This window comes from Chelonus insularis, unplaced genomic scaffold (genome assembly GCF_013357705.1).
Source record: "Chelonus insularis isolate UGA/USDA-ARS -01 unplaced genomic scaffold, ASM1335770v1 contig_399_pilon, whole genome shotgun sequence".
Classification (NCBI taxonomy): domain Eukaryota; kingdom Metazoa; phylum Arthropoda; class Insecta; order Hymenoptera; family Braconidae; genus Chelonus; species Chelonus insularis.
This window is the reverse complement of record NW_023276554.1, coordinates 1-277837: the sequence shown is the minus strand read 5'-3', so window position 1 is coordinate 277837 and position 277837 is coordinate 1. Positions and strand designations below refer to the sequence as shown.

At 31.5% G+C, this 277837-nt stretch overlaps 40 protein-coding genes and 1 pseudogene across 77 annotated transcripts; 23 read left to right on the top strand and 18 right to left on the bottom strand.

The window, feature by feature from the left end:
* Positions 1–45896: 45896 nt before the first annotated feature.
* pug (pug C-1-tetrahydrofolate synthase, cytoplasmic) lies at positions 45897–50620 on the top strand. Of its 4 annotated transcripts, none has more exons than XM_035085429.1 (10): positions 45897–46014; positions 46539–46604; positions 46942–47274; positions 47535–47627; positions 47692–47833; positions 47916–48027; positions 48112–48981; positions 49052–49269; positions 49397–50299; positions 50371–50620. In XM_035085429.1, the coding sequence occupies exons 1-10, from the start codon at positions 45986–45988 to the stop codon at positions 50458–50460; spliced, it is 2856 nt and encodes a 951-aa protein (XP_034941320.1). In that variant the 5' UTR covers positions 45897–45985; the 3' UTR covers positions 50461–50620. The 4 variants fall into 4 exon arrangements, with proteins under 4 accessions (XP_034941320.1, XP_034941319.1, XP_034941321.1 ...); XM_035085428.1 differs by having other exon boundaries at positions 45971–46014; positions 46527–46604; XM_035085430.1 differs by lacking the exon at positions 45897–46014 and adding an exon at positions 46323–46459.
* Positions 50607–51776, bottom strand: LOC118068206 (probable methyltransferase-like protein 15 homolog). The gene has a single exon (XM_035085432.1). The coding sequence runs from the start codon at positions 51739–51741 to the stop codon at positions 50656–50658; it is 1086 nt and encodes a 361-aa protein (XP_034941323.1). The 5' UTR covers positions 51742–51776; the 3' UTR covers positions 50607–50655.
* Positions 51678–52408, bottom strand: LOC118068207 (ubiquinol-cytochrome-c reductase complex assembly factor 2). The gene is made up of 2 exons (XM_035085434.1): positions 52113–52408; positions 51678–52022 (listed from the first exon to the last, which is right to left on the bottom strand). The coding sequence occupies exons 1-2, from the start codon at positions 52181–52183 to the stop codon at positions 51716–51718; spliced, it is 378 nt and encodes a 125-aa protein (XP_034941325.1). The 5' UTR covers positions 52184–52408; the 3' UTR covers positions 51678–51715.
* A 476-nt stretch (positions 52409–52884) lies between these two features.
* On the top strand, positions 52885–55462 carry LOC118068254 (ERC protein 2). The gene is made up of 6 exons (XM_035085522.1): positions 52885–53284; positions 53411–53558; positions 53639–54493; positions 54566–54712; positions 54779–55012; positions 55082–55462. Exons 2-6 carry the CDS (start codon positions 53496–53498, stop codon positions 55106–55108), a joined length of 1326 nt encoding a protein of 441 aa, XP_034941413.1. The 5' UTR covers positions 52885–53284; positions 53411–53495; the 3' UTR covers positions 55109–55462.
* Positions 55463–55527: 65 nt separating this feature from the next.
* Positions 55528–56643, bottom strand: LOC118068255 (iron-sulfur cluster assembly 2 homolog, mitochondrial). Its single transcript, XM_035085523.1, has 3 exons — positions 56447–56643; positions 56100–56321; positions 55528–55793 (listed from the first exon to the last, which is right to left on the bottom strand). Exons 1-3 carry the CDS (start codon positions 56521–56523, stop codon positions 55616–55618), a joined length of 477 nt encoding a protein of 158 aa, XP_034941414.1. The 5' UTR covers positions 56524–56643; the 3' UTR covers positions 55528–55615.
* Positions 56644–56683: 40 nt separating this feature from the next.
* Pkc98E (Protein kinase C) lies at positions 56684–67445 on the top strand. 2 transcript variants are annotated; one of them, XM_035085521.1, is made up of 10 exons: positions 56684–57404; positions 57517–57863; positions 58420–58480; positions 58554–58773; positions 59634–59665; positions 60053–60123; positions 60318–60459; positions 60551–61114; positions 61204–61796; positions 61940–67445. In XM_035085521.1, the coding sequence occupies exons 2-10, from the start codon at positions 57531–57533 to the stop codon at positions 62102–62104; spliced, it is 2181 nt and encodes a 726-aa protein (XP_034941412.1). In that variant the 5' UTR covers positions 56684–57404; positions 57517–57530; the 3' UTR covers positions 62105–67445. The 2 variants fall into 2 exon arrangements, with proteins under 2 accessions (XP_034941412.1, XP_034941410.1); XM_035085519.1 differs by having other exon boundaries at positions 60297–60459.
* A 1044-nt stretch (positions 67446–68489) lies between these two features.
* Positions 68490–73536, bottom strand: LOC118068199 (prohormone-4). Its single transcript, XM_035085416.1, has 4 exons — positions 72835–73536; positions 71960–72091; positions 71716–71868; positions 68490–71444 (listed from the first exon to the last, which is right to left on the bottom strand). Exons 1-4 carry the CDS (start codon positions 72956–72958, stop codon positions 71251–71253), a joined length of 603 nt encoding a protein of 200 aa, XP_034941307.1. The 5' UTR covers positions 72959–73536; the 3' UTR covers positions 68490–71250.
* Positions 73537–75716: 2180 nt separating this feature from the next.
* On the bottom strand, positions 75717–129273 carry RhoGEF3 (Rho guanine nucleotide exchange factor 3). Of its 3 annotated transcripts, XM_035085182.1 has the most exons (21): positions 128799–129273; positions 128655–128710; positions 111407–111686; positions 108303–108477; positions 105792–106068; positions 104242–104582; positions 101747–103464; positions 100598–101672; positions 84917–85040; positions 83037–83167; positions 81673–82107; positions 81468–81570; positions 81111–81299; positions 80163–80374; positions 79162–79262; positions 78383–78729; positions 77927–78298; positions 77474–77836; positions 77179–77392; positions 76854–77099; positions 75717–76777 (listed from the first exon to the last, which is right to left on the bottom strand). In XM_035085182.1, exons 4-21 carry the CDS (start codon positions 108437–108439, stop codon positions 76644–76646), a joined length of 6519 nt encoding a protein of 2172 aa, XP_034941073.1. In that variant the 5' UTR covers positions 108440–108477; positions 111407–111686; positions 128655–128710; positions 128799–129273; the 3' UTR covers positions 75717–76643. The 3 variants fall into 3 exon arrangements, with proteins under 3 accessions (XP_034941073.1, XP_034941075.1, XP_034941074.1); XM_035085184.1 differs by lacking the exon at positions 111407–111686; XM_035085183.1 differs by lacking the exons at positions 128655–128710; positions 128799–129273 and adding an exon at positions 112914–113322.
* Positions 129274–129775: 502 nt separating this feature from the next.
* On the top strand, positions 129776–132976 carry LOC118068162 (RNA-binding protein 34-like). Its single transcript, XM_035085377.1, has 4 exons — positions 129776–129934; positions 130204–131584; positions 131657–131958; positions 132030–132976. Exons 2-4 carry the CDS (start codon positions 130225–130227, stop codon positions 132231–132233), a joined length of 1866 nt encoding a protein of 621 aa, XP_034941268.1. The 5' UTR covers positions 129776–129934; positions 130204–130224; the 3' UTR covers positions 132234–132976.
* LOC118068163 (putative transferase CAF17 homolog, mitochondrial) lies at positions 132916–134391 on the bottom strand. The gene is made up of 2 exons (XM_035085378.1): positions 134245–134391; positions 132916–134168 (listed from the first exon to the last, which is right to left on the bottom strand). Exon 2 carries the CDS (start codon positions 134088–134090, stop codon positions 132987–132989), a length of 1104 nt encoding a protein of 367 aa, XP_034941269.1. The 5' UTR covers positions 134091–134168; positions 134245–134391; the 3' UTR covers positions 132916–132986.
* A 175-nt stretch (positions 134392–134566) lies between these two features.
* Positions 134567–144311, top strand: LOC118068161 (kinesin-related protein 4-like). The gene is made up of 7 exons (XM_035085376.1): positions 134567–134905; positions 135034–136227; positions 136322–136541; positions 136696–136822; positions 136931–143275; positions 143348–143541; positions 144082–144311. Exons 1-7 carry the CDS (start codon positions 134752–134754, stop codon positions 144155–144157), a joined length of 8310 nt encoding a protein of 2769 aa, XP_034941267.1. The 5' UTR covers positions 134567–134751; the 3' UTR covers positions 144158–144311.
* Positions 144312–144354: 43 nt separating this feature from the next.
* Positions 144355–146189, bottom strand: ppan (Brix domain-containing protein peter pan). The gene is made up of 6 exons (XM_035085229.1): positions 146056–146189; positions 145659–145939; positions 145380–145590; positions 144979–145305; positions 144549–144882; positions 144355–144476 (listed from the first exon to the last, which is right to left on the bottom strand). The coding sequence occupies exons 1-6, from the start codon at positions 146071–146073 to the stop codon at positions 144376–144378; spliced, it is 1272 nt and encodes a 423-aa protein (XP_034941120.1). The 5' UTR covers positions 146074–146189; the 3' UTR covers positions 144355–144375.
* A 77-nt stretch (positions 146190–146266) lies between these two features.
* On the top strand, positions 146267–150016 carry Sf3a1 (splicing factor 3a subunit 1). Of its 2 annotated transcripts, XM_035085311.1 has the most exons (7): positions 146382–146493; positions 146610–146934; positions 147015–147456; positions 147545–148597; positions 148672–148956; positions 149037–149139; positions 149629–150016. In XM_035085311.1, exons 1-6 carry the CDS (start codon positions 146382–146384, stop codon positions 149136–149138), a joined length of 2319 nt encoding a protein of 772 aa, XP_034941202.1. In that variant the 3' UTR covers position 149139; positions 149629–150016. The 2 variants fall into 2 exon arrangements, with proteins under 2 accessions (XP_034941201.1, XP_034941202.1); XM_035085310.1 differs by having other exon boundaries at positions 146267–146493; positions 149037–150016.
* On the bottom strand, positions 149378–153210 carry LOC118068116 (xylulose kinase). Its single transcript, XM_035085314.1, has 13 exons — positions 152939–153210; positions 152750–152836; positions 152247–152329; positions 152021–152174; positions 151757–151936; positions 151205–151306; positions 150984–151115; positions 150724–150877; positions 150390–150534; positions 150007–150296; positions 149833–149930; positions 149601–149741; positions 149378–149519 (listed from the first exon to the last, which is right to left on the bottom strand). The coding sequence occupies exons 2-13, from the start codon at positions 152801–152803 to the stop codon at positions 149448–149450; spliced, it is 1605 nt and encodes a 534-aa protein (XP_034941205.1). The 5' UTR covers positions 152804–152836; positions 152939–153210; the 3' UTR covers positions 149378–149447.
* Positions 153211–154627: 1417 nt separating this feature from the next.
* Positions 154628–164757, top strand: LOC118068115 (Daughters against dpp). Of its 2 annotated transcripts, XM_035085312.1 has the most exons (6): positions 154628–155148; positions 155674–157350; positions 158250–158309; positions 158599–158700; positions 161548–161754; positions 161840–164757. In XM_035085312.1, exons 2-6 carry the CDS (start codon positions 156399–156401, stop codon positions 162169–162171), a joined length of 1653 nt encoding a protein of 550 aa, XP_034941203.1. In that variant the 5' UTR covers positions 154628–155148; positions 155674–156398; the 3' UTR covers positions 162172–164757. The 2 variants fall into 2 exon arrangements, with proteins under 2 accessions (XP_034941203.1, XP_034941204.1); XM_035085313.1 differs by lacking the exon at positions 154628–155148 and having other exon boundaries at positions 155157–157350.
* A 346-nt stretch (positions 164758–165103) lies between these two features.
* Positions 165104–167782, bottom strand: LOC118068117 (pyruvate dehydrogenase E1 component subunit alpha type II, mitochondrial-like). Of its 3 annotated transcripts, none has more exons than XM_035085315.1 (7): positions 167552–167782; positions 167330–167359; positions 166836–167072; positions 166500–166718; positions 166173–166421; positions 165802–166050; positions 165104–165726 (listed from the first exon to the last, which is right to left on the bottom strand). In XM_035085315.1, the coding sequence occupies exons 1-7, from the start codon at positions 167600–167602 to the stop codon at positions 165541–165543; spliced, it is 1221 nt and encodes a 406-aa protein (XP_034941206.1). In that variant the 5' UTR covers positions 167603–167782; the 3' UTR covers positions 165104–165540. The 3 variants fall into 3 exon arrangements, with proteins under 3 accessions (XP_034941206.1, XP_034941207.1, XP_034941208.1); XM_035085316.1 differs by having other exon boundaries at positions 167330–167347; XM_035085317.1 differs by lacking the exon at positions 167330–167359 and having other exon boundaries at positions 167552–167781.
* A 177-nt stretch (positions 167783–167959) lies between these two features.
* Positions 167960–177705, bottom strand: Orct (Organic cation transporter). Of its 4 annotated transcripts, none has more exons than XM_035085477.1 (10): positions 177441–177705; positions 172030–172311; positions 171394–171667; positions 170902–171160; positions 170338–170506; positions 169977–170207; positions 169678–169892; positions 169428–169609; positions 168805–168941; positions 167960–168729 (listed from the first exon to the last, which is right to left on the bottom strand). In XM_035085477.1, the coding sequence occupies exons 2-10, from the start codon at positions 172170–172172 to the stop codon at positions 168588–168590; spliced, it is 1752 nt and encodes a 583-aa protein (XP_034941368.1). In that variant the 5' UTR covers positions 172173–172311; positions 177441–177705; the 3' UTR covers positions 167960–168587. The 4 variants fall into 4 exon arrangements, with proteins under 4 accessions (XP_034941368.1, XP_034941371.1, XP_034941369.1 ...); XM_035085480.1 differs by lacking the exon at positions 177441–177705 and adding an exon at positions 174680–174813; XM_035085478.1 differs by lacking the exon at positions 177441–177705 and adding an exon at positions 172699–174086.
* Positions 177700–190789, top strand: Dap160 (dynamin associated protein 160). 10 transcript variants are annotated; one of them, XM_035085475.1, is made up of 24 exons: positions 177700–178239; positions 178595–178650; positions 178780–178933; positions 179291–179439; positions 179539–179814; positions 179998–180096; positions 180412–180486; positions 180711–183148; positions 183221–183286; positions 183511–183606; positions 183976–183984; positions 184287–184427; positions 184510–184636; positions 184788–184952; positions 187262–187392; positions 187477–187583; positions 187651–187723; positions 187796–188248; positions 188324–188461; positions 188527–188758; positions 188907–188981; positions 189283–189357; positions 189587–189760; positions 189876–190789. In XM_035085475.1, exons 2-24 carry the CDS (start codon positions 178629–178631, stop codon positions 190022–190024), a joined length of 5424 nt encoding a protein of 1807 aa, XP_034941366.1. In that variant the 5' UTR covers positions 177700–178239; positions 178595–178628; the 3' UTR covers positions 190025–190789. The 10 variants fall into 10 exon arrangements, with proteins under 10 accessions (XP_034941366.1, XP_034941358.1, XP_034941362.1 ...); XM_035085467.1 differs by lacking the exon at positions 188907–188981; XM_035085466.1 differs by lacking the exon at positions 189283–189357 and having other exon boundaries at positions 177703–177979.
* On the bottom strand, positions 190759–195154 carry LOC118068233 (uncharacterized). The gene is made up of 2 exons (XM_035085476.1): positions 195145–195154; positions 190759–194681 (listed from the first exon to the last, which is right to left on the bottom strand). Exon 2 carries the CDS (start codon positions 194675–194677, stop codon positions 191039–191041), a length of 3639 nt encoding a protein of 1212 aa, XP_034941367.1. The 5' UTR covers positions 194678–194681; positions 195145–195154; the 3' UTR covers positions 190759–191038.
* Positions 195155–196187: 1033 nt separating this feature from the next.
* CREG (Cellular Repressor of E1A-stimulated Genes) lies at positions 196188–197837 on the top strand. The gene is made up of 5 exons (XM_035085403.1): positions 196188–196661; positions 196735–196889; positions 197008–197127; positions 197204–197285; positions 197396–197837. The coding sequence occupies exons 1-5, from the start codon at positions 196319–196321 to the stop codon at positions 197581–197583; spliced, it is 888 nt and encodes a 295-aa protein (XP_034941294.1). The 5' UTR covers positions 196188–196318; the 3' UTR covers positions 197584–197837.
* Positions 197838–198041: 204 nt separating this feature from the next.
* Positions 198042–199647, top strand: Polr3F (RNA polymerase III subunit F). Its single transcript, XM_035085243.1, has 4 exons — positions 198042–198468; positions 198592–199210; positions 199285–199446; positions 199523–199647. The coding sequence occupies exons 1-4, from the start codon at positions 198422–198424 to the stop codon at positions 199601–199603; spliced, it is 909 nt and encodes a 302-aa protein (XP_034941134.1). The 5' UTR covers positions 198042–198421; the 3' UTR covers positions 199604–199647.
* Positions 199648–200045: 398 nt separating this feature from the next.
* On the top strand, positions 200046–207197 carry Acf (ATP-dependent chromatin assembly factor large subunit). 4 transcript variants are annotated; one of them, XM_035085382.1, is made up of 8 exons: positions 200046–200141; positions 200291–200649; positions 201029–201167; positions 201253–204563; positions 204667–204842; positions 204990–205103; positions 205463–205784; positions 206113–207197. In XM_035085382.1, exons 2-8 carry the CDS (start codon positions 200537–200539, stop codon positions 206339–206341), a joined length of 4404 nt encoding a protein of 1467 aa, XP_034941273.1. In that variant the 5' UTR covers positions 200046–200141; positions 200291–200536; the 3' UTR covers positions 206342–207197. The 4 variants fall into 4 exon arrangements, with proteins under 4 accessions (XP_034941273.1, XP_034941274.1, XP_034941275.1 ...); XM_035085383.1 differs by having other exon boundaries at positions 200106–200649; positions 206125–207197; XM_035085384.1 differs by lacking the exon at positions 204990–205103 and having other exon boundaries at positions 200106–200649.
* Positions 207198–208218: 1021 nt separating this feature from the next.
* LOC118068171 (putative mediator of RNA polymerase II transcription subunit 26) lies at positions 208219–212048 on the top strand (annotated as a pseudogene).
* Positions 212049–212429: 381 nt separating this feature from the next.
* Positions 212430–215287, top strand: LOC118068167 (myotubularin-related protein 9). Its single transcript, XM_035085386.1, has 6 exons — positions 212430–212928; positions 213006–213298; positions 213374–213477; positions 213585–213889; positions 213963–214286; positions 214359–215287. The coding sequence occupies exons 1-6, from the start codon at positions 212607–212609 to the stop codon at positions 214766–214768; spliced, it is 1758 nt and encodes a 585-aa protein (XP_034941277.1). The 5' UTR covers positions 212430–212606; the 3' UTR covers positions 214769–215287.
* Membrin (golgi SNAP receptor complex member 2) lies at positions 215086–216148 on the bottom strand. The gene is made up of 2 exons (XM_035085389.1): positions 215889–216148; positions 215086–215698 (listed from the first exon to the last, which is right to left on the bottom strand). The coding sequence occupies exons 1-2, from the start codon at positions 216026–216028 to the stop codon at positions 215200–215202; spliced, it is 639 nt and encodes a 212-aa protein (XP_034941280.1). The 5' UTR covers positions 216029–216148; the 3' UTR covers positions 215086–215199.
* On the top strand, positions 215904–218691 carry LOC118068168 (beta-catenin-like protein 1). 2 transcript variants are annotated; one of them, XM_035085388.1, is made up of 6 exons: positions 215904–216170; positions 216298–216470; positions 216561–216943; positions 217022–217353; positions 217527–218248; positions 218321–218691. In XM_035085388.1, the coding sequence occupies exons 2-6, from the start codon at positions 216441–216443 to the stop codon at positions 218591–218593; spliced, it is 1740 nt and encodes a 579-aa protein (XP_034941279.1). In that variant the 5' UTR covers positions 215904–216170; positions 216298–216440; the 3' UTR covers positions 218594–218691. The 2 variants fall into 2 exon arrangements, with proteins under 2 accessions (XP_034941279.1, XP_034941278.1); XM_035085387.1 differs by having other exon boundaries at positions 215904–216470.
* Positions 218692–219496: 805 nt separating this feature from the next.
* On the top strand, positions 219497–223119 carry Zmynd8 (Zinc finger MYND-type containing 8). The gene is made up of 6 exons (XM_035085531.1): positions 219497–219566; positions 219634–220176; positions 220247–220574; positions 220672–220852; positions 220923–222560; positions 222635–223119. Exons 2-6 carry the CDS (start codon positions 219779–219781, stop codon positions 223003–223005), a joined length of 2916 nt encoding a protein of 971 aa, XP_034941422.1. The 5' UTR covers positions 219497–219566; positions 219634–219778; the 3' UTR covers positions 223006–223119.
* A 23-nt stretch (positions 223120–223142) lies between these two features.
* Positions 223143–224501, bottom strand: LOC118068261 (40S ribosomal protein S8). The gene is made up of 4 exons (XM_035085533.1): positions 224363–224501; positions 223934–224064; positions 223527–223778; positions 223143–223425 (listed from the first exon to the last, which is right to left on the bottom strand). The coding sequence occupies exons 1-4, from the start codon at positions 224364–224366 to the stop codon at positions 223186–223188; spliced, it is 627 nt and encodes a 208-aa protein (XP_034941424.1). The 5' UTR covers positions 224367–224501; the 3' UTR covers positions 223143–223185.
* A 41-nt stretch (positions 224502–224542) lies between these two features.
* Sap130 (Sin3A-associated protein 130) lies at positions 224543–228080 on the top strand. The gene is made up of 6 exons (XM_035085532.1): positions 224543–224775; positions 225027–225592; positions 225680–226821; positions 226904–227338; positions 227438–227631; positions 227728–228080. Exons 2-6 carry the CDS (start codon positions 225039–225041, stop codon positions 227971–227973), a joined length of 2571 nt encoding a protein of 856 aa, XP_034941423.1. The 5' UTR covers positions 224543–224775; positions 225027–225038; the 3' UTR covers positions 227974–228080.
* Positions 228081–228276: 196 nt separating this feature from the next.
* Dnaaf3 (Dynein axonemal assembly factor 3) lies at positions 228277–230006 on the top strand. The gene is made up of 6 exons (XM_035085105.1): positions 228277–228523; positions 228605–228794; positions 228857–229027; positions 229110–229289; positions 229359–229596; positions 229673–230006. Exons 1-6 carry the CDS (start codon positions 228277–228279, stop codon positions 229985–229987), a joined length of 1341 nt encoding a protein of 446 aa, XP_034940996.1. The 3' UTR covers positions 229988–230006.
* Positions 229633–232736, bottom strand: Atg4a (Autophagy-related 4a). Of its 2 annotated transcripts, none has more exons than XM_035085110.1 (11): positions 232633–232736; positions 232236–232426; positions 231883–232055; positions 231626–231796; positions 231365–231542; positions 231206–231285; positions 230978–231132; positions 230809–230887; positions 230586–230740; positions 230339–230516; positions 229633–230266 (listed from the first exon to the last, which is right to left on the bottom strand). In XM_035085110.1, the coding sequence occupies exons 3-11, from the start codon at positions 231983–231985 to the stop codon at positions 230199–230201; spliced, it is 1167 nt and encodes a 388-aa protein (XP_034941001.1). In that variant the 5' UTR covers positions 231986–232055; positions 232236–232426; positions 232633–232736; the 3' UTR covers positions 229633–230198. The 2 variants fall into 2 exon arrangements, with proteins under 2 accessions (XP_034941001.1, XP_034941002.1); XM_035085111.1 differs by having other exon boundaries at positions 230345–230516; positions 232633–232731.
* Positions 232737–232839: 103 nt separating this feature from the next.
* Positions 232840–236444, top strand: LOC118068008 (vesicular glutamate transporter 3-like). The gene is made up of 9 exons (XM_035085109.1): positions 232840–233427; positions 234082–234177; positions 234252–234426; positions 234538–234774; positions 235035–235337; positions 235420–235543; positions 235621–235897; positions 235962–236082; positions 236163–236444. Exons 2-9 carry the CDS (start codon positions 234122–234124, stop codon positions 236334–236336), a joined length of 1467 nt encoding a protein of 488 aa, XP_034941000.1. The 5' UTR covers positions 232840–233427; positions 234082–234121; the 3' UTR covers positions 236337–236444.
* Positions 236445–236742: 298 nt separating this feature from the next.
* Positions 236743–239955, top strand: LOC118068007 (vesicular glutamate transporter 2.2-like). Its single transcript, XM_035085108.1, has 9 exons — positions 236743–237066; positions 237678–237736; positions 237816–237990; positions 238087–238323; positions 238397–238699; positions 238783–238906; positions 239078–239354; positions 239443–239563; positions 239639–239955. Exons 2-9 carry the CDS (start codon positions 237687–237689, stop codon positions 239834–239836), a joined length of 1485 nt encoding a protein of 494 aa, XP_034940999.1. The 5' UTR covers positions 236743–237066; positions 237678–237686; the 3' UTR covers positions 239837–239955.
* Positions 239830–244618, bottom strand: Msh6 (DNA mismatch repair protein Msh6). Its single transcript, XM_035085106.1, has 5 exons — positions 244367–244618; positions 243583–244050; positions 243389–243501; positions 243247–243306; positions 239830–243170 (listed from the first exon to the last, which is right to left on the bottom strand). Exons 1-5 carry the CDS (start codon positions 244509–244511, stop codon positions 240252–240254), a joined length of 3705 nt encoding a protein of 1234 aa, XP_034940997.1. The 5' UTR covers positions 244512–244618; the 3' UTR covers positions 239830–240251.
* Positions 244619–244971: 353 nt separating this feature from the next.
* Positions 244972–249019, top strand: TBCD (tubulin folding cofactor D). Its single transcript, XM_035085098.1, has 3 exons — positions 244972–245505; positions 245600–248437; positions 248519–249019. Exons 1-3 carry the CDS (start codon positions 245164–245166, stop codon positions 248798–248800), a joined length of 3462 nt encoding a protein of 1153 aa, XP_034940989.1. The 5' UTR covers positions 244972–245163; the 3' UTR covers positions 248801–249019.
* On the bottom strand, positions 248994–251199 carry FucTB (alpha-(1,3)-fucosyltransferase 10). Of its 4 annotated transcripts, none has more exons than XM_035085100.1 (7): positions 251109–251199; positions 250680–250874; positions 250521–250572; positions 250323–250447; positions 250027–250246; positions 249565–249932; positions 248994–249486 (listed from the first exon to the last, which is right to left on the bottom strand). In XM_035085100.1, the coding sequence occupies exons 2-7, from the start codon at positions 250749–250751 to the stop codon at positions 249007–249009; spliced, it is 1317 nt and encodes a 438-aa protein (XP_034940991.1). In that variant the 5' UTR covers positions 250752–250874; positions 251109–251199; the 3' UTR covers positions 248994–249006. The 4 variants fall into 4 exon arrangements, with proteins under 4 accessions (XP_034940991.1, XP_034940992.1, XP_034940990.1 ...); XM_035085101.1 differs by having other exon boundaries at positions 250680–250850; positions 251109–251172; XM_035085099.1 differs by lacking the exon at positions 251109–251199 and having other exon boundaries at positions 250680–250971.
* Positions 251200–251217: 18 nt separating this feature from the next.
* On the top strand, positions 251218–252939 carry LOC118068002 (uncharacterized). The gene is made up of 3 exons (XM_035085103.1): positions 251218–251425; positions 251614–251837; positions 252065–252939. Exons 1-3 carry the CDS (start codon positions 251390–251392, stop codon positions 252819–252821), a joined length of 1017 nt encoding a protein of 338 aa, XP_034940994.1. The 5' UTR covers positions 251218–251389; the 3' UTR covers positions 252822–252939.
* Positions 252940–253389: 450 nt separating this feature from the next.
* On the top strand, positions 253390–261283 carry LOC118067998 (uncharacterized). The gene is made up of 4 exons (XM_035085090.1): positions 253390–253848; positions 253932–257918; positions 258127–258270; positions 259932–261283. The coding sequence occupies exons 2-4, from the start codon at positions 253974–253976 to the stop codon at positions 260082–260084; spliced, it is 4242 nt and encodes a 1413-aa protein (XP_034940981.1). The 5' UTR covers positions 253390–253848; positions 253932–253973; the 3' UTR covers positions 260085–261283.
* LOC118068004 (U-scoloptoxin(11)-Sm7a-like) lies at positions 258264–259421 on the bottom strand. Its single transcript, XM_035085104.1, has 4 exons — positions 259265–259421; positions 258984–259166; positions 258705–258908; positions 258264–258570 (listed from the first exon to the last, which is right to left on the bottom strand). Exons 1-4 carry the CDS (start codon positions 259376–259378, stop codon positions 258370–258372), a joined length of 702 nt encoding a protein of 233 aa, XP_034940995.1. The 5' UTR covers positions 259379–259421; the 3' UTR covers positions 258264–258369.
* On the bottom strand, positions 261212–272194 carry LOC118067996 (supervillin-like). 3 transcript variants are annotated; one of them, XM_035085087.1, is made up of 16 exons: positions 271753–272194; positions 271196–271354; positions 271021–271122; positions 270835–270923; positions 270359–270476; positions 269894–270140; positions 267768–269066; positions 266788–267608; positions 265563–266215; positions 265221–265497; positions 264934–265023; positions 264687–264855; positions 264423–264580; positions 262124–264345; positions 261875–262030; positions 261212–261600 (listed from the first exon to the last, which is right to left on the bottom strand). In XM_035085087.1, exons 2-16 carry the CDS (start codon positions 271350–271352, stop codon positions 261514–261516), a joined length of 6645 nt encoding a protein of 2214 aa, XP_034940978.1. In that variant the 5' UTR covers positions 271353–271354; positions 271753–272194; the 3' UTR covers positions 261212–261513. The 3 variants fall into 3 exon arrangements, with proteins under 3 accessions (XP_034940978.1, XP_034940979.1, XP_034940980.1); XM_035085088.1 differs by having other exon boundaries at positions 267888–269066; XM_035085089.1 differs by lacking the exon at positions 267768–269066 and having other exon boundaries at positions 271753–272192.
* On the top strand, positions 271034–277204 carry LOC118067999 (uncharacterized). 6 transcript variants are annotated; one of them, XM_035085093.1, is made up of 4 exons: positions 271034–271127; positions 271211–271278; positions 272732–276125; positions 276224–277204. In XM_035085093.1, the coding sequence occupies exons 3-4, from the start codon at positions 272751–272753 to the stop codon at positions 276443–276445; spliced, it is 3597 nt and encodes a 1198-aa protein (XP_034940984.1). In that variant the 5' UTR covers positions 271034–271127; positions 271211–271278; positions 272732–272750; the 3' UTR covers positions 276446–277204. The 6 variants fall into 6 exon arrangements, with proteins under 6 accessions (XP_034940984.1, XP_034940988.1, XP_034940987.1 ...); XM_035085097.1 differs by lacking the exons at positions 271034–271127; positions 271211–271278 and adding an exon at positions 272370–272620 and having other exon boundaries at positions 272732–272880; positions 272989–276125; XM_035085096.1 differs by lacking the exons at positions 271034–271127; positions 271211–271278 and adding an exon at positions 272370–272620 and having other exon boundaries at positions 272732–272880; positions 272974–276125.
* The last annotated feature ends 633 nt before the right edge of the window (positions 277205–277837 follow it).

Here is a 277837-nt window from a genome sequence, read left to right as displayed (position 1 = left end):
AAATGAAGTTCTTTTTATTCTTCTCATTAATCATACTTTCTCAAGTTGTTTCCTTGTCTTCTCTCAAGTGATAAAAATAATTTTTTTACGCAAATAAACTCACGACTACTTCATTTGACACCAACTAAATTACTTTTTTTTTTAATTTAGAAGAATTTTCAAGTAGACCAATTTCATTTTGTTTTGAAAAAAAAAATAAATCTCAGCGAAATTGATTTTAAAGGTGGTGACTTGCGAAACATAAATACCTATTTACAACCCCTAAATTTCATTCTTGCATAATATTGAATTTTTTGAAAAGTTTTCCCTTGACCAATTCTCTAGACACCTAGTAACGAGGGGTTCTCGGAATCCATTTTCTGTTTTCACTCAAGTAAAGAATTAGGAGATTGTGTAATCGAATTTCGGCGAAAAGACCCAACATCACGAGACGTAAGCCAATTAAAATTGGGTGGACCAGAGGATGACGAAATCAATTGTTACCTCGCGTGATGGAGCACGATGATGAGTATTCTCCCTCGCGGGAGGTTATATATATATTTTTCGCCTTCCTCCGGTCTCGTAAATATTCCCTTCAACCCGACATATTAGCAAGCAGAACGTTCTTGGCAAAAAGCCGCTGCTACTGACAGGACATTCATATTATCAACTATACTGTACCACCACCTACTTTTACCCTTTCTCTCAATTTTCCACGACACTCTCACTCATTCGCTCTCGTCTTTTTATTGAGAATGCTTTAAATTTCTCTATTATTACTGTTCATTTCTATTACCATTGTGAAGTCCAATGATAATATCGGCGATCCCAAAATTAACTATTCAATGTTCATTCTAAATATTTCTTCAGATGTAATGAGCATAATTATGTACACATTCAACTTGAAAAGTTGCAGTTTTTTTTTCTAATTTAACCAGTAGAATATCAAGCGAAATTTTTTTGTAGGAAAAAAAATTAGTTCCCTAACTATTAGAAATGTAGAACGTATGCACGTAATCGATAATTAAATCGCCAAATTTTTGCGCTATATCGGGGAGAAAACTCATTTAAAAAAATGTCGACGACTCGGCAAAAATTTCGCAGTCAAATATTTGTTTTGAGGGTCATTTTTTTAATAAATTAAGGGAGAAGAAGAATGAAAGAGACAAATCGAGTTTAAAAAAAAAAAAAACTTAACTGATGTAAACCTATGAATTTGCCTTTTTGTGTCGATACGAAAGTTGCTTATTGATTTGAAACTGTTTTTGAAAAAAAAAATTCTAAATAAATTTTGATTCAAAATTTTTTTCATGAAGTGATTGTTAGTGAAGCTCGTATATAATCGGATATATTTTCTCTTATATTATATGATTTAATGACACATATGCGGACAATTGCTATTGCATTTGATAGAATATTTTTCTCATAATTTTTGAAAAATATCTCCAGTTAGGATTAACAGAGGTGACCATAAATTCTGACTAAGATCTAGCATTGCAGTGTCGGGATGAGTGAGCGCCAGGAGAGAGAAAGGATCGGGGACATTAAGGGTAACAAATGAGACTACGAGTTTCCTCCCGCAGGGCTCGCTTCCGACTCTGAGGTACCACGAATGAAAATAAGTGTAACTGTTGGCGTGGCCTCTCTTTTTCGAATCAATATATCTCTTTTTCTTCGGTCTACAATTTTTAGTTTGTTTTTTTTTCTCCGTACTCTTTGAGTTCTTTATACTCACACCGTTAACTCCGTGGAGAATTCTCAATGTGGCAGGATGAATTTACGTTCCACATCCTTTTGCAGAGAAGTTACTTTTACGTGTGTATGTGCATCTACCTGGATAACGTTTCTGCCTTTGCCCTTGCACTCACCCCATCGACATCGTTGTCGTTTGTGAGCAATTTCCAGTCCAAAAAGTTAAAATTGTTGGTCGGCAAGTACTTACACACACTCGACGAATGTTTTGAAAACCATGAACAAGCTGTAGAGGAAAACGAAAAATATGATAAGTTGAAACAAAAATACTCTAATGAAAAATTGGCTTTATAAATGCTTCAAAAAAAAAAATAATCACGGAATAAATTATTTAAGTAACTTAATCAAATTGACTTACTTATAACAATGGACCAAAAAATTATTTTTCGTTATCAAATCAAACATTAACTATAATCATTTGATTATCATTATTCATTTCGATAAGTCTCCATTTTTTATGTCAAATATTCTCTACTCTAATTATTTTATTGCCTCCAATTTCATCAACTTTTTTATTATGATCATTAGATAGATTAAATAATAAAATCCATATAACAATAATTATGTGATAAATGTTCAATTAGGAAAAAACGAAAATATTTGAATTTTTATTGTGCATTTGATCCATAAATGTTTTCTCTATCAACATAAATAGCCTTAGGAATATAAATTATGTAAAGTGATACAATTATTGAATAAATATATGATTATTCGATTACTCGTGTGGAAAATAATACAAATATCAATATCAATAGAAAAAAATGAAATAAATTAATGGTGATAATAAATGGAAAAATATATTTAATTGAGTAAGATATTTGACTGATTGATGCAGTTATTCGAGAAGCTAATATCAATTAATGAATATGTATAATAGAACGAAAAAATTTAGGACAGTCAATAATAGATATTGAAATAAATAATTTTATTAATGAAAATTGTGGTTGTTATGAAAACGTGTGTATGTATAATATACTTAGCAAAAGACCGCAAATTGTGGAGAAGTAATAGAGAATAAAAAGAAACGTAATCGATAGCATATTGCAAATTAATTGTTCTATCCATCCTCTAAAAATAAACAATCGGATAATTTTTTTTTTTTTCATTCGAGCTTTCTTTTTCACGCAGTGGCTTCCACTTCAGTTCTTCAATTTTTATCCATTTTTTTTACTCACACTTGCTCACTCTAACCCTCCAGCTTTTGCCCTCGAACAAATTTGCGGCCATTTTTCTACCCGCGAGTATTTGGCGTTGCTTGTTTCTGTGCAGTCGTGCCCAGGGTGCGGATGAAAAAGAGGACAGTAGTAGTTCTGTAGATTCGTCGTACCCATACCAGAAGCCCCCATGCTCATGTGTAGGCGTGACACGATACAGAGAGGGCCCGTTCACGTTTTTCGTATGAGACCAGTTCGCTTGGTCATTTTTATTTCTTGAATTTAGCAAGTGAAATGACCTACGATATATTTCTAAGGGGTTTTTACCGCGAGAACGAGTTTTCAGTCCACCGTAGCAACTATGGAGATGGCATTATCCAACTGCGACTATGCAACATCCGAGCCACAAGCTCCATTTGCATTTCTCAGCCATTAATTTAACCCTTCCAGCAAAAGCGTTTTTATCTTCATAAGGACTTTAGGAGAAGCGAATTCCATGGTCATCACACTAAGAACATTATGAATTGCTAGATTTAAATCCACATTACATGAAATTAATGAATCAAATAAGATAGCTGAATAAATCATTCAGAATAAAAAGTTTATGTTCAGTCTTTCACAAGAGTAAGCTTTTTATGAATTTCTATTTTTTTTCTACAGCTTTAATTAAATTAGTTTCAGAATTATATTTATTTTATGTTTTTTCATTTTTCTTTTTCGAGTGATTTAAATGGATAATTGGTATCTCAGTATTTCTAAATTATCATTTCATTTTAAAACAACCATTTAAAATTACATTTTCAGTCTTCATCTAAACTGAGAACTGACTTTGGAAATTAACTTTCGAGATGAAAACTTTTTTTTTCGCCGTTATCAAAATTTTCAGCTCTTTGTAATCTCACTCTTTTGTAATTATTTTTTCAAGAACAGATTCTTATCCGATTTGTTCTGTTCTGCAACCTCGTTATGAACTTGTCAACTCTTTGAAAGTGAATGTAATGTGTCAACCTCTTTCATCTACCCGCATGTCGTATAATAGTCTATAGGTATATTTTGCATCGTCTGCAGTGTTACACATAGACGGACACAGAAATGAAACAATTCAAAATGGAGTAAAAAATGTCGTCGTTAGATAAAATAAAATATATTTAAAAAATTTATATTTCATGTGACTATGTAGAAAATACAGACGATGAATTATACATATATAAAAAAAATATCTATATAATAAAACCTCTTCATGTTTGAATATTATAGCAGGAAAAATATTAATGTTCTTGTATCTTCTTTCAAACTTTTTACATTAGCAAGTCACGTACAAAATATACACGAACACGTTATCTCGAGATAACATTTTTGCACCAAGTATCGTTAACAAAAGGGATTGAAGAACGTCAAAGAAAGAGGAACCTGGACTGAATACAGGATAAACAAAATCTCTTGTGTATTCAATATCATGGGGTTTCATACTTTTTTCACATATACATATATTTTAAATCTCGATCAAATGTATGGTGGAAGGTATTATACATTTGGAAATTTTTATAATTTGTTTATAAGGTAGCATTCCAGCCCTCTCATATTGATCTATACTACTTGATTCACTTTATAATTAGTCTGATGAATTATTCTGCATTCTTGTGTTCATTACTTCTGGTTTTATATTTTTTTTCTAACATAAAAAAATAGTGCTTGAAACAGTCAAAAATTGCTTTATTGAAAAAGATTGGATAATTTTTTTAATTGGGTCAAAAATAAAACTTATTTCAAAATTTAATTATTAAAATTTGTAAATTGATTTAAGAAGGGTCTATCAATTTTTCAAGTCTCTGGAAAGTAATATTAAAAATGAATATCTATTCGAAATTAAAAGTTATTAGAAAAAAAAAACGATAATTATATTTATTATTATTATGTTTAAATTAATTTTTATTGTATAAATTGTAATGAAAATGAATGTCCTATTTGAATTTTCTAGTGATAAATTTGTTTGTTCATCTAAATTAATTGCTCTTATTTCTCTGTGAAAATAACATTGATGCTTGAACAGACACAGTAAAATACACTTTCATGTGAAATAAACTGTCGATAGCTCAAGGGAAAAATACCGCATATGAGGGCAACCTTAACTCAGGTTTAGTTATTGCTTTATTGAATGATTGTAATATAGCTGTTATGCTCTTTGATGTAACTTTATGATGAAATAAATCGTTCAAGCATGGGAGATTATAAGAGCATATAAAAGACCATCAAAAGAAAAAAAGCCAAAGAATGCAGATATAATAAAACCTATAAATGCGGAATATATTTGAAACAACTTTATTTAAAAAATTTTCGAAAGCAAATTGTAAGATAAAAAAAAAGAAGAAAACATCAGGCATTTCGTTGCAAGCATAATTCAAATTTACTTTCCGACCTCAGTATAAATACGTAAATAACTAAAGTCTAGCTCGCAAGCTCATTAGTTCTTTCTGTCACATTTCTCTATTTTCATATTCTTTGAGAATCCCAATTATCTCTCTGTAGAACGTATCAACAAATTACATTTCTTTGCGTCGTTGGTTATACGAGCGAGTTAAGCATGGTACATCATATAAGGTTCACCAAAATGGCAAGCCAGCCAATCCCCTTGAACCTTTACGGCACCCTCGCCACCCGTTGCCTATCTCACCCCTGGGTTGGATCAGCACCCCTCTCTTCACAACCTTTCCCTTGCCTAGAGACTAATTTATTCATTCCAGTCCTTTTTACATGAGAGCAATACATACCACCCCCTCCTTGCTATACTTTTCGGGAACACCCTTTCTAAAAAGCACTGGCGAATGCTTGGAAGCCCATAGCTATGTGCCGTATTTACTCAGTACGTTTTTCCGCCTCATGTCCAGCCCCTATATCTCACCCTCATCACCCCAGAGCTTCGCTTCTTTCATTCGTACACACATTCTCTTGAAAATGGTCAGCCTTCCCATTTCCTAATACCACCCTCGCACAAATTATCATTTTTTTTAGGCCTTCATTTTTGATTACTAATAAAATGCGAGTTGTATTGGATAGAGACCACTTCATTCAGCAATGACTGTCATCATCAATAAAGTCATTGAATTAATTACAGGGCTATGATTATTGTGTCGATTGCCTTGACTTGACCTTGAATGGATACATAGCACGTTTAGGAATGGGGTCAGGACGGCGCAGACCTTGAATCGGATATTGACATCGACACCTGTTGCGATAAAGTGTCCGGGCATCGAGATATCGATGGCTGGAGGTATTGGGATAGTCGAGAATTGCATACATGTAGAGCTAACTCCCTCCCCCACACTTTGTGTTCTCGATTGTGGGGTATAACAGTGATGGCAGTAATTTCGGTATGGTGCTTCAACAATTTTATATCACTTTATCAATTAGAAATTACTTACACAAAATTATTAAAAATAATCAATATGAAAAAGAAACTAATTAAAAATACGACGGTATTCTAAATTTTTACTCGTTTTCTAAAATTAAATACGAAAATGTCTGGACCACTTTTTCTTAAATTTATTCTGAACGTTAATTGATTAAAAATAAAATGGCGAAAAAAGGCTGATTAGCCTACGTGAGATTGGTGTTTTTCTTAACCAAAAATTTTCGTCAGTCAAAAGTGTAAGAGTGACATGGATACAAGAAAAACGCATACACTCACAGCGAAACTTGTTACCGGTTTTACCAACTCCCACTCATATATTCGTTTCTTCGTTCACATACGACAAAAATGTACGTATACATCAAAACTCTCTCTCCCTTTTCTTTGAACCCTTCCCGGAAAACTGACGGAAGGGTTGCTCTCCCTTGTGGGGATCTCTCACGGGAGTGGAGGCAATGATGAAAAAAAATTTTCCTGCGGGAATGATGGCGGATCCTCATGTACATACACACTCTCTACTCTTTCTCGCTACCACCTCGGGGGCTGATTTACTCGCAGTATATGAAAGTAGAAGTACACATGAACAAACACACACATGGAGACAACAACCCTTTCTGGATAACGCACACGCCTCCAGTGATACGTGAGGTTGGTATAGACACGTGTGTTTGTAACACTCTGTCGTAGAAACCCTCAGGGAGCGAAGAACACGCAGGGAGAGAGAGAAAGAGAGAACGTCAGCAACGAGGGCGGGATTTTGCACAAAGTTTTCAACGAATAAGGCATCCCAACGCCGACGCGTTGCCACGCCTACACCACCTTTCTATGTTACGCGCAATACAATTCTGAACTTTCTCTCTTTCTCGCGAAATCAATGAGAAATGCGTCGCGACGCCGCAGCTCTCTCAGCCCAGTCGCGCGTCGGCGTCGAGAAACAATTCTCTCATTTATCTCCGTCTATCTCTTTCGAACTCTCGTGCTTCCACTTCTCCATCGTTTACCTAGAAACCAAACACCTCGTTGCTATTCTGCGTATCCGTATCTCCCCCTTGCGCGTGAGAAATTTTCAACGTGTTGCGGCTGAACAAAAACGCACCGTGACCTCGCCGTCGTTCTCACTTCCTCCGTGGTGGGTCACCAATCTTTAAGGCTCCTCTCGGATCTATATATTAATTATTTAATTGACACTTTGCGAATCACCTATTGTTTCATAAACATCTCATTCATTTTTTATTCCGCCAACAATTAAACTCCTCATGAAGTAGAAAAAAATAATTGGTCAGACCGTTGATTTGTACTACTTAAATTCCTTATACTACTGAAAAAGTTGTGGATAAATTTGACATTATTGACTTTGTAAATCTAAATTTGAATTTATTTGATTATTTCAAACTCAATTATTGAATCATTACATTTCGACTCATTACTTGGATTTAATATCAACGTGGTTTTATTGAGTTTAATAAAATAAAATCATTATTATTATTATTGTTGTTAAATATTGTCTGGGTGTAATGAAATTTACTCTCTTTAGAAGAAATTAATATTGAGTCTCCAGCTTATACATATAAAATATAGTTTCGTTTGAAGGCAAAAAAAATTTTTAATTTCAGTTTAATTCAACATTACATGCATGGTCCTTAATTTGATAGAAAACAAACACATTGAATGTAGGTAAAAAAAATCATCTTTCAATTATAGAGCTATGAAGAAAAAAGTATGAATACAGTGCATAAAAAATTCAGATTAATGCATCTAATGAAAAAACCTTTTTATCTTTCCAAAGTATTACAGTCTACAAAAATATGATTTCCTTCATTTTTATGCAAATATTCGTTAAAAATATGGTCATCATCTTTTATTTATATCCCTATTTTATATAGACTATTATAACTAGAATAATAAAACTCATAAGGAAATTATCGGTTTAATGAAAACACAATTGTAAAAATTAAATTGTTTATTTTCAATTACTTTCTTGATAATTAGATTACTTCTGGCTCAAGTCGATAAGACTAAAAAAATTTCATTGCTAAAAATTATAATTGAGTTGATCTAGATTTTATTAACCTCATTATATCATAGAGCTTTTAATAGAAAAAGTGACGAAATTAAAATTTTTTTTACTTATTATTCTGGTTATACAGTAGATACAAAGAATGATAGAAGCATTGGAACGAACACCTCATTTCCCTTCAGTCAATGCACTTCCTTCCTCTATTACAAAGTTTTAGTCTTCATATTTTTTCTCTTCGCTTATCTTCCTACCAGAATTCTTCAATATTTTACCCATCTATGTATTTTCAATCCATCATGTCTCGAGCATTGTCTCATATTTTTTAAACCCCTAAAAATTGCATCTAATGATTAGCAAGTGTTTTATTGCACAAAAAAATTGTTTTAGTTCACAAAAATTGAGGAAACGAAAAATTAAAATTAGAAAGAGCAAAGAAATTAATTTTTTAATTAGAAGAATATTTAAATAAAATTTGAGTAACAAAAATTAATTTAATTTGTTTTAATTGCTATTGAAATTATATTTTAATTAAAAATATTTTGCTGACTAAAATAAGTTTATTGGAAGATAGATGAATCTATCAATTTCGGTATCCCAATATTTTTGGAAATTAATAATCGTGAGCAAGAAATAAACTGTTGCATACAAGTGGTAAACCATAAAACGTTTAAAATGTCGTAAATTGGAGTATGTAATAAATTGTTCACCAATCGAACAAATAGAATATAAATGAAGCAATATTTGAATATTTTTACTTGGTCTTTTTGTCTCTCACACCAAAGCATTCTTCCCTCCACTCATTTTCTTTACCGACATCGTCTAAAAGGGGTTGATACGCGACTTGTTAGGAAAGAACTTTACCGACGAGGGTTAGATGATGTCGCACGAATTCATAAAGTAGACGCACGAGTCGCCACTGGAAGACTAAAGAATTTGAATAAGAGTGGTACATACAAAGCATTATTAAAATAAAAATGATCAAAAAAAAAAATGAAAAAAAAAAAAATTCTCATGTAAAAAATTTCCATTGTTCAAAAATGTAATCCTTTAATCTAAAAATTTGTAGTTGTACTCGTTACATAAATTATAAAATAAATTATGAAAAACCAAAAAATACTAGACTCGGAGCGTTAAAATCTAGTTGAATGAACAGACTTTGAAAGTTTTCGGTCTGAAACGCTATCTACTTAATGAGAAGATATAATACCAGTCAGCATGGAAACTTTTCTGGTATATAACACTCATGTACATACGTAAAAAAAAAGTCGTTTGTGTTAATGTAAAGATAGTAAAAGACAAAACTGTTAGCGGACACCAGTTAGATATGGATTCATATAAAGTAAAGAGAAATATTAAATGCAAAGGCTCGTAGAGAATCGTATATAAAAACAGAGATGCATTGCAATTAGAACGAGAAAAAACATGAAAGAATAAAGAGAGATAAAATGCGCAGGACGAGAGGAAAATTCTATAGGAGAGGGAATGAGAGGACATGGGCATAGTAGTGACAGAGTGCGAGAATGAGTGCAAAGAAGAGATAGAATGCAGTGGAATAACCGTAAGCAGAAGAGAGATAAACTCATATGTATCCTGAAACAAACGTTCGATCAGGGTGCCGATTGTTGCCAATCATACGTTGCCGCGGCATTCCCCTCTGTCCGCGGTCGGCCGCGGATTCAGTTCTGCATTTTTACGCGACCCGACAACGACGTCGTGTATTTTCTCTCTTAAAATCACGAAACAATCAAATTCTGAGTAAATTCAAAGCTAAGCAACTAATTGTAACACGTTCGAGGTGCGTTGAAGAAGTGAACAAAAAGTACTCTGGTCATCGAGTGACGATGACGGCCAGTGGGGGTAAAGTGGTGGGAGGTATTTGACGGTGTGAAGGGGTTCATGTGTTTTTGCGGAAAATGTCGGAGCTGCCAGTGGCATTTGATGATTGATGACGATGGCAAACTCAACAGTAGGCCTGTGCGTGAATCTCAAATGCGTGTGCGTGCTAACCCCTACTCTCTCCTCTATAATTCTCGTTCTCATTCGTACTCACTCTCATTCTCGGTCTCTTTCCGTCCACGCATTTTGATTCGACTCTTCTCTCTCTCTCTCTATCTTTCTCACACAAATATACACACTCACGTGCGCGCACGGGTTTACCCTACTGATGCATGTGCGAGAAAAGCGAGGGAATGGAAGAGACAAGCCAATGATTTTGGAAAACACGATCAATTCGTGGTGATGCTACAACTGAAGAGTGAATTGGAAAGGGAGGAAAAGGGAGCGAGAAAACCGATGACGAAATGAAATGCCGCAGGCTAGAGAGTCAGTATGGTTGATCTAAAAGAGGAGGAGAAGGATATGTGTAGGAGGATGGGAACAGTAATGAATGTTTGTGTTAAGTCAAACGAGAGCATTCATTTTCGGTCCTTGAACCCATTGCTATTATTTCGAACTGTAGATTATTGATTTTATCGAACTCCTCTGTGGGCAGTCATTAAAAGCCTTTTGACCTCACCAGACTCTTGAGAAAATCGTCGTGACAAGCATCTAGAGGATACTAAATCCTGTGATATCCGACGCGATCGTCACTTAATTATTTAATCGAACTGGGGATACGATTGATGGGCATTGAGGATCCACTGGAGGATTTCACCGGACACGTGTACTCTTGTGACGTACATGTATTGCGCTATTCATACCCAAGGGCTTAGGGAATTTTGTTACATCAAGAGATTGTCCTGTCAAACGAATCGATTAAAAAAGAAACACAAATTTTCCTATTTTTTTCTAATTAAAAAAAAAAGATTGTTGATGATGAAAAAGATAGCTCGGTGATAGTTAGGATATTCAGATATGGACATTGACCAATCTTGGGGTTTACAAGGGGGGAAAGTTTTACTGCGCTATGTAGCAAAAGCTCGTAGACGATAGTGCGGAGGGCATTACCGGGCGCGCGTGCGCTTTTTCGAAAAATCAATAAAAGGTAAAGCTTGCCTAATGCTATGTTACCGCGCGGGTAAACTCCGCCTTCATCTACTAACTTGAATGTCGAAAGGGTGGTGGTGGTTGATCGTCACACAGATACACTCCTATTCTCTCCGCCGTCGCTAAACCTAAGATAGATTATCTAGATAACGTAGATGAAAACGGGGAAGTAGAAAATGAAAAGGAAAGACCAAGAGAACGGAAAGAGACAAGCAATCTGTTATTAAATTCATTTAATATAACTATCATTTAAATAAAGATTTTCAACATATTTCCCATTGTTTGTATACTGACGTGTTAATTTATTGTTTCATTACCTAGAAATAATAATCTGTTGGATTGTACGATGCTGGAGGGATATAGAATTTTGCGGCAATAGCTCTTGGATTATCGAAATGGAAATGGCAAGGAGATGAGAGAAGGAAATAATCGGTTGTAGGTCGTACAAACCCACGATGACGTATAGAATGCATGTCTGGCATGGATGAAGGAAAATGGGGATGCGAATGCGGCGTGCCATGATTAGATTGTGGCTTGTGCTTCAGGCGTCTGACTAGGTTCAGCACGTTAGTGAATTCAGTCTGTTGAACGTTGACAAATCCACATCCTTCGTAACTCCAATTCTACTCTGTTCTTCTCATAGGCTTAAAAGAAATTCAACTTGGCCATGTACTCTAAGATCATCTCAGCATTTAATTATTCATGAAAATAATGTTTATAATTATTCCTCTAAATTAATCCTTTTGAATAAAAATTGGAAAAAAAAATTTTTCGTGTGGAAAGATAAAAAAAAATTTCAGATGAATTTTTTATTGGTGAATGTCAATTGTAGTTCAGATTGTTCAATGCTGATCTAAATCAAACTATTAATGAGGCAAACTGCAGAAGGTAAAAAGAATGACGATGAATTTATAACTTTTATTGAAGCACATGCTATACATTTGATTAAAACGTCCGTTCGATTTCGCGTCGTTTACAGTTGGTTCCTCAAATCTACTACATTCTAATTGTGGCATTTTTTCAATTTCATGAAATGAATTAGTTAATAAAAATTTTGACTCTATTTTTATTTCTGCTAAACTCATGATAATAATAAAAAGAAAAAAAAATCTATTTTAAATGACTGAAACATGTGGAATTGATAATTAATTGGATAAAAAGAATTGAAAAGCCAAAATCTTCAAATCCGGACATTAATTGTCTTAGACACTTAACCAGTGGTAAACATCAGAGGTCGAGAAAAGGGAAAGCTCGGTAAAAACCCGTTAAAAAGTATTCTTTCAGAAAAAGTGAATTTTTCGAGGATAACGGAATCGTAATGTCTGGACAATTTTCACAATTTTGCTAGGACTGTACTTCGAGGTAACCCTTCAAGTATAACCACCCCCACGGTAGTCATGGCGACGCGGACGTAGTATGCCTCCCCAACTACGACAATCCCCTCGCATCGGACGCTTTCCCTCTTCTCCTAAAAACAAGAGTGTAGTTGCTGGATCACGTGGTGCCGAATACACTGAGGTAATAGAGATGAGTAGAAAGGGGTGAAGTGCGGCTGCATGAGAGATCGAAGAGAAGTGAGGATAGAATTGGAGTAGGATAGAAGGGGTAGTTCCTAATTGCACCGGGTGGGTGGAGACAGTGAAGGGGCTTTAGAATTGATGCTGGAATTTTGAGGTGAGGTTAGCTTCATCCCCCCGACCCCCGCTATCTTTCGATTCTCGAGGATCCCTTTACTACTCTCCCTTTAACCTGTTATTCAGCTGCTTTTAAACACTATTCCTCTCTCATGTTGTATCCGGAGAACTGGATCTCCGTCGGTTCCGTAGACTAAAAAAATTTTGCGGCGAACCAAACGGCCTCGAGTCGTTTTCCAAAATCCCAGAAGATAAATATTTTATTCTGTTTGTCTGCTCCCAGGTCCAAAATTTATATAAACAAACATTTGGACAGTTAAAAAAGACTCGAAATCTTCAAAAAAAATGAATTTTTATTTTCTTTCATTTTTTTTTGTCTTTTGGAGTAAAATAAAAAAAAAATTGTTCATAAATACTTTTAACTTTTTTATTTTTTTTTAACTTGAAATTTTTTAAAAGTTTTTGTTTACTTTTTTTTATTTTGAATAACTTTGGAGCTCCGCCCTGAAAGTTGAGGGCGTTTGAATTTCTCTTCTGCAGACAATAAGGACAAACTTTGGTGTGAGTGCGAGAAAGGGTGTATGCTGGACACTCGACGTTCTCGATCAATGGAGGTGAAGCGCGCGCATCTACCTCATTTTTTGAAATTCTACCCGCCAACGAGCTTTAATGGTTCCCTGTTTCCTCCCTTTCTCTTTCTCTTCTACTTTACCTTCGTAGTCTAGGATCTACCCAAGGGAATAAATTCTATACCCATAAATTAATGTAATGGCGCAAAATACATCACTTTCATTATAAATAAATAATAGAAAGTTTTGAATTACAAAATTAATATAACCTCTCGTTAAAAAAATTATCTCATTACTTGAGTAAATACAGAAAAAAACCTTTCAAAAAACATTAAAAAAAATGTGAAAAAATTAAAATATTAAGAGAAAAAAAATTCAAAAATGAAAAAAAAAGTATAAAAATGACAAAAAAATTAAATTTCGAATAAAAAAATTATTTTTCTTATTTCGAAATTGGAGTATTTTTAAAATAAAGGGTGTAAACAGCACGGCCAGCGCCATCCTTCGGAATTTACATATCACCTGAAAAAATTCTTTGAGTACGACGTTGAACCACCCTTCGTGAGATGGCGCCATGTAGATATTTCTATAAAAAGCAACGATAAAAAAAGTGACTTTTAAATATTATTCTTCCAGTTCGTAAACATCCTGCTTTCTGGCAAAACAACTTTTTCAAGGTAATATTTACTTAAGTACTTATCCTATCTATCTAAATATTCATTCAGCATGCAAAATAACTAAACTCATTCTCTCAGTAGTGAACAAATAATCCAAAAGCCTGCGAGACATTTCTAACGCACATGATTTTCACGCGAAATTGCTAAAGTTTTAATGAGAAAGTCATTTAACTGGAACTTTCATTCGCGACTCATTGCCATGTGCACAACCAAGTAGTTACAACTCTTTCTAAAAAACTGACCGATAAAACATCCTTGGCGCATCCGTTCGAAATGAGACTCTAGACTGATTTCCTCAAGCGTGATATTACAATGCCTTTTAGTCTAATTAACTTAACTCCCACCTCTCGTAAGTAATCTAATTCGTTGACAATTCATGTTCGCATACATTCTTGTAGCTTGTGATATCAAGAGAACGCAAGTGAGTACGCGAAAGCCACCGTTGCTACACGGGATAATAAATTATTCTAGATAGATGATGTAGCCACGCCACAACGACCTGGACTTGCTCACTGCACGGCTCTGTTCTCTGCAACCGGGTATTTATGCAGAGTCTGGTCGCTATGCTTCATACCACTAGGATAGGAGTTAGATCTCTACTCTGAGTTATGTTGACCACGTTGCTCTTGATAGATTTTACAATTTACGATCAGCTTGTACACATCAAGCATCACATTCTACTCCTACTCTCGAGTCAAACTACTCCACTATTTTCCTAAAGAGTTATACACTAAACTTACCTCAATATGCACATGAAACATTGCTGTTTCGAATATTCTCCAACTTCTGAATGCTTCCTATTCTTGAACAATCATTTTCGTTATTAATAAAACAATTAAATCGTTTATTTTGAAATTCAAAAATTAATGAAGTATCCAAAAACATTCTTCTTCCTCTTCTAAAGTCAGTTTTTATTATTTCTAAAAAAAAATTAAATTTTTATTTCATCAATAAATTATACAAATTCACAAAGTCGATAGCAAAAACAGTTTATTTAATTTAATTTCGTATAAATATTTTAATTTCTTAAATTCTATGAGAGATGATAGAATTTATTAATAACAATGAATAAATATAATTAATATCATTTTGTGAATATTTTATTAAAATTATTTTATCATTGATGATGATTGAATTCTTTGTGACAATATTTATGTAGCCATTTCATAACGTCGCATCATTTAAATTCTTCTCGTGGTTCAGCTTCAATTTATCTTCAACAAAAAGACACATAAAATATTTAGAAGTAAGTTTCAAGAGAGGGAGAAAGAGGGAGAGAGAAAGATCTAACAATAAAAACCGGATGACTAAAAATAAGATGAAATCATTGCTTTTGCTTCTGTAGCAATCAAATGACCTTTCTCATGCTACCGTGGAGCATCACATGAAGGGAAGATGAGACTCAGTGGATTACATAACCGGTTAACCGATATGCATATTTCATCTTTGACGTCAATAAAATATTATTTTTTTATCAAGCAATGATTGTGATAAAGATACTGGAAAATATAAATTCTAAAATTTAATTCATTCCAAAGAAATCGTTGTATTAAAATAGATAATGGGTTTTAAAAAATAACTAGAAACAATTAGCAGAGAATGATAATTAAATGGACGATTTCACTTCAGACACCTACCCTCGAGGTTTTCATACACGTATCGTCAATGTCGAGAGTGAAGTACAACTATTAACCCGAGGGATACAAGTCTCCCATTTTATATCGTCATGTTCAGTGAAACAAAAATGGAAATAATAACTTTTTGATTTTTGAGTCTCGTAATTGATTTATATGAGATTAACTCTAACTGGAAAATTAACTCAAATATTCAATACGACGTGATATCAAATGCTTACTTGAGCTACTCTATATCACATTTCTTTGCCAAGTATGTATATACTGAACTAAATGTGTAGAGGATATATATATATATATGTATGACACAAAAAGACTGGAACGAAGTGAAGACCAGGATGAAATACTAACGCAATTAAATGCTGCCGACAAGTTCCACGCCTTGTTATTGGCATTTCTCGACCGTTCAATTCTATTACCGTCCGGTACCTCGGACTCAACGTCATTCCTCTCACACTCTTTCCCAGTTTCTCATTCTCACACCCCTTGAACACGAGAGAAGCCGCGAAACAAAGCAGCTACCCAGTTGAAATCCTCCAATACAGAACAGAAGGACTCGAGGAATTCACGATATCACTTTCCAATAGTCGTGTCGGAATGACTCCAAATAGAGGAACATGATCTTGCCTGACTGCCCAATCTCCTTCGACCCGATCTAAATGTACATTCACTGAATTCCATTCTCTCGAATTTTAAGCAAATGAGAAACATCTTTGTCATATTTACACTTCACCTTCATTTGCTATTATTCTGATTAAATTGCTCAATTACTTTGATATTTGGAAAAAAAAATTTTTTTCTTGGGTGTATTTAGAAAAATAATTGCCTCTAGACCTGGGTGAGTTAAAGTCTCCAATAGCTTAATGTATAGATACGAAGCACATCAATGTATAGTTATACCAGCGTTATTACCCAGCATAGATGAAAGGTAGATTAAGTTAGACCTGTATTATAGTTGTGGCATCTACGAAGATATACCAGAGGGCGAGTTTCTCTGATACCGCGATGTTAACACATCAGACTAGGGTGCAAGCACGATGGGATTGGACCACGTGGAGGGTTGTTGGAGTCGACATACACAAGAGTGTGAAGCAGAGATGAGGGAACACGAAACATAGGGTGGGAAAACTCTGAGATGAGTCGAATTTGTCAAACTAACAAGGTGTTATCTCTTCGCGGCCCACCTCGACATCTGTAATGCTTAAAGTTAATTTTCAAATCTCATGCCATCTAGGTTTGTGACTTCACACCTCTATAAGCAGTTCCATTAGAAAAAATAAAAGCTCGAGTTTTACTACTAAAGTCTTTTGGTTCAAATGATGATAAATTTAACACAAAAATAAAATTTACTTCTAGAATAAATGGACTCTTTGCTGATTAAATGAAACATCAAAAATATTGATCGAATTTTAAACATTGTATTTCTGGTACATTTTTGATAATTATTTGATTTAAAAATGAAATAATTGTGAGTCTGATTATTTTTATTAAAATCAGGAACTGACTTATGTAATCACATATGATCGTAGAGTTAATAGAACTTTACTGATACCGAGCAAAATATCACAGACTTATCAAGGTTACTTAATAGTCTCATCAGGATGCAGCCTGCAGATCTCATCATCCTCAGCATTCTCGATATCACGTATTTTCCTCGGTACCACTGAACAATATTCTTCCCTAATGTAGATAGCGTTATAGGAAGCCATAACAAAGTGTAATAATTGTACGTGACGGTAGCAATATTCGCCTTGAGAAAATAATATTTTCAAACCTTATGACATCTATGTATTAATCGAAAGTTTAATGAATAACTATTATATACTATTCTAATCTAGTACTAAATATTCATCACTAATAATAATAATAATAGTTATCATTATTATTATTATTATATCTAAACTACTTCAAATGAATACTTGTTCAAATATTGTAAACTAATCCTTCAAACCATGTTAAAGCCTGGAGTGCTTTGTATATGCAAGAAATGTTGTAAAGTATCCTCATAAACTATCTCATCTTGCTTAACCACAACTAATAACTTTAGCTTTTTCTTTCAAGTTCTGGAAACTCTAATCTGATATAAACTATACACCAAGCTTATACTGACCTAGAGCTTCAATACTCATCATTATTTATCAAAACCTGCTGAAAGTATTTCAATTCGAAATAAATCATTTTAAGAATTGTTTCTTCTCTTCAATGAAATTATGATCAGATTTTAAATTTATATTTAGAATAATAATTAAAATTTTTTTTGTTGAAAATCTTTGGATGAGACTTGATCGTTTTTAGCAGGAAGCAAGTTAGGTTTAAGCAACTATGTGGAGTTTGTGGTGAGAGTTGGCCCATCCACTAAGGCCACCAGAGAGAAGAACGGAGATGGGGGTACAGCAACTATTATAAACCATAGCACCTCGAACTACCGTTCCTAAGGCCACCCTCTTCTTCCGTCATCCTCACTCTTGCTTACCCTTTGGACACACTTGCTCTACGTCGTTTACTCCACCTAGAACCTGACGAACTAGTCCATACTTACCATGGCCACTCTCCTAGATTCTCAACTCTAAACTCTTGCTCTTTCTCTTCCAACCTCACTGTGTCGGTTTCTCCTCATCCTCTTGAACACTTCCCTCTAATCAATCAACTCCTGGGCATCTCGAATGTAACGCTGTCAGAAACCTAACTAACTCAGACGTTCCTTATACACAAGAGAGTATAACTATCATCAATGAAAGCCATTGTTCAATGCCTTCATGCTCTGGTATTGTATATCTTGACTCCTCAGTAGTTTATTGATAGCAGACATCATAGTTACCATTTGTCCGAAATGTTTAATTGAATTAGAACAATCGTTTTATCATCAAAGAAACGATAAATTATTTCTAAAAGTCAATGTTTAGAAAAATATGTTTTAAAATAAAACTAAAAGCCAATTAAATCATATCATTTTTTAACGGTCGACATTTTTTCTACTTTGAAGGATGTAATTATACAACCATCTATTCCTTCTTCATATTGAAATGAAATGATTACAAACATAACTGCTATTCATTTACTATCAATAACATTTTATCAAGTAAAATATGAGTCATTTGATTAAATACTATGAAACGTGATCCTCATCAAACCTTGGCTTCAAACATAATGAGTGCTAATATCGAGAATGTTATCCATCCATTATTATCCAAAGTCAGCAGATATATAGCATAAATCTATCAGATAATTCGAGAAAGAGAAAGAATGTGTGTGAGTAGACTGCAAAATGTGAAGCATGCAAATAGAGGAAATGGAGTAATCATAAGGAAATGAAGGGCGTTACTTGTTGGTGGGAAACGTGGCGGTCTCGACAATTAAAATTTTATTGTGTAGTGAAAGATATCCTGTTGGTCAATACTTTTATTGCTTGAGTTGAGGTGGGAAAAAATAAATTGATTACCTTTTTATGACGATAAAAAAAAAACGATTAAAAAAAAGTGTCTCTAGTCTAGTGTAATAAAATGAAACAAAAAAATAAATATATATTTGATAGCATCTATCGTGCATGATTCGAAGGGCCGAACGTCTCTTGCAGATGTTAACTGGTTACGAGTTTAATTGTGCGCTCGGGTTCCTTCTGACAGTTACACCGTAGAATATCTCGGTAGCTACACGCGCCTTGTGCCTGAATTAACTGCGCGACGAACTAACAGACCGTCTGCGTAACGACTCCCGGGGTGTGCCATGCAATTAATATAATTACTTCCGATTAACTGGAGAGAATCGTGTAGAAGTTTGCCTAACATTCTCCAAATAAAATATCTCCAGTGAAAAAAGTGATTCCCAATAATAACTCGATATATGAGTTTTCATATAAATTTATTTGTTTTTCATTTTCATCACGAAATAAAAAATAAAACAGATAGTAAAATTTATAGCTGTCGATATTCATCTTTCAAGTAGATACTAGGTGTCTGAGTCAGACGGGTAATAAAGTGAGCTGTTAGTTTTTTTCTTTAGTAATAAAGTTTCTGGTCCAAAACTGAGAATGCGGTCGATGTGCATACAATTTTCACTAGATTACTGTTGCATTATTCAACTAATTAACTGCTCAGAATACTCCTATGGTATTTCCAATGTTCTCTAACCACGAGGGAAAACTACGGTAGTTTGTCTTGAAACTCCTAGTGTGTTCTACAGTTCCTACTCTTACCCTTCTATTCATCTATGTATTGGTCATTAAAATTTTATCTAATGCCCTGATGTAAAGTCAATAGAAGTTGACGTATTTTTGTGCTTCTAGAGGATTGAGTTGACGTCAGGCTTCTAGCAGACATATTTATTGATAAATACAGGTGTTGTTGGGGAATATATTTCTCATAAAATTCAATGTATCTTCTGTGTATGGTATTATCATTGTAATCTACTGAGAAATCGACCGAAACTGGACGCCATCTTCTTTGCGAACAATATATAATCACAGTGGCATTCGAAGCAATTCTCCAACAGTCCCTCTACCTCTTACCCGCTCACTTCTCTCGAGAGTTCTCCCGAGTGAACGTCGAGCTCTCGAAACTTTGAGGCCCTGATGCTAGAGCTACGATTGGAGAGAAGAGAACGAGAAGGTGCGACTCTACAGCATCGTACAAGAGATGAAAGAGGAAAGGGGACAAGAGAGAGGATTCTCCAGGGAAAATAGAGAGTCGAACAGAATGGCTGAATATTCCTCGCGGGTGAGACTCCAGCACCAGAATCTAGGCGTAGCCGGAAACCTCGCAGTAGGAACCAAGATATAGTGCTAATATAAAGCCATCTTGATATCGCACACATACATGCTCAGTAAACCATTGGGAAACCTCTCAATGCAAGTCCCCAATGTTCTATAATATACTAACAACAAGCTGCAGATGCATAAACTGTTTTTTTTCTCGCTGTTTAATGAATTAAAATATATACAGGTTGATTTGAGACCATCAACGATGACGAAGATGAAGAAAAATTGACGATTGTCTTGGAAGGTAATTTTTAAAATTGATTGATTTGATGCATGAGCACTATTGAAATTAAAACAAAAAAATTGAGTAGTTGTTATCTAAATTTCTTTAATTAAATTTTTTTTTTACCTGGTTACATGAAAAATTTATTTTCGACTATGATTTTAGTTATTGAAAAAGTAAAAGTATTTGTTGTTGGGATTTTTTTTATTGGTATTCAATTTACTCTTTCACGAAGCATTTCAGAATGTTATTGGAATTTTTAAACATGACGTGTTATTACTAACCAGACTTTCAATTTACATATAATACAGTTAGTTTTAATTATATTACTGTGAAATATGACCTTGAATAATTAGTCAAATTTTTGAATGGTTAATTATGATACATGTTCGACTATCAATCCAAATTTTAATTTATATTCATTAATTCTCAATTCTTCATTCGATCACCTATCAAAATTATATTAGATTGGATACATACATGGTAGAATGGCTATTTTTATCTCAAAATTACTTTTTAAAAAATTATCTTTCAAATAAAAAAAAAAAATTCAACCTCATTCTAAAAATAATTTTTTTTCATTCAGACCTTTTTTAAATTGCATTTCTTTCTGTATGACTTTTATTAATAGTTTTGATAAAAATTTTAAAAAATGAATTTACTATTTTTTGCTTTTTTTTTTGAAATCTTCGGGAATTTGATACAAAAAAGTGGGTAAATGAAATAGCATTATTGGTGAATGCATCTAACAAGATTTATGGTATCCATAGACAAATGTTTCTATTTCTAGTTTATTTTCTATAGGGTTGAATTCCTTATTGCAAGGTCCACTGAGCGTGTATTAAACTATAGAGTTACCAAGGCATCGACCCAACCCAACCACCCACCATCTGGATATGCGGCCCGCGCATATACGCTATGTACATTTCTAATCAAGCGATATTGTAACTGCGGTCTAACCTCCAAACACCACTGGCCCTCGCGGCTTTCTCCTTCCTCTCCTATAACATCCAACACTCGGACCGTACTACATTCACAACTATGTGTATCCCTTCGTAGGTTCTCTGCACGTTTCATCCTGGTTATTTCTCTGTACCTGCATGAAATTGTAAATAAAACTTTTCTTAAAAAATATCTTCAATAAATCACATCATTTGCTGCTTGAAATATTCCAACTCCACTTAGTCAGGCAACAAAAAACGAACGCAGTTGAAGGAGATTTATTTCATATCAACTGAACAAGTCAAGCAGGAAAAATGTGATGATTAAATGATCAGTAGTATTAATAATGACTAAAGTATTAAATAATTATTTGGTTCGTTAAAAATTAATTATTTGTACTTGATCATCGTTGAAATGATATTTACAATATTGGTTTATTTACTCGAGTCCACTTATTGTCAAAATAAATTGGTTATAATTGTTAACCATTATTATTTGTCATATGTTCTCAGTAATTATCAGGATGAATAACAAATTTAATTAATATCAAAATGCACAAAGTACTACATCAATTTATTTTCCCAATATTTAATAATGATTTTTATTACACCACATTGTACATTATTTTAATTTAATCAGTCAATTTTAAAACCGCTAATTATCAAAAAACTTCAGTGGTAATTTTAAAATCATATATTATGGGAATAAATGATTTAACTATTTTCAAATATTTGTTGTAATAATTGGAGTGGAATAAAATACTCAAAAAAAATTTGAAATCATAAAAAAAAATTTTCGAATTTTTTCATTAATTTTTCTTTTTATTATTTATTTTTTTTTCGGCTGAAAAAATTCAAGAAAAAAAGGAGAAAGAAAAGAAAGCAGGAAAAACTTTCTAAGTATTCTATACCGCTCCAATTCCTTTGAAGAGAGAATTGCAAAAAAAAATGTGCTAATTTTAGAGCAATTGAACTTAAGAAAATAAATAGTTGATAAGAAAAAATAGTAAAATATTTATAAACACTCGAAGCATCCGCGTCGGCGTCGTTGGTATCGACGTCTTCAAGTTTCCAAGCGAGTGAGACAACGAAACCTCTAGACTCTCTATGCTAGAGTCATTCCTCCCCTCTTTCATCCTTGTCCCCGTGTACTTTCAGCCGCAGTTTCTCAGCTCTAAACTCTCCTATCCTCGCTTGCCTAGAATCCCACCCTAGAAAACCGACAAAGCTCGAAGCTGCTCTATCGTCAACCCACACAAACATGGCGTCGTCGACTACGAGAGAAGCACCTTACAACCAACCATCGAATAACCACCATCCCTTGCTGAACAATTCAACCCTTACGGCCCAGCACCCTCGCGACAATGTGTGATTTCGCGAACGACGGATCCATATTATTTCACCAAGGGATTTAACTAACAGTCAAGAAGAGAATAACCATTTTCCCCTAGATGAAACCATGGTTTAATGAACTCGAAGAGCTGCATTTTAGATTATCCAAAAGTTATGCAAAATTTCTACATCAAGAGTTTTAATAATTTACATTATATTTTACGGTTTGAAAATTAAACTTAAAGTCCCTGCTTCCAATAAAACATCAGGACCATCAGAAGAAAAGAATGAACCTATGATCTAAAAGACTCATTTGATGCTAAACTCGTTCAACTTGGGGAGATGCTAGAACTGGACCACCTGATTTTCTTCTCACGTTTAAAAGTCCAACCGGTCATCTCCCAAGATGACTTTGGCTCCAAGGAATCACTCTCTTTATCCCCTAGGAGGGAGATGAGAACCTGTTCGACTGGATCAATTCTTCATGTCTTCCAGTAAGTATCAATGCATTTTTCATGCTAATATATTTCATTCTTCAGTACTAAAATGAGATTCGTCTAACCCTTGGGATTGATGACAGGCTAAATATAGTCTTGTGTCTTGAATATTTTTTACACTTTTCTGAATAACTAGGGAACGGCTTAACGGCCGATTTCACGTAAAATTTAATCAGATCCAAGTTACCCTGAGAGGCATTGATGAACCGGTTATTTATCGGAAAACTCGTTCATATGCTTACATACGTCAGACATAGGTCCATATATAGGAAACACTAAGGCTAAATAAAGTTGTAAAAATACTGTTACATTTAATAACAATTATGTCATATTTTTAATTAATTTGACAATATTTTTTTGCCATTCAAACACTTTCAAATCTAAGCATTTTTAAATCTTAAAAAATTAATAAACATGAAAAATGATGATAAATAATTTAGAAAAGAAGTTGATGATAAAAATTACACTTGCTCTAGTTTTTACATCAGTTCTATCTGACCTGGAAGGATTAAAAAAAAGTCTTTAGTTTCTTTTTTCAATGTCAAAGCAAAAAAATTGACAACTTCGTTTGAAAAGAGATTGAAGTGAAGATAAGAATTGAAAGTTTATCTCGCTTCGAGGTTCATAGATTTGTGGGTGAATCAATTGAATTGTAGTTCAAACAATGTCTCGGTTATTGGGTCAATTTAATTGTTGGAATAAAATTACGTGAGATGTATCGTTAAAATTCAGTATCAAATCAACCTTACATGAGTTACATAAATAAAATAATTATTTTAACAAGATGATAAAATAAAGTTAAAAGAAAAAATGAATAATAGCAATATATTTGTAAAAATAAATAATTTTCCAAAAGCAATTAAATATATTGATGTTTAGATATGAAGAATGGGTGTAGCCATGAGTCACTGATCAGACAAAAGTGGTAAGACTACTCATCTTTCTCACGATCCCTCCGCTGGTCATCTCCCTCGTTTGTGGATACAGAGCCAAAAGAAGGAAGAGAATCATAAAAAGAAGAATTTCTACATGCAAAATTTTGTCGTGAGACTTGGAACTGGTTTTGATGTTTCATGGAGCAGAGATGTGACATTTTGAAGCAGTCTTAAGGATGCTGCTCCTACAGCAGCATCCTTTTTAACTCTCAATAAACTTTAAGTGACATCATCACCATCAGCTTCAAAGGTGTGTATTAAATTTTTCATTTATTACTTATTTATCATAGTAAAATTTCCGATCAAAATTGAGTTTTTATTGAATATCCACGAAATTTAATTTTACTGGCCATAATCTGGGCGTTTAAAATGGATAAAGTAGACGAGAATATCGCCCGATGTATCGTTAAGCGGATATATTATTATTAGGCAAGAGAGCTATTACAGCGTCAACGTCAACTTTAACACTCACCCCTATAGTAGATTACCATTTTGTGTTACTTTGATGCTAGAAATAGAAGCTTATTGATCTAATATTCGTCACAGTTAATGTCTAGAATATTGCAAAAAAATCTTAGAGTACTTCTGGCTACAATTTAACCAGTTCAAGGCTTCACAGCATCACAGTACTTGATGATATCCTGTAATTAATCGTATTTCGGTTGAAATATCTATCATAGAGTGTTCTATCACTCTTCTGAACTTAACATGTACATAACATAGCTCTATAAACGAAGTTGAAAACCATTTTATGACATGTTGAACGAATATTTCTCCCTGGTTGAAAAAAAAATATTTTTTCTGGATGAATCAGTTGGTGAGAATGGTAGGTAATAAATTATTTAAAATTCAACTGATTCCAGTTGGGTGAATCTGATGCTGTTGAGATAAAAAATAATGCATCCTTGATGGCTCATCACAGTTGAAATAAATCCGTCTAATAAATGATCCAAGTATTGAATAACATAAATGCAAGCGCATAAATTTATCTCGAGAATAGTTTTGATAATTTGGAAAACTATATATGTTATTGGTCAGGCTAAATTCCGAAACAGCAAATAACCTTCCGGGAAAGTAAACGATGTGTACACCCACTTGATTGGTATACCCGAGAGCCGTGTTTCGAGTGACCGGAATTGAGTGGAAACTACGAGAAGCCAGTGATTATGTCGATCGTCGAAAGAACAAACTCAGAATTGGATTAAACACCTCTGCCCCTTAGCACCGTGTGCCCCGGTTCTCGCTTTTGCTCTGAGCTTCCATTTACTGACTTTCTCACCACACGATTTACTGTATAAAGTTGCTAACTTGTCGTCGTGCACCAAACGTTTGCCACTGCTCTAAAGTGACTTCGTCAATAATGTCTGAAACCTTGAAAGTTTTCTTTGGTATAAACCACAGAAATTACGCGAGATGAAGTTGAAAATTGTGTTTCCAGACTCTAGAGTCTGTAGTGGCAGTACACATCTATGTGCATGACCCTTTGTGTTCGATCCCTCGAGAATTAAAGGGAAGGAAAGAGAGTTTCACCCTCACTTGGTTGACTCTCCTTAATTCCCGAGAACTAAGATGGCCGCCAACCCATTCGAACACTTTAGTTCTATCAGTTTGAATGGTAGCCAGAACCCCCATAGAGCGAAAGACAGAGAGAGAAAGCGGCAAAAGAGAATGGCGTGATGACCCCCTAGTCTAGAATATAGTCTCTATAACGCGGGCGAGGATAATTTTCTCAATTTCGCTGTTTCTCCCGAGGGGTTGGTCGTTAAGGGCTCCGAAGTGAGATTCCCTGGGTCGTCGTCGTGGGTGGTTGGGTGGGATTTCTAGCTCGGCGCTCAAGGAAAGAGAAGGGGTTGTGAAAGGACTGGTAAGGGTTGAAGCATAAGATAGTTTGATAGGCTTGGTTGCCAGGAGACCTCTCTACAGAAAGCCTTAGTCCAAGCTCTCGCCTAATGCTCTGGAAAGCTCATACTCATACTCCACATTCTGCTCTTTATCTCTCTGTCTCTCTTTAACTCCATCTTTATCTATGAAATTCATGTATGTACATAGATGTAAGTTATGTAAATATCTATTGGACCACGAATATACGCGAGTACAAAGTAAACGAAATTGGCTCCGATACGATATTGCACTATCAAAATATATATAAACCAACACCAGATGCTTACGTGTCGATATGGCGATAATATTCTTAAGTTTATGCTCATTTGATATAAATTTTACAATCATCTATTAAGGTTTTATTGCTCTATACATATGTAACATCTATCGCGATAGACACCTTATCGTAAATTAGTTTCATTCATCGACAAAGAATAAAATATCACATAAAATAAAACATCGAGATTAAGTAAAAAGTGGGGAAAGTAATTAAATTGGATTGCTTTTTACCAAATGTCTTTTCTTAATAGATTGCTTTACTGATGGTAATCGAGAAAGTTTAGTCCACTCAATGCAAATACAACCTGCACAAAGGTACGGAATACTCATCCATGACGCAGTTGCACTCTAGTACATTGCTGAACTCTCAAGAGATACACGTTCAAACGATTTTACTCAGACATACAAACGTAAACGACAGATGTATATATTCTGCACCAAGAGAAGTACGTATAAGGTAGAGATACTCGGGTGGCCAATGGCTGGACTGCTGCTATTCCGTATAGAACAGTTTTACCGATAAGACCCACCGTGTTTAACAGCCCCGAGCTAAAGCACCCCGTGTACTTTCGGTCTCTCTCCTTCATTCTGTTACTATTACCGGGCTCAATCCTAGAAGCACCTAAAGTTGTATGCTATGAAATCCTAAACTCAACAGTATTTAGAAAGAATACAATCCATGTATCTTGCTAAACATTATTTACCGTTCATCTAAATATTAGATTTTACAGCATCAAAATTGTTCATCAATTTTCAAAGTAAATATAACCTTGTCGTAAATCAATTTTTATTTAATTTTAGAAAAAAATTTTAAATCAAGTCTTGAACTGATATTTATAAAATTGCCAAAACAATTCTATTTTGAAAGACTAACTTTTTATTTAAAGTTAGAGAAAAAATGTTGATGAGAAGAGTTGATCATCTTGAAAGGATTAAATTGTAGAAGAAAGAAATAATTAATGAGTTAAAAGCTGTTTTTAGAGAACAGTAAGAAACAAGCTTTTAGTCTTGGATCGATACAAGAGACTAGATGTGGTAAAGTAAAGATAGCTGCAATGAAAAGAGAGGCAGATAGAGAGAGGGTAGAAGTAGAGTACAGAAGGGGTTGAAAAATCTTAGATACTACCCTTGGACGTGAGTGGAGGGAGAATATACTCGGCAGACAGAGTGGGGTAACCTTAGACAAGAGGCGTGGTCTGGGCATCGTCTATATTATATATCTCACCATTTCCGTCTGTACCCCCATCCCCTATACTCCAGGAGATGTAGATGCAGTCCACGAGGCCAAGCAGCTTCCATACCCACCACAAAGACGAAGATGCTTAAAAGCTCACTGGTAAAATCCTTAAGTTATATCTTCCCCTCTCTTTTCCCTCTCCTTCTCCCTTATCTCTTTCTCCTCCTCGACTTTCTCACATGTTCACTCGTCTCTGATGAAACTGATGCAGGAAAATTCCACGCTAACACACGAAATTACTGACAATACGAAGGTTCGTTCACTAGACTATGTTGTTCACTGGAGCTTTTTTATCGACAGTGACGTCGCCGAGACTTGAAGAGAAAATAGTATGAGCAACATGCTTTTTTTCGTCGCGCATGCGGCTTACAAGGGTTGTCAGCCAACACAAATATATATTTTACTACTCGTGGTGGGAACAGCGTGCTTTATTTCCAGCGAAAGTGAATACAAAAAATTGTCAATCGATGATCCAATAAATACAAAAGTGAAAGTTCGCTTTCACATATACGTTCATCTACATAATAACAACTTACATATTTTTTTTTTTATTTTTTGCTTGTTCATATTCGTTGTTGAAATCTATCATATCAATTAAATTATTTGAATTTTTTTTTATCGAGTTTCTAGTTAATCTCAACTTTACATCGATTGTTAGTTGAAATCAATTTAACAAATATTCATTGTTTTAACAAGACAAATTTTGTTTTTGCAATGTAAATAAAAAAAGTCCCTCGTGATACAAAATAACTAAACTGTTTAGTTTTTTGAAACAAAATTTTCCTGAGTTATACAAATGTTTCTATCCAACGAGAATGATTAGAAAATAATTAGTAGTGACGGATTTATTAAAAACTTCATTTTCCAATGGTCTAAAATAGTCCAGTGTCTGTCATAATTTTTTGTGTAATATTTTTCTAAATAACACAACAAGGTATATCAACTCAGAATAAAATACTCTACAGAAAGATTTAAAGAGATATTACGATAGAAAGAGTTTTTTAAATGAACTATCAGCTTTTACTTGGCAAAAAAATGAACTTGTATGAAAGTATTGTTATTTATATTACTCTCACTAATTAATAACTTTGGAAATGACGTCCTTATATTTCATTAACTCTCTCATCTATATTGCGACGAAAATTGAAAGCAATGATTCATCATTTGCATGTAAAATTTGAGGATGGAAAATGGAGTGAGAGAAAGGAGAGAAGAGAGGGAGTTGTATTCTGTATTTCGCGGATACACTGGGAAATAAATCGTATACCACGAATACTCTCACACTTGAACATTCTCTAGGATAACACTATTATACATCAACAGAGAGAAGAGTCCTATGTGTATGACCAATGAACGTAGACCAGTACCAAACGTTCATACATTTCAGTTACATTACCGTAGACATCATCGGATGTGCTGACGGGAAATACGAGCATAACTCAACCGTGACTACTGGAAACTGGTATTTCGTGAAAATCTCCTGCTCTCATCTTCTCTCACTCTCTCTTTCTCTCTCACCATTACTCTCTTCTTCCTTCATGCACTCACTACTCACGTGCTCGTCCTAGTCATTGCCATCTGGCAATATCTATCCTCTCTTCCATTACTGCATTGTTCTGAGTGATGACACTATTTCCTTTTGAGGTATTATGCATTACTCATATCTCTTAAATTGTGAAGACTTGGATTACTTAATTAAAAGAAACCCCTTACCCCCTTTCTAAGTATAAAGAAAGTGTTTTGGTTGGATAAGTTAACAACGTAATGAGATTTACCTCCCAAACGTTTAAGTCATGAATAGGATGTTAGCACAGCAAACTACTAACTCTTCTTCCTCTAAAGATAAATTAACTTTCTTTGAAGTATACATTGTATGGTAAACAACATGAATGCATGTGAACACAAATATTGCATAGAAATTAATTTTATTGTCAACTAAAATTTTATTTAATATTTTTTTTTTTTTCATTCCTGAGTAATTAAATCATACTGGAAACTATTGCTCGATAAAATCAGTAGTGTTCTTCGTGATAATCTGCAGAATAAGCAAGAAGTGTAGAAACAGAGCTCAGTAAATTAGAAATTCGTGACACTTGTAGAGCAATCGCAAAAAATCATTGTTGACTCTGACCCCTGTTTTGCTCAATGTAATTGATAATTATATCTTAGAGTAGACTTTTTTTAAAATCTAATGTTGAAGATAAATTATTTGTTTATAATCATTTTGATGATAGGGAAGAATTCAGTGAGAGAAAATATTTGGGCGAATAACCGGTAATACAAGGATCCATCTAAACAAAAGGCAGTGGCTAGACTCTCATCCCTATGTACCAATATGTAAAACTGGACATGAAGATGAGGGTTAAAGTGCGTGAGAGACGTTTTATTGCGTGTGAAAGACAGAAGCATAAAGATTTCAAGTTAGGGAGAAAATTTACATTTTACATAACTAAATGAATCAATCACGCGAAATTGAATTTGATACAAATGAATAATCTCATTTCTACTAGATAAAAATCTGTCAAAATAATCAGCGAAAATTATTTGAAAATGTAGGAAAAAGAGCATTTTAAAACTAAAAGGGGAAAAAAGATAAAAACTTTCTTTATGAAAAGTGAAAGTTTAAAGTTCAAAGTACAACCTGAATATATATTTGAGTTATAACAAAAAAAGTAAGGTAAAAGACCACATGTATATATACCAACATCCATATACTAGAGAATATCAACTTTGAAAGTTGCTCCGAGATAGAAACAAGGGATGAGAAATAGAAGACCCGTGGAAACACGGTTGCTGTCACAAGAGGGTGGGATCTAGAAAGGAGGAGAGGTAGGCGGTCACTTGGCGATTAAGAACACGTACTAACCCTGGCTGCCTGGTTTTCCACCCTCTGTGCAACCTAGGATCAATACAACTTAGTTCCATGAGAACCACCCTTACTCTTCTCAACCTCTCCTCAGTCGCTATCTCTCCTACCACCCTCTCTGAGTGTTCTTATGTCCCGGGGCTGTCTGCCGAAACTGCGCTTCTTATGACCTCAGCCTTCCTCCGTCTCCTCAACTTCTCAAACCCACCAAACTCCAACCAACTCCAGCTAATCTCCTGAGGATAACTCCGTTACTAAGAATTTAATCTTTCATTCTTTTTACACTACTTATCTATAATTAAATGTTCAAGTTTATTTATTGGTCAAGATTATAATAGAACAATGAGAGATAATATTTAACAAAAAATTTAACACTAAAAATTAATATACAATATTATTTTGTAAATAGAATAAAATACAAATTATTACAATATATTTTAATTGGTTATTTTCAATAGAATTCATTTGAAATGGTTGAATATTGAGTAAAGAAGTTAATATTGAAATAAATTTTATTATTTTCCTGCTAATTGATAATTTCACTCTAGATATTTCAAAGCTGTTGATATACATATGATATGAGACAGGTGGAATGAACTTTCAAATGAATCTCACAATGAATAAATAACTTCATTCATAAATGTTGAAAAGAAATTTATTTAAATGCAAAATGATTTTGCATTAAAAATGCAAAATAATATCTAGGTCAGTGATGTATTCTAATTGAAAAGAATAAAGAATGAATGCTTCAAATAATTTTTGATATGATCATTAAAGAGGAAATAAATAATTCAAGACTTATTATATGAATAAATAAATGTACTCAACCACATTCAGTAGGTGTTAAAATTTGAGCAGATAATAAGAAACGTGTAAGAAGTAAAGAATTACAGAAAAAAATATTGGAACCATCTTAACGATTTCCGAATCAATTTCGTACCCTTTTACATCCACTTCCGTCACGAAAATTTCTCCAATTACCTAGCAAGATGGATTCATAACTCGATTGTTGGCATCACTATCCTCTCAATCCTCACCCCTCGTTTCTATCTCCCTTTCTGTCTATCACTTCCTGGCTTTTAACATACCTCCTATATCTACAATAGCATTGAAAATCGGTCGAACTCCAGTGCGGCAAGAAGAGAGAGAGAAGGAGTGAGGATTTTGATGAAGTTCCTCAATGTCGCCCGTGTAGCAGAAATACTCACGCTTCTATAGAACTAGGATATACCTGGTTGCCACCCCTTGGATGAGCTTCAACCAGCAGCGTAGCAAGCCAACCCGGCAAAAGCGATTAATTACTTTGAGCAATTTGCTCACCAACTCCACTCAGCTCGTAGACCGACACTATTCTCATTTCTCTGGCCGAGGGACTATGCCAAGCACTCACACTCTCTCTTTCTCTTTGCCACTCTAAACACATTCAAACCTTTCTTCATGTGTTTCTCACTATCCACCAACTAGGAACACAAGACCGGAAGGGTTTTCGTCGCTTGTGTAGAACTTCAACAACCGAATCCTGTACATACACGCTTAGTAACAATGTCGACGTTTCGTTAAGGTACAGGGTAACTTCCCGTAATGTTACATAATATCTAGTCTATACCTAAAAAACACTAAAAAAAAATTATTCGTGAAATAAAAAGTAACTACACTCGCCACAGTTTTGGTTAGCAATTCATTATTAGTGATACCAACTTGTGGCAAGAAAATTCATTAGCATGGTTTACGTGTTAATATTTTTTAGCTTCATTTAAAGTTATTGTATTCGAGAATAATTAACGAAAGATAAAACATTTTTATTATTTTAATTTGTTGCAAAACTTTTTAAAGTATCATTCAAATAAAGAAGGAAAGAAAATAAAAAAGAGCAAATGAGAAAGGGAAAAGAAAAAAAGGAATAAGTATACCACAAGGATATTAATATAATGAGATTAATTAATAAAATGAACTTCAAGAGTTAATTTAGAAACGTACAGTATGTTTAACCGCATGACTATTCTCATCTCGGACGAAGGGTAAAGCCAATGAAGATAAACCAGTGCGTCTCATTCAGAGTGCTATCAAATGAAATTGGTAAATCCTCATAAGTCATAACTGATACCAGCATATAAGTCTATAATAGCGGAAATTATCAAGATTCAACTGCTTATAGGCTTCCTTTTCTTGCTTATAAATCAATTAATATTCCCTGTTGAGGGAAATAATAGAAAGAAAAGTTATTAGGATTTCTAGAGCATGCAAATTATGCCAAGAATTCGATACTCCAAACATCTTACATCCCTTATATCCTCTCTGCATGCATTCGCAGCCATCTTGGACACCCCGCTTTTCCTTTCAACCCTCGCGATGTTTCCCCTGCAAACGTTAGACCACCACCCCTTATCTTACCCTTCGGTTCGTACAGAGCCCCTTCCACTTTCACAAGTCATCCCGCCGCTCCACCTCCTTTTATGCTACTCCATCAACTTACCCCCTCCTGACTTACATCTGAAAGAACGTCCCAAGTAGTTTCTTCAAGATTTATATCTCAGAAAAAACCTCGCAACCTTTTTATTTCATCAATTTTCAGGATAAAAAAAAATGTTAAAATATTCTGGCAGAAATAGTTATTCAAGCAAATAATTTTTAACTCATGAATAACTACCCATACGCGTGTTTTCATGCCGCTAGATTATTCTCTCCGTGGCTATTCGCAATGACGAGAGATATTTGAGGAAGGTCGTTGAGCTTAAATTGCACACGAGAACGTTGGAAAACCTTCTCTTCACTTCACTCATCCTCTCCCTTCTCTCCCTCAACCTTCTAGAGTATTCACGTCGTATCAGCCGCTTGAGTAGATGCTCCAAGAAGAGAGAATACTTTACTAATGTACGCCAAAGTATTTCGGTTTCTGGCTCGACTTCAAGCTGAAAACTCAATGTTACTTTGTATAAAGATCAAAAGTAAGAGATTGAAGTCTGATATTTCCTGAAAACTATCCTTTCAACACTTCCTTCTATCTATTCTCTTTGTCAATAAAAAAGCACTTTGCTCAATTTCATTGCTCTTCTTCAAAACTTCTTTGAATTATTTTTTAAACCATCCATTTTACACACAAAGTTCTTTGAACACTTCTATCTCAGATTCCCAACTATTTTGAAAAGAAAATTAACTAGAAATAATTTTATTTCCATCGGTCATCAATGATAAAATTATTGTCAGAACAAAACAAGACTACTCTACTTGAAATGATTAAAGCAAATCAAAGAATTAATTGAATAGGGAATGAACTAAAATGGTTTAGTTTTGTTAAAACAAAGAAATATCTTGAAAAAAAGTGTGCCAGCCACAGAATCCCCAGCGGAATAATTAGGTAAACTTAAGACATCGTTGAAAACGCACGCGCTGAATATTAAGCATAAGGAGGATATGCTTAAACAGGTAAAAGAGAAGTTGGTGGAGAGAAATGTTGGTGTACTCTAGAAACTCAACGATCAATACTAAACAACCCGAACACATATATATAAGTCTATATAACTATATGAGAGTATTTGGTAGCGCCGTAGGTACACGGAAAGGGGGGTCTGTAGAGAAATAGGGGTGGAAACATCCCCAAGGAGCCGATAGTTGCCTGTGGCGTTGAGAGAGACCAACCCCCTGTCTCCAATACCCTTTTACTACCCCCATCTGACCGTACTAGATACCAACTCTATGATCTCTAGGATCTCTAGCCAGCACTATCTAACCTTCTAATAACTATCTAATCATTAATATGTACATTTTTCATTATGAATAATATTTCACATAAATATCATTTCAAGTAAAGTAAATGAAAATAATTGGTCAGATTATTTTTATTTAATTAGCTTCGTGGCTTGAGCTGTTGAAGGTCACGTGTGTGAATAAAAAGAAATAGCTGAGTAAAAAAGTCTGATGTATGTGAGAAAGTGAGAGGAAGGTCGGGGTAGAGACTGAGTTGAGGGGTGAGAAAGCAGAGCAGCATTGCGACGGGGCTTCATTCATGAAAGTGTTTTATTGTTTCAGGCATAACGCGCGACCGGAGGACAAGAGGGACCGGATAATAACAACGAGAGGAACCGGAAGGCATAAACCCGACGCAAAAGTTCCTGGCACTTTAGACATTTTCATAACGTGCCCTTGCTAAATTACCGGAATGACCTCCGTCCAGACGCAAAAGAAACTCATAACACTTTGTGATTATTTTCAAAATTTCTTTTCAAACTATTTGTCACCAACGAAAATGCAGCTCTTTTTAATCCTGAGGTTGAAAATGCAAATCATATTCATTTCCTTGGGTAGGACATCTTCTTGGAGAAAGCGAGGATTATGATGGAGAAAAAAATTATGAATACAAAACGTGAATGATGATTGGTGGATTCTGTGTAAGGAGATTGAAAAAATCACCACGCCTATTAATGATGTGGTTAACATCTATCTAGACCTGTGCCCACCTCTTTTTCTACTCCTATACCCTTTACATCACTACGATTCAACCCCTTCCATTGCGTGATAGACATACCTAGGGTTGACCAAAAATTCGAAACCTGCTGGTCAAAATTTTTACTTTCATTCTAAACGTTAGACTTGGGAATTAATCAAAATCACTTAGTGTACACTGAGAAAAAGATTTAAACATCAAAGATAAATTTAAACAAAATTTTATTCATTCATCTTTTAACTTTATTCTTAACAAATTTAGAGTCAGGAAAAAAATTTATTTTTGATTATTGAAAAAAAGTAATTTGTAATAAAATACAATTTTTTTCTCGGTTTAAAAATTAATAATATCAAAAATTAAGAAAATAACAGTGAGTATTTTAAAATGAAATAATCTCATGATGAAAATGTGTTTGTGTTGAATGAAATAAAGTCGTTAAAAAAAGTGTGTAATTTACTGAAATGATAAATAACTCAAAATAAATATAAACGTGTAAAAAGCAGTGTAAGAGAAATTAGCATTATACTTTTAGTTAGAAAGTGGAGAAGGCCAAGAGTAGCCTGAAGGAAAAGGTGGAGATACAGACACACAGTAACCACACGATAAAACGGTAGACAAGACCATGACCACTTAGAGCTACTACCACTACCGCTTGACTCTCTCTCTCTCTCTCTCATTCATTTTCTTTTTTAACTTATTTGTTTCCCTTCGTCTCGTGTAAGCTGCTGGAGGATACAAGTAGTAAATTCAAACACGTTGATATAAAAAGTATAATCACCGTACAAAAACACCAACAAAATAGAAAAATTTTATCCATGATGATAAGTATTATAAGCATGAGCAACAATTGAATTATTAATTACTTCTTCACGTACTTCTTGTAGTTGTCATAAATAATTCGTTGCCTGGAATAATGCTCGTGTTGAGGAAAATTTAGAAAAATGGAGATAATTTCCAGTCGAAAGTAATTTGGAGAAAAAAGTTGGGAGCAACTTTATTTTTCTAGACATTTAAGTTGAGAGTTAATACAAAGCAGACTATAAAGGATGTACACACGACCGTCGCTAACCGTATATGCGTACTAATTGTTTAATTATTTATTCTCCAAGTTCATTTCTCTGGATTATACCCACAACAAAAGTACATTTTTTATTATGTTCTATTAACACGTACACAGCCGCAAGTTTGTCCCCAGACAACCAAGCATGTGGCCAACGAATTGTTTACGAAACAGCTGCACGCTAGTAACTCTCACTGTTTGATACACCTCTAAATTAATTAAGCGATGCATTTTTAATCGACGTTGATTATAATTAATTATTTCATCATATTATAATCGAAATAATGTAATAAAAAAAATCATTGATATTAAAATTGTACAAATATCTGATGGACATTAAGTAATTTATTTCAAAATGTTGTAAAAAAAATATTGTACATGACTAGGAAAAATTGTAGATAAATATTGATGAAGTAAACAGATCAATGCATGATAGACCAGACTGAATGAGAAATATTTTTTTATTCTACTAAATAAACATTGAACCGAACAACTCTAAATTGTGTTGATGAATAAATTCTTGTTAGCTCTCTTTAATAGTTGGTCTGTTTTTTCTTGAAAAATTGATAAAAATATTTTTTTATCTATTGAAATTGCCATTCACAGACTAGTCAATATAAAAGATTTTTATATTGTGTAAAATATTATAATCTTCAAGACTACCTTTTTAAAAAATTGATGACCAAACCATCTACACTGAAAAAAAAATATTTGAAATAATCCAGATTTAGTTGAATCAATCCAATCATTTATTTAAATTGTTGGAATAAATTATACTTCTAAAAATAGCAAATCAGATGTATTAAAAATTAATTCATTATCATTGAGCATATTTTTTTCTCAGTGTAAGGATTAAGGATTCTCTGTACATTAAGGAACATAATACAATGATTAGCAATAAATGAAAAACTAATCGAAAACCGAAGTACAAAAAATAGAAAAAAATGTTAAAAAATATAATTCTGTGTATATTAAATAATTTTGTAAATGAATGAAAGAAATGTAATTTAATACTAATGCTTTTATAAACATGTCTGAACAATAAATCACATTTATACAAATCTGAAAGTAAAAGTTCATTCAAAAAATCCTGATGAAATTTTATCTATAAGTTGTCACTTCTCAAAGCCACTAGTCAACCAGAAATTCAATAGATGTAAAATACATCTGCAAAGTGTAAAAAAATCTTCCAACTTTCTTTGATTTTCTCCATCACACTTGAAATCACGTAACATCATCTTCTCTTGCAAAAGCAGCAGCAGCAGCAGCAGCTGAACCAACGGTCCAGCGCTATCAACATCTGCTGGACCGGTTTGGTCATCTTCCTTAATGTCCAGTTTTGTAAGCAACTCTAATACTGGTCATCATTGTCTGCTGTTACTGGTCCATTATAATATTCAAAGTCGTTTCATCAGGATGCTGGAAAACAACTCTAAAAATGCTATGACTTAACTGACCAGTTAGTTTAGATCTCACTAGCTATACCAGCGACATATATTACAACCCTTGATTCTTCAATAGGGGAGGGACAGGTTTGAAAAAACTCCTATTCTTTCATTCCTTACTATAAAAGCTGTTGTTAGTCTCTAGTGTGATTTTGTTCTGAATCGTCCAGCTTCCAAAATGTGATAAGAAGCAGAATATAAGTTAATTTTTCGCATTAAAAAATGGTGAGTAAAAAAATTTGATTTCTTAAAAAAATAATTGCTTAAATTTTGTATGACAAATAAGAGGTAGATTTCCATCTAACCGATTTAACAGAAAACACCGGTGGTAGTAAGACGGAAATTTTGTTGAAAGCTTAGAACCTCAAAGGGTAGGTGGCTCTGGTCAATGAAGTTCTGAAAAGGATGGATCAATAATCCTGTTTTCATTTCTTCCAAGAATCACCCGTAAAATGGACGCCTACGCCATCTCTTAGCTTTCAACTCCATTCAGTATAAAATTATTAAAAAATCAAAAAAATATTATAAATTTAAAAACCAACCAATACGAATAATCATCCTCTAACATCAACAAGCATCAAAATGATATTCAATCAACTAAATCAGCAAAAAAGAATTCTTAAAAATTTATTATCATTTAGAAATCTTTTCATTCTATCTTAGTAGAAAGATTGTAGATCAAATGGCACCTTCATTGTGTTATCATTCTAAAAACAAAGTATCAGTTAGTGATAAATGAATCAATAAAATATCTGATTAAAGTATTTTAAGAGTGAATGAAAAAAAGTCAAACCATGAAATCAAAGTTGAGATAAATATTGTGATGGATAGCATAAAGTTGTTGTAAATTCATAAAGTGTCTGGTGACGACATTAGAAATGAATTCAAAGGAGAAGTCGGTCAATCTTAAGGCGACAGCTGGTGTTGAAGGAATTCATTAATAGGCTTGGTTAACTTCGTACTTTCGTGAAAGCAACAATTGAGGGCAAAAGCAGTCTAAAGGACCACTGTCCCTTAAACAGATCCTTGCTCCTGCAAGCTTTTGTCTGTGATAATAAGCCACCATTGTTAGCATAGGTGAATCTCTACAGCCTTATTGTCCATCGGTCTCTCCTCAGCCTGTATATAACTTGGAATCTCTCAGATAAGAGCCTTGGGATTCTAATCAAGCAGCCCCCGACCTCCTTGCTTCACCTCTCTCGTTCATGATGTGCCACGAGGGTACGCATCTTATCGCAACGAATAAACCAACTCAACCCTCAATCTTCACTGCTCGAGTTGTCGCGAAACCGAATATTCCTTGTCACGTTTAACTGCTTTGATATCTTATGATATTTCCCCCGTGCAAAACATACAACTTATCTACTTATCATATTGCTACGTAAGCAACTTTCCTCTTAATAGTTTGGATTATCAATCTTGTTGTTTTATGTAACAGCTCAACTGATGCTTAGATGATTTGTTCTCTTCACGAGAATACTGTCAACTTTATGTACGACAAACACAGCTTATCTTGATTGTTAAGTTTATTATTTTAATATATTCAGTGATTTCTGATATATGACATCAGAACATTTGAAAAAATTATCTATTTTGATTATGTAATGTAATCTCATTAATGCGATTAAATATTCAGCATTGAAAAGTATGAAATTCGATGGTAATAGTTGTGGAATTATGCACAGACAGTTGCAAAAGTAATTTTTAGTGTATTCTGGTATTATACACTTTTGCTTATAATCCGTATTAATAAAACTTAACTGCTCATTATTACAAAACTAGTTACAAAGTACATTCGATGCTTTTCAAGAGGATCAAACATCATTTATGAAATTCAATATAATATTTAGTTAAAAGAAAAATAAATAATATTTTTTTTTTTTTTAATTATTTAACTGACAAAATAATTGATAAGAGTAGACTAAATAATGATTTAATTCCTTTCAAAAGCTCTTCAAAATTTATATTATCAGCAGTTTTTCATTCAAAAATTTTACTGCAATAAAAAAAATTAATTAACGAAATGAATTTAGAGTTGTTTTATATGATTGATAAATTAAGAAAAATATTTTATTGATTTATCTCAGGATAATAAGATTGAATATGACACTTTATTGGAAAATAAAAGAGATAGAAAGGAAGACAGTTTGTTACAATAACTCTATCGAATTTCAATCTGTAGTTACTATCTCTCTTTTTATTAAACACAAGCAAGCTCAAACTTTTATACCTCCATATTTTATCTAACAATAATCTATCAGCAATGATGTAATATTGGTTTACTCTAAAAGTATTGAAAACTGATTCGCTGTAAAATCAAACCAATCAAATCATAAATTCGATATATCCAGTTGATAGCTTTTAATCTTATTCATGTTATTAACATACTAATAACTCATTCAATCACTGGGCGTTATAATGTTCTTCATTAAATACTAACAACATAGTCGGAATGAATTAAACTAAATTTATGCAAAAAAGCATGGAGTATTTTTCTCATCAATTCCTCTTCATTGTAATTATCATGATCAGTCATTGATTAATGATCTTCATTCAATTCATTCTACACCTTGGAGAATGCAAAAAAAAATGTCGAAGAATGTTAATGGTTAAAATATCTTCCCATGAGGTGGAGATAAATCGGAAATTGATGATAAAGCGGTGTAGCTTACAAGGAAAGTAGCACTAACCCCTCAGGAACAAAGTTATATCAGTTGCGGAGGAAGAAGAGAGTTAGAAAGAGGAAGAGAAAGTTAATAGTAAGAGTATAGAAGCTCAAGGGGGTGAAGAGGTATGTTCCTGAGGGAGCGACGAAGTTCGGTGATTACCTAGGACTCTCCTAGGAGCTGAGAGTTTCATACTTTGGCCATACCGGCTTCGGTAACCTAACGGTCCAGCAAAGTAACTAAGGTTATTCGCTACCCCCACAAAAGGGTAAGCAAGGAGGAGAAGTAGGAGGGAATTCAGTGCAGTCTCTATTCTGGACTGCCAAGTTTACTACCGTCGAACGATCGAACTCGTGGAAGGGGCTCGTCGTGATTGAGAGGACTTCCGCCGACCTTTAAACCTTCTCCTAGACACCAATAGACTTCTGAGTCTATCGTATGATATTATCCAAGAATTATGAACTTGAGATAATAGAAATAAAAATAATGAAGAATTTTTAAAAAAAAGTTGATTAATATTTAAAGTGCACAGACTTGAAGAAGAAGAAGAAGAATAGATGTCATTAATGAGGATGATATTATTTTTTATTCTCCTTAAAGGTAGAGTATTAATTAAGGCCGTTAGAGGGTATCTACCCTCTTCAGACAAGTTTCTAGAAAGGTTTTGGAACGTCAAAGCCACCGCAAAGTCCGAGAGGATTCCCGAATACTCCAAGGACGAGACGTTCGTTATGGGCATAACTCAATAGAGACGGTGAGACTTCGGACCAATTGAGCTCCCAAATGGCTCCTAAAACCTTAACTTTCATTTTCACTTCCCTCACTCGATGTCATTATTATCAATTTTTATCATAAAAAATTATTAATTTACTTACATACATTGACTTTTTTCTTTTGATTACAAAAGACTATCATCTCATTTTTATCTAAGTATACGTTATTATTATTATTCTCAATTATTTTATTGCAGACATATCAATCATATTTTTCCGTCATTCAATACCGCTGATTGCAAGTAATATCATGTCAGGAAAAAATAATATCAGTCAAACAAGTAACGCTAACAAATCTATTCAATGATTTTCTTTAGTTGAGAAGATGGATTTCATATTTGACCAAAAATATCTGATTGTGGAAAATAGGTGTCATTAATTAAATGAGATCTAGAAGAGAAGTAATAATACAAGAGAGAATAATTGAGTTAAAAATACTCAGACCGTAATAATAAACTTGTAAATTAATTTTTTTATAATTATACTGATGTCTGTAATTCACCAGCTTAATGAACTACAGTCTTCTTTTTTAATATTCAAAGTAATTATCTACTAGATATCATTTTAATTTATTCTTTGTTGTACAACAAAAAATGGTACTTGTTTTTAAAAAATAAGTTAGTAAAAAAATAAATGATAATAATGAATAATATCTTTAGGAATATTCTCATTTAGCATAAGTTGTATTCAATAAGTCGGTTTTCATCTCAGAAACAACTTGAAGAGGAAAGATTGAGAGTAGTGGGTAGAGTCTGAACGAAAAGGGGACGAGAAAATCGCGTATCCGTCGCGAAGGGTAGATAGGGTGGTCACCCAATCAACCCCTAGCGTCGTCTTACTCTCCCGGGCGAAGTTATCTTTCTTGTTGATGCCCTAGAGGCAGTTAGGGTGACTACCAACTACGCATCCCCTATTCTAGCTTCTCGGAAGGACTTTTGGACCAATCAGGTTGAAATCTCCTTTAGTTTTTTATAATTAATACGAAAAAATCAATCAATATTTGAGTAAACATTGAATTAAAGTCTTATTTAGTTCAAATAAAAATTAGCAACTCTCTTCGTTATTAGAAAATATCTTTTTCTGTGATCGTGATAAATAAAACTAAACTTTGAACTTTTTTTAAATGTTTGCTGAAACTTTCGAGGTAATTCGGACAGAGTTCGAAGTTTTTACCAGCTGTAACTCACACGAGCAACACAACTTTTAGCTTCAAAAATGTTAGATAGAAAAAGGAAATCAGTTTAAAAAGTCTATCATCAGTGATAGGTTAGTTGTATGATAATATCTAACGAACACCCCGACCCTATCCAATTTCCTTGATATTCACATCGAAGGGTCTTTCCGGTTGGTCGGCCTAAGGATTCCAGAAATACCTCGAGTAAGCAAAGAGGTCGAGGTTCTAACATATGCGAACGAGAAATACCTCCCCTTGAGCCTGATAGTCCCGTATTAATTTCATATCCCTTCCGACGTTGCAACGGGCGTCTTCAATCATCTATTTATTGCTAACATTCAATCTCAACATTTAATATATTCTCACCCTCACTTGCTCGAAAATTTCGACAGCAATAGAAGGAAATCCTGACGTTCGTCTAAATGAAATTAACACTCTTACAATCAGCTGATGGAGAAGATGTTTGAGAAAATTAATTATCAACTGAAGAAAAAAATATTATGATCAGTAGAATAACAAAAAAAAATGCTATTGAATATCATTATGACATTTTTTGATTGATGGAAAAATAATCAACGAACAAGTCGAATGAATTTTATACACTGAAAAAAAATTTACTGTGAACAAGTAATATTTTTGTTTTAATAATGAAATCAAAATTTTTAATAGTCGCAATAAAAAATTTTTTAGAATTGACATGGTAACATTTTGATTAATTCAGTTCTGATGTTTATTCAAAAAAAATTCATTGAAAAAATATTATTCGTTGAACAAATACATTTTTATTGTGCTCGATTATTATGAATATAATTATCTGAGTATTGGTTTATTTTGATTTTTCATTAAATTGACCTTTTTTTTTAAAATCTATGGAGTCTTAGAAAGTAGGAATCAATGTCACTTATATTTAAACTTATCATCTTAAACCAAATATCAAAATACTTTTTCACGCAAAACTTCGTTAAATTCAATAAAATATTTCATTGCAAATATTTCAAATTCTTTTAATTAATTAAATAAACATTTTTTTGTATAGCGAAAATATTTTTCTCAGCATGTGATTGAATTAAATAAAAAATGGTGTTATCATGAATTTTAGTTTTTTTGAATTGATAGAATTTAATTAAATGTGATCTTAAGAGTAATAGGAAAAGTGAAATTGCTTCTGAAGTAATATATTTCTTAGGTTGACCATTAAGCAATAGGAAGCTCTCAGTTTAAAACTTAGATCCAAGACGAAATTCCTCAGACATTCGAAGTAGTTAGCACACGGAAATTTGGGTTGGACGTTCTCCTCCCATGGTTCACGTTGAATGTCCGTTTTCTCCGCCCCCGATCATCCGCGACCCCGGTTATCCCTAAAGATCGTTGTGCCGCGAAACCCTCTGAGCTTTAACTATCTCTACAACTTGAGGTCGTGTAAGGGTGTAGACTGTCTTTCGTCGAAGCTATTCAGTAATCCTTACGAACAAACATCTGCTCTGATAAAATTTCATTCAAGAGTTTAAATTTATTTCATTTTATTCATCAAAATTGTCATTTTATAACGCTTAAATTAATAATTTATTCATTTTTTTTCCTTTAAATAAATGTTGACAAACATTCATTGATGCGACTATCTCAGCAGTAACGTCCACGTTATTTGAATACTATCCTCGATGCGGAAGCACAGGTTTTGAATTCCGGTTTTCGAAGGACAAAAAATAATGACGTGCAATTTGAATATTACAATTCGTAACTTCTCGGAGAGAAAGGAATGGTAAATTTTACTCCAATAAATAGTAGTTCGTTGTTTCGGGTATAAGAATGGCAATTAGCAATTGTTTAATTAGTATAGATTACAATTTTTTAATTAAACAATTGCTTATTGCCATTTTTATACCCAAAGCGTCAGGCCACTATTTATTGGAGTAAAATTTACCATTCCTTTCTCTTCGTGTTTCTATTAAAATCCTTAAGCTATCAACACCAGATTAAAAAATGATTTGTGATTCGTTGATGCAAAAAATTGTAAAAAAAAAATCTTATCATAATTTGTAAAAGCCTTGCATCAATTTAACTATATGTATTAAAATGGGAATATAAATCAATGATATTCTTTGAAAGTCCTTAATTACTACTTACAGAAAAATATATCATTAGGTGTTGAATGTAGACATGTTTATTCCTCCAATATGTAAGATCTTAATAATAATTAAGAGAAGTACTTCATCATTTGTTATTGTAAATTTTTAGTACATTGTAAACCATAATGAGTATCTTACTCATTAACTCAAATAGTTCTTTTTGAATGAATTATTTGAACACGATTTTTCAATACTAATGATGAATATAATATTCATAACATTTATTTAAAACTTATTCTACAAAGCAATTATTCAGATCAAATATTTTATTAAAAAGCTAAAGAATAAAGAAATGCGTCTTGAGTCTTATTAGCTAGATTGTTCTTACTCTCTCAGCAATTCCATAAGAGCCGCCAATTATAAAGGGAAACTTCTAACATCTCTCACTTCATCCCTTGAGAGTATTCTCCACCTCAATCTGTAAATTCATTTGAGCGTTGTCGACTCGAATCACTAAAATTAATCGACTATTCAAGCAACAAGAAATTCACATGATTTGTATACCAACCATTCTCCAACTTAAGTAATACGTTTTCAATTTAAAGGGTTCAGAAAACATTAGCTTACTAATGCAAAATGACTCTATTTCATTTATATAGGTAATCTAATTTTTAAAGGATTCATTACACTGAATAAAAATTATGATAAAATATTGAGACATTTGAATAACCGATTCTAATTACTTGGTATGGCAACACGCTAGGGTATCATCCCATGAGAATTTTGCGGTACACGAGGGCTGAATAACACACAAGGTGAAAGTTATAAAGACACGCGGTTAGCCAGAGACTATCCTAGCTTATCTTCATCTCCTTCAATGATCACTTGGTAGAAGGTCCAAGACATACTAATAGATATCAAGTCGAGAGGATATGGAGACGTGTTGAGTGTCAAGCTGATGATGATTACAATAAAAAATATATTTAATAGCATAATTTACTGATTTTCTAGATTTGAAAATAATAATTCTTTGAATGACTATTCATCAAAACCTTTAAAAAATATGTAAACAAAATGTTTGTGAATAAATACATCAATAGAATATACTTAAGTTTTTGTTCTGCTCCGTTAAACCACATTGAAGTTTCAAGGGAGAACTGTTAAGTAGTTCTGAACAATGGTAAACAACTCAGAGCCACCGCAAATTCAGTTAATTGAAAATTGTCGAGAACTTACCTCATCTCATAAGCATCTTCTCATATCAGAATTTCTAGATGTACTATGATTTCCTTCAATATCTCTGTCTCTAAAATAAATATTTATCAAAAAGACATGATGGCAATTCAATATTACTATTTTAAAATGCACATTCAGACCTACAAATAAGATTATTTTCAACATACCAATGGACAAAAGTTCACAATAGTGCAGAGTTTATCAATGCTGTCTTATTACTCAATCTCCAACTGAAGCAACAATGATAAAAAATTAAATCATAATGTAATATTGTTTCTTTTTATCCTTTCTATGATGATTATGTATTGATAATCAAAATTTTATGTGAAATTAGCTTTTAGTCGTCATTCATTCTTCATCAGAATACTTCTATATGTTTACTAGAGCTCTTAAAATATCTCGGTAAGTTAAAGTATCTCAATAATTTGAATAATATAAGTTCATTTAAATATATTACTTTAATGTTATGATGGCCAATAAGATGAACATAAATTAGCTTTGTAATCTACTTATCAACAAAAAATATTTTTTATTGCTCCAAAGAGAAAAAATAAATAAATAAATTCCATAAATTGCATAAAAAATACGATTAGAATTTTAATATGGTATATAAGTATCTGACCAATACCATCACATTGACAGAATCATTTGTATACGCGATGTCATGACTTACATACACAAGAAAAATATTATGGAAAGAGATACCACTACGTAAACCGGTCTCGAAACCAAATGGAATCATTCATTCGATACAGCTCATATGATAATAACATATCAAACCACTGTTGAATTTCGTTAAATTTGTTTATTTCTACTTTAGTGCTCTTGATTAATTATTATTTGAAGAGTAAATATTGAATTTTGTCATTCATTCATTGTTATCGATTATTTAAGTAATGTTAATAATTGTGAAGTTTTATTTGCAGATTCTTCAACATGGGAATAGCAACCGATGCACGTGGCGTTGTGCTTTCCGGCACCAATTTGGCAAAGTAAGTACAAATAAACAACTATCAATTTTGATTATTCCAATCAAATCATGAAAAATTAATATTTTTTTAACAAACAAGCTATTTCAATTTTGTAAAATATTGTTGATTGCATAACAGTGATTAACAGTGTCAGGACAGTCATAACATGATAACATCAATCTAGATCGATATCATATTCTTTAAACGACAATTTATATTTTTTGAAAGTACTCACTTCAACCTAACCTATATATAATAACTAAATTAATATGTTTGAATGAAAACTTATTTAAATAACAGATCTAACTTATAAAAAAATTTACTTGAACTAATAATGTTAATAAATGAAATATTTCAGAAATATTCGTGAATCATTGAAGAGAGAAGTAGAAAATCTAAAAACAATACCGAATTTCGAGCCTGGATTAGCAATTGTCCAAGTTGGTGGACGCGAAGATTCAAATGTCTACATTCGTATGAAAATGATGGCAGCATCAGAAATTGGAATTAAAGCAACTCACATTAAACTTCCCAACACAACAACGGAAATGGAATTGATTAATAAACTTGACAAACTAAACAATGATCCAAACACTCACGGAATTATTGTGCAGATGCCACTTGACAGTATACACAATATTAACTCTCACTTAATCACTGATACTGTATTGCCAGAAAAAGATGTTGATGGGTAAAGTAATTTATTTTAAACGATTAAATAGTACTTGTCATCAATAGGAAAAAAAACCATGCTTGATGATTATTAGAATTAAAAAATTTTATTATTTGATTATCCACTAGCTGTGATTTAAAAAGATCAGTTGTCAAAAACCATATCGTGTGACCTTTGAAATAGAAGACACAAATGTATTGTATCAATGACTGGTTTACCGTTGCAATGAATACATAAATTTGTAAAATTTCAGTTTAAAAAAATAAATTCTTTTTCAGGCTCAATACCATCAATGAAGGAAAGGTTGCCATTGGAGATATGTCAGGGTTCCTCCCTTGTACTCCAAATGGATGTATTGAACTCATTAGAAAGTATGTGTTAATATGTTTATAATAAATATAATATTGAAAAATAAAATAAATGTTAATCTTGTAGAAGTGGTATTCCGATAGCTGGAAGGAACGCTGTAGTTATAGGCAGAAGTAAAATTGTAGGAACACCCGTTGCTGAATTATTAAAATGGCATAATGCAACTGTAACTATTTGTCATTCTAGAACAAAGGACTTACAAAAAATTGTAAGTATATAAAATATATAAATGTACTAGATTTGAAAAGTTTTTCATCAACAATTAGTGATTCAACATGATGGATATTTAGGTGTCTCAAGCAGACATACTTGTTGTGGGAATTGGTCAGCCAGAAATGGTTAAAGGATCATGGCTAAAACCTGGAGTGGTTGTAATCGATTGTGGTATCAATCCTATTCCTGGTAAATTCTATTAAAAGCATTATCAGATTATTGAAATAGACGTACATGCACTCAATTTTAATTCACAATTACTTTATTTTGCAGATCCTACAAAGAAAACTGGACAACGTCTTGTTGGTGATGTAGCCTACGACGAAGCGATTAAAGTTGCTTCTTATATAACTCCAGTTCCTGGTGGTGTTGGTCCAATGACAGTAGCCATGTTGATGAAAAATACCGTTAGTTCAGCTCAACAAGCAGCTGACAAAATTCTAGATCCTAGTTGGTCTCTTCGTCCTCTACCTTTGAAGATTCAAAAACCAGTTCCAAGTGATATTGAGATTTCCAGAAGTCAAGAGGCAAAACCAATAACTCTTTTAGCAAACGAAATTAATATTGCACCTAATGAAATTATCCCTTATGGTTCAAAGAAAGCTAAAATTAGTCTTAATGTCTTGAAGCGATTGCAGTATCAGAAAGATGGGAAATTAGTTGTGGTTGTTGGCATTACTCCAACGCCATTTGGTGAAGGAAAAAGTACGACAACTCTCGGGCTAGTTCAGGCATTGACAGCTCATTGTAATAAAAATTCTATCGCCACTCTCAGACAACCTAGTATGGGTCCAACATTTGGTGTAAAAGGTGGTGCTGCTGGAGGAGGGTACTCGCAAGTAATTCCAATGGAAGAATTCAATCTCCATTTAACAGGAGACATTCATGCAGTGTCAGCAGCTCATAATTTACTTGCAGCTCAAATCGATGCTAGATATTTCCATGAGTCTACACAAACTGATAAAGCACTGTATGACAGGCTTGTACCTACAATCAAAGGCGAACGAAAATTCTCTAAAATTCAATTAAAACGATTACAAAAACTTGGCATCAATAAAACAGATCCAAACTCTTTAACTGATGAAGAACAATCTAAGTTTGCCCGACTTGATATTGATCCTGAACGAATTACTTGGCCAAGAGGTATTCATTAAACATTCACTTATAAATCTAATATTTATAAGAAATAGCTAATTATATTTATCAATTTTAGTGGTGGATTTAAATGATCGATTTTTAAGAAAAATAACAATTGGTCAAAGCCCATCAGAAAAAGGTAAAACTCGAGAAACTTCATTCCGTATATCTGTTGGTTCTGAAATAATGGCTGTTCTCGCATTGGCTACTGACGTCGAAGACATGAAACAGAGACTCGCTAACATGGTTGTTGCATTTTCTAAAAGTGGAGAGCCATTAACTGCAGAAGACTTTGTAAGGATTTCCAATAGCTTTATAAAACACACTAAACTAATTTCATTTTAGAAATTAATTTTTTTGATAAAATAAATTATAGTTATTAACTTATTAATCAATATTTTATTGATAAAATTATTTTTAGGGTATGACAGGAGCTATGGCTATTCTTCTAAAAGATGCTATTCAACCTAATTTGATGCAAAGTATAGAAGGCACTCCAGTCCTTGTACACGCTGGTCCATTCGCCAATATCGCTCATGGATGTTCTTCAATTATTGCTGATAAAGTTGCAATGAAACTAGTGGGACCTGATGGGATCGTTGTAACTGAAGCAGGCTTTGGTTCTGATATTGGAATGGAAAAGTTCTTTAATATTAAATGTCGTACTTCAAAACATGTACCTAGCGCTATTGTTTTGGTAACTACTGTACGAGCTTTGAAGATGCATGGTGGAGGACCAACAGTGACGCCTGGCGCGCCTTTAAAAAAAGAATATCTCGAAGAACACTTGGATCTTGTTCAAAAAGGCTTACCGAATCTACTTAAACACATTGAGAATGGCAATCATTATGGAATCCCTGTTATCGTCGCGATAAATGTTCACGCTAGCGATACTCAGGCAGAATTGAACCTCGTTAGAGAAGCAGCACTTAGTAATGGTGCTTCACATGCTGTTATTTGCACTCACTGGGCAGAAGGTGGTAAAGGAGCATTAGAACTTGCAAATGCTGTAATTGAAGCTATTGAAAAACCAAATAACTTCAGATTTCTCTACGATCTTAACATGAGTATTGAAGATAAAATAAAAACAATCGCCACTAAAATGTACGGTGCTGGAGAAATTCATTTGTCGGACATAGTTAAAGAGAAAATAGCAAGATACCATAAATTAGGGTATGACAAGTTCGCTCTATGCATGGCCAAGACTTCCAACTCATTAACAGGTGACCCAGCTATCAAAAATGCACCTCGAGACTTTCCATTAGAAATCAATGATATTTTTGTATCTACGGGTGCAGAATTTATCGTTCCTATGGTTGGAGAGGTAAATAACTATTATTCAACTCTGGTCTTATCAATAAAATGATACTAATAAAATTTATTACCATTTTTTAGATAATGATGATGCCAGGCTTGTCAACAAGACCAGCTATTTACGATATGGATTGGAACAGTGAAACAGATGAAATTGAAGGATTATTTTAAGTTGCGATATTTTGAATACTTACGAATTTTTAGAATGTATCTTACTTCTGTTGCTTGAAAAGTAACTCTCAACTGTTATAATTGTTACAAAAATTCTATCATAAATGATATATATTTTTTCATATTGTTTATAATGAAAAATAAAATTTTATATCAATCATACCTTTATTTTATCTACAATTTAAATATGTTACATTATTTCACCTTTGCCATAGCACGAAACTTTACAGATCGAGATCGAGGATTTTCTTCGACTTCTTGATCGTTAGGCAAAATAACATGTTGATGAAGCATCTTCCATGGTGAATCAGTGATCATTTCCATTTCTCCATCAGTAAATGTTCTTCCACAATCAGTAAATCTTAGAGGTGAACGATTAGCTACATAATCAGTTACATTCCCAGCTAAATGTCGTTTTACAACTGTATCCTCAAGTGAATGAAAAGATAGGGCTACAAGCCGTCCATGTAGTTTTAAATATTTGTGAGCTATTATCATTCCATAATTGATTTCATTAAGCTCATTATTAACAAAAATTCTTAAAGCTTGAAAAACTTTGGTAGCTTTACTTGTGGGCCTACCAAGCTTATCAGTTCTCACTTCGTCTTCAAGAACAGAATTGACAAGACTTGCAAGTTCCCAAGTTGTTCTTAAATTTCTGTAAGTATATCTAGTTTCTATGATAGCTTGAGCTATTTTTCTGGCCATTTTTTCTTCTCCATAATATTTTATAACTCTGTACAAGTGTTCTTCAGAAATTCGGTCTAAAACATCTGCGGCTGTAGGTTCATCTGGATAACGATCTCCATCCATCCTCATATCGAGAGGACCATTTTTTGAAATTGCAAAACCTCTATCAGCTACATCAAATTGCATAGAAGAGCACCCGAAATCAAAAAGAAATCCATCAATAGTATTTGGTAATACTTTCTTTTTTTTCAACAAAGCAGGAAGCTCGGAAAATCGTCCTAGCAATGGAATTATTTGGCCTGGATATTTTTCAGCTAATTCCTTTGCATAATTATGAGCCACAGGATCTCTGTCTAAAGCAAATACTTTAATATTCGGTGCTGATTGTAATATTCGTTTTGTATGGCCACCAGCACCAAATGTCATGTCAACAAATGTTTCACCCTCTGATGGTTTTAAATATTGAATAACTTCCTTAGCCATCACAGGAATATGAGGTGGAGATGATAGTGATGGCTCTAGAGCTAGTTGAGTTAAACATCGTCTAACTAAATAAAAGTATTGTTTACTTCTGATTAGATTCCTCATCATGTTTTCCTTTTATTCGCTCTTTTACACGTTCAAACTTCGACTTAGATTCCTTTTCAAAATAAGCTTGTGCCTCTGGTGAGAGAACAAAGTTACATTGATCAGAAGTAAAACCAGTTGCTGTACTATTTAACTTCCTAGGATATTGGCGGTAATAATAATTTGTTACAATACGTTGAAGACTTTCATAATGACGATTACACTTGTCTTTTTCAATAGAACTATCCAATCTTCCTGTTGCAAATGCCAATTTTATTTTATTTCGAATATACTGTCCTAAATCCCTAAAAAAATATAGCATTAAAATCTTGATAGCTTGATGTCAAGTATAATTATATAATTATTATTATAAAATATTAGGAATAAAAAATTACCTTGCAGGCTTATTTTTATCCAAAGGCCACTGTTCTAATAATTTTAAATAATTTTTATAAGTACCGGCCATAATTTGGGAGGCCGAAGATGAATGAAGAGGTTATAATATAAAACATGTGATAAATATAATTGATCATAAATAAATATAATATTCAATGTATTCTATGAGATGAGTTGTAAGTATATACAGTATAATTGATTTATAGAAACATCAATTTAACATTAATTACTTTTATATTTAATTATTACTCATTTATACGCAACTACTAAAAAATTGGAGTACACTCGGCGTCATTAATGCCTGGTCCATCAAAAAGTTTGATACCATCCGAGCAACTATCGATGGAGTAGTTTTTTTTTCAAACAGAGATTCTACATCTATGGTCACGATTATTTCATAATGACTGAAGAAGTAAGTTTAAATTATAATTATTATTTAAATTTATTATTTAAATTAAGGTTCAAAAATGTTTTAGTGGGGATAGTCTATTGTTATAGGGACTATCTGGAAGGGTATTCAATCGATAATTGCTCGGATGGTATCAAAGTTTTTGATGGACCAGGCATTAATGACGCCGAGTGTACAATCTGTACAAAAATATATCTTGCAGTCGATAACGTTACTTTCAACTACTGGCGTTATTAACATTTGATCAAGTCAATTTATGTTTTATCAATTTAAAATAAAGTTTATCACTACTTTTCCGACAAAGTTTTTCTACCTTATTGATGAAAAAATGATGACGTTTTTCAGTCAGTTTCGGAACGCCACCGAATTTATAGCTAACACTCAACAGTGGCATTAATAAATATGATTTATAAGTATTCTTTAATAATTACAGTGCTACCTTGACATTCTATTAGTTTAGCTACAAAAACTTTCTCTAATTTCAATGTTGAAAGTGAGCAAAAATCAATTAAATGATTATTTTTATGATAAACCTTTCAAAAGCTAATGAATTGATGACAAATGAAGTGTTTTTTATGATGAATTAAAGCTTTGGTAAATTTATTGTTGATAGTTGATATCAAAAGAATAATTTAAAAGGATTCATTCTATTGGAATATTTGTAATCAGTCACTTAGTATCTTCAACATTAATATCAATAAAATGAGTACTGTCGTGGGGGCGTTTTTAATTTACATGTATTGAAGTCCACTTTCATCATGAGTATGTAATCGTCGCTTTCCTATTTTAATTCCACGTTCAGATAGTCACACCTCAACTAATTTAATAAATTAATATCAACAATAATTGTTTGTGCAAAATTTTTATTATCATGTGCTCTTTACACAGTAAAAAGTACTATGCTGACCATGATTGGGATTGTGTGCAATAGTTCTACATTTTTTATAAATGTATATATTTTTTAATTGTAATAATGGAAGGAATTAATGGACAGCTGCAAACTAAGTATCAAAAAGTAGCTACGGAATACTCAAAGGTAAGTTATTCATTTATTTTTGTTTTGAAAAACAATGACTGTTTTTAACATTAGCTTTAATGATTAATTTATCATTTTAGATACGTGCTCAGGCAAGTGTTCTCAAAAAGGCTGTGATTGATGAGCAAACACGGAATTCAGAACTCAAAGAACAGTTGAAGGAGAAAGATGTATTACTTCGTCGTGCTGAACAAGAATTAGATAGTTTAACATTTCGTAATCAACAGTTGACAAAAAGAGTAACAGTTTTACAAGAAGAACTTGAGAAGTCACAAAGTAAATCTAAAAAAGGAAGAAATAAATCAGCTGAAAATAAAGAGCAACCTCCACCACCTCCTAACCATGTTTATGTTGAAGAATTCCAAAAGAAAATTGTAGAAAATGCTCAACTATTGTCTCAAATATCAGACAAAGATAACGAAATTGAAGAACTCAATGACAGAATAAAACATCTTGAATGTAAGCTAGATTTATCTGAAAAGTCTAAAATAGAATTAGATAGTAAATACCAAGAGAAAATTGATAGATTAGACAGAGAAAAAAATGAATTACAGAGGAAACTTACTGAACGTCAAAAGCATGATGAAACTGCTTCTTGGTCAAGTATTGAAGGAAAATGTAGCTATGATTATGATTTGAAAGGAAATATAACGAATCATCGTCAAATAGATCATTCTCCGTTTTCTTCACCATCTGTATCTCGCCGATCTTCGAAATCAATGGGAGATGTAAGACTTCAAAAAACACCTGATTTTCAAGACGAAACAAATAACGAATTCGAATTTACAAAAATCTGTGATTTGGAAAAAGAATTGAGTCAGTATAAAAGTGACTATCATATTTTAAAAATAAAGTATGATGAATTACAACAAAAAGAGAATGTGATGCAACAAATAGGAGTAGAATCGTTGGAACCAATTGAAATAAATAATATGGTAATTCAATATATTTACCAATGATTCATTAGTTTAAATCAATATGAAATATAAATGATTTTTTTATTGTAGATTGGGACTTTTAAAGCACCATTCGCAATACCTGAAGAAATTGAAGCTCGAGAAGGAAAAATAAAGGAATATTTTTTAAAGGAAATTGATAAATTAATAAACGAAAAACATATTTATCACGCTAAAAATCTTGCCATAGCTGCCAATGTAATCATTTATTTTTACTAGATAACTATTGATATTTATGCACGATGATAAGATATTTTTTTTTAGAATCAAGTAATGAGTGTTCATTTAGATACAAGTGAAGAGAAGAGGGAAAAATGTGAAGCAGCATTAAGAGAGGCTTTGTCAAACTGGAATAGCTCCCAAGAAGATAAAGAAGTTCAAGAAGGAAATTATAAAGCACAACTAAGTACAATGACGGAACATCTTGCAAATATGAATGAGAAGTTGATCCGACAAACTGAAGAAATACAACAATTGAAATATGAACTTGGAAACAAAGTAAGAAAATTGATGTATTATTGATAAAATATTATTATTCCTTTTTAATTGTTTAAAAATAATTTACAGAATGGAAAGAAGGGTAAACAAAAATAACTTTCACTGTCAGCATCATCAAGAGATGACATTCCATTAATGAAAATTTCAATATATTACAATTTATGTACATAATTCGGTATATATATTATACGAAATATCAAATTACTATAACATCGTATCCACAATACAGATACGAGTTCTTTGACTCAGCATTAAATAATTTATGAAAATAAATTAATTTTCATTTTATCACTTGTGTTTTAATGCAATTATCTGAGCATATTACTTGTTATTAATAAAAATAAATTAGCTTTGCGATGTTTTATTTCTAATAATTCGTTCAATTTTAAGTAGCAAGCATATAGTTTCTTGGTCACTGAAATATTGTGCCTAATTCATATTGTTGTCAAGTCTTTCCATAATTGTTATCTCAAAATCTTCTCAATTTCATCTCAATTAGTAATAATTTCAAAAAATTATTTTAGAATATTTATAATTTTTGAAGACGAAAAAGTTGGTTACAATTAATTTAATAAGTATCTAATATTTCTATTTTCTATTCAATTAATCTACTTTAATTGAAAAACTAGCTCCACAGCTGCAACCTTGTTCTGCTAGTGGATTATTTATTATTCTAAAAGCTGATTTTATTAACTCTGAATAAAAATCTAATGTTGCTCCTTTAACGTACTCTAATGACGTCGAATCAATAACAACTTTCGCACCATCTTTCTGAAAAACTCTAAAAAATATAAAGAAATTATTGATCCATTTCGAATCAATAATTATATGAATTATTAGAGCGAAACATTAGTTTCAATGTAGGCCAACTTTATATCATTTTATCTTACTCCAGTTATTAATTTAGTTTTTTTAAAAATAATATCACCGTATTAAACCAATATCGAATAAGATGTTACTATAAATAATTAATATATTTACATTTCCTATTGTATAAATTTCAAATTAATTAGTCTATTTTCCAGAGACTATTGTTCGCTCTAAAATCACCTGTAAAGTAGATATGTTATTGATATTTTATACATACTTGTCATCTTCATTAATATTTGAATCCAAGTCGAATTTATATTGAAAACCTGAGCATCCCCCACTTTCGACAGTAACCCTTAAACATGCTTCACCATCAGATATTTCCTTTAGACGTTTCACGCAACTGTCACTAATAATTAGACCATCTTCCTGAGGATTGGATAATGTTTTTGTGGAAAAATTTTTTAAAGTGTATTCAGAAATTTGGCACCATGGTGGTCTGTAATTCGAAATTATAAAATAAATAAGTGAAAGATGCTAAATAAGTGCAGAAGGATGTAAATAAAAGGTATTGAAGATATTAATCAATGATGAAGTGTTATTGATTATTGTATATAGACTTACGATAATAATCGTGAAAAGTACCGGTTTGATGAGAAGTTGGATGAAAGCTCCCACACAACGTATCGTAACTTCGACATTTTACAAAATATTCGTTTTAACTATTAATGTACACCTGCAATCATCAGCTGATCATGACAGGTGAAATGATGTTATCGATAGAGTTGGTGAGATGTTTCAGAGGTCGCTAGTTTAAAAATATGATGGATCTCTGAAGTGAGAAGTGTCAAACAAAAAAAGAGAGAACAACTTCGAGGAATCGAAACGTGAATCGAGAGGCTACGAATGGAGTATAGGCAACGACGACATTTGAGACGAAAAGAGACGAAATTTTCCGAACGCAAGTCCGAACTCAATAGTCAGTCGGCCGTATGTAGCAGTACGTGAGGGTTTGTGTATGTTGTATTAACATCGAGCATAAGAAAAATTAAAGGGGCACTTACGGGCTAATATCCCGCGAGTCGCCAATAAAACCGCGATCGGTGGTGAAACATAATTACGGACAATTTTAATGGCTATCAGCCGTTGGGCCATCGCGACGAGTCTTCACAGAAAACTCATCGCGAGAGAAAATACCCGTGAGCTTCTGCGTGGTAATATCGTCCACCCTAACGTCGTGTTGGGCTGCGCGGCAAGTATTCGCCTCGGCCAAGGCCCCATTCGCTCTTCCGTTTCCTTTTCTGTAATGTGCCAACGCAAGGCCGCCAATGTGTTTATAACAGCACGGCGGTGGCGTTGACGGGGTGGCAAACGATTCCTTGCGGATCAGCAGCGTCAAGGGTGCCTGGTGTGTCGTTATAAAAGAGATCCTACATTTCATCACGACTCCAGTGCCAAGCAAAAAATAGGAAAAGACTACGTCGCTGACTCACTCCTTACTTTGTTTTCCAAGATCTCAGTATCCTTGACGCAGCCCTCCCTACGACGGTAGTGAACAGAAACACCAGCTATACGAGCTGACGTAAGAGGAAATTCCAGCACGTTGTTTCATTGACACGGATGTGACACTCACATCACACGTTGTTAACAGTTTTCTTCATCTCATCTTCTGTTTTTCTTCGCTCCATTTTTAGATAAACTTTCAAAAATGTTCACCGGTACAGTTAAAGTTCAAATATGTGAGGCTAGTGGCCTGCGTGCCACTGACAAACATCGAAAATTTTGGCAGGATGTACCGCCCATAATAGATCCTTACGTGCTCCTTGATGTTGACCAAAATCGTCTCAATCGTACATCAATCAAACCTAAAACCTTCGACCCAGTTTGGAACGAGTCATTTATTCATGAAGTGAAATCTGCAGCGATGCTGGGACTAACTGTCTTCCATGATGCTGCGTTACCTCCAGATGATTTTGTTGCTAATTGTAGAATTCCTTTTGAAGAATTAGCACGTCGTGAAGATGAAACTACTGATTTTTGGGTTTGTATTATTTTCAATTAACCTATTACTTACTTTCAATTCATTCTCGTTACAAATACTTGAAATATTTGTTCGTCTCATACTAAGAAATTCACAATATTTTGCTGTCAAGTTTATTTGTCGTATCTATTGTATGACATAACTGATTACTCTAGAAATAATGCATGCTGATAAGAGCCCAACACATGGTTGTAGAGATAAAGATAAATCGATAGTGATAATATTTAAAAATATTTATAATAGCGCAGATAGTCTAATTAAGCATACAAACTATCACTATATTATCATTTTATAATTATCAACATCTCTATTCATTGTTATTCATTCACACTAATAATTTCATCAATCAATTATATTATTTTTAAATGTGCTACTAAAGACGTTAGTACTAAGTGCTATTTATTTTCATCATCACAAATTATTAAGAAATCCTTTCTCATCTTCGGTATTCTCATACATAGCATTCATGCATCCTCATTTTTTTCTGAAACACGTAAGTTTATTAATTGTATTAATTAACTTTATCAAGGTTGAAATAATATTTATATGATTTCAGGTTGATCTTGAACCACATGGAAAGTTACGAGTAAAAGTTGATTTAAAGTGGAGCAATCAAGGTATACAAAAACTGTTTATATTCAAGTTTGAATGAACAAAAGCATCAATAAATACTATTACCAATTATTATAGATCAACAGCCAGGATGCAGTGGTGGCGAAGGAGAAGGAAAAGAAAATATTGTAAGCGGTATTATGAGTAGCCTCGAACCACGTGGATTTATCGAACGTCAAGGATTCAAACAACGAAGAGGGGCTATGCGTCGTAGAGTACATCAAGTTAATGGACATAAATTTATGGCTACCTTCTTGAGACAACCATCATTCTGTTCTCATTGCCGCGACTTTATTTGGTACGTAACAACTCAATATTCGCCATCCAGAATGATGTGCGCAATTGGAAAAAATCACTTTTCAAAATTATCAATGCTGGTTAGATCACCACAAATCAAATCGCACAGCTTGAAAGGGATTTCACAATGCATTCTAATTGAAGTCAACTACACGCATGCTACTTAGAAGTTTATTCAATGAGACATTTTTTATATATAGAATAGTATTAATAAGAAGTAAGCCAGCAAATTTAAGTTCCGGGATTAAAACTTTAATCGTCTATCAATAATCAACTTTTCTCTTATGAATTATCGAAGTTAGTCTGTAAACTTAATCAAAAATATACATCAAAAGGGTTATTTATAAAACTATTACTTATAATTATTCAACTAAAATTCTAAACTTATTTTTATTATTCTTCATTTTCATGACAACTATTTGGAAAAATTAATTTAAATAATTTATTAAAAACATATTTATTACTTACTATTTTTGAAAAATAACATCTCTGTTCTATTCAAAGTATTTTTCGAGTGAAATGAACACTTGAAACGTTGCATGTGGGATAAATGAAATCAATGCTAAATATTTCTTATTGAGGTTGCATGATTGCTTCAATATTAAAATTGGGAAAGTAAAAATAAATCTCAAGAGTTAATATTAATTTGTCACAATATTATTAAATTTATAAAGAAGTACCGAAATATTATTTTCAGTAAAATTATAACTGAATACAATAAAACCAATTAATCATATGGTTTATCACGTATACTTCAATAATACTATTTGGTTGAAAAAGATGCTACATATATCCGATATCGTATGTTCTTGATGGGTTATCACTAAGATAATGTGAAGTGCTTTGTCTGTTGTATTTCAGGGGCGTCGGAAAGCAAGGCTATCAGTGTCAAGGTGAGAAAGACACAAGTCATGTTAATAACCGATTTTTAAGTGTTTTTTTCAAACAATTAATTTTTTTAATCAATTATTGGGTTTTATTTTTGTGCTTTATAAAGTGCTTTATTTTTAACCAATGATTTTTTTTAATTTTCATTTATTATACTTTTTCAATCTGCTTTTCACACATATTTTACACAACCAAATATATGATACTTGGCAATTATTTTTTGAGTCAATTCATGATCATTGCATGACTATTTCATTAATGATATTAATTTTTTACAAAATAATTATTAATAACACTTTTGGTATTATTACTAGTATTTAATTATTTTTATTATTATTTATTGATGTAAGATTTTCTAATAAGGAGAAATAATAATTGAAACTTTTTTTCAGTATGTACCTGTGTTGTCCACAAAAGATGTCACAATTTGGTAGTTACGAAATGTTCTGGAATGAGAGACGAGGTATGATTTAAAAACTTTTTTGATGTTTCTTTTATTTATTGCTATTTGTGTTTAAATTTATTATTTTGCCGCTCAAATATTTTGTTAAGCACTTTTTTGTTGAGCTTTTTTTATGTTATACGCTTTTTTTGTTTTGTTGATTTTTTTTGTATCCGGAAAATCCGGACGATCAGGAAATGGAAACTGTGTTGCAGTCAAATGAAAACACGCAAGGACAGCGATTCAGCGTAAATGTTCCTCACCTCTTCGAAGTACATAATTATAAACGATTTACATTCTGCGATCACTGTGGATCACTTCTCTATGGCTTGATACGACAGGGTCTTCAATGTAAAGGTGAATATAAAAAATATAAAAAAGTTACATGGTTATAATCATAGTTCATACTATAATTGGCGTGATAATTTTTTTATCATCTTCTCAACAGTTTGTAACATGAATGTTCACAAGCGATGTCAAAAGAACGTTGCCAATAATTGTGGTATCGATACAAAGGCGATGGCCGAGATACTGAGCATGCTAAACATTTCACCGGACCAGCAATCAAAGACGCCACGTATTAACTACAAGACCCAAAGCTCGGCTGGAGAATCATCTCATAGTCCATCAACACAAAATAAACAACCACAATCTACGGAGAATACTGAGACAAGCTTCCAATCTCATGATCAGTCGATACCTGATATTCCACCGCGCGATGAGGGAAACGAAATGCAACGAGTCACACTTGAAGATTTTAATTTTATTAAAGTACTTGGCAAAGGTAGTTTTGGAAAAGTAATGCTTGCTGAACGTAAAGACAATCCAGAGGAAGTTTATGCAGTGAAAGTTCTTAAAAAAGATGTCATCATTCAAGATGAAGATGTAGATTGTACAATGACAGAAAAACGAATACTCGCACTTGCAGCTAAGCATCCTTTCTTAACTGCACTTCACAGCTGCTTTCAAACTCCAGAACGTCTCTTTTTCGTCATGGAATACGTTAATGGAGGTAATGTAAAATTTTATTTCATAAAATAAAGTTAAACTAATTTTTATAAGGAATGGCATATTCATTGGAAAAAAAAATTTTCTTCCCAGGTGATCTAATGTTTCAAATTCAAAAAGCTCGAAAGTTTGATGAAACTCGAGCTCGTTTTTACGCAGCTGAAGTGACGTTGGCGCTGCAATTTCTTCATCAACATGGAGTAATCTATCGTGATCTTAAACTTGATAATATTTTATTAGATCGTGAAGGTCATTGTAAACTTGCAGACTTTGGTATGTGTAAAGAAGGTATAGTGGATGGTCGAACAACAACAACGTTCTGTGGTACACCAGATTACATTGCACCAGAAATACTTCAAGAGTTAGAATACGGCGCAAGTGTTGATTGGTGGGCACTGGGTGTGTTGATGTATGAGATGATGGCTGGACAGCCGCCTTTCGAAGCAGATAATGAGGATGACCTTTTTGAATCGATTTTACATGATGATGTTCTTTATCCAGTTTGGCTCAGTAAAACTGCTGTATCTATTCTTAAAGGATTTATGACCAAGAATCCCGCGAAACGTCTTGGATGTGTTGTTGATAATGGTGGAGAACTTGCTATTAAAGCACATCCATTTTTCCAATGCATGGACTGGCGAGCACTTGAAGCTCGTAAGCTTAAACCTCCCTTCACACCAAAAATCGTAAGTTTTTACTTTTATTTACTTCCTTTAATACACTTTATTCCTATCATTTTTTGTTATATATATATATATATATCAGGTTCAATTGATCCTTCACCGTTGTTTCACCTATTGTTATCAATATTTTCCATTCTTTTGTACAGAATAACGAGAAGGATGCTATGAATTTTGATGCGGAGTTTACTAAAGAAGACCCTGTACTTACGCCAGTTCATGATTCTGTACTTCCGTCGATAAACCAGGATGAGTTCAGAGGATTTTCATTTGTGAATAGAGACTTCAGTGCAAACAGATCGAGCTCATCTTAATGAAAATATTAGAAGAATGTTAATTCAACGTCAAGTTAATCATGGACGTTTGAATGACCGGCATATTAAGCTCAATACGCTGCCGAAGTTTGCTTTGGAATTGTTCAAGAACTGAACATTACTTCAGACACCTATGGTAATTGTAAAATTGTTTATCAACAAAATTTTAAAAATCGTGCCAGTAATTGAACGAATGTAGTTTGAGAATATCGTTCAAGGAAATTTTATTTTGATATTTTTTGAGACTTCACTTGTAGTTTATGAAGAAAGCTTTAATTAATTACATTCGCTCTGTCTTATCTTCGATCCCGCGTCCAATAAAATATCGGAAAATTGAAAAATGAGCCTTGCTAATATAGAAACATTTATACAAGTATATATCAAGGGGATTGCGAGATGCATAAGGCTTTAAGTGTTCCTTTTGAGACAAGTCAATTTTACTACTGCTACAGTTTGTGATCAAACATTACTTGACTGAAGCGTATATCTCAATTATGGGAAAACTTTACACATGTCATTCGACACAAGTCAAATGTGTCAAATATCACACCTTTGAATTTTCCAGTATAATGCTATGACTACAATGGAACTTTGAATAACAGTCAGATGCTGAGAGTTATCATACAGAAATTTCCCGATAAAGTGATGTGGCAATGAAATTATAAAAATAATTAACACAAATTATTTGCAAGTCATGTTATTCTTGCTCTTAGTCATTTTTTTTTAATGTTAGGCATTGTTAAATCATTATATTCGTGTTTTGTCGGTACATAAATGGCACTTAATCATAAATTCAGGTATTAGAGACATTCAAGACCACTGGTGGTCTGGTTCAAAGTATGTATACATACATATTCATATAAAAGTTATTTTAGTATATGTCTAACGTAGTAGTTGAGAGTATAGAGGGGAGGTTCGATTGATTTTAGCAATTGACACGCACGACGTCACACAGAATATTGAAAGCGCAAAACGACTACCTGATATTTTATATTTATCCGCACATATTTTTTTGCAATCTTTTACATTACTTATTTTCTTTACAAACTCAATCTAAATATATTCTACCATTGATTTCTTTCATAATTCATATGTTACTATATATTAAAATTACGTGAGCAAAATATTCTTTGAATATTTCCGTAATAATCAATTTATCCATTTTTTAATTTATTTTTTATGTCATAAAAGGCAGACGTGTAGCGTTTATTCATTATTCAAAGTATCATTACTATATTTAATCGTAACAAGTATGAGTATAAAATAAAGGTAATTATTTAGATTAGAATTTATCGAAATAATTACCAAAATAAATAAATAATCTGTTACGATGATTAAGAAAATTATGGAATTTCCTCTTAAAAAAAGTGTTTCAAAACTTTAATTCGTGTTGATCACGACGTACAATCGTTAACAATGAGAAAAAAAAAATAAGAAGAAAACTTATTTAAGATACGTCTAGATATATAACCCAGGTTTATGATCGGTTTCATAGCTAATAAGTATAGATATGACAAAGTACTCATTATTATCATTACATGATTTTTATTACTATTATTAATTGATTGAATAATTGAGTAGATATAATTGTCGTGAATGTTGATGGGATAATGTTAAATTAAAGAGAAAAAAAAAAATAATTAATAATTTTGAGCGCAAGTCTTCTTTGTTTCGGGTTAACCTGGCACAAAAAATAGTTATTATTATAAAAAAAAAAAGTAGTTATAAATGTCCAACAAGTGAAATGGGGACCCGTAAAAATTGTTGTCGTGATATCGTTGTCGTATTACATTGCTATAACGTTGAGATGTTAAACTTCGTAATTGATATTTATTTTATTGAAAATAAATTTAATTATTTATAAATATTAAGAATTTGCATTCGGTGCCATAAGTTTATACGTGACTCGCAGTCCAAGAAAATTTCTGATGATTTTGCTTGAAATCGTACTATTAAAGGATAATAAATGTTTATTAATGATTTGTTTATAAAACTAATAAGATAATTTGCTTCAGAATTTGATTAGTTATATTATTAATGTCCGAATTTTTGTTCTTTGAATTATTAACTAATATTCTTAAGTTTTTGATCTCTATAGAAATATGTAGTAAGTAATAATGATATTAATTAATTTATAAATTTATTGAAATGTGCAATAAAACTTGCATCAATATATAAACGTTTCACGAGGAAAGAAGTTAATGGCGCGACGATAATTAATTGAAAATAATATGGAATTAAAATAATATACAAAAAATATAAAAACTGTAAATCCATGTCGGCGTGAATTGTTTAATTAAGGAGATTGATAAGAAACGATTAGTCCGGCCTACGATTAGCAAAAAAAAATTAATCCGTAATTTTGAAAATCTCGAGTACACTTTATTGATTATAACGGTGAATTAAAAATATAATATTACTTAAGATTGGATTTTAGATAGGATACTCTTTTCTTCTAGGCTCACCTGTTAAACTCGGTAAACGCGTGACGGTATTGAGAAATTTCTTTTATAATATTATTATTCATTTCACAACTTTTTCCCAACTTTTTTAAATGATTTTCAATTAGAAGATACGACGAATCGATGTTAATTTCTTATCAATACTATTAATAATTTGTAACCCAATTTGCATTAACTTATAGCCGTCCTGTATACATCGATTCGATGGGAAACTACATAAAATTCGATTACACTATATTGAGAATTCATTATTCTTGGTTTTTTATCGGCAAGTAATTTTTTTTTCCTTTATTAAATCGATTCGTTGTAAAGATTTATTATCTAAACTCATAAACTTGTGTTTCGTATATGAAATTTATCGTTTACTACACAATACCAGCGTTAATATTTTCCTAAACAGAATTTTTGATATTAATATTATTTCTTACTTCAAATTTATCTGAAGTAAATAAACAGAATGTAGTCATTTTTTTCACATTTTTTACATATTTTTTTGTGAATGTACAAATTTGTCAAGTCGATACGTACTATTTTTTAACTTGATTGTCAACTATGTGAGATTTTTCATTCTTGCCTGCTGTTTTTTTTTAGTTCAACAGCTATACAAATAATTAATTGATAATTTTACTACATGGAATTGTTTTTTTTTCTACATTATATTATTACACTCTACACGAGATAAATATTTATGATCGTGTAAATTAAAATGAGAGCCAATGTCGAAAGCTGAGCTTTTGAAGTATACATAAAGAGTTTATGCAATCGAATAATATAAAATAATATATTAATAGAATATATTTACAAAGAAGTGTGTATTAGCGAATCCTCGTCCTTTATTAAAAATCGCGCTGTCCTGTTCCATGTGATTTTTTATCGCTAATTTATAGTCTAACTAAAATAGCGTAATAAAAAAAAATATGTTGAATGTTAAAGAAAAAGTTATTATCAAATAAGATATATTATAATAAACGTCAATATGTCTATAATAACATGCTTGTATTTAGATACTAGAATATAAAGATATAATTGTTAATAGCATCAGCACTAAATGATGCGTGTACAACAAACCGCACTATCCTTACTTAATGCTAACTAACAAATTTGATGTTACAAATGTAAAAGTCCAGCGGCATCTTCGTACCTAAAATTGTGCACGCGCTTTTGTAATCTACACCTCGATTTTAACGGGCACTTGAGGATTTTCGGTTTTTTGTAACGAGAAAACACCGGATACTGTTGCAATATTAAATTTTTTTTTTTTATTAATTTTTTTGTTTCTAATCAACGGTCAAATAGCTTCAATTTAGTACACGTTACTGAATAATATGGTTTTCTTTTTAATTACTTTTGCTGTCCATATTATCTCATAGATAGTTTGCTTAAATTATTTACATTAAATAAATATTGCATAATTATTTTATGCTTTACTTATTGCCTACAAAGAAAATACTGTATACTTTTCTGTAAAAATTGAGAGTACATATAAGTAATATAATGCAATGCCTATAAGATCTTAAATAATAAAAATCATATTTTTTTGTAACACATATATATGTGCCGTTGATCGGATCATTTTTGTGACTTACCAATACTTACAATTTTGAGATTGTACTCAAGGATCTCATGTGTTTATTAACATCTAAAGTATTATAATTTTTCATTACTTTCTCTATTGTATTAATTTTTTCTCTCAGCTATCATGTATTTCTGAAATTAACATAATTCGCTAACCAAAGACTATCTATATTTATATTTTTTCTCATGTATTTCTGTCTCTAATCATAGTTAATAATTTTTTTTATACTTATTAAGAAAAATCGAAAACTAAATTATTGCTCGACATTGAAATTTTTGTCAATAGAATTATAGAAATTGTAATAAAGTAATGTTTAATTTTCATTAATACATGACAATTTAATAGTCATTTAATTAGATCTGAAAGCAAAATTTTTTTTTTTAGTTAATGTGATAGTGAACCAGTGCAGAATATCCAATTTATCAAAATTTGTTTAAGTGTGATGAAAAATATTAGTTATGTAATCTGCATTGCTCCACTAAAAAATTGTCGAGTCATAATAACATTATACTCTAAGTATGTTTCAGTATCCAATTGATATATGTAATATTTGAATGTAATTTTATTTTTACCATTATAATTATTCTAGTTGTTCTTGTCAGTGGTAATCAATTAATTGATTTAATAATATTTATGTATGTTATTTCTTAAATATTTAATTGAGTGTGAAATGTTTTTTATTAAGTAGGAAACAATAATAATTATTGTTAGTAAAGAAAACAATAAAATGTACCTTGGTTTGAGAAAACAACTAATTATATGATTGATATTATGTCAATTTATATCACTTATTATACTATTCGACATGTAAAATAAGCATTTTATGTTTATTAAATAAAAGAAAAATTCTGAATAAATACAAAATGAACCAAGTAACGCTTTCGGTGTTTTCTAGGTGGAAAATTGAATAACAGTGAATCATGTATGTCGGATAAAAAATTTAAGTATAATAATACAGCAAAATATGTAGATATATATTTGAAAATAAATCACATGAAAAGCGTTTAATGTGAAGACAAGTAATAAAATAAAATTTAAATGTCACATATAAATACATCAATGTTCCCTATTTAGTTATATAATCTATTATTTCATTCAAACAAAAGATTTCATGTACTGAATATTGATTTATTCAATTTTTATATAATATAAAGGGAGTGTTCAATCGTGTAAAACGATGGGCATACATAGCAATGAGGACATTGCCTGACAAATTAATTTTTCTTATATTCAGTTTTGTTTTTATTGTAACCATATTAAAATACCAACATATATTAAATGATTTTAGTGCCAAAAATAGAAATATATTAATTATTTTATAAACCCCATTCTTTACGCAATGTCCTTGAAAGATTTATATACATAGACCTATTTCTTTTTACAGGCCAGAATTCAATCAAAAATTGATAAATGTTGTAAAAAAATACGTGTTTGTTTTTTATTCTGATCTTTTTGAGCTCTTCATAAAAATAAGAAGAAAAACTTTATATATAAATATATGAATATAATACTTCCTACAATGCTTTGGAAGATGATTGATCAATAATATATGGAATTATATAAAGGAATAAACCTATGTAAGATGCTTTGAAAATGGAATTTAAAAATTAATGTAAAATGAAATAATATACGTTAATTAATTTGAGTAAATAGGCAATTAACAGTGAGTGAAAATATGCGTCTATCATGATTATAGCGTAGATAGATAATATAAATATTACATATTATATTAAAAACATACACGTTTACCCGGATGGTTGTTCATGAGCATGTATTATTGGTCATATTTTTGGTGCACTATCGAAAAATGATGTAACAAACACGTTACAATTTAATTCATTTTGCAATGTGTAAACTATAAAGTGGCATTATTTTTTGCTAAATATCTTGACATGAATGACTGTCCTATGGTTAAACTACACTGTTATTCGTCTGATTATTGTGTAATTAATCATAAATAAATATATAAATATATATATACATATATTAATAAATGTGTGTATATATACATATATTATATACAAAAATAATTAAGTGAGTGTTGTTTATTTACACCTTCAACAATCCCAAATAATTTAATCCCATTAATTATTACGTCTTTCCCTAAAAACCTTAACATAAATTAATCCAATGCTCACCCTAAAATTCCCCTAGGACCTTGGTTATCTGAACACAAATAATGGAATTGATCATAACTATTAATTAATTACATTTTGATAATTTTCTTTTTTTTAATTTACTCTATTAATGTTATTGTTAGTAACTTAAAAGTTTTTTTTAATTATTAATTTTTTATAAATGAAATAAATGAAGAAATAACAATAAGTGCTAATAGATTCAGACTTTATTTGCTTGAAGAAATAATCAGAAAAAATTACAATTACAGGTAGTGATGAAAGATGTTTATGAAGGACAAAACTTACTTACTATAATCTTATTGTCCTACTCATCTGTCTACCTCATATATAATTTATACATTATATCCTATGGACTTATGAAATTATTTTGTAAATCAGTATTAAATGAATAAAAATTATTAACAACTCAATACACGTCAGTATTATTATAATTTACAGATTTTCAAACATTGTTGAATTTGACAATTGTACTTGAACTACATTTGAATGACTAATCACAAATAACAATTAATTAAATAAACGTGCAAGTGATGACACTAAATTAATAGGAGTCTTGTGCTTAATTAATAATTGATATTAATGTATATTAATATTGGACAATTGACTCCTTATAATTGTATAATATACTTTTATATTTAAAATCAATCTTCAGCGTAATACTTTGGTGTTAAATGCTGAAAGTTTGAATACATATGATTTTTATTTTTATTATTACATCAGAATGCTAAAGAGACAAGGTATTGTAATGAATTAATGAGTGAAAAGTAACATCTTGACCCTTGAGCGTTGATAATGTAAATGTGTAAAGGATTTCCCAACAGTTCTGCTACGGTTTAGGCCCTACTTTAAATCGTAGTAGAAACTCTAGGGATCCATCTCTTTATACCAAAATAGTATTTATCTATCTCATAAAAGTACTTTCAATCAGCTCCTTCATTACCTGCTATTTTGTTTAATTTTATTTTACATGATATGTTATTTTGCGAGAAACAATCTTATCATATAGAATCTTCACGAGATTTATGATATATGCATATCCCACAACTATCTTTATCTTGTTTCATTTTTAACATAAAATATAGACTCATAATTTTTGATATGATTACTTGTTGCTATGGAAGTTGTTTGTCGTGCAGACAGAATAGGAGTATATTATTTAGTAGCTTTAACTAAATTTCTAAAACAAGAAAAAGAGAGGTGGGACAATGACATTGACATATAAGGGATCTCTTGCTTTTAATATAATTAATTAATTTATTATTATTATCTCTATCATTTATATCATTGATATGTATATTGCATACAGTTATATGATATGTATGTGTTTCATTTTATAATTATAATATTACTTAATATACCAATATCCTGATAGTAAACTTTATCATTGTTGACAATGTCTCAAAAAAGAATATTAATTTTACGTATAAATATATAATTATGAATCTCTCTTTGAACATCGAGTAAACATTTCAATTGAATTAAATCGCTAAATTACTCTTAGTGATATGTTTTCAATACCTAAGGCATTTAAAAAAGTTTCATCATTAAATCAGCTAAAAAAAATTGCATTTAAAATAAAATATTGCTTTTTTGTTCAAAACAAGTTGAGTTTATATTATTACATATTCTTTAAAGCATTTCGAGTTTTTTTTTCTCTTGCTATATTATATTTCTTTTATCTTTGGTAAATTTGTCTCTTGTTGCGTTGGTTTTACAGTGATTGGAATCGCAAAAAACAGTGCATAAAGCGCACTGACACAGGTACACAATGGAAAGGTTTTACAGTCATCATTTAACTATAATGTCAAAGGTTGGGAAAATACAATCTGAAATAGTGCAAAACGATGATAATAATAAACGTAACTATCATTACATTGTTGATACTTCCACCCAAGCATAAAAATTAATGAAAACACTTTTACAATTTCATTACTGTAATATTAAACTTTACCCTTTTAATGTTTTATATCATCGGCACGGAAAATGTAATAAGTGTTGGCAACGTCAACGTTTCTCCTGAATCGATATTGATACTCTTTTACGTTTTATGATAGCTTAAGAAAACGGTATAAAGAAACATTTGGACAGAGAATATTTTCCTTGGTAAACAGAAAACCACTACTACTCGTTAAATCAATTTTTATCACTTACGTAGATTAATCAGCAAGTAAATACACATGATATGAGATAATAATCAAATAAAATCGATTGTCACTACTTTAGACAGTAGAAAAAGGATTAAAATAGAAAGAAAAAATTTATAAATTTATTGGTATCAGTGATTAGATAATTAATAATTCAATAGTTTGGATAAATGTTGAGATCAGAGTGCCAACTTCGTCAATGGCGTAATTATTAATTGCAAATTAATTAATTAATTTAGGCCGTAAGAAGGACGGCGAAGGTATGAAGAAAAGCTACAGTTATGAGAGCTGGTACAAAATTAATTGATCAATTTGAAATGAATAATTACATCATTGACGAAGTTGGTATCTTCATTTTGACATTCACTATTTTCTTTTGATCTCCCTCTCCCGGAAATCAATTCACGTCTTTCATGAATTACTTGTATAATATATGCAAAGCTAAGCTCGAATAGGAAGATGATTGTAATAGTTTTCATTCTTAGCAAGATATATCAAGAGAATCAATTATTATAATTGTTCATCGACTTATTAGACGTAAATCGAAAAATGTATATTTCTAGAAATTTTTCATGGTTTTAGTACGACATAATTCACCCTTTTTGTTGAATAAACATGAGTCCTCCCTTGAATCACACTGCATTCTTACGATAAAAAATTCAATCGCGATTTTAGCTTCAATTCCCTTATAATTAACGATTATTATTTAATCAATTGGTAATGTGTTCAATAATTGAAACACTCAAATTGTGATCTTTCAACCGTGCATAAAGCAGTTACATTATATACCTTTGAAGTGCACTGCTTTGTTTAAGTCTTAAACATTTTAATCAAGAAAGCCGGTATTTACGAGCTTTTCTAAGAAGAACTTGACATCACCAAGTTCTGAATCTTTGATGCCAAGAGATTTCAACATTCCCAAATCGCCATTTTCAACAGCTATAAAAACTGAACGTAGATGCTCCAAGTCTGCACGCATCAAATGCAAAGCAGCTCCAAAATCTTCAATCGTCTGAGACTCTATAAACATTATCATGATTAGACTATTTATTTTATGGCTCTATTTTTATAAAATATTCATTAAAATGCATTGCGTTATTTTTCATTTAATTTTAAGTTTTAACTAGATTCAATTTAGAGCTAATCAGAATTTATGATCAAGAGAAATGATTTTTATAAATTCTTACAAAAAAAGTTAATTCATTTTACGTCAAATTTCTATTATATTCTTAATAATTTCATGAAAAAATGATGTAAATGCAAGATTAGATAGTAAATATTGAATACCCACCAGAGAGAGCAATCGCTACCTTGTTAACTCCACCGAGGGGTGCTAGAGCGTCTCTAGCTTTACTACCAAATAATTTCTCGAGATAATTCGGGCCATGACTGGCTAATAGTGACTGTAAAAAACTTGCTGTTTCTTCTACTGGTGGTCTTTTAGCTGGAAGAATAATGAAAAAAACTCATGAAACTTTTTTATAATTTATAAAACGGAGTAAGTAATGAATGAATGTTGTTTAAGTTTTATTCACCAGCTGTACATAATCGCGAATCTTCATCATATCCATCAGGACAATCTGGTGCTCCATCGCATAAATATTGAATAGAAATACACGTTCCATCTCCAGGGCATTTAAATGGTTCATAAGGGTGGCAAGCATCCCCTAGAATAACGTAGTCATTCATTAGCTATCTTAATAATACACCCCAATTGTACTACACTAACGTTACAAAAAGGTACTCATCATGAACAAAACTTGTTTCTCACACCCCCAAGAGTATAATAAAAGAAAAAACAATAGAGAAAAATGTTAACAATTAATGTAGTTATAAAAAGATGAATGGATATTAAAAGTAGATGAAAAAAGAGCCTATTTCTCTATGTCGAGACCTCATTTCATTAAAATTGAACTGCAGCCGGCAAAATTGACGACCTTGAGAATCTGCGTCGTTAGATTGAGTTGGATCGACAGTACCTGACCCAATTTTGAAATGGTTATTCCAAGAGAATATTTAACAGTCAAGTATCGTCTAGTTAAATTCAGTCTCTTCTTTCGTACTCTCAAGATGATGAATAAATAAATAAACCTGTCTATATGATAAATAGATAAAAGAAACGAAATTTTAGTAACAACTCATGTTTCGCCTAACGCAACTGTTGCTCGGGAGTTATCGCGGGTTATCGATCGAGGAAGAGAATAGTGCCGGAAGGGCACTCCCATTTCACTCGAATAAAAAAAAACACCCCAAGGTACAATGTCACACGACATTTCCGTGACATTTATATCAATCAAATTTACTTAAAGCTCAATCTATTTTTCTATTTTTAGTCAAATAGTTTTTCCCCTTTTATTCACAGATTTGATCTAACTATAATTGATCTCAACCCCTCTCATGATTAACATACCTGACCGCTTGGAGTGATGGTATCCATAAAATCGGCTTAGATCAATGGTCATTGCTAACCCTAGGTTGCAGCAGACAATTAGAGTTAGGCTAATTGCCATACTAGTGGACAATACCCGGACCATTCTTGGAAAACTAGAAAGCCTCAACGTGGGTGATCAACAATAGAATACTCTTGTTATTCAATGCACTCCCACTGTTCTATTTAATTTGTCACCTGCTGAATAGTCACCACCAGATGTTTTCTAAGAAGTTAAAATTTATGATGCAACTGTGTCGGAAAAACTTGAAAAACTAACAAGAGTTACTGTTAACGCGCGCTCCAAGGTGTTTTAACATCTACGAGTACAGAGCTAGTTCGCCGTCCGCGAGCTCGTGCGCGGTTGCGAATGGCAGCCGAACGATGCCGCTTTGAGCTTTCACATCCGCTAGCGTTCTTGGAAAAGGGCGCCAATACAAGTAGTGCGAGTGTAACCAGAGAGACATGAATGAGGAGAGTGGGAATGAATTTGTGACCAATCAAGTGCTCGAATAGCTCCAACATACCCTATAAGCATGCGACTTAAAAGCTTACCCCTGGAACACCTACCTTCTGCTTTTCGTCTTTTGCATCGATTTCATTCTCCCTCTTGCTTCCACCTTGACTTTTCTTTTTTATTTTATGATGCTTAGCTCGGATACGAACTCACATTAAACCCACCCACGTAAATGAGTAGGAGGGAACGATGCAAGTGTAATATCTCGTGTTTTTTAATAATTAAATCTCTCCGTTTATTATGCTAATTGATAAAAATTGGTTGGTTTATTATTAATATTTTAAATGATATAAGCTCTTCACAAATAGAGTGTTTAATAAGTAAATAAAAGTTTAATCATTTAATTAATTTTTATGAATAAAAATATAATGAAAACAAACTGAGTCACTAATGACTCTATTATATAAAAAAGAAATTTCTGGTATTTAGATAATTTTCTTTTCTATTACTGTATTTTTTTTGTATAATAGAATGTTAATATTTGCAGATTAGGCAACATGGAATCTAACATATTAACACTTCCCACGTGTTATTCCACACGCGATAGAATATTTATGATTCATAATTATTTATAGATCTTTCACTTTCACCTAAAATTACATAAGTTTTATTACATTATAATTATTTAAACTCAAAAGATAATTAGTAGTTGACAAGATTCAATATTTACATATATTTTTAAATTGAAGATAACAAAGATTAAGTGGAATCAATTCATTATATCTAATGAATGAAATAATAGCTATGAATGACAAGTGTCGATAGCAAGTATGAGAAGGGTAACTATCAAAGCAACATACTGACTTGAATAGTCAATAATTAGAAAGAATGATGATGATTATCTTGTCGACGTTACATTTTATACTTTTTAAAGGTCAAAATGGAATGAATACAAAATTTCATTATCATTAGAATTATAAAATGTTTATTTACATAAATTTAACTCATTATATTTTATGTGTTGCTTGTAAATATATATATATTTTTTTATATATATATTTAGTTTTTTGTTATTATGAAAACAATTTTCAACAATAATCAAAGTATTCAACGGATCAATTGAACTGTACATACTCGTAGAAGAATTAACTGAGATGTATTTTATAAAGCTTTCAAAAATATAAATATAGAAATAATTTCGGCACCAAATAAAGCTGCCATTCAACAACATATTTAACAAAAGAATGTTTATTTTTTCATTTTTTTTTATTTTATATCAATTTTCAATGATTTTTTTATATTCATTTGCAAAATTCGCATCTCCTTCTTCTACATATTATTTACGCATTCCAATATATTTTTAAATTATTTACATCTATAATATACACCTAACAGTAACTGTGTATGTACAATTTCAAGAAATAGTTGTAACTATTGCCTATGTATACTTATACTTTAATTATGTTACTATTGATCGAGTCCATTTAATACGATATGCATGCGAAAAATTATTTACTGACCTAGACACCGTCATCAACCTTTTTTTTTTATCATTCAATCGTTCTCGTTTTTTATATGCAAACTGATGTACAAAATTGCAAGTATATCCACAAGGGAAAAACATAACTGTCATCATTATTATTGCTTAGCATCTACATATCTTTCTTTATAAACAAACCTTTATATTTCATATTATTGTATTATCCTTTAATATGAATATACAGACAAACATTTCATATTTCTGGAAGAATATATCAATCACCATTGAACCATGAGTTCACCTATAAAAATAACGCTGGAACAAGTATTGTTCAGCAACAAATATGTGTTTATATAATTATGTTCATGTATTAATATTAATCATGTTAATAACTACTGATTCATCAATTAATTGCTCTTTGTACAAGTTTAATTTTTAGGAAATATTAACTATTAATTTTTTTTCTCTTCATTATATTGTCGTCATTTTACGCCTAATGTCTCAATGAAAAAAATTAACGCGTATTTCATGCGTGTGCTCGAAGATAATTTATTAATTCTTATCATGTTGATCGTTGCGTTCACAGAAATAATTAAATTTGATAAAGCTAATAATGATTTTAATTTAGTTATTTTTTTTGTTGCTTATAAAAATGATGTGCGTGTCGAGCAGGTTACAATGCAAAGTTACTACGATAGTTTTAGATGTTGCTCTTTATACTGTAAAGTACGTGAGCAGCGTGTTCATATAAAATATGTCAACCTTAATTGTATAGCAAAAAATCACTACAAGATTGCATTCCTCCACTCTTTTAACCTTTTTCCTAATATCAATAATTTCTCTCACAATATGTTATACTGGCAGTGACAAATCACTTTCACCGAGCTCGTTATTTTCAAAAAAACAGGCCATTTTTGTTTATCATTATTTTTCTTCGTTACTAAGAAATATTGCTGTAGTGCATGTATATATTTATGACTAATATCATTATAGCTATTTATTATCATTGTGAAAGTAAAATTTTCAATTTAGATTTCTCCATCAGGAAAAAACAGACAATTGCTAGTAACTATTACGTCCATTAATGAAAGAGCATTGCAATAAAACGGCAGTTTAAAGTTAGGATGGAATTGCCCTTTACTCGTTTCAATTGGTTTTAAACTTTTTCTAGAGAGTGCAATTAACAATCTATACAAGTGGCTGCTCGACAGATGTTTTTAAGCTTTAGTGCATTTTTAGAGCAAGCATTCACCTTCAGTCTTAACAGATCAAAATTTTCAGTAGAATAATTTCTACTAAATTAGTTATCAACGATCTTTTTCGTTGCTTGGTACTTTATTTGCTTGCCTTTAAACTACTGAGAACATTAGCTTGTATTTATTGATGATCAAAATTATTATCAACAATTGAAAATTTTTATTTTATCAATTTAATAGTAATTTATACTAAACTACTTAATTTACTTCATCTATATTGTCACAGTAAATATCGAGCGATAAAGAAATTTTATTCTTCTATCTTCTACGACATTCAAATATTTTCACTTTGGCATTCGATGTTGCATTGTAAGTATTTTTCTAATACTTTTTTATGTTCAACTTCTATTGATATTTTTCAAATCATGTTTGACAAATATTCATATTTAACTATACTCGAAAATTAACATCGAGCTGTAATTCCTATTTTACAATACTGACTTTTTTATACATTATTTAACCTTCGTGCCATACATCAAATTTATTTAATATCAATTTTGCAGTAATTAGAACTAATTGTAAGGCTATTCACCCTTGGAATAATTAACGTTTAATTTTTTTTTTATAAATCAACGTATGGAACGAAGGTCGGCCTATCTCAGGATGGTCTCAATCTGGTTCCTTTTTTATTGCTACCAAAAGTAAACCATGTTCCCACTTTTCGTCCAAGAGAATTCGACGAGTTGGGTTGATATGCAGACATATCGTATGCTTCTCTTTTGTAAGTTTTATCTGATAGGAATATGTATAATTGTAAGTAAAAAGTCTTAATTATTAAAATAGGAAAAAATATCAACAATAAACATACTTCGTGGCTTTGCTGGTGGTCGATGATGTTGTTGTCTTGTAGCAGCGAGTCTAGCGAGTTGTCTTGCCGCAGCAGGGAACTCTAGACCTTCATTACGATCTTGCTCAACCAGTCTACGTTCTTCCGCCATCGCAGCGAGCCATTTACGCTTTTCTTCTGCACTTCTACAGCAGAAAAGCAACCACTTATCTCGTACACAGCTATAAACCTTTAAACAGTGTCTGACTGTCACTCCAAGTTGGTGATCTATAAAAAAATCATTCATAAAACTTGGAAAAGCTTCATTTACAGGAAACTTTTTTGTTAAATATTTTAATAAACTAACCTTTGCCGTCAGGAACATCGATTACTTCACTAGTGTCCAAGTAAATGCGACCTTTATACACATACGTATCACGTTTGAGAATGTCTTTCTTACAGTAAACGAGTTGATGATCAAATAAAAAGAGGGTGATATTATTGGTCCACATTCCAGTTGTAACACGAACAGCATCTCCTTGATAAATCAACTGAGATGATACTTCTATCAGATCTTCACCCTGAAATATCCAACATTATGTGTTATGAATTTATGCGATTTAGTTAGTATACAATTAGAAAGAATCTTAATGATACTTTACCTCCCATCCTTCGACTCTTAACTGCCAAGCTGCGAGCTTTTCAAGACTTTCCATTCTCCTTTTACGTTCGTTTATGAGAACCGCAACAGCGCGCATAGCATCTAGAGCCTCACGGATTTTGTTATAATCTGGATGATCAACCTTAGTATATTTGAGCAGTTCAGCAAGTTGAAGAGGGTATTTACAAATTCTCTGTACAGGCGTTAGGAGATATCCATCGAGAGGAATTTCAATAAGACCGCGCATCAATCGACAAGCTTCAAAAAACTTGCTGTATCGATTGTGGCGATAAAGTTCTTGGAGAGTGACTATTGCCATTGGATGGCTGTTGCAATACTCAGAATACATACGAAAACCATTTCTCTGCGAAGAATAAATTATATATCAAAAATAATACATCTTCTGGACTCGAAAAAGAATAGCTGATAGAATTTATTAAGGAAAACAACTTACATGAATGAGAAAGCATTCAGCTACGCAGCTTTTATGCGGCGCATTCCAATCGATACGTGCTTCGAGATCCTTTAAAAATTCTGTTTGGAATTCCAACAAATCTTCAAGATTTATGAAAATAGTTTCGATCTGATCCTCAGTGAACATATCAGTACGCCTTCGACATTCCGCAACGTAACCTTCAGCAACATCTCGTAACACTTTAACGAAGTCACGTTCAGTTTGTACAAGTTCGCGCACTACACTACTTCGAACTTGTTCATTTGATAATAGTGAGATACTGGTTCGTCTTCTTGATTGAGAACTGGAAGATACACCAGAAGCCATAGCAGCCAAACAGTCTTCTACGGTTTCTTCTTGGCTTACCCGCAGCTGTGTATAATTAAAGAAAAATCATTTAATACATTTTTAAATTTATAACTAATCGTTATAATAAATAAATATGCAATTACAAACCCTAACGAAGGCTGCAGGAAACCATCCATGTTCTCCTCTACAGCTTCCCCACCACCAATCTTTATCCAGTGTATCAAGTACATCAATAAGATCTCCAGCACGAAAAGCAAGTTCTTCAGGTTCAATTGCCACGTGATCCCACACAGCTTCAGCTAATATTGCTATTTCTTCATCCATAGGTTGTTCAAAGGACTTTTTTCTTTCACTTAACGAAACAATTGACGACTCAGAATCAGACATCATTTCGTCATCAGATGTTCCAAGAGCACCACCAGCACCTCCACTACCACCCGATCTCAAGTCTTGCTCGTCTTCTGATAATACATTGCCACCGGGAAATTTCGCACCTGTTGTTGGAAAAAATAAATATTAATATTGTATATTTTAATATATAACAAATAAATTAAAGATAAATGCGCTTATATTACCAATCTTTCATAATCACTCTCGTCAGCGTAGGCATTAATTAAATATTCTATTCTCTTTTTACAAATACTATGCCAATTAATTAAACTTTGAGATTCTAATGAACTCATGCAATTCATTGTTACAATAAATGAATAAAATTTATTAAAAACAAATAAGTAACTTGATAGCTACTTCGATGAGTCGAGCATAAAAGTGATGATCAACAATCATTTAATTACTCATGCGTCGTATGGTTATCTAGAGCTAAAAGCATGCGAAGAAGCAGAATAAACTACTAATCTGCATTCTACTACGCTAGCTCATTTCATCAATTTTTATAGAGGCATTTAAAATATATATGTATATCCCACCTGAAGTTTTAGTACGCATCAAAGGCGACAACTGATTTATCCCGAGTGGTTGACTTAATGAACGTCTCAAATTTGTCCGAGAGTTTCTCCCTCTGGCGTTACTGCGTTCAAATAATTTATAAAAAATTTATATATGTGCGAATAAAAAATGGAAGTGAGAGTTACTTAAGAATTACAAGTACAAGGGTAAAATAAGTGGAAAGAGCACTGCAAATTCCACGAATGTTTATATTAAGGGTTCAAAGAAAGGTAGCCAACAGGGAAAGTAGTTGTCTGAAGGATATGACAAGCGTGTGTATATACTTTAAGCTCGATTAAAATTACAATACATTCAGCAACAATATTATATGGATATGCGTCAAATACGTAAAACAATACGATGGTAAATGGCAGATCAAAGTATAATACGAGGAGTTATTATTATAATAATTATTATGATAGTATTATTATTGGTATAGTAGTTGTTGCATATATGTATGTATATTTGCCCGTTTTACCTACCACTATTTTCCCTCGATTTACTGGAAAGTTTCGAATAAATAACTTTAAATTTATTTGACCGACGACAATTTTTATGTTAAGGAATGTTATTGAATTAATTAATGTTTATGTTGTGTTTAAGAATATAATGAATTCATTTTTCGATTTTATTACTATGATGATAATATTAAAGATTTTAGGTGATTATTATATTTTAAGCGAAAACACTAAAAATATTTTCATGAAAAATATGGTGAGTAGACATTCACGCCATAATAAAGGAACAAAGCATCGTGATAGCATTTAAAAAGCTATTATCATTTAAGTAGCGTTTAATAATATCATTAAAAAAACGTATTTCTTAGCATCAAAAGACTTTATTACATATTTCGTTCACTTGAAAGAAACAATATCGTAAACTTTATCTAACATATCAAGGACTCTTATTCGTTGTTTCTTTCAAGATTGATGTTGATGACAAAGTGAATGAAACAGCTGAAAATATTTTTCAGGCTCCGTACCTTCGTAGTGTAACGATGTCATGAGAGGAGTGTCTCGGACTCAACCTTGGCGGTCTTGTCTTGATGGGCGATGGTGTTGACAACATTCTTCTGTAATGTAGTTGGCCACTGTATCCCCGGGTGTCCCACTGTAATAGTCTTTGTCCACCAAGATCACTGTTAGTTCTTCGAACGTTCTGATGTCGTACTGCTCGACTTTGCTGCAGGTCCGTCTAACAAGAAAAGATCTGATTTATGAGTCTAATTTACATATTTAGAAGAAAATACATCAATAAAAATAAGCACTATATAATTATTACAATTTTTTATTTGGTATTATTATAAAGAGTTTAGAAATATAATTAGCATGTTAGGTAATTCAACGTCAACCATCGTGAATCAAATATGAACTGAGAAACAACGTGTCATTTAGTTTATCCCCAACATGAGGATGCGGTTGCGATAGACTCCACAACGGACTGATATGGACACGCACGTCCGATAAATGGCCTACATGTTGTCATCGACAATTATCATTGGCAACAAACAAAAAATGACAACAGTGCATACATGGATTCTGTAGTAAACTATACACTATTTTCACAGTTGGAGAGTTCTGTGCTCGAAAAAACTCGAAACGGAACTCTACGGTTTTTGCCGTTCTGTTTACTACATCCGCTTATCTTTTAAACTAATGGTCCGAACCCGAACAAATAATTTTTACTCAGTGTCAGAAGGTATATTTAAAAGACTTCCATTGATGGAAGAGATTAAATAAAGTTTTTTCTAAAATAATCACCCAGTAACATGGATAAACCAACACTAAGAATCATTTTTAAGATAAAATCGTTTTTTGTCAAATTGTGAAAATATTAAGTAAAAAGAAAAATCCTAGGATTTAAAGTTAATGACTGGCTTTAGATAGATTTGCTCTAATATGTTTACATATCCTTTGTAAAGGCGCTTTACCTTAAATTTGTCAATGAGTAACTGATTAATGAGCTCAGACTGGGGTCGGGATTTTTCATTGACTCGACGACGAAGAGCTGGCGGACTGTCTGTTTCATCTGGTGCATCAGTGTCATGCGACTCAGAACTATCACCAGCTCCGTGACTTCCACCACCACTGCCTCCAGTCAATGCTCCTCCAGATACCATCTAAATAAAAATAATTATGTTAGCATGTGTGGTTAGTAGAATAATGATATTTATAAAGAGAAATTTTTTGGTGATCTACTTTATTTAGAAAATGTTATACGTATGACATTATATGAAAATTTTTAAAAAGTTTCAGGATATATGGTATTAAAAACTTCTGACATTTACCTCTATTTGAATACCACTATCTCCGCTATTGCATTTGGCATTTCGAGCAGCTTTATTATTTTTCTTTCTTTCCTTACTTGTTCGCCAGACAAGAGGGCCAAAACTGCAAACAAAAAAAATTTTAATTACTTTTGTTCGATGAAAAAAAAAAAATTCAATTTTTTAAATGATTAAATTAATTCAAGATGTGATTCTTCTTATTTACCGAAATTTTTGGTCATTATAGTCTTCCTTATGTTGCTCAAGCATTGGAGCAGAATCTTTTTCATCTTCATCTCTGCTAATACGTACTATAGAAGATAACTCCCCATCATTCTCTGGTGGTAGTGATGGTGGATGTGGCACTGCTGATTGTCCATCGCCTTCAAGACTTCCTTCTTTGCTTCCACGTTTATGGAATCTTAATGAGAAGCTTTTGCGAAATTTTTGAAGAACACTTTCTTGCTGATTCTGGGAAGTATTTTCTTTTAAACGATATGATTGTGAGTCACCGTGGCCACTTGGATTATTTGAGTCTTGAAGACGTGAATGTTGAATAAGTGGAATAGTTGCTTCAATTAACGGGTGCTCAGTACTCAAATCTCGTCTTCTAGACGTCTCTTCATTAGCATGTCTATTTTCATCACTTGACCATTGTCGACTAGTTTTATGTAACAGCAATAAAAATATTTTGAAATTAAGTAAATATTTGAAAATGAATAAATTGAACAAAAATCAATTCAATGAAAGGTTCAGAAGAAAGTGACGAGTTGATAAGTGTGGGAAATAAATTTCGGACATTCTGAAAATTTCTTTATATGACAATGATCATGCATAAGTTGGAAAAAAAGCGACTGACTGGTTGAAGGCGTGTGGGCGACGTTTCCCAGAAACTATTCGAAGAGGGTCGGTGTCAGGTAAAAAAAAAGCAGGAGGTCTCGTTTGACAGAACCGAAAACTAGGAATTTAACAAACTTTCTCTTTAAAATTCTATTAAGAGACAAATTAATGTAAATACATAAATGTCATTACATCACAATCAAGTTTCTCGGTAGATTGGAAAAATTGATCAATCTGGAGTTGAATCAAGTCGATGAAGATAAATAAAATGAAACAAGTTTATATACAACAATACAAAAAGAGGCGGTAAGTTTAAAGAGCTTTCTTGGAATATCTCTTAAATACATCAGGTTCCAAAACTGGAAGAAACGACTTGCACTACACAACAGGAGTTCCATTGAGATTGTAATTAGAAACCAGTCTCTACCGCACTATATCTCGTGTTTATTCAGGTACTACATCTGCGGTGTTGTAGTCAACTTGCGTGGAAGCACAAAATTGAAGATGAAATACAAAGTAACGTCTTCATGTAAGTTAACAAAATATCTTGAAACTATAGCAAAAGGTAACTCATTGAGTCTACAAAATAAGGTCATGGAGGTATACAAAAAGACTTTTGAACTTTCTTTTGATGTCAAGATAAATTTAAGTCACCCCTTTTAACGTCTTTTTTATTGTGCTACAAAAGACGTATACAATTGAAAAAGACCAATATTTATAATAAACACCCAATTTTTATATAGATATTACCTCTCGTCATGATCCAAAAGTGCTGGGGTACTGGAAGCTTTGATACGTCTTTGAGCCCGACTGATACCAAGTACTCCTCGTCGTCTTTCTCCCAATGTTTCTCTGGGAATTGACTGATGATTGTACGATGGCTACAACGAGAAAATAATACATATAAATGAGAATCTAAGAAATAGGAATCACGACATGATAGACAAGGATCAGGTCGTTGACTTTTCAATTGACCCGAGGATGATACTCAGACTTGAATTAATTTAATATCTACTTGGATCTGCAGCAATAATCACAAGAGTACTTATGCATAGTTATGCATTAAATTCTTCTATGTCTATCTATATTTTTTAAAATTTTCTCTATTTACTTAAGTTCCCATGATACTAACAGTTTTAAAAGATGCCAATTTATAATGTAAATTAAAAGATAAATACAATAAATAAATGAAATCCAATTAGTTACCCGTAATCGTTGCTTCACACTCAATAACTTCCGGCACTTTACAGTAATTTTATCCAAATTAGCTTCTCTTTTTCGCTTCATTACAAATGGAAAAAATGAAATATTTCACTTTTCATTGAGATAAATACCATTAGAAAGTAGTAAAAGTTGTGAATTTATAAGTATATATATTTGTGTCGATAACCATCATTTAGAGAAGTATTCCTCAACATTACTTATTATAAACTGACACTGTTATGGCGCTAAATGGCGGTGATAATGATCCTTAACTATCTAAACACTAGAGTGATTAAAGTGAGTAGTAGGTATATGAGTCAAGAGGCTGATACATCATTCTATGCTTAGTAGCTTAGTCAATTTACGTAAATAAACAAAAATCTAATATACTCAAATCTTCATTTAGTACTGAGTTAATTTTAATTACATTTTAATTAACTTATATGTGATATAATTTTACTTAACCCATTAACTTAATGTCTATAATGCCTATACTATAATATCATTTATTTATTTATCGAAATCTCTGATAAATTTTTAAATAACATTAAATTATTCCAAGAATGAATTTTATATTTTAATTTACTTCAATTAATTGAAAATAGTATGATAAAAATCATGTTTTATTTCCTAAAAATAAATATTTTTTATGTAGAAAAAATATTAAACAATGAATAAAATACTTGACCTTATTTCTACCAATGAAAAACTGGATGCAAATAAATTTTCTTTAGAATATATTTTTTTTTAATTTCAAAAACATGCCGCCCATTCAGAAAATACCTGCTGAGATTTGTAGTATATTTATTGCTACAGAGGTAAGGAAGATTTTTAATCAGTATTTTTAATAAAAGAGAAATGCTATGAAAAAAAAAATTTATTTAACGGAAATTCTTCACTATACCACCAAGGCAGCTAGTTATGAAAGCTTTACGTTTGTATAATATTTTATTTATTGAAAAAAGATGTTTAATCTTTGAGTAGCTGTATAGGTATTTTCCATCAATGAATGAAGAGTTATATCAGTCAGGTAGATCGATAGGCGGTCCTACGGTAATATTTCAACGTGTTACCAAGTAAAGATTAAGTAATAAAAAATTTGTACTTTTTTAAATTGAATTTAAATCTTTATCAGCAAATGCCTTAATAATCTCCAAGTTGCTCCAAAAAAGATTAAACAAAGTTTCTAATGAATTATTTAGTGTTTCTAAAAATACTGGTGCTACTTAATCTGTTGTTAATGCTACAATGAATCAATAGCTCTAGTGCAATGTTACTGAAAATACTGAAGTATTGTAACATCATTAACTTTATCCAATTATTTTGGTACTTTATCCAGCTGGTAACATATCCGAATCCAAGATAAAAAGAAAAATAATAAGGCAAGTGAAAAGAATAATCCAAATTTAGAGAAAAAGATAAATTACCGATCCAGGTGCTGTATGAGGGGAAGGCAAGCCATCTGGATGTAAACGAGGACTTGGTGTCGACCTTCTCGAGCCGTCAGAACGATGCCAAGTAGACGACGAGGTAGGTTGTAGACTTTCGTCCCTGCAAACAGACATGATAAGAATAAATGTTAAAATAAATTCAGCGGAATGAGAATAACGAACAAGAGAATTTAAAAGACAGATCACTTGTCTCTTAGAGTGAGTTCCGGCTTTTCTCTATCTCTAAGTTACAAACGTGTTGGCGAAAATTAAACTTGAGAATTTGGAGCAATAAAGTAGCCTATGCATTAATCACTGCTGACACTAGAAACCAAGAGTGGAATTGAGGGTGCTGTTCCAGCAGTTAAATGACCTGGAAAAGTAACTCCCACGTTTCCTAGTTTCCCCATTTCACACGAGATTCTGCTCTCATTAATTATTGTGCAACAATCTTTTTTCCTAATATGACGAATCATCAAATAATGAAAAATTGAAGTTATTCAATACAACTTATTAAAGGTTAATAAGTTCATTGTTGAGCCTTCAAACTTCTGGCTATTAAAGAATAATTGAATTTGTGTTGAAAACTTTATCAAAGTGGATAATCATAGAAGCACAATCGGATCCAATCGAGCATTCCAATGTGGGGGAGTATAGACGCGCCTGTTAAACCGGTTTTCTTTACTCACTAAAATCCTTCAAGTTTTACTAACTAGTATTTCTAAATATATCTCCTAATATATCTACTGTTTAAATGTTAAAAATACATTTATTACTTTATTAATAATTTGAAGTGTCATAAATTTTCAATAAGCAACCAAAGGAAATAAACTGAACGAAAAGAAATAAAATGTTGGCTCTTAAAGTTATGTTATGTCTTAACGGATCGAATTTAATTAGACAGTGCGAAACGTTGTAAATTGTAATTCGATAGGTACGTGTGCAAAGGTGACGTATGTAAGGGGTTATGCATCAAATCATGGCATCAGCTTTCACGCGAACTCAGTAGAGAAATGAAATAGAGAACAGGTAGAAATGTATTTATCTTGTAAAATATATTCATGTACCGAGACTTTTGTAACATCACGTACGACTAAAGTCTCATCTTGGTCGTTTTTTTTACGGTTAATACACCTTGTCTACCTGAAGAATTTATTGAACAATGAAACGAATCGCGAACAAAGAAATGTACTGAAAAAATATTACTGTGAGAGCAAATGTTGTTTATGTATATGTTCATACATTTTTTATATTTTTCTTACAGGTGACGCAATTGTAGCCTCCTTGAGCAAAATTTCATGCTGAATTCTTGCATCATTCTCTTTTACTGTCCTACTTGTGATAACGTCTTTATCCAAAAGCAAATGAAGATTTAACGACAATAACACCACTTATTCCAAGTGGTAATAATAAAAATAATAACAATAATATTGAAATATAGTTGAGTATATTTCTTGGTATTTATTTCCATCCTTTTATAAGAGTTTGAATTAATGAAGAATTTTAGATAAACCAACATTATAGACATCTACAATTGCAATACAAATCTGGTTAAACAAGGATCATTAACAGACACGCAAAGGTCAACAAATGGTTTTTTATTTGGTGTAAAATACTGAAAGAGAAATTTCTACCGTGTGAAATGTTTCATCTGAGTAATTAATTGAAACTTTTATTTCTATATCTAACACTCTTTCTACTTATATTATGTTATTAAACTTTGTAATTTTATTCTAAAAGCAAGAGGTTCTGTATTAATATTTACATTTAATTTGCATTTAAATATTTCCTTATATTGATACAATCGAATAGTTATATTGAAAACTTTCTCAATTGCTGACATTTAATAAGATTTATGGAATTGCTTCAAGTATTTCAATAAATTTTCTATTATTTCCCAAATTTTCTTATTCACTTCATCTATTTACTTCAGAAATACATTATTGTAATCGATTTACAAAGTTTTATTTTGTTTTACGAGCATTCATGCATTTCAGGTCATCAGTTGGTGTCTATTAGATGTAAAAGTTGGATCAGTACCAATGGAAAAATTCAATGCATTGTACAAAACGTGAATAAAATACAGTATTAGCAAAATAGTTGGCTGTTTAGCATTCAGAAAAAAGAGATGAATGAGACAGTGAAAGAAAGATTGTTGGCTTATTGCCTGGAACAATTTTTCAAAAATAGCAACTATTAATATTCTGTCATAAATTTTGAGGCTTGTGGTCTCAAGGCGTCGTTGTAATCTTATGAATGACTAAATCCATCTCCATGAAAGCTGTCAACTAGTATTCAAAACTATATAATAGAAATTGCAAAAGTTTACGCAGTGAAATGGTTACGAGGCCATCATCTTGAAGAACAAGTTTAACACTTGAGGACATATGGTATTCAGTAATATTTACATTGACACTTCCGAAAAAAAAATCTTCTTCAGAATTTTATGTTTCAACTTATGATTGGCAAAGTTCAATGATACCGGATATTGCAGTATCTCTTAAAAAAATAATCGATAAATTCCACCAACTTCCATACGGTCAGAAGTCTTATAAAAGTTCCATGACTCAATTCACACGATCGCTGCTGAACTTAGTGCATAAGAAAACGCAAAAGAGAAGGTAATACATATACATATGGGTGAGAGTACTTTCCATGGTATTAAAACGAAATTTTTTCATTTGCAAATCCAATCTGGATCAAGCTTATTTACACGTAATCTCCTTCCGATATCTTGAGGTAGATATCAACTTGAAATAAATTCAATTGTTAAATTGCATGAAATCTACATGCAAAGCCCATGAAATTCATTCTATGGGACATCTCAAGTGTGCACGGATAAGCCATTGAGTGTCGATTTATCTGGATGTACATGTGTATAGTCGATACTGTGAGATGCATCGAATGCAGGTCGAGCAAATACTTCGCTAGGTGGTCGTGAGCGTCACGGAATGGTATCGACCCACGGAATAATAATAGACATGCTCTTGAATTCGCTAGCAACTGTCGGACTGAGTTCCCAATTCAATAGCGAAAGGTCGAAAAATGTTATGAGATTATAAAAGATTTTTCAGAGGACACTGGACAACAATAGAAATTATTCAAATATTATAAGCCTTGCTTTTAGTTAGTATTCATCGTTAAATAAGCAGAAGAATAAATCTTTTTATTATTATCTACCAGCATATGAACAGTAAATTTTTTTTGACTGACGAGTATTGTAATTTATAGAGTTGAATTTTTTAATAATTATTAAAAGCTTTTCTTAAGTTTAAAGACAATGCCATCTTCTTATCATAAGTATTGTTATAGTTATGATGTCTTTTAAATTATTTTGGAAAATTTTCTTCAAGATGATAAAACTTAATGAATATTGATTAACAAGCACCTAATTAGTCTCATCGGATTATTGATTAAATCGTAGTTAGCCTAATTACAAATCAGGCTAATAAGTTTTATTCATCAGTTAAAGAGTCAGTCATTAATCGTAATTAGCTTTTAAATATAAAAATATTTGATAACATTGTACAAATGTCGAAAAAAATTTTGTAAATACAATCATTAATCAGCTTAAGAAACAAATCACTGATAATTTCTCTAAAAATATTTGTCTTAAAAATTTTTTTGAAGATTATTTTTGCCAGTCACTGACCAAAGGTTCATAAAATCTCTAGCTTATTACTAAGTAAAAAGCAAATATAAATTCTGTTGCCTAGTGTAGTGACATACCCACAGATTCAAGATAATTCATTGTGACATTCAATTCTCTTGACTAATTTGTGGAGATTCATTTTTTCTTTCCAGAGAATACAAGTTCTGGTTAATGATTTTTTGTTTTATCTTTATGTTCACTTGATCAGACTGGTATCCACACGATACCTACTCCCAAATAGAAAGGAAGCAGGTGGGAATGGCAAAGTATATATCTGTGCGAATGCGACGTATCCAAGCACGTCCGGTGCTTGGTTTACCTTGAAACAGCTGTCGATCCATTGCGGCCAGAGGCAACAGACACAAGTCTGGAGAATAAGCATCCGGAGCCCTCAACTATCCACAAGATGGACGTTAGAATATCTTATGTGGTCAAAGTAAATTCGAAACACGTTCATATATGTATATACATTCCAAGTATCGGTTTCATATAAAATAAACATACTCATAATGCCGATGTATGTTATAAGTGTATTTGCTGAACACTTTGAGAGTGATAGTAAAATCTAACTTGACATTTTATACAATACAATATGATTTTTATCCTCAAGTTCTTTAAAATTGCAATAGTTGGTTTTAAGGAGTGACAGCTGTCGCGTGTCCTAAACAGTATTTAGGAGCAGCTGTTGCTACTATAAGACTCTACATCTTTTTAAGTATTTCCGCTATTGACAATTTTCCTCTCTTCATTGTTCCATACGTTCTTTTATAACTCCTTCCCTTTTCGTGATTTCAGATGGCTGCGATTGTGCATTTAAAGTAACCTGATCTCCTGAAATCATTGACACCTGCTCTATACACGTGCTAGATCTGAACTGCTATTGTTCAATTTTTTTTTCAATTTATTTTTATTAATACTAACGTCTTTATTGTATTCAAATTTTACATCAGCTACTGAGAAACTAACTCCTACCTCACTGAAGTCTAGCTTATTAAAAACCAACTTGGAAAAGTTTCAACGAGTTTAGCACCTGATTATTTCACCCAAGTTTAATGCATAATGTTTTTAGAGCTTCCACTCTCACTCTCATTTTTTTTCTTTATTTTACAAAAAGTAACTAATATAATATTCATTGTTTCTTCAAGAACTTGAATTATTTAATTCTCTTTTTAGAATGTAGAGAAAAATGTAGCTTTATTAGCTGCACGAATCAGTGTTTTTGAAAATTTCATTCCATTTGAAGCACTCAGTAACAAGTTTTTTTTTAAATTTATCTATTTTAAAATCAGTAAAACTATAGTACCAAATGGGTTAATTTCAATCAATATCGAAGTTCAGCGAAATAAAAATTTTCAAATAAACGTGTAGCCAGTTTGCTCATGGTATTTTAAACTTGTTTCCAGTTCTTTTTACTGTATATATAATTTCAGATATTATACCAAAATTGTTGTATTCAAACGAGTAGAAAAAAGTTAGCGTAAGAAAGCATGAAATAAAGAACAAAGGATGTGAAGCGTCGTTGAGCTTAAAGATAGTTAAATTCTTTAAGCTTTTTACGTACGACTACGTAATAATATTCCATCGTTCTTACGCGTATTATAGCAGGTATAGATCACTGACCCTGTCCAACTTGCTGGATATTTACTGTACTATCGATTTTGTGCACCGGACGATTCTGATGCTTCCTGAATTACATAACTTGACTTCCAAAGATGATTTGAGTATTCTCAAGAGCATAACATCAAATCAGAGTTTATAAAAAAAAAAGACATGAATCTCAGAACAGATTATTGATGCATTTTCATTTGAATATCAACCTCTTATCAATTATCTGAGAATGGCTTTTTTTATATTAAAGAATTTCAATTCTATTTGCTGTATAAAAGTCGTATCATAATCTTTATAAAGTAATAGCCCATTGAAGTTTTATAAAAAGCTCTTGAAAAATTCCCAATAGAACTGAGTACTTTTCACTAGAAAACCATTACGTGAGTTATCTCCACCATAAATATTCCTTTAAACGAGATTTTACCGAAAAAATTAAACAATAAAAAGAGATTAATACATAACGTATTCAATGTATATAATGTGAAAGCAATTTTCATGCGACTGTTATATTGCATAAATTACGTATATCGTTTTCCAATCAAATCTTCAATAAAAATCAGATGAGGAATGAAAAAATAAAAGGTATTTTAATGATATATTTATAGGTAGTCTCATTGCATTCTTGGAGAATCTAAATTGAGAGTTAAAAAAAATGTGTATCCCACAATTTAAAAAAATGTATGCTTCGTTATATGTAATAACTTAAAAACCTCATCCTTCCATCTTCTAAATTATCATCATTATTTCTTCACATTATTCTCTCTCTTCTTTTTCTTCCAAATCTTTTTCTTTGTCAAATTTATTTTTAAAATTTCACCTCTGAAAGTTTAATGTACTCTCATATTTTTAAAAAAAATTTGAAATAATAAATATATGTTCCGTTGGCATCGAATTATACATAAGTTAATAACTTCTTTGTCTGCTAATGCAGGAAGTCCTTGCCCAAAAGCATCGGTCTGATGCGCAAGCAAAGGGCCACATCCCTCTCTGCTCAAGGTCTACTACCTATTACAGACCAGTGTAACGTTTAGGACAAGACCACCAACTAGTGTGCAAATACAGCGAGACTGTTCTATGTCTCGTACGCTCTTTCATGTACTTTCCATTAGTGTTCTCAGAGGACAATGCAATATAACCGGATGCCGGTAAAACTTCAAATTCATTGATAACTGGTGTCTGTGTATTTCTCTTGTTTCTTTTCTTCTTTTTTTCTACCATTCTTCATGCTTCTCGAATGAATGGAAAATTGACTGTTGGTTCCAACACCACGCACCACCTCGTTGCTCATCATCATGTTTTATTTAGTATCAAGTCATTCTTCTTCACGCCTTCAGGTTTTTTTTCCTTTAAATTGCAGGTAAATACACCATCTAGCAAACTTATTATTTAAATAAAAGGAATTTTTTGCGAGTCAATGTTCAATAAATTATTCAGAAAGTGAATTAGTTAAAGAAAAATATTTAAAATATTTAAAAAATAATTATTGATTGAATGACATTAATATTAGTTACCTGTTATTCATTATTTGATTCATGTTATCCCAACTTCGGCTGATTATTCTGTAATCTCTCAATTTCTCAACAGACAGGTGAGCGCAGGTGCAATTCCAACTATGTCTTCGAAATATTTTTCGATGATTCGTTTTTATAACTAAAGAGTTACCATCGCACATTTTTTGCTAGTCAATCAAATTATTACCCATCTCGTGTAAATAATTAATCAACAACACTTGCATTATTACAACATTAATTAAATTCTTTGCATGACAACACGTGTCAAGTTTGATTATATGAAATTATAAACGGTTAGAAAATAATTTTTCTAGTTTTTATATTCAAGATTATAATGGTTATGATAACAACTCGAAACTGTCACCAAAATATTAATTGACACTTTAATCAGACTATATTCAGACTGTTTAATTGACTAATTGTATTCACCTAAATTTAGTCTATAAAAAAACAATCAATATAAAAACGTAATATCGCACAACTGCTTTTTTAAAACCACACAACTCTGATCTCATGTTTTCGATTCGGCGGTGGCCGACTGACTGCACTCGAAATTCTGATCGCAGCGCCACTCAGAGCCGTTGCCATCAGTGCTCTTCCTTCGCACAGTTCACAGGTAGGAATGTGGTGTGTATAGCCAACTGTCTGTATCCCTAGTGATGGGTTATTTCTCAGGTCAACCGCCGGTACCACGTGCTCCACTTGCTCAGCAAATTTACCTGCAGGTGTCAATCATCTTGGGATAATCTTGCCACCTGAGCTAATCTTTTTCCTTTTATTTCAGCATTTATTTTCACGTCAATTCATTTGAAACCATTTCATGATAACACGTATGTACGAGGAATGAAATAAAATTCCTTTGCTGCATTATTCGTTATCAATTTCTCAGACGTTAATTAGAGTGGACATCAGCTAAATGCTTTCCGTGCATGGAATTCATATCGAATTTATTTTACTATGTTGATCACGTTTCTTATTTGGAGATTCCACATTAATAGAGCGTAATAATAATGACTGTATTTGTTGATTACCTTGAACGACTTTATTTTAAAAAATAAATAAATACTACTAAAACAATAATTAATATTTTTAATGTTACTAAAATCACTATCTCCATAAAATATATCTATAAATAATGATTGTAAATTCGTTCAGTGATATGTATCATCATTGTTTTTTTAATAACACATAATTGGAGTAATTAATATTGTTGTAATAGTGCTTTTAGAATGAAGTAATGTGCTCTGTCTACTGAAATTGTATACCAGTGATGTCAAACTTTTAAACAATTATTCTCTTCGCATCCGGCAATTATCTTTTTTATTTTTAGTGCAAGTCGATAATTTTCAAGTTGATAGAAGGCAAATTTACTCAACTTCAGGGCCATCTGTTAACGAGTTGGTGAACAGACTAGTTCCAGCTTTAAAGTTCCTCAGATAAATATTGGTTTAAATAAATGAGGAACGAAGATGCTTTCTAATAAAGAATTATTAATTGGAATGATAAATTTTTATTAATTCAATGACAATACAAATAATGATGGAGAATAATTGAAAAATTCAATCAACTGTTTGATAGCAACATCAATCTCAAGGTATTGATATGATCGATGATGATAGCATATGATACAAATGTGTCAGACGTGTTTCACTCGTAAATCTACTACTAATGAGATGCTAACAGGCGTCTGCGCCCTGGTGCTTGACATAAAATGAAATATATCAACTGCATTTCCACTGAATCGATAGTATAACAATAGATAGAGTCTGTACTAGCCAATATTTGGCTAAAGAATGCCATGCTTGCAGTTTTTACTTGATGCAATATTCACACAAAACAAATTCCATACATACATTGAAAAATATCTTTACTCTAGAGGAACCTTTTCTGTACATTTACTTATTTGATTTATCCCTTTTATCTTTTGTGTTTAATCTCATTCTGCAGTTAAAGGAAATGGAATATAAGTATTAAATCAAATTTACTATCTCAATTCTAAAACAAACCATGACTCTGCTGATCCTTTAAAACCTAGATGCAGAATTTGCAATTCCCTTTTTACCAAAAAAAAAAAATAAATAAACATTCATTCCACTATTATGATTCCATTATTTATGAAAGTTCGCATTTTTAAATGGACTATTTTTCTCTTTAAATTAAAAAATGTTTAAAAATGACTTAAAACAACTGTACATTTAAATTATCAACATAAATATTGCTTGGTATGAATTTTGATGTAAAATTAATGAGCAAAAAGTGTTTTAAAAGGCTGTAAAGAGAATACATACATGTTGACTATGAGACTTTACTACTGTACTTAAAGGCTGATAAAACTTAGCTAAAGAACATGCCGTTAAAGATAAGAACACGAGGAAAAAATCAACAATAGTAGGATAAAATTGAAATGCTAATTCAAGAACAAATTTAAAAGCTGCCTTTTCAAGATGGTCAAGTAGTTGGAATGATAATGAAAAGAGAATGAAAAACGAATAATGCAAAAAACGTCAAAAGTTATACAAACTGTCAGAAACAAAAAAAGGGTGCTGTGTATGTAAAATAAGAATGTTATGAATTTATTTAATTAAAGGAGATGAGTTAACAGTTTACTTCGTTATTTATATTTGACAATTTAAACAGCTTGTAATAAGGTGAAAGTATATTTTCATTGTAATTAAAATTTTATGTAACACATTTTTCTCAATCGTTATCTCGTATTCTGATGGAAGGTCGAGCAAGCAATAATATGGCAAATAAATTTTCGTTGACAGACGTCGAGCTTTACTTAAATAGAAAACTTTTGCAACTCTCGAGTAGTTCATTAAAAATTTTATTCTGCAAAAATAAGACCAAAAAAAATGTCTACTTTTTGTAATTGTAAATCTGTGCTTTTTCTTTATAATTAAAATTTTTTATCAACATTGTGACATGTATTGAGAAACTTTAATAAACATGAAAACATTCCAACCCATTTTTTTATTCATACTTTTATTAATTAAACTCAAATTAATATTACTGAGTGCTTTTTCTATCCAAAATATACATGATATTATTTCATTCTCAGACAAAATGATGGAGATAAGTCAAAGAGTAAAACTTGAAACCAATTTACAGACTGGAGAAGCAAAATCTCTATCATTGCATGCAAAATTATACTCAATCAGAAAGCTATCACAACAGATATCTGAATTAACTGAAGATGTGGAAATTGAAATGAGTTCACTCTTCATTACAGTTCTTCATGGTATCCCATTAGCTGGTGATATCAAATCAGTTATTCGTGAATTTTACAATTGTGTTATTCGTATTGAAGAATTATACAGACGCTACAAGGATATCACCACAACACCACCACCATTTCTCTTCGAAAATCACTCAGTGTTCAGTTTAATTGACACAGCCATGTCCAATAAATATGGTGACTTAACAGATATGCTATATCGCTTATGGCGACTATTTGTTCCAACTAATTTATCAGTTATTAAGCGAGGTATTTTGGACTACGTGATTGAACAACAAATGGTAAGCGATTAACGATAATCTATATGGAATAACATGCAGGATTATATTACAATACAATAATTTTGATCGATTTCCATTCTTAGGTATCTGATCCACGAATTATATGTGGCAGTTATACTTCATTTCAATATAAATTAAATGAATTTTATAGTTCTGCAGTTGCTAGTGAGATAAAAGGATTTATTTTGAGATCCTTCAGTTATGGAATTCTTGAAGGTAGGCATTGCATAAAAATGTGTTGTTCTCAACATAAGTACTGAAAAAGTACTTGAAATATTCAGTCAAGTAGATGGTAAATATTTCTTCGTTTTCACAAGTTTACTGAGATGTTTTTAAAAGATATTTCTTCCTAGAGAAATTCACTTCTGAACTTAAAAGTGCACAAATGCAACTTATTTTGAGGTCGAATGATTATTTAGAAGTAACTCGATCTGCAATGCAATCTGTTCCAAGAGATATACATCGATGTGATCCAGCCAAGTATATTTGGAGTATGAAATATGACTTGGTTTTTAAACTATTATTTTTTTTTATTAATAGTGGATTATTTATTGATAGATGAAACATACGCCGAGCTGCAATTTTTATTTCAGAAAATTGTTGTTAATGAAATTCAAGTTTTTCCGGTGGAAACATGTTCATTAGATTGCTTTTCAATTGATTCTACTCTTATCCACCGGTGTTATAGCTGGTCTGCAGCTCCATCTCAAATACGAACTTACTGTCCAAAGCGATATTGTCGTGGTCGAATGCAACGCTGTGCCTGGATTGGATCAGTAACACTTTGTGAACTGGTAATACTTGAAGGAAAAAATAATAAATACCATGAATAACATTATTCATGATACTCTTTTTAACAGCCTCCTGAGTCGAACAGACGTTATGAATGGATACAGAGTGAAAATGGACGCTATGGAAGTTACTCTGAAGAATGTGATGGAGAAAGAAGGGCAGTTAATTTATCGATGTCTGGATTTTACAACTGTGACAATTGTTTGTGTGATTGTATAGAAGAACGAGCTGATTCTGAAGCTCTACGAACAATAAGTTTAAGGCCTCAGATGTCCAATGTCGCAGCAAATAAGTAAAGAAGAATTGCCTTTATTTTTTTAGTCATAAAAAACAATAGTTTGAGTATGAACAAAATTTTAATGAAAAAAAATTCTGAAAAAAGTATTCTTAGAGATGAGAAAAAATTTTTTTTTGTTAAAATTGAATTTTATCTCAAGCGTAAAAACGTGACCAAGTTGCTATGAATTATTGTCCCCATTACAGGGTGATTACAGGTGTTAGATTTCTTCTAAAAAACAAAGTACTTCACCTACAGATAGAAGAGTCTAAGCTTCTACCCCACGGTAGAATCGATACTCACAATAGGAGTTGGGTGTATATTGATGAATGGGTGTATATGTCGAACGTCTCTAGGGGTGGATTTTATATGATAAAAGATGATGAGCAAATTGATCTACAAAATGAAGTGGATTATTCATTTATCAGATCAGACCAGCGAATCATGCACTTAGATGTCATAACTGCTCCTTATGATCATCTTATAACAGGTGTTAGATTTAATCATGTGTCGCCACCATGGCCAGATCAACCAAATGATAGTCCACTTCATATAGAAATCTTTGTGACACCGTATAGTTATAATAACGGTACACTGGATATTCGACATGGTGATCATTCTCATTGGGTAACACCACAAACTCTGTACAATCCACCTTATCATTACTATCGCGAGAGGTATGAAATAGTCATTTTAATTCCAATAATTGAATTGTTCCTCTCAAACAAAATGATTATATATCAAATGAATAATCTTCTTACAGGACTGAAGTGAAAATATCGAGACCAACAAATCCTATCAAAGCTCCATTTAATGTACCAGATTCAATGCCCAATCAATTTATCAAATTCCGTTCCTCTGATATTTGGAAAGATGCGGGACAGTCTACTATTCCATTCTTTGATTTACAACCAATTAGTTCATTACGCGAGGCTTTGGACTGCTTGGGCATCTTTCACAAAGGAGCTAAAGGCTATGGTGGGTTCATTGCTTTACAAATATGTACCCTAGATATTTCTAGACACTTGAAACCATTGACTGAAGAGGAAGTCGAATTATATAAAACCACTAATGTTTCGACACACATGACTGGAGTCTCACACAGGGTAGAGTAAATATATCGAAAAATATTGTATCCAATTTTAGACACTTTTTTTCTACCCGTTTATTTCTGTGTGAACGACAGCTGCAGTGTTTTATTGATTAAATTTTTTTTTTTTTCAAATAATTATCAGACATGATATTTCTATTTTTAGATTCATAAAGTTTGGAATATTCTTAATGGAAAAAAATCTTTATGTCACTATTTAAAATGTAATTGATGATATTTTTTTCTCATTAGCATTTAATCTTTTAATGATTGATGATTATTCAATTGCTCTTTAACACTAGAAGAATTTTAAATACAAGTTAGGAAAAAAATTCATTAACTAAATAATCATTTTCTTTGTTCATACAATCATAGTCTCGTTGTTCAGGATTTCATCAATATTTAACACTTCAATTTATCTCACATTTGAAAAGGTTCATTCAAAAAAGTTGCTCAAACTAAGTAATACAAATACGTTTTAAAATTGATTTAAGAGTTAATTAAATGAATCATTAAAAATTGAAAAACATTTTGCTAACTACAGATTTTTTTTTGTGCCACAAATAACCTTGCAAAATACTCAACACCGAAATTGGTACAGCAACGCGCCTACTCGTCAATGTAACATAAATGATCCGCGTGGGACGCCTTGAAGAAATACAACATACCCTAATATGGAAGGAAAGAAGTTCAATGGTCTTTTTATTAAACGCATGTTGTGCGCCTGTTTTCAACCGGTCTTTCACGTATAACTTGATCATCCAATCGTTTTCGCTTACTGCATTGCAGCATAGCAATTTTTCTTCCATAACATCTCGTGATATAAAGTGACAAAGCGTTTTACAAACCAGTTAGGATGTTGCTTCTCCCTTACATCTTACAAATAAAAAAAAAGATCCAGTTGACAAACAATATCTAATATCCTTCCAGTTACACGGAAAATGATGAGTCTCTTGCTTCATTTTTTTTTTCTATTTGCATTCAGTCAGCCTTCTCTAATGCTTCATTACGTTGATTTCACAATCTAATAGTTTTCATTAGAGAGAGCAGGAACCCATGAGTTATTGTGGAGGTTCGTTATCTAAAATTCGTTTATTTTAGTTGACTCTTCTGTGAATAATTAAATCTCAACATTCATTCTTTAGTAGATTACAAATTTTATTTGATAAGTGTTTTAGGACGTTACCTTATAACACCCGAAGGCATTCTCTTGTGCTCTTCGTTAGTGACATTCTGTTAAAATTTCATTTAATCTTTTTAACCGAGTTGTATTACCATATATATACATACATATTAAAGCCATTCTCAATTACTTGGATACTTTCTCCAAAAAGCCTTCAATGAATTGTTTATGACATCACAGATGAAATTAAAAATTCTTTAATCAAAAATTAATAACAAAATATTACAAAATTAATAGATTAATGTTGAATCAAATGATTTGAGATTTTATTCTGCTTAGAATTGTTTTAAGAAGCAAGAATTGTGGTCATTTGAAGCACAAATGACATTTACTCATTCTGACATCCATCATAAAATATTAGCTCTTATATTCCAAGTATGGAATTTTCAAGGATTTAGGTGCAATGTCGAAAGATATTATGTCAAATGTGCATGTGGTACATGAGCATATTTACAATAAAGACCCAGTAAATATGTAATATCTTCCTATGCATACAGATTCGACCTTTCGAAAATCTTTTACATATTAAAGCTCTCTCCAGACAATTTTGAGTTGAATTTAATTATTCAACAGCACTTTAGATAAATGCATTAAATGCAAAAATAATTTGCATACATCATGATGTGATTAAAAAATAATAATCTTGTTTTCACTCGATGGTTCTTGTGAAAAATTTGTAGATGCAAAGAATTTACAAAGCTTGAACAGAAGCTCCTTGAGCAGAACTCGAGCATTAAAGATGCACAATTACGTACGTTCTTTCTAGCACTTTCTAAGAGAGATATACAAGTTTTGAACAAGATTTTCGTTCTATAGAAAATCGGATTTCAGAACAAAATGAAAAAGAGAAGTTAAAGGTCAGCTTAATGTTAAAAATTGCAAGATCAACTCACTAAAATTCTTTTTAATCCAATATAATATTGAAGCCATTCACTCTTTTTCTCACCGTAAATATGATAAATTTATAACATTCAGTATATATATATATAGTGAGTACATGTCAGTGCATTTCATAAAGCTGAATTGGCCAATCTATTATGTTAGAATATATGTGTGACTCTATACGTAATAAGAGAGAAATATCGAAGCAAACATAACTTTCCGTAATGTGAATTGTTCGAGTTTCAGCCGGCTAAACAGCTTAATACGAGAGTAAGCTTTTGTTATTACTTGACTATTTTTCAACGCTACGTTCGTTGTTTCGCTTCAACGAAGTAAAACAGCATATATTGACATACTCTTTGTGAAACAAATGCTTGTTTAAAATATCAAAAGAAGCACTATTCTTTTTTAAACCCATTTTTCACTTACTATAATAATAAATACATTGACAGAGTGTAAAAATTATATTCATGATCCAAACAAAACAACTAAAAATGTATCATAATTAATAAAAAAATTGAATCGACATTGATTTGTTAATCATAAACAATATACTCTCATATGATGAAATTTTTATGTTATAATTTTATAATAAAAAGACTTTTTGTATTTATTAAAAAGTTCTAAAATTGTGGATTAAAGATTAAAAAAAATTTATTCATTTTTACTGTTCAGTCTTTTCTGTGTACTTTGTCCTACATCATCCATCCCTCTGTACAGAATATTACTAAAGGTTTAGGATTAGTTTCTCACTTCTGTTTCTCATGTATACATTTCTACTGGACGTGACGTTTTCGTAATTGGACCATTAGTAAGCCGACAGCAGTACACACAGTCTTTAGTTACACGGTAACATCGTACAACTCTATAGTGGTTTACACCATATGGCGACGGTTAATTATTACCATGAAACTTTTCAATTATTATCATTTCATCATTAATTGACTAACTGCATGGTTCTGTATAGTAATTTGAAGCATTGCCATTTGAATATTATTTGCCCTTCGAATATACTCTACGTAATCACAATTAGAAAAGTAACTTCAACTAGTTTAAATTGCGCATTCATCAGTGGAGTTTCAAGTAAAGTAGTTAAAATAAGTAAGTGAAAAGACTTAAAAGTAATTTAATCAAATTAAAAGCATCTTTTGACTGTTCACTTACCCATCAGGACCTGTATCGTGTGTTAAAAATGACTTGGGCAAAGAAGACGAACGTTGATGAGGTTCAAGAAATTTCCCACCATCTGGAGATTCTCCACGTTTTGCTGGAGCGCTGCCAGGTCTTAACTGCTCTGATTGTGGCTCTTGAAGGGTTCTCAATGATCCTGCTATCGCGTCTTCCATAGGTGTTGATCCTCCACTACTTTTAGGATTTTTTGGGCTCTTTGTTACGGTTCTGTCAGATGTAGTAATCCAGATATCACTGCTAGATGAAGACGAAGTGGTAGTAGAAGATACAGCACCGCCACTAGGTGATTTCCCTATGGCTTTAGATTGTATTGGCGATACTCGTCGACCAGTAATTTCTCCGTGAGCATTTCGAAAGTCTCGTCGGGTAGATTGATCTAATTCATTTTGTGAACCCAATGGTGATCTTCGAGGTTGTTTTAAAACACTTTTTGGTAAACGTTCTTCGTGCTTAGAAGTTTGAAAATGACGTTCAGATCGTTGTCGAGATTTTCGTGATTCTCGATCGTCAACATCAAGAGATGCTGGAGAAGAACAAGCACTTCCCCGGTCTCGTGTTGAATGACTAATTATGTTGTCTGTAGAAACTCTACGATGTGATGGATAGCTTTGAGAGAGTTTCATAGAAGCCTGATTCTGATTAGGTGAGCAAAGAGTTTCTCGCTGTAAACAGTGAGGCCAAAAATCACAGGTGCTAGTGTTACATCGCACTTTTGACTCGGAAGAAATATTAGATGTATTTGTGTTGGGAGTTGTTGCTCCTCGTTGAAGTGTTCTTGGCCGTCTACTTGACTGCTGCTGTTGTTGTTGTTGAGCATAATTAATAATAGATTGCTGATGACGTGGCTGCTTTGCTGAGATAAAATATACGTCATAAGGACCTGTTGTCGCACGTCGATCTACTGTATCGTCACGATTTTCATATCGTCCTGAGTGAACATTTCTCGTTATTGGTCGACTTCTTGTCCCATAAAGGTACTCTGTAACTGTTACTTCATTTTCACGATGAACTTCAGCATTAATTGTTTCCTCAGTAGATTTAGCCTTGCCTGAATTTGATAAAAAATATATTTTTAAGTCACCTTATGATTGAAAATAAATTTGAAAATAAAAAATTACTTACGAGTAGATAACGGATGCCTTTTAGGTCTATCAGCACTTCTGTCATCAATAATTTTTACAACAACTCGATTAGAATCATTTAGTTCACGAGAATGTTCTCTTGATAACTGTTGCGAATGATTAGTCGATCCTGGTGATCTCTTTTCCGGTAATTGAAGACTCTTCGAACGTCGAACTCGACTCGATTGCAACGAGTCCGGTGAGAGTACAAGCGTATTTCTAAAACCCTGATGCTGTCGAGATTGGTTTGATCGTTTGAAATGGTTAGGAGTTGGTGATCTTCCAGTGCGATCAATACTACTGGTTGAAGAAGTAGAAGAAGTCGACGATGAATCAAATGATAACCTTCCAGCGTCCGATGAACCTGGTGATTTCCGCGATGATTGCTGGTTACGACTTAATCGTGATTGTCTTCCGGAAGGGGATAATCTGTCTTGATTAATTCCTTTTCCTTCAGGAGATGAATCTAATGTTGTTCCGGAGTTTGACATAATACTATTTATGAGAGAATCAGGATTGTCTTCCTCATCACCGTCATCGTAGTCCTCTACAGAAGAATCTGTATTTTCTGCTAATCTAGGCATTGTCATCCTAGTGACACAACTGTCAAGACTTCGAAATCCCATTGAAGACGAGGACGATGATGAAGATTCAAGGTATCTCTGAGCAAACTGCGAGCGCCTTGTACTCGACTGATCCTCTAGGGATTTAGCTGACGCAAGTCTATATTGTTTGTTGTCTTGTCTCGATTGTGATACACTACTAGCACTCCCGGACACTTGAGAATTCGCCTGACGTCGTAATCTTGGTTTACCAGACATGTTGGATATTTTCCTAGATATCAAGGATAAAGAGGCCCTATTTTTATTTGGGGGCGGTGACGGAGGTGGACTGATGACATCACTGTCGATAATAGCATTTGAACGTGGTAGAAATGGTGCTTTTCCATAGGTACCCATTGAACGTGAAGAACGCGTTCCTCTTTTTGCTACATCTTGAAAAGCCGGCGGTGGTGAAATGATTGGTGTTATTGAAGGTGGAGAAAATGACTCTGGAATACTGTGAGGAGACTCACCACCACTAGGTGGCTCGAATTCTGTACTATGAAGCTTTAGAAAATCTGGTCGATGAGAATCTAGTGTATGACTGCCCATATAATCTGGGCATTTGCCTGGCTCACTATTACTACAGTGATAATCTACGAGCTTGACTGCCACACGTCTTGGTAGTGGAATTGTGCCAGTCACAGCACTGCTATTTCCACTGCTGGTCACTTGAGGATTACTTTCGTATTTGTTCTTACGATTCTCATCAAGAGATCGTTGTTGCACTTGAACCCATCCAGATCTTCCGAGATAGACGCCATCCACTTCACGGTCGCACCAGCGCACCGGAGATAATTCCCTACTACAATTTCCACTAACGAAAAGCTCTCCTGATGTGCCGCCACTTCCTGAGAGGAATGAATTTGTTGCGTCACGCCTTCGTTGACTTTGTGTCTCTTGACGACGATGATGATTTCTAGACGTTGATGTTATGTTTCCAATAGTCGAGTTTCCGCTCGCTATTGTAGCTGTCTCATGACGCTTCAAGCTTGGTATTGAACTAGCACGACTGTAAGTATTGGATCTATTTCCTGAGATATTCAACATCTGACCGGTTTCCCAAGAGTCTGTGGAAGAAATACCTCGCAGATGGAGAATTGATGCATTCGATGTCCTGAAAACGTCATACATATTTGATCTTTGAAATACTTTATTCACCATAGGAAAAATTTTTTGGTTTGTTTGTCACGCATAGAATATGATTTTCGTTTTAACGTTTTGATTAAAATTAAATCAAAAAGAAATTTCATCAATTAATTATTTCTGCCGTTTAAAAACATGAAATAAAACAATTATAAATGTAATTAATTAATCATCAAATTACGCTTCTAATGAATAAATAATTGACTCTCGAAAATAAATATTTATAAACTGATATCTTTTCGTTCATTTTGTAATTATCGAAATGTAATTAAAAATATATGATATTATTAATTATAAATTGACAATAATGAAAACAATGAAAATTCATGATAATAACAATTATATAACCAAAATGATTATTATTTACGTATCTATATTTATACAAATAATAATATAAAAGGTTCTATAAAAATGTAATAACGATATCAAATGGATATCGATAGCTTGTTGAACATATATGAGTATTCCTATCTAAACTATCAAAGATTTCCCGTGTAAATATTGACGTAGTATTCTGATAATGTAACCATTACACCAAATTTCAAAAGTTTTAAAAATTTTGAAAGTACTCTGGGGAAAGTTTCGCCACTTGGTGATGCTCTTTACAGAAACTAATATTAGAAGTATCGATAATAGAGTTAAAGTTTTAAGTAGCAAAAATAATACACTATCCATATAGTTTAAAAAAGATAAACTAGATATATTTTCAACATAAAGAGGATCAGAGATAAAAAATAATATTATTTACCTTTCAGATCTTTCTCTTGATCCACTGACTGAAGGTGTCGTTGTTGAATTAGCAATCTCTTTTGGGTCTGAAGCTGGACTGACCCGTCGAGGTTGTTGGACTGAGGACGAAGTAGTATTTCCACTGACGCCTACGAGGCCCACGTGGCTTCCCCCATCGTCTGTTGAATGTTGTCGCGAAGATTGTTGCGATGTTTGTGAGTGCCATCGTCGTTGATTCGACCTTGAAGACACTGATCCCGAACTCGGTTGATGACCTGATGACGATGATGTTGGTATATTTCCTCCTACGTTTCCACTTCCACCACCACCACCACCACCACCACTGTCTAACGAGGTATTCTGTAAGGCAAATTTATTCTTAAGGGTGCTTATGTAATGTTTGCACATGAGACATTAAAATCGTTATATATCTTATACGACAGAATTATCATTCATACTATGTGTATTTCATAAATGCAAATTGGAATATAAACTCCTCTTTATTCTAAAGCATCTATTTTAGCTGCATTTAAAAAAAAAATGCCAAAAAAATACCAAGTGTAATTTAAATCAACGTATTTGAGTTTTCAATTTAAAAAATCTTTTAACTGAATGTTTCATATGTTAATTAACATGTATAAAATCTGACTTTGAGAATCAATATTGAAAAAAGATATCAAATGAAAATGGACGATTGAATTCAATCTAGAATTCGGAAAGGTAAAGTGAACTTTGATTGGACAAGAACCTGGGTCGATTGCGATTACCCAGTTCCATCACTAACTCGCTCGAGAATTCAGGGAATGAGGTGAGAGCAAGATCAGTAACTGGTTTCTCCGTGAAATGTTGTAGTTGATACAGTAAATGTACGTTCCACAAAACCACTCAATAGTTGCTATTTAAGGCAATGATGTATTCAAAAAATTGAAATTCCACTGAACATACACTACTGTAGTGGAATAACACTTGTTAGGGAGTACTCTATTAATATGGAATAGGCTTGTAATAATATAGTTGAATTCTGGTAACCAAGAGCTATATTGTGCTTGTAAGCAGTGCACATGGTTTGTTTTCAGAAAATGCATAAATGTTGCATCTACGTTGTATATATTTAATTGGATAAATATTGTAATGCATGAAAATCTAGCATCTTTATGTTTACTTTAAAATGTTGAAACTTTAAGAATATTTCATATTCATTTAAGTGTACTTAAAATGGTAGAAGAATGCTTGCTTCATACCATTAATAAAGACAATTCACTTTGCCCTTATTTATCTACATTCAAGATGTTGATTTCATTTCCATGAAAGAGGAATTTATCAGATAAAATATAAGTTTGTTGAATGAAGATTAACACCTCTCAAGAATCATTCAGACTCACTTGGTTGAGGTGACACTTTTCGAATATCCATCCAACACCAAGTATCCCATCAGAGAAAATTCTTGTTAAATATCAACTTGAAATATTTTTTTATTCCAGAAAATGGAATAACATTTTACAGTATTAAATAACTTTGTCTTTCAAATATTATGACTCTTCTATATGTAAATGATTCTAAAATACTCACATTAAAATGGTTATTTTTCGTATTAATTGAGTCCTGAAGCGATGAACCTCGCATATAAGGACGAGCAATAACTTCAACAAGCCTTGATCTGTTCGTTGAAACATTAGCATTTGAACCACTAGAGTTACTTGACTTGGCCTTAGAAGCTGACGTTCCACTTTGATTGGTCAAATTTGGATTGCTGCCCTTACGGTCCGGGAAAACGAGATGTTCAATGTTAGCAGTGTATCCTGGATCATTTCTGACGATATCTTGGAGCGTAATCCGAGCATTGCCACTATATAAAAGCAAACAGATGAGTTTGTAGGGAGTACATTTAGATGAAGGTATTAAATTGGTGAGAAGTCGTGTGAGTTGAGCGAACATCACTCACACACGAGAGATGATGTTATTAAACATAGGGTGTGCTTCAAAAGGAGACTTATCAACGAGGTAAACTCTATTGGGAAAATTCCTCTGAGAAGTTTAGCATTGCTTTCTACACGTTACATCAGCCCTTATAATTTGCTTGGTATTCCCATATGGATTGAGAAGTATGCAATCTCTAAACTCAATCTGGGCACTTGGATAACAATACTTTAGAAAAGATTAAAAGCTTTTGTTTAATGGTTATCTGAAACAAAGGGTTTAACTTTTTCTAGAGTTAAATATTTTCATAATAATTATCCAACAATTTTTTTTTGATGCTAGCTTTTTGTGTTTACTCACCAACGATCGTAATAAACTGAAATAATTTTCAGAGCAACGTTAATCTGTGCGACTAAATTCACACAAATTACTGACTTTACTAGATATATTTAAACTGAGGACGTATTTGATAACTTTCTGTGCTTGTACGGTTGTGAAATATGAAACTATGATGATAAATGTATTTAACATTTAATATTTATAAAATTAAGTAATTAAATACTACAAATTAAGATTATAAATATTCTCTTTGTGAGTGGAAAAAAATTTTTTAATTTATAATACTATAAATTGAGCTTCATAAAATTCTCTTTGTAAAATTCCAATCTCAGAATTTCTTCTGAATAATTATTTAAAGCTTTAATTGAATAAAAATGGTATAATTATTCACGATTATTTTATGCAAGGTCTTCAAATCAATATCAGTTATCATATCAATGAATTTTTTAATTAAACAAAATTGGTCGTTAAAAAACATTCATCACGCAAAAATATATTCTCTCAACTCATTGCACAGAACTTTGTTCTGAACATTTAATTGGGGCATACACTTTTTTATTTTCCTTTTTTTTTTTCAAAATTCCATTTTTCATTTTGTCAATGTTTAATGAATTCTGCAGTGGACTCAGTGATTCTTGAAACGATTTCTCTTTTTTTTTTTGCAACATCTGCTTTGAAAATGGTACTAAATATCTCTCTTATTGATGTTGAAGCTACTATCATTACGAACAGAAAAATAATAACATAAACTTTTATTAGATAAACAATAAAATTATCTCAACCTAATTTATAAAATTCATCAAGTACTTTACTTTTCATGACTAATATTATTGCTTAAGACAAGTTAAACATGAAATCGTAATTATGTGACCTCTTCCACCTCTGGAAATTTCAAAACTAAATAATTCATTGCTATTACTGAAATTGCTAAATTAGTTAGAATAGTTGAAATTATTAGAATAAATTCTTGACCTCAGACAAAATTATTATAAAAAGTTTTAAATCCATATTTCACTATTATTGCTCTGAATGAATGTGATTGCTTTTGGATACCAGATTTTGATTTGACTAGGTTAATTGTAAGCTCCTTGCACCACTTCTCAGATTTTGATTTGTTTCGGGATTGGTTGCTAGATGTCTATTATTAGACAAAATGAACTGACAGTGATTTGAATTTCTCTTCACGCAAAATCGATCCAAAAGAACATTGGTTGGTATTTTCATGCATTAATAAAGCTAAGACTGTAGCTGGAAACATTTTAGTACAATGGGAAGGAAACAATAAAATGAATACCATGACAGTAAAATAACTATAAAAAGCTCCTCATGAAGACTATTTTCTTGGATTTTTCATCATGAGAATTTTGCAAGTTAGGACTATGAATTAGTTAAGAAAAAAAGTAACTATTTAATGCATTTATTTAGCTGATTAATGATCTAATTAATTATCCAAGTTTTAAACTTTTTGAGATATTATTCGCTTTTTAAAAGTTACTTACAGTTAATTATAAATGAATTTGAATTTAATTTGATTCCAGAATATATAAAACTACTTTTTTTTACTTTATATCATATCAGTAATGATATAAAAATATTTTGGAGTAAAATTTTAATTCGAATAACATTTCAACTCTCTTATAAAACTACTTCAAAAAGCATTTTATATACTGTTAATGGAAAGATAATTTTTTTTTAAATTTATTGCTAGAAAAGTTACTAGTGTATATTATCTACTTTTTCTCCAAGAAAATTCTCTTCGTGTACCAAAACTAACTGCCATACAATTGGAGCTTGAAAAAGGAAATGTATCTAGATCTGTATTACCCAGAAGAAAAACCATGAGAGGATTTTTGGCCTCTTCTCTTGCCACTCCCATGGCCTGGCTTGATATTGGTCGTTTCAGCTAGCTGAAGTAATCGACTACAATGCTGCCGAAGCAGCGGATCCTCGCGTCGGTTCATTCTTCGCCTCGATTGTTCATCTCTGGGAGGATCACGATCTAAAATTCAATTTCAAGCCATATTCTATATTTTGTAATCCAATAAATACTTAAATAATTTTATAACAATAGAAGTAATCATGTCATTATGATTTAAATTCATGAATTATATCTATTTAGAATCATTTGATAGAAATTTGAAACTTATTAAGATATGTGCATTCAACAGTGCAAAATAAAAATTTCAAAATAAATTGAATGAAAGACAAATAAGAATAATAGGAATAAAAAACTTAAGCTGTAGTGTTTTATCATTGTAGTGAAATGAGAACGTGGTTGTATTCGTTCTATTTGATAGTGTCGCGTCGATATTGGAAATAGGACGATGTAACCAGCTTTTCTATACACATATGCCAAATAATGTCATTGCATAGGCACAAACAATCAGAAGAAAAAAAAAAATTGAACGTTTATATTTATAACATGAATGCATTCTCAGCTGCACATAAAGTCTCTTCAATATATTTTTACGTGAATGCATAATTGAACCACGAAAATTATTGCAAATATTGATTGAAAAAAATGAATAGTACTGTTATCTCTATTTATTAAACATCATTTTATGAATATTTTGTAATTAAGCAATAAATTAATTACGACTCGAGTTTTATATCAGAAACTAAATATGAATATATTTATAGATAGGAACAAATTAACTCGTTCTTTGATTGCGAATGTTTATTTCTTGTTGACTTAAATCATAAAATGGAAGTGTAACAATAAACGGTAAAAGCATTTCTCATGTGTACGATTAATAATACGCCTGCAGCAGTTTTGTTTTCCTATTGTATCTACACGGTTTATTCTTGTTGTATACAATAAAATTTAATCTAACGGGTCAATTAATATTATCAAACTTAGTCTAATGACTTGAAAGTAAGTTGAATAAAGGAGGTGTTAATATTTTTATCTATTTCAATAAAAAAAATCATTTTGTTTTAGATATTCACTTTTTATGCTGAATATTCAATTAGTTCAATTTTACAAGGTTAATTAAATTGTTCATTATTTTTTTTTTTTTAATGAAAAAATATTTATAAAACTATCTCCAGACTCTAGCATTATGAAAATTATATTTACATTTGTTCTATAAAATTCTTCCAATGCCAGTATAAATTTCAAGTACTTTCATTTTATATCAAACTCTTGGAGCTTAATTCTAACAAGCTTTTTAGAATAGCGAAATACAATATCAGATGTTTTCAATCACCAATAATACAGGAATGATAATGGAACAAAGCGGATAAAAGAAATTCAATAAAATTTTCTTTGAATCGCTACTTCTTTGCAAGAATCTGAAAGTTGAGTTCTTTGGCTATACAAAAGACAAAAAAGAAAATGTTAAATAAAAAAGAAAGTTAACAAAACTAACCGTATACATTCCATTGAACAGAAATAATAAAAGGAATAACAAGTGATAACAATAGTGAACTAAAGCTTTTACACTACTGCTAACATAATAATAATGTTTTTCAAATATGTCAAAAAGTTAAGCTATTTTTTTAACAACCTTGTTATGGTTACTAGATTTCGTAACACACTTTGAATTTTGTTTCTCGACTGATGCTGTAGATTACATTAAAAGCCCACAGCTGTGACCGCAACAGCTTTGTTCAAATATTTCACACACGACTATACATACGCAAAATCATAACTATGACCTCCTAAATGTATTTAATTCTACATAAAATTCCATGTTGATTAATCTTGTGAATTATTATATTTTTTTTTTATCATTATCAAATCATATTATCCACGAAAATAGACTGAATATAATATGGTAATATGGGCTTGGGTTTTTAAAACAAAAGATTAAATCCAGGCATTGATGTATGAAGATAGAGTAGCAACAATCGGTCATTGAATGTTATTCCATAGATAATATAAACAAGTTACTTTTTTTTTAATAAAATACATTTCAGTCATTCCATTCCGAATAAAATACCGTCAATATATTGATAATTTGCTTCAGGATTATAATGATAAAATATTGGAAATATTGAAACCACTGGTAGAATATGTTAATCGATTAGCAATTTATTTGAAACTGAATACTTCTTCTTTTATTGTGGAGGATTTGATGTGATTGAAAGTTTAAAAACTCATTACTACCTACATGTGTAATTATAAATTCAATAAATTATGAAATCAAATAAATAGATTATCTATTAATCACTGAACAATATTATTTGCATTTGTTATCATTATGTAATATTATAAATTTGTATTGAGGTAACTATGTCATAAGGGTAAAAAGACCTTGATCTTTTTTCACATTATTCTTAGATTTTCTAGTACGTTAAAGTAATGCAATAAATACTGCTAAACCGATGCTAAAGTGCCTTATAATTTTAGAATTTTTCATACCTTTTACCAAAAAATTTCCGATAAAGTATCAATTAAGTTTCGTGTAATTAAAAGTACAACAAGAATGAATATTAGTAAATTTAAATAAAAATATTATAATAATAACAAGCGTTATTAAATTTATCTAATGGATCTTGAATTAAATATTTATTTTGTTAAATATTTCATATTTTTTATCAAAAATATTGCTAAAAGTAAATGGAAATAATTAAATAAATGTGATGTAAAGAATGTTCTTTGAATAAAATATTTAAAAAGTTACTCGGAATATTTTAATGGATGTCTATACATGTATAGATAAATTTTTAAAACTAAATAAAGTTTAAAACTCACAAACTCGAATTTTTTGCTTCTAAAACTTCAAAAAACTAGAGAGACCAAGTTCATATATTCTCGATAAAACTATGAAATTTATTGACGAATTGTAGAAAGGAAAAAAAATTTCAAACATGCGATCAAGTATTTTATGGAAAAGTATTTGAAAAAGAGAAAGCTGTTAAATATGACATAAATCGAATAGTAATAATAATGATATTAAAAAACATATTTCAATTCTCCTTACCTCAGCTAACTGGTGTTCCTCCCACACCTCAACGATTCGTTTCCTGGACTTGTCCATAATTTCTGATAGCAGTCGTTGTGTTTTTAAATTGCCTAAGGCTTCTATCATTTCGTCTATAGTAACTTTAAGTGGCTTTTCGATATTTCTCTTTCCTCTAGGTCATTTGACCAATTCTACTAAAACTGCTAGCGATAAAATCCCCCGCAAATTCTCTTCGGATCAATCAACGTGTCGTTCTTTCTTTCTCTTATCTCTGCAATGTTGACACCCGTCGTAAATCCTTCACAAAAAAAAAATCATTGAAGATACTCCAAGTGTGAACTTTTATGTATGGAAGACTTTTTTAGTTATATTTACTTTTATTATGATCATAAAACCCAACTTTCAAATGAACATTTACTCCAATTTTAAAATTCAATTGATTTTCAAAAAGGGTTAATAATAAAAATAAAGATGTTTAAATTTTATATCATTTTTATACGCGAATTTTAACCTATTTTTTACTATCGTATGAATAATAATAATATTTATAAGCATTTTTATTTCATTTTTCCGGAAAAATTTATTTTCATATGATTTTAATAAAATTTCCATGTTTTAACAATGAATTTATTCAACAAATAATATTAAATACTTTACTTTCTATTTTTTTGCATAAAATAAATGATCGAAACAATTGTAAGCTGTCGATAAATGTGCAAAAAACAAAACAATGAAATGGAAAAAATTTCATTCCACTCTTATTGGGAAATAAAAACTATTTTATTGAAACTCATCTAAAACATTTATTATAAAACTGAATAAAAAAAACAATTTTTTTTTTTAAAGTAAAAAAAAATAAACAGATAGGATACAACGTGAACTAAGGAATAACATAGTAGCAGGCGGTCATTGACCTATTGTAGGAGGGAGTCTGCATTTGTGGAGACGAGAAAACTCCTACGTGATTTTCTCGTGCGCGGAAAATTTCCGATCGATTTCTTTCGAGTACTCCGTTGTTTCTGTACAGGTGATTCATCAAAATTGTATCACTACTCAACGCCAATCAATCCCGATTACTTGATAAGTTCTCTTGAATGTCTTTTACAGAATCCATTTTATTTATTCCGGATACCAACTGAATAAGCGTATAATAAAAGGCCAACGAAAATACTTCATAATAACCGCAAAATGCCATATCATGCTTACATTATATACAAGTTAATTAAAAAGTGATTCCAAAATTCAAACAAAGCAAGCACTAATTAACTTGTTATAAATGAAGTAATTACACAATAAATCATCGATGAAGGATGAATTGATGTTAAAAGAATCCAAAAAATGACGTTGCTTTTCTAGGAGAGATTTAATTACGCTTGTATGATAATTAAATAAATCACTTTTGACATAAAAGTATGACAAATCATCAGTGAAAAATATTTAAACTTTAATATCTGTCATACTAAACAAATATTTCATGAATCTCGACTAAAATTACATATGAGAAATATCCAACATTCATCAGTACCTTGCACTTTTTTAAAAATTTTTTATTTAATTTTCCGTGGCTTGAAAGTATGAAATTCATTGCATGAGTGATGAAATGTTCCAGGATGTTTAAATGTCTAATAAAAATAGCTTGGTTTGTGTATCAAACCAAGTGATAGACATAGGTATAGACAACACCACTGAGACTCTCTTCACCCCTACAGTTTTATCACGTTTACTCGCGGCGTTGCATCGTGTCCAATTCCACGTTGTCCAATGCTATCTTTTCATACTCATTGTCTGCTATGCACCACGTGTTGAAATAACATTAATAATACAACATTATCTTTAATTAATTGTTAATAAAAATTAGTTTTTAATTAATATAATAAGTAATTTAGTTCTAATAGTTGATGATAACAATAAAGTGTCTAAGTATTTGTTTAACGATTCAAGTCCCTTTTGTCGCGAATCCTTTAGCCCGCCGGTTCGACGATGACTGCGTCGTTTGCGCTGTCTCGCGCTTCTCACCGGCTCATCTATCGATTTTTCCGCGCAGCCTCCGCGGTCGCGGCACCAAGAGAAATGGAGGAATACACTGAGGAAGAAGAGGGAAGTCCTCAGGTTTGTTTCTCATACATATTTTCTCTCTTTCACTCTTATAAGATATATTCATTTTTACATTTGTAGGCTCTTGTAAAAACACCCGTCAAAAAGTTTTTAAATGCATCACATTAATATTAATCACTTAGAAAATTAATTCATTAAGATGTTAGACTGATGCATCATTTCATTATATTACCAGCATGTAAGGAAGAGATTATGTTCCTTTCAAACAAAAACAGTTCAAATAAATTTTAATATTATTATTATTTCCAGTGTTTCATAAGTAACTGAAGAAAATGGAATTGGAAAAAATCTCAATAAGAAATAAAAATTTTAAATAAATTAATTGTAAACATAAAAGTTGTTTCAATGTACTGATGTTTTTTTCAATAAAATTTAAAATAAAGTTTAGTTAATTTTAAATTATGTGTACATTTATAATATTTGTCTAAAAAATAATGTATTTTATTTTTTGATATAAAAAGATTTAACTTCGCAACAAAATCAACTTTAATTTAATTTAAGATAAATTATTATTACAAATCAATTTAAATTATTTTAGAGCACTCTGGAATTAATCCTACATTAACACATATTTGCTAGTTTCACAATGCTCATAAAATGTTATTTCAGCTTAATAACATCAGCTTTATACCCTTGATTACTTTTAAAATTTTTTAGATGGAATCGATCGAATAACAAACACATTAAGAGTTCGAAGGTTGGTTTAATGTTGGGGTGAAGTTAACTTCTCAAGATACTTTGTGACATAATGATTTTTTTAATTGATCAACAAAATAAAGTTGAATGATTGATTTACTATTGGTTACAAAAATATATAAATGAAGAAAAACCCGTGTCTATTGATAAATTAGTCCCTGTAGAACAAACAAACCTGTAATTCTTTCAAGTTTCATTGACGGACAACTATAATTTCCGGCTGAATCTACGCAGAAAAGAATAGACAGATAAAACAGTGGTTTTATTTTTAGTTTTATTTAGTCGTTAATTTGCTGTAATGTTGAACAAAATCTATTGAGGTCTTTTTTCGTAGACAATAGAAAGCGTCTGATCATAACAAAGCTGTTTCTACTGATCCATGCGGTCTTTTTGAATCATACTCATCATTTTTTTTTTCCTCTGCTTGCTAATTTTTCTATCAGACTTCTTTTTATATCTTTTTAGAATTTATAGACTCAAATGCACACAAAACTTTGTAATTGATTTCCCTTCAAAAGTTGGTCTAAATTTTCAATTAAAAAGTATTTTTATTTTTGAAATCTATCTTTGGTTAGTGTCTAACTATAGATATATACTATCTATTCTTCTTTTTGTGCACCGGAAGTGCTGAGGATTTATTAGGATCTTGTGGACTCGTGCGAAAAACGATGACATGTCTGACCATAAACGACCTCGACTACTACAAGCAAACGAGCGCACCATGTTATCTTTTTTCCCACTCTAGTAAGTAGCTGCTCTCAGCCCCTAGTTCAACTTACGAAAGAGATTGACGAAAACACATGAGAAAAGCTCTTGCCCCTTTTTGAAAAAACGAAGAAAATGGTAACATTTATCAAATAAATTGATATACATGAAATTACGATCGTTTAAAGGATAAAGATTGTTGAAAAAAATTTACCACAGCCTAAAGCCCCTTACAAAATCCAATAAAATAAAATATATTTCCTTTAGGGATGAATGATTGTTAGGTAATCATCCGGAACTCTTGAAAATTTTCAACAAATCATATCTTAATCTAAAATGGTCGAACAATAATTATCATTTCACGTTTACAGTTGTTTGTAGTGAAGTCTTTAACAATAAAAAATAACCTTCTTGCTATTTATGATTATATCACAAGTAATCATTACGTATTATCAAATTTTCACACATTAAAATCGACAGTCATCTCAACATCTGTAATTATTGGCTTTCATCCACCACTTATTCAAAAGCTTATCATTCCTATTTATAACTCAGATTATCATAATAATTATAATTACAATTGTAAAATTAACATGATTCACTATTAAACAACCTTGATTTCAATTTAATAGAGTAATCTACTTTTTATTGACTCATATAATTATAACTCATAAAGTAGTACAATTCTATGAATTATTTCATCGAAGACAAGTAGTGTGCATTGAGATGAACTAAGTTTAGTGTATTTTGAAATAAAGTTTGTTGTAGTTTATCCCTCATGACAGCAGTATAAAAATAATTATTATCTTTGAACAATTAATATTCTACAATAAATTGCAAATAATGAAGAGCAGACAAAAAAATTATACAAGAAATACTAAGAAAGGAGAGAAAGAAATAATGAAATTAAATTGCCGGATTATACAATCTTACTCTAGAGAATCAATTTTATTTAATGAGGTTGAAAGACTTTTCAATTGTCAACGTAGCTTTTTCTTAATATCAAATATTCTTCAGTCACAGATCAACTTTACCTACTGCAATGTGATTGAATAAAAATCAGTGTAAAATTATTAAAGTTATATGATGATGTTTCAATTTACTTTGTTTGAATTGCAGTTATGTATACATATAGAAGTATTGAAAATCACTACTCCGTAAAATAGTCTCATTCAGGATAAAATGACAGCTTACTTCTCCAGAGAATTTTATATTTGTACATCAATATAAATTATGAACGAGGAATATTAAATTTCTACATGAACAGTAATACTATTAAAATTATATGACTACATATTGCAAGTCAAATATTTCTATTAAAATTGATTTACAAACTTCTGTATAATTTACCCAGATGGTTTAATGATTTGTTTAATTAATTTTTCGGTAATTATTACGAATTACCGAAAAGATAATTATTTAGAATCCGGCCTCCAGACAAAAATCGCTCAAAATAATTTTTTATGCTTTTGGGGTTATTTCTGAGGGTACAAACAGTAAATTTAAAGTGGGGGAGACATATTATTTCTATTACTTCCTCCGTTACATGGTATAAATTTCATATGATAAATCAATGAATTTTATTAAAATCGGCGATCGTACATTCTAAAAAGTGGTAAAAAGAGGCAAGGGGGGAAGGAGTGTTTATAATTTGGTCAATATTCACTCTCGGGGGGAGGAGTGTTAAAAAAGCATAAATAGTTTGGTAATTTTTAAAAATATTTATGATCATTTAACACCCGCCTCACCTTCCATCTTCCTTTAAAAAGTGTCTCCCCCATCGTTAAATGTATAATTTTACCGAACAGAATAGTTTCTAGGCAGTCGAAAATTTTTTTGAGTGATTTTAGTCTAGATCCCTAATTCTAAATAATTACCAGAATCCAACATACAGTAGCAATTTAATATTTAATCAATATATATTTATTTAATGATAATTTAAAGTTGCATACAATTTTAACTGATATGAAATTTGGAACTTTTTCAAGAAGAGCGTCACAAATTTCTCCATCATTCATTTGAACTGACAAAGGTTAAAATTGCGAAAAGCAATTATTATTTATTCAAGGTACATCGTGAATAGGGGTTATAAAGTAATGGCTTGATGTTGTAACATAATTTACTACATATTAGTCAAACTACCGGTTGATAGTTAGAGTTTAAATGCTATTCTCATGTTTTAGTCTGCATTTAAAGTAAATAAATGAATCTTCTACCGAACTGTTATTCTTGAATCGTTCAAAAAAGGACGTCGAACTTGTCCTTCCATATCTTATGTGCGATAACAGTATTTGAATGCTTTTATAATTAAAGTATAACCTCATTACTTTACCAGATACATCCGCCTTTCAATTTTAGTCATTCTTATTGTGAACATTTCAGATTATTTTTATATACGCACTTGACGACTATATTGAGGACGACAACTAAAAGGACCTGATAATATACGGACCAAGTTTTTTTATATCGATTTCTATAGTGGTCTTGGGTCCAGTTTTTATGATATTACTGTGGTACATTCTTTGCTCTCTCTTTCTTTCTCTACAGGAATACGTTCAATTCAATACATTTTAGGATATATGACTTGTGACACTTGCCTCTATTCAAAATCGCAAATAACCTTCATCAACAAAAATGAGTAGGTTGGTAGCAGAGACGAACCAGACCTGAGAGTTCAAAAAAAGAGGAAGATCAAAGATAAAAAGAAACGGAAATAAAGAGTGACGGGGAAAATAAATTCTGGAGTAAACTGAAAGACAGACGAAAACGCCACAAATGGAGTGGAAAAGTAAAATGAAAAACGGTAGAAGGAAAAATTTACGCAACAACTGTATAACAGGAAAGTAATGAAGAGAAAAATGACGGAAACAGGACATTGCATTATAAAATTTAAAATATTTCTCTGAGAGATAAATTAAATTAACTTGTAGGAAATAGCATCCGTAAGTATCCTCTAAAAAAAACAGTTTCAAAAGATATCTTATACCCTACATGAACAAGATTATATTTTTGAATAAAACAATAACACTTGTGCAGCATAACATAAACGATGGTAGAATGATAACAGAAATACCATGATCCTGCTATCATTAATGAATGATGCAAAATATTATGATCAAAAATAAAATTATTCTTGATCCAAGAGGATCCTTGTTAGGATTATTTTCTAAGATATAAATAAATAAACCAATTGTTGAGGAACTTTAATGATAATTGACCATGTATTGCAACAATAAAAATTTTTTAATATATTAACTATAGCTTATCCTAACTGGAATAAAGTTGGTCTCGATATTTTATTATTTATTCATATAACGCTTGGCTAGAAGATTGTGGATAATTAAATACATAACGCAACTAGGAACTTCATTACGTATTATATCTTACCAAACACATAAGAGGAATGGGAAATACAGTGTATGTCATTCAAACATAACCGAGAAGCTCAACCAAAATTGCTGTAATTTTCTGGGTTACGAAATTGAAATAAGCTAAAGGTGTATGCTTCATAGAATAACCTAACAGGAAAGCTAAATTAAATAGCCAACTTCCAACGCAAGTTTCATAGTTAATTTGAGTACACGCAATTTCTATGGACTTAAAATTTCAATAATGGAAGTCAATGTGGAGGTGAATAAATAAACGAAAATGGGGAAATTATTAATTAGATGTCATAGGAGTTTGGAAAGAGAGAAAAAATGACGGAAAATTTTCAACGGTAACCTTGAAACAGAAAGAAAGTTTTAGGTGCTGAGTAAAATTTTCAATAAAGTTACTTATCCCCGTAGGAGCCAAGTTGATTGAAACCAAGGGTGACAGATAATCCCCCAGGCAATGTGGATAAACGTCCTTGGTACGTACTAGGAAGAATGGTAAAGTTTCCTATATTTGAATAATTGGAGCTTAAACATGATACTAAATTTTGTTTTATCAAAGACAAAACAAATTCATTAGTAATGAAGTAAAGTGACATTTTCGAAACTCAATTAATGTTTGAAATGAGCAGAATTGAGTGAAAGATGTATTTATGATCCTGGCAGGATTTCAAAAAGTCGATAGAGCCCTAGTAAGTTAGGTCAGTTGGGAATATGATGGGCCAAGGTCTTTCCTAGCACCCGTGCAACTTGTGCGCACGGGTTTCCCCTATTTTTCATTTACTCAACACGCTAAAAGTTCAATGCCAAAATTGGTATTAAATATCAACTTGGATAATGAGGTTGATTCGTCGTAATTAAATTGAATGTAGGCAGAATATTTTAGTGGAATCAAGGTTATTTAAATTATAGTTTATAATTAAAGAGAATTTTTAGATAAATATGTTTTATGATGATTAAATTGAAAATTATATTTTTTTTAATATTCAATTAAAACAAATTACGTCATCAAAATATGTTTAAAGTTTTTTTTTTTTTTAAAAAGTGAATACTAAAAAAATTTTTGAATGATCGAACTCAATTCTAGTGTAGAAATTTACTCTAAAAAATTTTTTTCAGATCGTTTTTACAATTTTGATAAATAGAATGAAAACTATGGCCTAAAAATTCACTGAACAATGATTCATTTATCAATAACTTTTTGAAAATACATCGTTGTAAAATAACTACAAAAAAGCTATCTTCTAACCAACTTGTCATGCCAAAGTGACTGAAAAAATAAAATTTTTATGTCTGTTACATTTTTGATGTAAAAAAAAAAAAAAATAAAAAATTCAAAGATAAAAATGACTCTACCTTAGCCATTATTGGATTGTAACTTTTTAAAAAAAAATTACAATGAAGTTTCTTGAATAGTAGTTAATAGCTTATACGTATAACTTTGATCCTTTTTGAAAAATTTTCCCTAGCCATTTGATCCTTTAGACTCAATTCTTATTAAAGCTGAAGAGACAGTTTTAGCTTTAAATTAAGATTACTTAAAAAGAAATGGTTAGACGTTAAAACAATTAAAAAATATTCATATCAAATGTATTCATTTTTAATTATTTTTTTTTTATTTATATACTTAGATGGTCTTTTTAAAAATTCTTCATAAAAATAAAAAAATACTGCACATCTTTCTTTGCATTAAATTCCATTCATACTTCAGTTGACTATGTCGTTAATAAGATGAACTGATTTATCACGGCGTAAAATTGACTGTAACCCAAAAACCAAGAAAGATTCACTTTTTTATGTTTTTAACATCTCGAGAATTTATGAAGAATTTCGAGCATAACTTTTAGCATCATAAAATTTTCAGAAAACATTTAATAGTGGAAAAGAACGAATAGAAGAGAATGGTGCCAAAAAAGAGAGAAAAAAATAAAATTTTATGGTTTAGAATTCAATGTAGTAAGTCTTATGATTATAGAGGAAAAAAACATGTGTTTTAAGAATAGCAAACTGGGAAAAATAAGATCGAATATCTTTGCGACGTGGAATTCAAAAAACATTAAAGGATCATGTTCCTGAAGAAACAGAGGATAATATATCGTAACTCTTTTTCTCGTTTAAAAATCGTTAACGCAAACTAAACAACGAAAAATGAAAAAAATTGAGCACGTCAGAGAAACTGGGTTAAATGTACATGGAATATATATATAGATAAGTTGATGTAGGCTTGATATGTCCTCAGCATACGCCTGCTTCTTTTACTTATTCTTTTCACAGTGCTTTGTCTTTTTTACAACGTAGCAAACTTGATCTATTCTCAACAACACGTGACCCGAAATAATATTGAAATTTCTACATCACTACAATCTACTTATACAGATATAATTATAAATATCTGCTCTAAAAAAATTTAACTACTTTTATTTAATAAATATTCAGAATATTCTTCAACTAAACTAACTTCAAAGAACTAACAATCAAAGATAAAAAAAAAAAAATATAACCAAATGTTTACTTTTAATACTAGTTATTATAAACTATTGGTTTGGTTAAATGAATATGTACATTATTGGCTAAAGTAAATAACAAAGTTAATTGAAGTTCATAAATGGACATTTAAACGTACATAAATTTGTTTGAAAAATCATCATATACATGTTTACTTGTCAGAAAAATTACAAAATTGAAAAATTAAATTGGCGTTTTTTGAAGCATGAAAATGATAATTAACGTTTTTTTAATTCTCTTCATGAATTAAAACCCCTTTGTTTATTATCAATGAGACAGATTGACACGTTAAATGCCATTGAAACATCTAGAGGGTTTTCAATTGTTGAAAAATACTTCACATTAATGAACTAGCATCAAATAAATCACATTCAATAGGAAGAGAATAAAAATCATTTCAGTTATTTTGGAAGTTATTTAATTTTTCTCTTCTTTATGTAGAGAAGTAATGAATAATTCTTATAACAAGATAGATATATTTTTACTTTCCATTTAATTGTTATTGTTCTACAATTTTGCTGACTAAGTTATTTGTTGTGAGAATTAAAATCTTCTACATTGAATCAGCAAAGTTGAAGAATTTATTTATCACATACAGGACTAAAACCGAAGGCAATGGAACTTTAAAAGTATGTCCAATAAATAATAATATATATAATAATAAATTGCTATAAACTTTTTCATTTACCTTTAACTTAATAATATTAAAGTTTAGAGTTTTCACATTTTAATGTAATTAAATTGAATTTTTAATTGAAATTCTATTCACTATATTTTTTCATTAAATTTTCTGATAACAACTGTGTGAAGCGTCGAACCAATGCAATTTTTTAGTCCTTCATAAGCAGTTGAAATGACTGCAATGATAAAAATCAAGAGATTATCTTTCCATCGTCCACGAGATTCGACAGTAGCAGATAAATTAATTTCATTAATTTTTATTGATTTATTTCAGAATTCAAAAGAGGATAAATAATGAATTTAAAATTGGAATTACCTGGTAAAAAAGTTGCATTTTAAGCTTGGACTTAACAATATCAATGAATCCTTGAATAATTAAAAGTTTTCCGTAATAAACCTAGAATGAGTAATATGATGGTAATAATTTTTTTTTAATTTATTTGTTCTACAATAAAACTTTTATGATGGAAGAGATAAAGTTGGTGAAAAATCTCAATCATGTTTTTAATTATATATATAAATTAAAAAAAAAAAAAAAATTGCCTGGTCTTTTTATCACAAGCTTTTAAAACGATATGCTACATTTAGTTGACTCTGATGATATTTAATTTAACCGAAGTAAATAAAAAATCATAAACGAGAACACTACAATTTTCATGCCTGAAAAAGAGTCTTTTTAATTTTCCTATATTTATAAAACTATTCTTTTCAACTATTTCAAGCTCTTTAGAAAAATTTATTTCAATTCATCAAAAGTAGTTAATCACAAAATATTAACTAGCCAATTGATCAGCTCACTTCTGATGATTATTTATAGCAATATTTTTTCAATTATAATGTCATTAATATAAATTATAGCAATGAATTAATTAATCTCTTATCTATGTTGTATAATTTCGTTATCGATTCTATCTTTGGAGTATGGAGTATCATAGGATTACCTGTTTCCTACTCACGTTATCACTTTTATAAATGATCCTACATGTTCAACTTGCTAAATTGATGGATGTGATCATAATGCAGTACTGCTCATAATAATCATCATCATTATTAGAACAATTATTGTCAATGCTAATAATAATCATAATCATAACCATGTTCATGATCCCATTTCATGTTACATGTAAGAATAATAAATCGAGGATCAAGTGTTCATGTCAAAATTTAATAGTTAAATCCAGTTAAAATGAACTTGATATCATATGAGTAGTAGGCTGCAATGATGGTATCCTACAACTCATGTCTTATAATTACACAGTTTTATGTGAAGCAAACAACTTGTAATACAGGGGTTTCTACTTCATTCCAAAGGCTTTGATGTATTAAAGTTCAATCATGGAACTTAGTTCCTGTTTGACTTTAAACTAGGCGAGCCTATAATATATATTATATATATTACAAACATAAATAAAGTAAGCTAGAAAACATGAATGTATGTATTTAGAATGAACTAGCTTTTAAACATTTACCTATACCAATTGGATATTATCTTACTCTTATCAGCCAATGTGAGTAAGGTTTTCTCTATTCTCTTTTAGCTTTTGTGCTTACAGCAGTCTTTGTTGTCATTTATCTGAGAATCGAACATAAGATAAAGTTGTTGATTTGGAAGAGGCTTTACTAGTATTGTAATATTACAGTTTGGGTAAACTTTTGTTCTCGAGCATTGCTCTCTACTTGTCAAAAGAGCCAACAAATGATAGTGCAAATGTAGTAATGGTGGAAACTGGAGAACATCTTATGCAAAGTGCAAGTAAATGAATGTATTGACAGCTGTAAGACACCTCTACTAGACTCCGATTTGCTGAAGAGTATACTGGAGTTCAAGTATTGGAGATAAATTAAATATTATATTAGAAAATATTTAATTAGATAAGCAGATAGAAAGATCAATAATAAAAGTGTTTCAATATTCATTAAGTCATATAAAAAATTATAGTTGTTCAATTAAGTAATTGATCATTTATATTCATTCTAATTGAGACATTTTATGAAATTATAATATGAAAATTTTAATTTCTTCAATGTTCATCTATTTTGATATAGATAATGTTAAAGGCTTAACACACTGAGGTGATTTCTAATTTTTTACGACAGTACACTGGCAAGAAGTGCGAAATGTTCTTGAAAAATGCATTCTAGTAGATTAATCCTCACTCAGGCGTGAAAATCAATAAAGTCCAGTTTTACCATCTTCGCGAGTGACTAAATCCATCAATCTTTTATCTTCTGTGTTCATTTTTGTTGTCTTATTGTTCTGATAATGGTTTCACTTGTACTTCAAGATTATAAATTTTGGTATTTCAATATTTTTCATACTTCTCACGTACGATGTAAGAAGTGGAAATGAGAGGAATTTTTATTTCCAATACTTTAAAATAAATACTAATTCAATTTTCATTAGTATTTTGTGAAAGCCATCATTTAAAAAATGTGGTCAATTTTTTTGTTGTATTTTTCAAACAGATTACTATGTGGTGATAAGTAATTTTAACAATTGAATTGAAATCCGAGGATGCGAGAATTTGTACCTCAAAATATTTTGTTGGTTTTTCAATCTGATAATCTCCATACCTTGTCGAAATAGCCCTGACAAAATATCTCATACGAAATATCCTGAAATAAAATCAACCAGGCCATCCTCATGATATAATTTTTTTCTTTTTTTTCTGTAGAACATCTCGATAGTTGGATATTTTTAAATTTAACTATCCTCTTCAAATATTAATTTTTTCCAACTTTCAAATGGTATCACATATAAATATCGAAAATGAAATATTTCTCCTAATTGATTCACTTTTTATTATATAAATTCCAAGCATTCTTCCAATAAAGTCTAAAAATAAATTTAATTTAAGATTTATATCATAAAAAAGCAGTACGAAACTTTAAACTATAAATTATTTTTAGGTATTCTATAATTGAATATTTTATTTCAAGTAAGTCTAAAGCAAAATGAAAAATATAACTGACAATTTTTTTAAAAAATATACAATTATTTAAAAATAAGATGAGAGAATGAAGCATCTTGAAAAAAAGGATTTAACTTAATTACAATATTTCTTAAATTAAATCTAATTCTATTACAAAAAATTATAAAGTATAATGGTTTTATAAAAAGATTTAATTCAAGCTAAGCTTACTTTAACTAGACTTCTCAACAGTTGAAAAAGCATAGCATCAGAGTTACTCTTAGTGCAGTGTAAAACACTGATATTTTCCTACAAAAAATAGCTAATTAATTTTTATACCCACAAATCCAATAAATAATTGTTAACATTTAATTTTTTATAAAATTATAGTAATTGCAGTAATTAATTAGCAAAACAAAAAAGATCTATTTAATAGGTTGTATGTAAACTATTCAATCATTGAATCCTTTCATAATTACCTCAACCAACAACTCTTTAATAATTTATAACTCGAATACTTAATATTAAAAAATTAACTCGCCAATCCGGTTCGTTAAGTTATTTTATAAATTTATCAATCTGAAGAGAAATACTCTGAACGAACCTACTTATACTATTGGAAAACTGCTGAAATGAAAGAGGAATAAATGATGATTCTTCAGGTTCATATACGACATACCAAGCTTGATCTCTGCCTATTCATCAAACCATCTAGATCAGAGATATCCTTACAACTTGTTCTCATCGGATTATTCTCACCAACTGGCCAACAAATTTGGAATCCATATTTGCCCTGGATACCCATGTCTATTGTTCATGTACCATTTCAGGAAGACGATCTGCTTTTGCTGCATGACTGTTTTCAATAGGCTGCTCAACTACAACTACATGATCTACATTACATATTATTCGATTAAATGCTAGTTTATCATATCATATGTCAATCTATTTCAATTTCATTGAAAATATTATTCTTCTCATCTTCAATATGAATTCAAAACTAATTACAGAATTTTCTTGAACTGATAATACGACTAATTATTAATAAAAAAGTGAATAAAATATCCTAGGTAGAAGAGTGTAATAGTTAGATAATTAAAAATTGAATTTTATTTCATCTAAAAGCTTATTTTATGTATAGTTTATTTATAAAATCATTGTAACTCTGAGCTTGTAATAAAAATTCTAAAAATTTATTTAACAAGCTATTATAAAAAGAGTTATTGCATTTAAATCTAATCCTTTTTTTAATAATCCCTTCTCTATCTCACTTTTCTATCTGATGAAGTAATTTAGCATAATAAACTCCATGTCTACACTATCATTGTCTTCATAATTATTCAGAATAATTGAAATCCAAGTCATGTAGGTTTCCTAGTTATTATGAAGTAAATTATGATTGGAAATAATCTTATTCAAATAAAAGAAATGAAAAAATGAATTTCTATAAACGAAAAATGTAGTTAATAATAAAAATAATAAATTTGAAAATAAATTGCTCCTTTTTTTTTTAGTCATTCTGAACTTATTCTGCCATGAACATCTTATCAATATTTGCTATTGAGCGAAACTCCATTAAATCGTGGTAAATATATTTTTTTTTCTCTACCATGCCATCTTATTTCAGAAAATAACACCTGCTAAAACTAAAATATTGGATAGAAAAAAATATGAAGTGTCTGAAATATCAATTTCACGTGATTTCCACTTATTCTGATATTACTTTAGAATAATATTTCTAATGGTGATCAAAACAGTTGGAGAAAAAAAATATTGCTGAACAATAATTAACTGTTAATATTACGTTAATTCTATTACGAGATAATAATGCATTTTAAATAACATCTTATTTAAATGCAAAACTATGAGATTACTCATTAGCTTTTTATAGACTTTTTCAAGTTTGAATAATAGGTGGATAGTTATCTTGATTACTTCGTCGTCATTCATATTCTTATAACGTCCAACTTATGACGGTAATAAATACTTTGTAAGTATACAAATTATGAAGAATTTTATCATGTTTCACTTCTTAAGAAAGATTTTAGCTTATTTAGAAAGTATCAGTAAAATAAAAATGATCGTAATGAATAAAAAAATATCATTAATGATTGTTTTTATAATAAATTTACTAATTTGTATGTTCATGGCAATCATCAATAAGATAATTTGGAAATTAATGGACACAAAAAAAAGTTGTAAAGTTTTTCAGCTAATTTTTTTGAGACTATTTGTAATTAATACTCTACTTTCTTTAGTACAGTAAAGTTCGTAAAAAAGACTTCCGCAATTTAGTTTTTATGTACTTGTTTAGTCTCTTCAATGGGCAAAATGGCTGTCTCTTTATTACAGCATTGAATATAAACTTTAATATTCATTAGTTATGATGAATACTTTGTAAATTTAAATAGTTGAATAATTTTAATATAATACGAAATAAAAATAAAACAAAAAGACTGAATTAAGGAATATCTGTTATGTTAGTTTATAGTTTGAAGATGTGATTAAGGATCTTCTAGTTTAAAGCTCAAAGCTCAGAGATTTCTTTCTAAAGCTAGATAGCATAAGGCTAGTCCTATTTCTTTGGACTTTATCTTCTTCAGATATTTTTCTACGAGAAGTAACTCTAACAGAATAAAAGCACTCTGGTAAGAGCTATTGTGATCACCTACTAAAACATCTTTTGTTTATTTAGTTCATATAAAGAATACTTGAAATTCATTTAATAAATTGTTAAAGGTCAGTTGAACAATTAGTTTATTTATATTTTTGGAATTTATTCGAAAATTTAGATACGTCTGTTGGATAGAATAATTGAAAAAAATTTAACTTTCAAACGATATTAAAGTAATCAAAGCTTTGTCCACTTGATGAATTTTCAGAAAACCTGCCTACACATGATGTCATTTCTACTCTAAGAGAAGCTTTTTACTACCCTTCTGCAAACACTGTTCAATACGTGGCCAATTTCCTTTGACAAGATTCTAATATCAGAAGCTTGCATAGAATTCATGATGAAATAATTATGTGTAATATTTGAATATTTAAATTTTTAATTGTTTTTTTAAATAATACATCAAGCAAATAATCGAAAGCCAAAAAATAAATAAATTAATTGATAAATTTACAATAAAATTCTCATCAACTCCTGATCATCTAATTATTAACATCATTATTCTGGTAATTATAATAAAAAAGTAGCTTTTACCTCAGAACATTAATTATAGCACTAAAAATCAATGATTAAGTAATAATTTTATTTTAAAAGAAACAACGATTTTCAAAAAAAAGAAATTATAAAATCAATATTTTCTTAAAAATTAATGATTATAGAAGTGTAGAATATTAGTTGTGAAATCGTATGAGTGTAATCTTCAAATATATATATAGAAAATCAATAAGTCTATTTTCTTCGAGGTGAAAGGTTCAAAAACCCTATTTAACCTGTAAAATTGGATTCTAAATTATTTCAACACTTGAGAATCTTTTTTCTTATCTGAAAATGTCTGTGTTAGAGTCCAGCTATTTAACATGACATCATGTTCATGACAAAGATGACAGCCTCCAAGAATTTTCTAGCAACAGGTGAGAAGGGCACTAAGACGGCCGCCAGCTTACAACAATGCAGTTCTTTTTTGTCGTTGATGAATACCACGAGGCGTTAGCAATGTTTTTTGAGCTTGGCTGGACGTCAGGATTAAGCCTCATGTTGGCTTGGTTGAAATGGGTTGTTCGCTTCGACGGGTGTGAAAAGCTTTACCAGTGATGAACATCCCAAAGAACTTAGAAGAAAAGAATGATAGACATGCACGCGATTTTTATACTGACAGTTTTCTATGTATATACACTCATTACAGTCTTATTTTGATTATTTTTATCTTCTTTCAAGTTTGTTCATCATAAACAATCAACCTTTCCATCATTGTAATTGATAATAATATTAACAAAATATTTCACGGGTAATTATGCTCAGTCATGCATCACTCACCATGTAATTTAGTGAATAGCTTGAATACCTTCTAGGTACAAGCAATATATTACATATTATAGCAGATCATCATAATATCAGGTCGTTCTAAAGCCTGAGTGTAGTTGTCTCGATATTATATAATAATTTAAAGACATACCTGTACATATATCTACATGGAGTGAACATTTTAGATCGTTCTACTAAGAAAATTGATGATCAAGAGCACTTCTGGATTTTACATAGCTATGAGAACACGAATGACATACTAGCATTTACGATCATGGTAAAGTACTGAGGAAGATACTTACTTGGTACGTGTAATCTCTTGGTTAGTGGAACGTGCTTGACAATCTTTCCAGCAAACCTACATATTGATATAATTTTCTTAGTTGTACAATAAATTCTTACATAAATCTGTGAGTCAATAAAAATAAAAATTAAAATGTACTGACCGTGCAACATAACTGTTCTAAACAGTACTTAAGATGTCAAGTATCGTTCAATTGATAATCCATAAAACTTTTCCAGTTAATTTCTTGCCTGTTGCTGTAGAGTAATGAGAAAACTATTCAAACACTTAACTTTTGAGATTTAACTCACTTAAAAACAATAGATTGTCCACAATACAGTAATAATAATTAAAAAGTTAAATTGCAGTATTTTCGGTGCGTGAATATTTTTTAAATTGTAAAAATCACTGAATAAAAAAATTATATAAAAAGCAGATATAATGAGCTATTTAAAAGTACTGTAATTATTATTAGTTGGTTGACCATCACTCGTCATGTTGCTTAAGATACTAACACTAACCAGTAGCTTGATTTGTTCATTATTATGAAAAAAGGCGGATGTGTAGGCATGTGTCTACTTTCAAATCAAATGAAAGTAAAATCCGAAAAAAATTGCACTGTTGAAAGCTATTATACGTAAACAGATAGTCGTCTTTGAATGATTTTACTTGATTTATTGCATGACATAAAAAATTTTTACTATCATAGAATTCTTCGACAATAAAACTAACTTATTACATAAAATTCATTATAAAATTATCCTTGATTTGATAATTATCCTTTTACAATCACTCACTGACAGCGGAACGCGTAAATAAATTTGTCTCAATTTATGTTTTAGGTAAAAACGAAATTTACTTTATTTCAATACGATAAATTGCGTCGCAATTGCGAAATAACTACTAGAGTCATCTGTCGGAAATAATTTTAAAATGTCACCCGGTAATCTGTTTCCGGCACGTTGTATCGTGTAAAAAATTGAATCAAATTATAAATATTTTACAATAATTTACATAATTATATAGATACAATTAAAAACGATGAATTTTATTTTGAATAAACATTTTTTTTAAATATGAAAACAAATATTTTAATAAGATTTCAAGAAAAAAAACATAAATATCATCTACAAAAACTAAAGTAGTCGCATAGTCGTTACACATTTTCCGGTTGTTGTGCTGAAAGAGAAGTGCGGCATAAACCACTACACATTATATACAGCAAACTGTTCAAAGATATCAGTCAAGTAGACGCGACATTCAGAAAACGTAATTGATTTTATTTTCTGGACAATACAGGTAAGAGATAAATGTATAATATTTTGTTTGTTAAACTTTTTGGTAATATTTTATATTGTTAATTTGTGTAATTATTGAGTAAGTAATACAATATATAGAAAATAAACAGTGTTCTACACGTGGCCCTTCCAAAAATACGTTAACAAATTTGAAATTTTATCTGAATTATTTAACAAAAAAAGTTAATGTTAAAAGTTTGATTGATCAAGTTATATTAGTTTAAGAAAGAACTAATTTAAATAACTTTTTTTTCTTTTTTAAAATGGCAGTTAAACTGAAATTTATCCATCATGGCGATACCCAAAGGCTCAATAAAGGCGGGTAAGCCCAAGAAAGCTAAAGCTATTCAAGAAGGACAAATCAAAAAAAAAAGTAAAGATGCAAAATTCAAGCAAACTCCTCAAGGAAAAGTACCACTTGTTCATAATAAAAAAAATGGTAATGCAAATGCTAAAAAAAATGTTAGTCAACAATCTCCACAACAACAATCTAAAAAAAAGCAACTCAACTTTGCTAATAAATCAAAAAACAACAGTCCAAAATCACAGTCACCTAATCAGAAAAAAGCTTTAAAGAAAAAAAATAAAACAGCTAAAAAAGTAGAAGAGGAAAACGAAGAAGAATCAGACGATGATATTAATGAAGGAATAGCTATGACTGCGAGTATGGTTGAAGATGATGATGATGATGACGACGACGACGACGACAGTGAAGTCTCATCTCAAGATGATTCAACTCCCAATATTTTTGGAGAAAGTTTAGCCGATGATACTGATGAAGATGATGATGACTTTGATGTTGAAAGTGAAGATGAAACTCCAGGGGAAAAGAAAGGCGTAAAAATGTTCAAAGGAATAAAATCAGATAAAAAACAAAAAACAAAAGCAAGTGATGATGATGATGATGACGACGACGATGATGATGATGATGATGATGACGACGACGACGATGATGAAGATGAGGAAGATGAAGATTTTGATATACGTGCAAATTCAAGTAAAGTGGAAACTGATTCAGATGAAGATGATGACGAAGACGACGATGATGATGATGATGACGACGATGATGATGATGATGGCCCAGGATTAAAAGTTCTTATTGGTCAAAGTTTAGATGACGATGATGATGATGAGGACTTTGAAGGTGAAGAAGATGAAGATGATGATGACGACGAGGATCTTGATGATAGTGATGAAGAAGAAAACAACTCGCTCAATAGTAGTATGCAGAGCAATAACTCATCGACTCCATCATCTCCATCAAAACAAGAAAGAATCATGTTAAGTCCTGCTGAAAAAAAGAAATTGGATGATAGATCAATTTTCATTGGTAATGTTCCGAAAGATGTCAAAGAATCTCGCCTTAAAGCAGAATTCGTAAAGTTCGGTCCCATTGAAAGTCTTCGCATAAGAGGAGTTGTACCTGAATCACCAAACATGACATATCGAGAAGCAGCTATTACGAAGAAATTTCATCCTAAATCTAAAACTGTTTGCGTCTTTATTGTATATGAATCTGAAGACTCAGTTTTGAAAGCTTTAGAAATGAATGGTAAACAGTTTGATGGTAATTACTTGAGAGTAGATCGAGTAAATCGGCACAAAGATATCGATCCAAAAAAAGCAGTATTTCTAGGCAATTTACCTTTTGGTAAGTTTTATAATTTCAAAAATAATTTGCATTTTATGTTGAAAATATTAATTATTATACATTTATTTTCAGATACTGAAGATAACGATTTATGGAATACTTTTAAAAAATGTGGAGAAATTGAATCCGTAAAAACAAATAGAGATCGTGCAACTGGTGCATGTAGAGGTTCTGGTTATATAAATTTCAAACATGAAGATGCAGCAACTTTAGCTTTAGATCTTAATGGTTTTAAATTAAACAAGCGTGAGATACGCGTAACGCGTTATAATCAGCCCTCACCGAAGAAAAATCAGAATAGTGGTCAAAAACGCCCTTTCAAACAATATCAAAATTCTGGATCCAAGAAGCCTAAAATGGACAATCAATCTAATGTAAGTATTTATTTATTTGTTTTTTATTTAAAATTATGTAACATATTGACTTAATTTTTTATTTATTGAAGGCTGAGAATAATGGCAACGCAATGAAATCCAAGAAAAAGGAGAAAAAACCTAAAAGTCCTAGTCAACAATTGAACAGAAGTGACGATTCATTCCAAGGTCAAACAGCAAGTACAAAGATAAAAGTAAAGAGAGGTAATAAATTTGAAAAGAAGAAGAAAGTTATGGCAGGAAAATTATTATCAAAGCCTAAAAAACCACAGTAGACATGTAAGATAGTTGATTGTAAATTTTAAAAACGTTATCTCATGTTCAATGTCATATTGACGTTAATCTTGTTTTTATTACTGTCATTTTCACAAAAATAACTTAAAAAAATATTAGTGAATGTATATAAGTTCATTATTCATTACTATTAACTAATTCTTTACATTTTTGAATTAAGATCAATGTTCGAACTTCGATCCAATGAATTATGACTCTTTTGGATCTTTTGCGAAATTCTTTATTTTTAAATGTAGTTGACGTGGAAAATTTATTATATTGTCAGTAGCGCATTTTCGACAGAACCTTTTAGTATAAAAAATACTGCAGCTTAAACAAACAGGTTTATTACAACTTGAACAATCGCCGCCAATTACTAGAACTTCACCCTTTTTAGGAATACTAAAAGGATCTTTCATAATATAACAATCTTCTTCGTAAGAAACGTCTTTTCCAAAGGGCGGTTTAGATCCTTTATAATCATATTTTTCTGTTAATGAACAAAAAGAACATTGAAAAGTGCTTTTTTGTTCACGTTTTGTTTCAATACTATCTGTAACAACAGCTCCATCCATTTCGTTATTAGTGATATTCGTTGATGAGCTGGCAACATCTTCGCTCCTAAAGATAAGGAAAAAAATTATAAACTAATAATAATTTCAAAATCAACATGTTAATGTATAATTTATCTTATTCACATTTATTTTAATAATTCAAGTTAAATACAACTTTTTTATTCTTAAAATTATGTTTTACTATTTTACATCATCGACTTTTATTTTTTCTTTTTGACTTTCAACTGGCCACCAGCATGGTTTTATGACTTGTAAAGATTTATTTAATATCTTTAAACTTTGAGCATTAATAGTTTCTGACACTCTCATCAAACCTAGTCCATATTTTCCTTCAACTCCCCGGAATTTCCCGACAGTTTTACCATTATTGTCAACAATATTTTCATCATAATTGAAATTATTCTGAACCTCCTCGAATATCAGAGGCATGAGCCGTTTCCTTACTACTCCAGTGTGATAAGTACGAGCAGTTAATTCCTGACCAATATAACATCCTTTATGAAAACTAACACCATGTAAATAATCACTATTTATTTCTAAAGGAAATGATTTTCCTGGAGGTAAGTCTTGTATTCCTTCACCTATACCTAGTTGATATCGAAATTGTCGATAACTTAAATCTTGTTTATCTAAAAGAATTCTAGGCTCCAGTTTTTGCAATATTTCATCTTCAGTTATATTAATATTGCTTAAAACTCTGAAACTGTGCTCAGGAATTCTTGGATCTTCATAAATTACAACATCATCAATAGACACACTAGAATTTTGATTGAGTGAACCACAAGGAAATATTTGACCTTCTAATCTTGTTTTTCTGTGTTTACTTTTAGATGCGATTTCATTAGTTGTTAAATTATTGTCGAATACAGCCCAGATTTTCATTTTATCAACCATTGACTGAATTTCTATTTTTCGACGTATTTTGTAAATTGTCAGGTGTTTTTGCAATGCATTAATTATTTCAGAATCACATTCAATATAATAGGTTTCATGGTCATATCCTTTGTATATAATAGTATCGTACAATACTCTACCCTTGGTATTCAAAAATAAAGCATAAATATCAGCTATACCATCATTAAAATGTCTCATATCATTAGTAATTAAACCCTGAAGGAACTCGGATGTTTCGTTGCCTTTTATCTGGAGCAAACTTCTATTTTTTAGGCATTCTAAACCTTTTGATTTAGGTAAAGTACAATTGGAGCGTGAATGGATTTTTTTTACATTTTTAACACAGAAGAACGCTTTTTGAGCAATACCATTTAAATAAAATTTCGCCATCAGTTTTTAAAATTTTTATCGTATTATATTTATCTGAACTTCATTTTTAATCAATTTTGAAACCAGTTGAAGTTGATGCTGCATACATAATAGAAATATATGCTCCAAATATATAAAATGATTTTATATAAAAAAAAATAGTGGCGATACTTACATGATTTATTGATAAAAATGTATATTAGAACTACTGTTAAGATAATTATCTATAAATAAATTGATGAATTCCTGTAATGTTTACTGATTTAAACCATTTAAACTTAGACTTAACCTGAAAAAAGTGTATATTTACTCTAAAAAATTGTGGGTGTTGATAATGTAGTGCAGCAAACCGACCAATCAACTCTTTGGTAGAATGTAGTCAATACAAAAAACTGTAGAGGTCACTCGAAAACAACGTGTCGATTGACCAATCAAATAAAAGAAATTTGAATTCAAACGTAAAATGTAATCGCGTCATTTGTCAACAGTCAGTTGGTTTGGGCGGTTAGGCCGGCTTGGTTAATTGTGGACAAATAAAAGTGATGTGAATTTGAGATGTTTTTATAAAGATTCTTGTTAAATTTATATTTATAATTTTTTTTACATATTTAATTTATATATATCAATTTAACATAAAGTTAAAATATACATATTGAAGCTGATATCACAAGAATAATTCATCATGTCGGACAACATCAAAGTTGCTATTAAAGTTCGTCCTTTGATTAAAAGAGAAGAAGATGAACGGCTTCCAATTCAATGGACAGTGGAGGGTAACTCTATTTCCCAAATAGACCCCGAAACACAGAAACGCAGTGAAACACAATTTCATTTTGGTAGGTTATCTTTTATTACATCTCAGTTTAATTTAAATTTATGAATACATTTTTAAATTAAAAACCATCTTTAGGTTAAGATTGTATGTTTTTATTTTAAAGACTACCACTAATTAATACATTTACAGATTACATATTTGGCATGCATAACACGAATGAAGAAGTATTTAATGCAACTGCAAAACCTATTGTTGAAGCTGCAATGAATGGAATCAATGGGACTATCTTTACTTATGGTCAAACCGGATCTGGCAAAACTTATACAATGTTAGGATCTAATGATGAAAAAGGAGTTATCAGATTGACTGTTGACTATATTTTTAATTTTATTCGAACCGATTTGACAAGAAATTACTTATTACGAGTTTCGTACATAGAAATATATAATGAAAAAATTAATGATTTACTTGACAGAAATAGAACTGACTTAAAAGTTAAAGAAGATTTTCAGGGACATATCACTGTAGATTGTAAGGAAGAAGTAGCAAATTCTCCTGAGAGTATTTATCTTGCTATGAAAAGAGGTGAAAAAGTTAAAAGAATAGGAGAAACGAATATGAATGAACGCAGCAGTAGAAGTCACACAATATTCCGTATTATTATTGAAAGTTGTGACAAAAATGATGCAGACAAAGCACAAATGGAAGCTCAACTTAATCTAATAGATCTTGCTGGTTCTGAGAGAGCTCGATTAACAGGAGCTACAGGAGAACGTTTTAATGAAGGACGACATATAAACTTATCTCTATCAACGCTATCTTTAGTTATTAAACAACTTAGTGAGACTAGTAGTTGTTCTAAATTTATAAATTATCGTGACAGTAAACTTACTAGAATTTTACAACCATCACTTGGTGGAAATGCTTTGACTACTATTATTTGTACAGTAACACCTGCCGCTCTTGATGAAACACAATGTACTCTAGACTTTGCTGTGAGAGCCAAAGGAGTAAAGAATAAGCCTCAAGTTAACGAAGTAATTTCAGACAAGGCATTATTGAAAAAAGTAATGCGTCAAGTTCTTAAACTTCAAAATGAATTGAACTCCAAAAATTCACAAATTGAAGGAGCAAAAAAAAGAGAAGATCAGTATAGGGAAGAAATTCTAAGAATGCGTATTAATAATTTATGGTCATCTATGGCTTCAGCTCCATGTTTAAAAGAAACTCGTCGAAGACGTACATGGGCTGGTGGACAATCTGATAAAATTTCTTTAAATAAATCACACAATTTTATTCTTCCAACTATAGATGAACATGTAGAGAAATTAAATTTAAACACAAAACATGAACAATCTCTTATGGATTTAGAACTAAATGATGGTATGATTACTTCTTATAATATTTTATTACAAATTTTGTGAATAAATATTTCATCTTCATCATCATGTAAGCTAATAAAAATATATTTCTTAAGTTTTTAAAACAGAATTACCAGATTTCGAGTTGCAGTTAATAAAAGATCAACAGGAAAAAAATCGTTTATCTTCACTTAGTGATGACGGATTTTTGCCTCCATCATTAACAGTTCGAGAAAATCGTAATGAATTACTATCTCCCGTTGATGATTCATTTGATCTCGAGGTAACTCCAGAAAAAAATTTACAAATACCTCAAGAGAAGTGTCGGTGTGCAAGGTAATTACATAAATTTAATTAATAATTTTTTAACTTTTATTTTGATTATCTCGAACTGATAAAGCAACCTTGAAAATTATGAGTTGACTTTGTCCCCTTCCACTTTTAAAATGTGTTAAATTAATATTTATACAGACTGTTTTTATTGTTATAGATCTCCTGGTACTCCAAAGGTTATATTACGTGAAAAATTAGAAAACTTACAGTCTGAATATAATGCTCTTCGTGAATTCACTCTTTTAGAAAAACAAACATATCAGAATAATTTATCAACTACTAATGTAAGTGAAAAATCATATATTACTAATTTCTATAATGACAAATGATTTAGTAATATTAAAAAGATTATTTATAAGGAGATTTATTGTAATATTTTTTCAATTTTACAGTCATCCCAAAATCTAGATGATATAGAATACATAAAAAAATCTTTGGAGGATAGTGAATTAATGTGCTTAGATGCCTGTAAAAAATATGCTCAACTTCAAAGTGAGCACACAATTCTTCAGTCCAAGTATGAAGAAATACAAAATGAACGTGCAAAATTATTAGAAGAAAATCAATCTTTGATTGTTATTCGTGATAAATTCGAGTCATTAGAATCTGAAAAAAATGATTATAAAAATAAAATGAACGAAGCGTTGAAAAAATTAAAAAATCTTCAAGATGAAGCAGCTTCTCATGAATACGAAGTGGAATGTCTAAAAGAAAAACACAAGAATCGAGAAAAAGAATTAGAAATGTCATTAAATCTTGCATGGAATGATTTTATCGATCCTGAAGAAAAGAAAAAATTAACTGATGTAGTTCATCTTCAGTCAGCCCTTCGTGTACTGGAAGAAAAAGTAGCATCTTTAAATAATACACTATCAGTAGAAAAATATGAGAAACAAATAAAAGAACTTGAAGACGTTATCGTAAATAAGATAGCAGAAAATGAAGCAGAGGTGAACAGAAATCTTGAATTGACTCAAAAACTTGAAGAAACAACCAAAAAACTTACAATAAGTGAAAATTTTGTTGAAGATTTAAAAATTAGTACAGAAAAACTTCAATTAGAGTTAAACGAGAGAACAAGAGAAATTTTAGAAATGAAAAAGCGTATAGATGAAAACGATAGTGTTATGGATAAAGTTAGCACGACAATTGATAGTGAAGAATTTCTTCCAGCATTGAGTGACATTGCTATTTCAAGAAATAATAGTCATAATGATTTGTTAGACGCAGATTCTAAGTCAATTACGGATCAAAACCAACCAGATTTATTAAAGAATATGGTTGAAGAACAAAAAATTGAGATCATAAGATTGGAAAAATTATTAGAAGAAAAGACGCATGAATTTTCATCATTACAAGAGAATATTAATGAGCTCCAGATACTGAATGATAAATTAAGAGACCAATTAGCTGCTATGCAGAGTGAAAAAACTTTATATGAGGGCGAAAAAACTTCGTTGCAATTGATAATTAAAGATAAAGATGATCAACTCCAAAAATTGATCAAATTAGAAACTCATTTATCTTACGTTGCAGCGGAAAAGGAAGCTCATGAAGATACGATAACCGAATTGCGTAGGCAGCTCAATGAAAAAATTTTAGAACTTGAAGAATTCCAGTCTCATAATTATCCTGGTGAGATAAAGAATCTTAATATTTACATAGCAGAAATGGAATGTTTTATGAAAAAAATAACAAGTGAAAATGATAATTTGAAAGAAGAGATGGAAAAAATTTCGGCTTCATTAACAACAATTGAAACTGAAAAAAAATCTTTACTTAATGAACTTGAAACACTAAAACAACAGCTTATAGATTCAAAGAATAATGAAGAACTAACTGAAATGCAAAATATCGTAAAAGCTCTTCAAGATGAAAACAAAGATCTGAAAAATGAAAAAGAAGAAATGAATAAATTACTGATGATGAAAAACACGGAAGTTAAGAATGAGCTTCTGGCAAGTGATTTCGAGTCCTCAAACCAGCAGATTTCAGATGTAGTAAGTGCTCAGGAAATTAAACAGGCTGATAACAATCAAATTTTGACATTGAGTGATTCCAAATACACTTCTCGAATTTCAGAAGTAAAACCATTAAATATTCTCGAACTTTCGAATCATGTGGCCAATAGTCATGAAGAAATTAACCAGTGTTTAAAGCAAAATTCAACAGAACTTGAAACTAGCAGTATTTTTGCTAATGGCAGTTATTTTGATAATATGACAGATATATCCGTAGTTCCAGGTGATACAACTGATTCAATGCTACTTCAAGATATAACAATAAATCAAAGTAATGCTAACAATACTCTTGTATCTGATGTCAAAATTGAATTCGAAGAAACGAAAAATCCTCTCAATTATACTTACGCTGAAATAATTAATAATCTAACAGAGATTAAAGATTATAAAAAGTTAAATATACTTGTCAATGAATTGTATCAAATGAGTAAAACATTGAGAGAGGAAAACGACAAGTTAAGAAGTAATTTACAATCGAAAATCCGTGAAACTGATGAAATTAGTCATGATGTTGGTGCTTTAAAATCTGGAATACACGAGTTGCAGAAAACTGTTCTTTCATTAACGAATGAGAATGCAGACATGGGGAAGAGATTAGCTGAGGAAAGAGTACATGCTGATGAAATTCAGAATAAATTTAAAAAATTAGAAGAAGACTTGAAAATACAGATAAGAAATCTTGAGAATGAAAAGCAAAGTCAAGAAAATAATATCCTTGAATTGAAAGAAAAGCTGGAAAATAAAGACGTTAGGCCATATCTTGATGAAGAAAAATTAAATAAAATGGAAGAAATAATTAAAAAATATGAAGAAAAGTTGCGAAATTTAACCAAAGAAAATGAGTCTTTGTCTTCTAATTTAATGGAAAAAATTGAAGAGCTAGAAAACATCAGATTAAGCAAATCTCTTCAATATGATCATGAATGTAAATACCGTGAAAGAATTGATTATTTTATTGAGAAAAATACCATACTTGAACGAGAAAATGATGCATTATCACAGAACTTAATCGAAAGGATTGAAGAAGTAGAAATTTTAACAAAAGCTTTGAAGAATAATGTTAGCGATGAAATACAAAAAGAGGTTGAAAATGAGCTCGAAAAGTCCAAAACATTAGAAAATTCTATGCGTGAGAAAATGAATACCTCGAATACGTCTTTAATTGGTGATAAAAATATTAAAATTAATTCCAACTCTTCTTTAGTTCTAGAAAAGTCTCTTCATGATATTATTACTCAGTACGACGAAAATGAAATTCTCCATCAAAAAATTCGCAAGTTACAAGATGAAATTAATGAATTAAAGGCATTGAATTTAAAATTGAGTAATTTACATCTTAATTCCTGTAAACAGTGTATTCATTTAGCAGCACTTAACGAAACACGTCTGACTTTGAAACGTGAAATTAAATCGGTCAATAAAAGATTACAAAATTATAAAGAAAACTTTGAGCTTGAACGTGCTAATGGCGAGAGATTAAAAAATAAAGCTGATGAAGATATGAACGTTACTGTTAACCAATCATACTTTAATAATAGTTACTTTGAAGGAGTTGAAGAAGTCGATGCTGAACAGCAAGTTCAGAAAATGCAAACAGATTTAGAGAACCTTCGAGAAAAATGTCAGAGTCTGTCACTAACTTGCAAAGACAAATTTAATGAGCTTAATGAATGTCGTGATAGTAATTTATTGGAGTCGTTTCTGACTATGACTCCTGAAAGAGCCAATATTTCCAATAAAAATGCTAAGTTAGAAAAAATTGAAAAAGCTCTAGAAAAATTCAGAGACGAATACCAGCACTTTAATGAAAGTCTCAATAGAATTGATGCGGATCTACAAAAAATGAAGAATAAAAAACCTGTTTCACAAAATGAAGTAGATTGTTTGAAAGCAGAGAAGAAATCATTAGAAGAGAAACTTGAAAATACAGAGGCTCGTTCAAATGAAATCCAAAAAGAAGTAGAATCTCTTCGAGAGCAAGTAAGAACGTTAAAAGATCAATTAGATCAAGTGAATGCAGAAAACAGAGATCTTTATGAACTTAAAGAAGTGTTTGAAAAACAAATTGAAAATCATAAAAACGAAAATAAAAAGTACAAAGAAACCGTTAACGAATTAACTCAAAGCTTAATTAAAATTAAAGAGAGTCATGAATCATTGGAAGTCGAATTAAAAAATTTGAAATCTCATGAAAAAGAAGAAGTGGTTGATTTTCATGAATATAAACAAGAAATAGCAAACCTGGAAGCTCAAGTTCAAGAACTAAAAAATTCTCTCCAGTACTCTGAAGACACTAAGAATATTCTAAAATCAGAATTGGATATAATGAAATCAAAGTTAACTGTTGATCCGGAAGAAGTTTCTCTATTAACTGAAAATCTTAAACAGTATAAATTAAAAGTGGAGAACTTAGAATCATCTGTTGAAACATTAAAAGAGCAACTAACTCATTATACTAAAGAAAATCTCGATCTTTCTAATGAAATTACAAAACTCCAAATGCAAAGTAAGGTTGACTTAAATGAAACTGATTATAGAATGGAGGTCTGTGATGAAAGCTTCGTGGCAGAATCAAAAAATCCAGTTATAGAAGAGCTTAATGCTCTTCGTGCTAGAATAATGAAAGAACTTCAATCATTAGAAGCTAATTTAGATTCTTCAAAATTAGAACAACAATCTGTTTGTGAAGTTTTTTGTCTTTTTGTAAAAACGTTGCTGTCCAAAGAACAAGAAGTAGTTAAAACTCTTCATCGACGTTTCGAAAAAGAAAAGAATCAAATTGACGAAGAAAAAAAACAGTTACTTGATACAGAAAAACGATTGAATGCTTGGATTAAAGAGTTAGAGGCTGAAATTGAAAAATTACAAAGTGATTTGAGTAAAGAAGAAGCTAAAAATTCATTATTGAAAGCTCAAATAGTAACTTTAGAAAATTCTATAATGGACGCTGATCATGAGAAACAGTTATTAAAAAATAAAATGGTGACAATGGAGAGCGACTTTAATCTTTTACAAAATGACTTGGAGAAAAATTTAAAACATAGAGATTCTCAATTTATATCACAAGAAAAAGAAAAATTTGTTCAAGATGCGATTGAAAATTTCAAAGCAGAATACCAAATAAAAATGGATCAAGCTGTTAAAGAGTATAAACGAAAGATAGAAGAGCTTGTAAATACTGTTGGACAGTTAAAAACAGAAAATAAAGAGTTGAAAAATAACTTAGAGGGCTTGGAGGCCAATGAACACCAATTGAAATCCATCATAGATTTAAAGACTAGTGAATTAAATACAGTAAATAGAACAATTCAGCGATTACAAAAAGAACTTGAGAATCTTAAAGAATTGTTTAATCAATCAAATGAAGACAATCAAGCTAAGAGTTGTAAGATTGAGGAAATTACTGGTCTTCTTAAAGTCAAGTGTGATAAAATGTCGGAATACAAGACTAAATTAGAGACTATCATTCCTGAGTATGAGACATTAAAAATACAGACTGAAGAGAGACAATTACGTTTAGAAAGTTACAAGACTGAAATTGAGAATTTAAAAGATGAAAATATGAAACAAATATCTACTTTAAAGGATGAATTAAGTTCTGAACAGATAAAGTCGGCTGGCCTAACTAAACAATTAAATGATATAACTAATAGAAATACAATGATACAGATGGACTTGGAAGCTTTAAAAGAAAAATGCAAAGAATTGGAACTACAGAATGATAAGCTTGTTAAAAAAATGAGAAATAGTACAAGTAAAGTGACTGTCGAACGCAATATAGAAGAACTAAAAGATGAAAATCGAGATCTTGCGAAGAAGCTGGAAGGTGCAAGTAATCGAATAACTGAATTACAAAAAAATAAAGCAGATTTATTAAAAGAATTTGTAGAATTACAAGGACAATATCATTTATCCTGTCAAGATAATAAAAATTTAAAAAGCATAATAGAAAATTACCAAATCAAATTCACTAGTCCTGAAGCTCTTGATTTTCGTTCGAAATACGATTATCTAGTTTTAGAAAAAAATAAAATTGCTCTAGAATTAGAAGAGAAACGTTTGACGGTCAATCAACTGAATAATATAGTTCAACAATTAACTGTCGAAAATGAAGAACTTAAAGAAAAAAATAAAGATCTGGATGAGGAAATGGATGACATGGTGAAAAAAATTCGAGAAATGGACGAAGAAAATGGTGAACTCCTTAAAAAAGTCTTCGAACATGAAGATAGAGAAAAATTGTATAAAAGTAAGCTTGAAAAACTTGGTGAAACTTCTAAAAACGATAGTCCTAATACATCTAGTCGATCAAAACAACATAGAAGTGACCTTTTTAATCAGAATCGAAATCTAGATTATATTAACGAAACTGAAAGCAATAGACAACCATGTGAGTGTGAAAATCTAAGGAAAACAATAGTAAATTTAGAAAGAGATTTAGTATTAAAAAATGCAAAAATAGAGTCCTTGAAATTGGAATTAGAGGGCAATGCTTTTCCGTATAAAAAAGAGTGTGTAAAACTAGAAGAGGCTTTACAGTCATATAAGACTAAAAACCGTCAATTAGCAAATCGAATATTAGTTCTTGAATCAACGTCATCAATCTGTGAAAGATGTAAATCATGGCATACTAATCGATCTGATCAAGGAGTTCAAACTGATGAGGAGAAGAAAACTATTTGGATGAATGGAGAAAGTACAAGTGGAGTAGTTCAGGTACAAAAATAACTTAGTAATAAAAATTACTTTTTTGTTTTCGCTATTTAAATTCGATATTACATTTTTTAGAATTATGTTAAAGACGTACAAAAAGATTCTCTCATCAAAAAGTTAAAAAAAGAAAAAGAAGTATTAAAAATACTCAGCATAAGTCGGCTGGAGCAAATACGTGAACTTAAAAAGAAAATAAACGAGTTTGAACAAATGAATGAATTGAAAACGCCATCATCAAGTGGACATCGATTATTAAGAAATCAAGACAAGTGAGATTATATTTCCTACTTTAATTCTTGACTTAAGACAATAATGCATGGTGTTTTTCTGATTCTTTGTTATTTTCTTGTAAGCTAAAAATATAGTCCTAAAATTGCATGGGATAGACAAATGAATTATTGATTAATAAGTGCTTTATTATGATTAATTAATTTATTAAAAGATTTATTTACAAATTTATAATCATATTCTTCTTTCTTATTATGTTGGATTTCGCCGTTATTTTTCAATATATATGTATACTTTATTGGGTTAATGCAAAAGTATCTCGATTTCTTTGAATATTTTTTGTAAATTAATTAACGATCATCAATACGATCACGATAACCAATTTTTTAATGATTATTTATTATATTTAGTGATTCGTGATCAATAAATTGCATGAACCCAATTCTTTTTATACTTTTTTTCACCTTTACTAGCTTTTCCTTCTTTTCTCACGTCCATAATCTTTTAAACAATTTCAAAACACGAAAAACTACATATGCTATGAATAAGTCAATAATAATACTTTTTTAAATTTAATACAGCTCTATGAAGGAAAACGTACCTTCCAACGTATTAGGACAATCTCAATTGATTCCACATCGATATTGGCATAATTAACTTCGACGTCCTATTTTTTAATTTTGATATCCAATAATAATATATTACTTCTATAATTAATTTTAAGTATATTTTTTAAATATTTTTCCGATCGTAAGTAATTAACGAAAATATACTATACAAGAGGTTTTATAAATGAATGACAATAAAATGATTTTTGTACCATAATTATTTAATACATTAATTATATTTACATTGAGCGTTAAAGACAATTTTTTTTATTTTTTTGTATTTTTATTAAATTTAACTTTTTTAACTTTAGATTTATGGCGTGGCTCAAAAGATTTTCTTTTTTTCGTTGAACTTCCTTGGAAAAGATCTGAAAAAAAGAGATTAAGAATATGAGTAAAGATGATAATAACTAATGTCTAATAAGTAATATTAAAATTACCTTTGTCAGGTTCTTCTCCAACTTCATCTCGATAGTATTGTTCATCGTCATCTTCTTCTTCCTTTGTTTCTTCGTAAGATTCTTTCGCCAATTTTTGCATTAGCATATCGCTTTCTCTTTTCTTTTTTATTCCTTGTAAAGATTTTTCTTTATGCTCTTCTTTTTTTTCTTCTTTCTTTCGTTTATTTTCTTCTTGGACAGCTTTTCTTTTCTCTTTTAATTTTTTCTTCTTCTCTCGCAGCTTCTTTATAAGAAGTATTTCTTCTTCAGATTTATGGATTAACTCATGGTATAGTACATCGCCATCCAGTAAGCCTTCTTCAACTTTGATCAGCTGAAAATTTTACATGAAAGTATAGCCAATAATTATTTTTTTAATGGAAAAATACAATTTTACCTCGGTTAAATAAAAAATAATCTTTATTTTTACCTGCATTGTTATTCTTGGTCCAAGCTCATAAAGTCTTATCGCACTAGTTCCTTTCTCGTGGTTTCCTCGAGACGATAATTTTTGAGGTAACGTAACATGACTGTCAGGATCATCTTCAGCTTCACTTTCTGATAATGTAGCTTTCGATAGGAAGTCTGAAAAGTCTTCACATTTTGATAAATTCGGTATTTTTGCTTGCACTAATTTTTTAACTCCTCTTGAAAGACCAACTGGTACAACTTTAATAGCATAATGACGAAGATCTATAGATTTATCAGACTGATTATAATTTAAACATATGCAACGTCTCACAGTACTTAAATTTATCTGGAAATAATAAAACCGGATAAAAAACCATGATATCTTGATTGTAATGTAATGAACAAATAATTATTGTTTACCTTTAGTAAATTTATTGTTGGAAACATATTTTGAAATGTTGATGCCATAAGCTTCATTTGCATTCCTTCTCCACTAAAATTATTCATTACTAGTAAAGGAGAATGTTTGAAAGCTTCTTCGAAAACCATCTGTTTCTTTAAAGAAGATATAACATCTCTTGCTAAACAAAAATTTTTAACTTTGAAAGTTAATGTTGGTCCTCGTGGCAATCTGGAAAATAAACCGAGTGAGAATAGATAAATTTTGACATAAGGTCATTTGATATTAATGAATAATACCTGCAAATTTTAAGGTACATTCCAAGTTCTGTTCTACTAAATATACACATATGACTGACATGAAGAAGTCCAGCAACAGATACAAAATCTTTGATAGTATTTCGTTTGCGCTCTTTCAGAGAAGATGCTGTAAATGGTTCCATAATTTTCCGAAAATCCTTCGTAAGCTCCACGATATGATCTCCAGGAATTCCTCGATGAATAATAAATGAATGTGGTGCTCGAACAAGTTCCTCAGGCTCCTCGGTATTTAATTGTTTATTTTTTTTCGCACATCTTCCCTGTAATAATGTTTAAAAGTTAACCTCTTATAATAAGTTAGATGCTAAAACAACTTCTTTCCGTAATAATTAAAATTATATTTTTTATCTTTTTAAACATTTTTATATTAGTTTACCCTCTTATGACGACCCATTTTGATACAAATAAAATATTACAGAATTTGTATGAATAAATAATTTAAACACGTGTTTTATTTACACGCGGATTAAACTTCGTTATTATTACAAATTTACGAGTGCTCCTGTAGATGGCGCATCGAGTGAATTTTTGGTGTAGAATATCAACGCAAGAGGCGGTAATATCGATAATATCGATAATGACTTAACCTTCTCAACTTACAATGTTGTAGTGTATTTTGAAGCAGTATAATTAATAAATCAATTATTATTATAAGTGCATTTTGTGTGCATAAATAATAATTGTAATAAATAAGGCATAATCATGCCTGGGCAAGATGCAGTGGTGGTACAATTACCGCCCAGCGAAATAGAAGATACTGCACCTTCATCACAGCCCATCGTCGGCATAATCTATCCTCCTCCGGAGGTTAGAAGTATCCTTTTTAACTATTTTCATTTTGAAAAAAAATAAATAATAAAAAATTTTGTAAGTAAGATAATTTATTCTTGAGGTATATATACATATATATTTTCTTATGCAGATATATAGATATTGTGGACAAAACTGCAAGTTTTGTTGCCAGAAATGGCCCTGAGTTTGAGTCAAGGATTCGACAAAATGAATTGGGAAATGCTAAATTTAATTTCTTGAATTTTGGCGATCCTTATCATGCGTATTATCAGCACAAAGTCAAAGAATTCAAAGAGGGAAAAGGACAAGAGCCAACCCTCGGAACAGCTAAAGGAGTTAATCTTTCTGCTCACCAAAAACAACAAGAAATTCTTAAACAAGTTGAGCAGCCTTTCGTTCCTAAAGATCCTCCAGCTGAATTTGAATTCATTGCTGATCCTCCATCGATATCAGCACTTGACTTGTAAGCTTTACAATTTTTTGGTTAATATTAATTTTTTAATGTTATTTTTTAAATTGATTTAATATAATTGAAATTTTTAGGGATATTGTCAAGTTGACTGCTCAGTTTGTAGCCAGAAATGGTCGGCAATTTTTAACGAATTTGATGAATCGTGAACAGCGTAATTTTCAATTTGATTTCCTACGGCCACAACATTCTTTGTTTCAATACTTTACCAAATTGTTGGAGCAATATACAAAAGTATTAATTCCACCAAAAGATTTATTGCCAAGGCTGCGAGAAGAAGCTTATGATATGGATAAAATTTTAGAACAAGTTAAATATCGAGCTGAATGGTTAAAGTATCAAGAAGCTCAACGTCGTAAAGAAGAAGAAGAATTGGAACGTGAGCGCGTTGCTTATGCACAAATTGATTGGCATGATTTTGTAGTCGTCGAAACAGTTGATTATCAACAATTTGAAGTAGGGAACTTCCCTGCACCAACTACACCAGACGAAGTTGGAGCACGTGTCTTAATGCAGGTAAAATTGATCTTGCTTTGTTTTATAATTTATCTAATATGGTCTCTGGAATGTAATGTTGATTATTAAATTGAATTCACTTTTGCAGGAGCGTATTGAAGAAGGTGAAGATGTTGAAATGCAAATCGAAAGCGATGGTGATGATGAAATGCCAACTCGACATGAATTCGACAAAGAACGAACCGCTAAAGATAATAATCAAGTACAAGATATGGAAGAAGATTCAAGTGATGATGATGCTAATACAGAGGAAATGATGCAAACAGATGCTCAAAAGTCTAAAGATGCTAAAGGTCTACGTGATGTCATGCAACCACCGCCATTACCACCAACTCCCGGAAATGTTGTTGTTAAGAAAGGCTATGATCCTAAACAGCATAATATTAAGACAACACGGCCAGCGGCACCAGATGAGTATTTGATATCACCAATTACTGGAGAAAAGATTCCTGCTAGCAAAGTTCAGGAGCACATGAGGATTGGACTTCTTGATCCTCGATGGGTTGAGCAAAGGGATAAACACCTTGATAAATTGGCACAAGAGACAGTATTTGCACCAGGAACTGCAATTGAAGCTAGTTTGAAACAACTAGCAGAGCGGCGTACTGATATTTTCGGTGTTGGAGATGAAGAAACAGCTATTGGTAAAAAAATTGGTGAAGAAGATAAGAAAAAGGATGATAAGGTTACATGGGATGGTCACACATCAAGCGTAGAAGCTGCTACGAGAGCAGCAAGAGCTAATATCACTCTTGAAGAGCAGATTCATCAAATTCACAAGGTTAAAGGATTGCTCCCAGATGAAGAGAAAGAAAAGATTGGACCAAAACCTGTTACAAGTCGTGCTGCTGAGTTGACGCATATGGCAGCAGTGGCTGCTAAACCACAGGCTACACTCAAAGCCCCTCCAAAACCTCCTGCACCTAAACCAATTCCTGTACCAACTCAACCTCCACCACCACAAATGGCAATGCCTCCTACAATGGCAGCTATGCCACAGCCTCCTATGGCTATGCCACAACCACCTCCGATGATGATGATGGCTCCAATGCCGCCTATTAGACCTCCGCCATTAATGACTCCAACAATGTCACCATTTATGCCAGCACCACCAACCATGCAACCACCAATGCCAGCTCCAGTAAGCCTCGTCTTATTATTTTGTTGATTATAAAAAATTTTGTAAATAACTTTTACTATTTTTTTAATTTTTAGATGGCTATGAAGCATCCAGCTGAAGTCCCAATGGAAGAAGAACCTCAAACTAAAAAATTGCGAACAGAAGATTCTCTTATTCCAGAGCAACAATTCCTCGCTAGAAATAAAGGACCTGTTCAATTGAACATTGCAGTTCCATTGATGACTGAAAAAGCTGAATGGAAATTGACTGGTCAAACTTTGGCTATAACATTGCAACCTAATGAAACTGTAGCAACTATTAAAGCACGAATTCATGAACAAACTGGCATGCCACCAGGCAAACAGAAGTTACAATTCGAGGTATTTTTTATTAATCATTAATAATAATTCTATTTTATAATAAAACTTTTATTTCATAAAATGATTGAAATTTTTTGCAGGGAATGTTCTTCAAAGATAACAATACCCTAGCGTATTATAATTTAGTGTCTGGTAACGTAATAAATCTTTTACCAAAAGAAAGAGGTGGACGAAAAAAATAAGGTATGTTACTCCTACTTTAATCAATTGAAATATTTTGAATGATAAATTATAATTGGCAAAATAATACAATGGAATTAATTAAAATAATGTGAATAAAATGAAGGAAACATAAATCAATAATCAAACGATATCATAACATTGGAAATTCATAAAATTCTTTTATTATTTCAATGATACAAATATCATATAAAATTTTCCTACCATAAGATATGTTATCGTTCAGCTTTGGATCACAATACAAAAGTCTTTTTTCGTTAAGCATTTGTTTAAAGAATATATAATAAATTCTTTAACATAAATAAATAAATTTAGCTATCATCATTTTGCTTCAGTAGTTGTGCGACAATTTTTCGATAACGTGCCAACATCGGCCGATATATCTACAAAAAAAGTTAGATATGATTAAAAAAAAATTATAGAATGCCAATAACAACTTAGTAATAATCTATTTAAAAACTTACTGATTCAGCATCACTGAACGGTTTACAGGCAAGTTTAGGCTCTGGAATGATACTTGTTATTTCTTCAAAATTATTATTTTCTCGATGGAGGGCATGCTTGGCTTGATATGCTGCTCCCAATAAAGCAGAATTTGTCATTTCCTAAACAACGGTTTATATTTTATAAATAGTGAACAAATAAGTAAATTAATGAATCATGAAAGTGAGTTATATAATAAATTTGTTAACATACAAAAGTGTAAACTGGTGCATTGAATACATCAGATAGAACTTGAAGAACAGTTTTATTTGATGATGTTCCACCAGTAGCAATGATACGAGTGTTTGACCCTGTAATCAAATCTTTTACTAATTTTCTGGAAAACAATGTATTGATATTATTTTTATTAAATTTTTTTTTACAAACCAACAACAAATCCAAAATCTTCTGCATAAGCTCTTTTAGCCAAAAATTGTCCTTCAATAAGAGCTCTTACTTCTACTTCTTTAGAGCTATATCTTGATATTCTTTCATCAGCTTTATTAAATCTGTGATCTCCTACTAATGCTGGAATAATTTCGGGAGCATCAAAATATAGTGCAATGTTTCCAAAATTACCTCGCGGAGTGCTATCTAGTAATTCGTTGAATATCTGCCATGAACCACCGGCAGCAGTGTCTCTTATTCTTTCACGAGTGAACGAACCATTCTTGAAACTATAAAAATAATACGTAATACCATTCGTATTATTTACTGTTATTTATTCAGAGATGTAGGCAGATAATCCTATGAATATTTTATTGACTTACCATAACATCGCCATGTACGCATCGCCATCAATCGGATTACATAAAACGTGACCCTCAGTAAGGGTTTTTGGAGCATCCAACCATAAAAATAAAGTATCGCTTGTTCCTAGGCTACAGGCTAAGTCACCCTTCTTCAGTCTCATCCCTTAAATACGTAGAAAAATTTATTAATGAAAAAAAAATTTTTTTTTTTCTGATAATATTGATGGTTTATAGATGTGAAAGCTTTACATTGACGTTTGTTAAAATTTATAGCTTTGTAGAAAATGAATTCGATTGTTTGCTATTACTTAAATTAAGTTAAATTGATGGAAAAGATGAATGTCAATAATACCTATCAATGAAGCAGGGTTATCACCCGTAAAAGCAATGATTCCGCAGTCTTCAGCAAAACCAAATCTTTCAACAAAATAATTTGAAATTGGACCAAGATTTGTATATGAAGACACAGTTTCACCAAGTTTATCTTGTAAATTTATTCCACAAACCTGTAACATTTATTAAGACAATCAAGTTTTTGTTACAAATAACGATAGAGAAAAAATTAATTCAATAAAATAGAATTATAAATGTATGAATGAGTGTGAAAAGTACCTGAAGAAGTTGATCGTTCCATTTTTTTGTGCGAATATCAAGAATGTTCATACCAGAACCATCGGAATAATCTATTGGAGCATAGTCGCCGACCAGAAGACTGGCTACAAAACTACTGACCAAAGAAATTCTCTAGAATAGAATCAAGTCAGTTACTTATTTGTTGTTTTCTTTGAGTATCCTTTGAAAAATTCATGTAAAACAAAAAATGTTTTTATTACTTCAGTGTTGGCATAAATATCCGGTCTAGTTCGCCAAATCTTAGCTATTTGTGCTCCTGAAAATCTTTCATATGCTTTTGATCCGGTGATTTCTGCTAATTTCTGCAAGTAGATTTTTATTCATCACCTTTTTAATGTCAATTAGTTTTTTTTTTTTCAAATGTGTTTAAATATTTTTTACTTCATAATATGTAGAAGATATAAAATTTTATAGAACAATATTTTTTAACTTCACTGTAATTATAGATAATAATAAACTTGCATATTCAAGATAATAAAAAAAAGAAAAAAAACAAATTAGTTCTATTTTTAATGATTTCAAGTTTCATTTTATAGCTACGAAAAATTTATTACTGAATACGATTTTCTATTATTAGAAATGATATAATTTTCACTAGAAAAGAATGATAAAAATAAAAGTGTCATAAAAGGGAAGAAAATGAGAATAAGTCAAATTATGCTAATCATTGAATTCTCAGTAATATTATCACATTCTTGAAACATTTTCCGAATAAATAAATATTTTAAAATTAATTTAGAGAAATATCTTACATCTGGACCACCAACTGTCTGTTCAAGAATTTCACATTCTTGAGATGTACTTGAGTCCATCCATATCGGTGAGTTATTTGTTGCAAAAGCATTGCACAGTTGTTCATGTAAAAACCTATCCGGTTTCAAATTCTTCAGTAACTCGCGGCTTCCTTTGCTCCAATAAACTGTTCCGTGTTGCTGTTCAAACAGGTATGAGTGATAAAATTAAGTAAGAAATGATATGTGATGGAGAGAAATAAAGAATCCAGGTAAAATATTTACCTGAGCACAACCGGAAATACCACGGACTCGAGCAAAATCTACACCTGAAACACGCAGTTTGTCCAGAAGCATATCTAAGGCTTTTACCCACATGAGACATGGTGCTTGTACTACACTTGGAGCGTCTTTCCTGATAATTACTCCTCCGTAAGTTCTGAAAAATCATTTTAAAACAATTATTGATTTAAGCAATAGATTTTTATTATAATAGGAAAAAAACTTTTACCTAAATTCAGGCAGATCGTTATCGAATTGGACGTTTGCTTCGACAAGAACTTCGAGATTATCATCAACAACTACTGCTTTCAACTGGAACAAAAAAGGAAACCTTTTTAAATTTACCGCCATGAAGTGAATCAGGTAGAATTGTGACAGGTGCGTACAGCATGGAAGATTATCAATTGAAAACATACTGTTTACAATTTTTCAATGATTTTTACAATAATCATACTATCAATGTAAATAATTACAAAGAATTCTTTTTTCTAGGGATTTAATCAATGGACTTGCGCGTTATCTTGGTGAAAATATCGCGCGTAAGGACGTAAGTACGAAATGCGTCATCATAGTAATACGCATTGGTAATTATACCAATCGTTTCTACGAGAAATGAAGATTTATAGAGAATTAGATAAGAGTCTGAAGATAGGAAAATTTAAAAGAAATAAATGAATAATTGGTGAAGAATGAATGACCGATAATGGTGATGAAAAATAAAATTAAAAAAACCTGCTGTGTGCTGAGGTCTAAACCCAGGTATGTTGGGCTTGAATATTCACCCATCTCCTTCTGGCAACTGGAACGTCTGGAACCGGGCTAAGAGAGTGGTAACAGCCAAACAGTCAGGCGCGGTTTGTACAAACTTAGCCGTTATAATTGATAGGCTTATTGATATCAACAACATTTGACTATACATACATAATTTATTGGTTATTTCTCCAACACTTGTTCTAGGAATGACGTTGATTATGCATTAAAAAAGCGAGAAATGATGGATAAAAATTATAGTTATGGTTAAAGACGTTATCTTATCTCTGGTTACGCAATTGTTATCGAGTATGAGTTTAACGCTGATCCGGGTGAGTTTCTTGAAGTGCTGAAGGAAAGAAAATTAGTTGAATAGTGGATGCATATAAGAGATTCTTGCGCTGAATCGACTGGAAAGAAGCGACCATCAGGAGCTACCGAGGGATGAGAAACGAACGGAAGAAAACAGTGGAGACAACGTGGTGCGGGAAAAAAAGGACTAGGGGTGTCCTGTTGGCGTCACCCTCCTGGCGTCGAGACTCCCATCGGCGGCGTCGCGACGAACAAGCGAGGACTGACGGACGAGGCTGTCTGGCTGGCGCCGAATCGGACTTTGCTTTGACGCCAGCTAAACCGTCGCGTCGCTACGGCGACTCAATGTTCCCGGTGCTTTCTCTTCGATATGATAACCAATGCAGAAAAATAGTAGGTGCATAGCTCGATCCGTTGGCACCGAACTCCGGCCATCTCTCGATTAAGAGAGATAAAATAATATCCATGTACGGTTGACAGGATCGAGAGGGACAAATTGGCGCCTGGCGCTTTCCTTGCGAGCGATCATGGGGGACGCCAAGTGTTTTGATGCTTGTTATGCTGTTCTCACAGGGGGAGCATGATAAACAAGGAGATCCAAGTCGCCAGTCGGCCTGGCCATCCGAGTAGTCCCCACCCTTCAATTTTACTCTCTTCCAACTCACTTACACTTGTCTTTATTGGTCCATCTGTGTCTTCGTTTACACTACTGTCCTGCTGTTGCTGTTGATCTTTTTAAATATCTCATTATTGACCAAGTAAGCCTTTTCTTATTCTTTGAACCAGTTATTTTTCTTGTTTTTTTTTTTTTAACATTCCTTTCATCTTTAATTACAGATGCATGCTGACAATGTTTTTTATGAAATTGCTCGATGTTTGATGAATCAAAAATACATGTATGTGGTGACACATATCCAAAAGGGGCGAATCGAAAGAATCAAAAGGGAGGGAAGTTTGGAGCCATCAGATGGGGAGAAGGCGCCTGTACCCGTGAGGCAAGAATAGCAAACGGCGCCAACTTGCTAACATGCGGCGCCTACCACCCTTACAAATAGGGGATGCCAAGCACCATCGTCATCAGTAGATTCCCGTCCATTGTACAATTTTTCGCGCCCAAGATGTATCCATTTATTTTCTCATCGCGACAACGTCTAAGTTTTTTGCTCTATTTCTTATTATCATACAAGAAATACTAAAAAAGGTACAGAAAATAGAACGGTTGATTTTCAATCAGATTTATTAGCAAGTATTATTAATCATTAAGCCGTCGATCGCGTCATGCACAACCATTACAAAATCTCGTTCCAACTCTCTGCTCAAACAAGTTTTCTAAAATTAGCCAATTTATGAGCGACGACCTACGAATGCCTTTCTTTTCGCCCCCACTTATCTCTTTCCTTGTTTTCTCCCCTTCGTTTCTCTGTCGATCATTTCTTCACATTGGCGCCAATTGAAAACTTATAAATTTATTCTAAAAATTATTTATCCTTTAATTATAAATATTTTATTCAATCAATTGAAACTAAGTTTATCATAAAATTATCAATAACTTGAGTTTTTATGCAAGAAATAATTTTATTCTATAATGATTAATAGTTGACGATTGGATAAAAAATTTTAAAAACCGCCAAAAATTCGAAAGGTTAGCGCCATGCTGGAGAACGGAAGACATTAGCGACACGAGTGAGGATCGATGTAACTGAAAAGAAGTGAGTGAGACAAGACTAGTGGTCAGAGAGGAACGGCCATGTTGTCGGAAAGTTGGGTTTGTATTAATGGGATCTACGATGTCGATGATAATGCGTGCGAAGTAGTGTAAGTGTGTGCGCGCGTTTGAGTTACATTAGTGTGCGTTGGCGCCTCCAAGAGAAGGGAGGTGGAGGCTCATGACGGCCCTGGACCTCGTGCGTGCCGCTAGTAAAGTCCGAGCTTGTGGTTAGTGTGTAGTTGTCGGTCGTGACAGTATCGCGTTATGATGTGCTTTGTTGCTAGTTAAAAATCAACGACTACTTGGAAGTAAAAGCAACGAGTCAACGACAAATATAATTAATTGGTCTTGTAAACAAATGGTACTAAAATTATTTTATTGATTATACATTTAATAGATTTAGTTGATAGTATTAGTTAGTAGTTATTAGAGCAATAATAAATGTTAAGTATATTATATCGGGAATCGTTGAATCTCAGCAAACAACTGATCGAGGAAAGAAAGATAGAGAGAGATAGAGAATAATCGTGTGTGCGCGTGTGGTATCCATATATAAAGTAGCGAATGTGATTGCGAATACGACGGCGTCGCGACGTCGGTGCACTCGACACGCGTCGACCTCTCTTGTCGGTTTAAACGTCGTCAAGTCGACTAGTACATACTTGTTGGTTGACTCGCGTGCTGCGCGCGCGGGGAAACCTCATCATACTATCATCCATCAGACTACACCATGTGTGTGTGTGCCATCGTCGTAGCCGTCGTTTTCGTTCGTACGATCCAGTGGATAGATCGTTTAGTTTGTGCGCAGTGTTGATGAGATAGTTCTTATTCACAACTCATTTATGTTTCATATATATATATATATATATTTTTTATATTTTTCAAGTGGATGACGAGAGTAACAAGAAACAAGAAGGCCAAGCTAACCAACCGGTGAGATTTATCGACAAGTGTATTAAAACGCGCTTGGCAGTGAGTGTTAAATGTAGTAATTGTTAAAATTTTGAAAGTTACCAAAGCGACGATAAACTATGATTACCGTGGATACAAGAAATTATGTCAATCGCTGCTAGTCGAAAACGAATGAGTGATTGTTGTAAATCAGTGTTATGCGGTGCCAAAGCGCCGAAAGCCACGACGACGAGGAGGACAACGAGGAGGACAAGAACGAGAACGAGAACGAGGAGGAGAACGAGAAGGGAAGAATTGGAGAAGCAACAGCTGGCCCAAGCGCAGGAGCATTCGTAGCTTGTGATTTTCTTCTTTGACTGTGGTCTCGAGTTGTTCAAGAGACTGAAGGAGAGGGTGAGAGAACGGGCAGTGAGAAGTCAAGCAGTAGTTTGTTGGTTCCAAGCGTCACACGCTATTTCGAGTACACGACCGTGGCCCAGCGACGGTACAACGCTCTTCTTCTTCTTCGCCGGTAGTTCAACCATTCTTGTTCACGTCATCTCGTTCCTGGCTCTTGAGAACCATCAACTGTCCACGTGTTGTGTACTTTATTCATCAACAATTAAAAATCATACACCTGTAGGTGGAATAATTATTCAATTCACGTGGCAAAGTATCAAAGTACTGGCCCCCAAATGCACAAGCGGCTTATCCTGTTTCATGTTCATGTTCTGGAGCAAACGGACGGTATTAACTAGACGTCTGCTAAAGGCCAAGGTTCGCCGAGAGTATGAAACCGAGTGTGAGACTCAAGAGGATACATCGACACGCATCACTAGCACAAATAGAGTATCAGCTGAAGCTTCTGCTTGTTCTCCAGCAGTACAACAGCATAATAAAACGACCACTGTAGCAAATTTACCTACTAGTTCTAGGAGAAGTGTTACAAGTCAACATCAAGCTAAACGAACAACAACTACAAGCAACGTAACCACTCGAACTGGTGGACGTGGTACCCGGCTACATCACGCTTGCTGTGGTGGTGCCGATTCGCAAGACGATCGTGACGACGAAGACGAAGAAGACGAGAGTTCAAACGATAACGAAGACGAGGAAGCTGATGAACGTTTATTAAGGTGTAAAGAACTTCTTAAAACTTTGAAAGAAAATCAACTGGAAATGTTGCTTACATCAATTGAAAGTTACGGTGCCGATTTAGGCTCATGTGTTCTTGTTGCCGAAAGATGTATTCAAGATTCATCAGAACAAGAAGTAAATAATGATCAACAGGATCATTGCCGACGTTATCGTCACACTCAAAGAAATTCTCGACATCATCATCCTCTTCGTCATCGACATTCACATCATTTTACGCGGCATCGTTCACGATGTCGTCACTGTGAACTTCCTCATGGTTTTACGAGTGGAGTTAATGAAGACACTGATGTACTAGATGACACCTCGAGTCTTGAAGAACAACATCGTTTACCAATTACTGACACAAGACCAAGTTTTCTGCTACCACCAGCTCATCTACTCTCCTGCCAGATTTGGCGGTGGCCTGATCTCAACCACTCATCTGAGCTGAAAAAGCTACCAGTCTGTCATTCCGCTAAAGATCCATCATTTGTCTGCTGCAATCCCTATCATTGGAGTCGACTCTGCAAACCTGGTAAGACGACATTCTAATTAATTTCCGACAGTTGTGTGTCTCTTTAAATGCATAACGACAAGACACTGGCGCCAGTATTACTTCCTTTACGTAACGCTCGTCCCGTTTAACCCGTCTGTCTCTACGTTACTCTAGCACTCTAAAGTAATTCTAGTATATCTATACTAAATCTATATAAGCATTATAAAGCTATATAAGCATCAGGTAACGTCTAGACTTGCACCTCTTTTACGTGATAATCTCTCCTGTTAAGTTGCCTTGTCCTAGTGCCGGCGCCTGTCCATGTTATGTTTCTGGTCGGAATTGATAATTCTAGGAAATGTCGAAAACATCCAGCTGAAGGGAAAAAAAAAGGGAAAAGTTCAGGACAAAGAACAATAAGATACACACAGTAGGCAATGCAGCGGACCGTCGCCGTCGTCGTTGTTGTCCGTTAGATACACACCAGGGAGGAAGAAAAGGGAAAGGCTAAGTGGTGAAGTGGGGAGAGTGACTCGCTGGCGTCGATGCTCGACGTTGAGCGACCGGCAGGACAGCGGCGGGGCAGCCTGAAGAGACGAAGAAGGGGAATACCGCCATCGTTGCCGACGCCGCGTGTCATTGCTGGCGCCAGCTAATTGTCGAGGCCAGCCAGCCGGCGCTAGCGAGGATACCGGCTCTTTTCGCGACGATCAGACCAAAACTTCCTTTACTAACTCTTCCCTCATTTATTTATCCATTCATTTGTTTATTTTTACTCTTTTTCCTCTTCATCCTCCATGTGTGTACATTTATAACACCGACTCATATTTATTTGAAATTTAAATTTAAAAATACCTACATCATTTTGTTATAATTTACAATTATAACAAGAGTTAAGTAGAATTGATGATTGATGGAATTTTTTTTTTATTTTGCAGAGTCGCCGCCACCCCCGTACTGTCTTACACCAGCGGAGAGAGGTGCAATGAAACGCGAAGGTAAGCAGTTTAGCCGGCGCCTAGTCGTCGTGGATTCTCCCGCGAGCGGCTATTATTACACGTACGCGGTGGCTCTCGATGCGCACATACTTTTCGCGGTCTTTACTGGCCACGGCATATGTATACGAATTGCCATCGGCGGGGGGTCAAACATTCATGAACGTAACGCGTGGAATGTAAACGAGTTGATGTATACGAATATCTTAGCTATGTTATGATATACCCACTAGCAATAAGATTTTATTGTACAAGCGTTGATGTATTAATGATGTTTATTTGATTCTTTCAGCTTCAGCTTGTGGTATACAATCACGTCAACCAGATAACCGATGTTATGGAAATACCACCGCACCCTTAAGACTTCCGGAATCACTTACCACCGATGGTGAAGGTATAAAAAAAGCAATTGTTGTAGTTTACTTGAAATTCTACTGACATTAGTGAAGTAACATTTAACATTTCAATTATATTGAGGACAATGTTGCACCTTGACCGACAAATCTACCTGCTTCCGTCCCTCGTAATTCTTTTTTCATGACTATTATTTGCTTTATGATGATTATAAAGTTAAAGTCAAGGGTGAAGGAGTCTTTATAATGGATAAAGAAGGATTATCAAGTTGAGTTGCGTTTAAGTGGTCAAAAGAAATTTGGTTGAAAGGTGGAGTACTGACGAAGCATCAGCATAGCACGGGACTTGAGGAAATGGAGGGCAGGCTTGCCTGGCGCCAGACAGCTGCCGCGTGTCTCGTCGGTATTCTTGCGACCTCGCCTGTTTGCTTTCTTTTTCGTTCATTCTTTCTGTCTTTGTCAGTTTGGTTATTCTACCTCTTTTATATCCATTCATTTCCACAATGTTTGACGCAAGCTACTTTTCATTGATTCAACACGTTTCAAGAGCTATGCGCACGAGGGTGAGACTGAGAAATGCGTGCGAATCCATCATCAAAAGTCACATGAATGGTTGTATAGAGAGCGGAGGTGGATGGGCAACAGGTCGCTGCTGCTGCTGCTGTATATCCAGAGTGTAGTAGAGCGCACGCGCTTATTTTCACCCTCGTGCATTTTGGCAAAAACTTCAAAGTTGTTTCAAGTCACGAGAATATCGTGCAGATAGGATGACTGAGGTAGCAGTTACGAATGGAGTAGCATTTTAATTTATTTCTGATAAACAAATAATTTTTCTTTCTCTTTACTTATAGACATTAAATATCAGCAACGTAGAATATTTAAATGCTACTTTTTTTATTGAAATTTTGCATGGAAGTATTATTATTTTAGCCGGCAATGATCGGGTATACGTCGTGTGCACGTTTCTCAACGCTTGCCGTTAATCCAGCGCCAAAGAGGAATGTGTCCTGGCGCCATAGTAGTCGTTGAAATGTATGTGTGTCCAGACGCACTCAAGTTATGATGCTTCTAAGCCAGTATTGCTGGAGTTAAGCAAAAGCTTAAACCGAAATATCATTGGATTGGTTTATTAATACAAACAAACAACAGCACTCAGTCGAGTGGTTGCTGCTGCTGCTGCTATGCTTAAGTAAAACGAAAAAGACTCAGCTACTCCTTTCTATCGTACATTGACGTGTGTATTGGCCGGGTGGGATAACGTAGGCGCTGCCACCGAAAGCGCTTGGCCGATCGGTTGGCTTGGCTGCCAGCCTCGGGCCTTACCAAGTTGCGTGGCCAAGAGTCAAGAGAGGAAAAGAGAACGAAAGAAAGAAAGAGAGGTTCGCCGGCGCCTGGTATGTGGCGCCTTCACTGGCGTCGAATCATCTTTTTCTCAGTGCTACGTACATTCCCACACTATCTCCACCACTGTAGCGTAACTCTCGCCGTCAATGAGCCACTCTATACACTCGACAATGCCCGTTTACGATTCGATCCGGTCCGAGTGACGCGATAACGAACGGGTCGACGATAAGAACCGACTTTTTAGCAACATATTACCTCTCAAGCGCGATAATACACTGCGAAAGTAAAGAGAGAAGGCGGTACCAAGCGCGGAAAGGCCGTTCGAAGGACAGAGGTCACCTGACGGATTATATCAGAGGTGGGCAAACTCGACTCTTGGAAGCCAGAGCAGCTCCTATGGTTTCCATAAGAGTAAGTGAAAGAGGCTATGAGACCACGTTGAAAACTTGTATAAGTTTTTCTCTCTCAGATTTCAAAAAATTCAAGTTTTCCCACCTCTGGATTATATTGTTGGAGAGATTACTCTTTCATGTTTATTGTTCAACATGTTTCTATATCATATGCTTGATGTTGCTTTTACCAAGGTTTTACTTGTTTCTCGCAGTGCTTATCTAACCTGAGGGTGTTTGACCTTATGCACCAGGCAAATAAATGCTCTTTCTCTCTGATGCTTAAAGAGTTAAATGATGGCGGACGTCGGCGCCGATGCCGCGACGGTCGTCCTTGCGCTGCGCTCCTCCGTTCAACGATGACGTAATCGTCACGATAGCCCGCAATCTTGGCGCCGTGTTAAACTCGTAATATCTATTTTTATCTCATGGAAGTACCGCACGACGGTTAAATACTTGAGTCTTGCACATACAACTATTGGATAAAGTATTCAATACTTGATCTAGGGGGTCATATCTACAAACAAAGAGTCAGATTGTCCAAATATTCCAGACTACCTTCATAAATACCAGACTATTTTGCTAGCCTATTATCATAATCGGTGTAATGATGATGATGATGATGATAATGAGCTTGACGACGATCACGACGAGCATGCTGATGATAATAGCAATAATAATAAAAATAATAATAATAATGGTCTTGAGAAAAGGGGGCGAACAGCATGTATATATATATAAAATACGTGTGTCGTATGTGTGCAACAGCCCCAGCCGTATGCAATTTGCGTGATCCGCGTAGGTTGTTAGGCCGCCGCCACTCGGTCGAGCATTATAATTTTCGCGGCGAGACGAGCAGTTTTTCTACGCTGCCGCGGCGGGCGGGAGCGGTGGTCGCGGCAGGATGAAAACGATGAGATGATTGCTGTAGTCCATACCATGATGACGGTGGTAGAACGGGTCGAGTTGAATCGTGGGCCGCGCTCAGTGGCCCATCCAGACAGGCTTCTTTACTTTTTCTTTCTATATACCTCATCCTCTTCTTTTCACTCTCGCCAACCTTCAACGTTTAATCTCCGGTTTTCGTACACACATCGACATTATGTCAAACATTTCTACGGGATTTATCTTAATTTTTTTCTTTTTTTATTACAGACCGCACTGACTCGGAGAGAAAAGAGTGGTGTACATTGGCATACTGGGAACTTAGTGGTCGAGTTGGTAGACTTTATCCTGTAGAAGCATCAATAATAAGTGTCTTTGAGTCAGTTCATGATGGTGATGGACTTTGCTTAGCAAGTCTTGCTGAGAATCATGGCTCTTCAGCAGCTGTTAGAAGGACGCGAAGTAAAATTGGTCTAGGTAAGCTTGCGTGTGTATACTTTTATTGAGTGAACGAGTTGTTTTACCTTTAGGCAATATGCAAATAATTCTTTCTTAACTCTAGGTTTGATGTTGAGCCAAGAGGATGATGGTGTCTGGGCATACAACCGGTCTGGTAGTCCAATTTTTGTTAATTCACCAACCCTTGATGACCCAGAATCGCGAACACTCTTAGTATACCGAGTACCACCTGGATTTTGTCTCAATATATTTGATAGAGCAAAAAGCCCACCGGTACGATATACTACTTATAGTGATCCACCAAATGCAAGTGGTCCAGTTGATGCTCATTCTGTGAGGATAAGTTTCGCCAAAGGATGGGGTCCTAAGTACTCAAGACAAGAGGTCACTTCTTGTCCTTGCTGGTTAGAAGTTCTGCTTGCACCATGCAGGTGATCTTCTTGTTTCTAATGCGTCACGCGAATGTCGATGCCGATCGTGCCTTCCTCAACGAGAAAGAATAAAATGAAAGAGAACGGAAATAAGAGTTACTTTGTATTACGAAGATGACCTGTTCTTTATGACGAAGCCACTAGAGAGAATACAAATCTCTCTCTTCATGCCTACGCATTTCAATAATCATGTGGATATATATATTTTTTTTCTATATTCATTTATAAATGAATTGGTCAGTTGTACTACTATAGTTGGCTAACTAGTCGACTTTTTAATGAATTGTACCTTATATTGTGGTCCATGATAAATGTAACGTGAATGGTTCCACAATCATTTAAGAAAAAACCTTCATATATTATTGGATAAGAGAATATTAAAAAAAAATCATAAGAATTTATTAAAAATAAATATTAACACGATAACATGGATAAACGGGATATCCATGTGTCGTTGCTTTACTGTTCGTTTATTTATTAAGTTTTTCTAGCTATGAAAAGATTCGTTTGTAAATAAAATTATTTATAATACGTATATACACGCCAATAAACGCGACGCTAATTGCCATATAATGTGGTTTGGTGAGAGTGTCAAAGAATGAACAAGTTTGATTGATTGAAACCTCGTTTTGTAATATCCTGGAACAATTTTAAAGGCTGCGTGACTGTTTTTATTTGTATGATATTGTCATTTTTACATACAAAAATAAAATGTATGTATTATTTACGCTTTTTAAGAACGAAATGTAAAAAAAAATATGTTAATGGCTGAGTTGCGTCACCGTAAAATTGCTGATTAACAAATAATAGCGATGAAAAATTAAAACAAATGTCTTTGTAAAAAAATTTTAAAAAACAGTCCTCGAGTCTCATGTTAAACCTCGCTCTTTTTAACTTTGGCTCAGGTATTTTATAAGTCGACAACAATTGTTATGCTCGAGTATTGGAAAATATTTCAATTAAAAAGACTGTAAACTACAGACTCTCAAATAAAATCGTCGCGACAAAGGATTTGACGAGGATTACAAATGTCTAATAATAATGATAATAACAAAGTCTAGCGTAAAAGTTGCCTCTGTGAAACATTGTGCCTTTTATATAAAATGTTGATGATATGGATCATCGAATTAGTCAGTAAAATAACAATGTAACGCGTTGTGACGCAACGTTAACGCATTCGATAAATCAAACAAATATAAGAATACCTAAGAAAACAGAGCCTTATAAATTTGGCCTGTTTACCGCATAAATTTGTCTGGTATCCGCCATTTCTGTAAACTTTTATAAACAATTTTCCCTCGTACTTTTTTTTATACTATTTAATAGATTGAACGAATGATGCCTTGATTTTTTATACCTGCCAAAAAATAAATTATAAAATTACTGTCATGCAATAAATTTCTACTTATCGATTATTAGTAGTAATAGGTGATAATAATTCAAAAAAAAAACAATTGTTCTCAAAATTTAATGAAAGAGGGAATTATACAAATATTTATAGAACCATTTGTCGAGATTTTAAGTAAACTTGAAATGTATTATCTATCGGCGGATTTCTCGTGTATGTTATAAACATTTATTAATGCTATTAATAGTACTATTATGATGATTATTACAATGATAAATATAAATAATAATTACAATGATTAATAATACAATACAGTTTTTAGATTAAAATCATCTTACATCTACAAGTATCGCCAATATCTTATTCGTCATCGTTGACGCGATGAAATTGAATTTAAGATGGCAATAATTATTAAAAGCAATAGCCAAGTGATTAATGAGGTGATGCAATTATAATAAATTAACCGGAATATTTTACTCCGGATTTAATTTTTTTTTTAACTAATATTATTTTCAATACATTTTTATTCGAGTCGAGGACTGCGGCACGCGCAATATTTGTTACATCTAGGTTTAATAATTTTTTCATAAAACCTGGTGTACCAATTGATGACGAAACTATTTGTAATATTAAACGAAAGTTGACTGGATTTTGTTGATTTCTATTTAAAAAAGGATATGAAAAATACATGAGATTAAAAATTATCTAATGATAAGCCTTTTTATATTTTCTAAAAAAACTTATTTATAATAATATTTTTTGTGTCTAGATGCAAGTTTTTCTTGACAGTGATAAAAAAAGAAAGCAAGACTCTAAATGCTAAAAAAAAAAATAGAACAATTCTTTCTAACAGTCATTTATTATTAATCATAATAAAAAAATTTGTATTATTGTATATACTTATAAATGCTAACAAGAAAAATGAATACTTTATAACTAGTGTCTATAAGTAGACCAAAAGCAATATTGATGCTTATAGTACCAATCCTTCCGAAATAAGACGTCATAAAAATTGTCAAAGCACTGAATCCAATTTAGTGAATTGGAAGTATATCCACAACAACGCTATTAAGTACAATGTTTGCTGCTGTGAGTGCTGCTGAAAATATACTAGCTACGACAAGAATTTAAGTAGATGATTTGACAAAGTAAATAGCAAAGCCTGCAAGTCTGGCTACCAGTGATGTTGTTACTATAAAAATAACAGTTGATGAATAAATAAATAAATCTTTATGTTTATTATATTAGTTGTGTTGAAAATAGTTACCAAGAATAGTTGGTCGTCCCACGCAAATCAACAAGCAAATGCAAGCTATGCTCTTCAAAGCATATATTCCATTTATTATTAGAGTATCAATAAAGTACTCGTTTATTAGCTTGGAGATGTAAACAAATTTATTAACCATTGTAGTCATGCTGCTATAAGTTTGCAAGCATTTGCTTTAATAAGATTTTAAGTGATTTTTTTACACTAAAAGTATTATTATTTATTTTCTTACTAGTAATTAATTATTTCAACAAATTTTCATATGAATAATCAAATTTTATTGATTGACTGAATAACTTTTATTTACAAAAAAAATGATCATTCTCTATGGAAATATTTTTAATAATTTACATGGATGAATTCAGGTACAATAATTTACATCAGTTGTTGACAATAACTTTCATTATGATTGAATTGTTTTTCTTTTTTCAATTTAATTAGTGTTTGCTTTAAACCTCTTCATCCATTTTACCAGTCTACTAAATAAAACAGCTAATGATTATATTACTTATTTTATTTAATAACAAACTATTTTTAATTTATTTTATGACAATTCTTGTGAGACTCAAGAATTTTCTCATAAAAGCATCAATATGTATCGTGCACCAAGAGTTCATTGAAATTCACTGTCAGAATAATTGACGTGATGACAATGAAAATACTTGACGTATTTTTGTAAATTTATTTATTAATAATAATTTGTTACTTATAGTTAATTTATTTTGAAAAATTCAACTAGGAGTAGCACCAGAATTATTTTAAACATTTACAGCAGGACCAATTCGACTGTGTTTGAGAGGATTAAATGGAGTGACGTTACGGATTTCTTTTTCTAAACACTCAGAATAAACATCAGCACTTAGTTCATGAACACCAATTTCTTTGTCTGACTTAGCAAGTTTTACTGCATCATCAATTTCTTTTCTTATGTCTGTCTCCAATTTCTACGAAAAAGTAATAAAAAATATAATTTTATTCTCTTATTATTAAAAAAAATAAAAAATTAATTATTAAATTACCTTCAAATCATCGGCAGTGACTAGATTGGCATTGAGAATTTTTTCTTTAAAACTCGTAAGAGGATCACGTGTTTGTCGGACTTCCTGAATTTCTTCTCGTGTTCGATAACTTGTTCCAGGATCAGACATACTGTGACCACTGTATCGATATGTCATTGTTTCCATTACAATGGGCCCTTTACCAGAAGTACAATGTTTTATGGCAAATCTTGTGGCTTCTCTGACTGCTAGTACATCCATACCATCAACCTAAAAATTAATGATGATGAAAGTAAAATTGAAAGTAATTAAAAAGTAAAAAAATCGAACTTTTTTAAAAGAAATAAGGTAATTTCTGTTAAATTTAGTATTTTAATAACATTGAAAATTACCCATATTCCAGGTACATAATCACCACGAGTATAATAATCTGTACTGGCAGCAGCTCTGTCTACACTTGTTCCCATTCCATACTGATTATTTTCGCAGACATAAATACAAGGAACATCCCATAATTTAGTCATATTGAAGACCTCGTAGATTTGACCCTGGTTTGCTGCTCCATCACCGTAGAGAGCTAAACATACACCACCATCACCTTTGTATTTATGTGCAAAAGCGATACCAGCACCTAAGGGTACCTATAATTTAAACATTTGAGTATTTTTAGCCTTCCACTTGAAGATAATTTTTTAAATAGATAAAATGTATCAACATACTTGAGCTCCAACGATTCCATTACCACCATAAAAATTTTTGGCATACATGTGCATAGAACCACCTTTTCCTCTCGCATTACCACTTTGTCTACCTGTTAATTCAGTGAGTACTCCTGCTGGTTTGATTCCCATTAAATACGTCCAACCATGAGCTCGATAAGCTGTAATTACTGAATCCATCGGTCGAAGAGCCGCAGTCATACCAACTGCACAAGCTTCCTGTAAAATGGATTGATTTATTAAAAAAATTAATCAAGTATTGATTCAGAAATGGAGTCATTAAATCAATTTTAAATTATTCATAGGAATAAACTATGATAAGCTTAAGAGATTTACCTGACCAGAATACAAGTGACAGAATCCTCTAACAATTTTTTCTTTGTACAAATTACCAGCAGCAGTTTCCATTCGTCTAATAGTATGTAATTTTTTGTACAGATCAAGAGCTTCATCTCGTGTAACAGTGACTTTAGTAGATGGTCCTGAATCAAGTTTATGTAATTTGAAAGGTTTCGTTTCCCAAGATGCTTCTGTGGCATAATTATTACGTCCACTGGAGAAGACAGAGAGGATCTGTAACAAACAAATACGTCAAGAATAATATTTTATAAATATTTAATAAAAATAATATTGTAAATCTTTTAATCATCAATAACACAAATGCCTAGTGATTTCATTATATTAATTGATTATAATCATGTCTATTTAGATAGAACATTGTGTAATTCAAGTAAAACTATTGAAACTCTAGCAACGACAATGAAACGCTTCATGACATGTCATTAGATAAGTGCTTATGTGACATTTCTTTGAGAATGAAGTATATTTACCGAGTTCCATGAAGCGAACTTGCCAGTAGCCAATATTCGTCAAGCAAAACGAAGATCATCGATGATTTAAACATGAGAATAGAGAAAAAATTGAGTTGAAGTTAGTGGAATATTTAATGATAAAAACATCTTATTTCAAGGTCATCTATTTGTAATTGATATAAATGAATAGTTGTAAGAGATTATTTATTCATTATTCATATAAGAATTAATTAGGCTTACATTTCGTCGTGACGCTTCTCTGCCGATATTTTTTACACAATTTGCCATCATTTTGAAAGGTCGTTACTGACTCTAAATATATTACTATCACCTGATCGACAGCTAGTGCGATAGTTCGGACACTAGCCAATAATGTAATCAAGAATATAGGTTACAATTATTACTATGCTTGTTCGTAATAGTACAAGTAGCGGAAAAAACGTACGATTTTCTACCGTGAATTAAATCACTAGTAGAGTCAGCTGAGATTTTTCTTTTGAGCATGCGTACTAAGTTGATCAAATTAATTTAGAAAATTAGGAATATGTATAAATGAATTTTAGAAAGTTTTTTACTTCTTAAGTATTATATTTATTGATTAGAAAATGATTCTCATATACATATATTATAAACGTACACATTTGAATAATAAATAAGATAAAGGTTAGAAAAGTGTGTGGAAAAAAAAAAATTGCTAAGTCTATTTAAACATTTAAAATTTGCCGGCAGAAAGTTTGATATTGCGCTGTCTTGTGTGAGCAAACGAAACTAAAAACCGCGCTAAATTAAAAACCAAGTAGAGAAAATTGTTGACATACAACATAGTTTTTCTTTCTGAAAATAAAACAATAAGTTTATCAAAAAAACTTTTTTTATTTGTTTTTTTATCGAAGAATTTTATTACAACTAATGTGACGTTTTATATACTATCAATGTGACAGTATTTTATCGTGCCATATAAAGATTCATTTTTTAAAAATGGATTAAACTACTATTAATTAAAGTGCGCTTATCTTCATAGTTTGATAATTGTTACAATGATAAGAATGTTCATCACATATACTTAAATTTAATTGAATGAATTTTTTTTTCATGTTTAAAAAAAAGACTTTCATTATTTCAGTCACACTGTTATTTTTCAATTTGAGCGTCAACAGAAATCGAACACACTTGTTCAGTTTTTTGTTTTTAACACGTTTTTTTCCGTCTAGCAGGTAAAACGCGATAAATACTGCAAACGAAAATTGCTTATCAATTATAAAAGAATTTACAAGCGTCATCCATTCTGTTTTGCATCATGAATTCCATTTTCTATAGTTTTTATCGTCTTTATTGGTTCTCCATCGTTTCGTGGAATATCAAGTTGTTGAAGCTCGTGTTGTTTTTTATTCTTCTTAGGTTTCAGTTTCTTCTCTTTCCTGTTTTAATAATAAATAATTAATATGGAAAATTCTAGAAATAATTTTTATAATTAAAAAAAAACAACTACATACAATCCAAACAGTTCTCCATCCTCTATTGTTTCTGGTAATTGCTTATTAAGCGTTTCAGGCAGTAATAGTGATACTAAGCCACCAGCAAGTGCACATGCTCCAAAAATAACAAGGGGAAATGGAGTCCATATTTCAGCCTGAAAATATAACAAATAAGCATTAAAATATTTTTCAAAATATATATCGAGAATAATTCATTAAAAGTGATGATACAAAATTATGAAAAACGAAATCATCATAAAAAATGGCTTAGTATGCTGAAATAGAGATAAGAAACCAGTATTTAGGTTTATAAATTTATAGCCATGAATGACTTAATACTTTTTAATACATATTAACTACCGATTAATTTTTTTATTTTACTTTAACGATATGTTTTATGGGTCAGTTTCATTTTTTAAATCTTCACACATTTTTAATCTTAGATGATTTTTATATCTCATATATTGACACATTGACAAAACCAGAACATTATAATATTGAATAAATTATATCTCTACAATGTATGACATCATTTAAAGTAATTTAATAATCAGATCATCACATGATATTTTTTAAATATCAAACAATATGATATTGCCATAATGATTAAACCACTTTATTTGAAGAAAAAAAGGACTTACCAAATGATTGATGTAAGGTGCAACGACCCCACCTATTCTAGCGAAAGTTGAACAAGCACCAAGGCCAACATTCCTGACGACGGTAGGAAATTGTTCTGCAGTAAAAATATATATTCCTCCGTATGAGGATGTTATCGCCAATTTTCCGATCATTGCAAGTACTGTGAGTCCCCAGGGGTGACCTTGGGTAAATAAAAAAATTAACAATTGAAACAATCACGCTTGAAAGCGCAATAACAATCTAACATACCCGCTGGAACCAATAATGTGCCAAGTAGACAAATGCCAGACACAATCATACAGCCACAAAGAATTATTTTTCTACCCCATCGGTCCAAGGATAAAAGAAGAAACGTGTATGCAGGTACTTCTACAGCTCCTAGGATTAAAAAATTAATGTAATCATTTCCACCTAAATTATTTACGTTCCAAGAAAGGCCATAATATGTTCCACTATTTACAAGCCTGAAATAATTTGATTGATCGTGTTAATAACATTATTTTAATTAGAAATTTGACGAAAATAATTGAAATTAAAATTTTACTTACCAATTGAAGAATAAGAGAATACTCTTTTTTCTTAAATTAGGAGAGCGGAATAAATCGAATAAAGTAGCCCTATTATTATTAGAATTGCATTCTGTAGTTTCATGAAGAAGACAGTCTAATGTTTCTCGTGGAATATCGATGCCATTTTCTTTTGCAGCTTTTTGCAATAAATTTTTCGCTTCTTCATGTTTACCTTTTGTTAAAAGCCAACGAGCAGATTCGGGAATGAACCTTCATAAAAATATCATCAATTAAATTCATTAATTATATTTTTATAATGATCAATTATTTCAATAATAATGATAAAATAAAAATGCAGCATTACACTAACGATTCATTAAATAAAGAAATTCACACCTACTTCCAGTAAAAAAGAAAGACAAAACTCGGTATGGTGATAGCAATTTGCAAGTATCGCCAGTCAGTAATAAAATAAGCAAATGCAGCGGTTAGTATATAACCAGTTGTGAAGAATAGTTGACAGCCTACACCTGCATTTGATCTTTTCTTTGGACCAACCATTTCAAGAGCTAAAAAAGTTAAAAATAATTTATTTTAATTTATTATCAAATCAAAAATCCCTGAATATCTTAAAAGAGAAAACCATCGAATAATTTGACTTATTAGATCTAAAGAGGCTAAATTTTCTTTAAGTATAATTTCATATTTTCTTTAATTTTTATACTTATACACAAAGCTCCATTCTAATGAATACTAATTTATTCTACCAAGATAAAACGCTTACTATTTTTAGCTTCATTTTTGTTGTGCATAAAAATTTTTGAATATCTTTTCAATATTATAAAATACGAGAAAATATTCATTTTTGCACGGACAGTTCTTCATTAATTTATGTGCTAAAAAGAGAAATTATTAAATGATTTTTCTTTTACTAATAAAAATATGAATTGTAATAATAGTTTACCGATAACATATGCAACCAAAAACACTCCACTGGTAGTTGAACCTACAATTAACCTGAAGATAACATAGGAAATGTATTCAGGTGCAATACTAACAAGAATTCCTCCTGCTAATTGAATAATTAAAGACCAAAAGAAAATTGGTCTACGTCCGAATTTATCTGATAAGCTTCCAAAGATGATTGATCCCAGCATCACGCCAACCATGAAAAGTGAATCTCCTACGGCTCTTAGCTGTGCTCTATCGCATACTAAATTCCACTGAAATCAAATGATTAGTTATCGGTCAATCGCTAAATAGTGAAACCACTTATCACTTGACTAATAAACATATTTTTATCCATTTTTCCTATCAATAGCTTTCACTCGAAGTCTATTCATTTTTTTTTTCTCGAGATAAACATGTATTTTTGGTTTTGTATTCTAGCATACCAACTATATTATTATGCCTTGAATAACTGATGGATAATTATCCTATCATAATTTATACATACCTGAGAGGTAGTTGTACTTTTGTAAACGCTAGTGTCGTAGACGAATTCTTCACAGGTTATAAACTCGTCGGTTGAGATCCTTGTTGTGTTATCGCTGCTTTGGACATCTTCTCTACCTTCATCATTTGTGGAGACATATATTTCTGACAGATTCGCTCTTCTTTTACATTGTGACAGCCCACCAATCTTTTCATCGTAGGGATAACTCGCATTCATTATCTTTGGATCCAAATAAAATGTTGCATTCTTACTATCCTCCCAAGGCAATATACACCTGTAAAATTATTTTCATTTCAGTCCAAACATCAATTTTAAATAGAATATAATTTAGATCGATATCATTATATCTATGAAGGAATTTATTTTTGATAAATTCCTTAATGACTATTTCGAGAAAGTGGAATTTCAAAATTCTTTTCTTTTTCTATGAATTTTAGCAAAGAACAATTCAAGAATTTTTGAAAGGCCTTTGAACTTTCTTAAGTACAATAGTTTTGTTTCATCATCAGTGATTCATCCCTACAAATGACTTCTTGACAATTACTATTTATCGGTATTTCAACGAATCCATTAGGGAAATTTAGCAATCCCTTCATAGAAAGTATAAAGGTGGGAATGTGAACAATTGTTTCTTACCTGGAATTCATCTTAGCACCCAAAAATACTCCACCCATTTTATGGAAAGCACAAATAATAGCAGGAAGACATAGAAGTAAATAAATCCTTCTTTGATACCTTCCAAATTCTCCCATTCGCAATATCACGTCGTCATAAGCCATTTTTATTATTTGTTACGTTTTTAAACTGTCAAAAATATGTGTTTTTTATATTAAAAATCACCCTTTGGCATCGAATCTTTAAAAGTTACTGAAAAGATGCAAGTCACACTTTTATCTCCAGCCGATTTCACTAGTATATCTGAAATCAAAAGAAAAAATATAAAATTAATTTTCTCATTTAAATAAAAAATATTTTATAATAAACATAAAATAATTAATGTAATTAATTTCTCTATTATTAGATGAAATATGAAAATATTTATCACTTTGAATGTTGCAATATTCCAGATGATAATAAAAAACATGAAATGAATGCATTCAACACAAACGATTTTGAAATTTAATAAGTACATCTGGGGAATTGAAATAAATTGGTTTGATTGATACTTCATTGATTTTAAAATTGAAATCAATTTATCTTAATGTTTGATAAAGTAATAAGATTTATACATAAATATTGAATAAAATAAATGAAAATAAAATGATAAAATAATAATTTTGATAAATATGGAAGATATTTAATCACCTTATAAAAATTAATTCCACTCAGATAGAAGATTATACTAACAAATTATCCAATTTACTAGGTCGTGATTCTCACACGAAGTTTGAGACCCAACTAACGAACAATTCTCGGATTGGGACCATCACGACCGGCTTGGAAGACTCGATATGAGGGCGAGGAAGTAAGAGTGAGAGTGTTGGGGTGTAGCAACGACTTTACTCGTCTGGTTAGTTCTATTCTGTCTTCTTTTATTGTCTATCTCTTTGCATTCCCTCCATTTCTACTTACTGATGGCCCGTGTGTCTCGACAGGTGAAGAGGACGCGGAGGACGACGACCAAGAAGTCGAAGAAGAGGAGGAGAAGGAGGAGGAGGATCTTAGGAGGTTGGGCAAATTATTAATGTGCATAGTAGCAGCAGCAACGTTGAGCTGCGTGGCAAAGAATTATTAAAAGCCTACTCTCTCTCTCTGCACTCTCTTTTTTATTTCCACCATCTAACTTCTGTTTTATTTTGAATGTTTTCATTTTTTAGCTGATGTTAAAAAATCGGCTTTTTCATTCTATAGCTGCCTTAAACGTCAGACAGTTAAAGAAATTTTTTTTTCTATAAAAATTCCACCGAGTTTATCCCCTTTTAGATGACCAGCCACATGAGTCCATATAACGAAGGCTATTTGTGAACTGCTAGTGCATAAGAAAAGGGTACAGATGGAGAGACGAGAAGGGTGAGGATTACTTGGTAGTTCCCACAGCGAGAAAAATTCTCAACTGGTTTCTCTCCAACCCAAAAAAAATCCATACGAAGAAGTACCTCAGTCTCGAGGACCAAAAAGCCACTCTTGCTTCAACATCAGCTTCACCGAGACTCGGTCGCTGTACATCTGAATAAATTAAATCTATTTTCTACTCTACTATTGCATCCATGAATGGCACGATGATTCACATTTCGACACCGTCATTTCCAACTTTGAAAACTATTTTTTAAATCAACACAAGTGTATTAAATTTAACTTGAACATTCATAAAAATCGGTGGGGAAAGGGTAATTCTTTGAAGCATCCCCATTGGTCGAATATCATACGATCATCGCACTATAGGACCGTAGCCTTGGTGGAAACACTCCCCTGACCTTCATTAAATACAGTAGCTGAAGATAAACTACAAATTATCGTTGACTACAATAAAACGAAAATAAGGCAGACAAGTTTTTGTACTAAGTACTGCATCAGTTGGCAATTATTATCGTTGTGTCGTTACCCAAGGCGCCGGCAGGCCGTTTCGTCGTCCCAGCTAATGTGAACAAGATCGTGCTTGATTATTAAGAGGCAATGAAATTCTGATGCCTTTGGCGTCAAGTCTACATGTGCTGATGAGGCATTCAAATATTTCTCTTTTATGTTATTAAATCAATAAAATATTTACATACTAATTGTGTTTTAAATAACCTAAAGTTTCTATTTATATCTTGCACATACTTGTACAAAATTTTTATTTGCATTTTTGCGAAATTTCATTACTCCAATAATTTTAAAGCCTGATAAAATACTGACTGGGAAATAATTCTTTTTAAACATTTCTAATTTATAGAATCACTTTGATGTTTCACATTATTAAATCAGCTGAAAAATGACTCCAAATATATTAACGACACGAGAAAAACATGTGCTTCAAAGCTGAATATAACTGAGACACGCGCCTTTCCAACATTTGTCTCATTTTAATGTAGATAACGACGATTAGGGGCAATAAAAAAGCCAAATTTACTTTTAATCTTTTAAAGGCAATGCGCCAATGGTCAATGAACGAGTTGAGAATTTAAATGGAATTTAAAAGGAAGACCACATGTATCGTCGTGATATATATGGCATTGATGCTTTACTGATCAACACGCGTGAGAATCTGGATCCACTGAACGGCATTCCAAAGTCTTGTTATAAATTCAATACAGCTGATATTTTTCTAAACGATAATACATCGATTGAATTTTTAACCACTACTCACCTACTTAAAAAAATTTTCACAGACGATCAACTAGAGAAGAAGAAAAAAAACTATCTCTAAATGATTTACGACCCTGAAGTGATGGTTCAGTTGGTGTGTAAACGCGAAATTGTACCAACTATAATGAAAGCACCAGACGACCTGAAACGACCTACCCGGGCTATGCAAGAGGCATGAAACGACTAAAACTTTATCCCCATATGATACATGCGCAGTTTGATAATGTTAGTAGTTCACACTTTCTATATACATCCGTTTTATATTTCTATATCAATCACATTCTTACTATCACTACTTTGAATTTTACCGGATATTTCAAAAAATGATAGTCTATGCCTTTATAGTCATTACTCTTATGCTAAATTCCTAGGTCAGCCACGTGATTGTGATTAAAATAAACATTAATCAACGATTGGATGATCAATTTTTTGCAAAGTTATTTCAATTTAATGCTATGCTAATTTTCGTTGATTTAAATTAGAGACTAAGTAATATTCAGAGTTAGCTAATGATATAGATTGTCAATTAGCATAATAATGGTAATCTTTACATTAGAGAACAATAAGATGATTTGTATAAATAACATTTCTAAGACGCACTTCCAACAAGCATTTTACTCGATTTCAGGAATGTATGAAAATGATCTTTGTTCCTATTTTAATTATTTTTAGGTTTCTAAATTGACTTAATTATTGTGAAAAATGAATTACACATTTCTTTCTGAACAGTGGCAAACTAAGTAACTAAAGATCATTAAATGCGAATTTATTCATTAAATAATTCATATTCTAACTACTTTTCTATTAATAGCAATTGACCATTCATTCGACTTTTTATGCTGAGAGATTAAAAATCCAAATGCTTCCTGGATTCTTCAAAGTACTTATTCAATCATTAACAGAAATATTTTTTTATATTCAATACAGAAAACTATTATCAGACCATTTTCCAAATTATTGGTTATTACTTTTTTTCAATTATATAATTGGCCCATCTGTAATCACTCAAAACTACAGAGACATAGTAAATAATAGTAATTACACAGTTACACTAGTAAATCATAAGCAAATAAAAGAGATTCCTGATAAAGTAGTTACTATTTCCAAGGAAAAAAAATTATGATAAAAAATTGCATACATAACTTTATAGATGGAAATATACACTAGACTGTTTTAATCTTGAAAAATATAGCAATTAAAAGACCTAATTACATAGAGTTGACTGAATTTAAAAGATTGTATTGAATTTTGCTGTTTTTTTTATGATTTAGATTTACATGATAATCTTAATAAAAAAAAGATAGACTAACTTATCATTTTATAACTCATTCATACATATAAACTTTGATAACGTCATTATATCATAGACAATTTTTACTATTTTAGCATATACAAACATTCTACAATCATATTTAATTGACAAAAATAAATTCAAAGTTATTTATTTAATTATAAAAACATGACTCCAAGACTTGCATAATAATAAAGTTGATAAAATGTGACATTTATTGTTTATCACAGCAATAAAACTATTTAATATAATTCGAAAAAATGTCATGTGAACATATTTCTACCATTGGTTTATTCGATTTTTCTATAAATAATTCTTACTTGTGATGCATTTACATAATAAGATCTCATGTGGTAATGACCTGTTTGAATGAAATTATAAAAAATTAATCAAGTTGCATATTTTTTCTACATAGTATCAATTGAAAGTCTGAACAGATACAAGAAAATAACTACATAATAAATTAAACAAATTATTGCCTTGTAACATAAATGTCTAAACGGTTTATAAACTTGGTTAATATTTAAATAGATGGTTTCAATAAGAGAATAGGAATTAATTGGCAAAACTTCTTTCGTAACTGGATAATTTATAATCGTCTATACTAACATAAAGGATCAATAACATTTTAATATTATCAATATTTAATATACCTTTTTTTGAAGCTCATTATGATTATTATTGATATGTATTTATATTAGACTATTGTTTAGTCATATTAATTGAAAATTAAAATCAATAACTGGACAACATTGTACCTCTTCTCCAATTCTAAAACAATGGAGCAAGACAATTGATCATTTTCCGACAGAACCGTTTTGCCAAGCGACCTGGATCAAATAACTTCAATATTATGTCATGAAGTCAGCAATTACATGTTGTAATGTTAGTATAATTTCCATACAAGGTGTGTTAAGGACAATTTACCATTTAGATGCACGCACGCGCAATATTCTTGACTTAGGACCCACTGTGATCATTACACCATGATCAGGTGAGTATTTTGATTATCATCAAGGGCACAATTATATTTAAATCTTGTTTTCCCTGATTAAATATACTATTTGTGTTATTTGTGTAATGCTTAATCTTTGTGTATTTGATGATGAAGCTAAATGATATAAAGGAGGCGGCAATTATCCAAATTCAGAAATAAAACAGACAGTTTGATGAATGAGGCCGACATTTAAACCCGACCTTAAGCATGTACACGTGGTTGCTTTCAATCCAATACTCTGCTTGGATGCTTTTCAATGTTTACAAATAAATGAGATTTCATCAGATATTGACAATAAAGTGCTGTTGAAGTTCAATTTTTCCATTATTCAATGTATTTATAGATGATTGATGACATAATGTAGAATTTTTAGCAATTATTTCACTATAACCTATTGTTTTTTAGTATTAAATATTTTTTTTGTTATCGTTGAATAAATTATTTAGCATGAAATGAATATATTTGCATACATACCTAAAGTTTCGGCACTCTTTATATTTGTCTTTAGGTTATTAATGTTAAAATACGCTGATCATATCACATTTTTTTGGTGTTACATAGGCAGTTTAATGGTTACTTTAGTAAAAAAATATATCAATATTAAAAATATTAAAAAGAGTGCGTCCGTAAATAAAAAAGATTCAAAAATGAACTTTGTTTTAACCACAAACAGAAACAATAGCAATACGACTGCTTGTAGAGTACCGGGTACTCAAAATCAGACAAGTCGACCGGTGGTTGGTCGACTAGCGACGCTTATCGATTCTCGTCGAAGACGCCCGAAAATAGTCGACCGTTAGCCGAAGTTGAGGCTCAAATCGTGGGTGTATATGGAGTGTGGGGTTCAGTGAATTGTGTGGTACGAAGACAGTGGTCGTCAAATTCATTTGGATTCAATTGGACAGCTATAAGAATCACTAAGCAATTGACAAATTAATTTAAATTAAGTTTAAAAAGTTGCTTGTGACAGTCGCCGATCTCAAAGAAGGAACAGACTCGTGTCTATTGAACAGGTCTGTGGTTTCTATTCCGTCCCTGCTATAAAATCGACGGCTGTTGGCAGGATACGAAAGAAAAACTTCAGATCTTAGAGATTAGACAGGTTCTTGAGTGGAGTGCAAGTTCTACTTCAAGACTACATTGACGTGAGACGATAGTCTCTCAATGGAATGATGCTGCTGATTCATTTTTATTGGGCGTGAAACAGTAGTTATTGATAAAAATCACGTTGACCTGCGTTGATTGTATATTAAATGTATTTTCCTAGACGTATGTACGTGCCACTTTATTTTTCAATCAATTTTTAGGCTTCTAGACATCTTTTCTACTCACGAAATATTCATACACATTTTTTATACTTATTTAAATCTATAACCTTTTTCACAGTCTTTTGATACTCTGACCCCTATTTTCGATAACGCCCCTTGTTTTTCATCGATATCTTGAGTTATTGACCCAAATTTGTTGCATTTTTGACTGAATCTTCATTATGATTCCAATTATTGACATTTCTTTAGAAGATGAAGAGGTTAGGGTCGAGATAGTATAACGTCAGATATCTTTTCTCTCACTCTGATATCAATTTTTAAATTCTCATGTGTGTTAATCTGTTATGATCAATTTTTCAGGTACTTCTAACAGAAAAATTCAATAACTGTCACAATGGCCATGTCTCAAACTCCTGGTAATTTAATTTTCACATTATTCATAAGTATTAAATTATTTCAATAGAATAATTTTTTAAACTATTCTCTGATTATTAGATCCAAAATTAATGAGGAAGTTTACTTAAAGTGTTATTATTTATTTTTAGGTCTGGACCCTTGGGTGATTCAACCCCGTGAGAGATTACATTATAAAGAACAATTTGAGTCTCTTAAGCCGAATGGAGGAGTGGTTACTGGAGAGCAAGCTAAAGGGTTTCTTTTAAGATCTCAATTACCGCCCGCTATACTTGGACAAATATGGTATGATTACATTCAATGTGTTTAATATAAACAGTAATTTGAGTAATCATCAGAATCAATCTTGTGGTAATTCAATACCGTTGTAAATAAGTTTAAATTTAGTTGAGAGTGAAAAATAAAAAAAAAAACGAATGTATTATTAATGTGACACATAATTTGAATCTATTATTGTATTTTTATTTGAATAGTCTCATTTACTCAAGTGTAATATAACACAGATTATTATTCATTTTATCTCGGAAAACTATTAATTTAAATATTTTATTATTAGCTAAAAGTATCAAGGTTAACGATCAATAGTAAACCGTCTTGGATATTATGATTTCAATATCGATTTAAAAATTTTATTTCTTACAGGGCATTATCAGATACAGATGGAGATGGAAAAATGGATGTCAATGAATTTAGTATCGCATGTAAATTGATTCACTTGAAATTAAAAGGGTTAGAAGTACCAAAAAGTTTGCCACCACAGCTTGTTCAAAGTTTAAAAGTTCCTCTGCCAGGTAAATTTATTTATAATTACTTTTATTCTGGATATTTAAAGACATAAAGTTGTTATTAGAAAGAAAATCAAAAATCATTTTAAAATATTTTATTTAAAGGTGTTGGAGGAGTAGTAGCTCCCAATGTAGCTGGTATACCAAATGTCGCAAATGGTGGAGTTCCAATTCAACCGCCAGTGCAAGCAGCAGTAGTAGATCCTTTAGTAAATCTTGGTACTGGTATTCCACCACAACCCCTCGCAGCACAGCCACTTGCTGCTCAGCCTCTTGTTGCACAGCCACTTATTCCAGGGGTTCCAGCATCACCAGTGCCTCTTGCAGGGCAGACAGTTCCATTAGTGAGCCCTATACCACCACCAATTCAAATACCTCCTGGTAAGAGAATATAGTAAGAAACATAGTTGACTGATAATTAATATCTTTAGAATCACTGCAAGAATATATCATGCTAATAATTATGAATCTAGAAACTTAGATAAGATTCTATAATAGTTCTGCACCTGTGATGAAACTAGATTTCCTCAATATGCTAATTTATATTCGCATGACACAAAACAGCCTCACAACAAAGTAGGGAGAATATGGGTACTAGTGGTATGCTTGGAAAAACTAATACACGGTCAAAACCACCTGCTCGACCTGCACCACCCTTTATGGGTATGTGATTAATCTATACTCTCGTTAAATTTTGTTTTGGATACATTATTTGCTTTCGCACCCATTTTTTATGGCTTCAACGCTATACTAATCAATTTTTCTCACATTTTACTTAACAAAATGAAGTAAACTAATCTGAAATAATTATTGTGTGATACTTTGAAAGAAATATATTTTTAACAAATACTTTTAACTATTTGTTATCTCTTCATTTCTTTCATTGTAAAATTTTTTGGTACTACATTTTATTGTGTTTATAAATAATATTTTGCACTGTGTGAAATAAAATGGCATATTCTTTTGTGCTACACAAAGGAAATGTAAGTACTGTCACGAGCACTGCCAACGTTGGAGGACCACCACAAAGACCTGCACCACCTGGTAGTATCGGTATGTCATCAGTCTTAATACTGAGCATGCTGTTACTACGGCCATTAATTTGTGTCATTGATTTTCAATCTATCAAAAAATTTTTATTCATAATTTATTGTACTGCAATTTTTTAATTGATTTTAAATATTTTAATTGGATGTTTCATTATTTTTTCTAGCTTTTTTAATATGTTAAAAGATTCACAAAAAACATTAAGAATTAATTATTTTTTGTTTTTCTAGGTACAGGATTTGTGTCTCCAGTTGGTGTTGTCCCTCCAGCAAAGCCGGCGCCGCCATCATTTCCAAATAGTCCATCCGGAACAATAACTACAACTCCAATGGTTCAGCCTTTACCAGTCGCGTCAACAATGGGTGTAGCTCGAGTAGCACCAATAGCACCACTTAATACTAATCCAGCGCCTATAGCAGCTTTTGGAATGGCTCAACCTGGTGCACCATTAATTCAGCCTATTCCACCAGTTGGAATAATGCAACAAATGCCGCCAGTAGTTCCAACAATTCCTCAAGTACCAGTTAATGGAAGTATTCCTACTGTGCAGCCATTAGCGCAAGTAAACGTAGCAAACGGAGCAACAATTCACACTCCAGTATCGACAAATACACCCTTAAGTACAACTGCAAGACCGCCTAGCATTGATCGTGTTGGGTCTATTGATTCTCAACATTCTCAGCATTCGCAACACTCTCAACATAGCCAACATTCTGTTGGCTCTCCACAGGCAGTTGATTGGGCAGTTCCTCATCCAACGAAATTAAAATATACGCAATTGTTTAACACTTGGGACAGAACAAGGTCTGGATTTTTGTCAGGGCCACAGGCAAGGAATATAATGGTTCAATCACAGTTGCCTCAGCCAATTCTTGCTCAAATATGGGCTCTAGCTGATATGGACTCAGATGGAAAGCTTGGGTGTGAAGAGTTCGTTCTTGCAATGCATCTTTGTGACATGGCGAAAGCTGGAGAGAAGATTCCCACACCTTTGCCACCAGATCTGATTCCGCCAACTTTCCGAAGGCAGCGTCAAAGTAGTGTGTCTTCCCAGGGTCTACCTGAAACGGCGGACCCATCTGCCGGCATGCCCCAGTCTTCCTTTGAAGATAAGAGAAAAGAAAATTATGAAAAAGGGCAAGCTGAATTAGAGCGAAGGCGTAAAGCACTTTTAGAAGTTCAGAGAAAAGAGCAAGAAGAACGCGAACGTAAGGAACGAGAAGAAGCTGAGAAGCAAGAAAAGATAAGACTTGAACAGGAACGACGTCGACAGGCTGAAATTGAAAAACAGTTGATAAGACAACGAGAAATTGAACAGGAAAAAGAGGAGCAGCGTAAAAGAGCACAAGAGCAAAGGGAAGCTGCAAGAAAAGAAATGGAAAGACAACGACAACTTGAATGGGAAAATCAAAAGTCTCAAGAACTTCAAGCTCAACGTCAAAAAGAACAGGATATTTTACTTAAACTTAAAGCAAAAAATCAGACGTTAAGTATTGAGCTTGGATCACTTAACGACAGAGTAAAGGAGCTTTCACAGAAGATTTGTGATACTAGAGTTGGCGTGTCCGGCGTGAAGACTACGATTGATGGTATGAGATCTACGAGAGATGCTCAACTTCAAGAAATGGCTGCTTTAAAAAATAAATTGCGTGAACAAAATCAACGATTATTGGCTTTGAGTCAGGAGAAGGCTAAGATTGATGCTAAAAATAAATTGAATGCAGCTCAGGACGCTGCTGGACAAGAAGCTATAAAAATGGCATTTGCTAATAAACAAATAACTTTAAAACAAATGAGGGATAAAATTGCTGACCTTCAACAACAGATTACTGAAAAAATGACAGATATTGAAAATAATAATGGACAGCTAGAAGAAATTAGATCTCGAATGAAAAATTTAATGACTGATTGCAAAAATATTTATAGTATTTTTGATAATAAAAAAATGAAAATTCTAGAGTTAAGATCGAAAGTTGAGACTACTGGTGGAGTTGATTATACAAATGCAGCATGGGCTGAAGATGCATGGGGTTCAACTGATCAAACAAATATTAATGAAGATGATTGGCCTGTCGATAATGCTCCAGCAACAAATATCAATGAGCAGCCTTTGGGCGTTAAAAAATATCGAGCTTTATATGAGTTTGTTGCTAGAAATGATGAAGAAATATCATTCCAACCAGGTGACATTATTTTAGTGCCTCCGGTACAGAATCAAGAGCCTGGATGGATGGCTGGAGAGATTCGAGGACATACTGGCTGGTTTCCGGAGTCGTATGTTGAACCTGTGGATACAGGAACTGATGATGGAAAGACATTTATCACTCAGGATAGCGTAGAAAAGAGACCGTTAGAGGAAATAGCGGAAGTACCGGAAAATATCTCGGATGCTGGATCTCTAGGTGGTGAAGCTACAGTACCTGTAGAGCCCGTAACCAGTACTAATACAACAACCGCAAATGTAACAGAAGCTTCTGAGTCAACCAAAGAATATTATGTGGCTCTTTATCAGTATTCGTCCGTGGAACCAGATGATCTTAGCTTTAATGAAGGAGAAATTATTACTGTAACTAAAAAAGGTGGTGACTGGTGGACTGGAACTATTGGAGATCGAAGTGGATATTTCCCTTCGAATTATGTTGAAAAATGTGAACCAAATATTAATCAAGTGAGTTTTCAAGTGAAGTTGATATTTTATTTAAATAAATCATTTTTATTTATGTTTTTAAAAATATTCTAGGTTGCTGCAACGACTGTAGAGTCAATTGAATCAGCAGCAATAACTGAAGTCACTCAAGACACTCCTGTAAGTAATAATTTACATTAACATCTAAATAACTCTTCCGATTGAATATTTGATTAAATCTTATTAATTGGTTTAAATAATAACATACTGATACAGTAATGAAAGTATTAAATTTGCTGTGTAACTAAACTAGGCAACTACCAATTCTAATTTTAATAACTATTTAAAAGTCAAACACCTGATCCTAAGCTAGATGTAGATTAAGCTTAGATTTATTTGTTCAGCAAACTGAAAAAACTGCAGAACAGTTAGAGGATGAAAGAGCTGCCGCTGAAGATCGAGCTGAGTTACCAGATTTTACACAAATGGCATCTCAACAGGTAATGAAATCGCAAATTATTTGGCTTATTAATGTAACTGTGATATTTAAATGTTCTATTTATCGTACTTTGATAAATGAAACAATTCCAAGATTAAAAAAATAATACAGATATAAATAACTTTTTATGGTATCGAGTATAATTGAAAGACAGAAATTATTGTCACGGTAGTAAATTAGTTAGAATGCATGAAATTAATATACAATCGTGGCGATGAATTAATTAATAATAAAACATTTACGCGAGTATTGATCTTACGTCGAAGCACTAATTGAATGTGCTGGATATTCCAATTCATTCTTTTGGATGCTGCTGTTATTGGACTCTTGTCATCGACATTCTTCATAAACCAATTGTTTGCTGATGCAGTACTACAAGGTATCTTTATTGGACGACTCAATCAATTTTACTGGCTTCCGTATGAACACTCTCGCTTTTCTAAAGTGCTTGCTGTCGTGATCTCACTCTTATAGTTGTATTATTAGTCACATTTTACAGCATACTTTGTATTCACAAAAGAAACTTAATCAACAACATGGATTTATATCAAACGATCAATACTATAATTAAATCCCATTTCTATGCACGATAGATGAGATTGAAGAACTTTAGATTATTTGATTTACTTGATTTTATATTCATTTTTATATACTTAATCTAATATATCACGTCTTATTCAGAGTCGTGGAAGGAAACCCGAGATTGTACAAGTAATTGCTCCTTATCAAGCAACAAGTGGAGAGCAACTTGATTTGCAGAGAGGACAACTAATTATGATTCGTAAGAAAACTGATTCTGGCTGGTGGGAAGGCGAATTGCAGGTTTGTTTTTTTATTATAAAATTCTTCATAATTTATTAATTTAAATCTTGAAATGATTTTTAATTCATTTAAATTATTGTAGGCTCGAGGCAAAAAGCGACAAATAGGATGGTTCCCTGCGTCCTATGTGAAACCTCTTACAAGTAGCAGTAATAGAAGCACCCCTATCTCTCATGGTTATCAAGACTCTCCAACGGACCCCAATGCTGGTAAGTACTTGCTTTTTACCGTAGAAAAATTGGAGTGGAGCTGTCAAAGAGAGTGGATTTAATGTTTTTGTTTGAAGTCAAGAATCAAAACTTTTAGTTGTAACAAAAATAGAGATATTTCAAATTGAAAGTTCTTTTTTTCTTTTACTAGAACGAGTAATGGCATTGTACCCACATCAAGCTCAAAACGATGACGAACTGAGTTTCGAGAAAGGAGCTGTGATAACAGTCATTTCAAAGCAAGAAGAATCATGGTGGAAAGGTGAACTTAACGGCGTTGTGGGCATATTTCCTAGCAACTACGTAACACCTATGTGTGAGTAAAGTTCAGGAATTTAAGCATCCAAGCAGATGAAAAGAATCTCATGGGTAATAGGTGGACGGACGAGCGTCTTTAAGACGTGATGTAGATTAACAATCTATAAAAAAATTAACTATTTAAATAGTAAACTGAGAAAACAACCGAGGAAGAGTTAATGCTTATCCACTTGCTTCTTTATCGTAGTTATTTATACTTGTATGATTATAATTATTGTTATTGTTCTTTTGATTACAATATTATTTGTTTGATTTGTGTACTTTTGTCTGCTTGTCCGTCCATTCTTTCGGGCTCGATGAAATTTTTTCGCTTTGTGATTCAGCTGAAATACAGTGTGAATATTTTTTTAAACAAATATTCCAATTATATTTATAGTATTTTTTTGTATTTGCTCTTTTGTTATTTATGATTGTTTTCGTATTGTTTTGTCCATTTGGACATTCACTAATTGATGTCTTTCGCATCTGCTTAACACGCAGCCTAAGGATAGCAGCGGAGAATCTACACGAGTTACAAAAATTGTACTACAATAGTACAATAAAACAAAAAAATCTAGAAGTCAACTCCTTCGGTTAAAGGGGATTATTACTACAACGACAAAAATTCATCGGCCAATAAGACGTATTTTATTTAATACGTGTGGAAAAAAAAAACAATAAGGAATCGATGAAAATTGCCATAAGTCAAATTCATTTCATTCATTAGAATCTCTTTAACTCATTTTGAAATTAGCTTTTTATGATATCTTCTATAATCATTTTTTTTTAATTCTTTTTAAGAATCTCTCAGAATGACGTTTATGCAGATTTTTAAAATTTTTTTTTTGTTTTATTTTATTGGCCTGACAATAATTTCAAGTTTGATTCTTCCAATTATTATTTTATATTTATTCATATCTTCTTTTTGAATACTTCCTTGTTTGTTTTCTTAGTTCGTCAGGCCTAAGTAATTGATAGAAATTATTCTATGATAAGTATTAGATAAATCTCTGAATCGTTGAATAATAGTTATGAATGATGTTAAAAACATTTTATTTATTATGTCATCTATGTGCGCATATGAAAGATTAAATCTATAAATGAAATATATCGATCATGTTTATTGATATATTTTTGCGCATATATATATTTTTTTTTTTTGTTTTTATAATTATTACGCGATATTTTCGCGTCTTTATGTTGTTATTTATTCAAATTATGTCAGATTTATATCCGAAAGAGTGGAAAAAATCATTGTTCGCTTTATCTAAATAAGTATTATACTATCAGGAAGATATGTTATACAAGAATAAACATAAGCGCGTTAGAAAAAATTAGTAAAAAATATGCCGTTTGTCGGGATATATAATTATATACACTAATGAGACTTGTCAATATGCCTATCAAATTGATGCTCGTAGATAATAAAAGAAGAAATAATACAAAAAATTAAATTTAAAAAAGCATATATATATATATATAAATATATTATATATACGTGAACCGCGTTACCTTTGTTCTTCTTTCCTAAAGTAATAATGTTATTATTGAAGAAGCTATACGTATTGTTTGTTTGTCTTGTATTATCGTTGGAATTCAATAAATATCGCCGCATGGCAAATGGTTACTGCGTCATATGTAAAACATATTGGATATTGAATATTGAAAAATGATCGTAATTGTTAAAATGTGAACAAAAAGTATACTACTGTATGGGATAATTATATACAAACATAACAATCTAAAATTATTGAATATAATTATTGGTCATAATTATATCAAACAATTGTCTCGTAATAATTTGTTCACATTTCTCCCACTTGTATACAATATCAGTGTACCACCTTGGTGCAGATACACATGCATATAGATCATATCATATATCACCTGCATTGATAAAAAAAAAAAAATTACAATCTCGCACATGACGAATTCGAATAAAGTATCTATCTGTTGCAAAATTAATCTTGTCTTTGTCAATTTCGTATTTTTTATTGTTTTTTCTATAAAAAATTATTTCAAATTATATTTTTACGTTTAATAGTTTGTGTCCTTATACAAAAAAGTATTTTACCCATCAAAATTGATTAAATAAAATTTTTAATAAGAAAAATATTTATAAATTAATTAAATGTTTTATTTTGTAAACATTTTATTAAAATATAAATACAAAATTATCAAAATCAAGATGAAGTTTGAATAAAAAAAAAATAGATTTTCAAGTGCTCTTCCTCGGTGAATTGTGCGAGTGACCCGATTCTATATTGGTAAGTGAGGATAATATCTTGAACATGAAGAATTGGTAAAGATGTTTCATTTTGTGTGCAGCTGATATGTCAAGGATTGACAACTATGCTATTTCTATGCTGGATCCTATGGAGAGGAAGCGGCAGGAATATATCAAGGAGCTTATTTCGACAGAAGAAGCATATATCAATGATATGATACTTGTGCATGAAGTAAGATCTTTAAAATTAAATCTTTTCATTTACATTCCTTATAAAAAAAATAAACTAAAATTTTCGTACTTTATTCTATTCTAGGTGTTTGAAAAACCATTACTTCAAAGCTTGGTGTTAACAGTAGATGAAGTCGAGAGAATATTCGTCAATTGGAGAGATATAATAGCGTGCAATGACAATTTTTTAAGGTAATCAATTTAAGAATATACAATAAAATATTCTGTGTATTATTTACAATTTATTTGTTATTTACAGGACCTTGAGAATAAGAAGAGATAATAGTGAAGATGGTGTAGTACGAATGATTGGAGATATTTTATGTGAAAATGTAAGCTTAACAAAATTATTTGATCTTATAAATCTTAAATAATGTAATTGATACAAAATATTAATGTTATAGATTCCTAGAATGTCAGCCTATGTGCGATTTTGTAGCTGTCAAATATCAGCTGCAGTCTATCTTCAAAGTTTAACCGAAAATTGTCCAGAATTTGTAGCAGTAGCACAAGCATGTCAACAAGATCCTAGGACCAAAGGAATGCCACTGAGTTCGTTCCTTATTAAACCCATGCAACGAATAACTAAATATCCACTTCTTATCGGAAAGATTTTTGAACACACTCCAACTGACCATCCAGATCGATTATATCTTCAGGAAGCTTTAGCAAAAGCAGAAGAGTTTTGTACTCAAGTAAATGAAGGTGTCAGAGAGAAGGAGAATAGTGATAGATTAGAGTGGTTGCAAACTCATGTAGCATGCAATGAAAATATTCTTGAAGAAAAGCTCGTATTTAATTCATTAACAAACTCCGCCGGTCCTAGAAAATTACTTCACTACGGTATTCTTCATAAGGTTAGAACAATATTTTTATTCTTACCGTTAACTTTTATCTTTATATTATAATTTATAAATATAATTCTACTTCAGGCAAAAAGTGGCAAAGAACTAGTTGCATTTCTTACCAACGATTTTCTATTATTTGCTCAACCTGTAAAAACTTTGCCGGCCGGTCAACAATTTTCATTTGAAAGGAATGAAAATAATAGATTTAAATTATATAGAAAGGTAATAAAAATAATTTCTTTTCTATTTATTTTTATTTTATTTTAATTCAATTTATAACTCCATAGCCAATATTTTTAAACGAATTATCCATGATTGGAGATTCTGAACCCAATGGAAATGTCATATCAATTACTTCTGATGCATCGAGAACGTTAGGTCTTCGTGATTCCACTAAAAGACCAATTATTCTGTTAACTCCATCTGCAAGTGAACGTTCTTTGTGGGTCAAAAAAATTCGAGAAGCAAAAAAACAATTCGTTAAAAATGAAAAGAATCATTTACAACGTCAGCGATCAAGTAAGTGTCTCATAATGAACGGGTTTAGTCTAATTTATGTATTCATTGATCAATATTTTTTTTAATCATTCAAAAATATCGCTAAATAAGAAAAATCACCGTTGTCTTAATGTTTGTAATAATGTGTTTGCAATTGTGCATAAAACAGGACAAGCGCAATTTAGCTCTTGTGGTCGCATCCTCGTTACAGTTCTTCAGGGCAGCAGCCTCAAAGCGCCAGTTGGTAAGCCTGATGCATGGCTTTATTGAAAAATTATTATATAAAAGAATTTGCTTTGCTTTAAATGCTTTGCTTGATACTCTTTGGTTTGCTTTATTTTCATGTCACTGATACGATAATTATCAATTATTTTTAACTATTTTTTTGTTCCTTTAACAAATGCATAATTTTTCATTACTCACTTTACATCTTATTATTTAAATTTTTTTGTTCAATACTTTATGATTATTTTTTTAATTTAAAATTTATTTCACTTCAAAATGCACTGCATTACTTTACTAACCCGAGTGTGGCATGATTGTAGTTCGCAGGAAACCTCCAGAAGGACGACTATATTTAGTTGTTGTAGAAGCTGAAGATTTAATCTTGACAAAAAGAGGTAAAAAATCTTGGGGATTGAGGAACTATTATTATTATAAAATAATGAATAGCATTTTCATCTTTTCATTTTTTATCTTTACATAGTAGACTTTAATTTTTGTAGCTCTGTTGCACGCTGCAACTAACGTAGTTAGTGCATTCTTTATAATAATTTGGAATAGTAATAGAAAATTATTTCTTCTATTTTATTTAATTCAATTAATAATAATTAAATTAATAATCTTTAGGTAAATGCAATGTATTTTGTAATGTATCCATGGGATCACAGGAAGAGAGAACCAGAGTTGTTTCTGGTACCAATTGTCCTCTTTGGGATACTTCTATGCAGTTTTTAGTTAAAGACCTCCATGAAGATACTCTTTGTATTACAGTTTTTGATAAAGGATATTATACTCCTGATGGTAAATTTCATTTAATAATTTATATTTATTTTAATCTAATGTATGTAAAGACTCTTGAAAATAATTATTTAAAATATAATTAAATATTAATATAATTATAATAAAACATTGACAGATTTTCTGGGTCGTGCAGAAGTAAGAGTCTCAGACATAATGAGAGATTGTAAGGATTCTTGTGGACCAATTCAGAAGAGAATAAAATTACGAGAAGTAAATTCCGGTGAAGTAATTTTAAAACTTGATTTACGGCTATTTGGTAGCTAACAATTAGACTTTATTGGACTAATAGATATTTCGTAAGAGTTTAGTTTTTGAATAATTAAGAATCTCAAAAGTATTAATTAATAAGGCAGCAGGGAGATTGCATTTATAAGGTAAATAATAATCAATCGTCATGAACAATTTACAATTTTTTACTTTAATATTTTTCAATATGATTACATTATCTATTTATTTCTTCAAATGCTGTCGAATGTGATAGCTTAATATAATAAATAAATATTAATAATATAATAATACAATGATAGGCATGAAGTTATGATAATCTTTTGCTATATAAACTTCGTGGGATGACAAATATCAACGAATTTAATATAAATTTATTTATATATCTAGTCGCAATATACATGTATGATTTAGAAGTATATATAAAGCGAAAAGATATACAATATATAAAATAATTATAATTAATACAGTAATGATAATCACTTGATTATCCAAAGTTCGTACGTAAGCAAATACTATCTTTAAATTCAATTATTAATTTAGTGAATCTAAATAGATACTATTGCGTACGTACAAAATTAAACATTCCACTAAATATATATATGTATATATATTAATCAGAATACATATATTATTATTGATGATAAACTGTTATTTATAATATATAAATGATAAGATCGTATATAATTAAAGAAGAAACTTTTCAGTTAACCTTTCTTGGTTCTGGATTTTTGTTATTTACAAAAATAATCAAATTGGCAGAATTAATAAGAGTTAACGGTTTAAATAAAAAAAATATTGTTATGACTATTTTCAACGATTTAAAATTTTTTCTTTAATTATCGAATATTTTTCATTTAAAATCAACCAAAGTGGAGAGATCATATATTCACTTATTTCTTAACAGTATTTTTGTTTCAAATTAAGTTTCATGTAGATGTTTATCAGTCAAAAAGTGAACAAATATTTTATAAACAAATAAATTTTTTTTGTGAACAGTTTAAATAATTTTTCTAATTATTTTTATGTTGATAACTGTTGTCAACTAAAGTGTTATAGTTGTCTTCCAACTCGCGGTTTTTCAATCATTGTAGCATCTACCTCTTTATCACTTGGCATTTCTTCAGAATCTGATGGAAATTCAAAAATAGGTTTAAATCCTCCGAATAATTGAGGTTTGAAGTTCTCTGAATCAAATGCACTTGGGCTTGATTCCACATCATCATGTTCTTCGTTTTTTTCTGTGCTTACTGGATTTATGTTGCTTTCATTAACAGTTTTTTTATCATCTGAATCGTTTTGTTCATCGATTTTGTCGATTCTATCATCTGCATTTGGTTTCGATATATACGGACCTCCTGTTACTACACTCCAGCCATTTTTTGAGGGCATCTCAGCACTCATACTGGCTATAAAAGGAGCCATAAAACTTTGCGGTGACGGTGCAGAACTTGAAGAACTTGAAGGCTGCTGTGAAGGAAGTAAAACTGGATTTCTTTCGTATTGTTCATTTGGCCGATGTAGAGGAGCTCGCATTGTTGGAGTGTAAACATAAGCAATCGGAGTTACTGCTGATACTGATGATGAAGGTGATGAAGCCGATCCAGAAGAAGATGATGAATCAGGGAAAAGTTGAAGAGTTGCAGAAATAATGTTAGGTTTCATGGCATAAGGCAAATGATCCTGAATATATGGAATAATATTAACACTTGCATCTTTTTCTTGATGGTTTTGTTGATGATTCAAATATAATTTCTCGTGAAACGATCCTTCTTCCATCTGTTGATCACTTTCATCTGGAACTAACAGTGGAGTTTCCTGGCCTTGATTGATAAATAAGGAAGCGTCCGGTTTTTCTAAGGGATAGGGAAAGTCTGAAGCCAACCGAACTGGCGGAGGCGTTGACATTTCTTCGTTTTCTGCAGTTTCTTGTTGTGATAAAGTATCCGGAGGTAATGGTCTCTGTGGTCCGTGTATTCCTACTACTACACTTTCATCAAGAGGCCTTTCTTTATCATTGTTAGTCGTATCTGGATGAATATCTAATGATCCTTTTACAGGATATACTACATAAACTGGTGGCTCATCAACTCTTCGATTAACATCTCCTTTATTTTCATTTTCATTCGAGTCATTCTTATTTTCGATTTCACCTTCTCGATGCACACCATGTTGCTGAATCATTTGAAGAGTTGCTACGCTTGAATTTCCATTTTTTCGTTTAGGAAATAAAGGAGTTTTTGGTGGCATAGCTGGAGTCTCTGCTGACAACTTCTCCAAGTCTTCATCATTTAACCTTGACTTTATTAATTGATTATTGACCGTACCTAATCGATTACGTTCATCAATGTCATACTGAAGTTTTCCGTCTGGATTCACACCATTTCTCCGATATGGAATAATTTCTTTATGAACTGGAGCATTATCGGTAGCTTGAACGTGAGGTTCCGAAGCAACAAGTGCGGCAGGAGTAGGTAATCTCAGAGAATGAGTTGACGTTGGTGAAAAAGGTGGTGGATTCAATCTCATGAGATGATCTATTGGCGGAGGAAGTTTCAAAGGTCCTCGGTGATGAGCAGGAGGTAAAGGACCACTGGGTGGTCTTGCTGGTCCTCTAGGTGGATATCTTGGAGGACTAGGAACAATCTTCGTTCCAATCACTTCACTTCCTCGACGTTGAGAAGTTTGAACGTTGGGTCTGAACTGAGGTAAAATATTAGGAAGATTTACATCTATTGGAGGTGGACGAATTTTATATCCGTTACCACTTGGCGGCATTGGTAGACGTTGAATCCTTGATGGCACTTCCGAAGGTCTTCCTGGATGATAATGATGATGTGGTGAATAGTAATTAAGGGGAGGACGCTGACCAGGCTTTAATGGTCTAGGTCCATCTTTTGCTGGAGGCGTCAAAACTTCAGATAACGTCATAGAAGTGTCTATTGCAGGAGAGACTGTAGACGATGGAGGTAATAAAGTTTGGACATACTCAGATGTAGACGGTTCAGTGGGAAATACTATTCTATTACCACTGACCACATTAATCTTCTCATCTTTCACTATTTCTGGAATATTTTGTGGTTTCTCTTGAGTGTCAGGGTTAAACCACCAATTTATTCCATGCTCTTCAGGAAGGCTAAATGGTTCAGGAGGAATATTTGAATGAGAATGCATTGAATCAATATGTGGTTGATGTCCGAATGGTAAATTTTCAGGTTGTATTGATTCTGGAGGACCCATCGGTCTCATAACTCCGACATCTGGGTAAGGTGATTCCGGAATAGCACTTCCGTGAGCGTAATAAGAACCTTGAACATTTTGTCTGTTGCCTAAGACAAACGATATTGTATCTTGATCGGGAGGCACAATGACATTGCTCGAACTTTCAACAGGCATGTTTGAATAATTTGGTAAAGAAAATGAATTGCTTGGCACAATGAGGTAATTATCATTTTTAATATGAGGATTAAGATTCAGATGACCATTACTGTGACCATTAATTTCTTCTTGTTGATTTACAGGATTTTTTTCTATGATATTATCTGAATTTCGTATAACATCTGTATTTAAACTCACTGAGATTTTTGATGAAGGAGTGGATGTTGTTTTAGGAGCTGGAGTAGTAGTAGTAGTTGTTGTAGTAGAAGTAGTAGTTCTTGGAGTTTGTGTAGTAGTTGTAGAAGTCATAATTGTGCTTGGAATTGTAGAAGTGCCGGAAGCTGGTTCTACAACTATAAATTCATCATAACTATCATCATACTCAGTAATAAGAGGATTTGATGATTCATGATGTACTAGATCTGTCCTGCGGTCTGGAATTTGTATCTTTTCTATCGGAAGTATCGCTTCTTCTTCATAATCAACATCATACCGATCAATCTTCGGTTTCCAGGTTGTTACTTTTACTGTAGTAGTCTCAATCGTTGAAGGTTTCGTGCTTGGAGGCGTGTTTTTCGTCGTACGCATTGTGGTAGTTGTTGTTGGAGCTACAGTAGTTGTTGTAGTTCTCATAGTTGTAGTAGTGGTTGGTGTAGTAGTTGTCCTCATAGTCGTACTTCTGGGAATAAAAGGTTTTCGTGTCATCGAATAAGATTGTGAAGTAGATGCTTTTCCTCCAGAGTAATGAAAGTTGTTGTAATTTATAATATATCCTTTGTGTCCTGATCCTCCTTGAACCTTTGTATTGGCGTAAGAGCTCGAAATAAGCGGGTATTTATCACTCGTATATTTTTCATGATTAGAATAACGCACAGGTAAATTGAGGAAGTCGTGAAAGCTTGGAGAATAAGGATTAATTTCATTAGGTTGTTGATCCTCGTCTTCTAGTGATATTGATCCTTGGGGCTTTGAGATATTATCATCTTCATCAGCACTATTCTCCTCTTCATTTTCCATCTGCCTGTCGTCTTCCTCATCATATGAACCGGTATAATTGAGTACCGAGAGTGGTGGAGCCTTATCAAAGTCAATTTGCCCGGTAACGGGATCTTTTTCCAAAGAGAACGGTTGCCCGCCGTTGAAGGCAAAGGGAACCACGTTTACGACTTTATAACGCATCGAAGAATTACTTGCATCCGGATGTGCTCTTTGATTGTCCAAATGACCACCCATTAGAGATTCTCCTCTGACTAGTGAACCGCTCATAAAAGTCATCGTAAAGATGACCAAATACTTCAGGTATCTTGACTCCATAATTCTGAAAAACGTTCGCTTTTTATTGTAACTTGTTTTTACAGCATTTTAAGAGAGAAAAATAAAGAAAACATGTCAAGACATGGAAACCCTATTTGGTGATTCAAATTCTCTATCTACTAGAACTTTCATTAATTTCTTTTAATATTTTTTGTAAGGATTAATAGAACGTGACTCAAGAATTTTCAATAGCCTTATCATCTGGTCCTAAAGTAGGTCGATGACTCAGGTCAGGTTCTAAAGTCATTCATTTTTTTAGGGAATCTCTTAAGGACAATTTAATTAAATATAACCTTGACATTATTCTTGAAATTATGACGATGCTATAAAAAAAACTTAATTTGCCTTTTTCACCTTAAAATATTTAATATCAAACATAATGATAAGCAAATGTCATTCAACTTCAAAAATATTTAAATAAAATTAAACATGCTATTATGATTAAAAAAAATAAAATATATAATTACCTGATTTTAATTAAAGCTATCTCCAAGTAAATAAATAATCAATGTCTTCTTGATTAATTAAATAAATAATTAAAAAATTATAAACTTTCTGGAAAGCATCCTTAAGATGCTTTAAACTCGATCAATGTTAGAATAAAAATCGAAATTGAAGCTGGAAATACTAGAAATACTACACGTCCTTGACAAGACCCGGAACACAACTGAAGAACTCGAGGAGTTCGAGCAATGAATTCTTAGTTGCTTTCGACCTGGTGAGAGGGAGAGCAAACAAGAAGTAGGAGGCGGAAAATGTGAAAAAGAGTAAGAAGATGAAGAAGATTTGATGGCAGAAAAAGAAAGAATGGGTGTGGATATTTAGCTACTCAGTAATATAAAGGAAGAGAAAGAGGCGAAATAAAACAGTATATGATGAGGGAGTCGAGGATAGAACGGTACGAGGAACAGTTAGATGACGACCTACATACATACAGACCTGCCCATCGGTCGGACATCGTGCCAGTTTCCTTGGCCTCACCCTCAAACTTGATGTTTGGACCTTCACTGCGAAACATTATAAGATTTCATTCGACTCATACGGATGTAGCTATGAATGATGACAAATTCTTATTTACATCCTTAAATTGTTAGTCTTCATCTCATTTCTTCTTTCTATCTATCGAATGTAACGGTATGTATGAGTTCTGTCAACCGGTTTATACATATATTAATATTCTTTACTAGCTATTGCGTTTAAAACTTTGAAAATTAATTAGCTATCATCATTCATCATTTAGACATAAATTAATGTGATCAATTTTTATTCAATTTCTGGAAGTTAAAAGAAAATTAATTGATGAATTATTTGGAGGAGTAATTAAATTATCATAAATGAATATATTTTGAATTTTTAATCAAGTTTGAAGGAATGTTGAAGTAAACAATTTTTATGAAGCTTTGTTATTGTTGACTTAAACATTCTGATAATATAATCTTGATTTAAATTAATCAGGGCTGTTCATCAGAGTGAGAGTAGTGAAAAAATAAAGTCGCTAGGTTTCTGAAATAATCAAACGTTGCATGACGTATTCATTTATACTAGCTATATACGTTTTTCTGGCCAGTATTCATCAGTAGTCAGAATTCATAAGTGTAATATCACGTAACTCGCTCCAAGCTTACTTTTTATCATAGAACCATGGCTCGTCATCTGCTCAAAACCGTTACTTTCATTCCGCTTTTTTTAATTATCACTGTGTGCTTGCTTTCGCATTGTGCCAACGGTAGGAAACGATATTCACCAACATTCGCAGATAATGAGAGACTTTTAGAAGAATTCAAAGAGTTCCTTGAATGGAAACAATCGTCTCAAGTATATCACTATCAAAAGAATGGAAAAAAGCGTAATTCAAGGATCTCCAATATTCAGGATGACTCACATGATAGTATTTATAATTTATCAATCCCACAAGAGGAATCTGTACATATACCTCCGAGCGATCATCCAGCTTTGGTGGGCAGATATGTCGTTAATCAATCTAGTATGTATCATAACAGATATTTTTTTCTTGATGAAACATTCACTTTGAATTCATTTTAATAATATTTTTTTAGATTGGACTTCAGTAGCAACAATAAGCAGACAGAAAGAAATAGCAACCTTTCCATTTGCAAATGTTGTTGCTGTCAGTGATGGACCTCTGGGCCATGGATCAGGAGTACCATATATGTATTTAACGCCTTTGGACTTTACTTCCAAAGATCTAAGTGTACGTAGTTGTCAAATATACTTAAAAATATTATTATCTTCAAATTACGTTGAATAAGCGATAAGATTAGCCAAAACGTATGTATTGTAATGATCAAATGATTTGTTAATCAACACAGGAAGATTCACGTGCGACTTTGATGATGACCTTGGCTCAAACTTCCTACTGCCAAGAACATAAAATGGAACCTATTGATCCCCGATGTGCACGTATCATTTTATCTGGAAAGATAAAACCGGTTGAGTATTTTGATTGATGATTACTTTTATTTTGCAAATAGGTTTTATTAAATCTACTTTATTTCAATGATATAGGTACATACATATGATCCTATGTATGAAACTGCTAAAAATGCGATATTTGGTCGTCATCCAAGTCTTAAATATATGCCAGCTGGTACGTTTCATTGGAAATTCATAAGTTTCAATGATAGTCATTAAGATTCAACGCAAACTGTGATTAACACACCTAAATATTAATATACTCATATATTTATTTTATTCTAGATCATGATTTCTACTTTGCTAGACTGAAAATCTCGTTCATCGCAGTTCTTGATTATTTTGGAGGAGCTAAATTTGTTTCTGTTAGTGATTACTTCAATCCACCACAATCACTTCAATCTTCTGAGTTCAATACTGAAGAAAGTTCTGAGGAAATAAATCTGCCTTCACGTGAAGTTCATATTTATTGAAAAGCCTGATGGAATAATCAACATTTATTCCATATTTATGATTTTATGTTGAATTATGATTGATTATTTTAATTTTTATGTTTAAGCAATCGAACAAGATATGAGAAAAATGTAATCTACGTAAAAAGATTTTATAAAGAAATAATTTATATAATTGAAATATGTGTAATGATTAAAAAAATGTACATCTTGTCTCGTAAAGTTGATGAATGAGACGCCATATTATAATAAAAAACAAACAATTTTTTCAATTATTGTAGAAATAGAATTAATTATTTTTTTGGAGAGAGAGAATTTCTGCTGATTGTTGTTCGCGACAAAACACTCTACACTTCAAGCGATAGATAATTTTGACATAAGACATTACATTTGAAATAAAATCTTCCATTATTTACATTGTAAAATATCTATAGTTATTTTACATTATTATTTTTAAGCAATTCAAAAAGAATATTTTTCGAGGTTCATGCGCAAATTTGAAAATGTGTCATTCTGCGCATGTAAGTGTAAATTTAAGCCAAAAAAATTTTTATATTAAAATCATAAAAAAACATTTCTATTATGTTAGATACATTGTATTTTAACTAAAGTATCACTTAAACAATTCTAAAGGGAATCAAAATGCCCTAACAACAATAGAAAAATTTAGGTTATGTTCTACTATGTCAATGTTTGAACCATAACCTTTTTTAGTCTGTCCACATGTTTCCGCGTCATAGCTTGAATGAATAATTATGATAACGTATACATAACTAATTAAATAATGAGAAGAGATTTTTTGTGCTTCATTAAGTAATAATTTACAGATTTAAAAATTATTTATAATTTACAATACAAAATGGATACAAATTCAGAATCATCCACTTCATCAACTGTAGAGCAGAAGTAAGTGTTAATGCAATATTTGTTTATTATTTAAAATAATTCTACAAAATAATGTGTGTACGATCAACATTATTTATTTCTTCAATTAAAATTCATAACTGATGAAATATTGTTTTGTTTTAGGATTATTGCTCTTGCACAGGGCAAACCTAAAGGTATATCAGGGGCTGATATTTCTAAAGAAATACCAGATTTATCTCCTGGACAACTTGCTGCTGCACTAAATAAACTATTAAGCCAAGGACAAGTTACCTTGTTTCAAAAAGGAAGTGTACTTTTATATAAATTGAATGAAGTATCCAAGACTCAACCATTAAAAGGAGCAGATAATGAAGAGAAAATAGTTTATTCCATTATTGAAGAGGCAGGAAATAAAGGAATATGGATGCGAAATATAAGACTGAAATCTAATTTAATGCACACTCAGTTGAATAAAATTTTGAAAAGTTTAGAAACAAAAAAATTCATAAAAGCTGTCAAGTCAGTTGCTGCTAGCAAAAAAAAACTATATATGTTATATAACTTAGAACCTGATAAATCTGTGACAGGAGGCACTTTTTATCAAGATCAAGATTTTGAAGCTGAATTTGTTGATATTTTAAATCAACAGTGTTATAGATTTTTAGAACAAAAAAATGAAGCTGCTAAAGATTTTAGAGGTGGTCCAATTGCTGCTAGAAATAAGGCTTTTGCTTCCTGCAATGAAGTTCGAAAATTTATTAATGATTTAGGAATTAGTAAGGTAAGTTTATTACAGTTATAAATTTAAAACAATTATTTAATCGTTTAATAAATTGTTTAATTTATTAATGGTAGGTAAAATTATCGGAAGAAGATTTGGAAATGATCTTAAACACATTAGTCTACGATGGAAAAGTACAAAAAACAATTTCTACTGATGGAAGTACTTTATATCGAGCAGTTCAATTTTTAGTACCTACTCCAGGTATAATGAAAACTCCTTGTGGACTCTGCCCAGTAAGATTTTTCTATTTATTGTAATAAATTGTACGTGATGATCACAAAATTATTCATCTTTTAAAAAATCTTTCAGGTAAAAAATAATTGCTGTGATTTGGGAGACGTTACACCTATAAAATGCCAATATTTTACTGATTGGTTAGATATGTTATAAAATACAAAAATACTTTTGTAAAAATGTAGAATTATTGAAATAATTCAATGAAACATTAATTTATTAATATATTTATTTAATGTAAATAATCATGTGAATAAAAATTTATAATTGAAAATACAATTAATTTATATAAATGTGGTTTTAACAATTTATTCAAATTCCCGCGCGCAAATAATTGCTGTCGAATAGTTTCCCGCCAAATTCTCTGGGCGCCAAAGCACTCAAGCAGCCAACTTTGTGTTATTGACATGACTTTTGAAAAAGTAATTGACACATTTTTTTATCCCATAAAATTTTATTTAAACTTAAAATATATTTGTTTAATCTTCAATTAGTAATAATGATAGATAGGTTTTCCAATAAAATTATTCTTTTTTACATTTAATTTAAATCAAGAAATGTATAAAAAGATATCATGACAACTATTTTCTGTTTCTAAAAGTTGGTAACCATTTCTTCTGACGTTGTGTGTGTGTTGGTGCACGAGCATAAGGTTTCCGGTTCGTCATAAGTGTGTTTAGTCAGCGAATGCCAGGTGTGTATATATGCGCTTCTTAGTTCATTTACGTCTACCGTTAACGTACTTTGTGATGAGTTTGTGCATAATTTCCATGTAAAAACACGCTTAAGTAACTGTAATTGCAATGATTTCAGTTTAAATGTAATCATTATTTTATCAAATAGTGCCGTCATTTGGCGGAAGATCAACATTGTTGGTTAAAAGTCCAAGGAACAAACAGCAAGTGAGAGAGAGGGAAAGAGAGTGTTGGGCCAAGATACAAATCAACGAGCTCTCATTAAAGAGACTCAACGTTTCAGCAAGTCTAAGATCTCTCTACTTCATCTACATCTTTACGTTTCACTGAGCATCATATTTTTTTAATCATAAGTTTATTTCATTAAAAGTAATAGAAAAAGATTTACATCAACATGCCTTACTTGAGAAAGAAGCCTTTCCAACGACTTTATGTATCCTCGGACTATAAGGATGACGATGAAGTCTTTCATTGTGAAGTGACAAATGAGGTTTTCAAAGATTATAAGTAAGTTAAAATAATAAAATGCCATTAGTTTTTAAATTGATTATAATGACGATTCTATGTGCATCAAAGTGGTTTACCCTACCGGCTCTAAGTAGAAAAGTATGATCCATCAACATTTATGGCATACTTGCATGTTCTTTGCCTTCGATACGTAGTAGTTCTGACGTTGCGTTGGATTATCGTGACGCGTCGATTGTACAACTTATTCATTGCCGCGCAGTAAATTCTGTTTCCCGCCTTATTGATGTTTTCTATAAGAACTAGAGGAAACTTCATTGTTAATGTTATTGTTTCACGTCTTGATTTCCATTATTAATGCTTCTTAATATTTCATCATGTTGAGTATGATGTAAAGATTAATCTATTTCTTTGATTTCAGTGAATACTGTGAAAGGATCATTCTTTGTAATTCTACTATTTGGTCATGCAGTATCACAGGGAAAACAAACATGACATACGAAGAAGCTGTAGCTTGTGAAGAAAATGCTAAGAAAATTCTTAAAGAGTTTCCGATGGAGGTTTGTTTAATCAATTTTAAGAATCAACTATGAAATACATTAATTTTCGAATATTCAAAAATGTTCAATAACTTATTATTTTCAGTTAAGAACTCCTATATTGTACCTGGCAACAAAAACAAAAAGAACATCTTTTAGTGAAATGATTGAGGATATTTATCAATTCGCTAGGGATCGATATTTTGTTGGGGAAATGGTGGAAGCATGCTTTGCTGATGATTCGTGGTGTGATTGTCATATTCTTCAGGTCATTGAACCAACAGATGAGCAAATTAAAGCTTACGAAAAAGATAGTATTACTAGTTCCCCTCAAGAAAGACTATTTCATCCACCTGCTAAATTATTTCGATATGAAGTTGAGCAACTGGATTCTAATAGTCATGAAATGAGTGAAATAATGATAGTTGAAGCGTCACAAATAAGAAGGAAGAAGAGTCTATACAGTAGAGAACGAAATAAAATATTTTTAAGAATGCTTTGTGAACAAAATAGCCAAGGTGTTTGGGTAGTAAAAAATGAGGTTCAACAAAAATATGGTATTGCTAAAGTCCGTTTTGATACAATTTTTGCTGGACCTTTTCCAGATTTTACATCTGTTTCTTTTAAAAAACCTATAGTTAAACAGAAACAAGTAACTATCGATAAATTCCTCACCTCTGATGTAAGTAAGCATAGAGCGTTCGAAAAACCAGAAAATTCCGATTCATCAAGTAAAGGTGAAATTCATTTTAAAAAACATAAAAGATCGCGATTAAACGGTAAAATTAAAGAAGAGAAAGAGGCTAAATTAAGAGAAGAAAAAGAAAAACGCCAAGAAAAACTCTTAGAAATACGTGAAAAGAAAAAGGAAGAGAAACAAAAATTGGCTGCACTTGCTGCTTACGTTAGAGAATGGAATAAACCACGAGAAGATCTAGAATGTGAAGATCTTCGACCAATTATAGAAGCAACACCTGTCAAGTGTGCAATTCCCAATGATAAATTTGGCGATTTTGTCATGATTCTTGAATTTTTACAATTTTTTTCTAAGGAGTTAGAAGTATCGTCATACTTTCCTCACGGTCTTTCGATTGATATACTTGAAAAAGCAATGTTGATAAAAGAAGCTTCTGGACCTTGGAGTGATTTACTACAACTTTTATTAGTAAATATTTTCAAATTTCAAGCTGAAGAAGAAGACGAAATAGCGTCGAATTCGCTCGATTATAGTGTAGATTTTGATCATGCGGTTTCATCAATGGCTGAAGCAGTAAAGCTAGCTACTAGCGCTTCTAGTTGGTGTCAAAAACATTATGGAAATCAGCTGTCAGAGCTTACATTAGATCATGTAACACTTAGTGAAATTTTACGACAACATCTGTTAAGTTCGGGTGGAAGAATAAGTGAAGTAGCATCCAAATGGAGATACTCTCAAAGAGGTGGATATACAAATCATGATGATCCTGCACTTTTGTTAAGAATAAATCAACCCAGAATTCTGAGGTTACTTGGACACCGAAGTGTTTGTGAATTTGATCTTGAAGATCGCCTTTGCTTGGCAACATGCTTGATTAATCAATTATTAACATTTGCATCAATACGAGATGTCATTGATGTACGTTATGAAAAAATTCATCAAGCTCGTCGTGAGTTGAAGTCGTTAATTCTTTCTGAACAGAAAAAAGAAAGAGAAGAAAAAGAAAAAATGAAAGAGCGTGAAAAGGATGGAAAAATTGAAGGGAAAGAAGTAAAAGAAAATGTTGATGAAAAACCGAAAAAAACACGAGGAAGTCGGGAAGAAGAAAAGAAGAAAGAAGAAATCGAGAATAAATTAACAGAGCTTCGATTAGCATCTAAAGATGATCAAATGATGCTTTGTCTAGGATCTGATCGTGCTCACCGCAGATATTGGCGGTTTTTATCAATTCCTGGCTTATTCGTTGAAAATGATGAACGATGGCCAGGTATGTGCCTTACTGATGGTACGCCTTACTTGCCTGAATTACAAGACAAAGATGCAGCCAATATATACCTCAAAAATAAATTTGAAGATGAATTTAGTGATAAGGAAAATAATATTAATAAAACGAAAAAGTTACCGAAAAAAACGGTTACATTTGCTGATAAAAATGGAATTATTAAGTCTCCTACTAAAAAAGATTCAAATGATGAAAGATGTAAATTAATGGCTTGTACAGGAGATAAAGAGTGCCCCATTCATTGTAAAAGATCTGAAGTTAAATGGAGTTTTTACGGAAACAAAGAAGATCTCGAAAAAATTATAAATGGTTTAAGTAATCGAGGTATTCGTGAAGGAGAACTTAAGAATAATCTTAGTCAAGAACTTGAAAACCTCCAGTCTATAATTGAAAATTGTCCCAAGCATAAGCTTAATTCTGAAGTGTTTCCACTTTCTACGAAGGAGGCCTCAAATAAACCTTCGAAAAAAACTAAGGTAGAAAATACAAATCTTAGCTTTCCGTCTACTGTGCCTGTTGATGAAGCTTTAGAGCTTGCTTTAAGAGATTTTATACTTGAAACGGAAGATAAAATCAAAAATGGATGCCTTGGATCATTAAAAGTGAAAGATCGTGATGCTTGGAGAAATGCTATTACTAATTGTCATTATGACAAGCAGTGTGATAAACTTATGTTTACTTACAGTGAAATTGAGGTTGACGTACCAGTAAATTCAGCTTTAGATAAAATAAAAAATGAAACAAAATTGAACAGTAGACCTGGAACACCAGATTCTGAAGTAGGTAGCGGGAATGGAAAGGTTTACAGAGATCCAGGAAAATATTTAGGTCCACCAGAAGAAAGTGAATTACATCCAGATTCTCAGCAACAAATAAGAATTCGACAAATGGCTTGTGCAATTCTTCAATTATCACAAGCTGTAGAATCTAAGTATATGAAAAAACCTTTGGGTAATGATGAAAAAGACAAAAAACACTCAAGTGATGAAGTTCGAGAACGATGGGAACAGTCATTAATGATGTCAACAAGCTGGTCTCAGCTATTTCTCCATGTTAATACTTTAGAAGCAAGTTTGGCATGGAGCAAAAGTATTCTTAACGCTCGTTGTAGACTTTGTAGAAAAAGTCGCGATGCTGAAAATATGTTACTTTGTGATGGATGTAATAAAGGTCATCATTTATATTGTCTTAAACCAAAACTCACATCTGTACCAGAAGGAGATTGGTTCTGTAGTCAATGTAAACCACCTGAAACTAAACCAAAGCCTAAAAGGAGGAGAAGAAAATTTGAAGAGGAAGAAGACGAAGAAACTGATGAAAATGTTATCATCCCAGATACACGTCAGCATCGTTCGAGAAAAGTTTTGACCAGTGATGAAGAAGCTGACAGTGAATCTGGAAATCGCGAAAGTGGAAATCGAGAGATAAAAGACGAAAAGTAAGATTATTAAAATATTTTAAGTAAATAAAAATATTTCTTTACAATTCATGAGACAATTATATTTCTGTATATTAAACATAAATATTTTATTTATTTTTAGACCAAAGCGAAAACAAACTTGTGTGACATGCAGTGGTTCAGGAAGTTTAATAACCTGTAGTACGTGCGACAGATGCTTCCATTTTGAGTGTGTTGATCCACCATTATCTAGAACACCGCGAGGAAAATGGTTGTGTCATGCTTGCAAAAGTGTCCGTAGGAATGGAGTCAAACATGGTATGATGAAAATTTAATTGACTAGATACACTTTATTGATTATTTTGTATCAGAACCAAAATTAATCTATAGACCAGAAATAGTTAGAGATTGAGATTATGGGATATAAAGAGACAATGAACGGTTTAGCTTTGAGTATGTTGTTAGTGCGAGATCGTGACGGGGAGAGAGACAAGCGATTGTGCGCAACAGCTGCTCGGTCCCGCATCCACGATTTCGTCAAGAGTCTTCTTCGTAAAGAATCTTCTGATTGTGATGGTGGTCTGTATTCTTCACCACACTTTTCACCTGACAGCTTATTTATGTTCGCCATCTTCTTCCTAACATTGCTCTTATCACAGCAGCATTGAGAATCATCTCACTATTAAAAAATGTGTCTTAGCTATTCATCGTAACATTTTTTAGAATGATAACCCATTATAAGCTAAAATAGTGTCGCAATTATTTTCATTGAGTTCAATCAATAGAAGTGATAATCTGTCATCACATCATGATGCTTCCTTCATATATTTAACTAGCAAAATATTTTTAAGTAAAACAGATGTTCATTAAATTTTTATATTAGATAAGTTTATGTTATAAATAATGTAAATTTTTTATAAAAAATTTGTGTTGAGCAGAAAGCAGTATATCAGAAGAAACAGAAACTCGGCAAACTCGACGGGCAACGAAACGAGCTGCCGCTGATCAAGATAAAACTCTTCTCTTGTTTTTGAATGAACTTATGCATCACAAAGATTCCTGGCCATTTCTATCTCCTGTCACAACTGAAGAAGTGCCTGACTACTATGATTTCATTAAAAATCCTATGGACTTTGGAACAATACAAGACAAGTTTAATAAAGGAATTTATGACGATAATATTCCTCAATTTTTGGCTGATGTACTCCTTATATTTGAAAATTGTAACATTTACAACGAGCAACACAGCGCCGTTTACAAGTGAGTTTTTATCAATTGATTAATAATTATTCAGGTTCGGATGCCAGGGATTGACTGAAACTAACCATCTCTGGTTTGAAAATTTCATTAACAAATTATTCATTGTGTTTGTGTCGTATAATCATTATCAATAGAGTTATGAGTGTTTAAATGCATGACGTTTTTTGTCTTGATGAATGGAAAAAACATTTTTGCATGCTGTATCAAACATTAATTGAGTGAAAAAGAATAAAGTTACTCGGGATGATGAAAGATGAATATCTTTGGCCTCCGAACACGTTTTTGGTGTTTGTGAAAGTACTTTTCAGTTGTCTTTTCCTGATAAAAGTTATGTTTATAGGGCTGGAATGAAATTATCCAAGTTTTTTGAAAAAAGAAGCAAAGAGCTGGGTTTCAACTGTAATGAAGAAGCTTCTCAAGCGCCAGCGAATAAAAAACGAAAGGTGGAGGATAAAAATTCACCCAAAAAAATAGCTGAAGAAGCAGCAAAAGTTTCCCTGAAAGAGGAAAAGATAGAAATTAAGGAAGAACAGATGGAAATTAATGGAAATAGTTAAAAAAAACTCTACAGACTGTGTAGTCCATAGAAAATTAAAATATTTTTGAATTAAAGATAAATAATGTACCTTATTTTGTTGTAAAAGATTTTAAGTGTGTTCATCGAAATGTAAAAGAATCTCAGTTATTTTTCAACTGAAACTGAGATTTGGTTAAGAACTTTTTTAAATGAGTTGAGGTCTTGTCTTAGCGTAAAAGAAAATTAAAAAAGACAAAATGAAAAATACTCATGTATGTAGCAAAGACGAGCTTTTCTTATCAGTGTATACAGTATTATTCATCTCACACTGAATGCATCATTATTTATGCTCAAATATAAATGATGAAGTGTGTTGAAGTAAGAGTAATAAAAAAGTTCAAAAAAGAATTACAAAGATAAATTAAAGCCAGTACAAGCAATTATTCCAAGTGTTGGTTAATAATAATGAATTCATATTTTTTAATCATAGCGATTTTAATAATTTAAAATTATTTTAGCGAGATAAAAAAAAGTGTTTTTCAATTATTTATTTGCTGTCTATTTTTTGTCCATGTAGATTATATGCTGAATAACTTGATTATTAATAATTTTTATTATTCTTTTTTCATTAATTATCACTACAAACATAATAAATAAGTTTATTATAATACGTCAAAATTTTAATTACAAGTACTTATTATTTATCTCATCTCAGCTCCAGACTTCAAATTTAGATCTAGTATCTCTAGAAAGATTTTTTGATAAATTTTAGGCTGGACCTATCGTGGATAAAATATGGAATTTGTCAATCGAATTGTACAGATTGTCTGTAACAATTCTGTGTAAGTGTATGTTTTATAAAATTTATTTGCTAATAAAAGCAATTCGTGCAACAATTTTTTTGTGTATTTTATATTCGTAAAATCACCAAAACATAAGTATTTTTTAATAAGTGTAATAAAAATTGTCTTATTCATAGGTAAATCATTTTAGTGATTTGCATTTTTGATAATCATAATCATTTTTTTTTTTTTTGAATCAATAAAATCACTGAAAAAATTTTTTTATTTAGTTCTGGTCACTGAATTAATAACCTTCTTAGCTAAAGCTAAATCAATTTACCTTTTATTAGAGCTTTTCAATACATTTAGTTAAATAGTTCAACTTTCAACTGTATGAATTTGTGTACATTTATGGAATCATCTTTAATATGCTACGAAATTGTTAAATACATATTTTAATGTTCGCCTGAGAATGCTTTTCTTCTAATTTCAGCCCATTTTGCAACATTTGCTGGAGCGTATGCTGCAAAAAAATTATTTGATTACTTTAGATTCCAATACGTTTCCACATTAAATTGATGAAGTCAGCTTTACATTTGAATGTATTTCGATTTCAATCTTTAATACTTACAAAGTTGCTGAATTTTCCAGTAAAGTATGCTAGTAAAACCAAGTCCAATGAGCCACCATTTAGTCATCCAAGCATGTTTATAATAAAATTTATAAGGAAACGACACTACTTTAGCAGTTGCAGTGTATGGATATTTCATAAGTCGTTCCTTTGGAACTGGTTCAGAATCCATGATTAACTAAAATAATATTATAAAATTATTGTACAATAATTAAATAAATGTTGAAATATAGTTAAATAAATCTTTGAAATAATTAGGAAATTTTTATAAAATGATATTTGTATTCCATCAAACCTTTAAAGATTTTTCAATAAAAGATGATTTTCTTTCAGATTCTGATTCTTGAATGGAGTAGGTTATTTTATTCAGATTACGTAAAAAAACAATCGATCGACAAGTCGATGTGAATGTTTATTCGATGTCTCGAATAAATGAAAATTCGATAGTTTACTCTAGTGGTCGACTTGTGAACTAAAAGTTAAAAAAAAAAAAACAGTTGAAACAGCGCCACGGAACGGTCATTTCAAAAGCAAGCGGTTGTTTCCTGCAACGTACATGATTGTTTTTTCTGTAAAGTTAACTTTATATCGTTGTTATTTAAACTTATTTAAATTGACAATAACGTGAAAGAGGGGTCATCATGTCCCCAAGAAAAAATCGCAAAGGTATGTAATAAAAGTTTCATTGATATCTTATGACAAAATACATTAGATCATAACTAATATAAAGCGCATGTATCCGATATGCCGTTTTGGGCGGGCTATCTTGTCGGTTATGGCGTCAATTTTGGCGGCTGGCATGAAAAGGCGCGAGATTATTTATTTACTTTTTTTATATGCCATTTTAATTCCATAGCTAAAATCTATGCCTGCTAGACAAAGGTTATTCATTCAAGTCCTATCTTAATCCTTGATTGATTTTTTATCTATCCTGTTTTAATCACTGATGAATTTTGTGACTCTTATAGAATGAATGTATTGTAATAAGAAAATTTAACATTATGAAAAAAGTTTTTGTAATAAATAATTTTCTGAGTTTGTAATTTTTACGTACCGTGTTAATATTGTTCTTGTTTTAGGAACAAAACCAGAGAAAAGTGATGAAAAATTAGTGGATTTAGAGTCTACTAAACTACTTGATATCCCTGATGAAGGTCATCGTACCTTAAGAACTCGACGACAAACGAAATTAAAGAATTCTAATGACTCCGATGTTGATCTATCTTCACAATTACATGAAACCAAACAACCGGTAAAGAAAACGCGTGCTAAAAAAGTGGTTTCTGAAAATGTTGATGCGCTAGTAAATTCAATTGGACCAAGTAGCAAAAAAAGATATAAAAAAGATATGAATGCTACTGTATTGGAAGATTCAATGGTATCTGATCATAGTCAGGTGCAAGATATACTTTCAACTACCAAATCTAGTACAACTCGTGGACGACGAAAAGGTGGAAAAAAACGATTAATTATGAACAAAAATACTGATGATGAAGAGAATGAAAATAATGAAAACATTGCTGATAAAAATTCAAAAAATACACTAAGTGATAATGATGGTGTTTCTAGTGAAGATAGTGAAGTTGCTACTGCTTCAAAAAAAAGTAAAAAAGCATCAGCAAACACATCAAGTGTACGTTTCATTCTATTACGAAATCGTAATGTAAGTTCACCTAATCCTATCGTTACACCAGAAAGTAGCCCAATAACAATAAACCTCACTCCTCATCGTACTACTAAAACGCCTCGAAAATCTCCAATTAATATTGGATCACCAAAGACTCATCCTCTAACTCCTCAGCGAGTATCAAAAACACCGAGAAAGCTACCAGTAGAAACAGATTTTTCGGTTCTTCTGGAAGAATCATCTGTTGATGATATTTTACAAGAGAAAGATGAAAGTCCAAATAGATCAATGAAAAAAAAAAAAAAATCACCAAAGAATTCTCCAATATCTGTTACTCGCAAGTCTCCTAGATCATCACAAGTGAGAAGTCCATGTGTAGTATCAACAAAAGTGAAGAAATCTCCAGTGAAAAGTCCATCTTTAAAAGCAAAATCACCAAGTAAGAAATCTTCCATGACTTTAGAATCAAATGAGCCTAATAAATTTCCAAAATTGGTTCTACAAAGAATTTCTCTTTCAGAGATTCAAGAGCCAATGGAAAAAGCAAATGATAATTTTATTGAGCCGAAAAGAACATCACCTGATAAAGGAATAAAAAGACAAAACAAATTAGGAGCCACTAAAAATCATCTGGCCCCCTTGTCAACTGTAGAAAAAAAAAAATTTGGACATAGTAGCATCAACTCCGCGAGAAAAAGCCAGACAATCATTAAATTTTTCTCCCGATTTATCGCCTTCTGTAAAAAAAAATCCTTTAGAGGTTGGATCATTTTATGGAACTTCTCCAAAAAGTTCTTCTACTCGCCTTCAACACGAAACTTCTAAGCTCCAAGACATCACAAGTCCTCTTATTAGTGATGACGAATCATTTGATATAAGCGGCGTTAAGCCAGTTACAAAAGATGAAAGTGCCTTAGCAGTTGATGCAGAAATAACTGACGATGAAAGTCTGAATAAAGATGATACTTATGAGCTTGCTGAACTACAAACATCCGGTGTAAAAAAGCAAAATTCTGATGATACATATGAACTAGATGAGCCAAAAACTCCACTTTTGAGGAAGAGAAAACAATTAATGGATGCAAAGCTTTTTGCTAACGATTCTAAAGTAGAAGACGAAAAAAAAGATGTTGAAATTGCACAAAAGCGTGTATGCAGGGTAAGATTTGCTAGCCCTCCTATGAATTCCCCGGTTGCTAAAGAAAAACCATCAATGAGAAGTTCACGATCTGCTACTCCTGGCAATAAAGTCAAACGACCAACATTTATTACAAAAAGAAGTCCAACAAAAGCTTCAAGAATATCGTTGATTGATAAGAAAAATTCTCCCGAGAAAAAAACTTCAAGGAAACGATCAAGCTCTGTAAATTCAAATGAATTAAAATCGAATACTGTGGAATCCAAAAAACGATCGTTATCATCAGTTGATGTCAATAGAAAATCTATTTCGAAAACACTTCAAGATTCAGTGAATAGATTAAGTAAACCACGATCTTCAATACACAATCATAAGAAACCAGAAATAATAACGTTGTCTGCTAAAAAAATTCCGAATTTTGCTGAAATACACCAGAAAAGATTTGCTCAAATGGAATCTTTAGTAGATGCTAAGAAACGAGTTGAAGAACGTCATCACGCTTTGATGAATAATATTTCAACAAATAGTTGTAAAGTTGAAATTGAAAGTGTCAAAACAAAAACGGAGTCAACAAAAAAAACTGCTCCCCATCCTAGAGATATTTCCAACGGAGCTTATAACAGATATGGATTCAAAGTACGTAAAGAAGAGGCGACAAAACTTTTAAATAAACAAGCACCAACAAAAAATATGTAAGTCAGTTACATTTTTTAAAACTATAATTTTTTATTAAAAATTAATTTTCAAATGACATCTGTGAATAGAATTAGACTGAATAAATAAATAAGGATTCTTGAGATATTTTACTATAAGATTAATGCCAAAATAAAGCATTCAACTACAGGAAATATATTTATTTATATATTTATTTTTTTCCACAATAGGAATCATTTTTGCTGATAGTCATTACTATTGATGGTTAATATATTGATTTTATACATTCTAGTGAGGACACAAGAACACAAAAACGGATGGTATTGAAAGGAGTTCGATCAAATCGACGATTTGAGATGTTAATGCAAATGCGTAACATTAAGCGCTAAATTGTGACATTACATCAAAGTCGTCAAGTGAATAAGTATATTAGGATTAACAAAATTAATGTACAGCTAGTAAACTTACATGATATGTTAAATGATAATATAAAAAACAATTTTACACAACAAATTGAACCACTCGTTTGTGTAATTTTTTACTATTTTCTGTCTTGGTTTATTGTTAAAATATTGAACATCAAATAAACTCAACTACTATTAATTTTATACTATAATATTGAAAGTTTATAAAAAAAATTACTGTGAATTGTATGATACTGGTGTGCATTAATCATGTAGTGTTTTAGGAATAATAAAGGAGTAAGAAATGTTTGAAATTTAAATTTAAGTTATTCTTGAATGATAAATTCAAATCCAAGAATATTAATAATATGCTTGACAGTTGCAAATAAATGTTATTGCATTAAATGATGTTACTGTAAAAGTGTTGATTAATGTTTAGAGAAATAAAAATGTATTTTTTTTAGAAACTTACATAAATAAAAGTTTTACTAACAGCGATCATTAATCAATCGTACTGTCATATCATTCAAACTATTTAAGAAATTAAACATATGATGTAAATTAATCAATTGAATGCTTATAAATAAAATAATAAATTAAATTTTGCCTCTATTTTCGAATTTCCCGCCAAAGAAATTGACCGTTACAAATATAATAAAGTACAAAGAATAAAATAAAATAACTTGAAAATTTACTTAAAAATCTAAAAATATTGAGTCAGAAGTCATTGAAATCTTTGTAGAAAAACGGAGCGTCTTTTTCTACAATATCAACAAATTTTGGAGTCATCATTATTTTAGTTCTGTAATCAAACTCTCAAGTTATTTGGCGCTACTCTCCATGTAATTGTTATTTTCTTCACACAGGCCCCTGTCAGCTTTCTCTGAAATCCATATGTTATGTCAGAAAGATAAGCACATCCTTTCTGGACGCTTTAATTTTTTTAATACATAACACCTGTCATAACAATGAATTTAATTTAAGTTTATAATCATTTCTAGTATTTAATATTTTTGTTCAATTAACATATATTAAATTATTCAAGTTAATCTGATATTTATTAATAAAAATGGCATTTTTAGATTTAATTTCTGTGCCGAAGGTTGATTCTGTCATTTTAACAGAAAAAACTAATGAACGCTTAATAAGTTTAGAAGGTACATTATGTTTGAGTGTTCATCATCTTTTTTTGTCATCAAGACAAGATCTTGGAAAAGATATTCTATTACTTTATCGAAATATTGATGTTATTGAAAAGAAAACTAATAATCAAAGTCCTGGAGGCAGTATTGTACTTAAATGTAAAAATTTTAGAATTCTTCAACTTGAAATTAATTCAACAGATGATTTAGTTAAAGTCACAACCACATTAGAAAGACTTTCATCATTAGGTGATAATTTAACTACATTATGACAAATTTTATATGAATTGAAATGAATGTTTACTAACTTTTTTTTCTCAATTTAGATCAAACTCTACAATATCCATTTTATTATCGCCCACAATCATCAAATCAAAATAAAGATCAAGTAGAGGATGGTTGGACCGCCTTCGCTCCAGTTTCTGAATGGTCTAGATTGTTAACAGCACATGGAGATGAGTGGAGAATCAGTTATTTTAATCGAGATTATCGAGTGTGTAATTCATATCCATCTACAGTTATAGTACCTCGAATGATAGATGATCAAACAATCATATCATCAGCTGCTTTTCGTGATGGTGGAAGATTTCCCATTTTATGTTACAGACATGAAAACGGAGTAAATAAACTAATATTTCATATTTTCACGTTTATTAAATATTAAATTGTTCTTTAAAATAATATTGATTTTCAGAGTTTTCTATTTAGAAGTGGACAACCATTGTGTGGAGCTACCGGAAGACGATGTATGGAAGACGAAAGGCTATTAAATATTGTTCTTGGTGCTGGGAGACGAGGGTTAGTATGTTTCCATTCCTTTAAATCAATGTTGAAATAGATTGAGACACAAAAAATATTCCATTTTAAATTTCTTTAAGATTTGATTCTAATTTAATTTTATGTAGATATATAGTTGATACAAGATCTGCTAGTCAAGCGCAAAATGCTCGTGCTAGAGGAGGTGGAACTGAAATAGACTCAGCATATCCACAATGGAAAAAGGTATTTAAAAGCATCCCTAGACTGTCAGAACTAGCTGACAGTCTTTATAAATTAATAGAAGCGTGCAATGAAACCTCCTGTTCTACTAGTCAATGGTTATCAAGATTAGAAAATAGTGGATGGCTGTCTACTGTTCAAAGTGCTATGAATGCTGCCTGTGTTGTAGCTCAATGTCTTCATCAAGAATTAGCTGCAGTATTAGTACATGGTATGTTTATTTACTACTTTAATAACAATAAAAAGAAGAATTGTCGTAATTTGGTTTTATTATTCATTTACAGGTGGAACTGGTCGTGATTCCACTCTTGTAATTACGAGTTTAGCTCAAATTATTGTTAATCCGGATTGTCGAACTATTCGTGGTTTTGAAGCTTTAATTGAACGTGAATGGCTTCAAGCAGGTCATCCTTTCTATACTCGTACGCGTCATGGAGCATATTTTTCATCAAACAACCAAAATTTTCCTCATGCACCTACATTTCTTCTTTTTCTTGATTGCGTTTATCAACTTTTTTATCAATTCCAATACAGCTTCGAATATGGTACAGAAATGCTTGCAGAGCTTTTTAAACATGCTTATTCATCTGAATACGGAACATTTTTGGGTAATTATACTTTTTATCAATTAAATGTATTTAGAATTGTAACGTTACAAATTATCATTTATTATATTACAGGCGATTCTGAAGCTGACAGAATAAGTTTACGACTTGCTGAACGTACCTGTAGTCTCTGGTCTTATATGAATAAACCAGAGTCTTTAGAAACTTGGTTAAATCCATTGTATGAGCCTAATCCAGGCGTCATTTGGCCTAGTGTAGCTCCTATCAGTATTCATTTATGGAAAGAATTATACATAGAACATACCTCAGCTTTTTCTTGGGAAGGTTTCATTTCTTGTGTAAACCAAATTAAAGAAAATCATTTAGCCGTAAAGAAAGTAGCTAATCAATTACGAGCCAAGGTAAGTCGGGCATTAGATGAAATTATTTGTGGTCCAGATACTTCCTCGGAAACAGATTGTGATAATGACGGTCAATTGACTTCTTGTTTCACAAAATTGGCAATAGAATCTCAAAAAACTTGAACAACATAAATGTTAACTTCCTGAAGAATATTATTGTTCACTATTTTCAAAATTTATTGTAAATTTGTGATGATCAATTATTATTATAATGAATATTATTTTTTTCATGTCTTATTTAAGTTATTAATAATTTATGAATACTGAATACTAATTCTTTGCTGAAGCAAACAAAAAAAAAAATTAAAATGCTAAATAATTTCTGGTGATAAAAAATAGAAACGTCTCCATATCAGCAAAACTCTGGTTGATAGATAAATATTTTGACAGTTTGAATGTATAAATTTTAATAAAATTCTAAAAAAATACTTGCTTCAGAATTGAATTATTAACTACATATAATAATTAATAATTGATATTTAATTATTTTAATATATACAAATAGATTTATCAAGGAATGTCAATATCATACAAAAAGAAAGATTATAATGAAACTACGTCATATAAATAATTACTAACGTTATAACAAAACATGTGAAAAGAATTCCTCCTACTAAAATGAATCCATCTTGACGAGCTCGAGTTTCAATTAGTCTCATTGTAGTATTTGATAATCCTAAAGTATTACCAATATCCACTAGACGTCTGTGAGCACCTTTTAGTGTCAGTCTTTGTGACCGTAAATTTTCTAAAATTCCTGATCCATGTTGAAGAAGATTATTTACTCCTTCATTAGCATTATTCATTCGATTGTTATATTCTAAACTGTGATCAATCAAAATATCTATGTGATCATTTGTGGTAAATTCACGAGCAAGTAATGCTTGGCGTTCGTTTTCTTCTTGTTGTCGACGAATTTGTTGATTTTTCCAAGATTTTAAAGCTGCACTAAGATGACGACTATCATACTTTAGTTGATCTACTCGCATTTTTGCATTTTGTCGCTGTGATATGGGTCCTTTCATGCACAGAATATCTAATCTTTCACAATTGCTGAAATAAAATAGGCATTTTATATAATCTAAAACATTTTTACTATAGATATTTGTGTACCAGAACATTTTCGTATTTGTTTTTTTTTTCTCAAAGTAATCTTAGAATTATTCAAGTTCAAAATGATGGAATTAAATAGATAATTATCTCTACAATAAAATTTAAACTTAAACATTTTATTAATTATTACCTATTAATTAAACTAATTTTTGCGATGATATCGCTTTCTACAGCATTCAGATCAAGGTTAGGCAAACGTCTGTCAAGTTGTGTGAAAAGATGTTGAGTTTCTTGGACTAATTTATTAGTTTGATGATAAAGAGCTTCCATTATTCTAATTAATTATTGATAAATTTATCAGAAAATATATTAATATGTTATAACAAATATATTAATTATGACGTGTAATATCACAACTGTCAGAGAAAACGTGTATTGAATTGAACGCCCTCTACGTCGGCATGTTGAAAAGGTTATGTTCAGTATTAAAAATCAACAATAAAATCAAAATCAACATAAAACAATTATTTTTAATGTTTAAATTAAGTGAAATAAACCTACGCAATTGTATGTTCTATTTAAATTATTATCATCTATAGGAAATGTATTGAAAATGGTGTGGCAGATAAGATTTTCTGAATTTACGAAAAATTCACAATAAAAAGTGCAGAAGAGCCGTGAATACATATTTTCAACTAATTGTTAATAAAATTATTATTTCACGAACTAAACAGACGTTGAAATGGATATAGGAGAATTATTGTCTTATAAAGTAATTATCAGTTTATTATATTTTAGAATACCTTTAATAAAAAGATATTCTATTATTTACAATTTTCACCTAACCAAAATTGTTTTGTAGCCACCGAATACTCCAAAACGTCCAGTGCCCGGGGAAGAAGATGATGACGAGGATGATTGGGATAGTGGAAGAAAGAAAAAAGTCATAAAAACGCCCTATCATCCACGTCAAAAGCATATACCTGTAGAATCTACACCAGTCAGAAGTTATGATGAACCACCTACTCCAACAAGAAAAACAAATATGCCTTCTTCGGCAAATGATGTTATGGAGCCAGAATTAACGGAAAAAGAGAAAGCCGATATTTTAAAATATGTTGAGACTGAAGCACCAGAAGTTGAAGCTCTGGATGAAGCTACTCTTAAGCGCATGATTCTACTGTTTGAAAAAAGAGCACTTAGAAATCAAGAAATGCGTGTTAAATTTCCCGATCAACCAGAAAAGTAAGTTTAAATATTTTTCTTTTATTCAAAAGTTATCATAATTAGAAATGTAAAAAACATTTAATAAAAAACTTTTAGATTTATGGAATCTGAAGTAGAATTACACGAGACCTTACAAGAACTCCATGTAGTTGCAACGAATCCAGAATTATATCCAGTAATGGTTGAATTAGGTGCAATACCATCTTTACTTGAATTGCTATCACATGAGAATACAGATATCGCAGTGGGAGTTGTTGATCTTTTACAAGAGCTGACAGACGTTGATATTTTGCATGAAAGTCAAGAAGGAGCTGATGTTTTAATAGATGCTCTTTTGGAACAACAAGTATGTGCTCTATTGGTTCAAAATCTTGACAGACTTGATGAGACAGTTAAAGAGGAAAGTGATGGTGTTCATAATACTTTAGGTAAGTAAATATACTGTAAACTTGATAACAAAATAATTTTTATCAATTATAAAAATTCTGCTCCAACTTATTTTTTTTTGGAGCAAATAATTTTTTAATAAATCAACCATGAATTATTTTAGTAAAAAAACTTGAACTCATCAATAATAAAAAATATTATTACATTCTTACAGCTATTTTTGAAAATCTCTTAGAATTCAGACCAGAGTTGTGTGTTGATGCTGGTAAACAAGGCTTGATGCAATGGTTATTACGTCGTCTAAAAGCAAAAATTCCATTTGATGCAAATAAATTATATACAAGTGAATTATTATCTATTCTTTTACAACAAAGTTCGGAAAACAAGCTCCTCCTTGGAGATTTGGATGGTATTGATGTTCTTTTACAACAATTAGCATATTATAAACGCCACGATCCTCACACTGCTGAAGAACAAGAAATGATGGAAAATTTATTTGATGTTTTATGCTCAAGTTTAATGGAAACTATAAATAGAGATAGATTTTTGCGAGGTGAAGGTTTGCAGCTCATGAATTTAATGCTTAGAGAAAAAAAACTATCACGGAATGGATCGTTAAAAGTGTTGGATCATGCAACAAATGGTCCAGATGGTAAAGATAACTGTAATAAATTTGTTGACATTCTCGGGCTTCGCACAATATTTCCATTATTTATGAAAACACCTTCAAAGAATAGAAAGAAAATGTTTACTGCTGAAGAACATGAGGAACATGTTGTTTCAATAATAGCAAGTATGTTGAGAAATTGTAAAGGACAACAGCGACAGCGATTGCTTAGTAAATTTACAGAAAATGATTATGAAAAAATTGATAGACTAATGGAGTTACATTTCAAATATTTAGAAAAAGTTGATGAAATAGAAAAAAATGCGAAGGTAACTCTAAATTTAATTTAGATTTTATTATAAAATGATTTTTGTATAAAAAATAATCGATTTTTTTTGTAGGAAGATGATGATGAAGAAGAGTCTTATTTAAAAAGATTGGATGGTGGATTGTTTACTTTACAATTAGTCGATTATGTACTTTTAGAAGCATGTGCAGGATGTCCACCGGGAGTAAAACAACGCGTTACGAGAATATTATCCCAGCGCAGGGCCTCTCTAAAGACTATTCGACATATTATGAGAGAATATGCTGGCAATTTAGGGGATGCTGGAGATTCTGAATGGAGAGAAACAGAACAACAACATATTTTACAGTTAATTGATAAATTTTAGAAGTAATTAATGTAATGAGCATAATTTTTTTATCCAATTTTCATTATCAATAGGAATAAATAAATATCTTTGTTTACTTCTCTGTTTATTGAATATAAGTAGTGTAACAAAAAAAATAAATCTTTTTCATGAATCAATTGTTTGATTTTTTAAAAATTAATGGACTTTAAAAGAAAAATATAAATTAATAAAAATTCTATCAAAAATGGCATATATGTTCAAGAAGTATCCATACAAATAAGACAGATGATTTGAAAGAACAGATAATAAAAATATTTTAGAAAATCTGTATCTCGCGCGCAATACATTTATCCAATGAAGAAGACCAGCCAATAAACTACGAACGCGGGAGAAGGCCAAAAATCTATGCACCTAAATGGAGTAAAACCTCGAAGAATTATTATGAATAGGTTATATGTATTATCGAAAAGGTAAAATCAGAGCTTTGCTTGATCGGAATTTAATCTTTTCGATAATATAATCCATTCGAAATAATAAATTTCCAGTGTTTGCTCCATTCTGGACTATACACTTTTGGCTTTTTTTTGCATATGTCTCTAATAAAACATTGTTGCCAATTTCATATTTGTGATTCTCAAGAATCAGAATTTGTACATATATATAAATGTGTATTTATCCTGTATAATTACATTCCCTTTGGAGGAAGATTTAGATCCTTCAGGTGTTAAAGTTTTGATGATAGAATTGTTTATAATCATAAAAAAATAAGTAACATGATTTTTGGTAATCGTAAACTATGAGCTAATTTATTAATTGGATTAAAAATTGTAAATATAGTGATAATTAATTGTAATGGGATGCAAAAATCGTCATTTCAATATTTATTTTGATTCTTATCATACGGAGCATAAAAAAAGTCAAACTAGTTTATTTTTGTTATTTAAATTATAAATAAATCTTTATAAAAACATTATATATTGAATATATAAAATGAATCATTAATTTTGTAATGGTAAGAATAACAGAAAATTACAATATGTTGAACGTAATTCTTTTCATTATCAACCATTATTTTTCAGAATATTTGGAGTAGAGAGTGGGAGATCATTTATAATTTATCACGGGCCAGTTTATCAAGTGAATTCTATTGGTAAACAACAATGGTGTAACTGTAGAATTACTCAGTTATTTTAACCAATACTTTGTTAAGTTAATTGAAGAAGAATGGCGTCTAAAGATAATAATGAAGTTGTTGGACAAAATATGTTAACAGAGAACAAAAAAGAATTAGTAGAATTAAAAAGTAATCCGACCACAAAAAGCATTATCACCGAGTTGATGAAGAAAATTCAAGTAAAAGAATTTTCAGATGTTAACAGTAACCAATCATCTGGAGTACAGTGTTGTCCTAAAAATAGTTCAGCAGAAAAATTCAATAATGACATGATAAATGTTGAAGAAGCTGAACGAGTGGATAATGAAGAAGAAAAAGGAAAGACAGTGAGTCAACAAGACAATTCTAGAATACTTATTGATAATTCTAAAAATAATAACTCAGAACTTGAAAAAGAATCAATAGACGTTGAAATAGGAAGAAATACTAGAAAGCGTAAAAGTTCTGAGTAAGTAAGCATTTCATTCTGTAGATTTATGAAGTTTATAATATTCTATGATTGTAAATTCATTTTTCAGTGATCAATGCAACAAAAAGCTATCAACGAGTAGTGATGAATGTGCCAAATTTAAAAGACTCAAAAGTTCAAGTGACAATTATTGTTGGCGCTGTCATAAAGACTCTACCGAAGTTCATTGTACTACATGTCCGCGTTCGTGGCATCGTAAATGTCTGGGAGGAATAATTCCTTCATCAACATCACAAACATGGATATGTGGTGAATGTGCGAGTATTTTACAAGCGGAAAATGCATCAACTCGTCCGCCTATTATGTCTCATCTTACTATTGATCAACTTTGTATGGTATTCAGATATATGATTGAACGCATGCGGAATTGTCCTGGGGTATGTTTCATTTTATTAACAATGATTAGACAATACAACCACCTCAGTTAAGTCTTTAAAAATAATCAATAAAACTAACATTTGTATTGATGAATAGTCGGAACCGTTTTGGACCGCAGTTGATCTAGAGGATGTTCCTAATTATCTGGATTATGTTGTCAAACCAATGGATTTAACGTTATTGGAAAATAATGTTAATTCCAAGTTTTATGGAAGTACTGATGCTTTTATGGCTGATGCAAAATGGATACAACATAATTGTATTGTTTTTAATACATGTAAGATTTAACTTTTTTTTAATTATTATGAAATAATAAAACTAAAATAATAGATATTCTTAATAAATAGGTGGAGGAGTTTATGCAGATACTTCTAAATTAACTAATGCCGCTAAACAAATCATCAAAATTGCTCGACAAGAGGTTTCAGAGTTTGAAGCTTGTCCAGATTGCTATACGCGTGGTCGCAATTTACCACGGCCGAATCCGTCCTGGTTCATAGAAGCATGTCGTCAACCTCATCCGCTTATCTGGGCTAAGCTCAAAGGTTTTCCCTTTTGGCCAGCTAAAGCATTACCAAGGATAAACACTCAAGGACATATAGACGTAAGATTTTTTGGAGAGCACGATCGTGCATGGGTATCATTGAAAGATATATATTTATATTCTCGTGACCCTCCAACACCTTTGCCACGTAAGAAAAGGCTCGAAATGGTTGAGTGTATTAAAGAAATTACTCATCATTGTAAAAAATTGGAATTAGCTTTTGGACCTTTTACATTTGCACCACTGCGAACTCCATATAATCCACAAGATCCTGCACAGATAAAATTACTTCTGCCAGAGTATGATCCATTGCGAGCGTATGATTTAAAAGTGCCACTTTATCAAAATAATATTAGTTTGACAGAAAAACAAGAACCAAATACAAATCCTTTAACTGTGGTTTCAAATGGACCAGCAACAAGTAATCAATCATCGAGCATAGAAGTTGAAACTGAATCAAATATCGATGAAAAAGTGGCTGAAATAAAGAATTCTACAAATGTAGCATCATCAAAAGAAGATGATCAAGCTCAATCTTCACAATTATCACCAAAAAGTGATAAGTCAATAAAAAATATCAGTTCGAGTCCTCAAAAGCTTATAGCAAAGAAGATTCAAACAAAAAAAATACAAAATAATGTAAATGAGACTGTAAAAAATATACAATCAAAAAATAAGCAAAATTTAAAAAAAAGTATAACAGAAAAAAGTGTAAATCAATCGACACCTGATAAAGTTAATAGACCAATAATAACTCGAGTGTATAAATCGAAAACGAAAAGTGTCGATGAGCTTAGTATAGACGAACAAAAGTGCAATACAGAAAAGTCAGAAACTTTATTAATAAGACCATTAAATGTAGTAGAAATCAACAAAAAACGAAATATAAAAAATATTTCAGGAACTAGTTCAACTATTTTGCATTCTTCAGTATCAGCAGAAAGCAGTACATCGGGATTATTACGATTATCTGATGAATCAAATACGTCTGAGAGCTTAAAGGAAATACCGCAGCAGTTTTCTAGCAACTCAATAGAATTAAAAAATAGTTCATCTCCTGAAAAAAGACCAAGTAAAGCGAAAAAATCATTTCCCAACAGACCACCTCCAAAACCAAAATCAATACCGCCTAAAAAAACTAATTCTACAGACCCAATGATCAACATTCCTAATACAATTAATGATAATGGACTGAATTATCAGCTACCACCACCTGAGGCAGGTCCTCTCAGTGCACAGTTAAATAAAGGAGCTAATGAACTAGTCAGACAGATGGCAAGGTTGATCGAAGAAACTCTTAAAGAAGCTGCAGAGTCAAAAGTTAATAACTTGAGTGATTCTATTGACACGCATGAAGCTACGATTTATGCTTTGAGATTACAAATTGAGAGAATGAGGTGGCAACATCAGCAGCAACTTGCAGAACTTAAATACAACACAGGTAAGATTTTTAATCAATGAATTAAATTATATTTTATTCTTAAGAGTTTTCTAATACTTATTGTATTCTTTTAGATCAAACTCTAAAAGAAATGAGAGCGAGTATGGAAATGGAGAGGATTCGAACCATTGATGTAATGCGGAAAGAAGCTGAAGAAGAAAGAACTCAATTAATTCTGAAGACTAAATCAAAACAATGGTGTTCGTGGTGTCACAATGAAGCATTTTATTATTGTTGTTGGAATACGGCCTATTGTAGTGAACAATGCCAACAAATGCACTGGACAACTCACATAAATAAATGCGTTCATAAATTAACTAATAATGATGTTGAAAGTAATACTCAAAGAGATAATCCTCGGCAATTAACACATCAAGAAACATCTACTATGCCAACATTGGTAATGAGTGCTCAACAAAACTTATCGAATATACGAGAAGCCTAAATTTCTCAAAATTAATTGTCAATTGTAAATTTGCTGTTTTTTGTACTAATTATGTCGCTATTTTTTGTTTATAAATTAAATTAAATTTTTCATGAAAAAAGTTAAAAGATTTAGTATTTATAATAAACAAATGAAAGTTTAACATTGCGTTTTTTTTTTGTTTTATTTATATGTTTACAATTACTTAGCTTTCTTGCTCTTAATCTTTCTCATATAGAACTCCAACTCTTTTCCTTCTAAAATATAACCATCAGCGCGACCGCACTGACCAGGTCTGCTAGAAACACATGCCAAAACACGTCCAGTGGCAAATTGTTCTTCTAAGGCTGGTTCCACCTTTGCAAAGCGTTGACGTGCTTTGTATTTATTTTCAGTCTTCTTTGATCTTTTTTTATTGAAGATTTCCTCTTCAGCTTCAGTCTATAAATGATTTATTATTTATATTGATTAATTATAATTTTTAACTAATAATAATAGAGTTAAATTGGATGCATATTTAATCAAAATGATCAGAATCTTACAAGTTTAGATCCTCGTTTGCGTCCTAGTGGGAGGATATAATGACTTTCGTACCACTGTCTGAAAGGCGTGGCATCGATGGTAACAATAGCATTTTTAACCAATGTTTTTGTACGGACAAGTTCATTATTTGACGCATTGTAAACTACGTCAATAATACGCGTTTTTCGGGTAGTGCATTCACTTCCCCATGAGAAATTACCCGTGTCTAATCGTAGAGCACGGTATTTCTTGTTCCCTCCACGAGTACGAACCTAAAAATTGTTTAAAATTAGTTTCCATATCCTATGATGGTTTCTAAAATTAATAATATAAAAATAATTTCAGATCGCTATGGGAGTTGGCTGTCAACATAGCACTCAGAGTAGGTAAAGTGATAAGAAAATTTCTAAAACACAATAACACTCACGGTATGAATTCGTTGAGGTCCAAGTTTTGTGTTGGCAGCTGGCCGTCCTAACTCGAACTTCCTCTTTTTTCGGAGAGGTTTCCGTTTACCTCCGGTTGCGCGTCTTTTATGCCAATGATCGCGCGAAATACCTGAAATATTAATTCATTTATTTTCAAAAACACAAATCAAACAACTGCACCCATTTTCCAGTGAATATACTAATAAACTATAGCTATTAGCGTTACAACTAATAACCTATGGCTTTCACTGTTACTACCAAACAATTAATTTTTCACTTGATTAGCTCATCATTACGAAAAAATATTAATAAACTTATATAAAATAAATATTTATTAACAATCTTGGATGAATGATTTTGCAATATATCATGTAAAAAAGTGGATGGTTGCCGATTAAAATAAATTTTAAAGAAAATATGACACTCACCCATCGTGTATCAGAGTAAAAAGAACATAAACTGTAGAGTTGATCAGATAAGTGAGCTGGCGAATGAAAAGTCGTCCATTTTGAAACTACCAAAACGCCACTTATCGGTAAATATGTGAAACAAAAATTTGAATGGTTGGCAACGCTGCAGTCTCCAAGGGGCTCAACGTACTATTTTATACTTTTTTTCTCTGTTCAAATACTATTGTTATTATAATAATAATAATACTTAGCTTCAACAATCAGGTATCGTTGTCACAGCGGAACCAGCTTTCGTTGCTAATGACTGTGAATTGTATTAGTTGATTTTTTTCATAAATTTTGAATACGTATTTTTACAAATTGTAATGAATATGTTCCAATGTATTTATTATACGTGATTTCAAATGCTGAATAACATTTATTTAATATAAGTAAGTATTTATTGTTACTTTCTCAATGTTTCTTCGTTTTAACTACAAGTTTATCAATGAGATGTATTAAATTATTAATAAATAACTAATAACAAAGGTTTTGTGAGTGTTAAATTACTTAATTTATCAATTATTATTATTAGATTTTTCAAGAAAAACAAATCTGAGTGTATTTATTATAATCTGTTAACCTCTAAACCAGATAATTAATCATTGAATATGTACAAACAAAATTTGTTTGAATATTTTAGAAGTCAATAACGATGAATACGAATACTGTGGAAACAAGTGGGGATAAACGTTTGCAAGAAACAAATGTGCAAAGTGTACCGCATAATTTAACGACAATTCAAGGAGTACAAGCTTTACAAACAGTGCAAAATATTGTGCAAAGTAATGTACAAACGATTCAATCAACTCAAAATGTTAGCACTATGTCATCGTCCAGTGCTATTGTTGGGAAATCTATTTCCTTGGATTTGAATCCAAAACTTTCCCTCATGAAGTCCGTAGTTCAATCTGGTGCGTCTTCAGCTGGTGAAACTAGCAAAATAACAACAACATTATGCCCTGTTGGTTCGGCAGTGAGAATAATACCATCAGGAATACTAAGTACAGTAGATAGACAAGTTCAACCTCAAGTTCAGGTGCAATCCTCTTCTCAGACAACTCAACAAGTGGTTACGACTATTCCTACGTATCATGTACCTCGAGGACCAGCTGCTGTCGCAAACATCTCAGCACCTAGATCAACCGTTGCTACTCCTATTGTACGTGCTAGTACAGGTCAATCTGTTGTTCCAATATCTAGAGCAGGGTAAAGTTCAATTTATAATTCAAATAAAAATATAAGTAAATGGAACAATAACATTCATTTAATTTTAATTGCTTTTATTTAATATAGAGTGACGTCGGCAGTATCTAATGCTCAATGGCCAGCAAAAACATCAGTAGTCTATACTCAACCACAACGACATGCAGTACCTCCTGTAACGCGTATAACAACTCGATCCCCTGCTGTTTACAGTGGCCAACAACCTCGTTTAGTGGCACCAGTTCAAGCACGGCCTATTCAAGCAGTCGTAGCTAGTGTACCTGCAGGAACTCCTTCCAGGCTTTTAACACCAGTTCTCCCATCAAATAATGCTATTGCTAGAATTCCAGTGTCACAAACTCGACCTACAGGACCTCAAGTCATCAATACCACCACGTCTGTTCAGGCTGTCCGTCACCAACCTCAAACTCTTCAAACTAGCCAACAATCGACCCGATCCGCAACTGCAGCTACTAATCGTGTAACAGTATCAGCACCAGTGGGAACAGCTAGCAGGATAACCAGTGCAGCTTCTGTTACAGTTCAACCAGCAATAGGCAGACAATTGTCTATAAATTCAGCTACTGGAGGTACTACTGGAGGTTTCAATCGAGTTGTGATACCTACTCAACAAGTTCCTCAGTCACAAACTCATCCCCAAGGTACTACTAGAGTCGTCCAAACAATTACATCTTTAGCAAATATTGGTACTGTTTCTCGTGTAATTGCAACAACCACGAATCCTTCCAATGTCGCTCGAGTTACTCAATCAACACCAACATCTGTTGCTCGAATAACTGGGATGACACTTCATTCACTTCCTATTGCTACTACTCGAGCTATTCCTGCTCCAGTGAAACCTGTTGTATCAGGCCAAGCTATAGCCCAAGCAGTGCAAATAAAGTCAACCGGACAACCTACAGCTTTACGAGTTGCATCTGCAAGTGTCATTTCTACATCAACAATCACTACTACGACTACAACAGCTACTCCAATACCTGCTGGTACAACAGCATCAACTGCTACTATTATTATAAATAATAGTAATAATACCAATAATTCACCAACGCCTGTACCTCAATCGTCTCTGTACCCTCAATATCGACAGACTTCGGTACAACCAGTACGATTACTTGTTGAACCTAGTCATGAAGAAAATCATGGCAAGCCAAATGCTTCACCAAGGCCAAGCATACTCAGGAAACGGGATCATGACAACTCGCCTGCGAAAGGTTAGTTATTTTTAGGTTTCCTGTATTCTAAATATTAAATTATTGAATTGTATCGATTACTAAATTGTTAAACTTGTTTTAGGAGTAGCGAAGAATTTAGTTCCTGTTTTAACAGCTCTACCAAACAGCTCGGCACCACCTTCAAGTCCACCTTCACCAAGAAATGACAGAGATACCGGTGGAGGTCAGAGTTCTGGATCAACAACAGTATCAGCAACTTCTTCACCAGGTTTAGACGAAGAACCAGAGCAGTCTAGAATTACAATAAATCAAACAATGGAAATGTCTCCACGTAAAAAACCACGTAAACAGCAGCTAACGGGTGTCGAACTCACGGAGTCTCGATGTACAGAAGAAGAAATGCAATTTATTACTGAAGATAAAATTAAAAGAGAACATAGAGACGACATTAAAGATAAATACGGAATGGAAAGGAAAACACATCTTAATTCTCAAGACGGCATTACAACAACTCCAACGATGGTTATGAGAGCGAGACCTACACCCAGTTTACTTGGTAAGTTCAATAAAGAATTTTAAAAATTAACGATCTTTATCATCAGTTTCAAAAGCTTGCAAACGATTTAATTTGTTAATATGTGTTTACATTGTAAAGGATCATCGTGGAAAAATCGATGGGGTGGTAGGCTTCATCATTATCGAAGGCCCAGTGATGTAAGACCTCGAGAAGAAAGAAGACCGACAATAGCAGAAATAGCCCAACAAAAATATGTGTTACAAAAAATTCATGGATGGAAAGTGTATCAATTGACTGCACAAATGGAAGATTTAGCAGAACTTGAAAAGCAGGTACAGTAAATCAGAAATGAAAATCAATTATCGAATCATTGATTTACCTAATAAAATAACTTATTGAAATGATAACTGTTATTGTAATTGATTCAGGTACACGAAAAATTGAAAGCAACATTGTTGGTGTTGGAATCTCAACAGCCTAAAAATAGGCAAGATGATGATTTGGAGCGAGCCAATGAATTAATCAAAGGAAACATGCAACGCAGTAGTTTAATTAGTGAAGGAATGTGCGAGGCTCGAACTCAATTAGTTGCTATTTTCCAACATAAAGGACATGTCAGTGATATTCTTCAACGGTGTGGTAATAAACGAGCGCAAAAAAAGCGTGACAAATAAAATTCTCAAAAAATATAATTATTAAAAAGATTATTAATAAAGTACTAATAAAAATACAAATCAAATTGTATAAAAAAAAGATCTTTATGACTTAGCGATAAAAAAATTACCGGTCATTTTTCTAATTTGTCAAAAAAAGAATTATATGTTGTGAAAAAAAATAATAAAAGATCTAATGATTTTCTAAACATGTTTGTCTCATTTTCAAAAAATTCTTTACTATCAAATAACAAGTCTGTTGCCAAGGATACATATGCGTATTTATAACTTCATTTTGCTTATTTCAGTAGTCTTATCTTCACAATGTGGGGAAATAGTCCTCCATTAGATTTTCAACAAGAATTTTACAGTTTAAATGAACAAAAAGATCATTCTGAGTCTTTAGAATTTTTAACTGTTGGCGCTATAGATGCAAGACACATAATAAAAACCTTAGCATCATCTTACCTTCATCCGAATCGAGTGATCAACTTTCATGCGATTGAAGCAAGTTTAGAGCACGTTGCGAGATCTATTTTGTTGCTTAATATCTGTTTACAAAAGGACTTAGGTATGTTAAGTAGTTTTTTCAATTTTAATCGTATCTATTAATAGAATTAAAAGCCAATTACTCCAAAAATTGATGTTGAAGGTTTACAAGAAGCAAGTCGTTATTATTTAGAAATATTAGGAAACACTCTGCTGACGCCGGGAACCGCTAAATATTTAACACAAATTATTAATCGATTAACTGATGTTACTACTCAAACGATTCCTTGTCCATGGTTGAATCTTGAATCATTAAAGTACAAAGATAGAGACTTAGTTGACGGGATTTTCAAGTAAGCAGACTCTTGATAGATTTTAGTTTTTTTTAATGAAAAATTATCGGTTTATTGTTTAGATTTTGGATGCGTGCTGTTTGTGAAGGAGTTCCTCTCGTTGAATACTGGGATCGAAGAGTAAGAAAAGCTCTAGGAACTCGGTATGATTATAGGGACGGTGTTTTTGATTGGGATTTTCATATGGTTTTGCACTCAAGAAATCTTCCACATCTAACTCTCCATGAATATAAGTAAAGTTTAAATTAATTATAAGCTTAACCGATGAATTTATAAACGAGATATTTTTTATTTTTATCAAATAAAATTATTAAGGTTTTGGAGAAATAATGGAGTAGCATTCACATGGTTAGAAGCAGAACCTGCACGAAGTAATCCAACATTAATAAGTAATATAATTGCTCATGGGAAGGGATTTGTTCATTATGCTTATCTTGGTGATATAACAAACGGTCCTTTTTTAACTTGGGCTATTGATGAAGCTGAAGAAAAATCGTAAGTTCCATTTTATTGAAGTAAATTCAGCGAAAAAATGAATTAAAATATCAATCATTTTTGTTAAAGGAAGCTAAGAGCAACTGATAAAGCTGAAAAACAAATCATTAAATCGATTTATCAGATTAAAACGAATTCATCATGTCCTGAAGAAATTGTAGCTGCTCATAGAGATCCGTCTGTTTTGGATGGAGTTTTAGTCACAGAAATGCCAGATGTTGGAATTGAACAAGAAGCTTGGGTTTTAGAGAAACAAAATAAAAGATCTAAAGATTCCAATTTTTGGATTGATGCTCCTAATTTTAAGGTAATTAAAATTTTAGTAGAATATTTAATTTTATTGTATTTTTAGAAGTTCATTTATTCTAAAAGTAACTCTTCAGGTAAACTTTCATACAGCTTCTAGCTGTGTGAGATACAAAAACAGGAATGAATGGAAGGAATCTATCAATGTTATTTTTATAGCACATAATTTAATCAATCACATACAAAATATAGTTCCTTTGTTGAAAAAAGACGGTATGTTAATAGTAGAAACACAAAAATATCTTGTTGAAGCTAGAAAAGAACATCAGAATAAGTTTACTGAGGAATTAAAACAAATTGCATCTGATTCAAATTTAAAATTAATCGAACCTTTCAATCCTCATCAAGATAACTTTGCTCGATTTTATAAAGAGGATACGAACCATAATTAACAAAATAAAAGTAAAGAATAATAATGCTACATTCAAATAAATAAAAGAATTTGCCTTTGTACTTAAGCAATTAACTATATTAAAAATGTAAGAGTATTTACAAATAGATATTATGTAAATAGTATTATGGTTCAAAAATTCCCGATAAATTCATTCAAATATCGAAAATCTTCGAAGAGGTACTGTTAAAAACATTAAATAGGATTTATTGTTAACCAAGCAGTTCAAACTCTTCATCCGACGTGTCGTATTGACGGTCCAATTGTTCAAAATCTACAACTAAAACATCATATAATTAGTCACGAAAATAAAAAAAAAATAAACAATATTGAGTGAAATAATTATTTATACTCGTACGATTTGAAGGCGTAATTCCCAGAGCTTCAGTTGCAACATCTTCAACAGGAGACCAATGTGCTGGACGTTCAGCACATAGTTCAAAAAGAGGCTGTTTTTCGGAAGCAATTAACTCACTTTGCATTGATCTACATAATGATTTAAATTCTTTCTCAGTAGCACAGAAAAAACACTAAAACATAAGAATTCACTTAAATTTTTGTTTATAATGGATAGATAATTGATACTCTTGAATACTTACTAATGCTACGGAAGGATCTATTCCTGTTATTGGTATTCGACTGGCTGTTTTACAATGATACGTGAAATCCATTTCAACATCATTTTCATCAACCTTTTGATTAACACAACCAGACTTTTGAGTTGTATGTGGATCCAAAAATATAACTTGGTCGTCTAAATAATATTATCATACATATATTTAATTAATTTTTTAAATGAACGATAAAATACTTTTTACATACCAACACAACCAATGAAATATAATGCAAGATTTGGTTTTCCTCCGATCACTCCTAGAGATTGTGGTATTTTAAAAGATGTCTGCAAAACCAATTTTTAATTATTTGATCTAATCAGAATTTAATCACAGTAATGGAAAAAGTATAAAATACTTGATATTCCTGTACTTACTTTAAGGCCATTAATATAGACTGGATTGATTTCACTCAAGCCTAATCGGAGTGGTATTAAAAGTAATAAAGGTTTCCATTGACTAGGTGCATTTAAAGCTCCATCTCCATTTTCTTCTACCACTGCTGTTGCTTCGTCAATTCGACATTGTCTTACTGAAATAAGTAATTATTTGAATATTTTTCTGTTAATATTATAAAATTAAGTTTTTTTTATATTTATACTTACAGACGTCATTTACAATTAATGTATTGTCTAGAGCAACATGTATTGTTATAGAACTCCACTCATCATAGGCAACTAGTTTTCTGCACAAAAAATTTACAATTTCAACTGAAAAGTATTTTCTTTGAGGAATAGTAACAATCATTTTGAAGACTTACGTACTTTAATACTTGGGCTATTGTATTTGGTCCAAACCACTGTCCAACTTCTTTGCCTTCAGTCGCACCCATCAGAGCTATTTGGTGAATAGAAAATGGAGCAGTTCGTCGATCTTCAAATCGACTTAATATCTGTAAATACGTACTATCTCTTGTTTCAGGTGTCCATTGCCAATCCCGTCCTAAATTTAAAAATTAGTAGTTGAATGAAAATAAACTTTACAGAAATTATAACAAAGAACTATTTTGACTGACGCTTATATACCTAGATGAAGACAAACTAGTGCTTGAGCAAGGACCATCTGACCACATCTCAGCATACATCCCCATCCTTTATCAGATGTAAAAGCTGCACTATTTCCTCCAATTGGTATAAAACCCTTGCGATAAGTGAACCATAATTTAGACTGTATTTCTCTGCGTATTATTTCTAGTTCTATAAAAGATAAACAAAAAAAACTTAACCTCATTTGTAGATTTCTAGATATTGTTTATGATGATTAAAATTTCCAAAATTTAAACCTGTCATTGCATTGTATTTTTTTCCAAGAATCCATACTGGTTCTTGTGTTGAAGGTATATCTTCAAATTCTTCAGTCACATTTTGCATAAATAAAGTATCCATTTTAGTATTAGTTTATAATTAGTAAAATCGTTTGTACTTCAAAAATATAAATGGTCAACTTCTGGTGGCTCTAAAAAATAATAAACAAATATTAATTTGCTAATAATCTAATATTATTATGATAACGTTAAAATATACAATTTTAGATTAAAAATAACTACACATAAATTTTCTTTGTCATTGAGATAAAAAATGAGATAAGGTTATGGTGATTTTATTGATAAAAATAATACTTTTACATTATACTCACAACCAAATGTAATGATTAATTGTATACCAATGAGTATCAATCATTCTAAACTAGATAAAAAATAAAATACACGTGTTTACAAAATAATTTGTAAAATGCATCATACACAACTCGTAATTCGATGAAAATGTCAACAGAACCAGACAACAACAAAGGAGTTCGTGACGCTAGTGACAGCTGTTGTTTTGATTCTAAAATGCATCAAGAACAACACACAGATCATATCAAATTTTAAAATCGATAAGTATTATCAATTAATGAATATTTAATCAACGTGATTTAAATTCGGTATTTAAATGATTTTTATTACTTAATGCTCCAAATTGCAATAGAAATGTTTTAAAATAAAATAAACAAAATATTGTAGATATGTATTATTTTGAGTATTGGGACGTACGTTATACCATAAAAGTGACAACAAAGTTCTATAATCTATTGAAAATTACAGAGACAATAATTAAACATTTATAAAAAATTAACATTAAATGTAATAAAATAGTCTATAATTATTTTTAAGGTTAGTATAAGAACACTAAAGACTTATTTTTACTATTTTAAATTTATTTTTTAAAATAAGGGGAAAGACAGATTTTATCATCACAATTTAATTGATATTTACTCAAATTAAAAAAAAAATTAATTAATTCTGTACCAAATCATTTCCCTTCAATTTCGATTACCACACAAAGTTAAATTATTTTTTGTTTTTCTGCAACTATTAAAAATTAAAATACTAAAAAGGAAGTTTTGTTATTCCATGAAATTTGAACTAATTTTTGGAATTCCCAGCTCGTAAACCTGTTATGCAAACGTCTGTTTACACTAATTAACAAAACAATCATTGCACTTGATGAATAAAATAGGAGTCATTATGAATGAGCAAGCAAGTTGCAAACCAATTGGTTGTCATTATAATGATTTGATAAGCTTTCGTTTCCGTATTGACTGGAATTGTCATGAAACAATCAGCATGATCATCTCCACTGCTTCAATAATGTCAGGAACAAACCTGAAGATCAGTCACCCACCAAACTTAGTCAATAACAGAGATAAGAACTTGCTCAGGCTATGCTGTACCTGCCAATCGCTTTCAAATTACTTTTACTGTATACCTTGACGATGGAATGAACTCGAGGGCAATAGTGTTTTTAATTTCCTGTACCACATTAAGTACAAAGTAATAAGCCATAAGGTAAGTTCATACCAATTGACTTAGTTACATAAATAGTATTATTTTTATCGGTCCAGTTAATTTTATTCGAAGTGTTACAGAATATGTGATTTTTAATTAAAATAGATGTCAAATAATCAAGAAATGTATGGATGACATTTAAATCCTTGTCGGAATAGAGTGAAAGTATTAAACAGCTGTCCTAGTGACTTAAATATTTTATGAAGAACATTTATTGTCAAGTGAAATGAAAATTTAAACTTCGAGGTCATTGTTTATTGCTGTATTTACAAATGCAGGAATGAGACAGTTATCATGATTATCTTAATTTGAGTATGCATTTTATTGTGCTTATCCTTGACAAAAACCGCATATCAAAATATGAGGAAAAATATTGTTCACGTTAGATTTTAAAACTTAACTAACTCGGTAGATTCAATTTTTGAACAAAATTTTATTGAAATTCAATCATTTGAAAGTGTCATTCAAATCAATATTTTAGAAAGTATTTTAATAAATCGTAAATGAATATATCTATGCTGATGTACAAATACATTAATCTTTATTAGCTGTCTGTTTGAACATTTTATTCGTTGAAAGTCTTGCTTTTAATGTCAATTTTTATTGTTTTAAATATTTCAAACATTATTTAGTGAAAATAAAATAATGTTTCAGCTAAATTTTTCATGAATAAAAGTTAAATTATCTATTGATAATGGATGTAAAGCAGGAAAACATTGATGTGAAAAAAGAATCTCCTCATTATGGAAGGTAACTAAGATTTTAAATATATTCTTTTATTATTTTAACAATAGTTTATTAGAATAATTATAATAATTTTTTAGTGTCAATAATGAATTTAAAAATGGAACAGAGAAAGATGAAGAAGTCGGCTGGTGTTTTTGGAGAAAGCGTCGATATGTCGTCAGCATCTTAGCATTTTTTGGATTTTTTACTTCCTATATTCTTCGAGTAAATCTAAGTGTTGCAATAGTTGCAATGACTTCTAGTACAGCAGAGGTTTGCAATTAAATAAATAAGCAAATATAAAATAATGTACATAATAATATGAAGATTTTCAAATCGGTTTTTATTCAAAATTAATTACCAAGTGATATTATTTATTTCCAGGTCAAGCCTGAATTTGAATGGGATTCAAAGTTACAAGGATTAGTTCTTAGTTCCTTTTTTTACGGATATATTAGCACACAGCTTCTTGGTGGATGGCTGAGTGCTCGAATTGGAGGAAAAAGAGTGTTTGGTGGTGGTATTGCTGTAACTGCATTGTTGACGTTAATCACTCCACCTTTAGTGAGAGTTAACGTTTACCTTCTTATCGTACTTCGGATCATTGAAGGAATTTTCGAAGTATAAATCAATCATTGCTTTAATCATTTTCTCTCGTTATACAAAAATGTATTGGGTTACTTGTAGTTATTTTCAAATACGTAATAAAAAAGGAATTAAAAGTGAATTTTATTGTTTCATAACAATGAAACGTTGTAAAATATGTCAGAGAAACTAGAGCTCTTAAATATTTTTTGATGAATACATTTTTGTTTAATTTAAAAATAATATTACAAAATATTTTGTATGATTATTACTGATAGCTCATATAATATTTTCAGGGGGTGACGTATCCTTGTATCCACTCAATTTGGGCAAATTGGGCTCCACCTCTAGAAAGATCAAAGCTTGCAACATTAGCATTTTCGGGAAGCTTCGTGGGAACAGTTTTTGCCATGCCTGCCTGTGCTATTATGGCAGAACGTCTTGGCTGGCCTTCCGTTTTTTATGTTTTTGGTATTATTGGCTTAATATGGTATGCTCTTTGGTGCTATATTGTTACTGATCGTCCAGAAGATGATTCAAGAATTTCTGAATCAGAGCTCAGGTATATTAAAAAAACGCTTGGTGAGAGTAAACAAGAGGTAGGTTTTTTTTTTCATCAAAACAATTTTCAATGACATCAAAAGTTAGTAATGAAATGAATTAATGACTTCTTTTCCGTAGAAAATTTCACATCCTTGGAAAGATATTCTGACTTCACCACCTGTTTGGGCTATTGTAGCAGCTCATTTCAGTGAAAATTGGGGATATTATACGATGCTTACTCAGTTGCCTAAGTATATGAGTGGTTGGTAACTTATTGTTAAACAAATAAACTTTTATATAATTATGCCAATTTTATTATTTGTCTTTATTTTTATTTAGATGTTCTAAACTTCAAATTAGAAAAGTCAGGATTTTTTTCGGCAGTTCCATATTTAGTAATGGCAATTGTATTACCAATTTCTGGTCATTTAGCTGATTATCTTCGTTCAAAAAAAATACTAACCACGACACAAGTGCGTAAACTATATACTTGTGCGGCATTTATGAGTCAAACAATATTTATGACAATTACTGCATTTACTGGTACTGCAACTGGAGCAGTCATATGTCTTACAATGGCTGTAGGTTTGGGCGGTTTCGCTTGGTCAGGATTTAGGTATGATATATATATTTCTAATTTAATTACTTTACCCTAATATTAATGTATGGCTTGTTTTTAGTGTTAATCATTTAGATATAGCACCGCAGCATGCAAGTGTTCTTATGGGATTAGGTAACACTGTTGCTACTCTTCCGGGTATTTTGAGTCCTATTATTTCTGGTTACATTGTTCAAAACGGAGTCAGTATTGATGATATCAAATTTCTCAAAATTTAATACCTTAAGATTCAGTATATAATTAAATTAATAATTAATTGCAGACTGCTGCTGAATGGAGAATTGTTTTAATCATCGCAGGATCTGTTTATCTTTTTGGTACAATAGTTTATGGACTTTGTGCTTCAGGAGAACGACAAAAATGGGCTGAAGACCCGAAAAAGAAAGATCTACGTGCATATAGTAATCCCGCATTGGATGTAGATTCTCATTTATAGAAAAATATTAATTTATATTTCTAGATTATTTACGTAAACATTAATTTTTTATTAGAAGTTTATAACAGTTAATTTAAAAAAAAAAACTTTATTCCAAAAAAATACTATACGGAGAAAGGTATATGAATTTTATTTAATTGAAAAATAATAATAAGTTAAGTAAATTAGATATATTCATATATAATGAATGTAATAATAAAATTGTATATAATTATTCGCATACAAATTTTTATGAATTTTCATGAGACATTTTAAAAGTGTTTTTTTTTTATTGCTAGTTTAAAAGAACTGATTTTTATCGTGTTAATAATTATAAATTATTCTAAAAAACAATAGCTTCTTGTACGAATTCATATCCATTATTTATTTAATAATTTAAAAACAGTAGATTGTGGTAGCTCATTAAACATCTAAAACTTAATTTAAACTTAATAATGAACTATCAGCACTAAATACATCTTCAAACAACGAGGAATAATAGAGAAGGAGGAGAAACGAAAAGTAACTAACTATTTAAGTGTTGATATAAAGATTTTATAAGTCCTTGGGCCCGGAGTGCAAGATCGAAAAGAGCTCAAGCAGGATATACCGTGCACCTATCAATTTTATCAAATTGTTGTTGCTGAGAAACTCGTCAATGAAGGAACTCTTGATTTATAACTGTTGGATAGCTCTTTACGTGCATCACAAAAATATTATTATAGTTCGAGCTGAATCATAATAGTGATTGGTAAGTGGGCTTTTATTAAAATTATTACTACTCTTTTATTCTCTTTCGTTGTTTAAAATATTAGAAAACGTTTTTATTTTTAAAGACAAGTTTTATTGGTGATACTAAATAGATAATTTTGAAGATACTTCAACTTGGAATTTAAACAAATTGTTTTAATTATTAACAGACTTTTTTAATATCATGAAAACATAGTCACACGCATTTGTAATTATTCATAATAATAAAAAACTTTAGATAGAATTTAAATTTCAAACAGTAATTAGATTTATTTTTATTTAATTGATAGTATGAATTGATAATGATAGAATCAGATCACAAAAAAATGGAATACACTAAAATTTTCTGTACTTTTTATTTTTGTTATAATTTTTATTACTTTTATTTTTATGAGTGTCATTATAAGCTGAAAGTGTTATGAATCCTCACATTTTAGTAATTAAAAAATTACCACAATCTTTATCAACACTACGAAGTGATGATTGTTCGACAATTACACTTTAGTATGTTATTTAATGCTTCATGTTTTATATTTTGAAGGACATAAAAATGGTTAAAAATTATATTTATATAAACAAGTATAATTATATAAAATTTATATATTGTTTTAGATTACAATAATGAAAGAAGAAAATGTTGATGATAAAAAACATTCAATCCATCTTGAGAGGTATTCATCATTTCTAGAGATTTTATCTAACAAATTAATCGATTAATCTTTTACATAAATTATGACATAAATTTTTCAGCATGCAAAAACAAAATTCAAACAAAATTTTAAAAGACTATAAAGTGGGATGGAAGTTTTGGAAAAAACGAAGATATGTTGTTGCCTTGTTATCTTTCTTGGGTTTTTTTTCTTCTTATATTCTTCGAGTGAATTTAAGCATAGCCATTGTAAACATGACTAATGGCACAGCTGAGGTTTATTTATTTTAAATATTAATTAATATTAATTGAACAATTTCTTAAAATTGATCATTAAAAAAATAAAAATGAATAAATTATTTGAGTGTATAGAAAGAAGCAGAGTTTGACTGGGACTCGAAACTTCAAGGAGTGGTTTTAAGTTCTTTTTTCTATGGATTTGTCAGTACACAACTTCTTAGTGGATGGTTAAGTGCTCGTGTTGGAGGAAAAAGAGTGTTTGCTGTTGGAATTGCTGTAACAGCTGTTTTTACAATTATTACTCCACCCTTAGTAAGATTAAGTGTCTATGCCTTTATATTAATACGAATCGTTGAAGGAATCTTTGAGGTATAAATTAGTATAAAATCCATTTAGTCATAAAACTTCGTATTTATAAAAAATTTATTATTGAATATTGTAGGGCATAACAGTTCCAAGTATCCATGCAATTTGGGCAAACTGGGCTCCACCTCTTGAAAGATCTAAGCTTGCAAGCATATCATTTGCAGGTATTTATGTCGGTACAGTATTTGCTATGCCTACTTGTGGAATGATGGCAGAACGACTTGGATGGTCATCTGTTTTTTATTTCTGTGGTACTGTTGGATTATCATGGTGCTTCTTGTGGTGCTATTTTGTGACTGATAGACCTGAAGATGATCGTAGAATTTCTACTGCTGAACTTGAGTACATTCAACAGCATCTTGGTTTAAATAAACAAAAAGTATGTTATTTATTTTTATTATATTACGTAATTTGAATAGTGTTTTGTTAATAAATCATTTGGAATGATTCACTTTTTTGCAGGTCATTACTCATCCTTGGAAAGAGATTTTTACTTCTGCATCAGTTTGGGCAATCGTAGCAGCTCACTTCAGTGAAAATTGGGGATTTTACACAATGCTCACTCAATTGCCGAAATTCATTAATGGTTCGTAGATAGAGTATACACGAAATCAATTATATTCTTCAGGTATATATTATTCTGTTCAGTCATTTAACTTCGTCGTATTGAACTACTGTTTTTGAGCATCTTTCATTATTAATCTTTTTACCAAAATTTTCTTCAAAAGAAATAATATAAATTATATTTTATGTACAGATGTATTAAACTTTCAATTGGAGAAAACTGGATTCTTTTCAGCTATCCCTTATCTTGCAATGGCTATAATATTACCAACATTTGGCTTTCTAGCTGATTATCTTCGATCGAAGAAAATTTTAACTACTACTCAAGTGCGGAAACTTTGCACTTGTGTAGCTTTTCTGATCCAAACAGTATTTATGATTTGTGCTGCATTTACTGAAACAGCTTTTGCTGCTATCACTTGTCTTACTTTAGCTGTTGGCATTGGTGGTGTGGCTGGAGCAGGCTTCAGGTAACTCCTGCCTTTAGATGGTAAATTTTTTATCAATATAAAGTTTTTCTTTATTCACTTCTAAATGCATTGTAAACTTTTTTTTCAGTGTAAATCACTTAGATATAGCACCTCGACATGCAAGTGTTCTCTTTGGAATAAGTAATACTTTTGGAACTCTTCCAGGTATTTTAAGTCCAATTATAACGGGTTATATAGTTCAGAATGGAGTAAGTAAATTTTACAAATAAAATATGAACTATATATTAAGATTATTTAAAATCTTATTTTCTTAAAAATTACAGACAGCCGCTGAATGGAGAATTGTTCTAATAATTGCAGGAGTTGTGTATATTTTTGGTGCGCTTGTTTATGGTCTTCTTGCATCAGGGGAAAAACAAAAATGGGCAGACTATACAACGAATAAAAGTCTGCATGCTCACTCCAACCTTGCATTCGATGTTGATATTATTCATGAACGTTATAAAGCATTAAATGTATAAATGAAATTAAATTATTTTTTTACCGTATTTTATTCTTAAATAGTCAACATGCAGTAAAACAATTATTTAAATCAACAGTCATATAGTTTTGAATATACATAGTATGGATTCTAGTTATATCTCAGGTGTTATCGATATAGCAAAACATACGTAACTTTGTTTCCTGACATCGTTTATTGAACTTTGATATTTTACAAATAACTCATTCTTATTTATAAAACATGACCTTTTTATAGAAACAGTTATCCAGCTTAAACTATTTCTATTATTTATTTATAAAAAAATAATCAATATAAAAAAAATATGTATTAACCACAATATAAAAAACTACAACACATTTAGATAAATAATAGACATCTATTTTTCAGTTTTATCTTACGAAATGTATAAATGAGTATTATCTTTTTTTCATGGATTATTTAATTTTAATAGCTTGAAGCTGTGTAAGAATACTTTTAACATTTGAATTATTACTTTGACAAAGCGAAATAAACAAGTTTCTTCGTTTTCCAGCTTGTTCAAGCTGGCTGGCTAACTCGTTAGCTCTCTTTGTAATATCCGCTTTGATGCCAGCAATCCTTGCGGCGTTAAATCCATAAGATTTAGGACAAGCGCCTTCAGTCAGTTTGTAAAGGAATGTAACTGTTTCCTGAGATTCATCATTTTCTTCACTCTCAACTAAGCATGCCATGTGAGCTACTGAAATATCTGAAACCTCTTTGAAATCATCGACAAGTGAATGGTAGTGAGTAGAAAATATTGTTCGACATTTTATTTGAGCCAGAGTGTTGAGAATAGAAGCTGCAATAGCGGTACCATCGTGAGTTGAAGTTCCGCGACCAAGTTCATCAACAAGAACTAAAGAATGTTTAGTAGCATGTTGAACAATAGTAACAGCTTCACTTAATTCAACAAGGAATGTACTTCGAGCAGTTACCATATCATCATTAGCGCCGAGTCTAGTAAAAACTCGGTCGACCAAAGAAAACTTGCAACTTTCAGCTGGAATATGACATCCAATGTGTGACATAATCATTAGCAATCCAACTTGACGCATGATAGTTGATTTACCTCCCATATTGGGTCCCGTAAGGATAATCAGAGGACCATACCCATTAGCTGCTAGTGAAGTATCGTTAGGAACAAAGTTATCATCTAGAATGAATGGATGTTTTCCTTCTTTAATCGTAATCATAATTTCGTTCGAGTTATCTTGTATTTCCGGGATACACATATCGCCTGTTTTTGCATGTTCAGCAAGAGAAATGAGTACATCAAGCACAGCAACCTTGTAAACTGCCAGTGACCACATGTCATAATTTTCACTGAATTTGGCAAAAGTTCTTCTATCAGAATCTTTTAATATTTTGTCACGCTGATCTTCAGCTTCCTTTGTCCGAGACAACAATTTTAAGGCCTCAGGAGTCCAATAACGTTTAAATCCTTTTCTTTGACCTTGATGATCATAATTTTCATCAGCTTTTTTAGCATGGCTGTCAGGCACTTCGAGTTGATATCGATTTTTACCATTTCCTGTAAACTTCACAGTACAGCCAAAGTATTTACATTGTTCTTTGAGATACTCTGCAGTATCTTTTTTAATCTTATCAAACTCGTCCATCACAGCATCGTACTCACTATCTATTCCTCTAGATGGAACGATACAACCTTCTTTCAGAGCTTCTTCATGATTGAATCCGTTTTTAAAAAGATTCAAAATTTCTCGTAATTTTGGGAACTCGCCTTGAGGTTCTGTTTGTGTTGTTTTAATTATCAAATCACTTTCAAATGATTCAAACAGTTTCATTATTTTTAGAATATTATCAAAGCCTTCTAGAGTCATGATAAAATCTGTTATTTTTCTTTTTGAATAAGTAGTAGGTTCAAACATGAAAGCTCTTGAATCTGGATGATTTTCAGCTATCGCAGCATTTCCGTGTGCATGAACTTTACTTAGAAGCCTTTCTAAATCAGGAAGAGAACTCAAAAGTTCTTTAGCTTCTTGGACGACATGGTTTACATCTCTTAACTCTGATATGGCTTCTTGACGGCTATGGATCACATTTTTGTCTCCAGCTGGTCGACATACCCAGTCTCTTAATAATCTTTTGCCAAATGGAGTACAACAATAATCTAGAGTTGAAATTAGAGATGGAGCATTGCCTAAGACATTCAAGTTATTTATAGCAACAGCATCCAAAACCATGGTCGCTGATAATCCAGTCGCGTGACTTAAATCAGGTGGTGTGTATGTTTGGAATCGTTTTTGACCCAACACTTGTTCATCTAGTACATATGAACATAAAATATGGACAATACCTCCCAGTGCATGAACAGCAAGTTGTTTATCATCTGCTGGTGTAAGGCCAAGTGTATCTTTTTCATTCAGGAAAGGTTTCAATCCATCAGGCCAAGAGAATTCTGAATTACTTTTGAAGTATTCGCCTTCGTGTAATTTCTCTAATACATTAGTGGCAGACAAAAATTCTGTATCTTTTAATAGACCTTCTTTAATGGTAGAAACTGGTAATTGGGTGTTAAGTATTTTCATGGTCGCGGAAGAAAGGTTTCCTTTTTCATAGATCAAATGAGCTGGAGTAGAATGAGAAAATAAAGTAAGTAATCGTGAATTATGATGATCATCATCGAATTGACCCATATGAAATAATCCAATACTCGTATCTACATAACAAATTCCGTAAGTTGATAACTGTTTTGCATTTTGTTTTTCTACAATTGACATAATGTAATTGCATTGAGGTGCAAAAGATTCTGTATCTCGAACTGTTGGAATTCGTGTACCACGAGTGCTAACTTGGCAAATTTCACGTCTTACAACTTTATCAAATTTACTGACTTTCGCCTGTTTCTCACATCTCTTAGCCATCATTTCAGGATTTTCTGTTTGCTCTATTCGAGCTACTTTATAACCTTTTTCTACCAAAGCCGAAGAGTAACGGCCGTAACTAATCTCTGGAAATCCTGAATGAGCTCGCTGTCCTCTCATAAATGTCAGCCCGAGAACATTTACTCCAGTTACTGCATCCATGTGGTAAAGCTCGTAAAATTTCCCGACTTTGAAGAAAAATATACAATCAAAGTATTTACTTTTGAGGACCCACCATTGTCTTATAGCAGGAGTTTGAGTATTCAGAAAATCTGGAGGAACATAAAGAGTTCTGGGATTGTATTCAGGATCGTCAGGCCTTCTTTTATTGGCATCTCGAATATTTTCGGGCTTCAGAAAATCAAATTTCAAGTGTTCCCAAGTTTCTCCATTATCAGGGCCTGATGACATTTGTTTTTCTAAGGTGAACGATTGGAGATCATCCTTCTAAAATCAATTATTGTATTTAAGAATAAATTTTTACTAATTAGTTAAAATTATTTTAATAAAAAAATATTCTTACATCTTTAGATTTATTTGAATTTTTAGCTTTTCCTGGGAAAAACCCATTGGACTTCTTTTTCTAGAAAATAAATAATCATAATTAAATATAATGTATAATTAAGAAGATTAAAAATATAGATTGAAAATATTTCTTAAAATACCGGAGGAGTGGGTTCAACATCAGAAGCAGAGTCTTCGGATGGAGTTTCTGCGAGTTCAGCTGAAACGTTTTCATCACTAACATCAGATTCTTCTGATATGGTTTCGTCTGCATCTATGATGAATATTTAATATTAGAATATTCCAAATATAATAAGAAATTGATCATAATAACCGATTCCAATGTATTTTTTACCTGGTTTATATTCATCTTCTGTTCCCCCTTCACTATCATCATCAGGAATAATGATCCTTCTTTTCTTCCCTGCAGGTACTTCAGGTTTTTTTTTCGTCCACATTTCATCATCAGTGTCATCTTCATCTAATTTAGAGTCATCAAAGAGTTTTTTCTGTTTTACAACTCTACCTCTTTTTGTTGTAATAACATTAGTATTATCCTCTTCATTTTTTTCATCATCAGAATCTTCTGCTTTTTCTGCTTTCTTCTTATCGAGTTTTTCATTTTGCTTCTTTTCAGATTTTTCCTGTGCTACCTTCCTTTTCTTTGCTTTTACTTCAGTTTCGTCCTCTTCCTCTTTATCTTCATCTTCATCGTCATTGTCTGCTTCAGCGTTTTGAGCTGCACCTTTTACCGGTCTCTTTCTTTTAGGAGTACCCATTTGTTTTTTATTGTCTTTCTTGTTTTCTTTATCATTTGCCTTACCTAACATAAACAAGATGGTTGCTCAAAACACACTCAGATTACATGTCACAAATATTCAAATATCAATGTAATCGTCAATTGACATCATGCCACAATTGAAAATAATGAAATATCTAACTATTTTTTGACAAAAGATTTAAAAAAAAAACAATTCTTTTGTTTTAAAAATGTATAAAATTATAAAAAATATTCACTCAGTCAATTGGAAATAAATCAAAATTTTTGAATTAAACTATTAAAAAAATTACTGGACCATTGTCATTGATTCCAGATATAAATGTACTTGATAAAATCAAATAAACAAGCGTCCACCAACCTTTTGTTTCCTTGGCTTTTCTTCTTGTAGGAGTTGATGCTTTTGGACTTGCAGTTGCTTTAGCCTCAGGCTTGGCATCTCGTTTTACTCCAGGTGGTGAAGTGAAATAATTCAATAATGTATTTTTTTGAGATCGTTTACTCATGTTTGATAAAATCCTCCAAGACACGTGAAACAATTTCTAGAATGGCCTCGACAACGCTTATGACCATGGGCGGTTAGAAAATTCGGTAAGTGCGCATTTCTTTTCACTCGAATAGAGTCTATTTGGCGGGAATTGGAATCTTGATTTCAACTGGCGGGAATCAAAACGTCGATGAGACGCAAAGATGTCGCTTCAAAATGTGAAATTTTCGATTTTGCGAATTTATAGTTTTATTATGAAATTTGATGTTTCAATTTTGTTTATACAGTAATTAAGAATATTTTTTTATTGTATAATTAATCAATCGGCTAATTAATTAATGTTATTATCATGATAGTCGATTAATTTACTTTGGCCAATGACAAAGAGTTATAATTCATGTAAAGAAGCCTTTAATTTTGGGCAGAAAGTTTTATGAATGACCATAAACATATGATAATGTGTAATTGTATACTTTAAATTGTTTTTTGTATTTTACATCAGTAAATTAATTTTGATTACTGAACTATCGATGAATTGTGAGAAATATTAATTATTTTTCGTTTATTATAAAGTCAAATAATATTAATGAAAAGAGGAATGACATTAATTTGAGCAATAAACATTTTTGAGTATTTTTATTGTGTCATAACCTGTCAATTCAACCTCAAAAATGATGATAAATGATACTCTTGACTCCGACAGTGTTGGATGTGGTTTTAATGCATTCAAAGAATCAGAAGAAATAACTGCATTAATAGAACAATTAAAAGATCCTAGTTTATCTCTGAGTCTTGTCGAAAAAAATACTGAAAAATTTAAATCCATCCTTTCACAGTATCAAGATCAACCTCATTTGCTTGATCCTTTTTTAGAAGGTATTCTTGGGCCAATAATATCTTTAATTAAAGATGAAAATGTAAATGATAGTATGAAGCACAATGCATTTAAATATTTATTTATTTTAATGAATGTAAAAACGTATAAAAAGCTTGTAACTTACCTTCCACATGAGGTAATGTAATTCGTTCCTAAAATTTTTAATCAATTCTTTTAACTTAAGTTTCATATTTTCTGATCAACTTTATTTTTTACTTAATTATTTATAGGTAATGGACTTTCTACCGGTTTTAAGAATGTTAGAAAAACAAGATCCAACAGATTTAAATACATGGGAAACAAGGTATGTTCTTCTAATATGGCTATCAATTATCTCAAAAATTCCATTTCCTTTGTCAAGACTTGAGATATCAGATAATATTGAACCATCACAAACAATTGTAGGAAGAATTTTAGAAATTTGTAAAAAATATTGTTTAGCTAAAGACTCATGTCCTGTTGCTGCAGTTTTTCTTGTAGCAAATTTCCTTACAAGGTCAGACGTTAAAAAGCTTTATCTAGAAGAGATGATAATGTGGTGTCTGAAATGTCTAGAAGATGATCCTCTAAGTCACGGACCACTGGCTGTTTTAGCTTCAATATTAAAACACAGTTCCCGAGAAGATTTGAAGCCTTACTGCCAAACACTATTCGATAAAATATCAACATTAAATTTATTCGAAAGTCCCAACGCTTTGATTCGAAAATTTGCCACTAAAGTTGTACAACGAATCGGATTCGTGTTATTAAGGCCAAAATTAGCGACTTGGAGGTATCAAAAATCTGGTACAAAGAACAGTCTATTATTAAATATAAATGATTTGGTGATTGAAAATGTTGAAGACACGAAAACCACAGCTATTATTGATAATGAGGATCAAGATGTACCTCCACTTATTGAAGAAATTATAGAACAGTTAATTCAAGGTTTAAGAGATAAAACTATTGACATTAGATGGTCTGCAGCAAAAGGAATAGGACGAATAACAGCGAGGCTACCCGTTGATTTAGCTGATGAAGTCGTAGGTTTTGTTCTCAACTTATTCTCTGGGAGAGAACTAGAGTCAGCTTGGCATGGTGGATGTTTAGCCTTAGCTGAGTTAGGAAGAAGAGGATTGCTATTACCTCATCGGCTCGATGAAGTAATTCCTTTAGTCTCCAAAGCTCTAGTATTTGATGAACCAAGAGCTTATGGTTCAGTTGGATCGACAATTCGTGATGCGGCATGTTACGTTTGTTGGTCATTTGCTCGAGCATTTGAACCTGAAATACTTCAACCTCATGTTCAACAAATCGCAGCAACTTTGTTAATTGTTGCTTGTTTTGACAGAGAAATTAACTGTCGAAGAGCAGCCTCAGCAGCATTTCAAGAAAATGTTGGACGTCAAGGGAATTTTCCTCATGGAATAGACATCGTTACTATTGCTGATTATTTTGAAGTTGGAGTAAGAAGTCACGCGTATCTTAAAATTAGCGTTCACATAGCACAGTATAAAGAATACATTATTCCAATGATTGATCACTTGGTTCAAAGAAAAATAAGCCATTGGGATACTGCAATTAGAGAACTTGCGGCTAAAGCTCTTCGTAATTTAACACCTTTTGATCCTGATTACATTATTCAAGTTGTAATACCTATTTTGATTGAATATACGAGTTCTATTGATTTAAATACCAGACATGGAACAGTTCTAGCAATTGCAGAAATTCTGGAAGCTTTACATTTGCATTTTAATGACAAAATTGAAAATATTCTCGGTGCTCTCGAAGTAGAAAACATTAAAAAAATAATTAGTTTATTTAAAGCTAGAGGCCAAATGAAAGGTCTTGGTGGTGAACTGATGAAACAAGCATGTTCAGTTTTAATTGAAAAATGTGCTTTGGTTCATTTTCCGGTCCATACTAGTGCCGTTTTACATGATTGGCAGAATCTTTTAGAAGATTGTTTAAAATATGAAGTGGCAATTATAAGATTAAAAGCAGCTGAAGCTCATACGGCTTTCTTTACAGAATATTATGCTAATATTAGTAAAGAAAAAAGATACGCGATTACTGATCGATATCTTGAAAATCTAAAAGCATCTTGTGAAATAACTCGTATAGGATTTGCTCAAGCAATTGGATACTTTCCTACGTTTATGCTACGAGAAAGAATAGAAGATATAGTTAAGGGACTTATTTCGTGTTGCCGTATTACAGATGCAACTGATTGTTGGGCAGAGAGTAGAAGAAAGGCATTACAATCTTTAACAATGTCTATACAAAATCTTGGCATGCGAGATATTGATGCTTGGCAACCGTTCATTCATGAAGTTTATGATTGCTATTTACTTGCTTTAAAAGAATATACAATAGATAGTAGAGGAGATATTGGTGCATGGGTTCGTGAAGCTGCAATGGCTGGTCTTCATTTTGTGACAAATTTAGTTTCTCAAGCACAATTATTTACTTTGCTTGATGAATCGATAGTAAGTCGAATAATTGGTGGCGTTGCACAACAAGCGGTTGAAAGAATTGATAGAACTAGAGTTCAAGCAGGCAAAGTATTTTGTGGTTTACTTTATTGTGATCCAGAACTCCCAAATATTCCGTATCATGATGAGTTAAAGAGAATATTTCCCTATGAAGTATGTAGGGATGAAATCAATTGGATGATGGAACTGGAGACATTCCCGAGATTTATTAAAATGCTAGACTTTCCACCTTATATTGATAATGTTTTAAGAGGTATAATTTTCAGTGTTGGAGGACTCAGTGAATCTTTAGTCAAGCATTCAAGTATGTCATTATTTTCATATTTGAATGAAGTCGATGAAGATCATTTCAAGACACTTTGTGATAAAATGTTGGATATTTTTGATGAGAGTCACGGAGATGAAAGAATGATTCCTTCTATTCTCGTATTTTTAGACAGGCTTTTGAGTTCTGGATGTCTTCAAAAGGTTTTAGATGATCCATATAATTTAATTCCTGAAAGAATGTTTCTTTTAGTAAAACGAGAAAAGCAATCGACTACAAATTCAAAACTCATACTAAACATTATTACAGTGTTTTGCCAACTTTTACAGGTTTGTTTAGTGATTAATTTACGAAATTATTATTAAACGAAAAAAAAGTAAACTTTATACTCATGAAATTAATTTTTACAGGCTAAAGGATCTGTGAGTAAACAAGCGTTTACTCAATTAAGTATCTTATTGTGTAATAAATTCCAAGCAATCAGGAGAACAACAGCTCTTCGTTTATATGAAGCATTGACTCTGTATGAAGGAGACTTGGAGATATCAGAAGAACATGTCGCAGATATGTTATCCATATTAAATTCTACAGATTGGGGGAAATCTCCTAATGAATTAAGACCAATTAGAAATCGTTTGTGTGAAATAATGGGTGTACCTTCACCAGTTACTATGAAAAAACCTAAGGACTGAAGCGAATTTAGCAGCTCAAAGCTAAAAAAATCTTATTTTTAAGCTTGTGATACCAGTTTTAAAATGATTGCCCTTATTCGATGAAAAACTAAGATCTTGATCAAATGTGTTTTTATACTCCTTTGATATAAAGTTTATTTTATTATAAAAAATATCTATGGTTTATATTAATATGTACAAATGATAGAAATTTTTTTCTATTTTTTTTACTTGTAACATTTTTTGTTTTCATACATTTGTAATTTTTCTTTATTAAATTGATTCGAGTTAAATGTTTTATTGTGCGAAAGCCAATAATTTAATAATTTAGCTGTGCAAGCTTCAAGTTCCCACATTAACGTCCAAGAACTCTCTTTTTTTTCTTTATTATTAAAAATACTCTTTGGTTTAGAACAATTGTATTGTTTTCTTGTCATCGTTTGAACGGAGTTTTTATGTATTTTTTGACAAATCACACATTCAAATCGTCTGACATAATATTCAAAAATACTGAAAAGATATTGTGGTCTAGACCTTAAATTTTCTAGAAGATGTTCATTTGTAATGCCATTTTCTGACAGCTTGTGCCTTAAGTAAAGCTCGTATTTTCTATCATCGTGTAGCAACTGTTTTATATAATCAGCAAGATCTCTAGGATGCTTAAAATCTGTGACAGCAATGGCTGATTTATCATTTGGAAGCCAGTCCTATATTATAATGAAAACTATGATCAATTTTTACAGACACTTCAAAGATTTTATAAATAATTGGATATCAAAACACACCTTAAATGAAGCTGAACCATAATAAATAGGTACTGATCCAACAATCAAAGGTCTCCACAATTTTTCTGTGATATAATCATCGCAATTAGCATTTTCAAAAGCTAACGTAAATTTGTACTGTGCAACGAATTGTAAAAATTCTCGACTTTTTAATTTATCCAAATAATTTTGTTCCAGTCCATCTGGTAATTTTTTATTGTTCATGCACGAACCGTATGAATCTACGGCAATGTATTTCATTAATTCAGTAACATATAAGTCTCGATCATTCATTGTATCGCAATTTGATTGAATAAATAATACTGGTGCTAAATTATTCTGTTTCATTAGTAGATTTTTTTGTGGAGTTGAATAAAAATATGATTTATCTAAATTCAAAAAACATGGTTATTTGTATATTTAGCAGAAAAAATTATTAAAAATCCTAAAATTATTATCAACTGATTGAAAAATTTATCATACCTTGTAATTCATCTTCTCCAGGTAACTCCAAAAGAGTTAAAGGTACATCACTAAATCTACTAAACGTTGCAGAATAATTGAATAATTTTAAGGCTTCTTCGTGAACAAACATTAAATTGTTTCTCGGTGATTCTTCATGAAACAGAGCCCATTTCACATTAGGTTTTCGTGGTATTGGTAGATCATTCAAATCAAAATTACTACCATAAAATATCATTGCCTGAAAATAAATTATATTTGAATTTCGTACTCATAAAATCAACAAATAAATATGTTTGAAATATTTCAATACTTACTTTCAGATTGAGATTTTTCATAAATGATCGATTTTGTGTGAAATAACATTTAACATTTCCACATTTTGTATATTTTTCTTCACCTCCAAAAGGAGTCCACCAAAGAATAATTGGCACACTTGAATCTTTAAAAAAATATTCAATAAATCAATGATAGAACTTATTTATAACAAAAAAATTAATATTGTTTAATAATACCTGTAATATAAAAACTTTCATCATTGAAATCGTCGTATAAATGCTTTATAATCTGTAAAAAAATATGACTTTTTAGAAATGGAGTATTAATGACACATTCAGTGAATAAATTATGCTTGTATACACGAAATATGCTAGTAGATATAATTTAATAATTACCTCAAATACTATCATGCAACAAACAAAAATAATGATAATCAAAAGAAATTTTCGAATTTTGATTCTAGGCATTTCGATTAAAATAAAAATAAAATCTACCACTAATAATTTTTCTTTCAACTCTCTGTCATCATTATTTTGTCTAAACTCCGAATCACCGGATGTAGTTTGCTAGATAAATTCATAATGAATCATCTACATAATGAAAATAATATGGTTTAGTTATAATAAACTATTTACTTCATAAATTGATCATAAATAAATATTTAATTTGCAATAAGATTCTTTTAAGTATTTTAATTCACCAATCATTTTTGTGTAAATTTAGTTAATTTTACAAAAACATTTATGCCACACATGTTAATCAAAAATTCATTTATCGAACATTTTTATTTATTTTACAAAAAAGAGTATATTTATTTCCATTACATAAGTTAATTCGAACACACTTGATCGAATAATCGAAAAAATTAAAGGGAAAGTATAACAAACATTGGAACAGCTGATTTTAGTCACCAACAGGTATTAAACTCACTGTAGGTGGCACTTTTCCCCTTCCCTGAATACATTTATTCATTCCCTTTATTTTTCATCATGGATTAGATTGTACAAAACCGTATTTCCGACAGTCACTGATAACATCAAGGATAATATTTAATGTCTTCATATTACTTAAATCAGGAAATTTTTCGTCTGTTTGTCATTTCATAATGTTCCATGATGGCCAGTATTTGGAAGTCATTAAGGTATGTTCAATCTACGACAGCTGTTTCAAAAAATATGTCATTGACAAGTATTTTAACAAATAATTGCTTAATAAATAATTCATCAAACATTAACATGACTTCTTTTCATTTATTATATAAAAATTATTAACTATAAAAAATTGATTTAATTCATGAAGTAATTTTTATTTATTTTTATCTTACAACAGGCTTCTGATAATTGTCTGGCTACAGTAATTGTAACAGTAAAAGAAAAAGTAGTTAAAATTGATAAGGAAAAAATATCTACAAACAAATGGTTAAGTTTAGAAGATTGGTATGAACTTTATAAAATCATTCAAAAAGCAATTTTAAGAAATAGCAAGGCAAGCAAGGAAAAAGACAAGTGTAATATTTTGGAAAAAAAGAAATCTACTAAACGCTTAGATATTGTGTGAGTTAATATTTTTATTCGATTCAGTTTTATATAACATTATTAACTGTTAATTCAACATTAATTAACAGACAACACATTTGTTATCATGAATTGCTTACATTAACCAACTGAAAATTATAAGATAAATCTAATCCATCGAGTTACTCCTATTTTTTATTGTTTAGTTCTATAGTTTATTGACTTTACTATCATACATTAAATATATTAATGATAATTTTGAACAGTTACACTATCGAGCCACCTGAAGACATTAAAAGTAAAAACTCATTGCCTACTGTTAAAGTGAGAGTATCACCAGCAAAAAGATTATCACGAATAGCAAGTACACCAATTTCTAGGAACAAAACAGAAACTATTGAAAAAACCAATCAGACTGTAAATGAAGCATTAGATGCATTATTCAATACTCCAGAAGCTAAAATACAACGATTGATGGGAGAAGAAGATCCTTATCATCCTGAAGAATATGTTCCAACAGACTTAGTAAATAAACAAAAAATACAGGAAGATTTAAAATATGTTCCTAGTAGAAAAAGCTTACTAAGACAATTAAAACAATCTAATGAATCAAATTCCAACGAATATTCTCCGCCTTTGACGATCAAACAGAGTTTATCGATAAAAGATGAAGTGGGATATGTGCCAAATCCAATTTCAAGTCTTGAAAAAGTCAAACATGATGTGTATGATCCATGTGGAGTAAATAGTCTACCTCGTGAACTTAGCGAAGCTTATATACCAAGTTCGAAGAGTTCTAATTCAGTGGTAGAAGAGTATCAGCCAAATTTTCCCACGAAAGCTATGCAGTTTGATGATAGTTATGTACCATCATTAAAGAAATCTATAGATCAAACTAAGAATAAAGATATTGGAAAGAAGAGAAGTCGAAAAGAAAACGAAATTATGAAAGCACGAAAAAAAATGTTTTTAGATAACAATAAGAAACCATTGAATGATAAGAATCCAAAGCAAAAATTTTAGAAAAACTTTTTACAATCTACAATCTTCATATTTATTTTCTTACTTTGAAAGTAGATCACGATAAATTCAGGAGAAATATTCGCACATTGTCTCTATTTTTATATGAAAGTTATTTCAAGTTGATATTATAATTTGTATATTTAATTAATACAGAATTTTTAAGCATGCATCTCTACTTCAAAAGTAGAAAGATAGTTTATTATATAGTGTATATATACATATATTAAAAACGAATATTTTTCAAATACTTTTTTATATATGAATATTTCATGGCATATTTATATTTTTAGAATTTTTTTTATCCAATAGTAAGATTTTGGAGTAAACGAAGCGAGTTTCACATTTTGCAATCTCCCTCCATTCCTGCATTCATCAAACAAAGCTTATGTGATAATGCAGATTGCGAAAAATCGATATATTGCCGTTTAGTAGTTTGCAAAAATATCCAGAACAGTAGCGACAAGTGCATTTTGGAATTACCTCTGTATTTATCTTTTTCTATGGAGAAAATCAAAAAAAAAATGGATGTTGGTACCATTGCTGAACAAATAATGGTGGCAGCAATGTTCCAATGGTTGATTGCTCTGTGCATTGCTGTCGTTTCGGTGAATATTAGTGTGTTGTACTAATGAAGTGAATATTTTGGAATAAAAATCAACGTTAGTATAGAAATAAATAGACAGCAGATGTGACTGATAGTGAAAGCGAACATTACTCGATCAAACGAGTTATTTATCACTGGATAAACAGTAACCAAGTACAAAAAAACATTGAGAAAAAAAGGTTCTTGTTATCGTAGTGAATAGTGTGTTCCATTAGTCACACGGTTCATGTAAACATTATATTTGGGCTTTGCGTTCTTACAAACTTTATCTAGTTATAGAAATTACTGATTAAAGTTCAAAATACACTATTAATTGCCAACGAATTTTTACAACATTTACGAATGTTCATGGTCTCATGAAAACCTATATGATCTATAAATTATGATTTTTTACCATCGCAATAAACATAATCAGAATTTATGGTAAGTTCTCATTCGGCTTTTTAACTTTAGATTTAAAAAAATAATAATATATACATTTCTACATAAATAATATTTTTTCACAGATTTTGTCATAATTTATTGTTTACCTCTTTATGTAAATAACCATGGACCAACAGAATATGGATATGAATCCGAATAATTCATCATCAGAAGCTGTTCTAATTGAATCAGCGATAGCTGACTCCGAAAATGAAAAATCCTTAAACAAAGATTTAAGGGTTGATTCAGGGGTTTTCTCGCCATTAGAAAATACCATAGAAATGGAAGATTTAGAAAAAAATGATATATCTAACAGTAATAATGTCCCTGAAAATATAGAAACAGACAAAGTTAGTGCAGGCGAAAATGGAGGAAAAAATAACGCTGAAAAAAATGGTGAAAAACTGAATATTATCCAACAAAAAATAGACGCATATCAGGTAAATCTTAAAAAGGATGGTAGTGAAGTTGCAAATATATCAAGAGATGAAGATAGTGAAGATGATAGTGAGTTATTATTGTTAAAGGATTCTTCAGAAGATGAAGTGAGTGCTGTTATTGAAAGCCCAAACGATGATAACAAGACCAAAGATACGCAATCACCTAACAAGAATGAAAATTCAGAGAAAGCAGAAGTGACGTCATTGTCAGATAATAGTACTGAAGAAATAGTTGAAGACACTATAGAAATGATTGAAAAAACAATCATGATTCCTACCGAGTTTGACAGTACTGCAGTAATTAGTATACATAATGACAACATAGCGATTGTATCGGAAGAAAAAATAATGGACGGTAGTATTAATGAGCATACGACCGAAACAGTAGAGTTTAACGTAATTGAGTATACAGATGGGGACGGTAATCAAGAGCTTAAATTTGAAAAGGTAGAGTCAAGTAAACGTGTTGAATCGGCTCCAGAAGTCCGAGAAGTAGTTCGAATGTCAGGGAGATCTAGTGAAAATAAAATTGATGAACTATTACAAAAAGTAACAAAGAGTGAAAACGTAGTTATTGATGATAGTGCAAAAATGGGAAACGGTGAGTGTAATTCTGAAGAACATTCGAAGAAAGGTCCTAAAAAGGAAGAAAGTGAAACGATATCAAGTCCAGAAAAAAAGCGTAGTGTCATAGAGAGTATCTATGATGACTGGATGGATGAAAATCCTGAAGAAGACTTTAGCGGTTATAATTTTAAATCTGACGATGATGTTGAAGAAGAATTAAAAAATTTATTGGATGACAACAAAAGTATAAAAACAGAAGTTAAAATTCAAAATTCATCAAATTCTCCCAAAAAATATTCTTCAGGTACACCAACAATGGCAATTACGAAGTCAGAAGAATCATCTAAAACAAGCACTCCTTTAAAAATGAAAAAAGAAATTTTAATTAAAAAATCACCCATTCATACGTCACCTAAAATGATAGGATCATTCTCAGATTCTTCGGAATCCAAAAATTCAGTAAAAAAATTATTGCTTACATCAAAATCTGGAGTAAAATCCGATCTAGTCTTAAATCCTTTATCGACGTCGGATGATGCATCAAAGGTCTTCAAGGACATAAAAAGTAAAGACTTTAAAATTTCATCTAAGGAGATAATTATTTTAAAAAAAGGGAAACCGAAACCGGAATGTAAACTGTCTCCAATTTCGTCTCCAGTAACTCCTGTAATAGGATCAGATGGCGCTGAAAAGACTACGGAAATTGAAACTAAAACTAGTGGAGATAAAGAACTTATAGCTATTCTCGAAGGAGATGTAGATCCTGATTGGTCCGACTTAAAACCTCCAATGCTTCAGGATGAAGCTAAAAATAATGACATAATTATTGAACATACTTCGCCACCGAAATTAGATCCATTGATTGAACGAGAGCTTGCTTTAAAACAGTTGTTGGAGCTCCCTTCGACGCCTAAAAAAGCATCTCCAAAAAAAAAGTTGTCTCCGGTAAAATCGCCGGTAAAAAATAGGCTGAAAGAAGTCACAAAAGAATCGGAAGAAACGTCAAAAACAGTTGTCAATATCGATTTAGTGGAAAAAGAAGCTGATGACGCAACAGAACAAAAGGAAGATGAATTAATATCGATAGATTTAACTATTTCCGAACAATCTGATCAAACAAAAGCAGACAAAATAGATGAAACAAGATCTGGAAGAAAGAGAAAGCCAACAGAAAAAGCAAGAGAACATGAAATTAGTGCAAAACGACAGAAGATTATGAAAGGAAAACCTACAACAAAAAAAACAAGAATTGAAAATTCTTCTTCTGAGTCACAAGATATTGATGATCATATTTCTAGTACCGAAGAAGTTTCTACAGCCAGTGTAGAAACGGATAAAAACCAAAATATGAAAACTTCTGAAAAATCAAGTGATGTAAAAGAAAAAGAAACTGATGAAAAAATAGATTCATCTGAAGTTCCTGATGATTCAACGAAGAAATCAAAAGAAACTCCAGTAAAGAAAACTACTCAATCAAATGCAAAGAAAAAAGTTGTCCGTCCGAAAGTACAAGCAACGAAAAAATCATCGTCGAAAAATGTAAATAAAAAACCAGTGACAAAAGTTACAAAAGCTACTAAAAAGACACCTGAAAATTCTACTACTGAACCTAAACCTAAGAAAAAAAATGCTGAAATAGATCGTCTTCTTCAAGATGAAGGAGTTGTCAATTTACTTTATGATGTTGAACAACCTGGCAAAAAGCGTTTGGTACCAGTTACCAAATCACACGCAAAGGTCATGGACATGCAAAAGATTCAACGTGAGTTAAAGATCAGAACAAAGCTTGTAAGGAATGCAGTTTTAAGATTACGGACTTCTAGTACGACTCCAAGTGCTGTTACGTCGAGATCTAAACGATCAATCCATGGGAATGATCAACAACAATCAGCACAATCATCTCCAATCGAGAAAAAAACTCAGGAGACATCAAAATCACCCAGATCGTCGATCAGTTCTTCGTCTGAGTTTATTTTTCCTGCTAAGATCAGAAGTGCCCATGAATCGATAATAGTTCGAAGACATTCATCAAGTTCTTTTTCAAGTGCTTCAGGAAGCCCTCGAGTTAGTGTAGACACAGCAGACAGACAAAGTTTAGATCCAAAAATGGATGAAAACCATGCATTAAGATCCAACAAAAGAAGACTATCACAAGATGACAAGAAAAAAGCAAGTAATGATGCTAAAAGAATGAAAAAAGATGACAGTAAAGTCAATGAAGCATCCCCAACAATAAAAAATAAAACTATTGCTGCTGGAAAAGCAGGAAAAAAAGTCGAGACAAAAAAGGCGAAGAATTCGAAACAGGAAGTTGAAGAGAGTGAAGTCACGCCTAGTAAAAATGCAAAAAATAAAAAAGTTGCCAGAAGTAAAGTATCTTTTGCTAAAGAAAATGATGACGAAGATATTGATGAACCCACAGAGAAAGATGATGCTTTGTCTGCATGTCTAGCAGAAGCTGTAACAGCATTAGCAAACGATAACTCAGTACGCACGCGAGCTGGAATCGTCAATAGAAAAATAAAAACGCGAGGGTCCGATGTGGAAAGTGTTAAAGCAAAAGATAAGGTTCAATTCAGTAATAAAGAGATAATTGTACAACGGCATGGGAATTTCGTTCAATTGATACTGACGCCGTCGACGTCATCTAAAATTAAAAATGGACTCACGCTGCAGATTATGCAGGAGTTTCGTGACGCTCTAACGATTCTAAAAAAAGACGACGACTGCAGGGTTGTATTGTTGACTTCTACAGGCTCAAGTTTCTGCGAAGGTCTCGAGTTATCTACGTTATTGCATGATAATAAAGATGCACGACGCGCACATGCTCAGGAACTTGCTAATGGGGTCAAAGATTTCATCAAAAGCCTTGCAACATTCAATAAACCAATTGTTGCTGGAGTTCAAGGATCAGCTGTAGGATTGGGAGTTACGATGCTTCCTCTATTTGATCTTGTAATAGCCAGTGATAAGGCTTCTTTCAGCACTCCGTATGGAAAATTAGGACAAATTGCTGAAGGAGCTGCTGTTTTTACACTCTCTCACGTTCTTGGTAGTGTTGTGGTGAGTTTTTTCTTTTGCTTATCTACTTATACGTCATCTATATATGTAAGAAAAAACCTGTTTTATCCAGGAAAATATAAAATAAATAAAATTAATTTATTTTATAAAACTTTACATAGCTGATAATTTATTTAAACATTATTTATCGATTAATTAGGATAAATATTTCAATAAGCCGTTATTCATGATATGAATTTATTTTTTGCAGACAAATGAACTTTTATTGGGTGGCAGAACTTTAACAGCAAGTGAAGCACTTAGAGCAGGACTTGTAACAAGAGTTCTTTGGCCTGATCGGTTCCAAGTGGAATTACTGCCTTTTCTACGAGCCATGAGTGAGCAGTCTGCACAGGTATATAGTTTTAAAATATATCTACATTCATAGAATTTTTTAAAAATTTCACTCATGATAAATGAATTATGTAACTGTTTTATTCACATTGAATATAATTTAATAAACTCTACTAGATTTATTCCATGGATCACAGTAGGCTCGAAAAGCTGGCCCCAAATACATCAATTCTTGAACTATTTCCGTATTTTTATTAGTATTTACACACAAATTTCCTTCAGGGCATGAACATCGATAGTAAATTGAAAAAAAATCTTCTCTTACAAAGCCACAAAATTCGTAGCTATAACACATTCGTTGCTAAAAATGGTATTTTAATTAGTAAATCAAATACGGAGTAAAGTTATTATTATTATTTCCAGGTAATGATCGTTATTTATGGGTTTACGGTCACTAATTTCCTGTAAAGTGTAAATTAAATGACTTTTAAGTACCTTAGCACAGCGATAAATTTGAAAAGCTCGGTTGTTGATAAAATCATACTTCTTCAATTTCCAATAATGTGTTGATGGGCAGATACAATCTACATCAATAATGTAGGGGACCATGTATGTTTGATCATCGTTTATTTCTCCATATACTGTTGCAGCTGTTTGTCGAGGTTTGCACAGCCCTTTATTTTCTACCGGTTCACAAAACTGTATAGAAAATATGTTTATTGTATTAATCATTTTTCTTGCTTAATTAAAAAATAGCTAAAAATAACTTAATACTTTTAAAATAGCTCTGTTATTGAGTGGTATTGAAAAATCATCAATTTTATCAGTCCAAGGACACTCGTCCCCATTAGGGCATCTACAAAGTCTTTCTGCTAAATTAGGCATCCAAAATCGTCGATGGATTACATTACAAGCTTCATGTTTACCACACTCATACAAGGTTCTTTCTCCGGTCGCCTGGAAAAAATTCAATGATTCATTGTTTGTTCTCCTTATCTTCCAACATGCAATTCCACTTTTTTGATTTATTATTAATAAAAATTATGAATACATACACCCCGTCCATACTTGAAAACGATATTATTTGGTTTACTCAGTATTCTAGTAAAATTTGATGATGTCCATGAAACATAAGTTATCAAGAGACTTAACAAAATCAATAACTGCATTTTTGCGATTAAGTAAACGATCCAACTGAGTTAGGTAAATAATAACGATTTTTGTTCACTTCGATTTATACCTGGTCTTCCTACACATACGCCTACATTAAGTGTGCTCTGGTAGGAAATGTTGAAATATCATCATTTTAAATATGTATAACTTACTGGATTTGGCTAAGAATCGTGAGAGCTATTATTTTCTTATTAACATTAATTAATATAATTGAAAAATTATATTAATTTATATTGACTTATTTGAATATTATATGTTTAAACAAGTGTTTATTTATTATTGTTAATGGCGTGTAGTAAATATTATCTTAATATTAAATTTATAGCATTTAATTAATTAAATGAAGAAGACTATATTCATTGAAATTCAAATCTAGGTTTTTAAATAACAAAGCAGACATGAAGAATGGCAGTAATACATTATTTATAAAGACTTGCTTTATCATCTAGAAAGCTAGATTTAAATTTGAATTAATAAATAATTTTTAATTAAAAACTTTTTAAATTAAAAAAAATTATAAAAAATTTAACTGTCAATTTTATTTTTTAGTCGATGGTTGCTACAAAGGCACTTCTCCGTCACAGTTTGCGTAAAAAACTTGATGCTGCTTTGGAGTCTGAGAGTTACGTTTTGATCCAACACTGGTGTTCACAAGAATGTCAAGAAGCAATAAGAACGTATTTGGATGAAAAAGTTAATTAAATTTGTCTGGTATGATATGAGAAATTTTTGAAATTAAAAATGAATAGATATTAAATCTATTTCAATGTCAATGAATAAAATCGTGAGAATGGATGAAAGAAAAATGTGAAGTGATGTTGCGCTATTGTACATTGCATTCGAAATTCAATGGTATAGAATCCGTGAGCTGTGAAAAGATAAATACTAGACCTATGTATTAAATTTTTTAAATGATTGGAAATGCAATAAGTAATGTCACAAAGTTACTGGCTAACAAAAAATAAATAATTGCCTTTTACCCGTGTCGATCTCGGAGTAAACCGTTGTATTAAAGACTAACCAGTGAAAAATAAAAATATTGCGTATATTATTTATTTTCATTGTATTGAGTTAAAAAATTATCTGCTAACTTTATTAAAACTATTAATCACCAATTTTTTCGTTTTGATAGCCAGACTAAAAATGTGAATAAGCATATTTATATTACTAAAATAAAATTAGATACAAAATGGATAAAATTATTATATCAATCAGTTATTTTACACGTATGCTTTTACATGTATGCGTTCACGTTTCTTTATTATATTATGATTATTATAATTATTATCAATGAGTAATGATTATCTTTGATAAAAGATAAACGTAAAGAATAAAATCATTATTAAATACCTACATGTTCTTTAATAATTTAGTTTTACCGTAATAAATTCGAGTTATAATTTTCTGTAATTAAATTTTTTTTTTTGAATAAATGATTATATAACATATTTGAAAATTAATAAATTTTGATTATTGATATAAACACAAAAATATAAAGCCGGTTATCTGTAATGAATATTTTAATTATTCTTCGTTAATGATTAATTTAGTTGTGTGGTAAAGCACTTTGTGTATTCTATTGCAGTAAGATAAATAGATTTCGTTATTAATTAATGTAATAAGTTGTGTTTTAATTGGTGTGTCAACGATATTTCGAGAATCAGACACTAAAAACAGAAATGTTAAATGTTAATACTGATTACAAAGATGTAGTGATAAAAAAAGAGTTTATAATTTTTTGATGAAATTAATAATATTCTCATATGTATGAGATGTTTGTGGATAAATGATGGAATGAAAAAGGACACAAAAATGTGTTATTTCAGATAACGGTTTAAAACACATGTATTATTGATAAATATAAAACCCGTACAAATATAAATGAAATATTCACAAGCCAATTTATGATTTGTTGCGTGTATTAAAAATATAATTTCATCTTTGCAGTTTCGGAATAATACTTTAGCCTAAGTCTTTTTCATTTTCGTTTCAGAAGACATTTTTATGTCTTGTGTACATGAGTCTTGAGTTTGTAGTTAAATTAATTGCGTTGGCAACTTTTTTTAATCAATAAAAAAAATTTGACAAATTAATAAACATTCGTCACAGTTGTTGTTATCAACTCCATTCATCAAAAAAGGCCTATTTTCTTTTTTATATCAATTTGTTTCCACAATGGAAGCTCTTGAAATTCTTCTATCGTCATTCCCAATAATTCCTAGAAAAAGAATATTTGTTAGTTAATTTACTATAGGGCAGCTTTAATTTCAAATTATAAATAGTTCATTTATAATACTTAAAGTAAAACCACGACGTAACTTCTAAGCACATTGAATTTATTATGTCACATTAATTTAAATATCACAATTATTAAGTCTGGACTGAATTATTTACTTTACTTGTCTCGCATTCTATAATCTTTTATACTTTATTACACAAAGCAATCGAAAATACTTTGGTACATAATATCCTTTAGTACTCTAAAGACATACCTGGAAATGTTGTGGAGATAAATATAGTTCTAAAGTAGTAGGATCAACTCCTTCGGGTAAAGGTCGTTGTAATAATTGAGCAGGAGGATAAGTACGTTGCATCAAACGAGCCAGCTCGCTTTCAACAGAAAGTATTTCGCCAGGAGCACGACCATCCTGTAAAAAAGTTTATGATATAAATTAGTATTACTTTGAATTGTTCCAAAGTGAATGAAAAAATAATTGATGCCGTGAAATGATCATTTTTACCTTTATATTTACTTCTGCGATTTCATCACGGTCAGTCCATGAAGGAAAGAGGTCAATAAACTCTAATGGTTCCAAGCCAGCCCACACCAGGTACACAGAACATTTTTTCGAGTTGGGATGAAGTTTTTTCCAATATTCTATAGCTACTGTCATTGCTGCTCTTCGTTCCGCTTGCCATCTGACTGCACCACTTCCTGTTTGGTCTTCAGATCCCGAATCAGGCCACCAACCTTGCCACAACCAAAGTTCATTTTTGTTGTCTAATAAAAATAAAGTTGGTTGACTTGCTTGGTATAACTCGTCTTGAACGAAAGGAAAAGGGTTTGGCACATCAGATCGATGAGGACAAAGTATTTCTGTGGCTGTAAATTCCCCAGAGACACTTGAGAAGTGGAATAGTCTCGGAGTGTGATGCGGAATGCTCTTTCTATTTAATGTCATGTGTAGCTTCCTATTCATACCACCTTCCAAGAATTCTGTTGGCTCTTCTCCCTCAAAAATTTCCTGAATTATCACTTCACTATTGGCACTTAGCCCGGCCTCAACTGGACGATTTTCTTTAAGTTTATTCGCAGCATAAACCGTATTTTTTTTCACATGAGTCAGAGAATGTCGACCATGCCAAATATTTATTTTCTCAGACTCACCATCTAGGAAGACTAAAGAACCACGACTCCTTAACTGTCGAGGACTATAAGGAACTTCAATCAATTCAGTTTCCATTTCCTCTACACCACGGCTTATAAATGTCCTCGTTGTTTTCAAATCTCGTTCTTCTGATTTCTTTCCAAGATGTATTACCATGCCGCCTTTGAATAAATTGAGAAATGCTGCTGGTTCAGAACCCTCCACTACACGAATCTGTGGGCCTTCTTCTTTATCAAGTTCAACTGTAAGCAGAGCAGCTGTTCCTTGTTTATTCAAAGAAGCATTTCTTCCTTGCCAAATAAAATAAGCACAACGATCTCGACCTTCCACCGCATGTTTCGATGGTAATCCACTGAGTTCTCTTCCCGTGACAGTTATTGTATACATCCAACGTACGATATAACTATCTCCAGTGAAAAATTGCCCAATAGAATTTTTATCAAGTTTTGTGTACGAATACTCATTTATGTGCCATACTGTGACATCGGTGGTTGCAACAATATATTGCCTTTTAAATTCTTCATCAAACCATCCATTTCCTCTACCTAAATGGCAACCTTCAAGAATTAAATCAACGGAAGATGATTTCGGTTCAAACATTAAATTTACATCTGGTGGTTCAATTACAATTTTAGCTTCAACTTGTTCTTTTTCTTCTGGCTTTTTTACTTTTATCACTCCGGAAGCATTGGGCCAGTCTAAAAATTTTTCTCGGAAGAGTACAGTTTCCATATGCTGAGTAAGTTTAGCTAATAAACACCATTCGGGTCTTTTAGTTCCATTTTTTGGATTTGTAGCAATTTTAGAACGATTTCCTATGAGGGATGCTGCGTCTAATGGGCAAATAGAACACTCAGAATAGTCATATCCTTCATTCCATAATTGTTGTGCTAATTTAATTGCAATTTTTCGTTTTTCTGTTGGTGCTATTTTACCATTCCATATATACATTTCACTTCCAAAGTCAAAAATTAAAATTTTACTAGGATCAAGTATCTTTATCTTTGGTATTGCACCCCAACATTTTTCTAAGGGTATCAATTTATCGCCAGCGACTTCATAAACTACATTTGTGTCAATCAACGCTGATTCATAGATCTCATCTTCATCTGGATGTCCAGCTTCAATAACTTGAGGATTAGTTGTTTGTTCACCAAGAAGCTTCCAAAAGTCTTGCATTTCTGACAATTTATGTGTTAATTTATCTTCATTTATTGTTATTAATTTAGTAGCTCGACAACCAAGATCTTTATTTTGTTGGATTCTTAATGCTATTTCTGCAGCTCTTGACTTTTCAATTATATTACTGTATTTTCCTATATAATGATATAACTCTGTCTTTGTTACTAAAATGTAATTGTCACCTGAATTTACACTTGATGCAACAGGTTCGACTAGACGTACTTGAACATGCCGACGACCTTTAACTAGAATTAACATTAAATCTTTATAAGGACGTAACTTGGTACCAATTCCAACATCATCAGTAACGTTTTTTAATGTTACTGAATTGAAATCTTCTGTTGAAGCTAGACCAGCTAGTGCTTCTACAGCGAGAGATGAATTTTGAGCAACTAAAAATATAAAATATTAATTTTATTGAATAGAAAATATTTAATATAGATTTTAGATCGCTTTATATTTCACTTACGTTTTTCAATATTATTCATTTTTAAAACTTTTTCTGCAACACCGGTTGTTACTTCGGTGTACGCATCTTTGAGATCCGTTCGGGCAGCAAGGGCTTTAAGAGGATTTCTTGAAGGAACGTTTCGACGTTGTACTTTAGTTGTTCTTCTTGTGCCCAATCTATCAATAATAAGAATAGAATAAACGGATAAGATTTATATCAGATAGCTTATCAAAGCTAGTGTATTAACTTCTTGAAAAAACTGATACTATATTAATAACTTACAATTCAGAGTATGATGTAACTACATCAAAATCACTTTCAGCTACATCAAGAGATTCCTCTATACATCGTTCCACAGAAATACTATCAAAAAATGAGGTAAAGGTCTCATCATCTGTGCGAGGGATATAATGGATTGATTTTAGCGATGTAGTCGTTTTTGATTCTTCACCTGAAAATAATTTTAGAAACTTTTAAATGAGTTAACAGAAATATAAATTTATATAATCTACTAATTTTTCTTCCTCACCGCTATCATCACTAGTATCTTTTAAAGAATTCTCTCGAGACATTTTCGTTAAATCTTCAGTAGAAGTAGACAGCATATCTTTCGTGTCGCCTGGAATAGAAAGATATTTTTAAACTTTCATTAATTTTTCAAAAACTTTTTCGATTAATTTTTTAAAATTTTATACTTAAATTTATCATTGTTTAATAAGAATAGTAACAAAAGTCATAAATTTTATTAAAAGATCGTCTCTAACTTTTCAAAGCTTTAAGAATGACTAAAGTAATAAAATTTTATAGCTTTATTACCTTTTTTAAAGTATTCCGGACGTGGGACTTTTTTCTTTCTATCAGAAACACAATTCCCCATAGATTCAATAAATGGCTTCGATTGCAAGTTCAACGTATCCAATTGCTCTCCTCGCATTTTACCAGCCACTGAAAATTTAAGTGCGTCCGTAACAGCGACTCTTTTACGCCATCCTTCTGCGGCAGACTCTAATTTTTCAAGACGATCAGCAAGTCTTCGTTGTTTTATCGCAAGTTCGTCTTTCTCTTTTTGACAAAGATTACCCTTCTCGGAACTCTACAAATGATTATCATTATTATCTTGTAAGATTATAAGGTAATAAAATAATAATAAAATTATACCTCCTCCGAATATTTTTCGATTAATATTGAAGGCACAGATTCAGTAATCACTCGGCGTTTCCAATCTGTTGATCCGCTGCGTTGTAAAGCAGCTAAACGATCAGCAATACTCATACTTGGAAAATCTAAACTTATCGATGTTGACAGGGGTCGAGTATTTTTTGAAATTTCGCTCAAACTTTTTTCTTCTCTACATTCACTCTCAAAATTTGATTGGGAAATATCAGTAAGAATAGACATACGTGAAGTAATACGTTTTCGTGCAATGATTGATTCTGTTGAAGTACTATTTCTATCAATACACTCAGAAGAAGGCACTGGTTTGTCTGCTTTGCTTATCACTTGACTCGGTTCATGAATACGACTATTTTTATTTCTCATAATAACTCCATCATTGACGTCTACACATTCATCATCTGATGCATTATCATTTTGCCTAGTAATAACTTGCTCTTGTTTCCTTCGATACCCAAACTTCTGGCCTACTTGATCAATTTCTAACTCTAAAGATGAATTCGAACTTGAATGTGACACTTGAATGAATTCAGTAGACTTCTCTTGAAGACTAAGAACGTGAGAACTTGAAGATTTCAAAATACTTTTTATTGAATCGTTGTTTGAATGCATTGCAGATTCAGCAGTGACAGAGATTCCTATTGAAATAATAGAGAAATAAAGTTTAGTTTAACTCAAACTCTAATAACAAAGAAATTGAGATATGATTGAAGTAAACTTTATCGTTAGAGAGAAAATTAATAACTAACAAATAATTTAATAAATGATATCGAAGAGAGAATTAGTATTGAAGTTTTTATCTGTCAATAATTTTTCTATTTAATAAAAATTAAAAGTCAATATCTTCATAGTTTATAATTTTTCAATTCCAAACAATCTCTGATTGTTCTATCTTCAACAATATTTTTATTTTTTATTAATTCAAAGAAAATTCATTCACTAATATCCATTTCGCGTAAGTATTTCGGTTTCTTCAAATTGAAAATGAGTTTATTAATAATTCTCTTTTGTTCAATTAATTTTCAAACATTCAGTAAATTGTTTGCCTTTCAATAGAATACTTTGAAGGTTTTTTTTTAATGAATGAGTTGTAAATGAATTGATGTAACACTTTAAACTGACCCTCAATAAATAACATAGGTATAATAAATAGTAAAGTTATCGTAAGGAAATTATGAGGTTATTGTTTTAAATCAAAAAATTACAGTACCAGGAGATTCAGAAGGTGTAGTGTTTAAATTTTTGATTCTGGACGGAATATTTCTTGATGCGACCTCGACCTCTTCTGACGTAATTGGTTGAGTCCTAAAACGACTGAGTGGTCTTCTTTGAGCTCGATCAAGTGAGTTTCCAACCTTGGCAATGCTTTCTGAGGCAATTCGTTGATTAAACAATCGAACTCGCTCAGCTAAACTCAACTTGAACGGTTCAGAATTATCGTTTTTGGAATCTTGTCTGTCAGTAGTAGCCTGAAGCAATTCAATCTCTATACTAGCTGTATTCACTCCTCGATTGTGCAAGACCGCTTCGTGTACCTCTTGATAAGTAACTGGCTGCGTGTTAAATCTTTCATATATATCTCTATGTTTTGAACTATATTCATCGTTTCGTTGTTGATTTTGTCGAGGCAAGCTGTTTTCCTTCACGCCGTTAGGTTTTCTTTGCTCCTCCATCACCTTGAAACGTAGAGCCATTTGTGATACATTGTTCTTTCGGTCGTTTTTATTAATTTGTTTCCGCCCTTCCAAGGTTGCTGTATCTATATCATCATCTTTTTTAGTCCCACTTTTCTTTTCTGCCATTTCATCTACCTTTATATTTCTTGACTCAGATACACTTGGGTTGTCAATAACAACGGTTTGAGGTAAACTCTGACACGGTTCAATATTTCCTAACTCTTTACGGTCTCGACATCGACGAAATACATGCCTGGCTCGGCGTAATTTAACAATGTTTTCATCTAATTTTCTTCTCACAGAGTCTTCATCATTGGTTTCTGTACTTGAGTCACAATAGATGACTTCATCTTCTCTGTAAAAAGAAAAAAGTATAAATGACCATTTCAAATAGATACTTAAGGAATAGATACTAATTACAGTAGTTGAGGAAAATAAACCGGATCGAATCGATCTAGTTTTATCGAATCAATCCTATTTTGGATGATGAAACGAAAAGCAAGCAATGACGTACCTACTGGGTAGCTTGAATGAGACAATAGGTGGAATGGATGATACAAAATTATTACAACGTGATGATGAATTATTTGAACAGGGTCTACTGTCAACGTCTAGGTTATCTCTGGTATCATACGTTTCATTCCAGTCGTCTTGGAATGTATTCTCATGGCCAACAGATCGAGCACGTTTCCTCAAGCTAGCATCCTTAGGAGTAAGGTCACTAGATCGCGATCTTCCTGAAGATGAATTTTTCAAAATTGACCTCACTGCATCACACTCGGGTAAGCTATTGGTTCTTCTTTGAAGTGAACGATTCCTTAAAACCGAAAGTTTTTTTGGAGAAGCTGTCTCAGATTCATTGCTGGATTCTTCAGAACTCTTTTTCGACAACTTAAGAATAGTCTTCTTAGGTCTATCTTCATGCTCGTCGGACTCTGTACTAGACTTTTTTTTCAAGATTGGTCGAGGTTCTAAAGAAGGAGGATCACTGGAGGATGATTCTTCTCGACTCATTTTTTTCTTCAAAATTGGTCGAACTTCCGTACAAATTCCTCCATTAAGAAACTCCACACCGCCGAGAGTTTTTGCAACTGCTGCTGCAATGCTAACATGATGACCTGTAGATCCAGACTTATTAGATCCCGACGATGGTCTTTTTAAGATACTCTGGGGTTCTGTTGAGCTAAGATCTTCACGATCATCTTCCCCTAAACTTTTTCTTTTTAAAATTGATATTGGCTGTGGTTCAGGGCTTCTTGAACGCTTCACTAATTCGTCTAATGATGATCGTCGTTCATTTTTTAAAATTGGTCGAGATTCATAACTACTTATTTCAGTGTAAACATCTGGAGAATTACTCTGACGACGTAAAATTTCATTTTCATCTAAACTACTTCGTTTTTTTAGAATACCATGTTTTTTATTAACTCTTTCTTTAACTATGACTGTAGGACAAAGTTTGGGCTCTTCCACTGTTTCGATATCAAATGACTTATGTTTAAGTATTGAAATAGGTACTTGTGGTTTTGGAGTTATTTGAATTTCATCTTTGATTGTCTTCAAAATAGATGAATTGGCTGTTGAAGATGTTGATTTTGAAACACAAATGGCTTTTGATAATTTGGTGGTACGTAATTTTGGAGAGATTATAGGTGTACCGGAAGAATGGACATCACTTTGTAGATTAGATCTACTATTAATAGGTGTAATCGCGTGGGATGATGATGATGCGAGCCTTTCTACACGTTCCATGGTAGCTCTTGTAAGTGCCGTCAGCGCGTCGACCCGCTGCAGTACCTCGTTGTCAAGTCCGCTATGAACATTGGAATAAAAAAAAAATTCATTTCGTTACTATCGTCGACGAGTCAGTGCTCTTTCTCTTGTGTGTATTTTTGCACTGAGTTCAGTCAAGTCTCGTTTTGGAACAGGCTTCTCTCTCTTTCTTATTCTTACTCTCTCATTTTTCATACAGTATATCAATGAAAAAATATTTTGTTATGTTGAAATAAATTGTTTTTCAATTAATCAAAAAATTTAACAAATGTATATTTAGTACAATTTATTGAAATGGTTTATAATCAATTTTTTCTTAATCGAAAAAAGATTAAAATAATATGCCTTTATTTAAATACCAGCTTTATGTAATATTTGAATATTTTATACCATTTGAGGTAAACGTAAGCATCACATGGACTGTTTTTAACGTAAGATACTATTGAATGAACACTAATTTAACTGTGTAACAGATAAGGTATTGAATATGCAAATAGCGCCCACATGTGACAATCTAAAGTATAATCATACATAAAGGCATACAAATCGAGGTCATATGGGTTTACTGACTCATCAACATTAATCGAAAAATACTTTATGATGAAAATTGAGAGAGAAAGAACTAAAAAAATATATGTACATATATATGTATATATTTAGATGAAGTGTATTTAGTCTTTAGTATACTGATAATGCAAAAGAAAAGAAGCTCTCAAATTGAGTATGAATAGAATAAGTACAATTTATACCCGCAGGGATGTTAGATCAATTAGATTGTTTATTGAATGTGCGCGTGAGTTATATTGGCATGTTGGCGCACTTATTAATTAGTAGCTATGAGTACACATCACAATACAGAACACATACCTAGACCGTTGGAGATTTGTGCGCTTTACGCCGGATGAGGAAGCGAGCGTGGACGATGCACGAGCTGCAGAATCGGATGTGCTTTGTTGATTACTGACCCGTCGTGTGCTGTCTTTAGAATCGTAATTTTGCCGACGGAGACTCAACGGACTTTGGTTCAACGGACTGAAATCACTGACAGTAGACGATTTGCTTACTGAAACACTTGGCCGCGACAAACGTTTAGATCTTCTCTCATTCTTGTCTTCTAAAATATCAAATCAAATTATAATTAATGTTAATTAATGATGATAATCTATTTTAATATATTAATTGAATTAGAAGAAAGTTATAAAATGACAATTAAGATAATTAAAAAGAAAACATGATTAAGATTATTGTATAAATTAATATGTATTTTTCAACGAAATGAAAACGTTTAGTTTCTTATCAGTTAATAAATCAATAATGCTTCTAATTACTTACGGTTTGAATCAATTTTTTCTTCAGAATCATTCGACTTTGTAGCATATCGCCGATGATATCTATCTTTGTCTCTAGTAGATGTTTGAGAAAGGCTGCTACTTGAAGACATTGGACTTTTCTATTAAAGAATAATATTTGAAATTATGTAAGAGCTCTTCCAATATTCATCATACACATGTGTACAATTAGCATAAACTCTTGAGACTAAATAAAAAAAACAGCTCTCTATGTTAAAAAATTTAAACAATTATTATCCTCATGTTTTTATTTTTAACAAAAAGCTGTTTTATAATATATTTAAGTGGTTGATAACACTAACATGCAAGGTGACCTCGCTACCTTGCTTTTGCCTTTAACTATTCAAGCGTTAAGAGTTAGCAATTATAAGGCTTGCATTTCCAATAAAAGAAGCTTGAAGTAGAAAATGAAAAATTATTTCCACCTCAAGATATATTTCTATCAATTCTCTTTCTTACTTGTTTATTTAATAAACTCCCACTTGTTTGTGGGCTCCAGGGTGATACAGTCTCTGAGAATCCTGCTTTTCTTGGCAAACTTGAGCCATCTAAAAATAAAATCGAGGAACAATGAAATGTTGAACGTGTCGAAAGATCAAACGTAAAAATATAGTGAAATAATTTTAAAATTGACTACAAACTCACCGACAGGAGATACAATTGAGGCAGCACGCAGTCTAGAAGTCTTAGTCTCTCTAATGGAAGTAGTTCTGTTCTGCATTGAATTTTTAACACTTTCTTTCCTTTCTAAGGTAATAAAAATAAAAATGTAAGATAATAAAAGTGTAAAAAAATTAAATTTATAAGTAAATATTCTTACTGATACTGTCTGTAGACCCGGATCTTGATGATCTTCTGGCAAGGCTATCAGAACGCTGTGAATGTTGAACTTCATATTGTGAGGTAATATTTTCTGATACTTTAGATGAACTGCCCTCACTTGCAGTCATTAAAGCAGTTGCACCAGCTGCTACCATTGCTATAACAAGTTTAAATAATCCATTATTATGTTTTTAAATTCAATTCTAACATTTTAAAGATCAAGTTCTAAGAATTTAAAACGTCGTAAATGCTTTATGATGTTTTCTATTATTCATAGAATACTAGAAAAGCAAGAATGATAGAAATTAAACTTGTTCCTGGTATGAATCATAGAAAAATACCAAAGCATCCTGATCCCCACTCTAGAGAAGAGACTGGAAAAATAATATTCTGACAAGTTGGTCAAGGCTCACATTAACTTAATTGTAATTTTAAATAATTACTTAATATATTATTTAATTAAATTTCTATTTGAATCTTTTGTTGTTCGAATTTACCATCAACTGTTTAAATAATTGAAATTTCAAATAGGAAAATTTTTCCTTATTGACTTACTGAATTATTGAATGATTAGACTAGTCGCCATAACATCTCATAAAAAATCAACATTAGCTCAATAAAAATAAGCAAATATGAAGTAAGAGTAACAAAATATTGACTTGATGATCGACTAAATTGTTATCACAGTGTTATATTTCGATGAACTTAACTAACACACTGGTGAAAGTACTATTTAAACGCAACAAGGCGTCAGATGAACATGAAATAATTTTCTGACTCAATTTTCATGCTTTCCATCTGGACGTGGAGAACAATTAAAAATAAATAAATACGTTAGACTAAAATGTATAAAAAGGTTTAAATTAATATCTTATTTTGTTCTCGGAAGAATAAAAGAGATAAACAAACTACGGCAGTCTGTTCCCGCATCGCGACAATTTCACAATGACACTTTTGGTTACTTGTCATTTGTGGTTTCCGCTGAGATGGAGCAACAAAGATAAACCACGCGTCATGTTTTTTGCGAAGACCAAACGCTTGAAGCGCCCTTAATACTTTATGCTAATGGTAATTGTCCAATTGGTACCTGTATTATCGACGTTTCCTCCACTTTTTGCCGCCATTTTAATTCATGCCATTGTGCCGTTCCTTTGTTATTTCCTCAACGACCATTGGCTGTTTCAATACTGCGTCATATGTTGTAACGTCCATTTTTTAACGTATTTTACGCGGTAACAATGTTTATAAACGTATTTACGCGCGAAAATAATTTACTAATGAATATTTTATCGAGTGATGTTAATAAATAATCGTACGTTCTAATAAATAAAGCTATTGTTAAATTAAATGAATACAAGATAGTTGTTAAGTAAAGTAAAGTTAAATGTAAAAAGGTATATAAGTATTTTAAGAATACATTGAGGTTAGAATATCTTTTGACATTATCATTTTTTAAATTAAAATATTTTGTGTTATTTAAATAATTTATTTTTAATTTTTAGATGAGTAGATTGTAATCATTTTTTGGTTTTAGATCATAAACTTCGAAAATAATGTCTCGAGCAGTGAAATCAAAGCAGCTGTCAACAAAATCAAGTACAAAAGAGAATGTTATTGATTCCATGGGCACTAAGAGATCTACAAGAGCTAGACCGGCAACTTCTACAACACAAAATATCAAAGGTAACGATAAATCATTCAACATCAATGTTATTTCTGCACTTCGATCACCTGTTCTGCAAGACAGAACCAATTTGACTTTAGAACCCACAAAAGTTATTTTAAAAAAAGGTAAAGACGAGAAAGCCGCTACTGGTGTTACGAGATCCAGTGGGATTAAATTCACAAGGTCCAGAAAGTCCAAAGATGATGAACAATCTAAAGAGATTGGGAGTAATATTGAAGAGAAAAAAACTTCATTAGCTAAAGATGAAACTTCACAAAGGAAAAAGCAAAATGATGAGAAGATGCAGGGTCCAACTTCATCAAATTCAAAAGAAAAAACTAGTGTTAGAGCTGAAAAAAATATTCGTCCTACCAGACTAATAGAAAAAGCTAGTAATGATAAAGCTTCTAGTAATGTTACATCACTTGAAAAAAATAAAAATATAAAAAAAATTTCTGAACTACCAGAGGTAGTTAAAATTAATACTAGAAGTACCAAAGCGGCAGTTCTTGGAGAAACAACAGAACCTTCATCAAAGAAAACTAGTTTAAAACAGACGAAATTATCAGCAATGAGACTAAGAAAAACTTCAACGAAGTCTACAGAAGAAGATAAACCATCTAAAGAAGTTGAAGAACAAAAAAAACCTACTGTAAGTTCTATAACACGATCAAAAACCAGGGATGTTAAAAGTGGACTTGATATTCCATCAGTTAAAACTTCTGAAGACACGAAAGAATCTACAAAAAAAATAACTCGAGCTGAGGATGTTATAGATATTGCTGATGATAATGAAAATGAACCAAAATCACCCCAACATCAGAAAAAATCAGTCACGTCTAAGATTCCAACAAGAAAATCCACGAAAAATGTACCAACAACAAGTAGTAAACGAAGATCTTCAATAAGGATAAAAAATACTGTTAGCGGCAAAAAATTTTTCTCAAATAGATCAAAACCTGTTGGTCATTCTAAAATATCTCCCTTGAAAAGAGCAGTCATAGGTATGAGACAGAAGAATATCAAGATAAAGAAAGCACGTGTGATTCCAGTGCCCCGAGAGAGCTCATCTTTTCATTTAAGGCAAACGACATTGTCAGAATCATTTTCTAATCATGCTAAAAAAACTTTAAGGCCTAGAAATACGGATAAAAATTATTGTGAGGATTCTCAAATAGTTAACAAACGTAATTCACCACAACCAGGAGTTAGTGATGAAAAGAAAGGTCCAATTTACAAAAAAATACAATTAGAAGAAAGCCAAGAAAAAGATAAAGAGAAGGTTTATGACTTTATCCCTGATAAAAATGATGTTCAAAAGAAGAGAAAGAAAAAAGTTGTAAGGAAGGCGCCAGTTAAAAAAGCAAAAACTGTCATGCCTAAAACTGCTACTGTTAAAAGTCACATGGATGCTGTACCTGTTAAAACATTGAAAAATCTGAAAGCTGAACAAGCTAAGTCTGCTTCTAATAAAAAACTAGATAATGAACAAAAAATCGTTCAAAAGTCAGTTGTTGTTCCTAAAATATTAACAAATCCACCTAACGAAACCAATGCTGCAGTAACAACCTACAATAATCCACATACAATAGAAGTAACAGCAGAAATTTATGCTCCACCAAGTCCAGACATTGGTCATGAAGCTACAGATATGCAAGAAATATTAAAATTGCCTGAACAGAATAAACCCAGAATTATTTCTGATCAAGATTTGCGAGGTGAACATCGCATTAACATAACTGGAACTCCTCTTCAACCAAAATTAAAAGAAGAAGCATTTAGTAGACCATTCCGAGAGACAAATGCATTTAACATGAAACCATCAATGCAAATGAAAACTATGATGGATCATTCGTTAATCAGAAGGTCGCTTTCTCCGATTTCCAAGGCTGAAACTCCAGCTTTTATTGAAGACACTGGTAGTCCTTGGCGACCGTTTGTTCCAAACACGTTTTCTAGAGTTAAAAACGTCTTCCAAAGTACTCCTCAGGGCGATAGATTTACGTCAAACACAGCTAAGACTGCTATGGGATTTAACAAACAACTTTTTGGTAAAAAGATGACGAAAATTGAGGAACAGAAAAATGAAAATGATAGTATTTCAAAGAATAAGTTATCTCCAGTCAAAAAATCTGTTATCTCAAAGATTCCAGTACAAAGTTCAAATAATACATCGAAATCTCCAATGAAAAGCTTAAATAATATGTCTAAATCTCCAATAAAAACAGTAAATCATTCGAAATCTCCTCGAAAATTTGGCACTGAAATTTCTAATATAAATTTATCCGATGAAAATCAATGTCAAAGGAGTCCTTCAAAATCACCACGTAAATTTGGGTTTGAAATTTCTAATATTAATCAAGTAAGTACGCCAAAATCAAGTCCGACAAAAATTAAATCTCTTAAACGACCAGTGGTGGAAACTCAAAATTCACCGTCAATTATTGAAATACCACCAAGAATATCTCCAATACCTGCAGTATCAGAACCCGTTCCAGAATTCAATGAAATTATTGAAGACAAAGAAAATTCAGCTCCGAATAATCAAAGTCCACTTAGAACATCAACAGAAACAATTCAGGCTCAAACTCCTATTCGTCCTGCAGAAGAATCAGTAATATCTCCGATCACTGAAAAGTTTGAGCCTCAACCAGGTCCTTCAGGGTTACAAAAAACTAAATCTCCAGATGATGCTTGGAAACTCAAACAAACAAATTTGAATAAATTCTTAAATTTACCTGACATGCCTGAATCAACACGAATAAGTGCTGGAGGAATTTTTGATGATGTGCATTCCACCCCGATCAATGGTAAAAAAGTAAAGAAATTGGCAGCTCAATTAGATGTTGTTGATGCTTTCGGATTCGATGAACCTGATGATAGCTCTTCAGAATTAGAAAAAATATCACCTATCAACAGGGAGCCTGTCCCGCTTCAAGCAATCTCAAACAAGAAACTACTGGAAGATGCAAGAAAAAACTTGCCTAAAATTAATAAAGATTCTGAAGCTCATCCTGTGAGATTCTCTATGGGTGAAATCAAGAAAACCTTACAAAAAAATAAAGAGAAAGATGAAGTTGAAGAAGCAATTTCTACAGTTAATCAGAAGTTCGATCATCTAACTAAAAAAAATGTCGTGCAGGCAATTAGCTTCACGGATACCTTTGATGTAGAAAATGAAGACAAAAATACCCAGGATATCGTAGAGACGATCAAAGAAATTCCGCTGTTTGTCGATTTAGAACCAGTTCATTTTACTCAGGTATTTATAGCTATTTAAAAATATTGTTCAAATAAAAAAAAAAATATAAAATTCAATCTATTCAGATATTTATAATTAATATTTCAAATAATTTTTAGCCACCAAGATATTCGTACAAAAGAAAACGTCATCATCAATCATATGAGGAAACCGAAGATGAAGCTGAAAGTGATGAAGACGAAAAACATCAAAAGCGTCCGCAAAAAAAGAAGAAGATAGGAAAAGCTGAGCGAGAACAGAAGAAAAAATTAGACATGTGGGCTAAGAATATGAATGAAACTTTTGAAGAGATTGATCACTTTGATTTAGTAGTCGAATAATCATTATTTTCAATAAGTTTTCAATAATTGAAAACTACATAAACGTAATGATATATTTTTATAAAACATCTAAAATTACAGAAAGTTCAACTGTAAATATAGTCAAAAGAATTTTTATTACTTTCGAACTGAAATAAGATATATTTACAAAAAAAATATTTACTAAAATATATTTACAAATTAATATTATAGTTCCTGCGTGCATAGAGATTGTTATTGTTATTATTATTTTTCATAAGCAGCAATACATCAAATATATAATATTCATGACAATAAACGTACGGAGCAATGAATTAAATTAAATTAATCTTACACATTTTTATTCGATGAGTATTTTTTTAAAGGATAATCAAAGACAAAATGTCAATTTTATATAATTGTTTTACTTGTAATAAGTTTTTATTGAAAAATTAAACAAGACCTCATTTATAGAATAATTTCGTACTATATCATTGTTTGTGTATCAATGAAAATTATAACATGTCTCAGATTACGATTTCTGTTTAAATAACAAAGAGAGTAGTGTAAAAGATCATCTAATCTTTATTCTGAGATATTTAAACATTGGTGTCTGGCTGTACCTACTATTATCGGTAGTTATTGCTCATGGAACAAAGCGTATAGCTAATTATACTGAAGCGTCTAACGAAAAACATCAATGCTTATCTCGACTTACTCATGTGCTTGATAAGGATATTTTAAGTTTATATTCAATCCACGCGATCAATGTTAAATAAAAATATTATATATTTATGTAAAGAGTTATTCAATATTTTTTTCTCTACTAATATAACCATAAACACTTAATTATTTTTTCAAATAACACGAAATTCTAAATAATTATACAAAAGATAACTTTACTCTACTCAAATCCGTTAATGAATATTTTTAATATTAAATGATATTTTTCTAATGTACTTAGTAAAACATTATTGAGGTATAATTTTGTTTATCACTGAAATTATTTCTTTTATTTCTTTTAAAATGTCGATAAATTTCTAAAAATACTTCTAATGAACTAAGATATTAAGTAACTTTAAAAAATCAGTTTATAAAAATGTACCAGGAAGTTGATAAGCAAAAAATGAAACTATTTTCGCTTATCATTTTTTCTGTTTTGAATATTCTTCATATCTAGTTTATCTGATCTAATTTATTTTTGAATGAAAGGTCTAAAAAATTTGAAAATTCGATGATAAAAATTTGATAAAATTTTCTAATTATCCGCAATAAATTTATTAATAGTTTATATCTTTAATTTTTGATAACGATAATAGTTTATACTATTTGGTATTCAATTATGAGATTAAGAAGTTCCTTTTCATAACTAATTTTAATTCGTTACTCATATTCGTCGCGTGCCTCAATACAATCTTGATTGTAAGTGAAAAC

What these genes read in the sequence shown, in the direction of transcription:
- Orct (XM_035085477.1), bottom strand. Translation starts at nt 172,172, where the DNA reads ATGGCTTATGACGACGTGATATTGCGAATGGGAGAATTTGGAAGGTAT. An exon ending in GGTGCTAAGATGAATTCCAG is followed by an intron (nt 171,668 to 172,029) that starts GTAAGAAACAAT and finishes ATAATTTTACAG; the next exon opens with GTGTATATTGCCTTGGGAGG. An exon ending in CACATTATTGGTTCCAGCGG is followed by an intron (nt 169,610 to 169,677) that starts GTATGTTAGATT and finishes TATTTACCCAAG; the next exon opens with GTCACCCCTGGGGACTCACA.
- TBCD (XM_035085098.1), top strand. Translation starts at nt 245,164, where the DNA reads ATGATGATAAATGATACTCTTGACTCCGACAGTGTTGGATGTGGTTTT. An exon ending in TAACTTACCTTCCACATGAG is followed by an intron (nt 245,506 to 245,599) that starts GTAATGTAATTC and finishes AATTATTTATAG; the next exon opens with GTAATGGACTTTCTACCGGT. An exon ending in TGTTTTGCCAACTTTTACAG is followed by an intron (nt 248,438 to 248,518) that starts GTTTGTTTAGTG and finishes TAATTTTTACAG; the next exon opens with GCTAAAGGATCTGTGAGTAA.
- RhoGEF3 (XM_035085182.1), bottom strand. Translation starts at nt 108,439, where the DNA reads ATGAACCGACGCGAGGATCCGCTGCTTCGGCAGCATTGTAGTCGATTA. An exon ending in CGAAAAATAACCATTTTAAT is followed by an intron (nt 104,583 to 105,791) that starts GTGAGTATTTTA and finishes TTTGCCTTACAG; the next exon opens with AATACCTCGTTAGACAGTGG. An exon ending in ATAGTGGTATTCAAATAGAG is followed by an intron (nt 81,300 to 81,467) that starts GTAAATGTCAGA and finishes ATTTTTATTTAG; the next exon opens with ATGGTATCTGGAGGAGCATT.
- CREG (XM_035085403.1), top strand. Translation starts at nt 196,319, where the DNA reads ATGGCTCGTCATCTGCTCAAAACCGTTACTTTCATTCCGCTTTTTTTA. An exon ending in ATATGTCGTTAATCAATCTA is followed by an intron (nt 196,662 to 196,734) that starts GTATGTATCATA and finishes ATATTTTTTTAG; the next exon opens with ATTGGACTTCAGTAGCAACA. An exon ending in TCTTAAATATATGCCAGCTG is followed by an intron (nt 197,286 to 197,395) that starts GTACGTTTCATT and finishes ATTTTATTCTAG; the next exon opens with ATCATGATTTCTACTTTGCT.
- LOC118068255 (XM_035085523.1), bottom strand. Translation starts at nt 56,523, where the DNA reads ATGTCGAAGTTACGATACGTTGTGTGGGAGCTTTCATCCAACTTCTCA. An exon ending in TACTTTTCACGATTATTATC is followed by an intron (nt 56,322 to 56,446) that starts GTAAGTCTATAT and finishes TTCGAATTACAG; the next exon opens with ACCACCATGGTGCCAAATTT. An exon ending in AATATTAATGAAGATGACAA is followed by an intron (nt 55,794 to 56,099) that starts GTATGTATAAAA and finishes TATATTTTTTAG; the next exon opens with AGTTTTTCAGAAAGATGGTG.
- LOC118068161 (XM_035085376.1), top strand. Translation starts at nt 134,752, where the DNA reads ATGTCGGACAACATCAAAGTTGCTATTAAAGTTCGTCCTTTGATTAAA. An exon ending in GGATTTAGAACTAAATGATG is followed by an intron (nt 136,228 to 136,321) that starts GTATGATTACTT and finishes ATATTTCTTAAG; the next exon opens with TTTTTAAAACAGAATTACCA. An exon ending in ATAATTTATCAACTACTAAT is followed by an intron (nt 136,823 to 136,930) that starts GTAAGTGAAAAA and finishes TCAATTTTACAG; the next exon opens with TCATCCCAAAATCTAGATGA.
- LOC118068117 (XM_035085315.1), bottom strand. Translation starts at nt 167,602, where the DNA reads ATGATGGCAAATTGTGTAAAAAATATCGGCAGAGAAGCGTCACGACGA. An exon ending in AGTTCGCTTCATGGAACTCG is followed by an intron (nt 167,073 to 167,329) that starts GTAAATATACTT and finishes TGTTTGTTACAG; the next exon opens with ATCCTCTCTGTCTTCTCCAG. An exon ending in ATGGAATCGTTGGAGCTCAA is followed by an intron (nt 166,422 to 166,499) that starts GTATGTTGATAC and finishes TTTAAATTATAG; the next exon opens with GTACCCTTAGGTGCTGGTAT.
- Sf3a1 (XM_035085310.1), top strand. Translation starts at nt 146,382, where the DNA reads ATGCCTGGGCAAGATGCAGTGGTGGTACAATTACCGCCCAGCGAAATA. An exon ending in TCCTCCTCCGGAGGTTAGAA is followed by an intron (nt 146,494 to 146,609) that starts GTATCCTTTTTA and finishes GCAGATATATAG; the next exon opens with ATATTGTGGACAAAACTGCA. An exon ending in AACAGAAGTTACAATTCGAG is followed by an intron (nt 148,957 to 149,036) that starts GTATTTTTTATT and finishes AATTTTTTGCAG; the next exon opens with GGAATGTTCTTCAAAGATAA.
- Acf (XM_035085382.1), top strand. Translation starts at nt 200,537, where the DNA reads ATGCCTTACTTGAGAAAGAAGCCTTTCCAACGACTTTATGTATCCTCG. An exon ending in CGAGAGATAAAAGACGAAAA is followed by an intron (nt 204,564 to 204,666) that starts GTAAGATTATTA and finishes ATTTATTTTTAG; the next exon opens with ACCAAAGCGAAAACAAACTT. An exon ending in TAGGAATGGAGTCAAACATG is followed by an intron (nt 204,843 to 204,989) that starts GTATGATGAAAA and finishes GTATGTTGTTAG; the next exon opens with TGCGAGATCGTGACGGGGAG.
- Polr3F (XM_035085243.1), top strand. Translation starts at nt 198,422, where the DNA reads ATGGATACAAATTCAGAATCATCCACTTCATCAACTGTAGAGCAGAA. An exon ending in TCATCAACTGTAGAGCAGAA is followed by an intron (nt 198,469 to 198,591) that starts GTAAGTGTTAAT and finishes GTTTTGTTTTAG; the next exon opens with GATTATTGCTCTTGCACAGG. An exon ending in ATGATTTAGGAATTAGTAAG is followed by an intron (nt 199,211 to 199,284) that starts GTAAGTTTATTA and finishes TATTAATGGTAG; the next exon opens with GTAAAATTATCGGAAGAAGA.
- LOC118068115 (XM_035085312.1), top strand. Translation starts at nt 156,399, where the DNA reads ATGTTCATGTTCTGGAGCAAACGGACGGTATTAACTAGACGTCTGCTA. An exon ending in AGGTGCAATGAAACGCGAAG is followed by an intron (nt 158,310 to 158,598) that starts GTAAGCAGTTTA and finishes TGATTCTTTCAG; the next exon opens with CTTCAGCTTGTGGTATACAA. An exon ending in GCGAAGTAAAATTGGTCTAG is followed by an intron (nt 161,755 to 161,839) that starts GTAAGCTTGCGT and finishes TCTTAACTCTAG; the next exon opens with GTTTGATGTTGAGCCAAGAG.
- LOC118068004 (XM_035085104.1), bottom strand. Translation starts at nt 259,378, where the DNA reads ATGCAGTTATTGATTTTGTTAAGTCTCTTGATAACTTATGTTTCATGG. An exon ending in TTTTCAAGTATGGACGGGGT is followed by an intron (nt 259,167 to 259,264) that starts GTATGTATTCAT and finishes AATTTTTTCCAG; the next exon opens with GCGACCGGAGAAAGAACCTT. An exon ending in ATAACAGAGCTATTTTAAAA is followed by an intron (nt 258,909 to 258,983) that starts GTATTAAGTTAT and finishes TTTTCTATACAG; the next exon opens with TTTTGTGAACCGGTAGAAAA.
- Pkc98E (XM_035085519.1), top strand. Translation starts at nt 57,531, where the DNA reads ATGTTCACCGGTACAGTTAAAGTTCAAATATGTGAGGCTAGTGGCCTG. An exon ending in GTTCTGGAATGAGAGACGAG is followed by an intron (nt 60,124 to 60,296) that starts GTATGATTTAAA and finishes CCGGACGATCAG; the next exon opens with GAAATGGAAACTGTGTTGCA. An exon ending in CATGGAATACGTTAATGGAG is followed by an intron (nt 61,115 to 61,203) that starts GTAATGTAAAAT and finishes TTTTCTTCCCAG; the next exon opens with GTGATCTAATGTTTCAAATT.
- Atg4a (XM_035085110.1), bottom strand. Translation starts at nt 231,985, where the DNA reads ATGGATACTTTATTTATGCAAAATGTGACTGAAGAATTTGAAGATATA. An exon ending in AAAATACAATGCAATGACAG is followed by an intron (nt 231,797 to 231,882) that starts GTTTAAATTTTG and finishes TATCTTTTATAG; the next exon opens with AACTAGAAATAATACGCAGA. An exon ending in ATTAATTGTAAATGACGTCT is followed by an intron (nt 231,133 to 231,205) that starts GTAAGTATAAAT and finishes TACTTATTTCAG; the next exon opens with TAAGACAATGTCGAATTGAC.
- LOC118068162 (XM_035085377.1), top strand. Translation starts at nt 130,225, where the DNA reads ATGGCGATACCCAAAGGCTCAATAAAGGCGGGTAAGCCCAAGAAAGCT. An exon ending in TCTAGGCAATTTACCTTTTG is followed by an intron (nt 131,585 to 131,656) that starts GTAAGTTTTATA and finishes ATTTATTTTCAG; the next exon opens with ATACTGAAGATAACGATTTA. An exon ending in AAATGGACAATCAATCTAAT is followed by an intron (nt 131,959 to 132,029) that starts GTAAGTATTTAT and finishes TATTTATTGAAG; the next exon opens with GCTGAGAATAATGGCAACGC.
- LOC118068116 (XM_035085314.1), bottom strand. Translation starts at nt 152,803, where the DNA reads ATGGGTGAATATTCAAGCCCAACATACCTGGGTTTAGACCTCAGCACA. An exon ending in GGAACGATCAACTTCTTCAG is followed by an intron (nt 150,878 to 150,983) that starts GTACTTTTCACA and finishes TAAATGTTACAG; the next exon opens with GTTTGTGGAATAAATTTACA. An exon ending in TAACCCTGCTTCATTGATAG is followed by an intron (nt 150,535 to 150,723) that starts GTATTATTGACA and finishes TACGTATTTAAG; the next exon opens with GGATGAGACTGAAGAAGGGT.
- LOC118068007 (XM_035085108.1), top strand. Translation starts at nt 237,687, where the DNA reads ATGAAAGAAGAAAATGTTGATGATAAAAAACATTCAATCCATCTTGAG. An exon ending in TCGTTGAAGGAATCTTTGAG is followed by an intron (nt 238,324 to 238,396) that starts GTATAAATTAGT and finishes TGAATATTGTAG; the next exon opens with GGCATAACAGTTCCAAGTAT. An exon ending in GTGGCTGGAGCAGGCTTCAG is followed by an intron (nt 239,355 to 239,442) that starts GTAACTCCTGCC and finishes CTTTTTTTTCAG; the next exon opens with TGTAAATCACTTAGATATAG.
- Dnaaf3 (XM_035085105.1), top strand. Translation starts at nt 228,277, where the DNA reads ATGTGGGGAAATAGTCCTCCATTAGATTTTCAACAAGAATTTTACAGT. An exon ending in GATGAAGCTGAAGAAAAATC is followed by an intron (nt 229,290 to 229,358) that starts GTAAGTTCCATT and finishes TTTTTGTTAAAG; the next exon opens with GAAGCTAAGAGCAACTGATA. An exon ending in TTGATGCTCCTAATTTTAAG is followed by an intron (nt 229,597 to 229,672) that starts GTAATTAAAATT and finishes GTAACTCTTCAG; the next exon opens with GTAAACTTTCATACAGCTTC.
- pug (XM_035085428.1), top strand. Translation starts at nt 45,986, where the DNA reads ATGTTTACTAGAGCTCTTAAAATATCTCG. An exon ending in CCAGAAAAAGATGTTGATGG is followed by an intron (nt 47,275 to 47,534) that starts GTAAAGTAATTT and finishes ATTCTTTTTCAG; the next exon opens with GCTCAATACCATCAATGAAG. An exon ending in TGGTATCAATCCTATTCCTG is followed by an intron (nt 48,028 to 48,111) that starts GTAAATTCTATT and finishes TTTATTTTGCAG; the next exon opens with ATCCTACAAAGAAAACTGGA.
- LOC118068207 (XM_035085434.1), bottom strand. Translation starts at nt 52,183, where the DNA reads ATGGCCGGTACTTATAAAAATTATTTAAAATTATTAGAACAGTGGCCT. An exon ending in GATAAAAATAAGCCTGCAAG is followed by an intron (nt 52,023 to 52,112) that starts GTAATTTTTTAT and finishes ATATTTTTTTAG; the next exon opens with GGATTTAGGACAGTATATTC.
- LOC118068206 (XM_035085432.1), bottom strand. Translation starts at nt 51,741, where the DNA reads ATGATGAGGAATCTAATCAGAAGTAAACAATACTTTTATTTAGTTAGA.
- LOC118068199 (XM_035085416.1), bottom strand. Translation starts at nt 72,958, where the DNA reads ATGGTCCGGGTATTGTCCACTAGTATGGCAATTAGCCTAACTCTAATT. An exon ending in CCATCACTCCAAGCGGTCAG is followed by an intron (nt 72,092 to 72,834) that starts GTATGTTAATCA and finishes ACGTTATTCTAG; the next exon opens with GGGATGCTTGCCACCCTTAT. An exon ending in GGTAGCGATTGCTCTCTCTG is followed by an intron (nt 71,445 to 71,715) that starts GTGGGTATTCAA and finishes TAATGTTTATAG; the next exon opens with AGTCTCAGACGATTGAAGAT.
- Membrin (XM_035085389.1), bottom strand. Translation starts at nt 216,028, where the DNA reads ATGGAAGCTCTTTATCATCAAACTAATAAATTAGTCCAAGAAACTCAA. An exon ending in AAAATTAGTTTAATTAATAG is followed by an intron (nt 215,699 to 215,888) that starts GTAATAATTAAT and finishes ATTTTATTTCAG; the next exon opens with CAATTGTGAAAGATTAGATA.
- LOC118067998 (XM_035085090.1), top strand. Translation starts at nt 253,974, where the DNA reads ATGGACCAACAGAATATGGATATGAATCCGAATAATTCATCATCAGAA. An exon ending in ACGTTCTTGGTAGTGTTGTG is followed by an intron (nt 257,919 to 258,126) that starts GTGAGTTTTTTC and finishes TATTTTTTGCAG; the next exon opens with ACAAATGAACTTTTATTGGG. An exon ending in TGAGTGAGCAGTCTGCACAG is followed by an intron (nt 258,271 to 259,931) that starts GTATATAGTTTT and finishes TTTATTTTTTAG; the next exon opens with TCGATGGTTGCTACAAAGGC.
- ppan (XM_035085229.1), bottom strand. An exon ending in ATGTACCTTAAAATTTGCAG is followed by an intron (nt 145,591 to 145,658) that starts GTATTATTCATT and finishes TTTATTTTCCAG; the next exon opens with ATTGCCACGAGGACCAACAT. An exon ending in TGGAGAAGAACCTGACAAAG is followed by an intron (nt 144,477 to 144,548) that starts GTAATTTTAATA and finishes TCTTTTTTTCAG; the next exon opens with ATCTTTTCCAAGGAAGTTCA.
- LOC118067996 (XM_035085087.1), bottom strand. Translation starts at nt 271,352, where the DNA reads ATGGTAGCAGCTGGTGCAACTGCTTTAATGACTGCAAGTGAGGGCAGT. An exon ending in TCATTCAAGCTACCCAGTAG is followed by an intron (nt 267,609 to 267,767) that starts GTACGTCATTGC and finishes TTCTTTTTACAG; the next exon opens with AGAAGATGAAGTCATCTATT. An exon ending in TCGCAGAAGTAAATATAAAG is followed by an intron (nt 262,031 to 262,123) that starts GTAAAAATGATC and finishes ACTTTTTTACAG; the next exon opens with GATGGTCGTGCTCCTGGCGA.
- Zmynd8 (XM_035085531.1), top strand. Translation starts at nt 219,779, where the DNA reads ATGGCGTCTAAAGATAATAATGAAGTTGTTGGACAAAATATGTTAACA. An exon ending in TTGTATTGTTTTTAATACAT is followed by an intron (nt 220,853 to 220,922) that starts GTAAGATTTAAC and finishes CTTAATAAATAG; the next exon opens with GTGGAGGAGTTTATGCAGAT. An exon ending in AGAACTTAAATACAACACAG is followed by an intron (nt 222,561 to 222,634) that starts GTAAGATTTTTA and finishes GTATTCTTTTAG; the next exon opens with ATCAAACTCTAAAAGAAATG.
- Sap130 (XM_035085532.1), top strand. Translation starts at nt 225,039, where the DNA reads ATGAATACGAATACTGTGGAAACAAGTGGGGATAAACGTTTGCAAGAA. An exon ending in ACCTACACCCAGTTTACTTG is followed by an intron (nt 227,339 to 227,437) that starts GTAAGTTCAATA and finishes TACATTGTAAAG; the next exon opens with GATCATCGTGGAAAAATCGA. An exon ending in TAGCAGAACTTGAAAAGCAG is followed by an intron (nt 227,632 to 227,727) that starts GTACAGTAAATC and finishes TAATTGATTCAG; the next exon opens with GTACACGAAAAATTGAAAGC.
- LOC118068254 (XM_035085522.1), top strand. Translation starts at nt 53,496, where the DNA reads ATGGAAGGAATTAATGGACAGCTGCAAACTAAGTATCAAAAAGTAGCT. An exon ending in TAGCTACGGAATACTCAAAG is followed by an intron (nt 53,559 to 53,638) that starts GTAAGTTATTCA and finishes TTATCATTTTAG; the next exon opens with ATACGTGCTCAGGCAAGTGT. An exon ending in AATATGAACTTGGAAACAAA is followed by an intron (nt 55,013 to 55,081) that starts GTAAGAAAATTG and finishes AATAATTTACAG; the next exon opens with AATGGAAAGAAGGGTAAACA.
- Dap160 (XM_035085475.1), top strand. Translation starts at nt 178,629, where the DNA reads ATGGCCATGTCTCAAACTCCTG. An exon ending in TGCAATGACAATTTTTTAAG is followed by an intron (nt 187,584 to 187,650) that starts GTAATCAATTTA and finishes TGTTATTTACAG; the next exon opens with GACCTTGAGAATAAGAAGAG. An exon ending in CAGCCTCAAAGCGCCAGTTG is followed by an intron (nt 188,982 to 189,282) that starts GTAAGCCTGATG and finishes GCATGATTGTAG; the next exon opens with TTCGCAGGAAACCTCCAGAA.
- FucTB (XM_035085100.1), bottom strand. Translation starts at nt 250,751, where the DNA reads ATGCCTAGAATCAAAATTCGAAAATTTCTTTTGATTATCATTATTTTT. An exon ending in GTTGCATGATAGTATTTGAG is followed by an intron (nt 250,573 to 250,679) that starts GTAATTATTAAA and finishes ATTTTTTTACAG; the next exon opens with ATTATAAAGCATTTATACGA. An exon ending in TGAAAAATCTCAATCTGAAA is followed by an intron (nt 250,247 to 250,322) that starts GTAAGTATTGAA and finishes ATTTATTTTCAG; the next exon opens with GCAATGATATTTTATGGTAG.
- LOC118068163 (XM_035085378.1), bottom strand. Translation starts at nt 134,090, where the DNA reads ATGGCGAAATTTTATTTAAATGGTATTGCTCAAAAAGCGTTCTTCTGT.
- LOC118068008 (XM_035085109.1), top strand. Translation starts at nt 234,122, where the DNA reads ATGGATGTAAAGCAGGAAAACATTGATGTGAAAAAAGAATCTCCTCAT. An exon ending in GAATCTCCTCATTATGGAAG is followed by an intron (nt 234,178 to 234,251) that starts GTAACTAAGATT and finishes ATAATTTTTTAG; the next exon opens with TGTCAATAATGAATTTAAAA. An exon ending in TGACTTCTAGTACAGCAGAG is followed by an intron (nt 234,427 to 234,537) that starts GTTTGCAATTAA and finishes ATTTATTTCCAG; the next exon opens with GTCAAGCCTGAATTTGAATG.
- LOC118068168 (XM_035085388.1), top strand. Translation starts at nt 216,441, where the DNA reads ATGGATATAGGAGAATTATTGTCTTATAAA. An exon ending in GAGAATTATTGTCTTATAAA is followed by an intron (nt 216,471 to 216,560) that starts GTAATTATCAGT and finishes ATTGTTTTGTAG; the next exon opens with CCACCGAATACTCCAAAACG. An exon ending in TTTCCCGATCAACCAGAAAA is followed by an intron (nt 216,944 to 217,021) that starts GTAAGTTTAAAT and finishes AAAAACTTTTAG; the next exon opens with ATTTATGGAATCTGAAGTAG.
- LOC118068233 (XM_035085476.1), bottom strand. Translation starts at nt 194,677, where the DNA reads ATGGAGTCAAGATACCTGAAGTATTTGGTCATCTTTACGATGACTTTT.
- LOC118067999 (XM_035085093.1), top strand. Translation starts at nt 272,751, where the DNA reads ATGTCTCGAGCAGTGAAATCAAAGCAGCTGTCAACAAAATCAAGTACA. An exon ending in AACCAGTTCATTTTACTCAG is followed by an intron (nt 276,126 to 276,223) that starts GTATTTATAGCT and finishes AATAATTTTTAG; the next exon opens with CCACCAAGATATTCGTACAA.
- Msh6 (XM_035085106.1), bottom strand. Translation starts at nt 244,511, where the DNA reads ATGAGTAAACGATCTCAAAAAAATACATTATTGAATTATTTCACTTCA. An exon ending in ATGTTGAACCCACTCCTCCG is followed by an intron (nt 243,307 to 243,388) that starts GTATTTTAAGAA and finishes TTTATTTTCTAG; the next exon opens with AAAAAGAAGTCCAATGGGTT. An exon ending in ATTCAAATAAATCTAAAGAT is followed by an intron (nt 243,171 to 243,246) that starts GTAAGAATATTT and finishes AATTGATTTTAG; the next exon opens with AAGGATGATCTCCAATCGTT.
- LOC118068167 (XM_035085386.1), top strand. Translation starts at nt 212,607, where the DNA reads ATGGCATTTTTAGATTTAATTTCTGTGCCGAAGGTTGATTCTGTCATT. An exon ending in CTTGGTGCTGGGAGACGAGG is followed by an intron (nt 213,478 to 213,584) that starts GTTAGTATGTTT and finishes AATTTTATGTAG; the next exon opens with ATATATAGTTGATACAAGAT. An exon ending in AGCTGCAGTATTAGTACATG is followed by an intron (nt 213,890 to 213,962) that starts GTATGTTTATTT and finishes ATTCATTTACAG; the next exon opens with GTGGAACTGGTCGTGATTCC.
- LOC118068002 (XM_035085103.1), top strand. Translation starts at nt 251,390, where the DNA reads ATGTTCCATGATGGCCAGTATTTGGAAGTCATTAAG. An exon ending in AGTATTTGGAAGTCATTAAG is followed by an intron (nt 251,426 to 251,613) that starts GTATGTTCAATC and finishes ATCTTACAACAG; the next exon opens with GCTTCTGATAATTGTCTGGC. An exon ending in ACTAAACGCTTAGATATTGT is followed by an intron (nt 251,838 to 252,064) that starts GTGAGTTAATAT and finishes AATTTTGAACAG; the next exon opens with TTACACTATCGAGCCACCTG.
- LOC118068261 (XM_035085533.1), bottom strand. An exon ending in GACCTCAACGAATTCATACC is followed by an intron (nt 223,779 to 223,933) that starts GTGAGTGTTATT and finishes AACAATTTTTAG; the next exon opens with GTTCGTACTCGTGGAGGGAA. An exon ending in GCAAACGAGGATCTAAACTT is followed by an intron (nt 223,426 to 223,526) that starts GTAAGATTCTGA and finishes AATCATTTATAG; the next exon opens with ACTGAAGCTGAAGAGGAAAT.